Here is a 251,672-nt window from a genome sequence, read left to right as displayed (position 1 = left end):
AAGCTAGATACAGGGCAGAATTTTTTAGATAATGCTAGTAGTGTTTAGGTTTGTCAAAGGATAGTAAATCAATTGGGGAATCAGGACTAGAACTCATATTCTTCTTTGGACTTCGTATAAATTTCAGTTTAATCCAGCATTGAATATATGAAATCTGAATGCAAAAGTCAATATAATTAAAGATGTTGTTCCAAGAACTATAGTTTACAAAAAGGATTCATAATAGGATCCTTTATCTTGTAAAATTTCCTAGTAAAATTCAATTATGATATAGTCAATAAACAATTGTTTCATGTTTTCAAGGTCGTTGTTAGCATATGGAGTAAGAAAATATGCATTCCATAGTACATTAACTTTACATAGGAAAACTCTGTATATTAGTCAGGTTTCTGCTATGATAATGCTGCTTAACAAAAACACCAAAATTTCAATGAATTACAATAACAGACATTTTAATTCACACTCACCAACCTGCAAGTCAGCTGCAGTTTGACTGATCTTGGCTGGTCAGTCAAACTGACTAGTCCAGGATGCACTATGGGTTTCAGGTCAATGTCAAGTCAGCTCCCCATGTCTACATTCCAGGACCCAAGCTAAAGGAGCAACAACTACCTGGGGCTTCATGATGAAGGGTGGAAGCTCTAAGAGGCCTGGCCAAGCCACACAAGCACATTTAAAGCTTCAGCTCATGTCACATTCACTTACATTCCATTTTCAGAAGCACCATGGCCAAGCCCAACATTGGTGAATTGGGGAAGGGAAAGACAGGAGTGAGTATACTCAGTCTGTGTCAGTAAGTACTGCTGCATAACAAACAACCCCCAAATTCAGTGTTTTAAAAAAACAATAATAATTTATTATTTGTCACAAGTCTATGAGTTGGTTGGGGTGGCTTTGCTTATCTGGGCTGTTCTCATGCATCTGTGGTCAGGTGGCAGGCGAGCTGGGAACTGGTTCATCCAGGGTCACCTCAGCTGGGACAACATAGCTCTGTCCCATGTGGTGTCTCATTCCCCAGCAGGCTAGCTTGGACTTGTTCTCGTAATAGTGGCAGGGTCTAAGAGAGAAGGGAAGCTTGCAAGGCTCAGTTTGTAAGGGTGGAGAGAGAAGGAATATCTGGATTTTAAAAAGCAGAAAAGATACTTCAAATTCTTTAATTCGGTTTCGACTCAGCTTTCCTACAACAGAGATGCTTCATAAGGAAAAAAACCTATACTGGGTTGCTTGTCTCAGGATCCTACTGTATGCTGTCCAAAACCATGAAGTCATCACCGGAGGATGGGTTTTTGCCCACTGAAGTCCTTAGTCAGGCTCATACTGAGACCTTAAGGAAGTTGTTCACTAGCACCATATGACAGCAGAGAAAAGTGACACATAATACTTTGTCTAATTTATCTCGCCTTATTTTCAGCATTCATCCTTCAATTAACTGTAGTAAGAAACTTAAGAACTGCATGATCAGACAAACTGTTACTAGAATAAGTTTTGGTAATGAATAAAATTGTGTAAATACAGTGTGAGTTTTATTCTCATTTCTCCTGTTTTTTTCCTCCCCCAAATCTCTCATTCTTCCTTTGGATGTCTTTGAGGGGACCTCAAGGGTGGGCATGGGCCAGTTGCCTATGGAGAGGTCTGAATTTATCCTGAGAGAGATGGAAAGCCAGCAAATGGTCTTAAGCAGAGGAGCACTTTAATCTGATCTGTTTCCAGAGTTCAGTAACAGACCTTTCCAGAAAATACAGGAACTGAGGCATTGGCCCTTTTAGGCAAGTGGCAGTACAGGTATTCGACAAGGTCCATCTGTGAGTTCCCTCTCAGAGCAGATGCCAGGCCCGTTGGAGTCCAGTGACTTCGTGCGCAGTGACCACTCCGCTACCTCTGCCTTCCATTTTCACGATGGTCTGCCTGTTCCTCCTTCCAGTTGGAAAGGGCTGGTGGAAGTGGGCCTGGTGAAAGTACCCTCACTGCTTCTGAACTGACACACCTGGCCCTATTCTGTCTTAGAACCCTGAAACTGCCAGCTACCTCATACCAAATCCACAGTGGTTAATTCAACTGGGAAGAAAATATGAGCCATGAATAAAAAGGCATTTCCCCCATACCTCACCCCACACGAAATAAATATCTTTTTGCACCACACCCTGTTAAAATTATTAAAGGAGGCTCCAGCAATATTTCCATGCCCAGGGGAAGAATTCTATTACAAAGGTGGAGAAAATGGGCCCTTGAAAACTCCAACAAGGGATCCTGGAAATGGCGGGGAAAATTGTGGGCAGTAGATGTAAAATAATTGACTAAAAGTGGCCCAGACAGGCACAACAACTCAGCCCTCGGAGGGGAGCCTCTGTCACCCCATTCCCTTCAAAGGTGGGCAATTCTGTTGTGAAAGTAATTAGGTGGTTTGAGACTTAGAACTAAGACGTCTCAAAATTTAAATAAAACTATGGAAATCCAAAACCATTCAGTACTCAAAAGACTGATTAAGGCTGTCTTTAAACATATAGATGCTTGAGTAATATTATTGGAGTTATTATATTCCTGAGGATTCTGAGAAGTCTTATGGCATTATTAAGTTTTATGTGAAATGATTTTGCCAAGCTGTTTTTGGTGTGAGCGAATGTGACAAGCCCTTGGATAAACACTTTTTTCCCTCTGAGAGGCACATTTATTGTAGTTTCAAAATGGATTTAAAGAGTTGGTTCAGAAATTGGTTTAAAAAGTGAGCTTATCCTTGCACGTTCTACATTTCTTAGTCTGAAGCACCCAACCCCCATTCCTACTCTGAAGTTTAAAAAGATGGTTTGACAGTACAAATTACCTTCTTTGTTTTCCATTTAACAGAGCTGTGGTTTTTATAGGCATATAAACTATTTTTATAACTTAAATCTCTACAAGTTGTGGCATGAAGAAAAATAGTCAAGGCTGTAAAAAAATGTATGATAAATCACTGTTAATTAAAAATGGAAGTATTGACCATGGTAACTGAATCAAATAATTGCTATTTTACATTATCATTTAACTTAATTCTCTTTTTTATCCATAAAGGCACTTTTTATTAAAATAGACCATTATTTCAAGTACACTGAGGTAGTTGAAATTGCAAAAACCCTTCCAGTATCAGAACAAGATATAAAAGTTTGATCCACGGGTAGTAAGATGAGTGTTTGCATATGAAATAGATACACATGTACATGTATCTTCATGAGACTGCTGAAGGAGAGATTTTACTTCATTTTTATTTATTTATCTCAAGTTTAGAGGGAGGGTTCAAGTTGTCACATTATCAACATACACTCTCTGTGCTCCCATTTTCCTCATAAAATAGAGATAATAATAGTAGCTACTTGTAGGGTTGTTGCAGGTATTAAGTTAATAAAGAATCTAGAACAATGATTGGCACACAGTAATGTTCAAAATGTGTTACTTATATTCCCCAACCCTCAGCACTCAGTTATTGAGCATGTAGCTGATGCTTAGCATTTACTTGTTAATGAATATTCTGGTAAGATAGACCTTTCCTAGAATTTGAATGATAAGACAGATATTTTCATTAGCTCAGAGAGGCCAATGAAGCTCATTCAACACACATTCATTGGCACCTATCGTGTGTTACAGTGAACCATCAGTGGTGTTCTGGAGAAAGACATCCTGACTTGTGAGAGCCGAATGTCAAATTTCCAGGAAATTTGTGAGCTGCTTTTAAACACGGCCATTATTAGGAATTAAATTACATAAATGTATAATTAAATAAATTACATTAAAAGCAAAGGTAATACTCAAAACATCATTTTTTCATTATTTACATTTTATGATTACATACACTCTTGAATTTATTCATATCTGTTTATCTATATGGTAGAAATACTATACAGTGGTGGGCTTCTGCACATCTCTTCCCAACTCTGTGTTCAGTGATGTTATTTATGTTGGTACATTGAAATCAGCCATGGAGGGAATATTTATATCATAGAAATCAGCAAATGCTACAAATCAGGGCTTTTCTCTCACAACTGCCCCCCACCCCGCCAGTATCAACAAACTACTGACTGTGCTAGGCATGGAGGGGAGGGGAGGGGAGTAGGAGGGTGGATATCTTCAAAGAGTTTATCATCTAAGAAAGCTTACAACTTTTTAACACTTCGTCCCAAATTTTTCTTCATTTTTAAATTTTCATAGGTCATTACATTGGGGAAAACTGAACCCATATCTGTGATATTTTTGATCAGTTACAATGAAAATCTGCATGTATTTCTTCTTTTCATTTTCTTTTTTTGCATATAAACATTTAGATAGTTAACTTTTGGTAGTATATGAATAGCATTTTAGGAGTTCTTATGAAAATTGGGTGTTACATTTCTTTCGTTTTTAATTGATTGACAATATTTAAAGATATGTACCAATATAGGTAGCTATAGCATGGAAAATCCAAAATGGCATCAAATTAAGTGCCACCACCCACCTAGTTACTCAAATTTCTCCTTTCCCTCTCCCTCCCCAGCCTATCCATCAGCAAGCCGTGCTGGTTCTCACCCTCCAGAATACATCTGAAACTCACCAACTCATCCCCAGGGCCAGCCGCTCCACCAGACCTCCACCAGCTCTCATCAAGGCTCCTCCAACAGTTTTGACCTTCTCATTTTCACTCTTGCCCTGCTGCAATCTCTTCCTCCCATAGGAGTAAGAATGATCTTTTTTTTTTCCCAGAATACATTAATTTTATTTTTTTCCATTTTTTAAAAACCACTTTATTGAGGTATGACTGATATACAAAAAACTGTACATATGTAATGTATACAACTTGATGAGTTTGGAGATAAGTATACATTCATGAAACCATCGCCATAGTCTATGCCGTGAACATATCCATCACCTCCAAAAGTTTCCTCCCACTCCCTTTAGTTATTATTATTACTATTACCGTGATAAGAAAACTCTTGTGATCTACCCTGTCCCCAAATTTTAAGGGCTATAATACAGTATTATTAACTGTGGGCACTATGCTATATAGCGGATCTCTAGGACTTAGTCATAAGAATCGTCTTTTAAACATGCAAATCAGGTCATGTCCTCCTATCTTAAAACCTATCCGAGATTGTGCATTGCACTTAGAATAAAATGCAGATTCCTTGACTTTATAAGATCGGGTCTTGCCTGTTTGCCCCACCTCATCTTGGGCCATTCTTCCCCTAAATTCCAAACTTCCTAAACTCCAGGCTCATTGTTCTTTTGACACATTATTCTGGAACACATTCCATTCTTTTCTGTCTTGAGTCCTTTGCACAAGAGTTCTGCTCTCTGGATCATTCCTTGCTTCCCCATTCCCCAGATTTTTGTCCTTCAGATTTTAGCTGAAATGTCACCTCCTCAGAGGGGTCTTCCCTGATCATCCTATATACAAAGTCCCTACTCTTACATTTGTCTTCATCACAGGTCTGTATCTTTCATTTATTAATTTTTTGTCATTTGTAAATGTACATTATTTGTCTTTTACCTGTCTTTTGTCTGGTTCCCCCACTAGACTGTAAGCTCCATGAGCTCAGGGGCCATGTCTGTCTCGTTTCATCAGAGCATGTCCAAAGCCGAGCCCAGGGCTGGGTACCCGAGGGGGCACTCAGGAACATTTAGTGAATGAAAGACACAGTGTGACCATGCTCAGTTACATTTTGCTATGAAATGCAAATGAAAATAACACTCACGTTGCATTTTCTCTTTTGATAGGGTAACAAGAATTTGTTTCCCAACACTTTCATATATTTCTTCCCATATGTATGCCTTTACTTGTCTGTTTCCTTTGCCTAGCAGACCTGCTGCCGCACTACCACCTGTTGTGGATGAGGTCCTATCTCAAAGGCAACCACCTCCATGAGCTTCCCTTTGGTCTTCCCAGATGGATATCTCCTTTACTGAACCTCCCTCCTCCTCTCTTGTGCCTTCCTAAAGGCTCTTACCTTGCTGAATGTGATTGTAAAGTGGACTATAAACTTTTCCAGAGCCCATACAACTCAATATCCTTGAGGAAGCTAGCAGCATACTTTATAGATAACCCTGCCCTCTGTAAAAGTCACTAAATTAATTTGTTTATGATGAAAAACTGAAAATAATGAGTGAATTAGTCAAATGTTTTCAAATGTCCAGATGTTTATCTTCATGTAGGAAAAAGGAAATTCTGAATGACTGATTAAATGTCTTCCTTTTCATCTTGGTAGTTTAGAATTGTTTAAACACAATCGCATGGTTTGTTTCTTATCAGCTTAACCATGTTCTCTCCCTTGCTCAAACACTGCAAATTTGCCCCCATCTAGCGCTTCCTCTTTAAAAAAAAATCTTTGAAAAATTTAGTGTTTCCTCTTTAAGGAAAGGCTGAGAAACACTAAAAATGCTAATATTGAATAATAAATATCGTGAAGTGAAATTCCTTTTGTGCATTTTGTAGGAAGAGCCAAGGCAGACCTGCTCCAAGGACTGGCGGTCTCTCCGTGCCGGGATCAAAGGGCAGATGACCTAGATTCCAGACTGATGTTTGCAGCATAATGTGTTTGCAACTCTGCCTCCAAATTCCAAAGAAGGTCACAGTGAAATGAGTGGGGTTGGTGATGACGATTTTCTTAACTTAAAAGGCTTAGAGAAGTAATATGCCTCTCATTTTAGAAGTTAACCAATATCTTGTTTTTATTTTGACCTTGTGCAGATATATCCTATAACTTGGCTACATAAAATGGGGGCTGTGAACTTTCTGGGGTGATGGCAATGATCTCTATCTTGATAGGGTTGTGGATTACCCAGGTGCATGTATTTGTTAGAACTCATAGAACCAAGCACTCATGACCTGTGTGCCTCCCCCCTATAAATCTCATGCAACAATTTTAAAAGGAAAAAAAAAAGATAACACATGGGTGCTGAATAAAGTCAAGTAGTATAGAATTGTATAAAGAAAAAAATTTACAATAAAAAAAACTGCACAGGCAACTATCACACAGTGTGGTCCATGGCGAGCAGCATCCATGGCATCTCCTGAGAGCTTGTTTAGACTTGAAGACCCTCAGGTCTCCCCAGGTATCTACTGAATCAGACATACTTCAGCAAGGTGCCCCACACAATTTGTCTGCACCTTACAGTTTGAGAAGCACTGCCTTAAAAAAATGGGGGGCCACAATTATCTTCTACATGCTGAGGTACATCTTATCAGCTGTGCTGCATTGTTTACCTGTTATTTTGGTTAAAATTTAGCCATTTCCTCCCTTTACCCCACTTGGCGTATCTCCCCTTCCCTCCCTCCCTCGCAGCCTCCCACGCCTGTGATTGGCGTTGGAGGCTGTCACTCAAACTGGATTTTGTTGGCAGCTATGTTGCGTGCTGGTTGAATGAGCCTAGTGAAACCACTTAACTTCCGTGCACTACTGTTTACTCTTTTTTACAAAAGATATAATGGCACTGGGCTACACAGAGCTTAATTAATTAATGTTTATAGAGCACTTCAAGCCTGGGGGATGAAAGTCTCTTTGAAAGTGCGGGTAATTATCATTATGGCTAATGAAGCTCGCACTTAACTCCTCCTCCTCATTGGGGGATGGGGAGCTGCCCTCGGTAACAATCCAGAGAACGCAGAAATTTAACTCAAATATCGTTTTCCTTCTTTGGTCACTCTATTGGTGTTTTCAGGTTTTTTTTTTTTTTTTTTTTTTTTTTACCTACGAACTGGATGTAGATCAATTAAGTCAAGTGGATTTGTGGTAAAATAAGAAAATACTTCTAAATGCCGTGCTTTTTATTCCAGCCTCAGAGACCGTGCTCCCACTGTTTCCTTGGTTGGGATGTGAGATCCAAAGAGCCTGAGAGAGAGAGAGAGAGAGAGAGAGAAACTTTTAGTAGAAGGTGACTTAGAGTTTAGAGTGATGGTTCTTCTGATGTTGAGGTTGGTTCTTTAGTCTTGGGGTGGACCAACTTCCAGGGACATGTTTGGTGCTAACTGTGGTAGAGAAGACACCCTCAATAGGTCTCTGCTCTGGGAAAATACAGTTTAAAGGAACAGATGCATCTCCAAATGGCAAATGCTCAACAACCACGTGTTCAAAGGGAGACCTGTTTACTTAGCACAGATTGTGGTGCAAATGATGTGCGGCATTGACCATTTAAAATTACTCTTTATACATTTCTAGGGTTTATGTCTCAGATTGTTGCTGTTAGCTTGATTTTGGAGATCATGAAGGAAGCAGATGCAGAGTCAATGAAGTAGCCACAGTGCCTTTTGGGAATTTGTTTTAAAATGATGGATTATTTGAGTTTTGGAATATCAACTCATATTTATATGTCCTAGGAGAAATTTGTTACTTTATCTATTTGGAATCATTTTGAAGAGAGAGATTTTAGTTTGAAATGATCTCTTAAGGATAAATTCACGTTTGTTAACCGGTTTTTTAAAAAAGTTTTATTTTATTATTACTTTTTTAATTGAGGTATAGTTGACATACACCATTATATTAGTTTCAGGTGTACAACATAATGATTCGATATTTGTATATATTGTGAAATGATCACCACAATAGGTCTAGTTAACATCTGTCACCATATATCGTTATAAAATTTTTTTCTTATGATGAGAACTTTTAAGATACTCTCAGCAACTTCAAAGATGCAATACAGTATTATCAACTATAGTCACTGTGCTGTACATTACATCCCCATGACTTATTTATTTTATAACTGGAAGTTTGTACCTTTTGACTCCCTTCACTCATTTAGCCCCACCACAGTACCCCCCTCCTCTGGCAACCACCAATCTGTTCTCTGTTTCTATGAGCTTGTTTTCATAATGCCCTGAATGTCCATCCATGTTGTCACAAATGGCAAGATTTCATTCTTTTTTATGGCTGAATAATATTCCATTGTATGTATACACCACATTTTCTTTATCCATCCATTTGTCAATGGACACAAGTTGTTTCAATATTTTGGCTTTTGTAAATAATGCTGCAAGGAACATGGGGTTGCATGTATCTTTTTGAGTTAGTGTTTTCATTTTCTTTAGATAAATACCCAGAAGTGGAATTGCTGGATCATATGGTAGTGTTAACTGGGTTTTATCACTACTAGATAAAGCTACCTAAGTGTAAGAATTCCTGAATCGGGCGTTGGGACTGGTGCCTGCAGAAAGTGTGCAGTCAACACCATTGGTTGAAGGAGTTAATCTACAGCACAGACTACCCTTGGAAGAGGAAGAAACACTGTAACTGAAGTGTAAGCAACGTCGTGACTTGTAAATCTCTAGATTTGGGTACCATCTTGGCAGCTTGTTGAAGACAGGCTCCAACCCCTTCACTATCTCTGTATCCCTCCTAAAGGTTTAGGGCTCTGCCTCAGGGATGATGAGCAACCTTCGCTGAAAACCTGTATCAGAGTCCTAGAGGCAAATACACCAAGTCAGTTATGAACGTAAATATCAAATTTATGTATAGGGCGTTGTTCAGTTTGAGAGACTTTCCTGAGAGTCTCCTTTCTGGTTGGAAGGTAGTCTTTGCCTGTAAGGGGCTTGGGAGTTAGCTATAGAGACAAGATAAACAGGTTCATGTTTGTCTCTTCCGCTAGAGGAGATTTATGAGGGCGGGAGCAAGGTCTGTTTTACTCATTGTTTGGGTCTTAGTGAATGGTAGGAGTGCAATACATATTTTTTGAATGCTTGGAGGAGAGGAAGGAAGGAAAGAAAGAAGGAAGGTAGAAAGAAAGAAGGTAGGGAAGAAGGGAAGAAGTGAAACAAACTATCCATGTTGTTGTCATACAATAGAAGCCAGTTACTATAGGCGTGTTTCAGGGAGGAGGAAGGCATTGAACAGGCATCCAAAGGCAGGGCTTTGGAGGATGGGCTTGGAGAAGCAGATGAGAAAAAGAAGAACATTCCAGAGGAGGGATATAACAAGAATAAGAATGAAAATGAATAATAGGTTTGTGGGATGAGGTGGGAATTAACGGCAAGAAAAAAAAAAAAAAGATGAACAGAGAGAGTGGGGCCAAGATACATACATTTAGGTATGACATAGAAAAATAGAGTTGCTCTTTGTCAGATAATGTCCACTTAATAATAAGAATCTAATTAAAACTGAAAATTTTAGTTAACAATCTAGATATTCTCAAATAACTGAATATTTATTACATATGGAGAATAATATCAAAGTATTAGGCTGAAATTTTCCAAGCTTTTGACAAAGACTGGTGGAAAATTCCAGAGAGGCTTTGCTATTTATACACTTACGTTAGATGGTAGGTTTTTAATTAATTTTTTGAATTAATTTGTGTCTTAGGAAAGGCATTATTATAATAGTAAGTACATGAAAATCAAACTTCTTTTTTTTTTTTCATGGAAACTAAGGTATTTCACTCTGGGCACATCCAAAATCAGGAAACATGGGCCGGCCCCATGGCTTAGCGGTTAAGTGCGCGCCCTCCGCTGCTGGCGGCCCGGGTTCGGATCCTGGGCGCGCACCGAGGCACTGCTTCTCCGGCCATGCTGAGGCCGCGTCCCACATACAGCAACTAGAAGGACGTGCAGCTATGACATACAACTATCCTCTGGGGCTTTGGGGGGAAAAAATAAATAAATAAAATTATTTAAAAAAAAAAAATCAGGAAACAGGAACAGAAAGGAGTTAAAAGTTTAAAACCTTTCTGTAAATCACCGGCCAGGATAGAACTTGAACTCTAGGCTCTCTGGATGTGAGTTGAAAGCTAAATACCTTCTCTGTTCTTTGAATATAGAAATCTCTATTCTAGGATAATAAGGGGGAAAAGCACAATTGATCACGTAATTTGTAGAGCACTATGGTTGCCTAACTCCAGGCTCGACTTTCTTTAGGGGACAGAGCCAATTCAGTAAGCAAAGTGTAAGTATGTTTTGACTTGGTCTGGACAAAGTCTTTGAGTGCTCAGACAAGCAAATCTAAAAATAATAGTAGTGAGTGGAGTGTGAACTTTCCCATTCATCTTAATGGGGCTGTCAACTGTGAAGTTTAATTATATCACTGTTAGCCATTTGATGGCAGTTATGAGACTCAGAGGCCAGCAATTAGTGGTGACTTCTAGCCCAACGAAGTACCTCCAGTTTCTTGATTGTTGTAATGATTGTTCACTAAGCAGAAGGTCAGTTAAACTTTTTTTGATCCCAGTCCATCACCTTAGTTACTGAGTCATTAGCTTCCTAATAACTGGCAAATCCTCTGGTCAGCTAGATCTGTCTTAGTTAGGTGTGTTGGTCATTCTTACCAGGTGAACCAAATAGTCTTGCATTTCTGATTGTGATTCCATAAAAAACACCCGACAAAATATAATTGAGAAATGGCCAGTGAGCCAGTTCTGTTTCTTTTCTGTGACTGCCCCTCCTCTCCCTCCAGGGGGATCTAGTCCAGCTCATTAACCTGGTGAATACTCCATGAGGTTGAGTTGCAATTGACAGGGAGAGCCCTAGGGAAACAGAACTCACGGTCCACTCATTCCTTTATTCTTTCATCTGTTCATTTCATAAAGTATGTTTTCAACTCTACTATGTGCCAGACACTGCTGTAGAGTAAGCCTGGCCGACAAGATCCTTGGAGCTTACAATATACAGGTAAACAATGTACAATTTATGTGTGTAATTCCAGTATGCAAGTAAATAGTTTAGAATTTACTTGCGTAAGACTGATAAAGTGCTATGATGACAATAAAGCAGGGCGCTGAGGTTGGTGTGGGCATTATTTTAAGCCATCACTTAACAAAAGAAATATTATGTGGGCCAAAATATGAAGCACATATGTCATTTTAAATGTTATAGTAGTCACATTAAGAAAAGTAAAAAGAAACAGGCAAAATTAATTTTAATAATATACTTTTAAACTCAATTTATCCAAAGTAAAATTTCAACATGTAATCAATATAAAAATTATTATTGAGATGTTTTACATTTTTTTCATACCAAGTCTTCAAAACCCAGTGTATATATTGTGTATACAGCACCTTGGAAGTGCTCAACAACCACATACAACTAATGGCTACTATATTGGACAGCACGGTTTTAGATAGTGGATGAAGAAGGACTTTCTACCACCCAAATAATGAGAAAGAGCAGCCATACAGAGATATGCATTCCAGATGGAGGGATCAGTAAGTGCAAAGGCCCTGAGGCAGGGTTAAGTTTTTAATAAAATTTCAATTCAATTGTAAAATTAGAAAACAAATATAGCTTGACATTCAATTCTTGTAGGCAGCCCTGCTAAATGGTTAAAATCAAATTATCCTTTCAAAATGCTCACATAACACAATAGGCTATCAATTCTTATGAGCCTAAATAAAACGATCTGTTCAGCTCAGTTTAATAGCTTGGTTAAATTAGAAATGAACTCAGTGTAAAACAAAACTTTTTTTTTTTTGTCAAAAATAATGGCTAAGTGAATGCATCTTGAACATATTTTTTTTCTTTTGCCTTCAAACATGCAAATTCATCACAGTCTAGTGTGTATTTTACTGATAAATATACTAATTGTAGAGTCTAGGTTCTAATAGCATTATCTATCTTCAGGACAGGACTTTGTGAAAAATACATCTGGGTACCATTGCTTGTGTTTTATCTTTCTCTGGAGGCAGGCCATGTTTGACCCCTCAGTTAGCCGAGCAACATAATGAATTAATTAGAAACAAAGGTATGCTATACATAGAAAATGAAAACTCACACACAAATCACTTAAAAAGAATCACTGAATGTATTTTACAGTAAAACGTCTGGAATATACTTTTCATGTCAAATAAGCATTCTCATGTTCACATGATACTAGTTTGATGTATGTCTTCATTTGGATTCCTCCAGAAGCCAATCCTGAGAGAAGAGTATGAGTGCAAGAAGTGTATTTGGGAGGCAATCCCAGGAAGCAGGGGTAGGCAGGGGGAATGAGACACGGAGGGAAGGAGGCCGATACAAGGTGCATTAGCAAGCCAGTTACCATGAGGGGATAGCTGGAGTCTACTCAAGCTATGCCACTCTGGGATTTGTATAGAACATGCTCCAGAATTATCCCCTCTCAGGAGCAGGGAATTTATTCCCCAACTCTGTCAGCCACAGGCTAGGCTGCTCCTGGGCTGGAGAGTGGGATGGTAATCCCCTAGCACTTGTGACCTGACTCCCACATGGGCAGAGAGGGCTCCAGTGCCCAGAGAAAAACCTCAGGCAAAGGGAGGTGGTTGTCAGCAATTGGCAGTTGGGAAAGGCCAAGGGAATCTGGGCAGGTCACAGACAGTAGCTGCTCAACGTGTATAATGGAAATTCATCCAGAGGCCTACCCTCAGCACTTAATAATTTAAGTGTATCTTATATCCTTGAGCATTTTACAGTTTACAAAGGGCCTTCATTTATATTATCTTAATTAACCCTTACAAGGCCCCCGAGGGGTAGGTGGAGCACGTTTTACTATTCATATGTTGTAGAGCAGGGACCTGAGGTTCCTGAGGAACCATGCTCACAGATGGTAAAGAAGCAATGCAGGGATCTGGCTTTTGTGGAAATTGGGGTTGCCTCCCCAGCACTCCCTTGCATTCTCTCTCCCCCACCGTGCAACTATGCACTTTGCACTTTGCACGGGATTGACCCCATCCCCAGGTCTAGGGATGAGCCTTGATTGGCCAAAGCCAATCAGATCTTTGTGTTTTTATTGATGCAGTGATTGGTTCATTTCATTCAGAGCAAAGTGAAGGGCTGTAGCAAACTAAATGGCCAGGATAAGAGAAAGTTATCTCTTTATCTCTTTGTTATTTCACATGTGTGTGAGGAAATATGTAGCCCTGTAGGTGCTGGCAGCCATCATGTGAGCATGAGGCGACCCAGCCTTAGGGTGAAGTGAATGTCATCAATGTCACTGATGGCAGAAAAGACAGATTTAAAAAAACCCAAAAGAACAAAAACAAAAAAAATATCCTTGGCGACATTGTTGACTCACTGGATAAAACTCTGCTGAAGCTGAGAAACTCCTTTTATTGTTTAAGAAAGCCATTAGGGTTGGATTTTCAAACACATGCAGTTGAGAACATTCTATCTGACTCCTGGCTAGGTGCTTTATACCAAATGCCCTGAGTCGTCCTAGAATGAAATAACTTAAATCTCTTACATGCAAAACCTAGAGGGATTTGCACAACATGTTCCCCTAAGTTGTATATCTTCATTTGAAGTGTATGTCATAACCCATGGAAGCATACAGTCCAGGTTATAGCTTGGAGACCAGCTCTTTGTGAGGGATCTAAGAGCAAAAGTGTTGAGTAGATGAAGAAGAAAGACTTGTTTAGTTTTAAGTGAATTTGTGATTCATGTGGAGAATATTCAATGAAAACTTTTTTTTTAAAGAAATCATAAGTTCAGAAAACAAAGAAAAAAAAGCAAAACTAATGATAGCTAGAAAATCAGATTTTCTTTTTTTATTTGGATGTGCAGTGGTGGCCACTCTATGGGGGTTTGTCTACCTTATTCTCCCACATCTACCTCACTTATATAGATTGAAAAAGCAAAATATTCATTTTTTTAGCCTATCTTGCAGCTACAGGTGGTTATGTGATACAGTTCTAGCCAATAAGATGTAAGCAGGTGTCTTCTGAGGGAATCTCAGGGAAAGTATCTGCTTTCCTGATAAAATGGGGCATATACTACTAGCATGTCTCTTTCCTCTTTTCCCTGCCATGAATGATGATGTGAAGTCCAGAACTATGGTGGCCATTTTGTGATAATGAGGCAACAGATATGAGGACAAAAACAAAGGGAAGTGGAGTGAAAAGACAAAAATAGCCTGGCTCCCTGATGGCACTGTTGAGCAGCAGAACTCATGCCAGAAACTGCCTGTTGCTGGCCTTTCTCTTAGGTGAGAAATCTAAACCCTATTTGTTTAAGCCAGTGTTTACTGAGTATTTTCTTACTTGCAAACTAATGCATTCCTAACTGATATATGCAACCATCCTAATAACTTTTTGAATATCCAGGGTTATTTCAGACTTCTACTTTTTTTTAATGTTTTGATGGATGTAACTTAACTCAAGAGATATTCATATGTCAAACATGTCAGCGCTGTTTCTCTTCTCCTTTTTTTTTTTTTTTTAATAAAAGAAACACCCAGCTGCTCTAGTAAAGAAGGAAAAGCCCCTATTGTGGATTCAGACAGTCTTGGGAGCACACCTGGGCTCTTCCATTAACCACCTCTTTGATTTTTCAAATACTCTGACAATTTCTGTCTTTTAGTTGGTGTATTTAGCTCATTCACATTTAAAGTGATTATTGATACGATCGGATTAATATCTGCCATGTTTGTAATAATTTTCTTTTCATTGTATTGTTCTTTGCCTCTTTTCCCCTCTGTCTTTCTTCTTTCTCTGGTTTTAATTGAATATTTTACATGACTGATTCCATTTTATCTCCTCCATTAGCAGATCAATTATATTTAAAAATTTTTTTAGTGTTTTCCCTAGAGTGTAAAATACACTTTTTTTTTAAAGCTAATCTAAGTCTACTTTCAAATAACACTATAACACTTCACATGAAGTCCAGGTGACTTTTAGCAGAATATTACCAATTCATCTCTCCCATCCCCTGTGACATTGCTATAATTTATTTCACTTATCCGTATGCTACACTTACTGCAATACATTGTCACTATTATTACTTTAAAAAATTACCATTTAAACTAATTTAAGATTAATAGAAATAAACTATTTTATTTTACCTCAACTTATTCCTTCTCCAACACTCTCATGTTCTTTATGTAGATCCAAGTTTCTGACCTATATTATTTTCCTGCTGCCTGAAGAACTTCTTTTAATATTTCTTGCAGAGCTGGTCTCCTGGTTATGAATTCTCAGTTTTTGTTTGTCAGAGAAAGTCTTTATTTCTCTTTCCTTTTTGAAAGATAGTTTCAGTGAACATAGAATTCTAGGTTGGTGGGTTTTTTTTCTTTCAAGACTTCATATATTTCACTTCACTTTCCTTTTGCTTGCGTAGTTCCTGATGAGAAGTCCACTGTAATCCTTATCCTTGTACTTCCATAGGTGAGGTATTTTTTTTCCCTCTGGCTTCTTTCAAGATTTTCTTCTTGTCTTTTTCTGCAGTTTGAATATGATATGCCTAGGGCTTTTTTTTTTTTTTTTTTTTGTATTCATCCTTTTAGTGTTCTCTGAGCTTCCTGGATCTGTGGTGTTTTATTGTCCATCATTAGTTTTGGAAAGTTCTTAGCCATTATTACTTCAAATATTTCTTATGTTTCATATTTAGTTCTTCTTCTGGTATTCCAATTACTTGTATGTTACACCTTTCTAAATTGTCCTACAGTTCTCTGATGTTCTGCTCTGGGAAGTTTCTGTTGACCTATCTTCAAGCCCACTGATTCTTTCCTCATTCATGTCAAGTCTGCTCATGGGCCCATCAAAGGCGTTCTTCATTTGTGTTACAGTGTTGTTGTTTTTTATTTCTAACATTTCCTTTTGATTCTTTCTTAGAGTTTTAATTTCTGTGCTTATATTAACCATCTGTTCTTGCATGTTGTCTACTTTTTCCAGTACAGCCTTTAATATATTAATTATAGTTATTTTAAATTCCCCATCTTATAATTCAAACATCCATGTCATATCTGAGTCTGGTTCTGATGATTGCTTTGTTTCTTCAGACTGTGTTTTTTTTTTATTTTGTATGTTTTATTGGATTATAGGAACTGAGGTAAATAAGCCTTTAGTGTGAGGATTTATGTTTGTCTGGTTTGGAGTTTGACTTTGTTTGAGGCTTGCTACAGCTACAGGTTCAAGTGGTTTCAAATTCCTCTAGTGTCCTTGTTTTTTTCTTGACTGTAGGCTTCCCTAAGTATTCCTTCTCAGAGGGAGTCTGTGTCAGCTCTTTCAGCTATAATCCACTGTTATTATACTGGAGCCCTATTAGTGTGGTGGTAAGATATTGACAGTCTTTTAACTAAATTTCAGTGTTTTAGTCAGTCTATGTCTTTGGGCTGTGACCCTCACAAGTGTTTTACTAGTAGTATAGCTATTTCCCCTTCTGCTTTCTGCTTCCTCCTCTGGCTATAGCATTCCCAACCTAATTCCCTAGAACCCTGTTCCCTATTGACTATGTCTCTCCCCTACCCCAATTATATGAAACAAGAAGGCTAGAGTGGACTGAAGCAGGAGACATGCCCCTTACTCAGATGAAACAAGGCTCTGGCAGTGTTTTTTCTCCTGGAGAGTTGGTCTTGGTGATGGAAAATGTTCTGGACTTATTTTTACAAGGACTACTCTTTCCCTCTCCAGCCAGAACCAGGAGGGGATCTTTTTTAGATCTTCACTGTGAAAGGTGGGATTCCTGAAGGTAAACATCGTGAAAGTTTGACCCCCAGCCCAAGACTGGAGACCTCATAAGTTTCTCACTCTCATGCTAGTCACTCAGTCTCCAGCAATTCGTCGAAATTATCACTTGAGTCTTTCTACTACTTTATAGCTCCTGCCACTTCTGCTCCAGGTAAGCAGATCTTGACTTTCTGGATACCCCTGTCTCTCCAGATTTCGGAGTGGCTGTTTGCCCTGACACCTCAGTTCTCTGACGGGTCCAAGAAAAGTCATTGATTTTCAGTTTGCTCAGCCATTTCTTTTTGTAAGGATGAGAGTGACAACTTCCAAGCTCTTTACATTCCAGAGCTGAAACAAAAGTCCCCTTACCTCCCCTTTGAATCTCACTTTTTTAGTCTATAAAAATAAGTACATTTATTGCTACCTCGCAGTGTTATTGCCATGATTTTGTGAGACAATGATCCATGAGAAAGTCATGTATGACTCATAGCAGGTGGTCAGTAAAATGGTATTCTGTACTTAAATTTTAGAGGGGATTCCATTGTCATAAAGAAACAAAGTGGAGTTGAACCATGCATACAATTACATGAAATCACCTAGATGGACTCAAAACAAAAACTGATAAATAGAGAGAAAACAACTTAAATATTATGTACAATTCTGCCTGTCAATCCATAGTACACTGTGTCAACTAGGAGAAAGAAGAAATGAAGAGCTAGGGAGCGGAGGTGAGGAGGAGGAGGAAGGAAAAATTCCAGGCAGGCTGAACAACATATGGGAGGTGCCTGAGGCAAAAAGAAGCTAAAAACATTTAAGAAATGTGGACTAGTTTCTCCAAAACTCAATTTCTATCATTCACATATTTAATAGGTAGAATATTGGAAATGGTGCCTTACTATGGATTTATTTTGTATTTCTTTTTATTGCTATCCAAATTCAATATTTTTCTTTAAGTATTTATTTATGTGAAATTATTGTCTCATGTCTTTTATTTATTGGCTCCTTGTAATATTATTACTTTTTAAATAAATTCGTTATACATTATATAGTATTTTTTATCTTTCTTATTTGAGGAGAAAATCTTCCCCAATCTTTGGTGGTTCTTTTCTTTTAGTTCTTACCATTCAGTTATTTAAAATATATAGATCTTTCCATCTGTTGTAGTGACAGCTCAGTGGCTTGTGATGATAAGTATTTATTTCTCACTCATGTGTTTGTGGGTTAGCTGAGATTCAGCTGATCTAGACTGGGCACTTTCTTCATAGTTGGTGGTTTCTTTGGCAAAGACGGTCCTATGGAAATGTCAATGTTTGGTTTCTTGGAGAAAGTTATAACAATGTCATAGTTGACTGTTAGTTCTCCAATAAGATCATAGACCTCAAGATTAGATGTTTGCAGGTGAAAGGGAAAGAGGTGTCTTTTTGCTTGGGTTCACCTAACAGCAGACCCAAGGACAATGATTTGGGTGCCAGTAGTTTATTTGGGAGATAATTCCAGAAGCATAGTGAGAGAGTGGGAAAGGAAGACAGGCAACAGAAGACAGCCAATAAAGGGCTCATTGATGAGCAAATCAATCAGGCCAGCTGGAGCCGTATCCTATTGAGGACACTCTGAGAGACTGTACAGAACATACCTTCAAATTATGTCCCCAGATGGCAAAGAGCTCTAAGTGCTCATCTGCCAACTCCCATTGCTCGCTGGGGAGGGTTGCTCTTGGGGTATTAACTCTTGCCTTGTGTGGACTGGGGACTACTGAATCCAGAGAAAACCCTTAGGTAGAGGGTTCGGGTGCTTTCAGTAGAAAGCTGACAATGTGCAGGAAAATGTCCACCAAGTTGCAGGTAACATTTAGGGAGGGTTGAGAGGACACGGGCAGAGCATCTGCTACAACTAGTTACTAGAATGCAGAGACTAAAATGAGCCTGAAGATGTTATGATTCTTTTTATTAAATACTGCTGTGAACTCAGCTGGCCTTCAATAACATTTGCTATATTTAACCAAACCATTGGCTTCATTTACCAGATGTGAGTACCTTGCAGGTAGGGACAGAAGGGGTTTTATCTTTCTTTTCCAATATCTAGTGCAGAGCCTGACACATTCATTACCCAATAAATGTTGCTATAGGGAGGCAATTTAGGAGAGTAGAGAGAGCTTGGCTCTTGGGGCTGGACAGACTATGTAGAGTCTTGTGGGTTGGTGATTTATGCCATTGTATATCAATGGGCAAGTTACTCGCTCTTCTTAGTCTATTTCCTCATCTTTAACGTTGAAATAGTGATACTGGACTCAAATATTATTGTAATAAGCAAACAAGTTAACAAATGATAGCATATTGATAATGTTTGTATCTTGGTATACGTAATTGTTATTACAACGTAATGATGTGACTCCTGAAGCAGGAAACTTACAGTCCAAGGCAGAATGTACCCTTGAAATCATTACTTTTTCCCTAGATTTCTCTCTTGTGAGTATCTGGGTCTCATGGGTGACTGTCAACCCCTGGAATCAGAATTCAGAATGGGGTGAGGAACACAGCCCAAAGCATGGATGAGTGATGACTGCAGAGAAGGTCAGGCTCCCTACCCTGAACACCAAGAATGGCCAATCATGTCCCCATAGAGCAAAAGCTCTGTAGCATAGGAGGACTTGGTGGACGATGGTATTGGGGAAATCAACAAATTCATCCGATAAGACGGGATAGAGTTCAAGTCTGGTAGTATCTTCACCATGCTTGTTGCCAAGCAGTTGGCTGAGTGTCCTAAAAATCTTGTAGCAGGCTCCTCAGAGTGGACGGCTGTAGCAGATAAGGGACATGATGGCCAGGGGTCCCTGAAAAATCCAGATATTGACCCCAGGTGATGGACACTCCAAGTCTGAGATCCAGGTTTCACTCTGCATGGATCACAAGACTTCTTTAGAGGCCTTTCCACTCCTTTGTCTCTGAATGCAAAGCCACACCCTGTAAGCAGCTTTGACCACTATCTATAGGGCTCAGCACCCAGCCAGTGGGGCCTTCAAATCAAGGCAGGAAACAAGGAAGAATTGTTAATCCTAGAGTGATGTTCTGAGGTAGTCTAATGTGTTTGTATGTTTTTCTCCAGATTAAGTTTATTTTATTTATTACTTGTGGAAGATTATACACACACAAACACACACATACACCGACCCACCCATAATCCTTACCCAGAGAAAATGGTGTATAGTCTTCTAGATATTTTCTTATAGATTTATATACATACATGTGTTAAATATTTAGTTAGTTTTATAAAAATATTTATAGTTTCAATATCAACAGACATATTTTTACAGTATCATTTAACCTTAAGTTAAACTTAAATAAATCTTTAAAAATCTTAAAAAATAAGACATATTCAGGGCCAGCCCGGTGGCTCAGCTGTTAAGTGCACGTGCTCCACTTCGGTGGCTGGGGGTTCGCAGGCTCAGATCCCGGACAAGCACCGATGCACCGCTTGTCAAGCCATGCTATGGTGGCGTCCCATATAAAGTGGAGGAAGATGGGCACGGATGTTAGCCCAGGGCCAATCTTCCTTGGCAAAAAGAGCAGGATTGGCATCGGGTGTTAGCTCAGGGCTGATCTTCCTCACCAAAAAAAAAAAGAAAAAAGACATTAAAATTAAGCAAAACTGTTTTTGCACAGTTATTTCCAACATTTAGATTTTACAAACAATACTCTGATCCTTATTGCTAAATCTTTGTGATATCCTTAATTTGTTTTTAAGCTCTCTTTCATATATATACGTTTTTTTTGAGGAAGATTGGCCCTGCACTAACATTTGTTGCCAATCTTCCTCTTTTCTCTTTTTTCTCCCCAAAGCCCAAGTACATAGTTGTGTATCATAGTTGTAGAGTTGTAGCTCTTCTATATGGGACGCCGCCTCAGCGTGGCTTGATGAGCAGTGAGTAGGTCCGCGCCCAGGATCTGAACAGGTGAACCCTTGGCTGCTGAAGCAGAACCTGCGAGCTTAACCACTATGCCACCAGGCCAGCCGTCTTTCATATTGTTTTTTATCTCTTTTTCTCTTTGGGCTGCATTCTGAATAATTTTCTTTCTTACTGTTCACTAATTCTCTCTTAAACTGTGTGTAAGCTGCTATTTAACTCATCTATTGAGATTTTATTTTCAGAGATCATATTTTGACATTTCTAAAAGTTCTATTTTCCAAATCTGTCCTCTCTTTCTCATATGTTCTGTTCATTCTTTGTGTCTTTAATCATTTAAACATGAGTTTTTGTGGTGTCTCTCCAAGGGTGTCTATTGTCATTGTTTCTGATGTTGACTTCTACTGCTCTTGCTCATAGTGGGTTATTTCCCCATGAGTTTTGTAATTTTGGACTGTGAACTCATCTTCTGTGAGACTCCACTGGGGATCCTGGTATAAGAATATGCCCCTTCAGAGAGATTTTCTGATAGATTCTGCCAGGCGTGCAATGAGTGTTATCAGCTCAGAACAGGTTTTATGCTAGTTTCTTGACGTGAGAATTCTAGTGTAAATGTGAATGCCAAATCCATGAGGCCAGTCCTAAGGTTATGAATTCTCAGAGTAGACCAGTTTTTTTCCTTCATCTAGAGCCTAGATTTTGTCATCTCTCTCTGCTTTTGGGGGTGGATTGTTCTAGTCCAACCTCTCACCTCTCACTGGCCCAAGTCCTCATCTGTGTTCCCAAATGGTTATTTACACCCAAGCCTCTATGTTATTGAGACCAGAAAACACCCATAGGGCTGCCAGAGTTTCAGCTCGGCTCTTACAGGTTAAGGTTTCAAATTCCTTTTCATTTTTCATGCCTGGGGATTTCCCAAACTTTCCTGCAGGCACAGCTCTGCATTCAAAAGGATCTTACATTTTCTCTAGTACTTCCACTTTGCAATGAGAGGGTTTCTGGTTATTTAAACCACAATGTTGTCAGCAACTAAAGTTTTTAGGAAGTATTTCTTTAGTGAAAATTCTCAGAGGAGGAATTTCACGTTTAAGAGAGAAGTACATTTTTAATGTATCTCATATATTAAAACTTGATAAATAATGTTGAAAGCAGTTGTTCTCGCTGAAATGTCTTATGAGTACAATTTGAGAGCACAATGATGAACGTAGGACAGCTTTTAAACAATTTCTTAGCTCTTTGCTTAACTAAATCTGTGTTCAACTTGCATCTCTCTCATATCAAGCATTGTTTTATTAAAACCTTTTATTTTTTCCAGAAGCAAAAAAAGCAAGTTTCAAAGTGAAAAGCTCACTGTTAGATTTTTGTTTCTGGTACTTTTCCTTTCTAATAGAACATCTGTCTCACTTTGGAAGTATAAATCCAAAAGACCTGAACATGAATGCTCATGGAATTCTGATGAACAAGAGTGTTCTAAAAGCATGTCCCCAAATTCTTACCTCTGCAAGGTGAAGACCTGCTATATATAAATTCTATTTTCACGTCACTCACACATATTCATGTTTAAGGCTGAGTGGTGAAAACGGAGGAAGACAGTACATGGGGATGGGGCAGAAATGAATTGCTGTGTATGCTGTTGTTTCTGTGGCTACCTCTCCTAGTCCTTAAACTGTCACTGAAGAGTAGCTTTGAACAAGCTGCAAAACCCTGAAAGGTCATAACCCAGGAGGGGAGAGACTCCAGGAACGTGCACTAGGGAAGATGCAGATGGATAAACAAGCCATAAAGTGCACCACATTTTCTCTTTTCCATCATTTCACTGAAGAGTTGACCCCAGGCTATTACCCTGTGAAAGTGGAATTTTAAAAGAGCCAACCCCAAACAAACCTATACTAATCCCCAATTGGCTGGCTTTCCCCATCACTAATGAAACCCAGGAGGGTCCTTAAGTGAGGTGTGACAATTTGAGAGGCAGAGTGAAGATCACAGAGGTAAGAAACCTATCACCTCTCTTTTCATATCCTGAGGAGCAGATGGGCCAGACTTGGAGGGCTCAACATTCTCGTGGCCAGGACAGAGTTCCCACTGCTGAGAGCTGCACGTAGGTGGACACCCACCACAGTGATGCCCCCTCCTCCAGCAGAGCCCAGCTCAGCCTTTTCAAAGGTGCCTTAGCTGAGGGCATTCAGATCTGACAGCCACCTTGCATATATTGTTTCTGAGGAACGAGGTGAATGCATCCACATGAGATGAGGTGATGAGAGTGAGAGAAGGGATAAGTGACTGCTCTGATCTGCTCACCAGCTGGCTGTGGGGCATGACTCTGGGCTCTGTAACTGGAGTATGGACAGAGCTCATAATATCTATCTATTTGACGGGAGTAAATGCAGTTGGTGTTGCAGCAGTTTTGGGAGAGGAGGGCTGGGTGTCTAGGAACTGAGATATCAGGGTGTTATCTGCAGCAATTCTGCTTCTTATAGATCTCTGGATACTCCTTTTGGATTGTGGAATCAGGGCCTGCCATCTTCCTCAGAATGTGTCCGAAGAGTCAGAGTTGTCAATCATCAGACAGGGATAGGAGCTGGGCCTCCTCCATGCTCACTTTTATTTTCTCACAGGTTGAAATCTAGAGTCTCAACCACACATGAAATGACATGGGCCTAGGGCTCGGTAGAGCCACAGGCGGGAAAATAGCCTGTGTCCTTGAAATACTGTGTGGACGAGGGTACTTGCCTGCCACAGACACTATTTGGACTCTACGTGAGCAAAAAACAACCCATCACCTTTTGTTATGACAGTTTAATCTACTTGAACTAATAAATTATCACTCTGGGATTTCTTTTTATCATACTCCTGGATTAATTCTGCTCTTTTCTGAATACCCTGTCTTCCTTTTGCTTCCTTGATGTGTTTATTGGAGTATCAGTCAAGTAATTTTTTCAAGAAAGGGCACTGAGGAAATAAACTTTCTGAATCTTTCATGTGAAAAAAAGTGTCCCTGTTTTGCCCTCTCTTGATTGGTTATAGATTTTTATGAATATGGGATTTTAGATTCAAGACTATTTTCCCTCTAACTTCTGAAGGCGTTGCTTCATTGTCTTCTAGCATCTGGTATTGCTAATCAGACATTTATGATAGAAAAAGTGGCATAGGACACAAACAAAAAATGTACAAAAGACCAGTATCAATGGCCAATACACATGAGAAAATTATATCACTAGTAAAAGGGAATCAGACATCAATGAGAACACATTTTTTTCTCTATCAGACTGAAATGGTAATATAAGTATAAAGATGGTAATACTCAGCATTGATGCAGACTGGAGAAATGAGGATTTTTGTACACTGCTGATGGGTGTGAAAATTGGAATGAATTTTCCGGAGGACACATTTTTAATATTCAGAAATAAAATTTGTTATTTTTACTTCTGTAGGCGAGGTTATTTTAGTTCTTCTAGCTGGAAACTTTTTAGTTCTTTTTGTCCTTGGTGTAGCAAAGTTTCATGGAGACACGTTTAGGCGCAAATCTATTTTCATTCATCAGCTCAGCACTTACTGGGTCATTTCCACCTTCTATTTTGTTGCAGTCTCAGGGAAATAGTTCTATTATTTTTTTGATTTTTTTTCCTGCCTTCAGTTTTCTCCATTCTTTCTTTGTCAACTTTTTGTTAAGTGGATATTGGTCCTCCTGTATGGATCTGCTATATTTTCTAAATTTTCTCTCATGTTTTCTATCTTATAGTCCTTCACTTTATATTCTGAGAGAGATTTTTAAAAATTTTCTTCTTTGTTTTCTATTGGTTTATTTTCACCAAACATTTAAATATTAAATATTTTAAATTTTCATGAACTCTGGTTCCTTTTCATGTCAACCTGTTCTTGTTTTGTGGATGTGATATCTTCATATAATCAGATTGACCAACAAGAATAACAATTAGAATATTTAAAAAGTTCTTTTTTCCATTATTGTCTGATTTTTTGTGTGTGTGTGTGTGAGGAAGATTAGCCCTAAGCTAACATCTGTTGCCAATCTTACTCTATTTGCTAAGGAAGATTGGCCCTGGGCTAACGTCTGTGCCCATCTTCCTCTACTTTATATGGGATGCCGTCACAGCATGGCTTGATAAGCAGTGTGTTGGTCCATGCCCGGGATCCGAACCTGCAAACCCTGGGCTGCTGATGCAGAGTGTGCGAACTTAACCGCTAGGTCACTGGGCTGGCCCCATTATCTGATTCTTTGGTGAAAAATTTTTTTTTCATCTTGGCCACTCATTTTGGTGTTGCTGGTTTTCCTCAAATATCTAGTAATCCTTGATCTTCCATCCTATTAACAGTCGAGGTCCATGTCAATTAGTTTGAATAACTGGGATATTTCTTCTCTACTTGTCTATTGTAAATAATAAATGCACAGTCAAAATAAAACCCAATGTAATTTTCAAAAGCGTTAGGTGTTAATCTTATTAGAAATGGACACGCTTTAATAAAATACTTTAATTTTTCTATATAATGTGTCTGTAATATTGACTATCTATGAGACTTGTAGACTTCTCTATATAGGAAGTCTTTAACATTTGGTTGAACCCACTTAGAGTTGTCTCATTAATAAAATATATTACAAATACATACTTCGAAGTTTTATCTAAGAATTCTTTGAGTTAAAAACTCTTCATAGATGTTTAATTGAAAATGTTTTAGGGGCCGGCCCGGTGGCACACCAGCGGTTAAGTGCGCTCCACTTTGGCGTCCCACAGTTCGCAGGTTCAGATCCCGGGCATGCACAAACACACCGCTTGTTAAGCCACGCTGCGGCGGCGTCCCATATAAAGTGGAGGAAGATGAGCACGGATGTTAGCCCAGGGCCAGTCTTCCTCAGCAAAAAAGAAGAGGATTGGCATGCATGTTAGCTCAAGGCTGGTCTTCCTCACACACAAAAAAAATGTTTTAGGGAAACAATTATATTTTAAAATATCAACACACTATTTTATACATAAAGGAAAACCCATTTTGTCATAGATGTCTATAATTTGTGACCATGATTTATTGATGCTTTATGTGTGCAGAGAAATTTTTAAAAGACTGGTATGAAGTATATGAAATTGGTATGGACACTATTAAAATAGTTTCATAACAACTACAAGTATTTATAAAATAGACACATTATGGGGAAATCATGTATCGTTGGCAAAAGAGATTATTTTTCCCTTTTAAACAACTTATAGACTGATTGGCTGCATCAGCCTGGTGAAAAATATTCATTCAAAAAATGCCAAGATCTTTTTCCATGATCTCACATTGCTACCCATTCATTTTTCACACACAGAGCCTTATTCATGCTGGGGAATCATGGTCAAGCTGTAGGCTGGATTGATCTCATCACAGTGAAGCCATTTCAGTTCTTTCAGTTTTCCTTACACATTTGCTCCATGCATGCTTCAAATCTGGAAAAAAACATACTTAGGGGCTGGAGAAACAAAGCAGCAGCAATTTCCTTGCCTTATTCCTTGGCTGATGATGAAGCAGAGAGCATGTTGTGGTGATTGGAGCCAGACCTAACCCTGGCCATGGGCGTTGCAGCCCACCCAAACCTAATTAAGAAAGATCCTGAATAAACTTGGGTGAGAGCCAAAATCACTAGCCCCTTCAATCAATATTTTTGATATAAAAATCAGCATCTGGGCTGAATAAAAGGGAGCACTGTTTCATGCCACAGCAAAAAATTCCCACTTGCTTCTACTCTGACCTCCTGATTTTATTGATTTGTATCTGTGATAACTTTTCAGAGCAGTTGACTTGCAACCATCATATTTAAGCCCCTCATTTAGACCAAGGGATGCAATGAGAATGAGAGTGACTAGTTCTACCTTAAACCCTAACTGTCACAGGCATCAACCTTTCCCAAACAGGTAAGCTGGTCTCACTTGTTCTCTTATCCCCACTTGAATTACATCTGCTAATATATAAAGTTGAGCTGAAATAACTTTTTAAGGAATTTGATTCAATAAGGAAGAGGGCATTCTCAGAAAAAAGCAATGATCTGTCAGAATCTTAGAAGTCCTCTTTATGTACTGCTAATCCCCTGATAACTTCAACACTGTTGCCTTCCAAGACAAGTCCATTATTAAGCTCTACAAGAGTCCCCAGAAGAGAGTGTATGTCAGAGTTCTTAGTATAGTGTCTGACACCAAATAAGTCCAAAAAATGATTGATTTATTATCTTTCAAGACACTTTAGAAATAATTCCTAGTCTTGATTCAGGAAATTTGCAAGCAGAGTGAGACAGAGAAAGAAAAGTTAACATTTGATTCATTTTGATGCCTTTGTTATCCTGAAGACTTATCTTTTTTTTGCTGAGTTAGATTAGCCCTGAGCTAACATCTGCCAGTCCTCCTCATTTTGCTGAGGAAGATTTGCCCTGAGCTAATACCCATTGCCAATCTTCCTCTACTTTGTATGTGAGCCACTGCCAGGGCACGGTCACTGACAGATGAGTGGTGTAGGTCCGCGCCTGGGAACTGAATTCAGGTCACTGAAGCTGAGCACTCCAAACTTAACCACCAGGCCATCAGGGCTGGCCCCTGACGACTTATCTTTTAATAGGTTGAAACAAATTAAGGAACAAATTAAGACATCTCTACCCTTTAGAGAGACTCAGTGAAATATTTACTGATGAAATCATATGATTTCTGGGGCTTACTTCAAAGTAATCTGGTCAGAGGAGGAATGAAATGTGTGTGTGGGGGAATAGATGAAAAAGACTGGCCTTGAATTAATAATGTTTGAAACTAGGTGATAGGTGCTTGTGGGTTCATTATACTATGCTCTTTTACTGCACGCTTAAAATTTTTCATTCTGAAACTTTTTTTAAATGGATGGATTAGAAGTAAATTTTTAAGTAGATGGACTGCTGTCAGCTCAAACCTGAGTCCCTCCTTAAGAGTTGCTTTCAGCTGAATAGAATCGTCTTGCCCAAGGTAACACCCTCTCCCACACCTCTACCCTGGTAGCTTGAACCCCATGACTACTTGATGCAGGGAGGACATAAAGGCCTGGCTCCCTTGTCTCACTTTGAGATAACTCTAAAGGACCATCTCAGATGCATACCTCCCCAGGGGATTGACTGTGGCCTTTGTTATGATGACATCACCGTTCAACTTCTCCCTTTTCCTATCTTATTCTCTCACTCCAACCTAGATATTGCACCAATATATGTGGTCTCAGTGATGTGCTGGTAAATGCTTAACAGCTGGCTCTCTAGATCTCTAATTTGTAGTGTTTTCCAATTTCCATGGTATAAATACTCCCAATGTGGCCAGTTTCAAGCTACCAATGTGATGTCACTGATGTGGAGTTGGAAGAGATTAGCACAGTTGGTTCTTGTGACACCGTGCAAGCCAGTGCCAGCCACCCTTGCCAACTTTCCTCAATGAAATTTTTAAATGCAAATCTCTTCCTCAATCTTTTTTTAAGGGTAATCCAAACTAAATCAACACAAAATCATCAATTATCTTTTTATTGTCAATTTTGGTAATTTGTTTATTAAAGAAACTAACATTTCACAGGCAGAATGAAATGAAATTGGTCATCTCAAATGTTTCAGTGAAACACACACACACACATACACACCACACACCACAAAACCATAAGACAATGTTCCACAATAATTGCCTAGAAACACTTAACATACAGACTCCTTTTAATTTTCTAAACAGTACACAGTTACATAGGGCATTCCAAGAAAACAGACTTCAAATATGTTGTTCTTACTGAGACGAGGAAAAATTGCCAAGAACTCATCAGATAAGTTCAAAATGCAATTGTAATTATTGTCGTAAATCAAAGTATATATTTAAGAGAGTTAAGGTTTCCTCATCAGAACTTTTAAGTCAGAGTAAGCCATTTACAATATTTGCTATCTCTGAAGAAAAATACAGATGTGCATTGCATGTTTGAAGAACTGTTAAGACTTTCACCCTTTTTGAGAGCTGTTGTTGGAATAAATACTCAGAGGTTGAAGATTTTTTTTAAGGGGTAGGAAGAAAAAGAAGAAACAAGACACCACATTCAAGAAGGTGATGAAAAGGAAAAGAAACATCTTGTAGGAAATGATACAGAGGAGAACTAGAGAAGGAATAATTTTGTCCAAATGAACAGCAGATTATTAACCAATATTGGATCCATTTCTGTAGAAAGAGAAGATACCTGGAAAATGGGAACACAATGTCCTATTGAGGAGAAAAGGCTGGAATAATTCACTTCACTTCAGCAGTATACACACCCCTAAGTATCAACAGAGAATCAGAACAAAGTTCCTGTTATGTTATTAGAACCAACTGATTATCAAAACAAAAGCTCCAATAATGGTTCTCAAATAATGAGATGGATTAGAATCCCCTAGGAAGACTGGCTAAAATGTAGATTTCTGGGCACTACAGCTCTTCTGATTGAGTGGAGGTCTGGTGTGGGGCTCAGCGATCTGTATTTTAACAACCTTCCCAGTAAATTCTGAAGCCCATGGTCTCTGTTAAACCAAAACATGCTGAAAGGTAATATAGCCAAACATCTGTGACACCAGAGTTCCATGATAAGATTAGGATTGTGTCTACACCATTTCCCTATTATGCAAATGCTTACAAATCCTTACAAATATGACTGGATCTTTTATCTTCTGCTTCCCTGAAGGTCATTTTTAGAACAAGACCTTCCACCCATCTATCAACCAATCAGATTCTCATCTGTATACGTTTATACTCTTGCATGCCCCGTAAAGGAAGAGAAAAGTGTGTGTGTGTATGTGTGTGCAAATGGGAGGGTTGGGGGTGCATAACGTTATAGTTCTGTTAGAAAATTTTCTTTCCCAACAGAACCAAGCAAAGAGACATTTTTGGCTCTGGTATAGTGATTGAGACTCAGTAATCCCTATTGAATTGAAATCATGGTCTTACTAACTCAGCAGTAGAAGACTTTTTCTTATAAAAATTAAAAATTGTCAGTATTCACAATTATCCTTTTAACCAATCTCATTCTGTATGATATATACTCTTATTTTACCAGCCCAAGGGACCTAGTTCCCTCCTAATGGGCTCAGGAAACATTCCACTTGGATTACAGTTGTTCTCATATGTGTATATTCAACATAGACTCTGACAGAGATAGGTCTTTTATCTTGTACTCGAGAATGTAATAAGTTGCCCCAGGACTCTTGGATCTTAATGAAAAGGGATTAACCTCCTCCCTGCCTCCCATGCCAAGTAGGTAAGTAATTAATTTCCTATCACAAGTTAGACTCAAGCTCTTTTATAAAAGTAATAATGGTAGACATTCCTGCTCATGAAGACATCCCTCTAGAGGTTTAAAACTCAAAGAATGGATGTGAAGGTATGTGTGAAGATCACAGACATTCAGAATGGAAGGGGATGTTTATTGCTTGCTCAGATGTTCCCCTGTCTTCTTTTTCTCCTGTTTCTTTCATAGGACTGAAGGCCTTCATGCATTTTGAACAATTAACTAGGATCAATTTCATTTAAATGCATATTTCCAAGAGAAAAGACCTATGTGTCTTCCTTTTCTCTGCACATTTATACAACATATATTCTTTTGCACAAGTAATGCTGCACCTCTTCGCATCATTGAGGAGAGTTGGAATTTAGTTATCAAAATCAGTCATTGGATGGGGCAGCTGCATTTTCAGAACCCACTTCCTCGCCTCTTCCGCTAGTAGTATTCCTTACAAAAGCTCATGAAGAACTTTATCATTGTGATCCAGTGTAAAATGATATACCTACTAGGGCTTATAATTTTCCTGAAGAAAGCTGTCCACACTGATCACTTTTATCCTTTAATAAGCTCTGAGCATCAGGACATATTGCTCCATCCAACATTGGTGCTTCGGGTTGAATTTCTATCTCGGTGCACAGCATGAAAGCTTGGGTCCATCTGTGTCACACCAAGTCAAACTTCTCTTGAAGTGATTTGTTTATAGTTTCATTTGATGGAGTGGAATGTTCTGTAACTCATTCAAACTATTACAGAAGCTTTGCTAAAAGGTCACCACTGCTCTTTGGAGTTTCCAAATCTGGGCATCATCTGGGAACTTGTTAAAGATAAGGTTTTCCACCAGCTTTTTCCATACCAACTAGATCCAATTAGCAAAACAGTACTATTCAGAGAACTCTGTGTTCACATTTAGAGAGACAGAGAGAGATAGACAGAGAGAGACAGAGAGACAGAGAACACAAGTAAATTACAGTTAGTTGTCTAATAGTGTGCAAGCCCACTTTGCACCAAATTGGAGTGCATTGCCAGATGACAGTACCATTTAATAGCCATGAATGGAGGTGTCAGTCTTGAAAAAGTTGAATAGAATTTGCTTTTAAATGTTGTTTTTGAATCAGTACATTCTTCAAGTTTAGTCTTGGGAGTCAACTCTAAATGAAATTGAATCTTACCATTTACTCAAAATTCAATAAGAAGATGACAATTCATTCCTTGAAGTAATAAAGGCTATGCATGTTAAACATTCACTCTTTATGGCACCAACAACATTCAAATTGTTATAACTTTACAATTTTAGTCGAGGCCTAAAATTGGCTTGTGCTTGCTTTCTGCCCTCTTGCTTATGAAACAAACGTCTTGAATTTTCCAATCCTCAAAAGCTCAGCTGTAAAACTGTAGGAGACCAGCAAGAGAAAAAGAAAAGTTTCCTTCAAAGACGTTTCTAGTCACTGCTGGCCAGTTCTGCTCTCTCCCTCAAAACATTAACTATGGCTTTTGCCACTGGTCCTTGGAAAAAGTCCAAATGTGGCAAATGGTGGAAGCAACATTTCTTTACCCTCCTGCCTGGAACTTCGCATGATGCGGATGAGTTCTAGCTAGTGCTTTCATGGGTGGAACAAGGAGGTCAGCTACTGCCCACCACTCTTGCCCATGTCTGCAGATGAAATCTGTAAACACATCGTGAGATCTACTGAATAAGAAATCAAAACCCTTTCATTTGGTTGGAACTCCTGAAAGGGCCTGGACCAAAGAGGCTGCACAGTAGCAGCTAAAACACAGGCTCATTGCCATTAAAAATATTCTGAGAAGTGTGTGTGTGTATTTCTAGTAGGATACTTGGGAGAGGGGAAACTTAAAATCTGGAGCCATCTTTTTGTCTTCGCAGTCCTGAGTTGGAGACGTTGAAAACGCAACGACATCTTCCTGAGTTCAATTAAGCTGGTGCGGAAACCAAAATTATCTTTAGAAAGGGGGAGAAATCCATTTATATTCCTTCTGAGGCAAAGAGGGAAGTCTTTCTGGCAAAATCTTTAGGTTCCATTCAGGACCAGGACACTTAATCGTCAAGTTCAAAGCTTGTCTCATCATAGAGTTCAGGGCGTGCTGACTTCCTGTGCCGGGAATATTTCAGTTGTAGGAGATCACCCATCTCATCCAGAGCTTCCAAAACCTGCAAAGAGATTGCCTTCCATCAGTTATCTTTAAACCCCTAGGTGGCTCTGTTTTCTAGAGCCTCACAGAGAGCCACAGTCTTCTTTTGCTAGCTTCTTTGATTTTAAAGAAAAGGAGAAAGATCGAAATCATTAAGGTGTGGTTTATAAGCCAGCCTTGGAGGAACGTTAGATGCTAATGTTAGATGCTATTTCATATTCTTTAATAGTCTAACTCCACATTATGAATGTTTAAATTTATATTTGGGGTGTGAGGAGAGGAATAAAAGCATCTAACCCATGCTTACCCTTTAAGCCTTTATTTTCAAGTTTAATGACTTATATAACCTTGTGGAAGAAAAAGATAAGGTTGCAGATTACCCGTTGGTTATGATTTCAAGACACAGCAAATCAACCTGGCCAAAACCAAAATGGAGCGTTGTGGGAGCTAATTAGCATCCTCCTCTCTCCTCCCACGCTTCACTCTTCCCTTACCCAGCTTTTAAATACTCATCTCTGTGTTCCATAGAATAATAGAAATTAAAACTACAAGGGACCAAGCACTAATCTGTTTCAATTGTCTTAATTCAGGCAGGTAAATGTATCCCCAATTTTACAGATGAAACAACTGTGATCCCGAATATACAAAATGTAATTCTTATTTCTAGTGTATCACTAATCCTATGGCATTGGGCATGCGTTTTTAACTTTTTTGGGCCTGTTTTTCCTAGCTTGTCAAATGAGGAGGAAGATGATAGTAGAGTCTAATGTTTTGAAAAAGGTAAAGTGAGAATGGTTCACATTAGAATCAAGACTAGTGGAGCTCATGGAATTTCCCCTTTGGGAAGTTTTTCAAATTGACATCAGTTAAGATATCCACCAGCATGTTAAGAGTAGTTTATTCCTGGGTGATAGGATTATGAGTGATTAAAGTGTTCTTTTTACTTCTCTGTATTTTCTAATTTTTTACAACAAATCTAAGTACTAAGAAAAAGTAACAAAAGTTCTCCTTTAAATAACATCAATTTGGGATAGTATCTATTGCTCTTTGCTGAAGATGGGGGATGGAGTAGCTCAGTGGTTTTCAAAGTGGCATAACTGCACATTTGTGGGATGTGCATGATAATTCATGGAGGATGTGGGAGGAAAACAGAGAATTTCTATTCATTTTAATCTCAACCTTTTTAACTTCTCTTTTGATGTTTATTTTATAATGTGCATGATATACTGGTAATGCATATATAATTTATAAATGGATTTATGTTGAAGCCCACTGATCAAAGACTACTCAGAACACACCTGTACTCAAAGAAAGTTAGCTTGTTGAAGCAGGGAAGAGAGCACTCTAGAAGAACCATGGAGCCTCTTAGTAACAGGAAGTTGGGAAGGGCAACTTATGGCATTTGGACTTGTGCCTGAGATGACTCTAAGGAAGCAGGCACCAGTACTAGGTTGGATGCTGTCAAGAAGTGGGAGAAATTCAGTAATTGGCTATATGTAGAATTCTTATCTGGAAGGCAAGAGGATTAAGGCAAGGCTAGAGCTGTCACTGGTAAAGGCAAGGCTAGAGCTGTCACTGGTAAAGGAGTAGCTATCACTCCTGTTAGTAAAGGGACATTTGGCCTCGTTTCTGTCTTGTTCCAAATATGAATGGACTTGTCTAATATTGTTTATTTTCTGTGAGCCTTATTTATGTTCAGTTACTACTCAATGCCCTGGCTGTTCAAGGGGTCATTTTTCACTTTCTTTTATGTGTATATTAGGGAACCTGTCAAAAGTTTTTATTGATATGGGTTCATGATCTCAAAAGTTTAGAGGCATCTGTCTAGGAGATGTCTCAGTGCTTCTTCCAAACCAGATACTCCATAGGAATTAAGAACTTGTGATGAGAATCACAAGGTCTGGTATCTGCAGAATTGGGTATTCATGAGTACCTCAGTGCTGCTGGACCACAAAAAATACAAATCCACCTATGCTGTCCATCGTCTCCTGTCATCTCTGGGGTCCTGCTCCCTACTCATGACCTCTTCTCTCCCACACCTGCAGCGCCCCTCTCTTCACTCTCTTCTTCCCTTGAAGTGTAAACATGTTCATCTTCCCTTATTTTCAAGGGCTTTTTCTAAACCTATTTTTCTTTCCTTCTTGGAAAGAAAACTTCTTGGAAGTCTTGCCTACTCTTTTACCACCAACTAATTCCATTTAAAAGAAATAATTTGTTAAAATTAATGTACTGAAAATTTATATTCATTTTAGAGAATCTGGACAATATAGAAGGGTATAAAAAACAATAACAGCAAGGTTCACCCATCATCTCAATACCTAGAGTTAGCTCAGTTGTTAATAAATCTTTATTGTGTACCTACTATGTAGTATACACTAGTTTAAGTTCTAAGAATATAATGATGAAAGACATGTGTGTGTATAATTTGAGCTCAAAGTATGCTCTTTGCTTTTTTACTCTTTGTATTCTTATTTCTGCTCCCTGTATTCCCCTACAACTATCCTCTCTGTGGAATATCATGCTCCTACTAATTGCTAATCCAATGGTTTCTTCTCATCTTTCACCCCATTTGAACTTTCTGCAGTTTCTTGGGGACATTTTGATCTTCCCCCTCCTTGAAACTTTTTCCTTTTTACTGTGTTTAACACTATGCTAGCTATATCTTTTCCAAGAGCTCTGGCTCCATCTAAGTCTAGTTTCTCACTTGTGATTCCTATATAGACAACTGTGGGAGCATAGTGGTGGGAATGAGTTATTATGTATGAAGTTATTATATACGAGTTCATTCGTTATATATTCATATAATTACATATTCATTTATTATATATTCATATATTATCATTAGTTGCTTATTGATTAGTATCTCCTCTTAAACTTTTTGCCCCAGGGTTTTACACATAGTAGACACACAATAATGTCTGTGAAACTGCATTGACATTATGAGATAGTTCCATGAACCCCAAACTGATTGAGATGGTTTAGTTCTCTGATATTACTCATCCACATAAAGAATGAAATCAAAGGACAATGAAATGTGGTTTTTAAATCATTTACACCTCATTTAGGTCTGGCTGATACGATAGATCTGTCTTTGTTATTGGTTTTCCAACATGTTGCTTAGTTGGGTCATATTTTATTAAGATGGATTTGATGGCTATGAAAAATATCAGGAAACAGGCAGTTAATGCTGAAATAGCATATTTGATTAGCTTTTGCATTTTAGAGCAAGTAAATAGCACAACAAGTGGCTACTCAGTTAGACTTTTCTATAAAATCAGAACACTGACTTGACTCAAGTCTTCACTAAACTGATTTTCTTTTCTATCTGCTGGGTTGATCCCATTCTTGGCATATCCTTGTTTCTTAGCAGTGAGTTTTACTGGTGTTATTTTCATAAACCACCCAAGAGAAACCCAGGGAAGCCCAAGCTAGTTCAATTAAAGAACATGCTCAGAATCCAAGGTACCAGTACTGGAGATTCTGTTGGCCAGTGGCGTACTCACCGCATCTAACTGCTCCCGGGTATGTGCTGCTGAAATACAAAACCGAGCCCGAGCCTCTGCAAGGGGAGTAGCTGGAAATCCAACGACCACCACCCCAATTTTTCTCTTTAATAGATGCCTTGCAAAAGCCCTGAGGGAAAGGTAAAAAAGGAGGTTAACTGAGAGATGACAAAATTATGCTGCAAAAAAAGGAATACAGCTAATTGACTTTTTCTTTTTTTTATAACAATAAATGCAAGATGATTGAAGTTATTAAACTTCTGTCAAATACAACTGATAAGGAAGTAGGGCAGTCAATGACGTGATGGCACCCATGAATGAGTGTGAATGTTACGGGGCCTGGCACACTCATTAGACAATTGCAAGTACTGAGTCTTTGATATGGAGCAGAAAACGCTGATGTACGTGCTCTTGGTTTAACAAGTCTGCATTGATGGAAACTCCTTCGTCTGCAGGGTTCCCAGGAATAAAAACCAAACAGCTAACACAATTATGTAAAAAAAGAATATATATTAAATGCAAACCTACATGTTTAAAAAACTTAATAACAATAATATATTGTGGAAATTTCAAGAAGCCTATACTTAGTGACTATAATTTGAGGACCAGGATCAGAGGATCTGCAGGATCCAACTCCAAGCCATATTCTCACTCCAGGGGCAAAAATTTTACTTCCCATCAAACAAGAGATAGGAATAGCAAGGGTCTCTTTAATTTTGGGGGTGAATGAACACATCCAATATGTTCAGGGATGATAAACCCATTGGCTGTGTTAAAGGGGGAATGGGGCAGGAGGGAGAGAGGGAAAGAAATGTGCGCACACAGAGAGGCTGGCTGGTAGATGCAGCCTGTAGGATATAAGTCACACAACTACAAAGCTCTTTGATGCAGGGTAACACTTTTTTTTTTTGTTAGGGAGATCAGCCCTGAGCTAACATCCTTGCTAATCCTCCTCTTTTTGCTGAGGAAGACCAGTTCTGAGCTAACATCTATTGCCAATCCTCCTCCTTTTTTTCTTTCCCAAAGCCCCAGTAGATAGTTGTATGTCATAGTTGCACATCTTTCTAGTTGCTGTATGTGGGACGCGGCCTCAGCATGGCCAGAGAAGCAGTGCGTCAGTGCGCGCCCGGGATCTGAACCCAGGACGCCAGTAGCGGAGCAAGCGCACTCAACCTCCAAGCCACCGGGCTGGCCCAGGGTAACATCTTTTAAAGCTATAATTCCTTCCCCTTAACCACTTCTAGCCTCTTTCTTTTCCAGAGCTAATCTCAGTAATGATTCTAGAATATCTAGCTCTCAAAGTCTGTAAATTTCTTGTGCCAAGAGCCCACGTCAGATAAAAAGGTGTGTGCCCCCAAGTGAATCTTTTCCCCCTTTGAGGTCTGTTGCTCTCTGAAGGAAACCTTAATTACTGAGTGACTCTGCCCATAAGTGAGGTAAATGCCTCAGATCTGTTCTTAGCATTAAGAGGTTGCTGGTGTATTATTTTAGGCTGGAAGCTGACAGCACCACAGAAATCTTCCAGTCATAACTCAGGGAGAGTTCTCGAACCAGACACGGAGAGTAAGCCTGCTTGTTCATTCCTTCCTCTCACTGTTTAGCTGTCTGTCTTGTGGTTGCTTCATGCAGAACGCAGGTTATCAAACGAAGTGATGGAAATTGCAAGACCTTTTGAACACACAGCCTCTCTGGCCTTGGCTTAGGCCAGGCAAGATTCTCCCTTTGATTTGGACTGTGAAGGTTACAAGGAGATGAAGCTTTCTAACTGAGAAAGCTTGAAAACAGAGGCTGTTCTTTCTCTTTCTTGATCACCCTATGGAAGGCTGCCCACGGAACTACACAGGATGAGAGCTCATAATTGTCTGAGAAACAAGTCAAGTGCTTTTATTCCAAGAGTACAAACCACCTGACCCATGATCTCAGGCCAGTTTTCAGGACTCCCAAAAGACCGTTTTCACTGTCCGCACGTTTCTCTTTGTACCAGAGGAAGTGAGTTTTGCCAAAGAATGTAGAGCAAAATATATGACTGTTGATTCATTAGGCTAATCTGAGGCCTCCCTGGAGCACTTTTGAGTTTAAAATTTACACTCCTAAACTTAGCTTCCTTAAGTTAATGTATATGATTGCCCTGAACACTTTAGATAATGAGCCTCTTGGTTGCATTCCTCAAAGCAAATTAGAGCTTGCAGAGGATGAAAGAAACTAAACTATGTGAATAATAATAATAATAATAATAAAAACCATAAGCATTGTGTTGCATGCAGCATCACTGCAGCTTGTGTCCCACCATCTTTCAAGCATGTGATGGGGACCTTGGAAGGAAAATGTAAAGCCTGTACCAAATAGTAAATACAATACATTCTTGATTATTTAAGTGCGTGTTTTATGAGTAAAATCACATTATTCTGAACTCCATAGAAGCTTCCAGTGATAGAGTTGCAACAGAACTTTGTTCAAAATGATAACTTGATGGAGATTAACTTTTCATTCTACAGTAGGTGGAAATGTGGAGAAACCACAGTTCTTCAATAAAATCAAAGGTTTTTAAATGAGCAAATGAAAGAAGTGCTCATACAGTGGCTTACACAATTAACTCTCTGTTTGCAAAGCTTCTCTACATATAAACTTTTCATTGAGGGGCCGGCCCCGTGGCTTAGCGGTTAAGTGCGCGCGCTCCGCTACTGGCGGCCTGGATTCGGATCCAGGCGCGCACCGACACACCGCTTGTCCGGCCATGCTGAGGCCGCGTCCCACATACAGCAGCTAGAAGGATGTACAACTACAACATACAACTATCTACTGGGGCTTTGGGGAGAAAATGGAAAAAAAAGGAGGAGGATTGGCAATAGATGTTAGCTCAGGGCCGGTCTTCCTCAGCAAAAAGAGGAGGATTGTCATGGATGTTAGCTCAGGGCTGATCTTCCTCACAGGAAAAAAAAAAAGTGTAAACTTTCCATTGAAGAAATACCAGAGAAGGAAACAAGGCCAGACAGCAGGCAAGATCTTGCCAGCAACTCTGGCCAACAATTGATGATACTACCTTTGGTAACTAACCTGTTCTAAGTGTCCTTAGACAAAGCAAACAATTAGAGGTTTTTTCCCATTGCAGTGATTGATGCCTTTTTTTTTTTTTTTTTTTTTTTTTGTGAGGAGATCAGCCCTGAGCTAACATCCGCCAATCCTCCTCTTTTTTTTGCTGAGGAAGACGGCCCTGGGCTAACATCGGTGCCCATCTTCCTCCACTTTATATGGGACGCCGCCACAGCATGGCTTACCAAGCAGTGCGTCGGTGCGCGCCCGGGATCCGAACCAGCGAACCCCGGGCCGCCGCAGCGGAGCGCGCGCACTTAACCGCTTGCGCCACCGGGCCGGCCCCTGATTGATGCCTTTTGATGACATTAAAGAGTGTTAAACTTATACTCTGCATTGCTGTAACAAGATGTGCATTTTTCCCTGTGGACCAAAGCTTGAGAGGCTGTGCTGTGTATTGAAAAGAGATCTTGTTTAGGAGACAAACGGAACTGGTTTTGAATTCTACAACCTGACTGACCCTTAGAAAGTAGTTTGGGCTTTGTGGGTTTCAGTGTCCTCATTTGTAAACTAGGGCTAAGCATTCCATCCTCAGTGGGTGATCACCGGGTCTAGGAACCTTACTTAGCATATAAGCAGCATTCAGCAATGTTAGTTCCTCCTTAAAAACAATCTTAAATTGGAAGGCACTAGTCAGTTTGACATATCATTCAGTGTTCAACATAGCATAATCGATGCTGAGTATAGCAGGATCTTTACCTACTATTTTCCTGGAAGTTCAATTTTTATTAATTTAACCAAAGATTGTAATAATTATTTGGAGAGCCATGCGACCATGGTGACTGAATCTTGCACTTAGTTGAAACTAACTATAATAATCATTGCAGCAGTAGAAGTGATAATGGCTACACTGATGGAGCACTTCCAGTACACCAAGCACTGCATTAAATTCTTTATATACATTGTTAATACTATTAATAAGAACAGCTAACACTGAGTAGCTCTTATATAAGAGGCAACATGCCAAATGCTGATAGACTTCATCTTGTTTAATCTTCACAATGATCTTATGAAATAGGTACTATTATATCTCATTTTTAAAATGAGTAAACTAGGGCTTCAGAAGTTTAGGTAACTTTCCCAAGATCCCCCAGCTAGGAAGAGGCAGAGTCAAAATTCTTTTTCATTTCAAACATCTCACTACAGCATAGACATAAATTTTACATGAAGGTCCCTCTCAGTTCTATTTTCGTTTTTTGTGCAAGCTGTTGTCCAGGCAGGACTTCTGGCATATAAAGGAGCAGGGGATCTCCCTCTCTCATTCTGTTATTGTACAGTTAAATTCTTGAATTTAAATGCATTTGTTTTTACTCTTCATGGATTCTTCTCATTGGGTTGATTCATTGTCCCAACCTGTTGAGATTCTAATTCCAGCTTCCATCATCAAAGTTGGAACTATCCAGCACACTCTCTACTGCCACCTCCCAGCACTGGGCACTTTATATTCCCAAAAATAAAGCAAGTTGATTTTTGGTGTCTGTATCTGAGCTAACGATAAAATATTAGATAGACATGAGCTAAGCGTGGAATCTTTCTTCCAGAACACACCATTTCCTCAACCACTCTGAATACACGTGGTTTTCTTTTGTGCCTTCCAAAATAAGCTGGTAAAGGGCTTTGGGTTATCCGCTACTTTGAACTGCTATTGTCATCCCTCTCCGCCGTTAGCACAGAGTAGGATCCCGTGTGACACTTCTGTAGCACACTGTCTTCTTGGCCACTCCAGGCACTGATATCCTGACCCAGATCCACGAACAAAGTGCCGAGTGGTGGTAATGCTGTGGCGCACTAACCAACTCGTGTGTGTTACCTGCTGGTTATTTTGCTGTGGTGAAATGACACAAGAACTTACTCTGAAGAATCAATATTTTGGGAACTTATAACTCAGTTCGGCCCAACAGGAGTTCTCAACTAACAGCCCCAGAACCTCTTTTCTATACTTCCAATACTCTGCCAATCTATTCAGACTGTTAGAGAGTCAAACAGAAAGTTCAAACAATGGCGTTACGTTAAAGGAGTGTCAGGACCTCTAGAATCTCAGAGATATATGTTGACTATCACTTTCCACAGTGTGTGTGGTCAAATACACAAATAAACATTTTACATTTAGAAAGGATTTTAATTAACTTCTTTTTTTTTTTTTTTTTTTTGCTGAGGAAGGTTCGCCCTGAGCTAACATCCATGCCAATCTTCCTCTATTTTTTAGTATGTGGGCTGCCAGCACAGCATAGCTGCTAACAGAGTAGTATAGGTCCATGCCCTGGAACTGAACCCGGGCTGTTGAAGTGGAGTGCACTGAACTTAATCACTAGGCCACTGGGGCTGCTCCCTAACTGACTTCTTTTTAATCACAAAGGTAATTCTCTAGCAGGCTGCAGAATGGCTCATGTATAAAATTGTCTATACCACACTGAGAAAAAATCATTTTTTTCTCTTTATGCTGTTGTTATTAATGCTCAATTTCAGAGTTGCAATCAATGGAAAACAACTCCAATTAGGTTTACAGGAGAGGCATTAAAATTTGGCGTAAAGAGCATGAGCTTTGGAGTGAGCCTAGGTTTGGGTTTGCTTCTTGGTTTTACTACTGCTTGACTTGTGTGACTTTGGGCAAGATATTTAACTGCTCTCAGCTTCAGTTTCTTCACACTTAAAATGAGGCTGCCTTCCTCCCAGAGTGGCCTTGAGAGTTCAATGAGAGAGAGCACAAAGCCTGGTAATGTTGTTCTTAAATGTTGAGAGAGGTGATCTGCAGAAGCTCTCCCTGAGAAAGATCTTGGGGCAGGAGGAGGTGCAGGACCATCCTGAATTTACAGTTGAGGCCTAGGGAGGTAAATGACTCCCCCAAATTCACAGAGCTTAAAAATGGAAGGCTTAGCATCTGGTTCCCTTCCTATAAGACCTGCGAAAAGGCCTTGCTGATGGGCTGGAAGGTGGCTTCTGAGAAGCTGTACAAGTGAATTCTGACCTCGGCACCCCGTTCAAAGTGCATTATCAATGCCTATATTGAAATAGCCTCATAGTGTCAAATGCACCATCTCGTCAGGCCACCTTGAGGCTTAGGCGTTATTCTGAGAGTCCGTTGGATACTCACGCTACTTTAGCAGGCATGTAAAGGAGCAGGGGAATAACAGGAGAGTCCTCATTGCCATAGATAATGAATCCCATTTCATTCAGTCTGTGTCTGAAGTATCTTGTGTTTTTTGCAAGTTGCCGTACTCTCTGCAACCCTGGAAGGAGACAGGCATGAAATCCATCAATTCCCACCAGGAAGAGAGAAACAAAGATAGGGTTGACTTGGCAAGTGTTCCTAAGTCTTTCTGCAGGCCTGCACCATTAGCTGGGAGGGGCTCAAAGTAGGGCAGGAAAATATCTCCTGGTGAGCAGGTGTGGGCACTGATGCCCGGGAACTGCCCTGAGCCTGGAAGGTAGGATCCAGGGTGGGTGGTGCTGCTGGGTGCTGCTAGCAATGAAAAGCAGGCTAGGCTGCAGGGTGGTGGAGAGGGTGTCTAGCAAGAAGGAAGGAGATGAACTAGAATTTACTAGGGACTTATTATGTATAAACTCTGTGCTAAATGCTTTAAAAATGTTAACTCACAAGAAAGGAGTATGACAGGGAGGGACAACCACACACACATACCCCCCACACCATACCAGTTGTTGGTAGAGGATTTTTAGCCAAGCTGAGCTGGCCTATTAAGTTGCCTTGCATCTAAATCTCTAATCAAAGAATGCTTCACCCAACCTGAATTTGAAGGAGTAGCACATCCCTGGACAAAGATAGGTCCAGCTGAGACCAGGACTGTTTTGTGAGGCATTTGGTGGTGGTGGAGTAACAGAGGGAAGGGAAGAGGATGGCCTCTGCTTTCCCCAAGCATGAAAAATGACAGTGTTGGACCCAACCTGAAGGTCAAGCAGGTACATGTGGCCATTTCCAGGTTATTGGTGCTTCAGCTCAAAAGCTTATCCCCTGTCCTCACTGTGTGTTCCAGTGGGGAGGTCACACACGTGAGACGACAAAGGGAATGAAAGAGTGGAAAGAGTTCTGAAGACACCAGTCTACTCCAGTCCTGCCTCTACTCAGGTAAGTGAATAAACCAGCCCAAACTAGAGAGTGTTTGCTCAATAAGGAAGGTTGAATAGGATTGCATGAAGTCCCCTTGAAATCAGTCCAATGTTTGCATTTGATGCAAGGTTGCTGTTCAGCAGGAATGTGCTGCTACAGCCAACCTCCATTCCTATTGGTTAGGTATCCATCAAACTGATCGCAGCTCTTTCTTTACCAGTTATTCAATATTTTGAACATCACTCCTGGGTGTCTGTAACTCTCCAGATGGAAAATGGGTAAAAATTTCAGTAAACGTGTCCATCAGGGTCCCCTCATTCCTTCTTGGGGAAATAACCCCAGATTGTGCCTTGACAAAGAGTTGAGCAGTGGACATCTCTTGCTCAGCATCCTTCCTCCAGGGGACCATGATGTTCAGGTAGAGTTGGTCCCACCTTTCCTCTTTATTACAAGGGTAGCATGTGACCAAGGCCTGGCCAATTGGAATACTCCATCCCCCTAATTATTGGTTCAATGATGGAACACAACCTGGGTCTATCAGAGGCTTTCAGATTCAGATCTACTGAAGAAGAAGTGTAAGAATGAGATCATCCTCAAGCTACATCTTTGTCACTGTGTGGAGAAAACCTGCTTGCAAATGATGTTGACTAAGAAGAAAGCCAAAGCACAAAACAGCAAGAGTCCGGAGGACATCATTGGAACTCTTGGGTCTAGCCATGCCTAAGTGAGCCCATCCTGTGAACTGTCCCTGTTGTGTGAACCAATACATTTCTTTTTCTTACTTAAGCTACTTTGAGCTGAATTTCTACAACCTATAACCAAATGTGTCTCGAGTAGAACAGGTGGCCACTAATTGGATGGGGTTACCTCTAAAGGACAATAATAATATCAACAACAATAATTATTGTAGCTCACAAATACGTAAAGTCACCACTGTTATAAGCACTTGACATTTAATAATTTATTTAGTCCTCACAACTGTATTGAGGTAGAAGCTATAATCCTCTGTTATCCATGAGGAGGAGTCAAGTAACTTACTCAAGTTCACATAGTTGGTAGGTAGCAGAGCCAGAATTTGAACCTAGGTATTTAGGTTCTAGAATCTGTGCTGTTACCTCCTACATTATGGTGCTCTGCCCAATAGCAGAAACGAATGATGTCTGCTCAGATAATGGATGGTGGCCATCTCTTCTCTTTAAGCTTAATAAAATTTATCTCTGCCAGCTGTTAGGATCATTGTTATACCAAATTTTTCTAGTAGAGGCATTGAGAGGTTGAGGGCCGAGCAAGCTTTTGACAGTGTCATGTTATGAGGGATGGGGCAGGGCATCAAGGTATAGAGTCTGAGGCCTGCCACAAGGGAGGACTGGTAAACTCCCTTCAATTTGAGTGGGGAGCCTGAAGGGTTACCCCCAAGAAGGAAGGGTGAACCAGAAGTAGACAGGTCCCCAAAAGGCACTTTCTTTATTCAATCATCTGACATTTTTCATGAGGCTCAATCACTCTCAAAATACTTTAGATCGTCTTTCGAAAGTTTTTCTTTGTTCATCAGGCCCAAATCTACTTGACTTCAGTGACATCTTAAACATGTTCATAATATATGCCAAGGAATGGAGATTTAGTAGAGTGGAACACCAACCAAGGAGGAGGATGTTGAATGCTCCAATTGTCCTATTTGTTTTCTGTTACTACCCTTCACTCAATCCCAGTTCTCAAGGAAGATCCCTCCCCGACTCTGCCAGCTCTCAGCAAGCAGGTTGTGATGGAGAAAGCATCTGGCTTATTGTACTCCCTCAGGAAAGCTGACCTCTCAACTCTACCATGCTGGGTACAGCTAGTGGATGCAGGACATCCTTGACCTATGGGCAGTCCGTTTGGGTGTTGGCCAGGGAGCCATGAATTGGTCTATTGGAACTTTGCCAAAGAGATAAATATGAATTAAACCAATAAGATCCTCTTGCTGATACAGTGTGAATGTGAAAAATTTAGAGAGAACCAACAATTGATAGTAAGACTAGAAATTGGGGGACATTGAGAGAAAAGCTTATTATCAGCATCTACGAGACAGAGGAAGCCATTGGTCAGTAGAAGTTATGGTAACCCACGAAGAAGAGAAGTGGGCAGTGCAAGGTTAGTCAGTAGCAACAGGAATAGAAGAAACAGAAACAGGGATGAGCTTATAATCTAGTGAGGGAGACAGACATTAATCAAATAACCACAGAAATGGATATAAAATTGCAACTCTGATGAGTGCTGTAAAGAATGCTATGTGGTGTTACGAGAGCCCACATTAGAGAGATTAGACCAAGTCTGAGAAAGTCAAAAAATGATGAGTGAGCTGAGATCTGAAGGACAGACAAGTGTTAACCAGGCAAAGAACCAGAAGAGAGCATTCCAGGCACAGGAAATAGGTGCAATGGTCCTGTGGTTTGTAGAAGAACAGAGTAGTTGAGTAACAAGTAAGATGTGGTTGAGTGTGGGGCAAGATGAGACTAGAACAACGGGTAGATTGTCTAAAAAAAGGGATGACAAGAATTGAAGAATTTAACATTTAATGGTTGGGAAGAGGAGGATGAACTTAAAAGGGAGACAAACAGGAGCAATCAGGGAGGGAGAGGATAAATCAGGAGATGAAAGTGTGTTCATTGGATTTATCAACATGGCAGTCATTGGTAACCTTTACTTTGGGGTCCTTGGTTGGGACTTTGGTTTTGAAAAAACAGGTAGCTGCAAGTATAGTTTAATTCATATATGCTTTTATTTTCCCACCCACCTCCCTCAAAAGAAAAAGATAAGCCCTTTCCCCCAAAATTCCAGATTTGCAACACGAATACAACAAGTAAGGGATCTGGAAAGGTGCAGGACCATTTGTATAAATTTTGTTGCATAGACACAGCCTCCCTGGTGCTTAGAAAAACAACTGTTTTGTAACATGCAAAAGAGTCCCCTGGAAACTTGTATGTGTTCCAAGAGCAACCTATTTGAAGGATAAAACTAGAAATTAAGAGAATATTTGTCTTTACTTTCAAAAAAAATTTCATCCGTATATCAAAACTGTGTGTTTAGGGAGATGAGAACATAACGAGTAGGGGGATACTGTGGTTAAGAGAAGGAAAAGAAAAGAAGGGCTGGAGTAAGACTTGTTTTAAAGAAGGTGATTCAAATGAAGGCACGGATATACATCCCAGCCACCAAAATGTATCCTATATGGCCTGTCGCCTTGTGTGTTCAGCTCTTTTGTTGATTGTTAGTTGCACAATGAATAGATGACTTCATCAGGCGAGGTCTGATGATTCCTAAATGATCCCCCTCAAAGACTAGAAGGATTTCCTGGTCTGGAAGTGCATGAATGACTTAAATTGCTTTTCCCAATGGCATTGTCTTTGCACTTGCCCATAGTGACTCATCTGTTATTGGGCTGCCCAGCTACTTAATTGGCCCCGTCTGTTCCCTCTGCCTTGATTAACCCAAGTAACTGGATCACCAGCTAATGTCATCACTTTACTGCTTGTAGATCCTTTGGAGAGTTGACCAAACAGATCAGAATATCGATTCCAGGAGTAACTGATTCTTAAGAACTTAATGTTTTATCCTTGCCCTGTCTTTCCTATCTTTGAACTGTTAAGCCCAGCATGGCTGACAAGCCATTATGATACATTTCATGGTCACCATGTTTTCTCATATAGGTCTCTATAAATGCCTTTGAGGTCTTTTGAGTTGGGCAAGATACAGCTCCTTTCAATTACTCTACTGCTCACTCTTTAAAATTGGAAACATTCTCTTATTCTTGGAGGGCCTGGGGGCAGAGAAGAATTTGTACATATAAAATGCTACTCATCTAAACAGGATGTGGAGATTTTATTAATTATGTTGTGCTTTGACATCCTTGCTGGAAGAGTGCTTTGTAAAAGTAGAAGGAATTTTTAGCACTTGTCGTTTCATACAGAGATGGCCATGCCAGGATGGCATGGAGACTGGGCATTGTAGCCACATTCCCTTTGTAAAACTCAAAGTCCTAATTAAATATTTCTGATCCTTCTTCTACATATTATATAGAAGACAGGGAAGGTTCGTGCTCAGATAAATAAGTGAATGAGCTGATCTTTTATGTAGGGTTCTGGAGACTTCATACAAGTGTTTATTTTGCTATATTCTGGATTCTATGGGAAATGAATAGGCTTTGGAGTTAAATGGATTAGGAACCAAACTTCACTTGGACAACTCAAGGCTTTAAAACATTGTTTTAGAGATAAATAAGCTTATTTCACACGAAGATCGGGAGATATAAAGGGGCTAATGCAGGAAGTGCTTAGTACCGTGCCTGGCATGCAGTGGGTGCTTGAAAGGTTAATTACCTTTTTCCATGGGCAGTAGTTCTCAGCAGCCTCAGTAGCACCTCAAAATCATCTGGAGAGCTTGACAAAATTCCATGCCCAGGCTGCACCCCAAACCAGTTAAATCAAGATCTCTGTGGATGGGACCAGGGTTGAGTTTTGGTTCTCCCAAAATGCAGCCAAGGAGACTCAGATGTCTTAGAAAGAGCTGCCATTACCAGCCCAACCCCAAGGCCATGCATGGCTGTGTTAGGTGCCTGATTGTGTCCTGGCTGAGTCATGCTCCTTGGTTGGACATGGAAAATAATAGATGGGCATATGTTGTAGCCTCTTGTTTGTCATGATTACATCCCAGCAGATACTGAGTGCTCTGTGCTCGATAGTACATTTTGTGGGGGTGATCTGCTCTCCTGACAGCTATCTGCTCCCAAGTGCTCACTCAACTTGAGATTAACCCCACTCTCAGCCTCACTCCTCTCATGAGGGTGGATAAAATCACGGATGAACCCATCCGGGCAGATGACCAGTATGTAGCCATTTTCGTTTATTCAGATTTCTAGCTCTGCTGACTTGAGAGACGGGCTAGGTTAACGGAGACCACAAATACTTTAACCTTCTCTCCAATGCTGTTAAAACAAAAACAGCTGGGGCAGGGGAAGGAAAACAAATAAAACACAAAGAATCCCACTACAAAGCTTTGCAGTCCCCTAATAAAAACAATCGTCTGTGGCGTTTCCAAAAATATGTTGGGGACAATGCAATCTCCAGAGGGCCAGAAGGAATATGCGGACAGTGGAGACTCCCAGAATGACCTGTCAAAAACTAAAGAAAGAAAATTTCTTTTCTGTCAAACCATTGGTATGTAAAAGAAAAGAGAAAGGCATTTCCCCCTGTAAGACTAAGTGAAAGAGGCGGATTGGATGAACCTGTGAGCCAATACTAATGCCACTATCTATTTTCTGCAGACTTTGCAAGCTCACTTTGTAGCAGAGGAAACGTGAATATGCCCAGATGCCACAGGGTGACTTATTTGATTATTTCCCAGGCTTAAAAATGCACATACAGAAATACACACTGCTCTCCCTCCTTAAATTGTTTAGCACACCACCACTGTCAGAATACAGACTGGACGACCTCAAACATACTCCTAGCAGCATTGCTTGGAAAATGTGGTCCTTTTCTTTAGAGGTGGGAAGAATCTTTCCATAAAACATATCTCACAATTTAAGAAATCAATCTTTCTGAAAAATCAAAGTGATATTAAAGGATGCCTCCAGTGGTCTAAGAATGCCTAATCTCCCTGTCTCTTCCCCCTTCTTTGTCTACCCGTTCACCCTTGGCTTCTCCCCCTGGCATGGGGAGGGGGCGGAGGGCGGGGGGTGTTGGGGAGAAACTTTGGAGTAGAATTTCAATGCGGCAGCAGGAACCCAGCGTCTGTTATTTTAAGCTCTGGACACCAGACAGGACATTTTGTTTCCAACACACTCAGGGGCAGAGAGATCTCAGTAAAGATCAAGAGGCTACGGAGCGGCAAGAATCATAAGAATCACATTAGCAGTGACAAGCTCCCCAGTGGGATGGAGAAAACAGTGTTTGGAGTGGTTTGCTGAGAGGAACGCACATTTTTATCAGGCACTGAAGCGCTCTCTTTTGATGTCCAGATTCCAAGGTTACGGCATGTTTTATAGTCACATACACATGTTCCAAGGACTGTCCAGGCTGCTCAGTCATGCCCCTGTGGAATGCATGCAGCAGCAGGCAGGCTGGACATCAAGGGTGGACGGCTGTCTGCAGGCCTGATTTCAAGGGCTCCAGGAAGACACTTTTGCCTCCACCACCCTACCCACTGCTCAAATACATCTCAGGGGTTTAATCCACAAGGAGAGTCGAGAATGGACATCTCTTGTGCATCTACTATGAGACAGGTACTGCGTTTTTGGGCCCCCTTCACAGATGAGGACACTGAGGCTGGAGACCATTCATGCGTTACCCAGCTGACCCGGAAACTGGCTGTGCCTATGAGTTTATCAAAGTCTGCTCTCTGGAAAGAAGCTGGTAAACTCATTCCTGATGAAGTGTGAGTCCCATGATTCATGGATTCATACATTTCACAGATGACAAGCACTCGCTATGCACCGGAGCCAGGCCAGCAGCTAAGGTGGAGCTGGAGATGAAAATATTCTGAGGCTGTTTGGAAAGACATGATCTAATAGCAGATAGGGCAGATGTCAAATAATCCACAAGTGAGAAGAGTCATAAGACAAATGAATACTTACAGAATGAATTATAAGATTTAATGTTAATTTGCATTTAAATAGAGAGCAGTATCTTAGCAAGTCACTAATTATGGAATTTTACACATTAAATGGGGTAATTTGAGAGCCTAGGGGCTTTCCGGGAACCTTGTAAATCAATGATTCTTAGAGGACTACACCAGTCTTCCGGGAGTATTTTTTTCCTAGAATACGCACCGTAAAGCCCCTTCTGTAGAGATTCTGCTCCAGAAGGACTGACATGGACCTTTTAGAAAAGATCCCTGGGTAACTGTGGTGTGCACCCCCAGTCAAGAACCACCGTCTGAAGTCATAAATTATATTGTGGTTATTGATTCTACAAAGATAGTAAAGCTAATCTTAATTGAAGACACCAGAGAGCAATTTTGTTTCAGAGTATTTTTATACTCAGTCAACAGATGTGTGTGTCAGGTTCCATCTGCCCTTTTTTTTTTTCTATGAAGAATGGCAACTCACTCATCATCTGAGCCTCAATTTACCGTTCTGTTAAATGGGAACGATAATGATAGCTGCTGCACTTATTTCCCAGACTTTGGGGAGGATACTATTTAGTACCTATATGTGCAGGTGGCTGTTGTGTTCAGTGGAGGATTAAAAGATGACTATATCTACTATTTTCAAGGAGCTTATAGAGTAGAAAATTAATGTAATCATAACGGAAGGTAGAAAACTGAACACTCTATGGAAGACATGCTCTGGGAGTTTGGAGCAAAGACCTAGAGGTGGTAAGTTAACACCTTGTGCGTGTAAGTTTGGAGGTGGGAGCACTGGGGGAATGGGTAGCTCCCTTGCCTACAACGTTTGGATTACAGTCGTGAGAAAGATCAGTGGAATCAGACCATTGAGAGCTGCGAATGTCATCCTAAGAGCTAGAAGTTTTGGGTGGGTAATAGGGATCTGCGGCAGCATCATGACTGGGAAACGCCATGTTCTAAGGGGGTTTAGGAAGAGGAAGCTCATAGAGTCTAGTGCATGGATTAGGAGGCCAAAGTGGCAGCAAACATCTGAGGTGGATGAGGAGACGTGTGTCAGCCACTGTTCTGGTTTGCAGCCAGAAGGCAAAGAAGGTGGCAAAGGATAGGTCCTGTGCTGAGTAGCTGGATTAATGGGGTCCCCTGAAAGGGCTCTGAGAAACAGCACAAATGAAGTGGCCACTAGAAAGCCCCATCTGAGACAGCTGCCTCTGTGATTCAAACCTCTGGTTTTCAAAGTGTTTGCTGGGGAGGGTGCACTGAGAAAGCCTCAGGGAGGAGGGTGCGGGGAAGGACTGAGAGAGACGCTCAGCAGGTGGGAGATCAGACTTTCCCCCAACCCGCCTCCACTACAACAACAGCACATGGCCAAGAGCTCAAGGACTGTGAGCCCAATCTCCTGGGTTCAGAATCAGCTCTACCATCTTGGGCAAGGTACTTCCTCTTTCTGTGACCCAGACTCTTCGCCTGTAAAATGTGGATAATGACAATGATGACACAAATGATAACAACAGTGCCCATTTCATACTGTCATGAAGATTAAATACTAAGCCCTTAGAAGATTGTCTGGCACACAATAAGCCCTATATGAGTGTTGCAAAACTAAAAAAAAATATTTTTTTAATAAAATGGACTTCTACGTACCTTTCACTTGAAAAAAATTCTGTGCTTCAAAAATATTGAAAATCATTCATTTGAACCAAAAACTGGACTTACTTGGATTTGCCCTCTAAGGTTGGACCCTGAGATCAATGTAAGTGACCTGTGCCACTTACAGCCAATCTGGCCGTTCCTGTGTACTCCTCAGTCTTTTTGGTGCCCAGGACACATCCTCTGATATCTTCTTATCTACTAGAATTAAGTGTTCACTAGAGTCATTTTCATTCTCTGTATTCAAGTCGAAGCATATGACCACCGGCAATCTAACTACATAAGGTCCTCCTAATTGACAAAGGTAAAATCAATTTTAGGGACATTAACCAGTACTTAAGACCTAATCAAGTGAGTCCTTAGAAGGGACAGGGCTCCTCCTGAAGAAAGAGCTTCAAGGAGACAGAGAGGGGCCTTACGTGAAGGAGATTCTCCATTGCTGGCTTTGAAGATGGAGGGGGCCGCGTGGTCAGGAATTCAGAGTCTCTAGGAGCTGAGAGGGGCCCCACTGACAGCCAGCAAGGAAACAGGGACCTCACTTCTGCAAACTCAAAGAACTGGATTCTGCCACACCCATGTGAGCTTGGGAGAGGAGCTTGAGTTCCAGAAAAGAGGGCAGCTGCTGACACCTTGATTTCAGCCTTGTGAGAACCGGGGGAGAGGACAACGTGTGCCCAGACTCCTGACACCAGGAGACTGTGAGATAATAAATGGGTGTTGTGTTAAGCCACTAAGTTTGTAGTAATTTGTTAGGCAGAAATAGAAAACTAATACATTCTCTGTAGCCCAGAGCACATGCTGGGCTTCTCCAGGCACAAATCCACCTGCTTAATCCTCCCCAGCTGTGGCTGTAGGGTAGCTGATTTTCTCCACAAACTTCTCCAGACAGCAGTGGGGCTGGGGTACGGCCCCGCTGCATTTGGGCGTTTTGCTGCTTAGCTGAAAATGAACCCTTGATGGGAAAAACAAAGATCAATGTGGAACAGCAGCTCCCTTCACTCTCAAAGATGCTACAGCTGGAATCATGTTCTTTCCTTCTCCAGTTGTACTGAACTGACATGGAATTCCCTGTGCGTTACGTCACAACTCCCCCATCTCAGAGTCCATCCACACAGAGGAAACAAAAGTGAAGAGGAAGCTTCTGTAGGACTCATGGCGTAAAAGGATCTCTTGTTTGTAGGACGGGTGCAAGGAAGTGGCCACACAATCCTTTTGCCCCATACCATCTAAAAGACAAACAGATTCTCTTTACACTCTTGCTAGGGAAATTTTTTAAGGCCTTCAAAGTAAGTGCAGAATTCACTGAGCTGCCATAAAATTCTACCCTTGGCTAGCTCTTAAGGTAACGTAAATGAAGAGACAGAAGGTTGTGGAACATTTTGCAAGCCATTTCTGCACAACCAGACAAACTTCCCTTCCTAGCTGGAGTTCAGTTTGTTGGCTAATTCTGTGTTTATAGGATAAAGCCAAGTTGTCCTACATGCACGTAATCAGCAATAAGGCAGAGAGGCAATGCCTGTCACTTCACTTGCTAACCCCAACCTTAGGTCCACACACAAGAAAGACCAGGTAGAACTTTTTTACCCCCCAGCACAGGTGATTAATCACGGACGGAGGCAGCCCCTCAGTTGAAAGCCAGCAGAGCGTAGCACCCGCCATCTGTTTTGTATTAGCTATTGCTGAAATGCCAGCGGCCTGAAACCATTTAGAAAACGGAGCTCTCCGTGCTTTCCGTCTCTTTCTCTGCCTTGCTCTGCATCTCCAGCTGGTAACCAAGTGGCAAATATATTTAGGAAGTAGCAGCTAGTTCCTCCCTCAACAATGCCATGGGCCGTCGACGCCAGGACCCTCAGACGGTACATTTTGGGTGGAATTCACTGTGTACTCTTGTGTTCACTGAGGGACTTTAGAGGGACAGAACTACCATGTTGCTGCATTTGAGGGGAGAAAAGAAATTGTAGGAAGTCAATTTTGTCTTCGCTAAACTCTCCACCGAGGTAGATGCTGAGAAATGGGGGAAGACTTTTTAAAACCCTGTGTCCAATTATCATAGTTTTATCTCCTCAATCATAATCCTTTTTGGTTTTCACTGTCTCTTTCTCTCTCTGAGGAAGAGACAGAATTCTGTGTCAAGGTCAATTAGCAAGAACAGCCGCAAGGTAAGCTTGATGGTGCGGATGGCTAAGTGTAGTTTGCAGCTACAAACAGCTTGTGCTGAAGAAAAGCAACTTAAGAGAGAAGTTTGTGACTGTATCTCATGTCAAATATCAACAGTAGGAAAGTGAGAAAATCCCACTCTTGAGAGCGATTTGCTGTCACCTAGTGTACTTCTTTCTTTCCCCTCTCAAAGCCCTAAATCTTCCTAGTCACTCCTCTTTTTTTAAACCTATCAAACTCAAGTGTAAAAATATGTGTGCCCTGTTCCAGGGACCAGAGCAAAGGTCCAAGGTCACAGCTGGAAGGTGCTCGTGCCACTTTCTCCAAGTCCATGTCGGGTTAGAAGCAGGGTCAATACCTCACCCGCCAATCTCATGATACAATTTCACAAATGATCAGGATGAACAAAATAATCCAGACAAAATGATTTAAAAATGAAGCATGGTTGTATTTTCCAGAGTGAATGCATTATATATTTTAAGTCTCACTCTTTTTTCCTTTATCTTACGTTTCTTCTCCAGAGGATAAGGAAGAGAAAAATGGTTGAGATTCATAAATTAATGAAGTTACTTGAAAGACCTTGCCATTTTAGTCAACTCCTTCTCCTAATAATTGAGTAAAGAACAGAAATTTAAGCCTTTGGAAAAATTTTTTAAAAATGCCACATATGGTACATAATGAATTTTCTGCAGTGGACTTACCCATGACATCATAACAACAGAAGCACACAGCTTTTAGTGCTTCCCAAAGGAGATGAAATGCTTCAAGAACTGTTGAGCAGGATCGTATTTTCATACTAATTCAATCTTGATATGAGGTCGCTAGTTTTTTCTCTCTACCTGGGCTCAGAATTCAGTCCTCTCTTGTGACTGGTTACCTTGACTAGTCAAGTGCTGATGTGATGAACATCAGAGGTTCGATCCTTATTCACACCTCCAAGCTCCCTTTTAATCTACAGTCCCAGAAGATCCAAACTGTGGCTGAATGAGAGAGTTGGGATGACTCAAAATAAACCCATCCAATTTAGATAACTAGCCTAAATGTCTATGTTTTTAAATTGCACGTTTTAAATGGCAATTTACAATTTTCTGATAATGATGCAATTTATCATTTTCTGTCTTATCACATCCCCTCCTTCCAACAAAATGTGCTGTATGTCTGAGAGTGTCTTACTATTTCCAAAATACACATTACTCCTGTTCTGGCCCGACTTTAAGACCTGTTGCAATTTCATGCCATTTTAATTTCTTCTGAGAAAGCATTATGCCCAGGGTCCATTTTCTGCCTCCAAAAAGCACACAGCATTGGGGGATTTAGCAACATAATAATGATAAAGATCTCAGTGCCTGCCGTGGCCTGGGACTCGGTTCTGTGAAAAAGAAGCAGAAGCGGTTGTAGTAAAAAGCAGACTAGAAGCCCTGAGAGTCCCTATAAAAAGAAAAGAGATGCATCTTCAGTCCTTTGGACTTGGTTTTCCTTAGCCACCTTCATTCCATTCCAGTTCGAGAGTTTATTTCCTAAGTCAATAAGGGAAGATCGGGAAGTTGTCTAAAATATACAATGTCTTCTTACAGTATACGTCCATCAGCAAGTCTGGGGAAAGAATGTCTTGGGCTGAAGTTAAGCAGTGTGGCAAAGACTAGCTAGCTCTTCACCAAAGCCATTTCCTCCTTCTAGGCAGACAGTAAACTTCATTTTCCAGGCTCCTTTGTGGTTAGGCAAGGTCGTGTGACTAAGTTATGGCCAATAGAATGTGGGCAGAAATGAAATGTGCCTTTCCAGTTATGGCCCCTGAAACTACCATGCATGTGATCCTCTGTGCTCCTTACCCCTTTGTGGCAAACTTGGAAGACATATGTTGAAGCTGGAGGAGCCACTAGATGGAAAGAGGCTGGCTTCCTGGAAGAGAACTACCTGCCCAACAGGAACACTCATTTTGGACTTTCTATGAGCAAAAAATAAATTTCTATTGTGTTAAGCCACTGATTTGTTGGGGTTTGTCTGTTACAACAACTAATTTACCTTAACTAATACCAGCCTTATAAAGAAAGATACTATGAAAAATTTTCAAGGAATCAAAATCCTAAGGCCCTCCACTTTTCATTGGCTGTATGGTATAAAGGGAAACTAATTTTTCTGTGGGAGTTTTAGTTTCTCAAACTCTCATTACTAGTTACAAAGAAATGTCACGAAAACATGAATTTTCTTGATTGAAAAAGATTCTAACTGCAAATCATCATTAAGAGAGGGGAGAGGCGGGAAGGAGACCCCTCCAACATACTCATTGGAAAATGCCATTTTGGATGCTTAAGAATCAACCTACTCTCCTCTGTTTTAGAAACGTACTTCGACTCGGACAGAGAGGATTAGTTGGTGCCCAGTACTTGCTGATTACTGTGTATAAAAAAGTCAAATGCACTTTTGAGCTTTGGATGGTGTCTCCATAGGAAACCTCAAGTGAGGGATTCAGCTAACTGCTTAGATGATTAAAGGAAAAACTCCATTTTTGCTTCTGCTATTTGGGTAGCATTGGCTTGAATTATCCAGCTTACTCACCTCTATATTAGATGGTGTCTAGACAAAGCCTTAGTATATGCAATAATGTAAAACCATTCATTTATCAAAAGAATAGAAAAGGAACTCTAGATTTTGGCCCATGTGTGTACTCATCAAAGAAGTGATTATAACTCCAGTATTTGAACCAAAATAATTCTATAGGTAACCACTAAAGAAATGATATTGTACTGGTTTATGGATCATGATTAGATTCCAAGGCTTGTCCAGAAAATCTGCTGAGTCCCAAATCCAGTCATTCAGTGTTCATTCATTCACATATTTGATACTTAAGGCACAATTAATTAATTAATCACTACCTATTTGGAGGGCTGGGTTGGGGGGTATTGACTAACATAATAGGAACAAAAAATTGCATGAGATGGAGGAGGGAAGGACTATTTTCTGACTGTGGCCATCAAGATAGGGCTTAGAAGGCTGAACAGGGGTTCAGGAGATAAAGAATGGGTATAGTGGATTGTTGGGAGAGATGATGGCCTTCCAGATAGAGGAAATACCATGAGCACGCATAAGGGAGGGTCCAATGCCTGGTGAATAGTTGATAGGATATGGCCAAAGCTTACACTGAAGGGGGTCATTCATTCACCAACATATACTGCTTGAGGCTGGGGAGAGTGTCCCTGCCCTCATGGCTCTTGTATTCTCCTGGGAGACAGACAAAAACCAAGGAAGTGCGTACATAATTCCAGGCGGTGATAAGTGCTATCAAGAAAATGGCGTAGAATAAGGGAGTAGAGAGAACCACTCCCAAGGAAGGGGTGATATTTTAGAAATGGGGTTAGGGAAGGTCCCTCTGGGTTGGTGGCAGGAACTAGAAGGGTCACTCCAGCATGAACCCCCACTCCAAGCTGTTCTGAGTCCAGATTTTATCTGGGCTGCAAGTTGGTTCTAAGCCTGTTCTGAGAGATGACCTTGAGTAGCAGAAAGCACAAGGGCATTTGTGTCTGGGGTCAGGAGCAAGGAAGGCCTGTGTGGTGGGTGAGGGGTCAAAAATGAGGAAAGGTGGCTGGAAAATCAGAGAAGGCCCCAACTGTTTTCTCTAATTTTGTAGAGAGATTCTCTCTTTGTTTGTGGAGCTAAGAAAAATCTCATCAGTGAGGATTTTTGACTTATCTTTGTTTTTAAATATTATCTGAACTTGTTCAACTAACAGAATATACACCATTTTTTCATTGCTTGTTCCTTTTTGCATAGAAACCAAAAGTCATCTTTAGCTCCTCAGATGTTTTCGGTGAATAGAACCAGGGACTTTTGCAATGAACGGTTAGAATACTCAGTTTTAATTTTAAAATAGGCAACATCACCATAAAAGAGTGACACCATAATATAACGAAATGTAGACTAAGAAGACATCACCTCAATTTAGGAATGGAGAACCCTCCTCCCAGAGGCTGATACTCAGAGGAAAAAAGAAGAGCCTTCACTCCCCAGCCCTGCCAAAGGCGATATGTGATGTGCAAACAGAATTTGAGGGCCGAGGTAACAACTTCCTCACAGATGTAATGTTTTGAATACTTTCCAAGCCATGTAAGAAATAAAATCTCAGAAAAATTTAGTGTGAGGAGGCCCTCTGTTGGGGAGCATGTCTATTTAATACACTTCCTCCTCAGGTCTTGGGTCGATCACATTTTTGATTTTCTAAAGGGCAAAGGAAGCTAGAGTTCCTTGTACAGGTGCAATGGCTAGGGGTACTTAGCTCTAATTTGCAGACTCAGTTTCCCCATTCTTTTCTTATTGGCCTTCCTGCTAAAGTTCACCAAAACCTGGGTTTCCATATTCTGATAGGCTTGTGAAACTTTTTCTTCATATTGAAAGTGGAGAATTGAGGTAATTGTATTTAAGTTTGTTCGATAATATCTAAGATGATTGAGAAATATGAAATTGAAAGTATAGCAAGAACCTTAGTATCTGATATTCAATAGACGCATCAGGTTGCATAGACCATCTTTTTTTTGAAAAGTGCCAATATTATTTTGACACTGTCATCAAAATTCTAACCACTGTAGCAGGAAAATTAGTAGCCAACAGGAGGGTGATGATTATAGTGCAAAGTCAAGCAGACTCCACATAATGATAGGAAAAGCCACTCTTTCCAAGTTGTGAATATGAAATATTTTGTCATAATTTATTTTAACTTAAACTTAATTTGTTATAATTTAAACTTAGCAGTTTGCCCATTGGGGATCTCCTTTATCACCAAATGGATTCTATCTATGGAAGATGCACTGAAGAGATAAAGAATTTAATTATTGTGGATAGTACCCTGTCTACCCCGAGAGACAAGAGTTATTAGAGAAACGGCCTTATCTCTGCCAGAAGTCTACTATCAAATCAAATAAGATAATCAGTGTTGCGACCATGAACTCTTAATGACTTTATGTACTTTAAAAAAGCATAGGACAGCACAGGATTAAGGAAGAGCCTGTTGTGAGGCACATGTACTTCATGAGGGCATAAAGCTCTTGGTTATTCTTGATATCAAAGTGGTCACAGGGTTGGCGAGCAACAGGTGAGCTGCTTGCAGGAACTGAGTGAACAGTGTTGGTGAATCACACGGGTTTAAAGTGGATCAAAACGCATTTCGTTCTTTTCTTTTCTGGGTATTCTCTTATTTTTGTCCATTCTCCTCCTCCTTTGCTGCTAGGTCCTCTGCCCCTGTCTGCACTTGCCAGAATTCCATCCTCTGTTCTCTTTACTGTCCCTCTGCACAAGTATGCATCCCTTTCCCTTTCCTTTATGTAGAAATGTTCTTCTCAAACTTGATCCTATATGAGAATCACCTGGATGGATGGTTAAACCAGATTGCTGACCCCGCCCCCAGAGTTTCTGATTCAGAAATGATTGTTGTAGTTCTCATAAGCTCCCAAGTGATGTTGATGCTGCTGCTCCAGGGACCACACTTTGAGAACCCCTGCTGTAAGATGATTTATAGTCATTTGCTCTCTCCCATCAGGCACTCCTATCACTTCATAATTGGGAACAAGAGGGCAACTTTTTCAGACATCAGTGGTGTTATAATTAGCATATAAATATAATGAGCAAAACTGGACATAAGCATTGGCAAGAATTCCAAGGAAGAGGCTGATCTAGGTGAGCAAGTTCAGTCACTGAAATGGCTGATATTAAGCATCCAGAGATTTTGCTTGAGTCTTTTGATGAAAAGATGACCCTAAACAGGTATTTTATCAGCATCTGTATCGTGGCAAATGCATAGTTGGGGCTTAGCACACTTCTTCTTCTTCTTTTTTTTTTTTGTGAGGAAGATCAGCCCTGAGCTAACATCCATGCCAATCCTCCTCTTTTTGCTGAGGAGGACTGGCCCTGAGCTAACATCCATGCCCATCCTTCTCTACTTTATATGGGATGCTGCCACAGCATGGCCACGGCATGGCCTGACAAGGGGTGCGTCGGTGCGCGCCTGTGATCTGAACCTGGGCCACCAGCAGCGGAGCATGCGCATTTAACCACTATGCCACTGCGGCCGGCCCCAGCACTTTTTAATTCAACTTTAAAATATGTATTGGAGACCTTCTATGTGTCAAGCACTGAGCTGATTGCTGGTCTATATGATAATGGTTTCTATCCATAAGAAATCCACAATCCATTAGTGTTTGATGAGCACTGCAACAAGCATTTCTGAATCAGATGCTCTGGGGGTGGGGGTCAGCAATCTGATTTCACCATCCCTCCAGGTGACTCTAATGCATACCCAAATTTGAGAACCATGTTTCTACATAAAGGAAAGGAAAAGGGGGGCATATTGTGCAGAGGGAAATGTTATGAGGACAGAGGATGGAATTCTGGAAAATGCAGACAGGGAAGAGGCAAAACAGAAAAGGGAGGAAGAACAGATAGAAAATTGAACAAAGAACAAGAAAAGAAGAGCATCTTCACAACTAAGGGAAGACTGTTTGCAAAGGGAAAATGAGGTGGAGAGGTGAGTTAAATCCAGCTAAGAACAGCCTGTAGGGTAGGTGGGAAGGGGCGGCCTTTGAGGGAGCAGAGTCCATGGAACTGAGCAGAGGACAGTCTGAAGCTGCTGAATGCTGAGTGGGGAGCGGAAGGGGGAAGCGGGCAGAACAAGATATTCTTTTGAGAAAATTTGCAGCAATGAAAGGGATGAGACTTGGTGGCTGTTGAAGAGAAAGAAGGGGTAAGGAAAGCTTTTTAGGATGAAGGAAATGAATAAGTTCAAGGTTGAGAAAAGGGGCCAGTGCCTTTAGAAGGTAAAGGGAGAGAATCAAGCACAGAGATGTAGAGATGTGCAGGAGATAAGGGTCATTTATTTGCCGAGCTAAGACGAAAAGAGAGAAGGATTCGATCTTTCAACAAATATTTGTTGAGTACCTGTAATTGCCAGGCACTGTCCTCAGTGTAATGAATAAAATAGACAAAATGCTTGTTTTCCTAGAGTTTACATTCTAGTGAGGGAAAACAGAAAATGAGGAGACACACATATAATTTGTCAGGTGCTCATAAACGCTGTGAAATCTAAAGCAAGGTGAGGGAAATTAGAAGGAAAGGGAGGGGGTGCGATTTAGGATAAGGTTGCTCACCTAATGAGGCTGATTTTGAGCCAAGATGCAAGGAAAGTGGGGGAGTGGGCCTTGCAGATATTGGTCAGAAATGCTGTTCTAGAGAGGCCAGCGAGTGCAAAGACCCTCTGCAGGAGCTGTTCCCCGCATTCTACGAAAAGCAAGGATGCCGGCTGCTCGGAGTGGACCAAGCAAGGGAAAGAGTGGTGGAAAAATGGAAGACCATACCATGAGAAGCCTTGAAGGCCACAGTCTGGACTTCATACTGAGTAATATGGGAAGCAATGAAAAGTTCTGAGTGGGGGGGTGATATGGTCTGAGTTAAATATTTTTTAAATGATTTTGGCTTCTGTATAGATAGCAAGTCATAAAAGGGCAAGAGAACCAGTGAGGAGATCATTCAGGAGGCTACACCAGTAACCCAGGTGAGAACTGATAGAGGTGGCAGAGGAGCTGCTGAGAAGTGACCAGATTCTGGATATACGTCAAAGGAAGTGCTGCAGGATTTGCTGATAGAGTAGCTATAAGGTCTGAGAGAAAGAGAAAATTCCAAGATGGGTAAAAACTGTTGGAAAATTTGGAGAAGGAAGGGAAGAAATCAGATGAGTTAAAAATAACAGTAACCGTTAACTTTTATTGAGTGTTTACTATGTATCAAGCATCATGCTAAGGTCATTAATTATATTACATCATTTAATGCTCCCTACAACCCCAATTTACAATGAAGGCACTGAGGCTAAGAGATGGTAAGCACCTTGCCAGTCATGGCGGGCCAGGGACTGGATCTCATGCCAGAGCACACACTCTTAATCCTCCATGTGATACAATCTCTGTTGTCTCTGAGAAGTGAAAGATTCCCCAGAGTTGGGAAAAGGAGGGTAGGGAGGCAGGGCCAAGATTGGGAGTTCAAAAAGAATATTGACTGATTAACCAAAAAATATGCATCAAAGCATTAAATAAATAATAATAAGATGAACATTGACAATGCTCTCTTTAGGGGAGTCATTGGCATGGTTTGGGGCTCACGCTCTTGTGGCTGCTTCATCTAGATGAAGAAAATGACTGAGCTGCAATCTTTCTGGACCTGCTCAAAAGTGATGTCAATCACTGAGGGATCCCTTCAGCTGCCACAACTGGTGTGGAACTGCTTCCTGGCTCCCAGTCCTATGAGATAAACATCCTCTAGATCTTGTTGAGCATAAACACTGACCTGAAATCGAGTAGGCCAGTGGAAGTTGAGTCATGACATATTTATTAAGCTGAGCACTAGGTTTGACACTCAGAGGAACACCAAATTAATTCAATACACATTTCTTGCCCTTAAGGGGCTTACAACATTGCTTTGGCTGGTGGACCACCCAACATCCATTAGGATGGAGAAACCAAATCTCCACTTTGGGCTCATTGTGTTGCACGAGTGACAGGCCAGGAGATGAAAAGTGCCTCTGTGCATGTGGAATGCACGCGTGGCCTGCAGCCCCTCAGCCTGTGTGCATTAACTCCACGAGAAGCCTGGCTGCGGAGTGAAGGTAGCTGTTTGTGCATAAACATTGTCATTTCACTGGGCCTGCTATTTCATCTTTGAACCTTGGCTTCAAAGGAACACTGACCTTATTCCTGTAGCTCGCCTGTCTTTGAAGCGTTTGGCTTCGCATTGCAGATTAAAGTGAAGACATTCATCAAGGAACAGATCTGGCCCACTACTCCCCAAACTCGACCCGAAACAAAGCTTTGAAAGGCTCCAATCACAGTTGCAGCAGTGGGCTGAAGATGAAGGCTCAAAGCGGGGCGCTGTTTCTCAGATCCTGTAAGGCAGCTCTGGCATGACATAGTGCATCTCTGAGCTTTGGACGACTTTACCCTGAGAATTGGTCTATCTTGGCAGAAAGGAGTGAGTTAATGCAATATTCCCAACCTGTCCTGTTCATTTTATTTAAAGCAGGCATTGTTGTAAATGAGGCCAGAATGATCATTCACTATATGCCTTTGAATTCTTCAAAAGACATGTCAGGCAGAACCATCTGAAACTTGGCTGATGGTTCTGTCAATTTTCTTTTCTACTACTTTCCTTTGTTCATTCTTTGTAAAGAAATTATCCCAGCTTCTCCCTGGTTCTCCAATCTTGGCTTTAAGAAAACAGACTGTAGGGGCCGGCCCGGTGGCGCAAGCGGTTAAGTGCGCGCGCTCCGCTGCGGCGGCCCGGGGTTCGCTGGTTCGGAACCCGGGCGCGCACCGACGCACTGCTTGGTAAGCCATGCTGTGGCGGTGTCCCATATAAAGTGGAGGAAGATGGGCACAGATGTTAGCCCAGGGCCGTCTTCCTCAGCAAAAAAAAGAGGAGGATTGGCGGATGTTAGCTCAGGGCTGATCTCCTCACAAAAAAAAAAAAAAAAAAAAAAAGAAAACAGACTGTAGACATAGCCTTCTCTGTATTTTAAATTTTGTTTTCTCTTAAGAAGGCAAGAGAAGAGAGAAATGTTAACTGGGAGGTTAAAAATAATAACCAAATAATTCTTTAATTAGAAGGTTAAGAGAGAGAACCAAGGGGAATATCTCTCATGTCAGAGGAAGAAAAATTGATGATAGACGACTATTGAAGGACAAATGATAATATCTTGAAATGTAATTTTTCTGCAGATCTTCAACTGTGATCAGATAAACAGAGTAAGTTCTGTCTGGGATGAAGTGGTGAACCAATCCTGATTATAAAGTTGGGTAGATGGAAATCCACTGATTCAGATAACATATACACTAAAGGGTTGAAGAAATTGATGGTCATTATTGACACATATGCTAATTTTCAGGATAACTTTTTCCTAGTTATTCATCTTTAAAAGAAGACCAAAGGATAATTCTGGTCATTATAGGACAATTCATTTAACTTGCATTTTAGCTGAAATCTCAAATAATTGTTTTCCATTAAGAAACGCATGAAATTCAAGATCATTAATATGGCTTTGTGAGAAGTCAGGTGTTCAGACCAGTTCTTTCATACAAACTAATAGCTCATGTGGGAATGGATACAGCTCTATTTCTAGCTTCAGTTTTAAGAGGTTGAAAGATATCTACTTATCCATATCTGTACCCCTTAATTTACCACTCCACCAAATTTGGATATGGCCATGTGACAAGTTTTGGCCAGTGGACTGTAAGCAATGTGGTGAGTGTCACTTGCAGGCTGATGCTCCCTTGTTCTCTACCACGGCGACCATGGAGGCCATATGATGAGTTGGCCAAGCCTCAAGCTAGAAGCAGCCTGAGTCACTGCCTCCATGGAGGGGAACTGTGCAGGGAGTTGTCTGATTTGTGTTAGACTTGGTGCCAGCAAGAAATAACCCTTGGTTCTGTTAAGTTGCTGAGATTTTAGGGTTTATCTGTTACGGTGGCATAATTTAGCTTATCCTGACTAATGCAGGACCCTGGAGGACATCTAGTCTTTGCTCACTTCCATCATAAGAATGCTTCCTACAGCATCCCTGAGAAGGGGTCCAAATGCTTCTTGAACCTCAGGAATAGTAGCAAATAACGTAGCAAGCAATTATAAAATGCTTACTATATAAATTGCTTTCAGACATAATTTTAAGTATTTTATATATTTTAATTAATTCTCACAAAAACCTTAACTCATCAATATTATTTTCCTCATTTTACAGCTGGAGGAACTGAAGTACAGAGAAGTAACTTGTTCAGGGTTGAACAGAACAGATAAGTTAAGTCGCCTGCCTAAGGCCACACAGTGAGTAAGTAGTATCCCATGAGTCAAATCCAGGCAGCCATTTTCAGTTTATGCCCTTAACCATTGCACCACGCAGCCTTCCTAGACGGGATTTTCATTTCCTTTTCACACAGACTATACAATGAGAAAGAATCAAGAAACCCAAAAGGCAAGGTTGGAAAGGACTTTAGAGATCAATCAATCATTGCGTTTTACATGGAGGAACAAGATCACCCTACATGCCACTTTCCTGCTCTAGTGAAAAAGATAGGTCTGTCTTGGGGGTTTTCAAACCAGTGTTCTGGGGAGCACCAGGGCTCAGCAGAAGGGCCTCAGAGGCCGTCAGTACAGAGGTAGGTAGAGACACTAGTTTGACAAGATCAACCCTGTTCTAATCTGTTTTATATTGTAAGCTTCTGGGTAAAATTTGTATGTGAATAAAGTATTCTGCTACTTCAACAAAACTGAAAAATGATGGATCTCTCCATACTTCTACAGAAACAATAGGCTTGGAAAGTTTCACTAAAGAATGTGCAATGGCTTCACATCAGCTGGGAGGTGGGGCAGAGCACATGGATTGTATATCCCAGTTCTGGGGCCAGGATAATTATCTCCCACCATAAATGCACTCACTAGATTGCCTGGCAGGAAGGACTGCCTTATTCATCACTGTACCCCCATTGTGATATGCAGTGAAGCTCTACAAGTTGTATCTGAAATATAGAAGGAGAGTTCCAAGAGGCTTTGATGAAACGATTTTTTATAAAGAAGATTAAGCTCATTTGGGTTGAGCAAAGTAGCACACTTTGTCTGTGGTGACCCAGTGTCAAAGAAATGGCTGGGAAGTTATCATTGTGTGTCTTTTGCCCATATATCCTCAAATGGCCATGGTGAATTTCTCCTCCCCAACACTTGGATGGTAAAAAATAAATAAAAGGATTAAAAAAATGAAGATTAAATTGACTAATTTGTTCTCAGGGAAACATAAGTCACAGCCCCAAGCAAGCATAGGCAAATACACCACTATTTGCTTCATTTTAACACAACTAATTACACAAAATTATCCAAATTTGCTGATCACATTAAGAAGTGAATTAGAAAGTTTTCTTTTCTTTAGCAAAGCGTTTGTGTGTGTGTGTGTGTGTGTGTGTGCGTGTGTGTGTGCTGACAGCAGTCACTAGAAATGTACTAGAAAATTTTAGCACATGGCTTGATTTACAAATTGGGTTACATTAAAACAAAGGTGTATATTTGAGAAGGGAGGAGATCAAAGGGGCAGAAAGGAGACAGACACAGGTCTAGGACAGGAGTTCCTGGGAGCTTTGCACACTGCAGACCCTCTTACCTTGTGTGGTCCCATCCAGTCCCATGATGAATTTCATTGATCTGATGACTTGCTCTGCTATCGGGGGGCTCATGGCTACAGCATAAGCAGCACTATGTGAGTGAATCCGTAAGTAATCCACAAGGTCCTTTAATAAAGGAGAGAAATCCAAAAAGAAGGCAAATAAATCTCAGTGTTGGTGATGAGAATCACATCTAGTCCCATCCCCATCCACCATAGCACAAGACATTTGATTCTCGAACACAGTCCAATTTTAAATGGGCATCACCAAACCATTTATTTTTTCTATCCATTTTTCTTAGTCTCTTCCAAGGTATACAAAAGTGAGCTGCTGTAAATTTGGAGTTGAGATCTGTAAGGCAAAACCAGACGTGTAAAGGAAAAATGATTTCCCAAACCTTTGTTGAGTACCTAGCATGTATGAGCACTGGCTTAGCATTCAGGAGTTTCCAAAGAGTGCAGGATGTGATTCTTGCCCTTGAGCACCTTACACTAGACTGTGCCCATGGAACAGCAATGGACTTCCACCCTCTCTCTCCTTCATTTCACACTCTTCATTCTTTTTTCTGTGTTTCTTCCTTTCCTCCCCCCTTCCTTCTACTCTGGTTCCCTGTCTTTTTAACTTCAAATTCTCCATTTAAGTCTTTTTTTTGTCTCCATTTCTAAGTATTTCTTTCCTTTTTCTCTTTATCTCTTCTCTCCCCTGCCCCTACCATCTTCTTCCCTTCTTCTATCTTTCCTTCCAGCAAGTTTGTACAAGGACTTGCTCCGGGCTATGTTCTGGATGTGAGAGTAGGAAGAGAACTAGGATAGAAAGCCTACTCCCTGACAGCCATTATCCACTTACATTCAAATTAAGTTTCTGTCTATTCTTTTGTTTGGTGAAGCTCATAGAAACAGTTGGGTGGGTTTTCACCATATTTAAGAGTATGTGCCTGGTGATGGCTAACTTAAGGCATTGGCCACATGTATTCAGGAAGTTGACATTGGAGGGTCTGGGGGTGACTCAAAGAGAGAGGCAGTCACTTTCCAGAGTGGCTGCAGCCAGGCTGTCCTTCCTAGCTCTGTGCTCAGCACTCCTCCCTGGGCAGCAGCAGGGGTTTTCTTTCTCTGTTGAGAGCTGGTGCCTCCCAGCAAGATGCTAGGGAAGCCAACTAGGAGAGCGTGGGTGGGGTGCAGGGAATAGGATGATGGGGATCATGTGGACCCAAGTCAGGAAAGGGCTGTTTCAGGGAGGAGATCTGGCCCTGAAGGATTTGGATAGATGCAGAGGAGGGGAGAGGCATGGACATGCCCTAAAATTAGGAATGAAGATGGCATCTTATGGAGGAGTCAGCTGGGCATAGAGGGAGGAGCCAGTGCTTCCAAGACAAAGTGTTGAGGGGTTGTGCCCTTGAGGGGAGGTGTGTCCGCAGAGTTACGGGACAGGCCTCGGAACCTGATTGATTGGGTTCAAATCCTGGCTCTGCCACTGACCGATATGTGATCACGGGCAAGTTACTAAACCCTTCTGTGCCTTAGTTTTCTTCTCTGAAAAATTAGATAATGGTAATACTTACCTAAGAGTCATTATGAGGATTAAAGGAGTTAATACATATATGGTGCTTAGAAAGTGTCTGGTACATAGGAATACCTGATGCTGTTGGCAATTACTACTAATGGATTGCAAACTCAGAGATTCTTAGAACTGGGAGCATGGGGTGGGAGGAGGGGACCAAAATATAAAAACTCCTGGGAGTGTCTTTATTCCAGCTCCCTCAGTTTGTGGGGGGTAACGGTCTAAGGTTGTGTAATGTCATTACATTGGTGGACCCAGACATCAAAGATTTTCAGCCCAGCTCTTCCTCCATCCTTATTAGGGTGGTAACTGTAGGAGTGAACAGAAAGAAAAAGGGTTCCTACCAGACTTGATGACAGACTGAATGACCCTAAAGAGATAACGGGACTAGGAGCTAACACTGTAGCTGATGTTCATTAGCTGCTTGAGGTTCTATTTTAAGAACTTTACGTGTATTAACTCATTTAAGCTTCACAATAACTGTCTGAGGTAGGTACTATTTTTATCTCCATTTTATAGATGAGATCACTGACTCACAGAGCAGATCAGAAAATTATCCAATTAAAAAGTGGTAGAACAAGGATTTGGACCCAAAGAGCCTGGCTGTGGAGTCCCCGCCCTTCACATGACGCTATATGACTTCTCCAGACTAGCGGAGCTGGCTTGGCATGGGGAGAGGGGGACCAAGGGAGCACAGAGAAGACACCTTCACTTCTTTACCCTGTGGTGCTTTCCCTCATCCACAGAGACTGCTCCTCTTATTTTGGGCAGGGGGAGAATTCCTAATATACTCAAGTATTTATAGTACTAAACCACAGATTGACTCGCATCACTTTCTAAGTTTCACATCTCTTACTCCTATTTCTCCAGAGACCGAAACTACCTTGAGAGCAGGGAATGGGGTCATACACTTCACTTAAAATCCGTAGTGGTGGGTACTTAGCAGGGGCTTGGTCAATGGTCTAATGGAAAGCAGAGGGGTCTTAGGGACTGAGGAAGGATGGTGAGGATCCCTAAGTCTATAGGGGGTACTAAGCTGCATTCTTAGGAAGAGTGTAGCGATATTCTCTTAGCCTTGGGGCATTGTTGACAAAGATCAGGCAAAGAAACAAAACAAAGATTCCTTTGATCCCTAAAGGGCTCTTCTCAATGTCCTCAACCCCCAATTTTCCTTTGCAAATTGAGAAATTTCATAAAGCTGCGGTCACACGTATTCTTAGTTGGAATAAATGCCTCATCAGTGCAGTATCGCTCCCTTTTAACATTAAGACTATCTTGCCCACAATCTTACTTCTTTTAGACTGAGTCCAATTTCTCTCAGAGTCCAAGTCTGTGGATAGGAGCTAATTTGCTCGTGTGGTTCAGAAAGTGGGGCTCTCTGAGTAACTCCTGCAGAGCATCCAGGAAGCCTTGGTTCCTGGTTTCTGATTCCCTCCTGTCATTCCCCCATTGGGCAACATGAGCCACGAATTAAGAGTTGGCTTTGGTCTTTTGCAAGGCGAATCTGGGTTGTGTCTTCTTTCAGGGTGGGTTAGAGGTCTCCTCAGATTGAGGTTTCCAAGTCCATTTGTAAGTTCAAAACCCTGATTATTTTCTCTACTCATAGGCCTGGAGTTCAAGGACAAGGGTTGCTTTTCTGAGGAAATGAGACAGGAGGGTCTTAGAATAAACATCTTGGTGTTCATTCCATGACCCCCATTTACTTCAAAGGGCTGTCAAATACAGCCGGGGCTGAGCACACGGGGCAGAGCGGGCTTCTGCGAGGAGCCTGCCTTTGTCTGGCACACAGGCTTCCGGGGCTAACACTCGCCCCAACCTTGGCCGCCCCGCCCCACTTTCCTCCTCCAGAATTCCAGCCCTGCAACCTAACAGTCATGAGGGCTGCCTTTGCTTCATTCATTTGCAAGTCTCTGGTCAGCCTGTGGAGGCTGTGAAAGCCAGTGGTTAGCACCAGGCATACAAGAGGACCCAGGATCCAGGCCTGAGAAAAATTTGGACCCCAGAAACTGAGGTCTGCAGTGTTGACCACATCTCAGCAACTGGATCAACAAAAATTAAAAAATAAAAATAAGAAAACAAGCCCTATCAGCTCAGGCTTTCTGCTAAGAAGCCATTCATGGTATGGAGCTCTGACAGGTGGAGAGAAGTAATTACCCGATACTTCACCTCACAGGTCTTGAAAGGATGGAATGCTCCAAGTGGGGTTATTCACAGCTCATCTACAGCAGCTCCAAACTCAAAATGAGCAAAATAGTAAAATCTTACTGGCTCTTGAGAGATTATTTTAGCAGTTTCCCTGAGCTGGGGAGAGTAGGTCGAGGCCAGGGCAGTAAACTCCAATAGCAGAGACAAATTTGTAGGACATTTTGTGACAGGAAGGCTGAGGCCAAGACAAAATCTCTACTCGGTGTGGTAGTATCTTAGAACCAAACCAATTTTTTCCCCTTGTGTGTTTTCAAATAGGTTTTCTTACGTGACACATCTAGTTGTTAACACATACCGTTCTGACCTTGACCAACTCCACAAAGGTCTCTAGAGCCTCCTCAGAACTGTTACTGGGAATGCAGTCCCTCTACCACCAACCCTAACACTGACGTTTAAAAAGTGAGTTAAGAGCCAGACGGTTTTATCTTTTTCTAGATTTTTGGACCCAACTGATTATTTTCAAATCTCAAGATTTAGTAAGAACCCCATGAGCACACTGAATTGAAATTATTAGGGTTTCAGAAAAATGTAAAGTGCTAGTGTGTGCACTTTAACATTTTTTTATGGTTAATTTTGTTGTTTTTGTACCCATTGGTTTAGAATCCTGGATATCTTGTGGTACCCCTCAAATTGAGATAGATACTGTAAAATATACAGAAAATAATACATGATGAAAACTGTACTCTAATTATTTAAATACATAAGCAGAAAGATTTTTTTGAAACAAAAATCTTTAGCATTTGTCCAATCCTTTATAAAGCATAGTTTAAAACAATTAGTGAAAATTCTTCACAAAATTATTCAAAGTCTAGGGGAATAAAAACTACGATTTAAATTGCAATTACACATAATTTAAAATTAACGTAATTTAAAAAATTAAAGGTACAGAGGAGTAGACATATAACTTTCATTAACTCATGGGCTCGTTAGGCTGGAAGGAAACCACAGTTTATCTGGGTTTATCAGTCTCACTAAAACCATTCCAGACAGGTGTGTATCTGACTGATTTTTAAATCAGGGAACTACACACAACAGACGTTTTCTCAAGTGGCCTCCTATCTCCTGCTCACTCTCCCGTTTTGAAAACTACCCTGTGTTTTCCACGTTTTGAATCTTACTGTTTCAGAGCAGAAGTCTCTGTATAAGCTAACCGGCCTCTGCCAAACTCTCTAATTCTTGCTGCCATCTAGTGGTAAATTCGGAGACTGCAGGGAAATATGGAGCGGGAGGAGAAAGAGGGGGAAAAAGGAGGAGCAGGGATGCAGCCCCCCGGGTCCAAGTACGCACGGAATGAGTATTTTAAAAAGCAAGGAAATGAACAGATCTACATCCTTTTTCTGCATCCTGATTAATGTAAATAATAATAATTTTCACAATTGCTCAGTATCTTCCCCAAATGAACAGAAGTTACATAGACAAGAGCAAATAGACTTTTAAAATGATCCAACTGACTTCAGGACGGAGAGAAGGGGAGAGAACGCTAGCGAGCTGTTCCTGACTTCCGGCCAGTCACGAGCCTTTGTGTAAAGTGGGTATCAAATGCACGAACTCTAAGGGGCAAAGTGTGACACCTACCAAATTTGACACGATTTCAAGGATCCGCTTGCTTCAGTTTATTCAGGTGCCTTTGGTTCAGGAAACAGAGTTACCCTTGGTTAAAAATTTCGGAGCTCAGAACTGCTGCTAAAGTAATCACACAACCACAGGCTCATACAGCGATGTAGCCTGGATGAGGGACCTCCTAAATTTGAGACCCTCTGATCCCACTGCCTCAACAGTTGAGGAAGGGGACATTTAACCTTTCCTCAGGTTTGGCTGAATTTTGTAAGATCCTGGGCATTCCCTATGTTTTTAGCATTACCCAGCTAATTCCCACAGGCCAAGGCTTTGAGCTTGGGAGAAAGTAGGGCTTCTTCACGGGTAAAAAGACCACTGAAAACTCTGAACATTTTAAGCATTTGTGCGTCTCATGCAGTGTGAGGGGCTACAGTTAATCTGTTGTTTTAAATCAGGTGCTGTTTTCAGATGCACTCTGGTTGTCCAACTGGTTCACCAGGAGTCTGAACTCTTGTTCCTGCTGGCCACAGTGAGTAGGGAATTTTGAATTTTAGATAAGCTGTTGCTCTGGCTGGAGCCTGAGGTGCCCTCGTAGAAGGAGCCAGCACCGCTGTCACACGGTCTCTTTGGGACAGGTGTCGGCTTGTACCAGATAGCTCTCAGAATTTGGATAAAACTGTCATATGCGGCAGACAGCTGACTCCTTTATTGCTCAAACCCAAGTTTAAAGATTTCATTTTCTTTTTCTCCTTTCCTTCTCTCTTCTTTTTAATTCTTTTAAACATTTCCTGCTTTATATTGGCAACTCCCTTGGTGATACTGGCACCAGAATGACAGGGATAACACCCATTTCAGAGTGTAATCCCATCAGATCAGAATTTTTAAGGCGAATATATAAGACATTGGAGGATGACAAGATTTGACCTATGGCTTATCCAAAATTGTGGGAGAGAATTATTTTGCAGAGAAAATCTCTTAAAAGTACATTTCTGATCTTGCTACTATTTTGATTAAAACTCTTAAAACCCACAACGTGTAGCACAAGGTCACCCGCCTTAATATCTGACCTTTGCCCACCTTTGCTATTACCCGCTTTGTATTTTTCATTTACCAAACTATTTACAGTTCTGTAACATCCTCTTATCACTTCTGTGGCTTGGTATACATTATTCCCTCTTTCTGAAGTATAACCCCCCATCATTTGTCTATAAGACTGACATTTGTTCTAAGACATCTGAGAGACTGCTCTGCAGACTTGATCCTCCTTCTCTTTTGCACTAAGTCCTTGCCTGTGTGCACTTCTAGTGCTGGCATTTTGTTATAATGTGATTACTTGTCACGTGCTCCTCTTCACTATTAGAGCTCCTTGACGTTCTGGGCATTTCTTGGCTGTGAACCCACTGTCTCGAGGCCACAGTGATCAGTTGAGGTGTGGTGAACTGAACTGCAGCTCTCATGGAATGCAGAGAAACCCTGCAGACTGTGTCCCCAGAGCATTTAGGTTTTAAATAGACATGAGGAGTCCCTCTCTTACCTTCCTTCCAGCTATATAACCTCCTGAGGATCCAAAGCTTTTGGTGAACGTGCCCATGTACACATCAACATCTCCAGGGTCCATTCCAAAAAATTCCACGACACCCCGGCCGGTTGGGCCCACGGACCCAATACTGTGAGCTTCATCTATGTAGAGATAAGCCTTGTATTTCTTCTTTAGAGCCACAATCTGGGGCAGACGCACGATGGAACCTTCCATGCTAGGGCATAAAGAGAAATGCTCGTCACTAGTGTGTACCCTCCTGGGAAGCTCCGTGTCAATTCTCAATCTCGAGTAAGCATCAGAATCCTCTGAATGGTTTGTTAAAACACAGATTGCTGGACCCCACCCCCAGAGTATCTGATTTAGTAGGTCTGGGGTAGGCTGAGAATTTGCTTTTCTACCAAGCTCCCCAGGAGATGCACGAACTGCTGGTTGGGGACAACACTTTGAGAACCATTGCTATAGAAGAAACCCTTTGTTTTAGCCCTAAGTGCTTAATTTTTCACGGTATTGTAAATTGCAAAAACACTTCAAGTCCTCCAGCATAGGGATAAATATGAAGTAAGTAAATAAGCAAAATTAAAATTCATATTTACATAGTGCCTCTGGAACTCAGGGGATTTAAAAGAACTTTTGACTTGAATCAGTTCTCCCAACACTTCGTAAGCTGTGTCTACACCACACACAGTTTTGACTACACTGACAGGCGAGTTCTATGAAAACACACAGACTCACACCCTTGCCACACAAAGGAACTTGTCAAACAATTCAAGAACTAATCAATTGACACAAACAGAGAGTTGAACTTGTCCCTTCTTCCAATTAGTTTATTTATTAAATTTAATGTATTAAAAAAAATAAACTTAAGTGTTAGGTTGAGTCAGTCAAAACAATCCAGCTGGTTGTGCAGTTACCCAGACCAACTGGTGTGGGTTTGGAGGGAGTAAATCATTGAGTACAGCATTTGTGCTTTTTTTTTTTGAAAGGACTTTATTTTTTAGAGCAGTTTTAGGTTCACAGAAAAATTGAGAGGAAGGGACAGAGATTTCCCGTACACCCCCTGCCCCACACATGCATAGCCTCCCCCATTAACAACATCCCCTACCAGAGTGGTACATTTATTACAATTGATGAACCTACATTGACACATCATTATCAGCCAAAGTCCATAGTTTATATTAGGGTTCACTCTTGATGTCATACATTCTATGGGTTTGGACAAATCTATAATGACATGTTTCCATCATCATAATATCATACAGGGTATTTTCATTGCCCTAAAAATTTATTGTGCTCCACTATTCATCTCTCCCCCAGCCCAACCACTGGCAACTACTGATCTGTTTATTGTCTCCCTAGTTTTGCCTTTTCCAGAATGTTATATAGTTGGAATCAACAGTATGTAGTCTTTTCAGATTGGCTTCTTTCACTCAATAATGTGCATTTAGGTTTCCTCCATGTCTTTTCATGGTTTGATAGCTCATTTCTTTTTAGCGGTGAATAATATTCCATTGTCTGGATGTACCACAGTTTATTTATTCATTCGTCTACTGAAGGGCCTCTTAGTTGCCTCCAAGTTTTGGCAATTATGCGTAAAGCTGCTATAAACATCTGTGTGCAGGTTTTTGAGCACATACAAGTTTTCATCTCCTTTGGGTAAATAACAAGGAGCACGATTGGTGGATCGTATGGTAAGAGTATGTTTAATTTTGTAAGAAACCACCAAACCGTCTTCAAAGTGGCTGGACCATTTTGCATTCCCATCAGCAATGAATGCGAGTTCCTGGTGCTTCACATCCCCACCAGCATTTACTGTTGTCAGAGTTCCAGATTTTGGCTTTCTAATAGGTGTGTGGTGGTATCTTATTATTTTAATTGTATTTTCCTGATGACATATGATGTGGAGCATCTTTTCATATGTCTATTTGCCATCTGTATATCTTCTTTGGTGAAGTGTCTGTTAAGCTTTGGCCCATTTTTAATAAGGTTGTTTGTTTTCGTATTGTTGAGTTTTAAGAGTTCTTTGTATATTTTAGATAACAGTTCTTTATCAGATGCATCTTTTGCAAATATTTTCTTCCAGTCTGTGCTTATCTTCTAATTCTCTTGACATTGTCTTTTGCAGAGAAGTTCTTAATTTTAAGGAACACCAGCTTATTGCATTTGTGCTTTTCACAAGATCATTCTGAATGACTATTTTTACAAAAATGAAAACCAAAGAGAGTCATCTTCCCTTATATAAGTTTGTGAGTTAATTCCAATATTTTCTTAGATTAATTGCTTGTTAAAGTTGTTTCCATCGAGGAGGAGGAGGTACAGCCATCCGACTGCCCAAGCGTAGATTGTAGCCACACCACTTACTAATTGCAAACTTGGACAACTTACAGGATGTTCTCTGCCTCAGTTTTCTCATATGTAAAATACGCATGATGATGGGACCCTCCTCATAAGGGCTTTATAAGGATGACAAGAAATAATGCTTGTAAAGTGTCTGACACACCATGAGCACTCAGTGTATTGTTCTTGTTCTCAGGAGAAGGAGATTAGGAGGAAATGGTTACAATGAGGCCTAACTTGAGATATTGGGAGCCCTTGACAATGGTCTGTGTTGAATCTTCTAAGAACAAGGCATATGGGTGTCATACATAATAAATGGCTGTCTGCTCTCAAAATTCTAGAATTTTCTTTTCATCTTTAAAATGTTATAAGTTGGTAACACAAATACGCTAAAAACCTGACATGTCACAAATAGCCATCCTTTTCCTGGAACTGAATTTGGTAGGAGCCAGAGTTAATGCTGAACAGTTTGCAGACACTCAGGGCCACTAATTAGCTACCCTTTGCTGGGGCTGGCCTAGCTGGTGTTAGGAGTCGGACCACCTGGTTTATATTTCTTCCTCTAAGATTAATGACTCTATGATACTGTTGATTTCTGGAGTTAACGCAGGGCACACATGCGTCCTAGGGAGAACTCAGCTTTTAGAAAGAGTTATATTCACCCAAACTAAGTTTTCATTTTCTCAATGTGATCAAATTTGAATTGAGCCTTTCCTATAGTGGGATATTGAGTTGGTGCGTGCATAAAGAGGCTATCTATGTTATTCCCATGAATTGCTGTCAAAAAACAGTGCCAAAAATGATAAAGAAAACAAGAACAGTGTTTTATTCTTTCTTTTTAAGTGGAAGGTTGTGTTTTCTTTTGACTTCAGTAGAAGAAAAACAACTAAAATACAACTGTAGGCAAAGATAATTCCACCAGTTAATTTGAAGCTCTGTGCAGGGACTTGAATTGTTCTTAAACCAGCAAACCAGTGAATAATTTCTTTATATCTTTTCTATTACATAATGTATTAGCTAAGTGACAAGACTCATTTTTGAAATCTCCCCGTAACCACCTTCTCCTCCATATATAAAGCATATTATCCACTGGCTGGATTGGGAATTAAACCACTGGTTTGCCAACTTACATGGCGGAAAAATCTTGGTGGTGGGCTCAAAGTATAATTGAAGAGAAGAAAGGAAGGTAGAAAGAGAGAAAAAAAGGAGCTAAGACTAATTAAAAATAAACTAACTACTGTTTTCTTTTTCTTTGTCTTTATTTGTTTAAACCGTAGAGATATAGGTTAGAGATTACCACTGAAGTTATCAATCCTTAAACATACATTATTTTGGGGAGGAGAATGGCTTATATTCTTAGAGAAAATGGCATTCTGACACTTCAACATTTGTTTACATATGTCTTTTTGGCATTTTGAAATTTTGGTATTATTTCTTGATTCATTTTAAAGCTTGGGCTCTAGCTATGCTAGTTTATATCCCAGGTTAATTGGGACCCCTCTCTCCCTCTCCAGTATATTTATGAATAATTTTGAGATTTCTCTCTTTTTTTTTTTTCAGTTATTTTATTGAAGTCATAATGGTTTATAACATGGTGTAATTTCAGGTGTACATTATTATTTATCAGTTTCTGTATAGACTGCATTATGCTCACCACCAGTAGTTTTTATCCATCACCATATATATATGCCCCTTTACCCTTTTTGCCCATGCCCCAGCCCCCTTCCCCTCTGGTAACCACTAAACTGTTCTCTTCATTCGTGTGCTTGTTTATCTTCCACATATGAGTGATGTCATGTGGTGGTTGTCTTTCTCTGTCTAGCTTATTTTGCTTAACGTAATACCCTCAAGGTCCATCCAGGTTGTTGCAAATGGGACAATTTTGTCTTTTTTATGGGTGAGTAGTATTCCATTGTATATATATATTACACCTTCTTTATCCATTCATCAGTTGATGGACACTTGGGTTGCCTCCTCGTCTTGGCTATTGTGAATAATGCTGCAATCAACATAGGGGTGCAAAAGCCTCTTTGAATTGGTGATTTCAAGTTCTTTGGATAAATACCCAGTAGTGGGTTAGCTGGATCGTATGGTATGTCTATTTTTAATTTTTTGAGAAATCTCCAAACTGTTTTCCATAGAGGCTGCACCAGTTTGCATTCCCACTGGCAGTGTAAGGGGGTTCCCTTTTCTCCACATCCTCACCAACATTTGTTATTTTTTGTCTTGGTGATTATAGCCATTCTGATAGGTATAAGGTGACATCTCATGGTAGTTTTGATTTGCATTTCCCTAATAATTAGTGATGTTGAACATCATTTCATGTGCCTCTTGGCCTTCTGTATATCTTCTTTGGAAAAATGTCTGTTTATATCCTCTGCCCATTTTTTGATCAAGTTGTTTGTTTTTTTGTTGCTGAGTTGTATGAGTTCTTTATATATTTTGGAGATTAATCCCTTGTCAGATATATGATTTGCAAATATTTTCTCTGAGTTGGTGGGTTGTCTTTTCATTCTTTTCGTGGTTTCCTTTGCCTTGCAGAAGCTCTTTAGTCTGATGTAGTCCCATTTGTTTATTTGTTCTTTTGTTTCCCTTGCCTGAGTAAACATGGTATTCGAAAAGATGCTGCTAAGACCGATGTCAAAGAGTGTACTGCCTATATTTTCTTCTAGGATTTTTATGGTTTCTGGTCTTACATTCAAGAGTTGACAAGAAATCTAAACTTTTCAGAGACACAAAACTAGGAGTGTGACTTTAAAACAATGCTTAAAGGAAAATACAGACGAGAACCCTAAAACAATACAATAGTACTTTAAACCAAAAATTATGGAATCATAGAACTTCAGACTTCAAGTTTCAATCACCCTATTTTACAGATGAAGAAACTGCGCTTTAGCTGGGTAAATAGTGAAAGTCAGAGGGATGACCTTGCATTTTCTATATTTATTTCATTGGATGTGGACACATGGACAGACTCTTCTGTTTACATTGGGCCTCTGTCACAGCAGGGACACCCAGTTTAAATACCAGCTCTGTTTAATCTCAGTTATCTGCCCTGGGGCAAGCTATTTAGGCCTCGGAGCCTCAGTGTCTCCATCCTCCCAATAACCTCGTGGGTACTGGGGAAGCTTACTCAAGATCACACATGTGACATGTTTAGCAAGAAGTATATACATGATAAATGTGAATTCCTTCCTCTGACATCCATCCTCTAGGTGAGTGAAAAGCAAACATCTTTGCTATGTAGACAGCTTGTTTTCTGAGTTGCAACTTCTTAAACTGAAAATAAATTTAATGATGAAGGCAGCTACCCTTGATTGTGGGCTTACTATGGGCTGGGCTTCTGCCAAGCACTAGCTTATATGATCTCATTTAATACTCACATGTTAATACTATGAAGGGCACTCAGCTGTAGGCGGCAACACCAGGATTTGAACCCAGGTCCCAGGTCTCTTCCAAATCCTGACTCCTCTATATTCTATATTCTATATGTAAATAATAGTACCTAGATGATCTATGGATGGTGATGTTATCATTATTTTACTATTATTATTATTATAACTTTTTTTCTGTAATTTACTGACTTCTCAGACTTCGTATCTAGCCTTCTCTAACTTGATACCTGCCTGAAACTGTCTTATTTGGCTGTCTCCTCTCTTTTGGAGTTATAAAAAAAATGATTTTTGTGAGCTCTCTGTGTTGGGAGGACTTGGCTCATGGCGGCAAACCACAAACAAGAGATGAAAAAATCTGGGAGTAAAAATCCAAAGGAGGTTTTGTGTAGATATCCACAAGGTATGTGTCCCTAACATATCTCTAAAAAGTAGCAGTACATTTGAGAACTATTGATTTCACATTCCTAATCCTGGCCCTTTGGAAAATCTTGTGGGAAATCATTTCATTTTCTGGTGATGGCAGCAAATGAGAGCACCCACATGTTCCAGAACTCTACCTCAGACTAGCTTTATTTTAAAGATGAGGAAACTGAGGCCCCAGGAAGTACTGAGGCTTGTCTAAGAGGTGCCCTGCTTTCTATCTATGAGGGCTTTTAGGTCACAGTCTCATTTGAAGATAAGATTTCTGTGCGGATGAGATAAAAGGAACCTTTCCAGGAAGGCAAGTCCATGGGAAGTGGACACTTCACTCTGCACACATACCAGGTTAATTGAGCCTCTGTGGTAGAGTCCCTCCAAAGATGGCTGCCTGCAGGTCTTCTCACCCCTGTACACACTAGCCAATCCTCCCATCAAGAAGTGGGCTCTAGTTCCCCTCCCTTTGAATCCGGGCTGGCCTTGTGATGTGCTTTGACCAATAGAAGGAGTGATGGCAGAAGTGATGCTGTACCAGTTCTGGGCCTTGCCATTAATAGGCTGGCAGCTTCTGCTTTCCTTCTCTTGGAAGCCAGCTGCCATGTTGTAAGGAAGCTCTGGCTAGACTGCTGAGTGAGAAGAGCCTACACATAGAGAAAGTACCCCAAAGAAGAGAAGAGAACAAAGCCCTCAGTCAACAGCCGGTACCAAGAGCCCAAATGTGTGAGGGAGGTCACTTTGGATGTTCCAGCCCCAGCTGAACTCCCAGCTGAATGCAGCCCCATGAACGCCCCCTAACCAACACCATGTGGAGCAGAAGAAGAACTGCCTACTTGGTCCAGACAGCATGGGAAATAAGGACTCCTTGCTGAGTAAGCCATTATATTTTGGATGATTCGTTATACAGCAATAGATAATGAAACAGTCACCGTTGCTAGTGAAGCCTAAGCTGTGGTTTGGTGCCACACTGGCTTGGAGCTGAAGTCCATACCCGTCTCCTCTGTCCTCCTGAGATCATGGTAGGACACAGGCCCACCGTAAGCATTAACACGCCCTGCAGCTGGAGAGGTCTCTCTGTATAACTGATGGGAATATTTGAAAACTCTGGTGGTCCACTTGATTTCAGCCATGATCAAAGTGCTTAAAATGCAACTTTCCTGTAGTGGAGCCAAGTTCTACTTATCTGCAGTTGGGTTCTGTTTACTCTGGTTAGAGGAGATGCCCGTCTGCTCTCCCTCAGCTGATACATCCTCCCGCTAGTCCAGCCCTGAGTGACAGCTGTTTGGATAAGGGCTCCCTTCCCAGGCTGACAGCTGGAGAAAGACCCACGCTTGAGGTTATGACAGCCCAGTGTCACTATGAGATTATTTCCTAAAAGTAGCAAGTTCAAGGCCAGTGAGTAGTTAAATTATTCTACAGCAGGGCATCTCAACCTCAGCACTACTGACATTTTGAGCTGGATAATTCTTTGTTGTAGGGGACTATCTCGCACATTGTAAGATGTGTAGCAGCATCCCTGGCCTCTGCCCACTAGTGCTCTACTGCAGTTGAGACAACCGAAAATGGCCAGATGTGCCCAGGGTGGGGGTGGGTTGCAGGAGGAGAAATCACCCTGGTTGATAACACTGCTGTAGGGCGATCCCAAAGACTTCATAAACAGGACATTCTGTTGGGGCTGACCTGAGGAGGTACTGATAGGGGATACAGAAGGGGGTGAACTTTGCAACACCACGGTGGCGCTGGGAACACCCAGAACACCAACAATGGTGGCAGTAAGTGCTAGAGAAAAAAAATGATACTAGGATTATTATTATTATATTATTTTAAATTTGGGAGAAAGCACTTCTTTTTTCCAAAAGAGAGGGAGTCACATGTCTTCTGCTGCTTGTTATTTATTCACATGACAGAAACAATGTGCACTCGGCACTGATTAGATTAGCTGGCTGAAAGAAATGCTGCTTCTGTCCTCAAGTCTCCTTTGCAGCCACACTCCTTCTGGTTGGGGAGGTTACACCCTCATCCTCTGCCTTTTAATATTTTTCACTTTTCTGTAATTATTTCATGGGAAACATCTCCCTTGATTCCCTAACATTAGGATTGTTTGAGAATTGATTTAGGAATGAGCAACTCAAGAGACAATGTTTCCTTGACTCGTGGACTAGGGCATCGAACAGAAGAAAGGCTTGCAGGTAACTTCCATCTCAGTAATGATAATCGATTCAGACAGAGAATGAAGCAAATTTAATCACCACCTGCGATATAAAAGTGCAGCTCTGAATGGCTTAGTAGGTGTTTTGTCTGCTTAGGTTAAGAGCGGTGGGAAAACGCAGACTTGAGCATAACTTCAGACGCCAAGACCAGCCCCGCCCCATCCAGCTCTTGATGAATTGCACTCTAGGTTAGTCCTACCTAGAAACGAGCAGGTCTTTTGTTTTCTGATACCAACTATTGGCCAGGTTCAGCGAGCAACTGGAGGTTGGGTGCACTGTCTGGTGAGGGGCATCTGGGTGCTTATCAGCAATGTATACTACTGTCATAAAGGCAGGGAGCATTCTGATGTTGAACAACCAGTCCCTAAAGGCCTTTGAAACTGTAGAGCAGCCAAGGATAGTGGAAAGAATCAGTGCAAGTTAGCAATGCCCTGTGAGGATATTCTGAGGAAGCCTTCACGAGCATGCCAGACTCCAAGGTGCTCTGCAATACGTATAGTCATTAAAAAGACTGTTGACCCAAGGCCTGACAGCTCACATTGATAGCTCTGGCTCAGGTCCCGCCATAATACCCACATCTAACTCATTTTTCCATTTAGCTAGGAGAGGTCAGCCTTCCCCATTTGTCAGCTTGCTGTAGGCCTCAGTGTGTTAAAATGTCTCTGGTTATTTACATACCTGTAGATGCCTTCTACCAGGATAAGAATCTTTTTCCAAGCTCTGCGGGTTCGAGGCTGGCCGTAGATTACAGCTTCTCTCAGGAGTTTCTCTAGGCTTTGCATGTCTTTAAATAATACCAAAAAAGAAATTAAGTCATTAGACGGTTTTTCTTTTTCTCTCCCATTTTCTTTCCTGAGGAGGCACCAAATTTTTTAGGCTCAGGCTGAAACTTGAATTTTCAGAGAGCAAAGTTCAAATCAGAGAACACCTTAGGGGGAGAGAGAGGTTTATTTTTTAGTAAAATTTAGCTCTGACAAGGTAACTAGTCGGGTTTGTATAGCAGGCAGAATAAACCTCCACTGGAGGCACACAGTTTCGTACGCTCTTAAAAGGATTAAATACATCTCTTAGGCTTAAGCTTTGTTGTCAGGTTAAAATTAACTATGAGAGACATAATTAACTAACACCTACTAATTGTTTAGACGTGGCATATTAGAGTGTAGCCGAGTTTGCATGGAGTGGCAGCATTGCTGGGAGCCTTCTCACTTCCTATGCTTTGGCATCTGACTTTCGACATCCTTCAGCCTCAGAGGTTTCAAAACTTTAAGGCAGTGGGACAATTAGCCTTCCTTTGAGAAATATCTGGAGACTTCTGGACACATTAGTAATAGCTTACAATTACTGAGCCCTATCTGCATTCTAAGTACCCTTCTAAGCATGTTTTTTGTAATAACTCATTTAATCCTCTCATGACCCTGAGAAGGAGGTATCTGCATTTCGTGGTTCAGGAAACTGAGGCACCGAGAAGTCTGGTAAATTGCCTGAGGTCTATGATCATAAACAGCGGAGGCAGGATTTGAACCCACGCAGTCTCGTACCATGACCCACATTTGTAACCACTACCTTTTACTGCCTTATGTGAGAGCCGTTGTCCCTTCTTCTTGAACTCCATGGTGAAGAACAAGGAAGGATGAAAGCCTGGTAGAGTTTTCTTTTTAACTTTTGACGTCAAATTTAATCAATAGTGAGTTTTCATTTATCTGCAATCAGATGTAGATGCCTGGGCTTCAGTTGAGAGACCCTTGAGAAGGATTTGCCTACTAACCCAGCTGTTTTTATTTGTGTGTGTGTTTGTTTTTAACCTGCAAAGGCTAGACAGAGACAAAACAAGGCGGAGGTTTATGTGCATGTTCATTAGAATCATTATATTTCTACTATATTTCTGTGCATCCCCTAAGCTTTCCCTTTTTGAGAATCTGAAACTGAAGTACTTTAGGTCTTTTAATTTGAAAAGATGGAGGTGCTACTGAACTGCTGACTTGACAGTTACATAATGTTCACCAGGCGTTAGATATCTCATTTAAAATGCTCACAAGGAGAAACATAGCAAAGATAAGCCTAAAACAGCACAGTCAATATTGGTTTTGGCCACGGCACATAAAGCTCTCAAGAGGCAGATATTCGTTGGTTTATCGCCGGTCTAGGCTCAAGTTAGCTGAGATTCTTGGTCTCGATGGAGAGCCCCTCAGTTTGTCTTTTAGTCCCCAATCTGTGGTTGGATCTGTTTTAGGGCTCCCCCAAAGCTGGGTGAATGCATTCGTGGGTGCACTCACTTTTCCACACTGCAACCTTGCCATTCCCAATGAAGCCATAAAATATATCTTTGAAATAGAATCCTAGATGTACTAGTGATATTTTTGAATTGATCAAGAACATTCAAGCAAACCACATTCAAATAAAGGTGCCTCCAGATGAACTGGAGTGGAGTAGGATCAATCAACTTGATAGCGCAATATCAGAACCTCTTCACCTGAGAGGTCCCTGGTTAGTATAGTGCCTCTTGAGCTGTCCCCAGCATCCACCCACTAGTGACTGGATCTTGGGTCCTGGCATTCAGAAAAAGTGTGTGATATGTGAATAGGGGTGCTATGTTCTAGAAATCTCTCTTGGAAATCCAAGCATTAGTGATAATACACTCTTCAACATCCTTTGACCTGCTTAAGAAAACCAGCAGTATAAATAATGAAGAAGGGGAACAGTTATTAGAAAGAGCCCCATTTTAGCATGCTAATTTAATAATATCTGGCATGATATGAGAACCAATGGAACAAAAAATATAATTTTGATTTCTTTAATAATTAGCCAGAGACTAATTTTATTTTTAGATTTTTAATTTAGATTTTTTGATTGATATGTCAGCTTAGATGTGGAATTAACCAATTTCACCAGGGTAATACAGGACCCGTGAAAAAAGAAATGGAAGAGATGGTGGATTTTCATTTTATTTCATGCCATGTTTTTTTCATCTGCAGAATAGACATAATGATATCCCTGGAGTCAGTATTGTATCCTGATCATAAAGTATTTCCTAATTGTAAAGTGTTTGGGACATTTTTCAGTCCTTGTCCTACTCGACATGTGGGCAGCTTTTGACACAATTACACACACGTTTGTGTTTAAAGCTACTCCTTTCTAGTGTCCCCTCCCTCTTCCCATTCTCTAGTATTCTTTGTGGGAACCATTTCTTCTTTTCACTCCTTTCCTTCTTGGTGATCCTTCCTTGTCTTTTTCTCTATTTTATTATTTATCTGCCAGTGAATCTCAAACTTCAGTAAATATGAACCATCATCTGGGGAACTAGTTAAAATGCAGATTCTCAATCTCACTCCTAGAGATTCTGAACCAGTTGGTGTGGGACGGGGCCCACAAGTGTACATGTTTGGGGGTCTTTGGACGCCTGGATCCATCATTCAAAGCCAGACTTCTATTTTGAGCTATATAATGATTTCCCAACTACATTTTAGACAAATTCAAGGGTACCTCAAACCCAATATTTCCAAGATAGAACTTGTGACAGATGCATTATTGGCCCCAATTCCTACACTTCAACCCCCAATTCGAGTCCTTTGCCCTGTGACTTCATAGGCCTTCCCACTAAAGGGTGGAGGATATTTCCATGCCCCTGACTTGGGTTCAGCCAAGTGACTTGCCTTGGCTAATAGGATGCAGGAAAGAGATAGCGGGCTAGTTCTAAGCCTCGGCCTTAAGAGGCCTTACATGTTTCTGCTTTTCCTCTTGTGCTTCTGCTAGTGACATGACAAGAAGAGGCCCAGGGTGCCCGCTGGTCCCAGGAGGGTCCCAGGAGAGGCTGAGAGACAAGTAGGGCACAGTTAGCCCAGCCCACACGCAGTCATGAGTGAGAAATCAGTGCTGATTGTTGGATTCCATTGTTTTGAGGTTGGTTGTTGCAGTAATATTTATCTAATGCAATCTCCAAAGGCCCTTCCTGATCTAGCCTCTGCCTATATTCCTGATATAGTTTCTTAATGTCCCCAACACCCAGCCTCCCAACTCTCCTATACGCTTTCCCTCTTGTCTGTCTGGAGAACTCCCACTCATCACTCAAGCCTCCACTCAACTCTTCTGGCCAATAATACAGATTTTCTTTCTTCTTGGTGTCCCTGAAGGCTCATCTATTCTTTTTTAAGCACTCATCACGTTGCCCATTATTTGATTTCATGTCTCTCCTCCCCGGAAGGCAGAGACCTTATCTTATTCATCCCTATGGCCCTAGTCCTAGTGCACAGTATTAGTGCCAAATAAATGTTTGGTAATTGAATCAGTTGTCTTTTCACGGAAAGGAACGTAGACCAGAAAACAGGAAAGAGAATGAATGATCTTCTGCATCTAAATAGGAATTATTGGAAAGAATAATTGCTTCATGTCTGCAATAATATTTCCTTAACTGTGTTTTTTGCTTTTGTTTTAAAGACAGGCAAGTTATCCTCTAAGTCTTCACAGATGTAGCATGTTTTATTGACACTATGTCAGTAACCACTAGATGGCAGCCAAGGAAACAAAAAGCAGCTTTCTTGTTTCGAGAATTTCCAGGATAATAAACCTTCACCTGCATTGACAGTTTGCTTTAGGTGGGGTTCCTAAGATGTTGAAGGGACCCACGTGATTAGGGGAACCAGCTCCCTCATCTGTCATCTACCGCAGGCCTGTTAGTCTCTGAATGGAATAAAGAGATCATGAATATAAGCATTCTGTTTAGAGAGTTTTTCCTTCTAGGACCTGGAATTTATAAGTTTTTGTGCAGAAATGATAAATGATGAGTGTGGTTCCAATACCACATTAATTAAAAAAAAGCCAAGTGAACTAAATTAGCAGTCATTTAAAAATGAATACTCTAAGTGTTTGAAAATTCTGTACACACAGAGATTATTGTATTGTTTATGCAACCAAAAAGGTCACATACATATTATAGGCTTAGTCCAGGATTAAGTTTAAAATGAACACCACTAAAGAGAAGAGAAGTTTCTCTCCATCCTTTTAATAACAAGCCTTTAAATGGCCATGATGTGTTTTATGCATCTTGTAGATGGAAGGGAGAGGAATCCCAGTCCCTTCAGTGGCAGGGAAGTCATTGTGTTTGATGTGAATGGAGAGTACCAAGGGGGGGCGTTTTTGGTGGAACTTCACAAAATCCCTGGTGTCCACACACTGGGATCCTCGAGCAGAGAGAAAATCAATCAGCCATTTTTTCTCTCGTCAGGGACAGACTTATTGACCTCTTAGAATCACAGAAGCTAGACAAAGAAAGGGATTCTGGACCCACGTTAGCACTTGGTAGTTTCTCTCTGGTTCTTCGGGTCTTGCTCTATTATGCTAGCGCATGTGGGTCACAGACCCGTGGGATTCAGGAGACCACGGTTTACGATCTAAAGGCCTTGTGGGATTCTACTGTTTCGACAGGCCATGTGCTAACATCTGTAAGGGATTTTTAAATGATGATGCTTATTAAAGCACTTAAACTTGCATTATGTTAATCCTCACGACACCTCTCAGAAGTAGGGAGGGACGATTAGGTTTTTATTTTTTCAGATGAGCAAACTAATGCTCTGTAACGGTCTGTAAAACCAACAAGAACCACAGCCTCCCCACTCCCTGCAAAAAAATCCCAAACCCAAACAAACCAGTTTCTTGTCAGCTTATAAAAAAAATTTTGAGATATGGAAATTAAAAAAATAAATTTGATGTCATCAAGGCAGACATACATAGCCCTATTGTGCAATGTTGTTATAAAGTTATAATGACACACTATGGACTGGTAATCACTACAAATTTGAGCCTCAACAATGCCTTAGACATTATTCACCACCACATCTGGCTCACCAAGGCGGTTTCCTTTGGTTTGCGAGGGGCTGAGAGGAGCAAGCTGGTGTGTTGGTGGATGAAAGGTGGCGCGGAGGCCACATTCTGGTGGCTGGTGCTAAGCAGTGCTGGTCTGTCATAGGGATGGCTAACTGGATTACTGAATTACTAAATACTACCCGGAATAATCCAATTAGCCAAAAGCTACAATCAGGCTTAGGTGACAAATACACTTTGCAAGCCTGTTCTTTTGCCTTTCCTTACATTCAAAGCTCTGATGGTATCTGCAAGCCTGCGGGATCTGAGAAAGCTGCAGACACGTCCTGTGAAAAGAGGGCACAAGGAGACAAGGAAGCCGTCATCTTCTCAGAAGGGAGGTTGGATGTAGTTCAAAGAGTGTCTTCTTGAAGATAAGAACTAGATATTTGGCTTTGTTCTCACTTTCTTGTACAGTGACAACACTGTTTCTTCTGCCACGGCTTTCTCCTTCCTATTGTCTTGTGCAACTGAGCTTTTGTTGAGACCTGAGAGCTTCCCTCTCTGCCCATCCCTCAAGGCCCTTCCTCCCCCCTGGATCCAGGGCCCGCAGTCGGGGCTGAACATCAGCCTCCACTTTCCATGTGCTGCTGGCCACTGTGGTTGGCAGTTTATCCTTCGTCGTTCAAAGCTCGGTGAAACCTACCTCCAGCTGCATTTAGAGACACCCTGTGGCTCCTCACTCCACGGGCTGCTCGCCAAAAGTATTTTCATGCCTGCGCATGATAGGCACTCAATAGATATTTTTTAACGGAAAAGATGGTTGGAGGATGAAGGAACGTTACTTGTTACTCTTTCTAACTCCTTGCTCTCCATCTTTTTCTCCATTCCTCTTGTTCCTTTGGAGATACCCAGTTTCATCCTTCATTATTCAGCCCATTATTCAGAGGTGAAATATTGAGCAAGAGGCACATAAATCACTGATGAAGAAATTATTCCTACTTTTAACTTGGTGGTGGGGGTCACCTCCTTGTTTAGCCTTTGGGGAAAAACATAATCATAAAGGCCAACTTTGGTAAGCGAAGCGAATGTTTTTCTCACAGACACGTTTATAGAATCTCTTTTCCACAAAATCGATGAGAGCATTTTTGATGCATTGAAAGTTTGATGCCTTAAGTTTTACAAAGCAGTTTGGGCAAATACTTTGGTTCAGATTTTCTTAATGGCTCTGTAAGTACGTAGGCAGGTGTTGCATAGCCTTTGGTAGGTCAGAGAATCAAGGTGATCTTGGGAGAGTGCAAAAGGCATCTGGGAGCAGAGAAGCTGGGCTGTGTTTAAGGGTGAGGCATGTGCTAGGGGTAGAGCCTGCTTACCCTGGGGAGAGAGTCATACCAGCAACTTCTGACCTTGGGGACATGAGATGAAGGCTAGGCAGAGCCTAAAGCATGGGGACAGAGTGTCCCATGTACTCAGGCTCTGGGCTTGATGCAGCGTGTAGGGCTCTGATCCTCAGGGAGGGGCACTAGACAAAGTGGAACTAGACGAAGTACTGAGGTGGGATCCCTAAGTAAGTGGGGTCAATGCAGGAAGGTGAGCCACGATTTCAGGGAACAATGTGGGAGCCCAGAGGTCAGTGCTGGGATCCTGCATCTCAGGTTAGGGTGGCAGCAAGGGCAACCAGAGGGAACGCCCTGACTTGGGGAGAATTGCATGGGAAATGGAGGCTATTAAGTATTACATGCATCACTCTACCATCCAGGGGAAAGAAGGAGGAGAAAATGCCAGGAAAGTGCGTTGTATTTAGAAATGGGAACTCTGGCGTCAGACCTCCTCAGTTTAAATTCCAGCTCTGCCTCTTACTAACTGTCTCTAAGCAAGTCACCTCACCACTTTGTGCCTTTGTTTCTTCATCTGTAACAAGAGGATAATCATAGCAGGCGCCTCGTTGTGTAGTTGAGGCTAAAATGAATTAGTGCGTGTAAAAGGCTCATTACAGCAAAGGTTCAATAAAGTGAGCTATTTTTAAAAGATATAGAGGCAATTGCTGTATTTATTAAAGTAAACAGCCTCGTTCAGGAGCCCAAGTCGTACCTTGAGATCTGAAAGGTCATGGCTTGTAAAGTCGTCTAAGCGACGTTTATAGTTTTGACCTTGCACTCAAACAGCACTCACGAGCCCTCGTTCTGCAGACGAGGTAGGGCTCAGAGTATTCCCACAAACACTGTACTCTTTGTTCTTCCTCCTCTCGGCCTTCAAATGCCTCTAGATAGAGACTTGGTTCTTCCTCTCCACTTTTTTTTTTTTCAAACCATTCCAAATTCTTGGCCTGCCTAGCCCTCTGACCTCATTGCAACTCTCTTAGCTGAAAAGACTGCTTCTCCTCTCCAAGACTAGCCCGAGAAGCCCTTTGTGACTCACTTGAGTACAGAGGTTGCCTACAGCCTCACTACTCCAAGTGTGGTCCTGCACCTGAAGCATTGGCATCACCTGGGAGCTTGTCAGAAATGCAGAGGCTCAGGCCCCACCCCCGATCTACTAAATCAGAGTCTGCATTTTAATAAGACTGCCTCTAGCGACTCCTGTGTACATTAAAGCCTGAGAACCATTGTTCTAAGGTTTAGGTCATGTGTATTTACCAGTAAAGTGAGCAGATTCAGAAAAAAAAATAACTCAGTTCTGATTTCCCCAAATCTCTGAAAGCAGATTTTGACATTTCCAGAGAGTTAAAACTTACCCGGGGTTTGAGGTCCTGGAATGCTCAGGGTGTTCACACACACAGCCCAGAGGGTGTATTCACCAAAGACTTACAAGTGCCCCCAGAGGTGCTGGCCCATTTCCTCAAAGGCACCAGAATCATGGAGGAGAACAAATTTGTGTGTCACTGGCTTGAGCTGACTCTTTTGCTTAGACTGTGAAATGGCTGGAAAGTGTGTTTGGTGGTACCCAATGAGTCATAAAGGCCAACTAAGGATTGGCTATTTCACTGAAGCTGCCCACAGTAGAAAATGCAAGGAGACCCTCTTAGCACTTAGCTAGAGGAATTCAGAGGCCAAACTTCAGCATTCTGGGTTGAAATTCAGGCTAATAACAGGATAAGCCATCACACTAGATTGATTTGCACAAAGACCCATAGCTTTCTGGGTCCTACATATGGCCTGGCAATAGGTGGACTTAGCCAGTGGGTAAGAGCGTTAGCAAGCGCTGTACATGTCCTACCAATATCCTCTCAGCCCAGTTCCTTCTTGCAAACACACCCCATTCTTCATCCAAGAGGTTTTATTTTTTTCTGGTTGCATACTCAGCCTGAGTAGGGACAGCCCTCAACCAACCACAAGTGGGAATTGGTGGATGAATAAGTACAGCTTCCCCACCCCTCAGGTGGGATAACACTGAGGTATGTCTGTACTGGCGCCGAGTTTACTAGTTGGATTGAGCTCCAGTTGTCTACTGTGGTAACTTGCTGACAACACACCCTTTCTTGGCTGCCTCCACTCCCTGCTTCTCGGCTGGTGTGTCCTAGGATCAGCTCCTAATTGATGACTCGCCCTCAAATCCGTGTCACAGGTCTGCTCCTGGGAGAAACGAACCAAGACAAGAGCAACAGACTTGCGTTTGAGTTTTGACTCTCACTATCTATCATCTGTGCGTCCTCTGGCAGGTCGTTAATCACTTTGAGGAGGGGCTTTCTCTTAATAAGTGGGAACAATGAAGAGAACTATGAATCAGGATTTTTGTTAAATTTAAATGAACTGATTATGTAAAGGGCTTAACCTAGTCCCTGGCACCAGTGAATGCTCACTGAGTGATGGTTATGATCTCAGTAACTGTCCACATTCGCTCACCAGGAAGAACTAATGCCTGGTGACAAAAGATTCTGCTAAAAATGCACTTCTAAGTCCTTTACTTTTCCTTGGAGAGTAGCCTTTGGGTGTTCTGATTTTGTTCCCTTTCAGAACTTTCCTTCCTTTAGTCTTCTCAATTCCTCATTCTGAATAGAGAGAGAAATGATGAATAGCTCAAAGGGTGTGGTCAAGCCCGTTCGCACGGGATTTAAAGTTTATTATGATGGTCTGAATAGGTTTAACTACATATTAGGTATATTTTCCCCATATAGAATTTAAAAATTCAAGGGCCCCGAGTTCTGATTCATTTACAGTTGCTCTAAATCATAAAAGGTATCCTCTGGTACTGATGTACATAAAAACAGGACCTCTTCTCCTCCAAAAGTCAGGGGAGTATCCTTAAAGTGTAAGCAGAGGACACAGGTGGAGGAAGGTGCAGGAAAGCAGAACAAGTGTAGAGTTGTATGAAATCCCATAAACACTGTGTTTAAGAACGTTCTGGTTTAGTTGGCCAAGCTTAAGAACCGGTCTCACAAGTTATTAGCTGCTCTCCGGGCTGGTTGCATGCCTCATACACGCACAGGAAGGCAACTTGACATCTGAGGCAGATCCTTAAAAAATCTCCACATTATCATTCCAATCTACATGGATGCATATTAAGGACTGAAACATCCTTGTGTACTGAGATGTTTAGTATTACCCTGGGAATAGCAAAGTGGGAAAGAGAGCCAGCAGCAACTGATACCTTACATATTATGTCCATTTAATTTTTTCTCCCTCCATATACCATCTCACTTTCCTCACCTATCAAGTAAGAAGTCATTCAAAAGACCCTGGAGGTAGCCTTGCTCTTCAAGGTGGCTGTTTTTGTGATGTAAATACAACAGTAGGGAGAGGATGCTCATTGTAAAAGTCATATTGAGCATGCTGGTGAGTGGGAACAGGGGCTTTGTGGATCTGAGAAGGAAAGTGTATCCGTTTCCTATTGCTGCTGTAAGAAATTAGTCTAAACATATGGCTTAAAAAACCCCCACAAATTTATTATCTTATACTCCTGGAGGCTAGAAGTCTGAAATGGGTCTTACTGGGCTAACATCAAGGTGTTGGCAGGGCTGCTTTCCTTTCTGGAAGCTCTAGGGGAAAATCCATTTCTTTGCTTTTTCCAGCATCTAGATGCTTCTGGTGTTCCTTGCCTTGTAGCCTTCTTCCATCTTCAAAGCCAGCAATGGCTTTTAAAGTCTTTCTCACGTGGCGTCACTGTGACACTCCCTCTCCTGCTTCTCTTTTCCACATTTAAGGACCCTTGAGATTACACTGAACCCATGTAGATAATCTCTTTATCTTAAGGTTAGCTGTTTAGCAACCTCAATTCCAGCTGCAATCTTAATTCTCCTTTATCACATAATATAATATATTCACAGGTCTGAGCATTGGTATGTGGACATTTCTGGGGGCTATTATTCTACCTATCACAGAAAGCTAAAGAGCAACAGCAGCTCATACATAACAGAATTTCATGGATTAGATGATGGAGTTCTACCCCTCGCTGCACACAGTTCTCAATTAGTTTTTCTAGGGCAGCATTTAGACAGTTCCAGGCTTCACCACTGAGCAGTTGTACGATCTTGGACAAGTTGTTTAATAAATCAAAGCCCGAATCTTTTCTGTAAACTAGTACCTACCTCATGGAGTTGTCCTCAGAGTTAAGTAAGTACATAAGAGAAGGCCATTAGCCCAGCATCTGACACAAAGTAAATTCTCAGTCAGCGCTAGTTGCTGGTATAAATAATCACAGCTAACATTTATTATAAAGATATAGGTAAGAACTATTATCTATTTTCTGGGAGTACAAAGGGAGGGCATGAGGAATAAATTACTGAATGTTTTAAGAGCCTTGTAAAATTAGAAGATAAAATGAAATTCTTGATTTATGATTCAGCAAAGTATTAAGGAATTGGATCAAAATTTTATTTGAAAATAATTTCAAACTTAGAAAAATTGCAAGAATAAGAATACTACAAAGAACACCCACAAACCCTTTACCCAGATTCATCCATTAACACTTTATCCCATTTGCTTTATCTTTATCTATCTATCAATCTATCATCTATCTATCTACCTATATATCTATCCCTCTATATACCATCTATCTACATCTATTTGTTTGTGTGTTTATATGTGTGTACACACATACACACAATTTTTTTCTGAATTGAGACTAAGTTGCGTATATCATGGCCTTTACCCCTAAACACTGCAGTATGTCTTTCCTAAGAATAAGGGTCTTCTCTTATAAGACTACAGCAAGGGTCAGCCACTTTTCTGTAAAGGGCCAGAGAGTAATATTTTAGGCTTTGTGGACCAAATATGGTCTCTGTCACACATTCTTCTTTGTTCTTTACACAATCTTCTAAAAATGTAAAAACTATGGGGCTGGCTTGGTGGCATAGTGGTTAAGTTGGCGTGCTCTGCTTTGGTGGCCCGGGGTTCACACGTTCGGATCCCGGGCGCAGACCGACGTATCGCTCGTCAAGCCGTGCTGTGGCAGCGTCCCATATAAAGTAGAGGAAGATGGGTGTGGAAATTAGCCGAGGGCCAGTCTTCCTCAGCAAAAAGAGGAGGATTGGCATAGGATGTTAGCTCAGGGCTAATCTTCCTCACACACACACACACACACACACACACACACGCACACAAAATGTAAAAACTGTTCTTAGCTCACAGGCCACGGTTTGTCTACCCTGGACTGTAGCGTAATTATCCACTTCAGTATATTAAACATTGATACCCTACCCTTATCTAATATTATATAACCTACTGGCCATATTCCACTTTTGCGAATTGGCCCAGTAATGTTCTTTGTAGCATTTCCCTGTCTCTTTCAGAATCCGGTCTAGATCAGGTATTACACTTAGCTGTCATGGCCTTTTAATGATCTTTAGTCTGGACCATCTCCTTAGCCTTTCTTTGTCTTTTATGATGCTGACATGTTTGGAGAATACACTCCCTTTTCTTTCCTGTTTTTTTAAATAGAACATTTAGTGATGTCTAACAATAAAATTCAGTGTTCTGATCTGATTCAGATCAGAATGAGTGATGTTGAGTCCTTTTCAGGCTATCACATCCAGAGACATACAATGTGCATCTGCCCCTCACTGATGATGTCAATTTTTACCAGCTGTCCAGATGTTGTCTGATTTCTCCTTGATATAGTTACTATGCTTTCCTTTGGGTGTAATTTCACTGGAATTGTTACCCTGAGATTGGAATCTGAAGGAGAAGATACAAAATAGCTCATAGGATGGCGTGGGCTGGACCAGGAGAAACAGGTTGAACTGCTCTGTGCCCCTGGAGCAATTACTGAGCAGTTGGAACTAGTGGAAAGACTCAACCTGTGTCTGAACTGCATTAGTTTATCTGAATATTTAAAATAAAGTTGTTTCCTAGGGCTCTGCTTAGAAATTTTCCCAATGGTTTCTGCTAAATCATTTGTATTTTACATTTGTATTTTAATAAAAATGTGGAAATAATCTGAATTGATGTGTTCGTGTTCTTGGCGTCTACTCCATATGTCCATGGATAAGATAAGTAGTTCTGATAAGTGTTTGTGGGACTGGAAGATAGGCGATGATTATCCCTTCTCTTCATATTTCAGCCTCAGCTAGTAGGAAAAGAATCACTTGCCTTCAAAGGAGGGGTTGCTAACCTGGCGGGTCAGGGCCTGACATTCCTTGGCCATGTTGGCCAGGAGAAACTGCGTCTCAAGAAGCATTTGCCAACGGGCAGGCCCGGTGGCGTAACCCCGGGGCTTGTGGGTTCAGATCCCAGGCACGAACCGACGCGCCACTTGTCAAGCCATGCTGTGGTGGTGTCCCATATAAAGTAGAGGAAGATGGGCACGATGTTAGCCCAGGGCCAATCTTCCTCAGCAAAAAGAGGAGGATTGGTAACATGTTAGCTCAAGGCTAATCTTCCTTACAAAAAAAAAAAAAAGAAAGAAAAGAAAAGAAGCATTAGCCAAACGCTATTTCACTTCCTGACCTATGTGCTGCAGGCTCTCAAATTTCTTGTCTCCATGCGGACTAAGAACAGCTTGTTCTCTTCTCATTTTGGCTTCTTTCCCAGTGACTTGTTGGGTAAAGTAGCTGGGTAATGACTCAGGATCTGCTGAGTCATTCATTTTAGATTGAAGGAAGGAGGAAATAGGAAATCATGCTTCTAGGTGTCCAGCTTCTGCCCCATCAACAGTGGCCAGAGAAGCTGTGTTGTTATGTACTGCTATGTAACAAATTACCCCCAAACCACAAACACTTATTATCAGCAGATTCTGCAGGTCAGAATTTGGGAGCCTTAGGTAGATGTTCTGGCTCAAGAAACTTGTGAGGGTGCAGTCAAGATGTTGACTGGAGCTATAGTCATCTGAAGGCTTGAGTGAGGAACAATCTAGATGTCCCACTCATGTGGTTGTTGGCAAGAGGCCCCAGTTCTTCTCCAGAGGCTGCATAATTTTCCTCACAAGTGAGCCAAGAGAGAAGGACAGGCAGAAGCCATAATGTCTCTAAAACCTAAGCTTAAAAATGACATACCACCCCTTCTACTGTATTCTTTTGATTACATAAACCAATCCTGTGACAATGCGGGAGGGAACTACACAAAGGCATAAATACTAGGAGGTGGAGGATCATTGGTGGCCATCTTGGAGAATCACTACTCTAAAAGTCTTAACCTGGAGAGCAGGGAATGCTTGGTTAGTGATTAATAAAGCTTTTCTTAGTCTCCCAGTTGAGTATGCATTCATGTATATATGTCTGTCTATCTTTCTATATATCTATGTATCTATGTGTCTATCTATCTATCTATTTATCTATCTATCTATCTATTTATTTACCTATCATCATGTCTATAGAACCTCCCAGGGAAGACTAGTGAATGGTAAAACCTGGGCTGAAATCCAAACAATAACAAATGCAGGATAGAGAAGGTGTAAGAGAACTACCTTGGGGACAACCGATCTTTACAATCCATAAGTAGATGGTCTTTTTCATCTGATGCTGTTCAAAGCTTTAACTTAACTCAAAGTTTGTATCTCTGTTTTCATCACCACTAGACATAGGGGAGGGCTACTAAATGCTTTGAGCAAATCCAGTTCATCCACGGAACAGCATGGAATGAACTGTCCAGGCACCTTTGTTACTTCTTGAAGTATATACATCTCAGGTTGTATGTATATCTTAGCAGCTCTACATTAATGACCAAGGCCTTAGTTTTCATGCTCTTCTTGAAGTTCAGCCCCACGTTGGAGGTCTTGCTGCTCTTGACACACTACAGATTATTCTTCTGTTTAAAATATCCCTTCCCTCATCCCTGATTAGAATCCTTTTTAAATTTTTTTATTAATATAGCCACTCCTACTCCTCTTTGGTTATCATTTGCATGGAATTTTTTTATTATAATTTTTATTTTTTTTATTTATCTTTTAGGAAGATTGTCTCTGAGCTAACATCTGTTGCCAATCTTCTTCTTTTTGCTTGAGGAAGATTGTCCTTGAGCTAACATCTGTGCCAATCTTCCTCTATTTTGTATGTGGGATGCCACCACAGCATGGCTTGATGAGAGGTTTGTAGGTCCATGCCCAGGATCTGAACCTGCAAACCCTGGGTTGCTGAAGCAGAGAGCATGAATTTAACCACTACACCACCAGGCCAACCCCTTAGAATTCTTTTAATCTTTCAAAGTCTATGGCAAATACTATTCATTTCATGAAATCTCCAAAGTGAAATAACCTCTGCATTCTTCTTCTCTACATTCACCATAATGTTTTCTACTGTCCTTTAGTGGCACTGGTGATGACAATGATGAGGATAATAATAATCGTAATAACACAGCAGGTATAAACACTTCAGTAGTTTCCATTGCCAGGCATTGTGCTAAGTACTTTATATGCCTTCTCCAACATATTATGAATCAGGCATAGTAATGATCCTCATTTTTGGAATAAGTAAATTGAGATCCAAGAAGGTGAAGCAATTTGCCCAGGACCACATGCTAATAAGCTATAGAACAAGGACACAAATGTTTGGGTCAAAGCCTATACTTTTTTTTAAAATATCAAATCAATGGTTTTAAATTTATATACGCTGTAACAATTACATTTTGAGGAAAATTTATTTAAAAGAAATGTACAGACTTTAATGTCTGTACATTTAAGTACACAAGTAAATGAACTTTAATAAGAATGTAAGCATCAACTCAATCAAAATATCAAACATTTCTATCACCCCAGAAAGTTCCTTTATGCCTCTTTTTGCCAATTCCCTCCCCCACACTGAGAGATAAGCATTCTTATGATTTTTATTACCATAGATTAGTTTTGTCTGTTTTTGAATTTGCTATAAACAAACTAATACAGTATGTACTGATTTATTTCATTAAAAATAATTTTTCTTGAGAGTCATTCATGTTGTATCAGTAGTTTACTCCTTTTTTATTATAGGGTTATATTCTATTATATGCATAAGGCACAATTTTTTTCTGTTCTCCTGTTGATAGATATTTGGGTTGTTTCCACATTTGGGCTATTATTAATAAAGTTGCTCTGAACAGCCTTTTTGTGGATGTATGCTTCCATTTCTCTTGGAAATTCTGAGGTATGGAATTTCTGGATTGTAGTATAGTGATATGTTTAGCTTTATAAGACTTTGCCCAGGAGGTTTTTTTCTTTGCCAGAGAAGTTGCATGATGTTACACTCTAGCAATGAATGAAAGTTCTAGTTGTTCCATATCTTTGCGGACACTTGGTGTTGTCATCTTTTTGATTTTAGCTATTCCAGTGAGTATGAAATGTACATTGGCCAAAGCCTTAACCACTGCCTGATATTGCCATGGCCCTTTTTTGATTTAACCCATGATATAGTTACCTTGTTACATATCTGCCTCTCCTGCTAGATTATAAGCTCTTATAAAACTAAGATATTACCTTATTATTTTTATAGTCCTCCAAAGGCCTATCATAGTGCCTGAATCAGAAGAGGTGTTCAATAAATGCTCAATAAATTTTGGCTTGGAACACTTTCTCTGCATTTTTTAGACCAGGAGTGTAAAAGAGTCCTAGCCATGAGGAAAGCAAAAGTGAGGATAGTTAATATGGCAATGTGTGTCTGGTGATATATCCCAGGGCTCACTGGCAAGATCCAGGGTCAGCCTAGATTACAGGAGGTTAGAAAATAAGAGTCTAGGGCTTATATCCCTTGTTGTGCATCAGAATCATATGGGGAGCTCCGAAAAAATTCGGCTGCCTTTGCCCTAAGACAGATATTTGGATTCTGTTGCTCTGGAGGTGGGTCCAGTCATTGATCTTTCATAGATGTTCCCTAGATGCCTCTATTGTGCAACTAGGGTCATGAACCACTGCTCTCAGTAGAATGGAGTGAAAAAATGAGAGGTTAACCTTGACAACAATCTAGTTCATTTGTTCCATATAGATAGCAACCTAAATATGTCTCCCTCCGGGAGTGAGATTATCATGTTTAACCATATTTGTGAATGAAACTACAGTTGAATAACTGTCAACTATCTTCTTTATCCTTTGATCATCAATCACCTGTCATGCCAAAGAATTAAAAGGGCATAGCACAATTGTGCTAATATCAAAGGCATTTTCCATGGCTCTTAATAAACTCACTTCTTGAACCCCTAAAAGATGGCTACTCCAAACATGGATTCCCAACTATCTCAAAATAATTTGAGTCTAGATGTGACAATCAATGAAAAATGAAACAGAACTGGAGGAATTTAACTTGGTTTATCAAAGACTAGCCAAGATTGAGTGTTTGATGCAAAATTAAGAAATGGAGTCAACATATTTTTATTTAACATTTAACTAGATGTTGTAGTTGCGCTGTAGGTCTAAGAGACCTCTAGTTTGGTTCTTCCAGAGGGCCTGGCCCTGAACTTGACTCCAGAGTATTCATCTCCCCATAGTCGCTGAATGTGGCTCAGTAAAGGCACAGCCAGACCTCACCCCACTCAGTGAGAACGGGTTTTTCATTAGAACAACTCTACACATGGGAAAAGGAGGTTCACTTTAGAATACTGCCATGCATTTGCTTTCCTCTCCCATGGGACAATTGTTCTTTGATCTGAGATTTCAGTGAGGTAGACATAACAGAACCGGAACAATTCTTCCTCAGTTCTCCATCAGTTTTCTTTTCCTCACTCCAAGCTTTGTTACCTCCTTGCAGGACAGAGGGGAATGCCAAAGAAATGGAACAGGGAAAAGTAAAGGGGAAGGGAAAGAAGGAGAGAAAGGTGCTGAAAAGGAAGAGAGAGAAAACAATTGTGTGTGTGCAGTGTATGTAGGCACACAGAGAAAGAAGGGAGAGTTCTGATGACAGTAATGAAGAATTAGAATCAGAAACTGACCTAGGAGGATCCTTACACATCGTATAGTTCAACACCCTCATTTTAGAGATGAGAAAACCGAGTACAAGAAAGCATAAAGGATTTACACAAGGCGATGCAACAAGTCAGGTGGAGAGCTAGAAGTGAGAACTCAGGTGTCCACTACCATCTCCTCCTCAGTATTTCCCAATACTTCCCCTGCTGCCTCGTCAAGTCTCCAAGAAGAAACAGCCTTCTGCCTCTTCCTCATCACCCAGCCATACAACTCAGAGCTGGACAGGGCATTTCAACAAAGTTGAATAGACAGTTTGTGTGTTTAGGGGGGGGTGTCTGAGCACGTGGTGGGCGGGGACAGTGAAAGGAAGCATTATGCTAAGAAGATCCTTTTAACCCAACTGTAACAAAAAACTTAAGCAAGGCTTCAAACTTTCCCCAGGCAGAGTTACAGAAAAGGAAGAGTTATATCACTTCTGATAATTAAATGGCATTCCTAAGAGATCAGTCATGTCTTCAGAGGCTGCGTTGCAAGACCGCTAATAACAGTGACACTAATGCGTTTGGGTTACTCTTAGCAATCTGGGTGTTTAATTCACTTCAACCATTTGTTCTGGATCAGCAGAGGTTAACAAGCTGGTAGTGAATGTAAACATAATTGTATTTCTTTAGGCTAAGTTCGCAGTTTGAAGAGCAAGGACAAAGCCCCATCAATAATCTTTACTTTCTTCCAGAAGCAAAAGGTACGTGTTGCATAAATACATTGATACTCACTGTTGTGTTTGAAGATCCTTATAGTTGCACCTGAGAGTCGGGCCCCAAGCACGAGAGATGCATGGTTTAACTCATCACTTAAAATGAGGCATCCCTGTTCAGAAAACAAGCACACAAAACACAGACCAATAAATAAAATTAAGGAAAAACATGTGGGAACAGGAAGACACTTGAAGTCCTATAACACAGATCTCCAAAACCCTCTTTAGTTTTAAAGGGCTAAGAGTTTAACCTGGTGTCTATATGGATAAAATCTGGTAGAGCAATTAGCTGATGGAGATGGGCATTGTTTCAGCGATCACATCTTTAATCATTTACATATAGTTTTTAGCAGAGAAAATCATTCAAGATCCTGGTTAAGCACCAGCTGGCATTTTCTAAAGGACTGATGTTTGGCAGGAAAACTGATACACTTTTGGATGGGTTGTGGACTTGCTGGGGCTCTTTGATCCCAGGCTGGATTATTTGGGATGGTTTTGGTGTACTCCTTCTGGAAGGTAGGAGTCTTTTCTGCAGGACATTTCAAGCTCTTGTTTTCTGATTCTCATTCTCCACTGTTCTGACATCCATGACGCATGGCAATTCAGTCTGAGGCAAGTGGAAGAGGTCAATCGAATTTACTGATTATAAATTATGGTTTGTAAAATTATTTTTCTCTTTTAATTTAAAAATTTCTAAATTCTGAAATTGCTCAAGCATATCGAAAATGTAGAGACAAACTATGGTGCCCGTTTGTCTTTTGTGGCCACCCAGAATCTTTGAGTTCTTCTTTATATTTTGGAAACTTCACACACGACGTGTTTTAAAGTTTTTGAGACAAGAGCCAGCAAAATTCTCACATCCTCATACTCTAGATGTGTGTGTGTGTATTTATAATGTTTTTATGAACATTTGAGAGTTACTTGTAAATCGCATGATACCTCACTCCTAAATTCTTTAGCATGTATTTACTAAGAATAATGACGTTCTCCTACAAAATCACAATGCAATTATCACACCTAAGAAATTCAACATTTGTATGACACTATCATCTAAGCTCAAATTCATATTTCTCTGATTGTCCTAAAAATGTCTTAAGGTATTTCATAGATGTTTTCTTTCTTTCTATTTTATTTCAGTGCATAATGCAATCAAAGCTCGTACACTACATTTAGTTGTCATGAGTCAGATTTTTAAAAACATAAATCTGATTATGGCACTTGCTTCCTTAAAATGAACCAACCAACTCCTCATTTTTCTCAGAAAGAATTTCACACACCCTAGCATGATTTACACTAGAAGGCTCTTTGCGATTTGGCACCTGCCGTCATCTCTGGTCTCTTCTTCATCCACTACCCTATATTCTAGTTCTTCCAAACCTCAGTGCTTTATACATGCTGCTCCCTCTTCCTTGTCTTAAGGAAATAACTTATCTATCTTAACAGACAAGTAACAGGTTCAGTTCTCATGTCGCCCACTTTGCACAGGCATCCCAGCCTTTCTCAAGAAGAGTTTGGGGGCACTCTCTTGTCCTTTCCATGTAAGCGTGTGCCTTTTCTGTGGTAGTCATCCTATTCTATTTGGTGTGTTGTTTCCCCCACTAGACTGTAAACTATGTAAATTTACCAGGCACAAGTCTTGTCCATCTTTGTATGCCTGGCATCTTGCCTCATATGAAGATATAGTAGATTCTCAATAAGTGATTTATTGAACAAATAAATGAATGAATGACACGAGCAAAATGTTTTGTCCAAGTAAATGCTCGCTAAGTGTTTGTTACACCGCAAATGGGACTTGGGAGCCTAAAAATTGATTTTGATAACCAGCATCGTAGATGAAATTTGACCCACATCTAGGGCTACAATTCTATAACTGGAATATCATGAAGAAGAGATTTATTTATTCAAAAAGCTGGGCATCCAATCAGCTTTTCCTAAAAAAAAGGACCTTCTCAGCCATACTTCTAACAAAGGGCTTGCTCAGAGTTATAATTCTCAGGAATAATACAGCAGAAGACAATCATGGTAACAAATTCTCACCTTTCCAACTAGTGCAGGGATATTCATCGAGTTAGTTGCAAATCCCATCCCAAAGACCATAGCTGCTTCTACATTCAGGAACTTAGCCACGAGCTCCTCCAGCTCTTTATGCTTATCCAAGGTTCCTACACATGAAATGATAGGACGAGTGAGTCTTCTCTTTTCAACAAATCCAAGATTGAAAACTCAAATTCCAGTCCACACCCATCACCAAAAGACATGTACGAGAGTGAGCGTAGCAGGTATATTCGCTATGGCCCCAATCTAGAAACAACCCAAATGTCCATCTACTGTAGAATGGATAAATACATTGTGGGGGTATTTATATAGCAGAATTTAACAGAGCAATGAGAAAGAACAAACTACTGCCCCACACAGCAACATGAAAAAATCTCACAAATATGTGGTTAAGTGAAAGAAATAAGACACTTATACACTCCTACAGCCTGTTTGTAAGTTTACAAACAGACAAAACTGACCTATTGTGTTAGAAGTCAGCATAGTGGTTACTTTTGTTGGGAGCATGAGGAGAGCTTTGAGATTCTCTAAATGTTTTGGTTCTAGATCTGGGTGCTAGTTATATGGGTATGTTTGCTTTGTGAAAATCCATTGAGCTGTATACTTATGCTTGGTGCACTTTTCTATAATGCAATAAAATTGACAAAAAATACCACAATTCCTCTCTCGCCTTACCCTATATCTCACAAGTAATTTATTAAGTTGTAACCTCCTCAAAGGTTCCCCACGCAATGCAAAGAGATCCCATGACTTCCACATACTAATAAATCTAGTTATAATTTATGGAACCTTTGGAATGTGCTAGATGTCAAAGCCTACTATTTAGGTTATGCCGCTTAATCTCAAGATCCCAATAATGCAGGTATTATTACTTTACAGATAAGAAAACTGAATGGTAAAGAGGTCACAGATAAAAAGCAACAGAGATAATCTAGTCTAACTCCAAAGTTCTTCATGGTTTTACCACTCTGTTAACGTTTTATATGCTTACTCTCTGACCCCATGTTATACATAATGCCTCATGCCTAACTGAGAGCAAGTGTTAATGCTCCCCATATTTTTCTGTTTGCCATCACTCTGACTTCTATATCTGCACTGTCCAATACGGTAGCCACTAGCTACACATATTTAGTGCAATAGAGGAACTGAGTTTTAAATTTTATTTAATTTTAGTTAATTTAAGTTCCAAAACAGAAGAACTGTAAAATATTTTCCACTAAACTTTATTATTTTGGTAGGATTATATTCCATTTATTTCACTTTAACCAATGAAAATTTAGTGTCTGAATTGAGAGAGAAAATATACACCATTTTTTGAAGGCTTAGTACAACAACAAAAATAACATAAAATAGCTCATTAATATTCTTTATATTGATTACATGTTTAAATGATAATATTTTGGATATATTAGATCAAATAAAATGTATTATGAAATTAAGTTTACTTTTCAAAAATTTTTTTAATGTGGCTACTAGAAAAATTTAAATTACACATCTTGCATTTTATTTCTGTTGGATGGTGCTGCTCTAGATGATACACTTAACAGAAGAGACAAATGTACAACTGGAGAGATGGTATAATGTGCATCCATAGAACGTAGGAGCAGATCTAACTCAGATTTAAGTTAAAAGAATATTGTTAGCATATTCAGGACTATTATAAACATGGTTCTTTCAACCTAAAGATCAACATATGTTACTTACAAAGTATGATATCAGAATTTTATTTCAGCTGGTGAATTAGCTTGCTTACTGTGCTTAAATGTGAGGGGTTAAATTTTAGAAAGCGTTGAATGATGAGTTCAAAGTTTTATTTTGCCTTTAATGTGGAAAAGGACATTTGATGGCCAATCTTTGTCCTTCCTGAGAGGTCACACTTTCATATAACAGATGGCTGGTGGCCTTTCTTCTCAAACCAGAATTTACCTCCCAAATTATCAGAAACCATAGTAAAACAAGTATTCTGGCAGAGTCAATTCTATTCAAGATTTGGCGGAAAAAGTTAAAAATTTAAATTGTAATTTGAAACTTTTTATGATCAAAGATATGTTATGGAATAAAAAGAGAAACTGAAATTTAAAGATAAAGCGTGGGCACATAATTATTTGTCAGATTTGTTTTTACCTGACAGAGACTGCATCACAAAGGGGGTGGCCCGGAGAATAGGTAGTGCAAAGACCACTGACCTGGGCATGAGCAGACTTGGGTTCTGGCTCCAGCTCTTCCACTAACCAGCTGAGTGGCCTCTCACTACCTCTCCTAGAAGTTTCTGGAGAATTTTGGAGAGGTCCTGTTTTAGGCTTCCCTGATGTTGGAAGCACTCTTTCCTCCACATAGAATGGTCTTTTTGCAGCTCCCACTCACTATTTGAGATCCACCTAACATGAGATCTTTCCTTGCATGACGTTCTCAGTTTCCCCAGGCAAAGTTGGTCATTTCCTCTCCTGAGATCGCATAAGCTTCATCACATAATGATTATACCGTTTATTAACTTGAGCTGAGGGTGTTCATGGGGCAATCTTCTCTATTACAGAAAGAGAATGCAGGGTGCAGATACTGTGTGTGAGATGTTTGTCTTGGCAACCACAGCACTTAACACAGTACTGACATATAGTAGGTGCTTGTTGAGTTGCATGCTGTCTTTTGATGGAGATGGAAGACCCAGGACTGAGCCTAGGGTAGGGCATGACACAGGGAAGAAGGTCAAGAAGCCATGTAATGCCAGGGCAACAAGATGACTAGGCAGTGAACACCAGCTGGAAAACACCCATACCTGAAGAAGGCCTCCAGCAAGAAGGGAGGGTGCCCAATCTTCATCAACTTGGTAACTTTCCCCATGAGCCTTTCCTGTACAGAGGGTCAGGGGACGACTCTGTCCTGGCTCAGTCACCCAGAAGTGCATGAGTAGAAGTTCATGATGAATCTTGGCTATGTCTTCCTCCACCTTCATCTTCCCCAAATCTGCCATCCCAGGGGTCTATCTACAACAGTTGCATCACTAAAACTCCTTAGGACAATATGGGATGTGTTGTAAGCAATAAAACAGTCAACCCCCTAATGAGAACTGGGTGTGCCTAAGAACATCCTGAAAAATTGCCCTCTACGAGGTCTCTATTATTAGGCCTGGCTTAAACAGAGGGAGAAGAGAGGAAGTGCAGGTGTCCACATGAGGTCTCCAGATACCAGCCTTCTTCTGGATTTCCAGTGGTCAAGTGGTTAATAAAGTAATTTTCAACTATACCAATTTCTATGACCAGATGTCTCACAGCTGAGTCATGAATGGTTTTGCATTTAGGGGATTACCTTCATTTGTAGAGAACAACCATCTCAACTCCCAACCCCCATTATCATGGAATTTCTCTGTTTAGCATTCACAGCTCAAATTTCCTAAACAAATTTGAGAGATTCCCAGGATGGCTAGACATTTTCTACTTCAGAAAGCCATGCTTTCAAAGTTAGAGTGGGCTGGTCTGGGGTGGGGTGGGGTTCATTCAGGAATAATAAAAAGTACGGCTCATTTGTATTAATTGAGTGCTGCTTTCCTCCTCTTCCTCTTCAGATTCAAGAAATAAAAATTAGGAAGACTTTAGGGAAACAAAGCAGTCACTAGAAACTTAACCAGCTTGCTTTCGACAAACATTCAGGCCATACCCTGACTGAGTTGAGGTGCCTGAGTCATGTCAAGTTGCATGGTCTGAGTTTCATGCATGGTCTGAGTACTTGAGTAGTTCTAGAAGTTGTATTCAACATTTTGTCTTTGGTATATAAAAATGGGCATTTTTTTAATCCCAGGAATGTATGGCTATAGTCCTAACTGAAGGTACAAATAAATTCACAATAATTTTTATATCTGTTTCTCTCTATAACTTTAGTCTTTTCTTTAGTCTCTGAAGGTCAATAACAGCCACAAATTGGCTAGTGACAATGTATCTCCAAATTGCTTTGTTGTGCATATATTGACACTTGGTCTCATCCCGGAGGTTTATTTATCCAATGGGATACTGAAAACCTGCTTTGTGAATAAGAGAATAAATACAAGCTGGATGTATGCTCTTGCCAGCTCTCTCGGCAGTATTTTCATGTGCCAAGCATTGGGTTTACCATCATCAGTCAAATCAATAAAAACCAGATTCAAGAAATAGTACCAAAAATATGTTTATGAACTGTATACTTCTGCTGGATTTTTATTGATATCTACTGGCTCTTAGTTTTTAGGCAGAACATAAAGATTGCTGGCCTTAATATTGACACGGATTAGTAGCAAAGAGTGTGAGTGTTATTAACAAGCCTGTTTCACAACTACCAATTCTTTTTGTGTGGCACATGTGAAGACTATTTTCCAAACTGTGGCATAGTCACTTTTCATCCAGAATATCCTGTTTGTAGATTGTTCCTTATACTTGACCTAGGAGCAGGGTGTCATGTATCATGGCAACCTGCCAGCTGGCTCATCTGGCTGTTCAGTTGTTGCCGTGGCTATCAGTCCACATCTGAGCCACTTTGCCTGAATTGGTGATTCTTGCATTAAAACCATCATCAGCCCTTCTGCCTAAAGGATTCCACCCAAAAGCTTATCACCCAAAAGCTCTTAGAATACACTGCTCTCTTACTTATTCCGCTTGTGTCCAGTCTGGTGGGGGTTATGGAGCTAGATGCTCTTGAGTAGCTTTGTTTATCCGTAAAACATTCAGAGAAAGTCTGAAAGAAGCCAGATGTGATGTCTGAAATGGGTTTAGAACACGCTATCATACTGAACGTAGGCCACTGCTGATGTGTTAAGAAACCTTCCATCCTGATGAAGTCCAGTAAAATAGAAGAAACAACTTTTATTCGCCCGCCTACTCAGACCTTCATTTTTAACAAACCACTTTGTCACCTGTTGGCAGGTTAAAACATTAGTAGATAATTAGAATCTGATGCAAACAAAGACCTTAAGTGAGGCATGGATATATAATTATGGTGAGTCTTCCTGTCACAAATAATCCTGATAAGGGAAGAATTTTTTAAGTAGACCAAATGATGATCTCAACCTCACCTCAGGGGCCACATGTTCAATAGATTCATGTTCTCACCCTTCTTCTTTTTTTTTTAATGCTTTGTTTTGATATAATTTCAGACCTACAGAATAGTTGCAAGAATAGTACCAAGAATCTTCAGATACTTTTCACCCAGATTCCCTGAATGTTATCATTTTACTACATTTCTTTAAACATTTTTCTTTCTTTGTGAAGTGGAATGAAGCAACTTATAATGAGTGTTCACTAATGTACCATGATTATTTCATTTAATCATCACACCTAAACACACACTCTGTAAAACAGGCCCCTAGTCCTAATTTTATTAATGAGGAAATAGACACAGAAGTGTTGTCACTCAAAGGAGACAGAACTAAGTGCAGGCCACCTACTTAATGATGTGACAACCTACCATGCTGAAACATTTCAAGCTTTATCTCAGTTAATTGTCATACAACTTTTCGAGGTTGGTACTGCTATTATCCCCATTTTACAGATAAGGATGACAAAGCTTGAGAGTTTAGTTCACTTGCCCAGGGTCATGCAGTTAGAAAGTCTAGAGCCAAGATTCAGATTCAGCATGTCTGACTCTAGAGATGGAACTCTTCGTCACTGTTCCATGGCATTTTCCAAAGCAGGGAATTTTGCCAACTGCTAGCCTAAGGGGTGCTAAGCATGCATATGTTTTTATAAATATAGAGATTTGTTGTTATGAACATCCTAGGACAATTTAAAATAATTTATCCATGTTCTCCTTACATATTTTTTTTTTCTTCCATGTTTAGTAGGTATCCAGGTACTATTTAGCCTTTTGTTTCTAGAGAGGTTCTTGATATAGGGCCCAAAGTGGAAACTGCTTCCTTTGTGTCTTTGGAAAAAGCTTACACAAGTTGAAGGGATTACACTAGGTGTACTCAAAGGAGAGAAATCAGGGTATCTGGGAAGTGGAGAGGGTAAGGGGGATTTGATCAAGGTTGGGGTCAATCAATCCATGTACATCTCTTGGTGGTAGCTGCCTGGGGACAGCTGCAAGTCTATGAGGGTAGCTTGAATACTAGACACTGGGCTTTCTATCCCCACCAGCCACTCCTCAGCCCTCAGCATGAGACAGAAACACCTGAGCTGCTGGACCACAGGGACTGTGTTCACTGAAAGAGTGAGTCTCTCAACAGGAGACCAAAGACCAGGGAGACACCTCCAATGTTTGCGAGCTGCATAATACCCTAGAACCCTTGCTCTATCTTGATGAATGAGAGCCCCAACACAGACTATAAGTAGAACAGCTAGATCAGGGATTTGATTAAACTTTAACTTGTTAGGAAAAAAAAGGCTTGAACACTTCTTGCACACCTGAGTTTGTGATTCACATGGCCTTTTCATTCATTAGCTATGTGGCCTTGGGAAAGTTGTTGAGACTTTCCGGGATTTGGTATGCTCTTTCTTAAAAGGAAGTTAGAATAAACACTACAGACCTTGTCAACACTCAGTTCTCTGATTTCATTATTCTTTCTGTATTTCACTTCCATTAAACGGCAGAGAATTAAGTCCGGAAATGGTGTGTGATAAAATGGGTAGGTTCTACCCTGCAGCATGGATGGAGATTAATATATAGGCTCCCATGTAGTCTTTCAGTTCCAGCTCTCCACTTGTAGAGTTTATCCTACTCCTTCTTGGCTCACTAAATGACACAGCACACAGGGTGTCCAGGTTGGTGTAGAGTTCAAATGAATATAAACATGTGTTTGCCCTAAAGGAATAGGAAAGACACATGAAATAGGTAGAAGTAAAAAAGGAGAAGCCTGGATAAATTACTTGACTCTGCAGCTCAAGTCTTCTCAATTCTGCTAGTCAACACTTGGTGAAAAGTCAGCTCACACATTTAGGTTATGTCCTGTGTATTAGAAGAAACACAAGTGCCAAGATGATGAGAAGCAACTTCAATTATACCATCTTCTAACTCTTATGCATTATAAGGGAGGTATAGAATAAATGGGTAAGTATTACATTTCTGTCAAGTAGTACTTTTGCCATACCAAATGCTCCTGTTCCCACAGATAATCACCTGAATGTGGGAAGTAGACATTGCGGTACTTTGGAGTAGACATTGATGATGTCCTTGGTCTTCCTCAAGTTAATATCAGTGGCTTTAAGGAGGTACACAGGTGCCCATGTCATTGAAAGTTAATCTGTACCCTCAGTATATTTGGATGTAACAGAATTTTTAGTCTAAATGAAGTAAAGGAGACTAAAGTTTGATGTATGCTGATGGGCACTGGATTTGGAAATCTGGCAATTGCTATTAAATCTAGAGGATTCTTCTTCCCAAGTTGCTGTGATGACAAGTACTCATCTATGTCAATAAACTTTTTATAGAAGGCCAGAGAGACTATACGGTCTCTGTTGCAACTATTCAAGTCCGCCATTGTAAAGTAAAAACAGTCATACACAATACACAAAAGAATGAGTGTGGCTGTGTTCCCATAAACATTTAGTTATGGATACTGAAATTTGAATTTCATATAATTTCACATGTCACAAAATATTATTCTTATTTTTATTTTTTTAACCATTTAAAACTGTAAAGGGTATTTGTAACTTGAGTCTAGTATAAAAACAGGGGGCAGCTGGGTTAGTTTGATGACCCCTGATGTAGATGGTCTCTGGTTTTAGTTGTGAACAGTAAGAGGTTATGCAAAGAGCTCTTCAGTGGGACTCAACAGAACTGGTGTCTAGTCTTCTCAGCTACTGACTACATGAACATTGGCAAGTCATTAAAAAATCCCGAGGTTCCACGTGTCTCATCTTATGGCATTTGTGTAGGTGGAGGGAAGGTGGTAGATGATCAACATATTCTGAAATTCTATGAGTTTCAACTTCGATCAATCATCCCAGGTGTTACCTTGCTAGCAAGTATTATTCTTATGTACAATTACTGGCATATCTTCTTGAATTGCTATGCTTGCTCATCTTTGTGGAGCCTACAGGGCCAAACTCTACACTCGCGGAAACATCCCTGCTAGTGGAAATGTGGCTACGCTGTAATTTCTATTATTGTCAAGAGAAGGTCAATTACCTTGTCAGAACTCTAACAAGTATCAAGAAATTGCCAAAAGACTTTCAGAAACCAAGATACACTTTCATTTTCCCATTCCCAAACAACTCCTCTGAGAGTCCCTCTTCACTTACAAATACTCTTAAAGGAAAATAAAGAGGCTTGAAAGAAATGCAATGAAATCTCATTAAATCAGAATTTACAATAATTTGGTCTGAGAGGAACTGGCACTGTTTATGAAGAAGGGTTTTTCTGTGTAAATTAAGAAGGTAAAACTAATTGGGATGGGGATGTTTATAGCCTATTTAATGGAATCCACTGCTTTAAAGCACGTTTATAGCATTGATTTGCATAAAAACGTGTTAATTAAAAGTGCTTTTTTTCAAAGAAAGCAAGAGCTCTACTTGGTAGCAATTTCTTAGAAAATGCTCAGGTTCACAGGAACTTGAAAGTCATAAGCTGATATTTATTTGAAATATGATTTAATTTAGACATTTTTTAAATTCAGGCTGGCCCCTTTTTCAATAGTTCAGGTTAGCAAGGCTGTACATTCCTTGGATCTAGCTACGAATGTTTGAGAGAGATACACAAGAAGAGCCTTAAATGCTCTTCTTAGAGAGCATAGAATTAAATGATAGCATAGAACTTGTCAGGAAGACAGAGAGACAAACTATCTAATGATTAAGGACAATGTTCTAAAACTGAGAAATAGAAATTTCAGCAAATTTGTACATTACAATAACAAGAAAATCACATCTGAAACTTGAGGATGGAAAAGAATTTCCTATTATATCCAGTTGCATTGATTCCTAAGTCAACGTGTCCTTTCTGATGTATATAAGATGAAGGTATGTGAAGGCTACGTATGGAAATTGTAATTATAATTCGAATGAATGTTCTCACTTAGGCTGTGTTTAGGTATGCATACTGTTTAGGTTCCCTGATGAGATGAATCAAGCACAAGGCTTTCCTTCTCAAAGGAAGAAAAGTCTCCAAGAAGAGATGAGCTTTCCTTGGAGCAGAATTAGTCTTGTGTCATCCCATGAGTTTGTTTTCTTAGAAGTGAACTTCTGACTAATGAGCGCTATGGCAGCACAAAGGGTTTATAGAATATATGTATTCAAATAACATGCTGTTACTACATGTCTGCTCTTAACCGTTCAGTGCTCAGGGAAAGAAAGACCAAGAAACTACACACATTTACAGAATAAAAGTGAGGAAGAGGGAAGAAAGGAAACAAAATCTTCTGTCTAGTTTGCCTGAGTTTAACCTTTCCTGAATTTGGAAATCTGGACCAGCAATGTGTGTCAGGATACACTCACAGATCAAAACTAACTCGCTTCACTGGTTTTCTGGGATGTCTATTACCTACTTTCCAGTTTTTATTTATAGACTCTATCTCCCAGGTATACCTGGTATTCACACCATACAAAATAAAAGACCGTTGCGTTTTAGAAAATTTTTGACTAATTTGGTCAAGAAAGTCAGTCAGGCTAGATCATTTCCAGTGGTTCCCAAACTGTGATCCTCAGAGCAGCAGAATCAACATCACCTGGGAACTCATTAGAAATGCAAAATCTGAGGTCCTATTCCAGACCTACTGAATCAGAAACTCTGTAGGTGGGGCCAACAACCTGTATTTTTCCAAGCCCTGCAGGCGATTCTGATGTGAGCTCAAGTTTGAGAACCACTGGTTTAAGCTAAAGAATCCACATAGCCTGCAGCAGGGTTCCTCTAGTACAATGGAAAATCTGGTCAGTCCGATTCAGTGGCACTGTCTTGGAAGCACCAGAACTATTTTCATAAGACTGTGCCTTCATTTTAAGCTCCTGTTTACTTTTAAGAAAATAATTAACCCAAGAAATATGAGATCATTGTGAGAAACTTAGAAAATACTACAAAATAAAATGTAACAACCTTTATCAATGCAGATATTCATGTAAAATATGTTTTAAAAGGACTCATAATGTACATACTGTCCTATAACTTATAAATTTTCCATTTTACGGAGGAGAAAATTGAGGACTAGGGAGGCACAGAGCTTATCTCAGGCCGTAGTTAGTTAAAAGGAAGAACTAGGATTTGAACCCAAGCAACTTAATCCCAGAGCCTTTGCTCTCAACCCTGGTGCTGAGGAACTACATTATAGTTTCAAATGGCTAAATAATACTATGTTAAACAGATCTACCAAGTGTATTTAATCAATTTCCTACTGCTGGATACTCACTTATTTCTCCAATTTTTACTACTGATAATGATATTGCAATGATTATTCTTGAAGACGCATCTTTGAACATTTATTCAAATTTTTTAAGACAAAATTTCTCAAAATGGGATTGCTGAGTTAAGTGGCTTGCTGTTGATACGTTTTCAAATTTCCCTCCCATTTACTCTATCAACAATATATAAGGGTACCCTTTTCTTCACTCCTTTGAAACTGTAGGATAGTACTTCTTTAACTTTTGCCAATTAGGTGAAAAATGGTGTATCTGTGTCTTAATCATTCTTTGGTTATTAATGGGGCAGAGTATTTTCTACAGGCTCATTGGCCACTTATATTTCTTTTGTCTTAATTGCCCATTTGTGTACTGGATCTACTTTTTAATATAAAATTTTCATTAAAATATAAACACACATATAGGAAAGGAAACAGATTGTAAGTATAGAGCTCTATGAAGTTTCATAAAGGCATATATAAAGTTTCCTAAAACACACACATGTAACTGAATTAAGATTTAAAAAACCAGAATATAAACACCACCTAGGATGTCCCTTTGTGCCCCATCCTGGTCACCATCCACTTCCCCACAAAGGGAACCACTATACTACCCATTCTCAACAGTTCTCAATTGCCCCCAAAGGGTGGAAAAGTGATTCTTGGAGGGGGGATATCTTATCTATTTATGTACAAAGTATAGATGTCCATGTACTGCATAAACAGATAAACAGTGTCTCTGCGGATATCATGGGAGAGGGTGATAATGAAAAGAGGCTGAGAAACATCACACTATCCTGACTGTGCGGTTTTGCCTGTTTTGAACTTTGTCAAAATCTTGGCCCACTTCTTAAACTGGAGTGTTCTTTTCCTTTTTGATTTGTGAGAGTCTTTACATGTTAAGAACATTAACATTTTGTTCTGCATATTGAGGATAACATTTTCTAATTTTGTTCTCTGACTTTTAACTTTGTTGACATTGTCTTTATGTACAGAAGTTTGAATGTTTTATTTTGTTGGATCTTTTCCCTCAAGGTTTCTGGGAGTGCTTTCTCTGGTTCCCGGAGCCTGAGCACACAGTAGCCTGCTGTCGGAATCAGGCTTGAGAAATCTGAAGGGCAAACAGTTGTGGCTAGCGGTTGGGTTGGGAGCAAGCTGCCTTTCCTCTGGCAGAGGACAGTGTCTATTTTCCATGGACCACGGTGGCTTGTGTTGCATGGAGTCAGCCTGGAGGTCATTTAAAATGGCCCCTCCCACATAAGGGCTCATTCTGCCAGGGGAGGTGCATTCTGCTGGAAAACATTGGAAGTGATTATGGATTATAGAACTGAGGGGTGAACATACATAAGTGACAACCTAGAAAAGAAGCTATGATGGTCTGAATGTTTGTGTCCCCCCAGAATTCATATGCCGAAAACATCACGCCCGAAGTGATGGTATTAGAAGGTGGGCTTTGGGAGGTGATTAGGTCATGAGGACAGAGCCCTCATAAATAGGATTAGTGCCTTTATGAAAGAGGCCCCAGAGAGCTGGCCCGTCCCTTCCGCCATATGAGGATACAATGGAGAAGTCTGCAACACGGAAGAGGGCCCTCACGACCATGCTGGCACGCTGATCTGGGACTTGCAGCCTCCAGAACTGTGAAAAATAAACTTCTGTGGTTTATAAGCCACTCAGTCTGTGGTATTTTCTTATAACAGCCTGAATGGACTAAGACAGAGGCATTGCTCACCTCAAAGGAGTTACAGTCTGACATTCCTAGCAGGGCACTTACCAAGGAATGCACACAAGTGCATTTTGCATTTGAATTGTCCGAGTAGCTTTATTCTGTTCATTTGCTCATTCATCCATCAATTCAGTCATTCATTCAGTTTCAATTTTATTTACATAGTTATTTCTGATGGTAGTTGTTCTTGGTTTTTACATTTCCATCTCAAATGCCTCAGTTTACCTAAGTGTAATTTACCTAGATGTAATGTGTGAGGTAGGAATCTAACTTATTTCCTTATATGATCAGCTACTTATCACAACACTAATGATGTGATTGATACTTTTCCAACTAATTTGAAATATTGCTCTTGATATATACAAATGAGCACGGCAAGTTGTGTCTGTCTCTGGACTTTCAATTTAGATCCCCGCACCCCCCACCCTGTCCATTAATGTCATCAGGATTGTGTTCAGTTTACATATTCATTTGGGGAAATGTTGATGGAATTACAATACTGAGTCATTCCCTTCTGGAATACGGTATCTCTCTCTGTTTTTTCAAGTCCTCTTTTAAGTCTTTTATAATAGCTTTATAGTTTTCTTCAAATAGGTTTTACACATTTTCAAAATAAGTTTATTCCTTAGATGTTTGCTATTTTGCTCGTATTTACTAATAATATCATTTTCCCCAGTATATCCTCTTAACTGGTTGTTGATTATTGACTTTACTATATGAGTTTTAAAAATTGGTGTTTATTGAATTCTTTATTGAATAGTTCTATTATTTCTAATAATTTTTGATTATGTAAATATGTAAAATGGAATAAAGTGGACTAAAACTCTATCCCTCCTGCTCAGCTCCCCGTCGTCTTTACGGTGGCCCCCAAACCAGCCCCCTCAGAGGTCCCCTTTGCTCCTCACAAATCACAGCTTGAAAACCAGAGCAGTGAACAATCAGATCATCTGCAAATAATAGTGTACCTCTTCTTTTATTATACATTTACTTCTTATTCTGTCACGAGGCAGTCATTCAGTAAATATTTATTGACTTAAAGAATGAAAAATGAATGAATAATTATGTTGTGTAGTACTTCCAAAGGTTATTAAAAATGGTGGTAAAAACACATCTTCACCTTTTTCCTGACTTTAAAGTGAAAGCTTCTAGTGTTTTGTCATGAAAGGTAGTACAGTCTCTTTGTTTGAATTAGATATTTTTTATTCCATTCAGGAATCTCCTATTTTTATTCTATTAAAAGTTTTATAAAGAATGACTACTGAGTTTTATAAAAGCTTTAGCAACATCTATCAAGACAATCATATGTTTTCTTCTTGGATCTTTCAATGTTATAAATTGTCTTATTATTGAACTAACCATCCTTACAGTCCCTGAATAGAACTGCTTGATCGTGTTATCCTCTTATTTGAATACACCGTTGGATGTGCAATGCCAATTTCTTATATAATTTTTTTTCTAAGTAATATTGCCTTATAATTTTCCTCTTATTAAATTCTAGTTTGTCAAATTTTGGATCCAGGTTATGCTAGCTCAGCAGTTGTCGACTCTGGCTGCTCATCAGAATCGCCTCGAGTGACTCATTACAATACAGATGCCTCAGCCCCATAGCAATTACTCTCCTCTAATTCAAAACTTTCTGTTTTTATCTTTAATAATTCAATACTTTTCTTTCCTTTTATTTCTCACTGCGTTGGTTGTTTAGTGTACTAGCTTCAATCTTTCTTCTTTGGTAAAGTAAGAATATACTTTTTCCTCTGCATACACACCTAGCTAGATCCTACGGTGTTCTCATAATTGTTAGTTTCTAAATATGACCTAACTATAATTTCATTTTCTTTTTGATTCAAGATTCACTTAGGAGAGGGCTTTAAAATATTCAAGTGATTTTTAAAAAAAGGGTTTGTTTTTAATTTTGTCATTAATTTTTAGCTTTATTTCCCTGTGATCCAAGAACGTGACCTATGTAGATTCCACTTTTGAGAATTTAATGACTTTTTTTGTGGCATAATATATAGTAAATTTTTGTGATAATTTAGTAGCTATTTAAAAAGATAAAGTATATTGGCAATATGTTTTAAGTTTCAGCATTCAATATATAAAATTAAGGACACTCTTAATGTCCTCTGTGTCTTTATTTGTTTCTTCTTTTGCCTTCTTTGTTTTTCAAGGTCTCGTATCACTATTTCCTATGGTCTCCTATCACTATTTCATTTTTTATTTTTCTTGCTTTTGTTTCTAATCAGCCTGTGGAATGTTAAATTGACCCACATGATTTTAAAGCCTCCCATAATTCATTGTCCTACTAATTTCCAGTTGTACAGAAAAATAAACAGCCATATATGTCTCTGCTGTGTTGCTTAATACGCAGGGATATGGGACTTATATCTTCTTCATCATGGGCACGCCACATAATTTTTCTAAGGTGAATCTCTTATTACATTTAATGATTCATAACTTAAGCTTAACTTCTGCTTTCCTTTTTGTTCACATTTGCACCACATATTTAAGTTGTTTTTTCATTTATTTTTGAAGTTTCAGCTTATTCTTTCCTTGAGGCTTAATTCACAGGAAAGAAGCACAAGCAATTATGCATTTACTTTGCCTCAGGGTTCGCTGCACCGTGTCTTCCACTGTTAAATCAACACATTCAAACACACATCTTCACGTTCGGAAAAATTAAATAGTTCTTTCAGATAAAGAAGTTCAAAGATCAAACTTGGAAATATCTTGCATAATGAAGATATTACTGGTTATTGTTTGATGTTAGTACTCAGACGTTATGAACAATTTGTACACAATTCTCAATCCCAATGCTGAAAATCTAAAAATCCATGTAGTTGCAAAATCTGTTTGCAAAACAGTTATCCTAGCAACTTTCCAGCTAAAAATTTGGAGGCAAGCCACCTTAAAAAGAGGATATGGAGTTCCAGTCTCTTCGACTTTTGATAAGCTGTTCAGTCTAGAGTTCACTAATTCACAACGTAATATCACACACACTGAAACTCAAAAATTTCTAGTCTTTCACAGCACATTAATAAAGTTATCAGGAAAAACTAGGCTGTAATTACCAAAGATATCACATATGGCCCACAATTTGAAGGAGACAGCCCAAATCAGGAGCATTCTAACAAAAAACAACATGATTATAGAAGATATGAGTTTAAAATGTGTCAGACATTTTAAATGCTTGATTATGTCTCAAAACTGCCATTTCACTCTGCCTCATATTTAGGATATAAAAAATGCACAATCCTCCCACCTCCTCAGCCTGTGGAATGTTAAACTGACCCGCAAGAGAGTCAGAGCCTCCCTTAATTCTGAATTCCACTATTTTTTAGTTATACGTGAATATAAACAGCAGCACATCATTTCACATCTTAAAGACTGCATTTGCAATTCTGTACATATCTGTCTGGAAATGTATCATCTCCACCTGTATTTTGGGCTTATTTTAACATTTGCAGGTGCAGATTTGGCTAAAGACCTTACTCTTGGGCTCTGTCTGTGCTGCTCCCTCACCGGATCGACCTCCCTCTTGGGCAGGAGGATATGTTGGTGGTGGTTGCAGCAGGGAGGCAGGAACTAGGTGCTTGGCTGGGACCTATCTTTCTACTTTTCGCCCTTTGAAATGACTTTAATTTAGTTTTATTTATTTCTGATTACAACGCATAGTTGAGTTTAGGTTTTTGGCCAAATAATGTTTTTCTTTCAGTAGTCAAATATGTCCTAGTTGCATACTTTTCATCAAAATAATATGTGTGATCCTCTCTTCTTTTACTATGTTTTAAATATTTCCACTTGATTTCTTTTTTGTTTAATTTCGCTATTTTGTAATATGATTTCTGTGTTCTTTTCTCCCTAGAACATTGGAAATTATTTTTAAAAAGCTCTGGGAAGTACTTTTAAGTGATTAAACATTCTTAAACTTTTCTTTTGGTTCCTCAAGAAGCTATTTTGGTTACTAAAAATTGTTAAGCCTTCATATTCCCAAGTTTTCGCTGTTAATCCATTGGCATTGTTAAACATTTTCTTTCTTATTTTTTTTTTGGTGAGGAAGACTGGCTCTGGGCTAACATCCCTTGCCAATCTTCCTCTTTTTGCTGAGGAAGATTAGCCCTGAGCTAACATCCGTGCCCATCTTCCTCCATTTTGTATGTGGGACACAGCCACAGCATGGCTTGATAAGCCGTGCATAGGTCTGCACCTGGGATCTGAACCTGCGAACCCCAGGCCGCCAAAGCGGAGCACATGAACTTAATCACTATGCCACCAGGCTGGTCTAAACACTTTCTTAAGACTATATAGCATGTTTTCAAAAGTTACTTGTATTTCTTGAAATAAAAGTCATTCAAAATTATGCTATTAATTCTTGTATACTATGTTAAGGTTACTATTTATGTTGCAGAATACTTTCAAATGAATCCTGTTTATTTATATATTTGTTGACTGCTTATATCCTTGTTTTCAGTCCTTCTATTTGCCTAAAATAGAAGTGGGTGGCTTCTATTTTGCTCTCTCATTGTTTACTTGAAACCTCTTAAAATCTTCTTCCTAGAGCTTGAGCTGGAGAGCTCAAAGAAACAGGTAAATATTACAAGTCCAGCAATTCAGAAGGATGAGTAGATGGAGAAAGAACTTAGGCTGCAGGCAGTCCAAACTGGGATTTTCATCTCTGTCTTGTTTCCCTGGGTCTTTTGAGCCTTAGAGTCACAGAGCCATATTCCATTTGTAGCTTCCACTGGAGGCAAACCATTGGCTATGTCAAGTTGCCTCCCTCCAGCTTCTGCTGTCTGTGATTGGGGAGTGTTTTGTCTCGGCAAGTTGAGGGGTCATCATCTTCTGGAATGTATTTTCTGTCTGGTTCATTAACAGTCCTGGTGTTGGGTGTCACCAGCAGCAGAGGAAACATCTCCACAGGTTACTGACTCTATGGCTCTCATGACTGGGAGTATTCTTCCAGTCTCTGCTTCATCTGCAAATGGGGTATTGTGGGCGACCTAGTTCTCCTAGGTGGAGTAGAACCTTCCTTTCATACTCTGCTTTTGTCTCCAGCCCTTATGCCTCAAAATAAAGATAAGTAAGATGTCTTTCTTAAGAAATCTGGGCAACCACTTATAAACTCTGGAGATTTAGCTAAGTATTTACTGAATATGTGTGTAAAAAAGTTATTCTGTTCAATTTGAATTGTTATTTGTTGTACAGATCTGAATACACTCATGTCATTTAACGATGGGGATATGTTCTAAGAAATGCATCGTTAGGCAATTTTGTTGTTGTGCAAACATCATGGAGTGTACTTACATAAACCTAGTTGGTATAGCCTACTACACACCTGGGCTATATGGTAGTAATCTTATGGGACCACTGTCGTACATGCAGTTTGTTGTTGACCAAAACATCGTTATGCAGTGCATGACTGTAATTACATAGTTTTAAAGCCCTTCTGCCAACTGGTTATCTAAGAAGGGCATGTGGCTCATTTTTCATTAATAGTAAATCCTTTTTAAGCAGATTTACCTCTGATTCTTAGACAGGCCTGAAACTAACCTGGTGAACCCTGTACATAATATCCTGGATGGGAAACTGCTATAGTAGAGAAAGCTGTGCTGGACTGGGAGTTAGGACGGTTAATAAGCCACTGAGGTCACATCACTTACTCACCATGATCCTTAGTGTTCTCCTCTAGAAGACGGGAATAACACCACCTGTACTGCCTACTACAGTGCAGGATTTTTGTGAGAAATAAATGAGATGATATATAAGAAAACAATGTGTCAGGAATAGCAAAGCACTCTACTGGAGAGGCTTGCATCACCCCCTTCTCCCTGAAGTGGAGAAGAGCAGAAGTTTCCTTCTCACAGATTTCACTCCTCTGAATAAAAGAGAAATGTTTCAGCTAAAAGAGAAACAGGCAGTCTGTTCCACCTTACTCATTCATTCATTCATCATTCAGTCATTCATTCAGTCAGTCAACACAACAGTCAACAAGGCCAATTCCTCCCTACATGAAGCTTATGTTTTAGTAGGAAAGATGGGCAATATACACAAAAGCAAGATCAGTGATGGACATCATTGAGAAAAGAGCCAAATCCAAATGAGAAGTTGTTGGTCACTGTGTATAAAGTTTCGGTTATGCAAGATGAATAAGTTCTAGAGATCTGCTAACATAGTGCCTATAGTTAACAATACTGTATTGTGCACTAAAAAAATTGTTAAAAGGGTAGATCTCATGCTAAGTGTTCTTACCACAAAAAGGAGGGACACAAAGAAATTTTCTGAGGTGATGGATACGTTTATTACTTGATTATGATGATGGTTTCATGGTGTATGCATATGTCCAAACTCATCAAATTGAATACATTAAATAAGTATAGTTTTTTGGGATATCAATTATATCTCAACGAAGCTGTTAAAAAAAAAAATAAAAGTGGGAGAAAGGACCCAATGAGGGAGGCACAATAGTTGTGATTTTAGATAATATGGTCAGGAAAGATCCATTCTGGAGAATTAAAATCTGTAATTAATCAACTGCCTGGCAACAGCATAATTCTTAAAATTTCCAAAAAGAAACTTCATATACCTTTTTCTTTTTGCATTTTTATGGCAGCTTTTTGAGGCACACGATCTAGATATGCTGTAGATTTGAGAGGTAGCCACAAGGAATCTGAGACCTAACGGGACAAAATTTCAAAGTAATGAATGTACATACCCATTTCATGTCTGGTGCTGGCCACACCTACACCATATGCCTCTAAGACTTCCTTTACTGTCCTCATAGATTCATCATATCTGGCTGCCATGCCAAGGAAGTTATAGGAGCCCATGTTGATGACATCTTCAATGATTCTTCCAGTATACCTGCAGTGAGAAGGGGAGGTGAGCACAAAGGGCTTTCTCATTTAATATTGTCCCAGTGCCTCATAAAAGACTCTCACAAAGAGATCTTGGGTCTAGCCCAAATCATATATTTTCTTTTTTCTTTTTGACTTGCATTGTTGTTACCATAAAACAGTTTGTCCTTAGAGGAAAGTAACCCCATACTGAAGCTGAGGAGAGCATTGGAAAAACACATCTTGAGCCATGGAGTATTACCTAGTCCTAATTTTCCTTGGGTGCTTGCTTTCATGACACCTGTGTTCTGGTTTAAATTCTAGCAAGACCTTTCTAAATGAGAAAGAGCCACAGTCATCACTATCTCCTTCCGCGAAAGGTAGGAGAGTGTAATTTGTCAATAAAGCTGAAAAGGGTTCTTCTTCGCTGGCTCTGGGTATCTTGCACCTTCTGACACAGGTCTTGCTTTAATTGCAATATAAACAAGCCACGCTTGGCAACTTAATTAGTGTGACTTCCCCCATTGGCATGATGAGAGCTCGCAAAGAGGTGAATCATGGAAGACCAGGTGCTTCCATACTTTGGTTTTTTCAGATCGGTAATCTGGTGCCCACACTAAGACTTCTTTGAAAGGATTTTCTTTCAACCAAGCCCCTCCAGGTGGCTGCCTCACCTAAACGTCCAGTTGTAGTCGTCCGACACCCTCTCCATCACGTCAAACAGAGCCCCTGGGGCACTGCAGATGGGCCGGTTCCAATTGTCTCTGATTCTCATGTAAAGGTTCCGTGTGTAAAAATTCTCAAAGTTTTGATACAGTGGCACAAAATCCTGTTACAACAGAGGCAGAAAGTTACCTTTGGTCTCTCATTGTCTGTATTTCATTTGCAATTGAAGGCTGGGTGAAGACCTGGAAGAGCCATGCAAATATTCTATCTGTCAATATTTTCTGAGCAAGTGTCTGTGGGTAACAGGACGGGGGGGGGTCCATAAATAATTCTGTAAGGCCTCCATCCTTAAAGAACTTACATTTTAGTGGGGGAAGAAAAAAAGGTGGCAAATAAAAGTAACAGAGATAACAGTGTAATCCAAGTCCCAAAATGGGTAGTGGAGAAAATGAATTCCTGCAGAATTCCATCTAAGGGGTAACAATAGGTGTTTATGTCCAAAGCAGGTTAGTTGGAAAAAATTGGTTGGATGATAATTAAGTCTAAACTTTTTTGAACCTGACTATCGTCACTCATCGTGTTTTTAGAAATGCGGATGAACTTGAACTGTTGGACCTGTTGGCAGTTGGCTGGCTGTTGTATAGCCAAGGGCCTGGAAACTGAGTTGGTGAGCCTGTGGAGGCACCTTGCTTTTCTTGCAGTTGAAGTAACGGCATTGTTTTGCTGTATAAAATATAATCCAAGCCTGAAGGATTTGCGATACAGCTGAGCCTCAAAGCAAGACATATCTAATTTGTCATCTAACTCCTAATATTTAATATAAGGCAGAAAGTGCAAAACCCTGGCCTAAGTCAGTACTTTGGGTGTTTGTAAGATTAGAGCTGGAGGGATAGTCACGCCTTCTGGAAGAATCAAGGTGGCTTCATGTAGGAGGGGCCTTGCAGATGGGCAATGAGGTAGAATGAGATTGCCATGGGCAGGGATGCTTGGAGAAGGTACTCAGGGTGAATGTGTCTGTATGCTGGAAGTATATGGTGTATTTGAAAAGAATGAGTAAGAATAAAAAGGTCCTATCACTCTGCTCAGAACCTATCATGGCTCTCACCTCATTCGGAGTCAAAGCCAAGGTCCTGACTGGTCTGGCTCCCTGTTACCTCTCAGATTCCACCCCTACTATTCCCCGTGGTGTGGGTGAGGCTGCGATGTCAGCTGGGCACAGAAAGTAGGAGCCTTAAGAGTCCACAGGAGGAACTCACACATTACCTGGGGGCAATGGGGAGTCACTGAATAATTACCAGTGGACTTTCTCATTCTCTCTCCATCCTCTTTGAGTTCTTTGCTCTCTTTTCGCCTTATGAAATGGAGCTGATTTCCTGCAGGAACAAGGAGGACCATGGGGGAAAGGCTTTGTGTAAGACCTTCTTGTGCTACTGGCTTGGCCCACTAATCTCCTGATCTGGTCCATTCTAGGGGAAATTATACAGAATCTACAGGTTTTGATGGCTGGTGGCTGCATCCAAGCCACAGTCTTCTCTGTCACTTCACCCTTTGGTTTTCAAAGACAATGGCATCATTCCCAGGGGGAAATTGTGATTATCTATAAGAAAGAATGTTCATAACCACATACTGGGGACTACCTATTGCATGTGAATTTGAATGATGGTTGAGGAACTCTACTGGTTACACTTGTAAGTTAAAAATCTCATATTAAATGCATTTGCTCTCAAATGGCTAAATATCCTGATTTTATTAGGTGATTTAAATAGGTTTTATTATGATTAAGAGCTACAAGGTTATGATAATCAATTATACTCTTTTATGTTCTAACAGGGAAATGGACATATTTTTGAGAGACAAGGAGATTGTGTAATTCCAGGAAAATCTTTTCCAAACTATTTCCTCTTTGATTTAATAACATTTTTATTCAAATTGTTTACTGACTTTTGGATTACTCTATCTACCCAAACATTGTTTGTGTCCTTCTATTTCTAATTTTTGTTTCTTATTTGAAATGACATCATATAAATTCATTCTATCAAGACAAAAGAGAGAAGTAGGTCCTAAGTAATACTTCTGGACTTTGAATGGGATTATAGTTTTAGATTTTATGAGAAATCTTACTCAAAATAAAGGTAACAGTTGATTTAGGAGAGAAGTTAACATTTTGCTTACAAAAATAGTTGGTTTTAGGTAGAAAAGAATCAAAATATTATGTCAACAAAATTAAAACAAGATTAATTTCAGACATAGATACACAAGATACCAGGGCAGAGACAACATAGAAGTCATAGAGTTAAAATACTCATTTGACGAGTAAGGAAAATCAGACCTAACAAGGTGAGTGACTTGAACTTTCTGGTCAGCCTCTGGCTTCATCTGCTCTCCCAGTAGTCACTTCAGAGTGATCTCAGGCTGGCATCTGCCTCAGCTTATCCTAGCTTTCCTCTAAAACACCAGTGAAGACAAAAAACATAACCCTCCATATGGAAAACTAGGGCCAACAGATTTCCAGGCTATGGAGGAGTGTCCACTCATCATAAGGAACTTGACATCGACTTGAGAAAAAAACCTGGGGCTTCCCATCATTGATGCCTCATAAAGATGTGTCATCATGGCCCCTGAGGGAAGGTGGGAAAATACTCCATCCTGCCCAGCCTCTTTGGGTCCTGGTTCAGAGATCCAGAATTTCTACCTGTAAGGAAATGGACAGCCAGCTCTTCATTGAGATAAATGCTCTGAGGGCAAGATACAGGATTCTAACCCATTTTGCAGGATCAGCAAAGACTTTCTGCTAGGGAATGATCTTCACATTCAATAGAACTTTTTATAAATTAGGTACTTGAAACGTCTCTGCCAAAGCGATGGGCCAGTTTATCCTCCCAGAGCCATTTCTTTGTGGGTGGTGTGAGCACTAACCCAGATCTGAAACACAAACTCAGCAGTCTACGTGTTCCTGAGAGGGACAACTGAGCTTGGAAACTTACTTAGAATTCAAGATCTGGTCCAGAGAAGAGGTGCCTGTCTTTGGGGGCATTGTTCTCCTCTTCCTCTGCATCTGTGAGGCTTCCTGCCTCTGCATGGGTGTATTTTCACTCCACCCCATTCCTTTGAGCACCAGTGAGGTTTCCTCAGGAACAGTCAACACTTTCCAAAGGTCAGTGTCCTTTAGTCTCAGGTAAGCCTCCCACAGCATTTTAACTATATCGGAAAATGAAACTGGACTAGATATTGCAAAAACAGGCATTGCAATAGGACATATGTTTATCCACCTGTAAATTTAACTTGTCACTTGGCCTAGTCATTATCTTTATTTTTCTTCCTGACACAAATGGCCAGATGTGAAAGTGAACCCCAGACCAGGAGGGCACAATCATTTTTGGGGGTAGGGTATAGGAGGTTTGAGCAAAATCTAAAAATGCAGCCATAAGAATGGCTTTGTTTTTTCTGTAATGTGACTATGTTTCTTTTTCCATATTTAAACCTGTAGGGTATTTTTTAATTTTCCAAGTACTATAGATATTTTTATCCAACTTTTATAGACAAATCAACGGAAAGTCAGAAAATTTGAGTGGACAAATTGGGGATTGTACTCAGTTCTAAAACCAATCCTTTTCTCCAGAAACCATGCTGCAAGTGTTGGTGTTTGTAAGGAATTGAAGAGAACATATTTATGGCCCATTGTAAAAAATACTACCAAATTTGGAAGCGTATTCCTTCTTATTTTATTTAACTACATGCCCCCTCAGTAGCAAATTGAATCATGAATTTGTAGAGAAAGAAAAAATCATTATCAAACACCAGTTATTCATTTGTGCCTACATTGACATTTCTGTTCTCGCCTAATATTTTATTTTATATCCTTATTTCCTTTTGGGAAGCAGCTATTTCTCTTACCAGGGTTGAACTCAGAATAAAAAAATATGTTTGTGTTTTCTTTTTCCTTGGAAAGGGTGACTGTATTATAAACAGTTCTTTGAAGTATTAGAAACACAAAGTGAAGATGGCTAAATTTAATTTTTCTTATTAAGAAATTAGAGGGAGGTTGAAAAAAGATGTCAGACTCAGCACTCGTATGTAGTCTACCACTCATCTAATAGTCTTGTTGAATTTGTTGATGTACGCCCTCAGTTATGACAAAACTAGATATTTAAATGATCTATTTAAATGACAAAAAATAGATATTTAATAAACAAAATAAATTTATAAATGACTAGAAAGACAATCAAGAGTGTCATCAATTAATCAGAAATATTGAAGGATCACAAGACATAGAACATAAATAAGATCTTATCAATGGAGAAATAAGACCATAGGAAACCATAGCTCTAAAACATTTGTAGAGAAGACTAGTGTGGACATAAGCTAACTGTAGGGGAGCTTCAAGCTGAGAAGCTTGAACTACAGGAAGTTGATACTCAGGGTGATTAACTAGGAAGCTATATCTCTTTGTCCTCCTCTTATTGGATTAATAGGTAAGAAGCAGCAATATTGTCTATAGGAGAAAGTATTATGGTGGGTAATAAGAGCTGAATGGAAGAGCAATGATTCAATGTAGAGAGGTGCGGAGAGCACACAGCAAGAACTCAAGCTACTGGTCCTGGCAACTCATTCCGTGCCCCTTCTACAATCACTGAATACCTAGGCAAATAAGAATTCTTAAACACCAAAACAAGCATCAGATAAAGTGTCATCTCTACTTAAGAAAAACTAGCACAATAAGAGGCACCAAATTCAGCAAGCAGAAGAACTATCATCTGGTGAAAGACTTGATAGAACAAACAGAAGTATTTAAAATATATATACGTAACATCTTCAGAGAGACACAGCAAAACAACGTATCCTTTAAAAAGGTAAACAATTTAAAAGTATAATGAACACGGCTGAAAAGCAAATTATTAAGCTAAAATAGTAAGTTGACTAATTTTTCCAGGACATAATGAGAAAGGGTAGAGAAAAGAAAATATGAAGGAAAAGTCAAGAGATACGTAGGACAGAATCAGAAGATCTAATATCTCTCTAACAGGAGTTGCAAAATTGAAAGGAGGATAAGGAGGAGAGGAGGAGGAAGAGGAGGAAAAAGAGGTAAAGAAGAAGAGGGAGGAGGCGGAGGAGGGGAAAATTCCAGAGAGGAAGAAAGGTTTGAATCCTAAGATGTAAATGATCTATCAGGTACTGAATAGAGCAAATAAGTAAAAATCCATACCAAGATACATCCTGGTTAAATTTCAGTTCTCCAAGGATAGAGAGAAAAATCTCAAAAGTGTTCAGATAAGGGGAAAAGGCAGTTTACATACAAAGGAATAAGAATTAGATTTCTTCAGATTTTTCTTAGGTGACAGTGGTGGAAAAGATTATAAGAGAAAATTATTTTGAACTTAAAATCCTGTGCTAAGCCGAGCCAGCAATCAAATGAGAAAGCCAAATAAATACATTCCAATATATATAAGGAATCCTGAATTTAACTCCCACATGCCTATTATAAGGAATCCTGAATTTAACTCCCACATGCCTTTTCTGTAATAATTGAGGGTGTACATCAACAAAACAAAAATAAAATAACTGAGGAGGAAGATGAGAGATGCCAGGAAAAATAGTGAATGGAGAAACTGATGGAATATGGTTTAGTCCAAGTAGTTTTATATATGTAGTAAAAAGAAACAGAAACTAAAAATTAATAAATAAATGACAACTTGGAGAATGACAATTTGAGAGAAAGTGAAACTTCATCAAATTCTTCTCCTGGTCAGGGGAAGACTCTAGTTACTGAATTAAGGTACCTAAATTCTAAATATATGTGTTAAACACTCAAAGATAACCATTAAAAAAATAGTAGGGGACTACTATATACAACTTCCTAACAGTGACAAGGAGAAAAAAGTGCAGAACAAAGAAAACTCAATCAAACGTAACAAAGGTGTGAAAGAAGAAATATTTAAAATAAAAAAAGAAAAATATAAATATGGCAGGAATAAGTTTAAACACATGAGTAATTAAAATGTTAGGTTTAACTGTATGGAATTGACAAGATTTGACTGTTTTTGACCTATAAAAACAGCGATTTCATATGGTTCAAGTAAGTAATTGTTCACAGATTTTATTATCTTGTTATAGAAGCTTTATTAACCTTATTAAAAGCTTATTATGAAGCTTTCATGTTTGTTTTAAAAATCAATCTATATGCTGCTTAGAAGAGACAAATATTTTCTGAAAATGATGAAGACTGAAAATAAAGAGATGGCTATTGAAGAAAAAGCAGATGTATAAATATTAATATCAGGCAAAATAGAGCATAAAGTAAAAGCATGATAAAAGGGAAAAATCCACCAAAAACTATAAGAGCCAAGGGCTTTTATGTATCTGACAGTTATATTGAAATGCATAAGAAAAAAAAGTAACAAATGCACAATCGTAGTAGAAGACATTAATATACATTTCTCAAAAATTATAAGTTTTAGTAGACAAAAAATAAGTAAGTCTAGAGGATTCAAGTGACGTAATTAACAAGTTTGTTGTAATAGACCTAAAGGACAGTGTACAATTTTTCATGGCATACACGGAAATTACAAGAAATTCCAATACAACTATCTGAGAAGCTGTGACAACTAAGGAGAAAATTCATTTAGGTGATAGCATTTGAAATCAAAATATGAAAATATCAATAACTTTCCTATATGCCATCAATAACTAATTAGAATATAGGATAGGAAAAAAAGATAGTATTCAAATAGCACCACCATCAAAAAATCATACCCAAATAATAATTATAAGAGGAAAGAGTAAGACTTTAGAATAAAGAAGTTTATAAAATTTTATTAAAGGATATAAGAAATATCTATGTAAATGGACAGACATATCATGCTACTGAATGGGAAGACTAAATATAATTAAGATGTTGACCTCAGGACTGACATCAGCATCATGGCAGAGTGAGTTGATCCCTTTGTCTCTTCCCTCTAAGTTAAAACCAGTTGGACACCCATTGACCAAAAGTGGACTCCCTGCACAGTACAACAGGATGCCTGAGAGATCCATGCATCTATACCACTGAACATGGGTGGATTGGACCTCCAGGAGGCAGTGGAACCAGGGAGCACCCCCCAACTCCCCTTGAGGCTGCGATCCAAAATGTGAATCCTCAGGCTGGCACATTAGCTGGTGACCAGAGGCCACAGGGGCAGACAGGGCACTTGTGGCTTAGCCCCTGCCCCACCAGTGGTGGTGGGTGGCACACACATCCTGAGGCTTCAGGACACAGAGCAGAGCCAGCAACCCGGACCCCTCCTTCTCCCCCCCAGTGGTGGCGCCAGTCTTTCCAGCAGTGGGGATATCATCTAAAACAGATTTCCCTGGCAGGGGTGGAGGGCCCTGACATGAGGTTTCAAAGCACACTGACACAGGCCAAAGATCAGAGGCTGTATGGGCAGCAATGACACTTACTCATGGCTTAGCCTCTGCCCCCACCCTCCCCCAGTGGTGGCAAGTGGCACACATGTCCTGAGGCTTCAGGACACAGAGTGGAGCCGGCAACCTAGCTCCCTCCCTCTCCTCAAGTAGTGGTGCCAGTCTTTCCAGCAGTAGGGATAGCATCTAAAACACAGATTTCCCTGGTTGGTTGGTGTGCCCTGACCTGAGGTTTCAAAGGACACCAGCATGCATCAACCAACAGAGGCTGCAGGACCAGCAACAACACTTGTGGCTTAGCCCTTTGCCCCTCCTGCAGCAGTAGCAAGTGGCACCTGCGACTTGAGGCTTCAGGAACCACAGCAGAAACCATGACCCAGCCCCAGTGGTGGCATCCCCAATGCCAGCTCTACCAGCAGCAGGGGCTGCATACAAGACTCAGGGCTCCCGGCAGTCACAGCAATATCCATGAACCCAGTGCCCTTAGCAGCAGCCCTAATGCTGCAAGCGCCCCCAGGTAACCCAGGAGCAGCAGCACAGGTGGTGTATAGGGCAGCAGCACCCGAGCCCATGGAGATCCCGCAGAGAGCCAGTGGGAGAACATGAGACCCAGGTGACCCCAAAGCAGCAGAAGTGCTCACAGCTTGGTGACTCCAGTGGCAACACCTGAGACTACAGCAACATTGTAAGCAGCAAGGCACTAGCAACTTCAGAGGCACAAGGAGCACAATGAGGGCACTGATGATGCCTCTCACAGAGGCAGTGGATGGTGGAAAGTGCAGGCTCTAAAATACAACCAGAAGCAGCTCATAACTAAAGTAACCAAAGCCTTACCCCAATAAGAAAGGTGATTACTACCACAAATGCACTGGCAGAGGATCAACTCATCAAATACCACGACGAACTACAGTAACATTGCAGAACATAAGGAATTGACAACTCTCCAGAAACCAGACTTGAAGTCACAGAAGATTACAAACGAACTGACAGAGAATTCAAGATAGCTGTTATGAAGAAACTCAATGAGTTACAGGAAAACTCAGAAAGACAGTCAATGAGCTCAAGAATAAAATTAACGAACAGAAGGAGTACTTCACCAAAGAGCTTGAAACTCTAAGAAAAAACAAACAGAAGTTCTGGAGATGAAGAACACAATTAATGAGACAAAAAATAAAGTAGAAAATGTTGAAAATAAAGCAGACCATATGGAAGAGAGAATTAGTAAGCTCAAACATAGAAATCTAGAAATGATTCAGGTGGAAGAGGAGAGAGAAGTAAGATTTAAAAAAAATGAAGAGGGTCGGCCGCGTGGCTTAGTGGTTAAGTGTGCACACTCCACTACTGGCGACCCAGGTTCAGATCCTGGGCACGCACCAACGCACTGCTTCTCTGGCCATGCTGAGGCCACATCCCACACACAGCAACTAGAAGGATGTGCAACTATGACATACAACTATCTACTGGGGCTTTGGGGGAAAAAAAGGAGGAGGATTGGCAATAGATGTTAGCTCAGAGTCAGTCTTCCGCAGCAAAAAGAGGAGGATTAGCATGGATGTTAGCTCAGGGCTGATCTTCCTCACAAAAAAAAAAAAAAGAAGAAATTCTAAGAAAAAATATGTGACTCAATTAGGAAAAGCAACATAAGGATAATAGGATCACAGAAGGCAAAGAGAGAGAGAAAGGAGCAGAGAGCTTATGCAAAGAAATAATAGCTGAGAATTTCCCAAACCTGGGGCAGGAACTGGATATAAAAGTACGTGAAGCTAATACAACTCCTAATTATCTCAATGCAAAAAGATCTTCTCCAAAGCATATTATATTAAAGCTGTCAAAATCAATGACAAAGAAAGAATATTAAGGGTGGCTAGAGAGAAGAAAATAACTTACAAAGCAATCCCTATCAGGCTACCAGCAGATTTATCAGCAGAAACTTTACAGGTTGGGAGAAAGTGGAATGATATATTCAAAATATTGAAAGACAAAAACTATTAGCCATGAATACTCCATCCAGCAAAGTTATCCTTCAGATATATATCCTTCAGATATATCCTTCCCAGACAAGCAAAAGCTGAGAGAGTTCATTGCCATTAGACCCAGCATACAAGAAATGTTGAAAGGAGACCTCCTACCTGGAAAAAAAAAAAAAAAAGCAAAGGTTTACAAAGCTTTGAGCAAGGTGATAAATAAACAGACAGAATCAGAAAATTGTGACTTTGTATCAGAATAGGTTAGTTAACACAAAGGCTAAAGGGAAAGCACCAAAAATAACTATAACTACTTTAATTTGGTAACAAACTCACTATACAAAAAAGGCTAATTTGTGACAGCAAAAATATAGAAGGGGGAGAGGAAAAGGATGGAACATGCATAGGCTAATGGAGATAAGATGCTATCAGCAGGAAAAAACTATCTCATCTATGAGATTTTTTATACAAACCTCATGATAATGACAAAATAAAAAATCATAGCTGAGTCACAAATCATAAATAAAGAGGAAACTGAGAAAACATCATAAAAAACCACCAAAATGAAATGGCAGACAGAAATACAAGGAAAAAGAAAGAATAAAAATATAGAACAACCAGAAAAAAAGAGATAAAATGGCAGTATTAAGCCCTCATATTTCAATAAGCACTCTAAATATAAATGGATTGAATTCACCAATAAAAAACATAGAGTGACTGCATGGATTAAAAAACAAGACCCAACAATATGCTGCCTCCAGGAGACTCATCTCAGCTCTAAAGACAAAGATAGGCTCAGAGTGAAGGTATGGAAGATGATACTCTAACCAAATGGCAACCAAAAGAAAGTGGTAGCCACATTTATATCAGACAAAATAGACTTCAAGTCAAAAAAGATAACAAGAGAAAAGGTGGACATTAGATAAGGATAAAAGGAACATTCTGCCAAGAAGACATAACACTTATTAACATACATACATCTAACATAAAAGCACCAAAGTATATAAAACAACTCTTAACAGACCTAAAGGGAGAAATTGACAGCAACACAATAATAGTAGGGGACTTTAACACCCTGCTTACATCAACGGATAGAGCATCCAGACAGAAAGTCAACAAAGAAACAGTGGCCTTAAATGAAACACTAGACCTGACCAGATCTAGGTCAGATAGGACTTAACAGATTTATATATATATATGTGTGTGTGTATATATATATAAAATATTCCATCCCAAAGCAGCAGAATATATATTCTTCTCAAGTGCACATGGAACATTCCCAAAAATAGACCATATGTTGGGAAACAAAACAAACCTCAATAAATTATGAAGATTAAAATCATATCAAGCATCTTTTTCAACCACAATGGTATGAAATTAAAAATCAACTACAAGAAGAAAGATAGAAAAGTCACAAGTGTGTGGAAATTAAACAACATGCTACTGAACAACTATTGGATCAATGAAGAAATCAAAGGAGAAATCAAAAATACCTGGAGACAAAACACAACATACCAAAACTTATGGGATGTAGCAAAAGCAGTACTAAGAGGGAAGTTCATAGCAATACAGGCCTAACTCAAAAAACAAGAAAAATCTCAAACCATCTAACACTATACCTAAAAGGACTAGAAAAAGAAGAACAAACAAAGCCCGAAGTCAGGCTTTTCCTTCAGAAGAAAGGAAATAATAAAAATAATAAAAATCAGTGCAGAAGTAAATGAAAGAGAGACTAAAAAAACAATAGAAAAACCAATGAAACTAAGAGCTGGTTCTTTAAAAAGATAAACAAAATTGACAAACTCTTAGCCAGACTCACTAAGGAAACAAGAGAGAAGGCTCAAATAAATAAAGTCAGAAATGAAAGAGAAGAAATTACAGCAGATACCACAGAAATACAAGGGATTATAAGAGAATGCTTTGAAAAGCTATTTGCCAATGAATTGGAAAACCTAGAAAAAATGGATAAATTCTTAGAATCATATAACCTTCCAAAACTGAATCAAGAAGAAATAGAGAGTCTGAATAGACCAATCACAAGAAAAGAGATTGAAACAGTAATCAAAAACCTTCCAGGGGCCAGCCCAGTGGCGCAAGTGGTTAAGTGCACATGCTCTGCTACAGTGGCCCGGGGTTCGCTGGTTTGGATCCTGGGCGCGCACGGATGCACTTCTTGTCAAGCCATGCTGTGGTGGCGTCCCATATAAAGTGGAGGAAGATGGGCACGATGTTAGCCTAGGGCCAGTCTTCCTCAGCAAAAAGAGGAGGATTGGCAGATGTTAGCTTAGGGCTGATCTTCCTCACAAAAAAAAAAAACCTCCAAAAACCAAAAGTCCAGGACCAGACAGCATCTCTGGTGAATTCTGCCATACATTCAAGGAAGATTTAATACCTATCCTTCTCAAATTATTCTAAAAAATTGAAGAGGACAGGATGCTTTCCAACTCATTTTACGAGGCCAACATTACCTTGATATCAAGAGCAGACAAGGACAACACAGAAAAGGAAAATTACAAGTCAATATCACTGATGGACATAGAAAAAATCCTAAAAAAAAAATTAGCAAATCATATACAACAATACATTAAAAGATCATACACTGTGATCAAGTGGGATTTATTCCAGGGATATAGGGATGGTTCAACATCTGCAAATCAATCAATGTGATACACCACATTAACAAAGTGAAGAATAAAAATCACGTGATCATCTCAACAGACGAAGAGAAAGCATTTCACAAGATTCGACATACATTTATGATAAAAACTCTCAATAAAATGGGTATAGAAGTAAAGTACCTCAACATAATAAAGACCATATATGACAAACCCACAGCCTACATCATACTCAACAGTCAAAAACAGAAAGCTATTCCTCTAAGAACAGGAACAAGGCAAGGATGCCCACTCTCTTCATTCTTATTCAGTATAGCATTGGAAGTCCTAGCGGGGGCAATTAAGCAAGAAAAAGGAATAAATGGGATCCAAATTGGAAAGGAAGAAGTAAAACTGTCACTATTTGTGGATGGCATGATTCTATATATAGAAAACCCTAAAGAATCGACCAAAAAACTATTAGAAAAAATTGATGAATACAGTAAAATTGCAGGATATATAATCAACATACAAAAATCAGTGGTATTTCTATACACTAACAACAAACTAACAGAAAAAGAAATCAAGAATACAAACCCATTTACAATCACAATAAAAAGAATAAAATATTTAGCAATAAATTTAACCAAGTAGGTGAAAGACCTATATAGTGAAAATTATAAATTTATAAATTACAAATTATTTAAAGAAATTTAAGACATAAAGAAATGGAAAGATATTCTATGCTCATGGATTGGAAGAATAAATGTAGTGAAAATGTCTGTATTACATAAAGCAATCACAGACTTACTGCTATCCCAATCAGAATCCCAAGGACATTTTTCAGAGATAGAAAAAAGAATCCTTAAATTTATGTGGAAAAACAAAAGACCCTGAATGGCCAAAGCCAATCTCAGAGGTTAAGATATAAATCCTTGGACCCAGGAAATCACTTCTAGGAATTATACTCGAATAAATGCATATGCTGTTCATTGAAGAATTGTTTGCATTAATGAAAAATGGGAATATAAATAAATAATTACATATCCACATTATGGAATACCATCATGCAACTATTAAAAGGAATGAGGTCATCCTGGACTGGCATGTAAAGATCTTCCGACATGTAGCTAAGCGAAAAACAGTAGGTCACACAACAATATGTATGATATGATCCCATTTATGTTAAGAAAAGGAGACAGTAAGTATAAATGAGCATATGTGTAATTAAGTGCATGAAAAAGACAAGAAAGATCACAAAGAGATTGCTTTTGCTCATTATTTCCATATTAAGAAGGAAAGGGAAAAAAGACATGAGTTTGAGTAGGGGCTTTTCATTAGGGCTTGTCATAACCCACCTATTTTACACATTGGCTTAGTTCTAGTTTGTATACATTAGCAAAGCTCTACTTTATCAAAATCAATCAATCCTGCCTACTATCAAAGATTCCTTCTTGCTAAGGGAAGCAGAGGTCTGCATTGTAAAAGAACTGAAAAAATGATTTGACTAACATTTTAATGACATCAGAAATTACACGCATGTGGGTGTCTATACATATATATGTATATACATATATTTCAATATTTGGAGAGAGATATATATATATATATATTTTTTTTACTGAGAGTCTTATTTTAAAAAAATATTTCTAGAACTTTTTTTTGAAGTTGTTTTCCCAACCTATGGCACATGCTCCTCTGCTAGATGCAATTGTGGACAATAATCATCCCTTATGAGGGTGCATTTGCTTTTTAGAAGCAGCCAGAAGGTATTTGGAACCAAGTCTGGTTGACTTGTGCTGATACCTGAGAGAGGACCATTTTAGGTAGAGGGAAAAGCAAGTAAAAAATCTCTGAGGTAGGTACATGTGAGCTGTGCTTGGGGAAGAGCAAGGAGGTCCTGGGTGTTTGAAGCAGAGTGAGAGAGCTGACGAGTAAAAAGAGATGAGATAGAGACATAAGAAGAGGCTGCATTGTGTAGAGCCTTGGCTAGCTCTTGCTCTTACTCTGAGTGAGAAGGGAAGACATCACAGGGTTATGGCCAGAGCTGTCATGTGATCTGAAGTAGGTTTTAAAGAAATCATGTTGCTTGTTAGTTGAGAAGAGACTGTAGAGGTCGAGGGTGGAAGCAAGGTGCATCTAGGCAGGAGAAGATGGTGGTTTGGACAAAGCTGGTGGCAGCAGCAGTGGTAAGAAGTGTCCAATAACAAATATATTTTGAACATAGAACCAACAGTATTTGCCGACAAATTTGACTTGGGGTGCAAGAGAAAGAGAGGAGTCAAAGATGACACAGAGGTTTTTGGCCAGAATACCTAGACTGATGGAGTTGCCATTTACTGGTCTGGGAAAGAGTGTAAGAGGAACAAGTTTGGAGGGGAAGCTCAAGTGCACAGTTTTGGACATGTGATTGATGATGAACGGGATCTAGTTCATCATCCACTAGGTGGAAGGCTTAGTATAGTAGGAGCCCAGACAACTACTCCATGGTAATGAGAGGTGAAGAGCGAGGCCACGTATGTGAGACAGGTGCAGGTAAATGGTGGTAGAGGAAGTGTATGGAAGTTCTGACGTTTTTCCTCGATGAAATAGGAAGCAAGATTATTAGCTGAAAGTCAGGAGGGTCAAGAAGTGTTGGAGGTTTGAGAGCAGAGGAAAAAGTAAGAAATAGTCATTTAGAAGAGCTGGTGACTAAATGTACTAAGGCTACGTAATGTGATTGGCAGGCAACACTGATGGCCACCTTGAGGCTAGTGATTCTGAATTTAAAGAGAGACCCATCAGCATGGGGGGTGGATCCAGTTGAGGGTGTAGCAAGGTCCATGGAATTTAAGCTGGATAGGAGGTAGAAAAAGTAGAATAGGGAGGTACAGGAGAATGAAAGAGCTTAATATCAAAGGATCACAGGCTCCAGGGTCAGGGAGGGGTAAGAGATGTTGGAGGCGGTACTGGAAGGACAGAGCTGGGAATGACAAGGGCTGAGGCAGACTAGCTGATTCCAGTGTGCAGCCAAGGTTGAGAAGTGCTGATCTAGTCTTGGCCCTCAAGTTGCTAATCTGCAATTGTTAACTTCCAAGGGCCGCCACAACAAAGCACAGGTGGGCTTGGACCACCTTGCCTGGAACTGATAGGACAGCTGTGCATGTGAAAGTGATGAGCATCTGGAAGCTCAAGGGATGGTGCTGCTGCCACCCGAACACAGGTGATAACTGAACTTCAAATTGACAGCCTGTGGAATAGCAATGCTTCTCATGATTTAACATGTGTCCATATCACCTGTGGATCATGACAAAATAAAGATTCTGCTTTAGAAGTTCTGGGCTGCACCGGAGAGTCTGTATTTCTAACAAACTCTCATGTGATACTGGTGAGAAGGATCAACAGCTGGTCCCTGGACCAGTAGCATTGGCACCACCTAGAAGCTTGTTAGAGGTGCAGAATCTTGGCCCCACCCCAAAGCTGTTAAAGAAGAATCTGCATGATCTCCAGACCATTTGTATACACAGGAAGGTTTGAGAAGCATTAGTCTAAAACATTGGTTTCCAACTTTGGCTGCACATGAGAATCACCTGGGAGGGGTTTGGGACTCTCACCAACCAGGGTGCACCACAAACCAATTAAATCAGAATATCTGAGGGTAAAGCCCAAGTATTAGTAGCGTTTAAAGCTTCTCAGGTGATTCCTGAGGTAATTCCAACATGCAGCCATGGCTGAGAAGCACTGGTCCAATATTACCATCCCATAAGCTGCTAGCTAGTAAGCTGCTTTCTGAGTTTGGACCCACCCAGGTCCAAACAGGAAGACCAAAGCTTGGGCTGCCTGTTTGCTTTGGACAAAACCGGTATCTCATACCCAGTGACCTTAATGGACCCCATCCTTCAAATTACTCAGAATAAAGTCTCTCTGGGCAAATCCTGCTGTTGCATCAGGATGCAAAATGTGGATGCAAAAGGGCAAGTTTTAATTCATGCAAACATTTGGAGATTTGTCTTAAAATTTTCTACATTACAACTTGCTGAACTCTCTTTGTTTCATGTGGGGGTAAAAATCTCTAGGGATGGGCCAGAAATGTCTGGGATTTACTTGCAGGGGCACTGGGGACTATCTGGATCTAATGTGAACACAGAATTGCAACAAAATGTTTTATAGAAGGCTGGTGCCACGTGGAGCGGGTCTTGCTGAACCTGTTATACCATAGGATTGAGAAATGTGGCTGTGCTTGCAATTTTTGTGTGTGTGTGTGTGTGAGGAAGATCAGCCCTGAGCTAACATCCATGCTAATTCTCCTCTTTTTGCTGAGGAAGATCGGCTCTGAGCTAACATCTATTGCCAATCCTCCTCCTTTTTTTCTCCCCAAAGCCCCAGTAGATAGTTGTATGTTATAGTTGCACATCCTTCTAGTTGCTGTATGTGGGATGCGGCCTCAACATGGCCCCAGAAGCAGTGCGTTGGTGCACGCCCGGGATCAGAACCTGGGCCGCCAGTAGCGGCGTGCGAGCACTTAACTGCTAAGCCACGGGGCCGGCCCTGTGCTTGCAATTTTTAAAGTCTCTGATGATTCTTGACATTCATTTGATTATATTTGCTGACACCTTCTTCTAGATTTTGCGAGTTGGGCCATTACATCGCTGAGAAAGTAATTTATTTAGATAAGTCTTCAATCAATTGCAATTCAACTCTAAAGTTGCCTTTGATTAAAAAAAAATGTGTCCCAAAAATTGAGTTAAAAGGAGAATTTAAGCAAAAATATTTAAACTTTGTATCTATCTGTATAGTCCTTTTCCTTGCCAGTGTCTTCTAATTGTTAGTGGAGTCTGTCTGAGGTACCAGGTACCCTGGGCCTGTGGGGTTTTTAGTGCTCTCTTGGAGGGAGATTTTGACTTTTCTATCCTTTCCCTAAGTTTATACTAAGTAAATCAGTAACATTAAGTAAATCAGTAATCAAGTGATTCATATAAAGAGGATTATCAGAGCCTTTGTGTTTTGGAGTCAATTTCAGGGTTTTTGGGCTAGAAATCAAAAAGACGAAAAAGCAAAAAGAGATTCTAAATTTGGGGCAACACTTTAGTTTGAATGGATGGTTTGGTATGAGAGAAGTCATCCAAGGAGAGAAAATAGGGAAATTGGATTAATAAATTCTTATATTTGATTAAGAAAAAGAAAGAAGTGAAGAGAACATGTCGATTAGCCTAAATGCAGCAATCTTTTCACTATGTATATGTATATCAAAATACCATGTTGTACACCTAAAATACATACAATTTTTATTACAAAAATAAAAATAAAAAGAATGAACAGAGTAAGAGAGTATGATTGGAAATAAGAACATCCATTTATGTTCTTTTTAAAAAACATAATTGTGCTTCTCCACCATGCCTTCATGGATGTGCTCTCTTTCCTGGTGTCATTTTGCTCGTGGGTGGTTTGTCTTATGGGACAATCTATTCTGCACACCCAGTGACCAGCTTTTGGAATAGAATAATGTTCATTTCTGCTTAAAAGAACCAGGGGTCATTGGAAATCAGCACATTCCATGTTTCCTGCAAGAGACTTCAAGATGTGCCTCAGATAGGTTATTAACACAAAGCAAGGATACTGTCAGAAATATGGGGTTGGAGGCAGTATTATAAGATAAATATCAGCCTGAAGACAGTGTGTCTGGTGACCAAATCCCATAAAAAAATATAAGGATTGCAGCCATTGCAGTTTATTAGAACCTGTTACTCTGAAAGGTTCTAAATCTCTAAAGGGGCTCAAAGGAAGGAACACATAATAAAAAGTATGCCATATAAAAGGCATATCTACCAAGGTGAGTCAACTGACTGATGCTCTCTACCTCACAGAGATCAAACAAGTGGGGAATCATTTATTTTGTAAAGAAATACAAGACACCGGTTTATTTAATGCAATGTCCTCCTCTTGGGAGGTGGTTCAAGCAGTTCTTGCAGCAATAGTGACAGGTGTTGCCGTACAGGCTGCTGTGCGCTGTGCCTACCCCATTCTTCAGGACTAAAGCACCCCTTTCCTTGATGCTGGGAGTATTGGAGACTGCCAGTTTGCTGAAGGGAGCTGCCTGGCTGAAGATCACATCCTTCTCTGGTGGCAACCCCCAACAATCATCATTGAAGGCTCAACCCTCTTCCCTCAATGAGGAATGCTTCTGAGGGGCCCTCCCAACTCCACAGCTCCCTGTGGGATCCACTGATCTCCCTTTGCTGGGACTGCATCACAATGCACCTGCCTCATCTTGCCCCTTTCACTCCCTCACACGTGTACAGGTGTTGATCCCAGGAGCAAACTGCAATAACTTTCAACCCTCCATCTCAGAGTCTGCTTCCCTGAGAACCAACTTGCATATATATACATATGTTCCACTTGAAATGTAAGAAATGCTTTAGAAAACCCAAAACCACTAGCCCTTCTGCGTTGATAGAGCAAAAATATTGAAACAGGTTAGAAAATAGGTGGCAGATTGAAGCCTAAGCCTGCCAAGGAATGCCACACCTGAGAAATTTTATTTGACTTAACGCTTTGTCCCAGTAAATACTCTGGAATGTGCTGATTTATTGTGCACCAGTTACTTATACCTGGGGAGAAGAGTGGCGATAAGAATATACCAGCTGGTATCAAGAAGGGGCTGTGGAGATCCTTGTGAGAATGGCCAAGAGGAACTTGCTTTCTAATCCCAATTTCTCAGTTTCAACATCAGCACTGCTAGGACCTGGGAAACCTGTATCTTTCTCTGGGAACTTGCTGGGTTGTTTCCTGCTTGATGTAACTGTTTTTATACCCTTCTCCATTCAAGAACCTTTAGATCCTCAAAACTGTATCTGTGGCCATCTTTGCCAATACAGAACCATTCCATTGTGATGGCTGTACCACTACCATCCTTGTGTCTGACCAAAGTAGAAATTTGAGATTACCCTGTTTTCTTCCCTCTATCTTGTTTTCTATACACTCAACCACCAAGACTTGCTGATTTTACCTTCTAAATGTCTCTAATTAGTTCCCTTTTCTTTGTTCCATCTACCTCTTCCCTAGTTCAAGCACAAATTATCTCTTCTGAGCTATTATAAGGCTTTTTAAATTGTCTTCTAGTCTGTAACATCCATTAAATTCTCTAAAGTTCTTTGTTCTCTTCTTACCCTTTCTCTTTTTTCTCTATAGACCTTCCTTGGGAGATCTCATCTACTTCTGTGGCTTTGATTAATGTTGATATGTTCAAGATATACTTAAGATGCCACAATATCCAGCTGAGAAGACTTTCCTCTGGAGGTCTAGACCTCCATATCCAACTGCCAATTCTTCAAACTCAATTTGTCAAAAAATGAATTGACCACTTTCCCCCTCCAACTGGATCTTCCTCCTCTATTCTGCATTTCGAACAATGACACCACCTTCTTTTACCCAGCTGCTCAAGTCATAAACCTGGATGTGGTCTTTGATCTGACCATCTCCTTAACGCCCCAAGTCAAACCAATCATCCCTAACTGCATCTTCTTAAACATCTCTTGGTCTTATCTCTTTGTACCACCCCTATTATCACTACCTTGGTCCCAGCCCAAGGTCTCACACAGATTTTTTAACCTGCATTTCTGCAACATCCTCTTAATTGATTTTTTGGTCTCTGAGTTGTCCTCCTGCAATCTCTTTTTCACTTGGCAGTGAACATGACCTTTCTAATCTGCAAATCTGCATTCCTCTGCCTGAAATCTTTCAATGCCTTCCCATTGTTCTTATAATAAACATCTGTGGCTTATAAAAACTCATTGTAGTCTTGTCCCTGCTTGCCTCTTAAGCAATCTTTCTCCCCACGTACTCCCACTCTCACTCACAACACTCCGGTCATTGGAATTCCTTGGTTCCTTGAATGTACAATGCATTCTCTTAATTCTGGGCCATTTTGCACCAAGTTTCCTCTCCCTAAAGACTCCTTCTGTCCCATCTCACCTCACCCTTTGCCTTACTACTTACTTTTCAGCCTTCATATCTCAGTTTAACTTTCTCTTCCTCCCAGAAGCCTTCACTGAACACCAAGTCTAGGCTAGATGTTTCTCTCCTTTGCTCCCTTGACATCCTCTATTTACCTCTATGGTACCTCTTATCAAATGCCATTGAAATTGCTTTTTTAATGGTTAGCTCCCTGAAGGCAAGAAACATATCTGCCTTGGTCATTCTTGTGTCCCCAGATTGTAGCATAGGGCCTGGCACAAAATACCTGCTCAAAAAGAGTCTGATTTGATTAAGGAGTTAATGAATGCCTTGGCACAAGCAGTGCCTTCTTCTGAGAATGTCCTCCTTTGTATCCTTGCTCACTAGGCAAACTCCTGCTCACCATTCAAGCCCCCAGCATCATACCTTCCTGACTTCCTAAGTGAATCACAGGGCACAGATCCCTGTTTCCCACATAACCCTCATTCCCAGCATCTCTTTTTGTCATATATTTTGCTCATGAGTCTGTTTTTGCACTCCAGACTTCATATTCTTTGGTGGTAGGATCTATGTTTTCTTCTATGTATATTAGCACCCATTACCTGGTAGAGAGCATGTGCTCAAATATTTGCTAAAGGTAGGAGGGATTATAATAATAAAACTGATTTTCTTCTGAAGGTGATACGCTTGATTTAAGCCAATTCCAAAGGAAGTGTTCCACACAATTTGTTCATGGGTATGTTACTGTAATGTGTGTATTTTACCACGGATATTAGTTGCTAAGTTACAGGATTTGATGTTCTCCCATTACATTGAATTTCGTGCCTCACCTATGTTCTTTGCTTAGATGTATTTAAGGTTCCATCATGTGGGGTGATCCATGCCCACAATCATAGTACTCCAAAGAGATTTTTAGGAAAAAGAGATTCACGGCATCATAAATTATTTGAACAAATTTGGAAAACATGTTAACAAAATGCAGGCCCTTGCAGATCTCTGAATATTTTCCAGGTTGTGCTGTTAGCTCTATGTGAAAAGAGCATGATATAGACTTTTATAGGTTAACTATTGAAAATATCTAGATCAGTGGTTCTAAATCAGGAGTGATTTTGCACTTCAGGAGACATTTGGCAACATCTGGAGGCATTTTTGATCATCATAAGTGTGTGGGAGAGCCTAACGGCATCTAGTGGGTAGAGGCCAGGGATGCTGTTAAAAATCGTACAGTGCACAGGGTGGCCTCCCCACCAAAGAATTATCTAGCCCAAAATGTCAATAGTACCGAAGTTGAGAAACTCTGACCTAGATGAAATAAAAATCTCACATTGCACTCAGACATACTTTTCTATTTCAGGATAGAACATAAATAATACTCATCTTTCAACTAGAAGACCAGAATACAGTCCCATGCATGTGCCCTTGTGGTTATTTTTCATTTTTTTAATCTTTAAAGTGGTATTTTAATATCTATCTCATGGGGTTGTTATGAAAATTAAATATAATAATGTATGAGAAACCCTTAGTTCAGTATCTGGCAAACAGTAGTTGTTAAATAAATATTTGTAAAAACAAGTCCATGAACACACAGGGGATGGTGTTTAGGGGGTGGGGATGAATAGAATTTACCCCGAGTAGTTCCTGAGCACCTCACTCTTTTTAGGATCTGTATGTGCGTCACCACTCTGAGAACCCTTTAGAGAAGAAGAGGCATTGACAAAGATCCAAAGAGGTGAACATACGTACTTTTTGTTCTTCTCGTTCTACAGCTGCGTTGCATTTTTCTATTCCCCAGTTTCTCATAAAGTCTCTGAGATAGCCAAATAGGGTTCCAATTCCATATCCCATGTAAGTGAAAACCATAACATGAAGAGGTGCTTCTTCAAAGAATTCAACAAGTGGCTTATCATAAAAATGTGGCTTCCCATTTTGCTGAAAACACAAAAGAAAATCGAAGGTTAGTTCTCTCCCATTACAATAAACTATGATACTTAAAACTTTGGACTTCAGCCTTTTCAATTTCAAAGAACATATTTAAGATTGTAAAAGATGGCTGGAGAAAATGGGAAATGGATAATCGAAGAGGGTAACAAGAAATATGCATTTTATTTTACAACCTTCTAATGAAATAATTGATTCAGGCAAAAATTCTCAACAGATGCTAAATCCATTAAGTGGAAAGTTAATAAGGAATAAGGTTTTTGCAAGATGCCGAGGTAGCATCCCACAGGTTACTCTCTAATCACAGACCTGTAGTTTCTACCTGAACCAGGTGATCAAATTACATCACAGATGTTGGAACAACTAGCCACACTGTGCTCTTATCATGATGTAATATTCAATACACTGATGAAACATTTAACATGAATTCAGTCAAGCTTTTATATCTATCTTCTGTTTCACAAGAAATATTGAGATAGAGGAACTTGGTAAATGACGTCATGAGGAAACAATCAGATAATCCACATTGTGGGAATTTTGATATGACAACTGGGCTGGTCTTTAAAAGCAAAAATAAACAAGTGGGGCTACATCAAACTAAAAAGCTCCTATGCAGCAAAGGAAATGATCAACAAAATGAAAAAGCAACCTACGTAATGGGAGAAAATATTTGCAAACCATATATCTGATAAGGAGTTAATATTCAAAATATATAAGGAACTCATAAAACTCAATAGAAAAAAACCAAATAATTTGATTAAAAAATGGACAAAGGACTTGAGTAGACATTTTCCCAAAGAAGACACACAAATGGGTGACAGGTATATGAAAAGATGCTCAATATCACTAATCATCAGGGAAATACAAATCAACACCACAATGAAATATGACCTCACATCTGTTAGGATGGCTGTTATCAAAAAGACAAGAGATAACAAGTGTTGGTGAGGATGTGGAGAAAAGGGAACCCTTGTACACTGCTGGTGGGAATGTAAATTGGTACAACCACTATGGAAAACACTATGGAATTTCCTCAGAAAATTAAAAAAAATAGAACTACTGTATGATCCAGCAATCCCACATCTGTGTATATACCCATAGGAAATGAAATCAATCTCTTGAAGAGATATCTGCACTCCCGTGTTCTTTTGCATCATTATTCACAATAGCCAAAATATGGAAATAATCGAATATTCATAGATGGATGAACACACACATACACACACCAGAATTATTCAGCCATAAAAAAGAAGGAAATCTTGCCATATGAGACAACATGGATGAATCTGGAGTACATTATGTTAAGTGAAATAAACCAGACACAGAAAGACAAATACTGCGTGATCTCACTTATGTGGAATCTAAAAAAGCTGAACTCAAAGAAGCAGAGAGTGTGCTTGCTGGGGGTTGGGGGGTGAGGGAAATGGGGAGATGTTGATCGAAGGTTACAAATCTTCAGTTATAAGATGAAGAAGTTCTGAGATCTAATGTGCAGCATGGTTACTACAATTAATAATATTGTATAGTATACTTGGAATTTGCTAAGACAGTATATCCAGGGTGTTCTCACCACACACACACACACACACACACACACACACACGCACAAAGTACCTAAGTGAGGTGATGGATGTGTTAATTAGCATTTCACAATGTATGCCTATATCAAATCACGTTGTACACCTCAAATATATACAATTTTTATTTGTCAATTACACCTCAATCAAGCTGGGAAAAAAAAAAGAAAAAAGGTGGGGGAGGGGACTTAAGAGACACAACCAAATGCAACTGTGTAAATCTGAATGTAGACTGGAAATATCTCTTATTAAGGAATTATTGTTAATTTTGTTAGGCATGATAGTAGCATGACAGTTATGTGGGAGAATGTTTTAATCTTTGTAGATGCATACTAAAGTTAGGGGGGTGAAGTGCTATGACAGCTATAATTTCCTTTCAAATGGTCCATCCAAAATTAAATATATACATGAAGCAATTTTGAGAAAATGTTAATAACTGTTGAATCTAGATGGAAGTTCTATGGATGTTTGTTATATTATTTTTTCATTTTTCTGTATGTTTGAAATTTTTCATAATAAAAAGTTAAAAAAGGTATTTCTTTTATCTTAGGTGTCAACATCCCAGTGGAAAGTAGACATTTAGTACCAAACCATTCTGATTCCTGCTTAACTGATTTGCACATAGCAGCTCAATCAATGTTGGCTCAATGGATTAGTGAATAAATCATTCCTAATGCCAATATTTAACTGTTTTAGTCTTTAATAAATATTTATGCATTCATTCATTATTTTATTCAACGAATGTAATGCAATGCATAGATTCCCCATTTCCCAATGAGATGATTGATAAGAAGTGTTTTGACCATTTGAAATATCTGACTTTTAGTGATTTACAGGAAATTGTCCAATGTCTACTAGTATTTAATGTATTAATTTAGCTTACACATGTATATATACAATGAGATATTATATATAAAATAATGTTAATTAGAAACACTGTTTTTGCTACTCTCATAGTCTTTATCATCACTACAAGTACTGTTTGATTCCAACACAGTTTTCTAGAGCATATCACCTTATTTCCTCTGCATTATTTGAGGTGTGGTATTTTTGGAATCTCTATGTGACTTAGTCACTGGAAGTTTTATTCCAAGCCACAAAATGTATGACAATGGAAAATATATGCAATCAAAACAAATTATCTGGTAGATGAATATTTTGATCTCTACTTATTTGTAAAACAATTTTTAAAAAGCCTTTTTATAATGACATCTAACACTTGAGTTGTTAAGTCAAAATCTCCCAAAATGTTATTAAAATTCCTTGCTTTCTTATTTGTCCATTATGTCAGGTTACTTCTCTAGACACCCCAAACTATGGATGTTGCTCCTTCTAACGTGTCTTCCCCAAACACTACCTGGTGGTTTAAAAAAAATGAAAGTGAAAAAGCGTTGCTTAATATGAAGTCTTGAATGAAAGGCGAATGAAAAGTTATAAAAAAAATGCCCTGTATTTGGAAATATAGGACATTTATTGGGTGCTTACATGAGTCAGCAATGAACTAGGTTCTGGGGATTCAAAGATGACCAAGACAGACCCAATCTCTGCTCCTGACTTCTTGACCTCCCTTTCACTATGTCCTCACACCAGTCCTGTAGGTCTGATGGGTGGCTGACCTTACTATTCTAGTGCCAAGCTTTGTGCCCTCCTTGTCTCTGTTCTGTGCTTGAGCTTTGGATTGCATCTGTGTCCGGCATTCCAGGTGACCTCCTGACCCAGACGAGATCCACCTCCTGGTTCCTTTTACATCACAGGGACACATGATTGGCTTCCTTCCTTCCTTGATTCGTCCAGACTCTAGCAAAAGGGACTGAGGTCCTCATGAAGGAAGATTTGATGAAATTTTGTGACTGGTTAGGTATGAGGTCAAGGAAGAGGAAAATGAAAAGTATCTGCAAGGAACATTGTAGCATTGTTGATAAGAAGAAAGAAGGAATTAGGAGGGCTGCTTATGGGGGAAAGGCAATGAGTATGTATGGGACATGCTAAAGTTGGAGGTGGTGAACTGTTTGCAAAAGTGGGACTGTTTGCTGGGCAGTTAGGGATACAGGAAAAGAGAAAGGCCCTGGCTCAAATAGAGGATCTGGAAGTCAGCTACTATGGGGCACAACTTAAGCCACGGTTGAAGCAGAACATGAGAAAGGACAAATTTTAAAAAGAGAAAAGCAGTGGGCTTGGGAAAGAATTTTGGGACTGACCCACTCCTTTTAAGGGCACTCCAAAGGAAGAAGCATGAGTGAAGGGAACCCGATGTGGGTGACTTCGGAAACCTGATTTAGCCTGCTCACAAATTAGCCCCTTTGGCTGACTTAGAGGATGGCTGAGTTATGTGAGTGCATGTAAAGAGAGAAACTTCCAGGACATGCAAGGCTATCCTGTGAGGATCAGCAGGAGGCTCTCTGTTTTTTCTTTTTCTGGCCCCATATCCATTTCTGAGCTCCATATGTGGCCAAATCAAGCAGAGCATTTCCCCTGAAACCCATGGGAAATTTCTTCCTGAATTGGCTCTGGGGCAAACACACGCTGTACATAACAGACTGTCTATCTAGATGCAAATAAAACCCTCAGTTGGGTGCACAGGCTGGGTCCGTGTAACTATTTTTTTTTTGCCCATGTGACTTGTTCTGGAAAATAGTTATAACACAAAGGAGAAATTTCCAACACTGTCTGTTGATCCAAACCAATATCTACTTTAGTATCTCTCATATAACTTTATTTTTAATTTAATTTAATGTGATTTTATTTGGAAGAGAGAAAATAAGATATCTTCATGGAAAACAAAGTTATCTGGAAATACACAATCTTTCTTAACGTATGGAAAGTGACTCATTTACTATATTCCTTTATTTAAAATTGAAGTCAGTGACACCTCGTGGGAAGGAATTCTTAGTCTGGGGTTGGATAGTTATTTTGAAATATGGGAGTGCATGTAAAGAGAGAAACTTCCAGGACATGCAAGGCATGCCCTACCAAAGTAAACAAAGCATAAAATTTTGCTTAATAAGTTTGCTGGCCAAGGTTGACACAGCACGGTAATCTGTAACGCACTTTCTTTCTTTGTTCTACCTTTCAGCAATACTTCCTTTCTATTCTATGTTCTAGTTTTTCTTTGATAGCTTTGAAAATAAACAGATCCTGAGCCCCCACGCCCAGAGTGCCTGGTCATTTGGGACACTGTGACACATTGGGGTTTGTTTACTTCCTGCATTCCTGTCATACCTGGAAATTAACAGGGTTTTGGGGCATGCTGAGAAGACCCACCTTTACAGATGATTACTCTTTCAGTCAAATTAGCAGGTCTTTTACCGGCTGCTTATTTTGCACTGTCCTAGGCAAACATTAGAGGGGATATGAAATTAATAAATACAGTCCCTTTCTTGAAGAATTGATAGTGCAATGGTGTATGGGTGTTGGGAAGAGTGAGCATAAATGACCATAACATAGAGCAAAAAGTAAATGTCTTAAGGGTGACACAAATAGAGGGACCATATCGTGTTGGGTGATCAGGAGTCGTTTCCTGAAGGAGGTGGAATCTGAGCCCTCTGATGGGAGGTAGAGCATAATGGTGGAAAGGGCTTGTGCAGGAGTGAGACTGACTGGGTTCAAATCCTGGTTCTTTCATTTGCTGACTATATGACCTTGTGCAGGTCACTTAATTTCTCTTGCCCTCAAATGCCTCAAGTGTAAAATGGAGCTAATAAGGTTTGTCTTGAAAGTTAAATGAGATAATAAATGCAAAGTACCTGCCACAGAGTAAGTACTCATCAAATGCTATGATTTTCATAGTGATGACTGATGAAATTGCTATATTTGATGATGCTGCTTTTGAAGAAATATTTGGGAAAGAAAAGAAAGAACATGTATAGAGCTTTGGGCAATATCTACACATAGGGAGAAGCAGGAAAATGAGGGTCCTCTAGGACATAAGTAAGTGTGAGTGGGAAAGAAGAGGTGGGAGTTAAAGAGGCGGGGGTTGAGATACTGAAGTTGAGAAAGACCATTGCGCATGGGGACTCAGAAGAAAACTTCAGCCAATGATTTCATCAGCTCATTTTCCCGCTGGTTTATCAGACAGCAGGGATTTAAGGAGAAAGGGGGTATAGAGGCAATGGGGCAGGGAGTTGTGACTCCTCATTAAATAAGTGTGACAGTGAAGAGTGGAACAGAGAGAAGGTGGTGGCTTTAGATACTAATGGTGGGGGACGTGATTCTTTTGGAATAAAGAAATATTGAGCATATTTAGCAACTGAAGAAAGTACTCAATAAATTAAGGATAACTGTAGATAAAGGTAAGAGATGGTATAATTCTTAGAACAAGACCCCTGAGGGGAGGGATGAAGAGCACATGTGACTATCTGACTATAATGACACAGACTATCTCAGTAACACTTTATCCCCTAGAACTTTAAAAAAACTTGCACTGCAGGCCCTTGTTCTGTTTTATGTTCTTGGGGTAGGAAAAAAAGAGATGAGCAAGTATGAAACCAAGGTAATTTCTCAGATTAACCACACATTTACAAGCAAACTTTTGTTTTCAGACTGAGGCAGCCCATGTAACACAGCACATTCCATTATACTGCTGGGTCAGTCTATGGAAAAAGTAGCCAAGATGAGAATGAAGAGGCTTTCAGGTTTTAGTCACTAAAAGAGTAGCAAGTTTGGGAATAAGATAATTTCTGGGATGATGAAATGCCTAAGGAAACCTAGACCACTGGAGATAAGGAAAGAGCTATCTTTCTTTCTGAAGTGGAATGTATCCAGAATTTTCCACATTGTGAGAGTTGAGTAGATACTGCTCTGAGGTCTCTTGGGGAGAATACAAACTTTCAAGGATACTGGCATCTGGGGAATAAGTCTCTACCTACATTGTAGTAGTTAGTTTTGAGCAGGGAAACAGAACCATTGGGAGTGATATGGAATAAAATTCTTATTCTAGAGATTATGCTATAATCAAATGTGGGAGCTGGTTAAAAATCTCTGGAAAGGGAGACCATTTCCATAATGGTGTCATGAAGAGCTCCCATAGACTTTCCTTACAGTAAGTAAAAAAACCATAACTGGTACAAGTTAGAAAAATAAAACAATTTAAAGCATCTGGAAATTGTCTTAAGGGCATGTGGCAAATGAAGAAATATTTATTCAAGAAAATTGGCTAAGTATCAAAAAGAAGAGCAAGTGTCTGCAGCTCTTGAGCCATGACCCACTCCCTCCCTCTGCTCCCTCACTCAGCATGGAAAAGGTTTACTCTGAGCAGGTATGGTCAAGAAGATGGGACTCCCTCACTCCCAGCTTCAGCTTCAGTCCAGGGCTTTGCTATTTCCCTGAGAGGGGCAAGATGCCAGCATTCCTCATCACTCTCAGCTATTTTTCAGAGCTAAATTCCATGCAAGGGATTGGGGGTTCCCTTCTTCCACCCAACACCCATCCTTAGAGTGGAGGCTCTACTCCAGGCATGGCATGCTGAGAATACTGGGGCCTCAATTGCCCTTGCCCCAGCTCTCTAGTAAGGTGGAGATTCCATGCTAGAAGAGGAAATTCAAGAAAAGCAGAGGCTACTGCCCCACCCAGAGCAGGTATGTCACCCCTAGAGAAGCAGGACACTGTCTTTTCCCCAGTTCTGAAGCAGTGGGTCATTGGTTTTGAAAAGGGAGAGAAGCAGACAATAAGAACAGAGAGGTATAAAGCCATTACCATAATGAATTGATTTATTTAGAACAGAGAGTGGGGAAGTTCAAGACTAAGGGAGCTCTTGAAAACAATGGAGATTTTGGTGGTAAGCAATTGAGAGGAGACCAGTAATTCTGTGAGAGTAAAAAGCTAATCTGTAGGCAGTTAGTTTATCAGAGAGAACAAGGGGGAGGGATAGCTAAGAAGAGCACTCTTGGCATCAAAACACACCTAAAAGACTGGTCTTGAAAACTAACCATGCCAAGGGTCCTCACTTTAATTGTATCAGACTATGGAGTAATTTATGCCCCAAGATATTGTCCAAACCAATAGAGAAAGCTAGAAATTAGTGTAGATGAACAACTGGGTATAATACCAACAGAGGCAAACAGCTTTCCAGAGAGATCAGGGAAAGAGACAGGCAAGGAGAACCTTGCTAAAACCACTGTCATTCCAGTGCACATGCCCAAGGCTGCACTCTCTGAGGAGCAACATCAGAGGTTTCACATTCTGAGGTAAATAGACTCTATGAAAATAGCCCAGCCAAGTCACTAAACAAATAAACAAGCAAATACAACAGCAAAAATCCCTGTGGGGTTGGGGGTGGTGGTTAGTATCCAGAGTTGCTACAATATACTATCTGAAAATGTCTAGTTTCAACCAAAAATATAAGACATGCAAAAAAAAAAAGGAAAATTTGACTTATACAAAGGAAAAATAGCGGGCAACAGAAACTGCCTATGAGAGGGATGCCTGTGTTGGGCTTAGCAAAGACTCCATTATAAATGGAGTCTTTTATAAATTAAATTATAAATTAAAGAACTAAAGGAAGCCATGCTGAAAGAAATAAAAGAAGATATGATAACAATGTCTCATCAAATAGGAAATATCAATATAGAGAAGTAATTATATAAAAGAATCAAATGGAAATTCTGGAATTGAAAAAGTATAATAACAGAAACAAAAACTTATTAGCAGGGCTCAATAGTAGATTCAAACTGGAAGATGAAAGAATCAGTGAATTTGAAGATATATCAATAGTGTTTATACAATCCAAAGAAAAACCCAGAAAGAAAAAAAAATGAAGAAAAATAAACAGGGCCTCAGAAAAATGTGGAATATTATTGAGTACAACAACATACACATAATGATAGTACAAGAAGGAGAGGAGAGGAAGGAACAGAAAAAATATTTCAAGAAATATTGGCTGAAAACTCCTCAAAATTGATGAAAAAATTTAATTTATACAACCAGAAGCTTAATGATATTTAAGCAGGATACAGGCAAAGAGATCCATTCCCAGACACATTATAGTAAAAATGTTGAGAGACAGAGACAGATAGAAAATCCTAAAAGAAGCAAGAGAGAAAACAGTCCATTACATAACAAACTCCAGAAAGATTAACAGCTGACTTCCAAGCAAACCTATGGAGGCCACAAGGTAGTGGGATGACATAGTCAAAGTGCTGGAAAAAAAAATATCAACCAAGAATGCTGTATTATGCAAAATGATCCTTCAAAAATGCAGGCAAAATAAAGACATTCATTCCAAGATAAAAATTGAGAGAATTCGTTGATAGCAGAACTACGTTACAAGAAATACTGAAGGAAATTCTTCAGGGTGACAGCAAGTAACCCCAGATGGTAAGTCAACTCACCAGCTCCCCAAAAAATAACCCCACACAAAAAGCACATAAGTTAAATTTATTAAACTATAAAAGACAGTATAAATACATATTTATTTTCTTTTCTTCTATTAACTGGTTTAAAAAGAAATTGTATAAAAAATGTATGATAATTTTATTGTTGGGCCTATACAGAGACATATATTTGACAATGAGAGCACAAAGGAAGTGGGTCCAAGCAAAGCTATGTTGGAGTAAGGAAATGATATAAGATGGTGATGAGAATCCACAGGAACAAATGAAGAGAACCAGAAATTGTAAATAAGAATGTGAATGAGAAGATTAATATAACAAACTCTTTATCTATGTTGATGTCTATGTCTATGTCTATATCTATATCTATTCTTAGTATCCTTTCTTCCAGGTATCCAGCCTTTTAAAAAGACATAAAATTATATAATGTAATAATTATAACAATATATTATTGCTTTTGTCAAATATATAGATGTAATATTATAACAGTAATAGCACAAAAAAGGAGAAGACTATATAGGAGTAACATTTCTATATCCCACTGGAGTTAAGTTTGTATAAATCTGAAGTAGACTCTGATAAGTTAAGATATATATGGTAAGTCCTAGAGCAATCACTAAGAAAATACTCAAAAAATACAGTGAAAAAATCATTAAAATATTACACTAGAAAATATTTAATGCAAAAGAAAACAGTAAAGGGAGAATAGAGGGACAAAGAGGATGTGAGACAGACAATAAACAAAAAATAAAGTGGCAGGCATAAATCCAACTGTATCAATAATAACAGTAAATATGAATGGATGAAACAATCCACTCAGGTGGCATATTGTCAAACTAGAAAAAAACAAAATCAAATCCGACTATAAGCTATCTACAGGAGCCATATTTTAGATTTAGAGATGCAAGTAAGTTAAAAGTAAAACAATGGAAAAATATAGCATAAAAATGGCAACTATAATAAAGCTGGAATGTCTATACTAATATCAGACAAAATAGACTTTAAAACAAAATTGTTACTAAAGATAAAGAGAGACATTTTATACGAGAAAATGGTCAATCCATTAGAAAGATGTAACAATGATAAACATGTATGTACCTAACAACAAATCCCAATATGCATGAAGGAAAAACTTACAGAAATGAAAGGAGAAATAGATAATTCCACAATAATAGTAGAAACTTCAATATCGTACTTTCAATAGTTGATATAACAACCAGGCAGAAGACCAACAGGGAAATAAGAGACTTGAAGAATACTATAAACCAACTAGACTTAACAGACATCTATAGAACATTCCCCCACCAAACAGCATAATACACATTTTTCTCAAGTGCATATAGAACATTCTGCAGTTAGCCATAAAACAAGCCTCAATAAATTTAAAAGGACTGAAATCATGCATAGTATGTTTTACAGTCACAATAGAATTAGAAGTCAATAACAAAAAAAAAATTGGGAAATGTACAAATAGGTGGAAATTAAACAACATTCTCCTAAATAGCAAATTGGTCAAAAAAGAAATAAAGAGAAATTAGAAAACACTTTGAGATAAATAAAAATGATGACACATATACCCAAACTCATTGGACATAGCTAAAGCAGTACTTAAAGGAAAATTTATAGCTCTAATGCCTATATTAAAAAAGGAGAAAGATCTCAAATGAATAGCATGCCACTTTACCTTAAGACACTGGAAAAAGAAGAGTAAACTACAGCTAAAGCAAGCAGATAGAAAGCAATGATAAAGACTGGAGTGGAAACATGAAATAGAGAATAGAAAAAAGCTGATTCTTCTAATAGATCAACAAAATTAAGAAACCTTGAGCTGGATGAACTAAGTAAAAAAAGAGAACGCTCAAATTACTAAAATCAGGAAGGAAAGAGGGACATTATTACTGATCTTACAGAAATAACATTGATTGCAAGTTATTACTATGAATAATTATCTGTCAACATATTGGAACTTAGATGACACGGACAAATTCAAGAAAGACATAAACTATAAACACTGACTCAATAAGATGTAGAAAATCTGAATAGACCCGTAACAAACAAAGGCATTGAATTAATAATTAAAAACTTCCCACATAGAAAGTCCAAGCTTAGATGGCTTCACTTGTGAATTTTACCAAGCATTTAAGGAATTAACAGCAAGTCTTCTTAAATTCTTTTAAAGTATCAAAGAAGAAGAAACACTTCCCAACTCATTATATAAGGCCAGTATTATCCTGGTACCAAAGGCAGACAAAGACATTCACAGGAAAAGAAAACTACAGACTGATATCTTTTATGAATATAGACACAAAAATCCTTAAGAAAATATTAACAAAAATAAATCCATCAAACATATAACAATGATTATACACTGTGACCAAGTGGAATGTATTCTAGGAATGCAAGCTTAGTTTAACATTCAAAAATCAATTAACCTAATACATCATATCAATAGAATAAATGTCCAAAATTACATAATCATTTCCATAGAAGCAGAAAAAGCATTTGACAAAATCCAACACCGCTTCGTAATAAAAATATTCGACACACCAAGAATGGAAGGGAAAATCCTCAACCCGGTAAAAGGAATCTATAAAAAATCCACAGCTAACATCGTTCTTAATAGTGAAAGATTGAATGCTTTCTCCCTAAGATCAGAACCAAGACAAGTATCAGCTATCACCACTTCTATTCAACAGTGTCCTGGAGGTTATAACCAGGGAAATTAGGCAAGAAAATGAAATAAAAGACATCATATTGGAAAGAAAGAAATAAAACTCTATTTCTAGATGATATGATCTTGTACATAGAAAACATCCATTAAAGAACATACTAAAAAATTGTTAGAGCCAACAAATGAGTTCAGCAATGTTACAGGATATAAGATCAATACACAAACCAATTTATTTCTATACACGAGCAATGAACAATCAGAAAATGAAAGTAAGAAAATTTCATTTACAATAGCATCAAAAACAATAAAATACTTAGGAAAAAATTTAACAAAAAAGTGCAAGACGTACATTAAAAACTACAAACCATCATTAAAAGAAATGAAAGACATAAGTAAGTGGAAATATATCCCATGTTTACAAATTGGAAGACTTAAGATTGTTAAAATGGCAATATTCCCCAAATGGAACTACAGATTCAACACAATCCCTATCAAAATCCCAGCTAAATTTTTGGAGAAATTGACAAGCTGATATTAAAATTCATATGGAAATGCAATGGACCCAGAACAATCCTGCAGAAAAACAATCTTGAAGAAAAAGAATAAAATTGGAAGAATCACACTTCTCAATTTTAAAATTTACTACAAAGCTATAGTAATCAAGACATATACATCCATGAAATAGAATTGAGAGTCCAGAAATAAGCCCTCACGTTTACAATCTATTGATTTTTGACCAAGGTGCCCAGACTATTCAGTGGGGAAATAATAGTTTTTTCAACAAATGTTGCTGGGACAACTGGATATGCACACAAAAAAGAATGATGTTGGACCCCTTCCTCAAAACATACACAAAAATTAGCTCAAAATAGATTATAGACCTAAGTATAAGAGCTAAAATTATAAAGCTCTCAGTAGAAAATATAGGAGAAAATGTCCGTGACCTTGGGTTTGGCAAAGCCTTCTTAGATATGACACTAAAAGCACAAATGATAAAAGGAAACATAGGTAAGTTGTACTTCACCGAATTTAAAACCTTTTATGCTTCAAAGGACATTATTAAGAAAGTAAAAAGGCAACTCACAGAATTGGAGAAAATATTGGCAAATCTTACATCTGATAAGGATTTAGCATCTAGAATATATAAAGAACTCTTACAACTCAGTAATAAAAAGCCAACCTGATGAAAAATTGGGCAAAGGAGCTGAATAAATATTTGTCCAAAAATATACAAATGGCCAAAAAAGCACTTGAAAAGATGTGCAATATCATTAGCCATCAGAGAAATGCACATTAAAATCATAATGAGATACTACCTCACATCCACTAGGAGGGCTATAATAAAAAGACAGATAATAATAAGTGTTATCAGAGATGTAAAGAAATTGTGATCTTCACACACTGCAGTTCCTTTAAAGGTTAAACACAAGAGTTATCATATGACTTAGAAATTCTCCTAGGTATATATCCAAAAGAAATGCAAACGCATGTCCACCCAAAAACTTGTACTCAAGTATTCATGGTAGGTAAAAAGTGGAAACAACAAAGATATCCATTAACTGATAAATGGATAAATAAAATGTGGTATAGCCACACAATGGATTATCGTTTGACAATAAAAATGGAGTATATACTGGCAAATGCTCTAACATGGATGAACCTTGAAAACGTTATACTAAGTGAAACAAGCCATTCACAAAAAACCACATATTGTATGATTCTGTTTATATGAAATATCCAGAATAGATAAATCCATAGAAACAAAAGTAGATTCATGATTGACTTAGGGTGAGGGGTGGAGGTTAGGAAGAAATGGGCTCTGACTGCTAACGAGTAAGAATTGTGGGGGGAAATGATGAAAATGTTCTCAAATTGATTGCAGTGATGGTTGCACAACTCTGTGAATAAACTAAAACCACTGAGTTGTACAATTTAAATGGATGAATTCTATGGTATGTGAATTGTATCTCAATAGACCACGTATATATATATGTAAAGTCTATAGAGGGCTGCTGCTTCTACATCTGGTCATTGAACTGAAGTTGCTGCCAGGTCAGTAGCAGGGCCAGTAATTGAGAAGAAGAGCCGGACCTAAAACACAGGAAAGTGAGGACAAATGGGGACCCACTAGGATAAATTGGAATTGAGTAGAACAAACTAGCATCCATATCTGTCTGGCACCACCACCTTGGTAACGAGCATGTCCAGTACAAAGTGTCGGAGCCAAGAATATGCACACACACCAGTCCCAGCACTCAGAGAAGCTGAAGGAGCAGGATCTGGAAGAGCCACAAGCCCAGTTGCTACCCTTGCCAACAAATGCCTTTAGATTATAATGACTGTTGCTTCACTTCCACCATCCCAATATTACACAAATTTCTCTTGGTCCAATCCCAACCTGGAAATCCTAGAAATGAGGTTCCAGTTTGGCTAAGTTGACGCAGTATAAAGCCAACATATAAATGAGTGGCACTGCTCAATGGTTTGATAAAAATGATTTTCAAACACCATATGGCAGAACATTGTTAGTAGTTATTGTATATTCATCATGTTCTCTATGTTTCTCAGCCTTCTTTGCAATTAATGTGGGCCATATGGCTCCTTCTGGCTAATGGGCTGTGAGTGGAAATGGCATGTGTCACTTCTGGGTTGAGGCAGCCAAGGGCTGGTGTGCCTTATCTATCTCTCTCTTCCTCCACCATGAGAAACTTACAGGCCACTGGATGCAGATGGTGAAGCTACAGATGGAAGAGGGGTGCTTGATCTGCAATAGACTTTACATATATGATCAATAAAACTCAGTGTGTTGAGATAGTGAGATTTATGGCTTGTCTATTGCAGCAGTTAGTATTATTTACCCCAATTAATGCACCCATCTATACAGATAAGATATAAATATGCCTTCAAGGATAAAGATCATCTGCATCTCTAAGACTCATTTCATTCCTAATGACCCCAAGTTAGTACTCTTGTCGAGGATGGGCTTTCAGAGATAGTAAGAGGTCTATATTTCATTCATGGTTATGTAGGAACACTTCTCCCTCAGAATCCTGAACAAACCCTGTGGTCCAGTTGCCATTACTAAGGAAGAAATAGAACATGGGGTGGGGTGTAACTTTGGGCTTCATGAGCTTAAACACTGAAACTTGAGTGTAAGTGTGTGCAAGGACCATAAAGTCTCTTTTCAAATAGATCCTCTGGTGAGGTTTGTTATGTGATGCAGACGCTGTTGGTTGCCTACCCTACAGCCATACCCTGAACTCTTTATTTATCACCAGAAGAGCCTTGGTGTTCAGCCGAAGGTGACGCTTCCCTAGCCTCAGGAGGTAAAGCATGATTAGTCCAAGCTAGCCATAGTGAGTTTTCACTTTTACTTTTAAAAGTAAAAAACTTTTACTCTACTTTTACTCTAAAACATTTGAGTGTCTTATTGATTCCAAAGTTGCCATTTATTTCTTTTCTAAAATACTTTGGAATGTCAGTTAGATATGGCTGAAGTTATACAAATAATGCTGCACCAAAGCTTATGAAAGTGGAATGATACAAGAATGATGAGAGTACACAGTTCTACCTTATTTGGAAGGGTACTTAATGTCTTAAAGTTGTAGGGGAATTTGAAGAAATGAGTATTTTAACCATAGCCTTTGTCATGTGATTTGTAGATGTATATGTTTAGAAATGCTTTATGAAACTCTTATGTCTCAGTCTAGTTTAACTCATACCATCACATCACAAATAGGTGAGCTCCTTCTGCTTAGTATATGTCATTTGATTCTATACATATACAGTCATGTTCAGTTTGGACATAAGCACCTTTATGATAATTTTATTTCTGATTTTTAAGACACCTGGTATAATTAATCATTAACCTATTGGCAGACCCTGGAATAAGATGTTCCACATGATAAAATCCAAATGGAAACCTCCCACCTGGGGGACCCCAGTAGGATAGCTGGAGTAGATGAAACTGAGTTGTTTAGTCAACTCAAGTTGTTCAGACCACTGAGATAGATGAATATATTACAATTTAGATTAAAATTTATTTTTTTATACTGCCTTAAAACTCCAGCATCAAATCTATCCAAAAAGAATTTGTTATTATTGTTGTTCCTCTTATTTCAACACTAAACCAGGCCTTATTGAGTGTCTGTGTTAACAAATGGTCTGCCAGGAGACATGACATGCCCACAGATGTGCCTACAGGCTGACTACCTGACAAAGATAACAGGTACTGTAGAGAGATGTTCAGGGTACTGTGGGAACTAGGAAGAAGACGCATCTAACGCTGGCTGGAAGAGGTAGGGGAGACTTCATGAATGAGAAGAGAGTTGACCAAAGGCTTGAAGGATGAAAGCTGGAAGGATAAGGGCAGTAGGAATGGATAGAGGGAAAGATCCCCAAGATAGACTTGAGAGCATCAGGGGAGTTTCTCGCCAACCTTTTGCGTGGACCACTGAAATCACCTCCTGGATGGTCTCTTTACTCCATCCTAACTCCTCAAATCTGCAGTTGCTAGATAACTTTTTAACATCCAAGCATCATTTACAGCAGTATTTCCAAAGTGCTCCCTAGAGATGGCCACCAACAAAAATGGTTTTGGAAAGGCTATATACCTCTATGCTGCTTGGTGTGCAAAAGCTAGGATGTAAGAGCCAGGGGAGACATGTTTCTTGTTCATCACTGTATCCCCATTGTCAGCACACAGCTTCACATGGTGGGTGCTGAATAAATATTTTCTGATTGGATACCCTATTGAATGCTATTAAAATACTGAAGTGAAAAACCATTTAACTTTGGGATCCAGGACATATATCAAATGTATTTTTCACCTTTCATATAACTCTACCTATTGCGTGACAAAACTCTCTTTGGGAAGTGTTGGTTTTCAGCATAAAGCTAAGTTTCTTAGCATAGAAGACAATGACCTGCCAAAGACCTCTGATTTCCTGCCTTCCATTTGTTGCCTAAGCAACATCAAACTGCTTTCATTTCACACCCTGATTTTTATCCTCTCCAAACCTTTTCTCATGCTGCCGCTTTCCTGAAATTTCTTCAGTTTCTACTCTTTTTCCCTACGGTCCTCTGCTACCACCTTTCCCTCATCTCCACTGCACATACACATACCCTTTGCCTGCCTAACATCCGCTGTTTAAGACCCAGCCCTGGCTTCACTTCCTAAAAAGATCCAGGCTTGATGTTCTCACTGCATAACACCATCATTACACTCACCACATTGTATTATAATAATATTTTTAAAAGACAAGTCATTTAATAAAAGGACAGAAAATAAAGGGTAACTTACAAATATAATAGCTTTCATTATCTCTTACTCAGGCCTTTCACATATTTCAAATATTTTAACCTCTTGTCCAGTGTGGCAAAGACTCATTGTTCACCAAACCCATTTCCCTTTCCCCTTTCTTATGGCTGGGCTACATGTCCCATATCCTTTGCAGACAAATGTGGCCATGTGACAGAGTTCTGACCGATGTGAAATGGGAGGAAGTGTCCATGGGCCACGTCCACGCCTGGCCCGTAAAAAACCTTTCTTATGATCCATCTCTTTCTTTCTTTCCCCTGTTGCCATCTGAATGCTGATGGCCAAGGTGACCTTGGAAGCCACACATTAGAGATTGCAAAACTTTTTTTTTTTTTTTTTTTGTGAAGAGATCAGCCCTGTGCTAACATCCACCAATCCTCCTCTTTTTTTGCTGAGGAAGACGGCCCTGGGCTAACATCTGTGCCCATCTTCCTCCACTTTATATGGGACGCCGCCACAGCATGGCTTGCCAAGCAGTGCGTCGGTGCGCGCCCGGGATCCGAACCAGCGAACCCCGGGCCGCCGCAGCGGAGCGCGCGCACTTAACCACTTGCGCCACCGGGCCGCCCCGAGATTGCAAAACTTTTGTTAGCCTGGTTCCCTGAATAACTCTGCAGAGCAGAGTCCTCTATCACTGCCTATTAGACTTAATATGAGTGAGAAATAAACTTCTATTGTGTTATTGAGATTTGGTGGCTTATTTATTATGACATCTACTATTACCTTAAGGAATACATACTGTAGGAGTTTTGTTAAAATTCTTTCATTTCTAACCATTGCTTAGAAGCATTTGGAAGAAGTCTGAGAACCGATTTACCTCTCCAAGGAAACAAGTGTATTAGGACCCATCTGGGCTGACCAAAATTCAAACTTAAATCTGGGAAGTTTATGCCAGAAAATTAACTGAGTCAAAGATTCGATTCTTGATTTATTGAGCATCTCTGTGTGTTAGGCAGAGCATGATGGAAAAAAGTTTGTTACAAGATTTAGGCTGCAGTGACCATAGAAGTCAGAGAGAGAGAGAGATTATAAGCGAGGAACTTTTTGAGAGGACAAGTTCTTTATATATTAGCTATTCTAACCCTTTCTTTCTATTCGTGAACAAGTTCAGTTCTTGAGAGGTTAAATTGGTTTCCCATTGTCTTGGCTTTACCCTTCACTACCTGAGAAGTTAGCTAATAGGTCAGGGCAGCCCATGAAGAAAGCCACAGGCTTCCACAGGATGCACCCATACTGGGAAGTGAAGGATTCACAGAAAAGGCAGGATTGCTTGGAGGGGTCTAAATAGAGTCCCTAGGAGAGTGCCCAATGAATATCTGCTGTAGGAATGAGTGAATGAGAGAGAAAGCCAATATTGGGAAAGGTTGGGAGAGGAGGTGAGGGCCTTCCAGGACGGGAGGACCAGCATGGGCACTTAGTGGATGGAAACTAGAGGAGCAGGACTTTGCATTGACCTCTGGCTGGACCTCATGTGTTACCTACTTGGAGATGAGATGTACAGAGCCCGCTGGAATGGAATAGGCCTTCTATGGCAGTGTAAGCCAGATTTCCTCTTTCAGGTAGTGGTGAAAGAAAGGTGCCTTCAGTGGGATGACCCCTTATCAGAACTGCAAGGAGGAATGCAGGGCAGAAAGATTTGTAGGATCCTAGTATCCTACCTGGGATGACAGCTGGGGTGAAGGCTCTAAAGTCAATTGGACATAATTAAACTTTGGAACAAAGTGGCTGTCCTTCACCACCCTGCAATGATTGCATTCTTCCGATCTTATTTACAACCAGCTGGCTCACTTGAGAAACACAGAGATTTTATTAAGTTATCCTGATAAACCAGAGAAAACAAGGCGCTAATATCACTGGCTTAATATCACTGAGAATAACTACCATCTGCTATCTTCTTGATCACTTATAATGTGCCATGTGAGAACAGTGCTTATCCCTGAGGTGCTCAAAGCTTTTGTGGCCATGATCTTATTTACTTATGTGATATTCCTAAGAGTGGGTGGTGGATAGCTGTAATAGCATTAGAATTATCTTCACTTAATAAGAGGTACACAGGGCATTAAGCAACTTCCCCAAGATTATAAAGCAGGAAAAGGCAGGACTAGGTTGAATTTCTCAACTCCACAATTCCACAACTCCACAATTTCTCAACTTCAACTGGGGTTAAAGCAGAAAAGCTTGAAGTTAGATCTTTGAGACTGGACAGATTGGAACATATTTCAGAAATAAAATAGCCATGGGGCTGAATCTTTTTCCTTTCCAGGTGGGTACTGATAGCTGCAAACACTCCATGGGAAGGCTGACTACCATGTGCATGGACCTGTCCTGGGCCCTGGAAGGATCATTCGGGTAGTGTCTTTTATGGCTCCCATCCTCATGGGGCTCATGGGCTAATGGGGGGTTAAAATGTAATACAGAGTATAACATCTCAGGACTAGAGAGCAAGAAGTATCCAGTGGCAACACCTAATCAAGGGTATGGCAGTGTTAAAAAGCAAACAAGAAGTTTTATAAGTCATTTAATATTTATACATTTGTTCATTCATTCATTCATTCAACAAATACACATTGAGCACCTACTCTGTGCTGGCTGCTGTGCTAGGTCCAGGTGACACAGCGGTGACCAAGAGGCACCACCCCAGACCTCATGACACTCATGATCTATATGTGTGTTGTCCAATATAGTCATCACTAGCCACATGTGGCTATTCGCATTTAAACTTAATTAAATAAATTTAGAGATTTAGATCCTCAGTTGCACTAGCCACATTTCAAGTGCTCAATAATGATATGTGGCTGGTGGCTATCTTACTGGACACGACAGATATACAGCATTTCCATCATCACAGGAGGTTCTGTTGTTCTGAGATTGGTAAATTGTGGCCCACAGGCCAGATCTAACCCACCACCTGCTTTTGCAAATAAAGTTTTATTGGAACACAGCGACGCCCATTTGTTTATGTATTGTCTATGGCTGTTGTCATGCTATAATTGCAGAGTTGAGTAGTTTTGACAGAGACTGTATGGCCCACAGAGCTGAAAGTATTTACTATATGACCCTGTACAGAAAGAGTTTGCCAACGCCTGGTTAAGTGGAAATACATATGCAGAACAAATACTTACAAAAAGGGAAATGATAAATAAGTAAGGGTGCTGTGGAGTGGCTAGGACGGGGATGTGACCTTGTTCAGAAAAAGAAAAAGGCCTCCCTAAAGAAGATGGCGTTTAAAATGAGATGTGAATAGTTAGTAGGAGTTTACCAGGCAAAGTGTTCCCAAGAGAAGGAAGAGTCTGAGGAATTGCAGGAAGGGGTGAGGGTGTTTGGCTGGCAGGGATAGTGAGGGGGCAGACAGGCAAATGTCAGTTCCAGGAGAGGAATGCCATCCACTTTATCCATTGCTTGTGCTCCAGTGCCTAAAATGGCATCTGGTATGTAGTAGGTATCCAATAAATATTTGTTGAATGAGTAGGCTGGGAAGGTTATGCAGAGCTCATAAACCGAGTTTAGGATAGCAGTCTTAATCCTAGCAAGGGAAGACATTGACGAGTTTTAAGCAAATGGTGGCTTAAAAATCTGATTAAGATATATGTTTTCAAAAGGGCCCTTGCAAGGCCATGTGGACATTGGACCTTCAGGGAGCCCCCACATTCAATGATTCATAGCCGTTGATGGTTGTGTGGTTGGTAATTTTAACGTCTCTCCCGAATCCATTGTGAAAGATTTGATGAAGCAAACTTGTTTAGTTGATTCTGAAATTTTGAACTTATGATCAAAAATCAAAAGGAAAGTGTCTCCTAAACTGCATGAGAATGAACCAACACAGAGGTGTGCACTGTGGCATTTCTTTACCATGCCAGGCAGCCAGTGACTCATAGGTGAGTTATAACAGGGGTGGGGCTCCTGGAATCGCACAAAATGTGGTTCTGAGAGTCATTTGGCTGAGCTCAGTGGACCGAACTTGGATTACAAACAATGGTTTTTCTCTTTGAATCAAATTGAAACAATTTCTTCTTGCACCTTGATGATGCTGAACCGCTGTACCTGGGCCCCACCCAAAACTTCTGTTCCCTGAAGCTAGACCAAACAGTGCCTGACATTCAGCAACACTGAAGCCGAAAGAGGGAAACTTGCCAAGGATTCAGTTGTTTCTTCTATGTGTTTATTAGAATTTGTCTCATGGTTGCACACACCTATTCTCCTTGCTTCATCCCCCCTTTCTCTGCCTGTCACCTTATAAAATCACACACATTTTATCCATTTCAAGAGCAACCTAGGAACCTATAACCTGATTATCTTTTGCTTGCCTTTGAAGACAAAAATGTGTCCTTAAAGAGATAATGCTTCCTTGAATGTATACAGATTCCCAGGCTGAAATCTTTGGTTTTCATGGAAGGTAGCACAAGTCATTTTATTTTCTATGAAAACTTTTTGCTCTTTGGAAGAATAAGCATACTACCTCCAAACAACTACTTCACCAAGAATATGATACCACGATAATTTATTTCTTTGCTTCCAAAAAATCTGATAATATCCATGGTCATAGCTATAATTACCTGATTAATTTTTCTTATCATGTGCCATGTAATGTAGAAAAAAAGTAACTTCTCCCAGAGCAAGGCTAGTTTTGACTAGTTTTTACCCATACTCCTGAATCAACCAGCTTAGTGGATCCAGGCATTTTGTTTTTTAGCTATCATAGTTTCTGAGCCCCAAGTAATGGATGGGTACAAGGCATGAGTCATCTGATTGCTATAAAGATTGATATTACCCTTAAGAAAAGAAAACTGAAGTCTGTAACCTATTTCAGCCTTGAGTAATTTTCTCAGGCCACCATGTGGAGTGCTTCTGTTTCTCACTCTAGGTACCCGATTCATTGGTCTTGCTAAGAATTGGACCAATGAGAAGCATGGCCTCTTAGAGAAAATGCCAGCCCCTCTTGCATAAACTAACAAACAAATTCCTGAGGTACATCAGTTGTGGGATTTTCCCAAGTGCTCAAATTATTTGCATGGAGTGGCAAAAAGTGTTAGGGCCAAGAGCTCCTACGGGGCTTGTTTTTGGTTCTATGACGTGAAAGGCAGTGTTGTGTGGCGGAGCTAGAAACTGGCAGTGGACAGAAGTGTGTCTTGCTCTGGATCAGCCATTTTGAGATCTTGGGCAAGTGATGGCACCTATTTGAGTCTCAGTTGCCTCTAGAGAAATGTGTCACTAAGATCTAGAAAATGAGATAACATGCTTCTCTGAGATTTCAGATTAGTTCTGCCATTATTATTCAAGTGTTTGAGAAGATCCTGGAACCTAGTTTCTTTAGGACTAGTTATCAGAGTAGGTGACTGAGAAACACACCATGTTGCAAGAGCCCAAGAGTTCCTACATGTCATCAGTGTCATTGCTTCGGGCAAGCTTAGTAAAGGAATCAAGAAGTGACTTGATTCATGTTCCCCTGCTGGATCTGAAGCAAGCATTCATGATGTCACGTGTTTGAAAATGGAGTTGAAGCTGAACAAGGGCACAGAAGAAGGTAATTCTGGGGAATACACACACTATATAACATAAGGATGTGAAGACAAAGGTAAATGATTTTTAAATAAAGATTTATTGGAAGTTGTGCCATGTAAAATCACTTTGCTGCCTGGCTATGGAAATCTAAGGGAAAAATTAACATATTTCAAGGTTTTTAGAATCTCATGGATTTTTTTTTTTTTTTTGGTGAGGAAGATTGGCCCTGAGCTAACATCTGTGCCCATCTTCCTCTATTTTGTATGTGGGATGCTGCCACAGCATGGCTTGAGGAGTGGTGCATAGATCTATGCCTGGAATCCGAACCTGTGAACCCCGGGCTGATGAAGCGGAGCATGCAAACTTAACCACTATGCCACTGGGCTGGCCCTTGGGGTTTTTTTTTTTTTTAATTACTAAGACTGATTCCCAAAGCTGCTCTTCTGAGTAAGTGTAATAACCAAAATAGCACTTTTTTTTTCTTGCTGTGAATTAAACTACTGAAGGACAAAGGCCCTGATTTTTTCACTTCATACCTATTCTTGTGAGGAGCAGTTGATGGTGTTGTATGCACTGAATAAGAGCTTAATAAACAGCCCTCGATAAATAGCCCTATTGTAGCCAGTTCTTTGAGACATCCCTGAACTTAGAGTCAGAATGTCTGGAATTGTTGTCCAGCTCTGTCCCCATCATCCATGTGGCTTTGATCTCTTTACTTTTCCAAGCTCTGGTTGTTTCATCCCTAAAATGGGTCAATAGCAGTAGTTCGATCTACTTCACAGCATTGCTGTGAAGGTCCAGTGAGATCCTGGCTATAAGGATCATTGTACAGATATAAGGATCTTTGTAGTTGATGCTAAAGGTTAAAGGGGCAAAGAATTGGTTAAGTTTTTAAGAAATCGTTGTCTTAATTTTGTGTTCCCAGAAGCAGATCCTGAGTAAAGGATTCAAATGAAAGTTGTTTATTTAGAAGGTGACCCCAGGAAGCACTGGTAGAGGAGGGGGGATGAGATAGGGAAGAGAAGGAAACCAGTGAAGGGTGTGCCATCAGGCCATTTACTACTGTGGGCAACTGGAGCTCGCTTCCACTGGGGACTCTGAGAGACAGTGTGAACATGCCTCAGCGTTTTCCACCTGAGGGGTGAGAGAATGTGAGTGTTTATCCTCCTGCTCCCATTAGTCAATGGTTGAGGGCTGCTCCTAGGGTTTTGATTCTCTGGCACTTCTGACCTGTTGCACACTAGAGCAGAACAGTCTTCAGGGGGCCAGGGAAAGTCCTCAGGCAAAGGACACGGAAGCTGGCCTTGGGAAGTAAGGCTGTGTCCACGGAAATAGTAAGAGCTGAGAGGGGAAGTAAACATGGAACCAATAGCATCTGCTATTGTCATCCTGATTTCATAATTGCACCACCTTTCCGCCTAATCTTCATCTCTCCATATTATTATTCTGTAATATTCAGTTTGTTTTCATTTGAAGACTTGTTGGTCTTTTACTCAAGTATTTTTGTCACTGTATGTTACAGGCAGTGACAATATGCAATCCAATTTGCAAACTTTCATCATAATTTGGTACTGTTTCACCAAAGAAAGGCTAGGGATAGAAACAAGGGATATTCCTGCAAGGGCCAACATTAATAACAGCTCACAGTTATGGGGAATTTCTTCTGGTTGTTGGCACTGTTCTATGTCTTTGCATGCGCTACCATATTTATTTCTTAGAACAACCCTATCGGGCAGGCGCTACTATTAACCCCATTTTCCAGCTGGAGAAACTGAGGCGCAGAGAAATTATTCCACTTGCTCAGGGTCACAGAGTTACCAACGTGGAGCTGGAATTCAAGCCTAGGTAGTGCCAAGGGGAAGCTCTGCTCCCAACTTCTACATGATGATTCAGTTTATTAGGGCAATGTGGCTGTGGGGTGTGGTAACAGGTTATGTGATATTAAGAGTCAGAAAATCCTGGTTCCACTACTTTACAGCCATGTGGGTGACTGCTTTCTTTAAACCTCAGATCCTTATATGTGAAATTTGAAAGCCTATTGTGAGGATTAACAATAGCAGAAAGAGCAAACACATAGTAGGTCCTCATGCGTGGTAGCAATCATTAACTCTAATTAATATTAATTCCTCTGACATAGTGTTCTAAGATATGTGAAAAAGGAAGCTCTCTACATATGGCTCTTATTTGGGGAAATAGAAAAGGAAGTGCTTTTACTTCTTACATGAGAAAAATGCAATTTTGCAATATTAATCTTGAAATCGAGGCTAAAGAATTTGCAATAGCAGTTACCACTTTGAGTCATCAAATATGGTGGTCCCTGGCTGTTTGCTTTAACAGGTTGGAGGTTTCCAAAAAATTACAGCTTCCCAGAAAGGGCCATGGTCTAGGTATCAAGAGACTGGGCGGGGGGGGGTCTTACACTGGTGTGACCTTGAATGTCCTTACTTAGTTTTGCTGAGCCTCGTTCCTCCATGTGTAAGAAGACAGGGGATGGAGTGGAATTGTAAGAATTTATAAACTAAGTTTCCTTCCTGCTAGCTGGATTATACTAAAGACAAAAAAAAAAACAAAAAAACGAAAATGGCTCTCGATTCCTTTGGAGTTGAATGTGTACAATAGGGGAGTTTCTCTAGTGAGACAGCCTCTCTTGAGCCCTTCCTTTACCTCATTAGGCGCCAATTTAATTATTACTCAGTTCTTTTGTCCAGAGATTAAACTCTCCAATTTTAAGTTAACAGTCTTATAATATCTTTCCACAGTCAAAACTATATTATGAAACTTTTTCCGATAAGAACAATCAAAAGGTAATGTAGGTCAAAATTCATTGAAGGATATACTTCAGATTTGTGCATTTCATTATATGTAACTTTTGCCTTAAAGGAAGAAAAAAAATAACTATAGGAAAATTTTGAAGTCTGGTTAATGATATGCATGTGGAAGAGTTGAAGGGTGAAGTGTATTGATTCTACAACTGTCTTTGAAATGCATAAAACATGGATTCATGGATGGATAAGAGGATAGATAGATGTGATAAAACAAATATAGTAAAATGTTAATTGTAGAATCTAGGTGGTAGGTATATGTATACTCATTGTAGAACTCTTAATTTTTCTGTAAATTTATAAATATTCACAATAAAACGTTTAAGGAAAAAGCATTTTTTTCTAGTGATAGAAACACAGGGGCCGTCCTGGTGGCACAGTGGTTAAGTTTGTGTTCTCCGCTTTGGCGGCCCGGGCTTTTCGGATTCGGATCCTGGGCGCGGACATAGGCACCGCTCATTAAGCCATGTTGTGGCAGCTTCCCGTTAGCAAAATAGAGGAAGATTGGCACGGATGTTAGCTCAGCGACAATCTTCCTCAAGCAAAAAGAGGAAGATTGGCAACAGATGTTAGCTTAGGGCCACTCTTCCTCACCAAAAAACCCCCAAAAACACAGACACTAGGGCCAGCCTGCACTATTAACCAGAAGTTTAATCTTAGGCAAATTTACTTAACTTTTGTTGGATCAGTTGACTCATCGAAAAAAATGGGCTAGTAACAGCGTCAAACTCATCAGGTTGTTGTGAGGATCAAACGAGGTAGTACTTGCAAAGATCTTAGGATGTAGTGTGATGCAAAAGTTGATTAAATGAAATTTTAAAAATCATCTCATTTACAGGGTCATTGGTGGGAAACCAGATTATACTGACTTTTCTTGGACATTCAACCCTGAGAATGCAGAATTTTATTAAAACCGGATGACAGACCTATACACCCTGAAGTATTAGTCATTTTACCTCTAATCCAGGTATATTTCATCTCCTGCTAAGAGGTAATGGAATCATCAGGATGAATTAATAACATTTAATTTCTATTTTCATTTCTTTCAGAAAGTTTCACTTGCTTAAAGCTTGTTCCCTGACCTCAGGCTTGAGGTATACATAATATCTGCATGTCAGTATAAAAGCCTGTAGCCACCTGGCCACACAAAATAATCTAGTAAGTTAGTGATTTTTAAGAAGAGAGCAGTGAAGAGTAGTCATGTTCTCCAACAAAGGTTAGGAAACCTGTGAATTAGTTAATAAGAGATTATACACTTCGAAGTCTATAAAGAAGCCTGTGTATCATATGAGTGGGGCCTTTCCAGTCTTTTAAAGAACTAGGCATGTGGACAGAAAGTGGCAATTTAAATAACAAACACAACAAGCTGGAATTAGAGTTCTTACAAACAATAGATTAGTGAAAACAGGTGGTCTTTGTTCATTCCACAAATATTATTGAGCACCTACTATGTACAGGCTCTGGTCTAGGTGCTGGGGATTCAGCATTGAATAAGAGAGAAATACTGCCCACATGGAGCTCACATTCTAGAGGCAGAGACAGACAACTGATAGGAAACAGATTAATGTGTGTGTTTATATGTGTGTGTGTGTAGATGGTGTTAAGTACTAAAGAAAACAAGCAGAAAAGGGTGGGAGGAAGGGAGCAGGTTTGCAATTTTAGATAGAATTGTGAGCTTATATCTCACAAAGAAGGTAGCGTTTTAGTAAGGACTTGAAAGGAGGGAGGGCAGAGGCATATGGGTATCTGGGAAGAGCAAATGGGAGAGGAAGTGCGAATGTCTTCAGAGAGGAGGATGCATGGCTTGCTTGCTCTAGTGTGGCAGGGCTCCTTGCTCTAAAAGGAGCTGGAGATGAGTCACAGAGGACCAACCCATGGGGCCTTATGGCCATTGTAAGGATTTTGGCTTTTACTCTGAGTGAAATGGGAGCCATGGGAAGGATTTGAACAGAAGAGTGACATCTTGATTTCATTTCAACAGGATCATTCTGGCTGCTGTGTTGAGAACAGTCTTGCTAGTGGTGGAGGGGAGGGCGGGGGTGGAAGTGGGATATGGTAATTTAAAAATAACTCCACGAATTCTTTGATAGTCTTCCCATTGACAGGTGGGATGGTCCCTTCCTCTTGAACCTAGTAGGCTTCTCTGTGACCACTTCATCCTATAGAGTAGGGTGGAAGTGAAGCTGATCTCTGATGCTAGCTTATAAAAGGCCATGAGATTTCTACTTCATTTACTAGAAACTTCTCTTGGAGCCCTCCCTGCTGGAGAAGCCACATGTGGCAATCCAGTCCACAGTCCTGGCTTGTCAGGACTGGTTTTTCAGCCATTCCAGCCTGGATGCCAGACATGGGAGTGAGGAAGCCATCTCGGAGGCAGATCCTCCTGACCCAGCTGTTCCAGGCCCAGCCAATTGAGTCATCCCAGCTGAGGTCCCAGTTATCATGGAATAGAGAAGAACTGCCCGTCCTGCGTCTTTTCTGAATTCCTGACCAGCAGAATCCATGAGCATAATAAAATGGTTGCTGTTTATTTGTCACCATGTGTTGGGATGGTTTGATATGCCACAATAGATAACGGGGACACAGGGAGAAGAGATGGGGCTCCTGCAACAATCCAGGTGAGAGATACTGTGGCTGAGACCAGAGTGGTTGCTGTGGGGGAGGTGAGGAGTGATCGGATTCTGGACATACTGTGAAGGTAGGGTCATGAATTTCTTGACTGATTGAATGTAGCATGAAAGAGAAAAGTCATGAATGATGCCCAGGTTTTTGGTTTGAGCCACTGGAAGGACAGAGCTGTCATTTACTGAGATGGGAAAGACTATAAGGGGGGCAGGCTTGGGGACAGAGGGAGGGAGTATCAGGAGCTCAGTTTGGACATGTTAAATTGGAGATGCCTTTTGATTACCCAAGTGGAAAGATGAAGTAGGCAGTTGGAAATGACATATGTCTATATAGAAACACGTATGTCACATGTATGTGTATATATACATGCACACATGCCACCTGCCACCAGGAATTGTACTGAACACTCTTGGAATAGCAGTAGAAAATAACCAGATGGCTGCAGGCTAGCTTTAATAGATACAGCTATCATTTAATGAGTATCTACTGTATGTGTGGTAGTTATTGGGAGCCTCACAAATGCTATCTCATTGATTATTCACCATTGCCTTGTGAGGTAGGGATTAGAGACATGAAGCTACCTGCCCAATGGGGTACAGCTAGTAAGGGGCAGAGCTGGGACTCAAACTCAGTTCCATCTGTTGTTGAGTTAGTGATCTTGCTGCTATCATTCTTCCTTAAGTGGTTCCCTGGGAAATCCTGAGGGGTGCTGGGGTGTAAACAGCCACCAGAAAAGAAATATCTTTCCGGGAAGTTCATTTTTACTCAAGGTTTTAAAAGTAGTTTTATAGTAAAAAAAATATATATGAATTATTATAGAATAGGATGAAAAATTCTAATATAAATTTTTTAATGTGGGCTTGTTGCCTGAGTCGCTTTCAGTTAGTGTGTGGTTTTCTCTCCTCGTTGGATCAATTTATGAGTCCCTTACCATATCTTCTCTGGACAGGTCGATTTGCTGGTTTTTCTGGTTGGGTTGTGAGAGCAGATGTAGCCTAATTAATAAAGACATTCCAGAGCTGAGGTTCGTCACTTGGGGATCTGAGAAAGTCAGGGAATACATGGACTCTCTACATGGACAATTTTGTGATTACGGACATATCATTTTTCTATAGATAATATCTCTCAGCTTCTCAAAGGACCCTTGACCCACATGGCAGAGAAAGAACAGTCACATATAACTTGTAGATAACAGCATAATCATGATTTGCACATTGCCCTTTTCTTGGGCAACTTTTGAAGGCCCAGTTATACCATATCTAGAGAACAATAATGATGACCAAGCTTTATGAATGCGTTGTCTAATAAAAGGTTTGTGTGTCACTTCCTGTGAAGTCTGAGAGATTAAGTTTGGCCAGTAAAGTATTGTCCATTCCATAACATTCCGATGAACACTTTGGCACCTAATATTTGAAATGATGTGGTTGGTCATAGCTGTTCTTCAATCGTGCATATTCCAGGATCAAGTGTGAATATAACAATTCAGGAAAATGAGGATGTAAGACTCATCTATTGCTTTTTAAAAATATAAAGGAATTCTAAATTAAGAGGAGCCAAAGTCCCTGAACCATTCTTCCTAAATGTCTATGAGAAAATAGCACTCTGTCTGTGACCTCTTATTTTTCTCATTCTAGTTGCCTACAGTTCAGAGATTCCAGATTTGTGGCTTGTAGCAACGTGTTCTTGGAATCTACACTATTTGAATTTTTAAAGATTAGATGCCAATACTTAAAAATCAGGAGATTCTCTCCCCCTAACACCCCATTTGGATTTCCAGCTTCTTTTGAAAATCATAGGATCCGTCAACACAGGACATGTTTTTCCCTTGTGGCGACAAAGAGCTTTGTTCAGGTAAACCCATCCTTACCACTCCTTATTGTCCCTCACCAGGCCCTGCCAGCCTTCTAGGCATTTGCAATCTCAACCTCTGCTATAATCAAATAATCTCCAATGTGGCAAAACTCTTGAGTGGAACAGGATTCAGATGGCACTGTGATGGATAAAGTAGATTATGGAGAACAATTTTGAATAATTCTCTGAGCTATGCTTATAGTATTTTTTTTTCCCCAAATGTTTAATCTAAATTGTGAATTGCCTGGCCAACATCTTTGTTTATAATATGGTGGCAATGGCTCCTTCTCACATGAATTTATAGATTGGTATACTTTAAAATTCCAGTAAAGCTACATTAATTCAGGCCAACTGAGACAAAGGTGACAATACTTAGTAAAAAGATTAAGTGTGTTTCAAAATAAATGTAGTGGATTCCTTGCAAGTAACTAGGTTAACATCAATTTACCTCTAACAGTAGAGAAAGATTTTCTAGGAAACTTTAACAAATAGATAAAATTAATTTATAATTGGTAGTATTAAATATACTTAAAAGCATGTATTCTTTTAATTAACAAAACATCTGCACCTGAACACACACACTCTCCAAGCCAACTATTTCTTCATGGATAATGCAATGAATTACAAACCCCCTGAATAATTACACTTCAGATTTGGAAGCATTCAAATGATTCTGCTTTTGTATTGGTGAGTTCATTGTATTTGGCTATACCAGCCAGATACTTATCATAAGCATACAGTCCTTATACCAAACACAAAACAAAACAAAATGAAAGTGTACGGCTGAGGAAAAGGCATCTTTGCCAAAGGTGGAAAGCAAATGCATGGCCAAAACAAACTCTTCCCTCAAACTGCAAATGCCAGCACTGAAAAGGGTTGTGGTGAGATTGCAGAATGACTTTTCTAGGCATTTTAAAGAAATAGAATAGACACGGGTTCACTTATTTATTGCTGCTTAACAAACCACCACCACACTTCAAACAAGTATCATTTGTTTGCTCAAGAATCTGTAACTTGGGCAGGGCTCAGTGGGGACAACTCATCTATACGCCAAGATGTCATCAATTGGAGCAGACAGACCCCAGGGCTGGAGGATTTGTTCCTAGGATAGCTCACTCACACAGTTTACAAGGTGATGCTGCATCTCAGGTAGGAGCGCAGCAAGGATACTTGGTTTCTCTCTACTTGGGCTTCTCTTCAGGGCTGCTTGGGCTTCTTTCAAGCTTGGTGGCTGGGTTCTAAGGGTGAGTGTTCCAAGAGGACTGTGTTCAAGCTACAAGGTTTTTGGTCAAGACTCAATTTGGTAAAAGTCCTCAAAGGAAAATGGACCAAAACCAGTGACTGAAGATTATGACAGTAAAGACAACTTCATCCACATCATAGAGGGGAAAACAGGCCCTTGTGTTCCCTCCACTAACATCTCAGCAGGGTTTCTTCTTTCTGGAAAATATTTTTTAAGCCATAATTGAGGCTCTCAGTGGAAGCCAATTTCAACTTAGTAACTCTTAAATATATCTAAGCCAACAGATTCTGGATGGCCCTTCAGAAAGAGCTGTCAGAAAGACAGCAGCAAGTCCTGATATTCCCTGATGCTCTTAGGGAAACCTCAATGTCCAAAGATGTTTAGAGTCTTGCAGGAGTACTTAGTAATGAACCTTTAGGATTCTGGTTCTCATCCTTACTTTGGAGTGGTTGTAACCATCTAGCTAAGTTTCTAACCTCAGACACTAGAAGGTGGTTTCAAAACCAAGATAAAGAGAGGAAAGAACGGCTTTGGGCGCATCTCTGCTCACATGAGAACCCTCAGAGTCAGAAAGGTCCAGAGGGCGAGTAGGTGAGTGGCCAGCGTTACAGGCACGTCAGGGCAAGGAGCATCTTGTGTGGTAGTGGTCTGAATCAGCAGCAATGTAGAGATGGTGGATATTATTTCAACTGCCCTCATGCAAATGATGGGAGTTGAGTGCTTTCTCTTTACATTGCATTAGGTTTAAATACTCAGCTGGAAGAGGCCAGACCTGAGGTTTTTGGTAGACTCTTCCAAGGCTAGCATAATGCCTTTTGTTAAAAGGGGAACAAATTTTAGGGACCACAGCCTGTTCACACACAACCCAGGCTCCAGAGCACCACCCCCACCTCTTCCAGCTGGACACACAAATTTAATACACTGAGTGGTGGACTGGGCCCAGCCAGCCAGCCCCTCCTGTTCTGTGATGTTAGAACGATCTGACCTTCCCCTGGGCGGATGCTGGTTCTCCAGGGATGGATAAGTGATGGAGGACTGCAGGGGATCCTTGCCCAACTTCTCATTTCCCAACAGTGAAACTACCTGTTGGCTATGCTAGTTTGCCCCTGAAGCTGATCAGGTCACCCCTGCTGCTCAGAGCAGAGGGCCAGGGCATCATGTGGGAAGTTGGGAACTGTCTTTTTACGAGTACCTCGTAGACCCTGGCTCCCTCTTTGAAAAAGCTGACAACATTTTTTGAGTTCCTCCACTGCCTCAGTACATCCCATCAAACATTCTGTCACAGTGGAAGCCAAAAAAAAAAAAAAAAAGTATCAAATGGGAAAACAATTAAAAGTCTGTTTCCTGTGTGTAGCATGTAACAATAAGCCACCCTCTTCTGAAGTGTCTTAGAAAGGAATGCCTGTGATGTCAAGTTTCAAAGAAAGACTCTGGCCCAAAATCAAGCTGAAAGTTATGACAATGCTCCACTAAACACCGGAAAGAATTCGCCTTTCAGCCTGAGAGGCATTTCTCATGTACTGGGGGAAAATGCCGTCTCCACCACATAACCTCGGGGACGTTTACTTTCACTTCCTCTTTTTCTTATGAGGCACGATGAATGTAGCCTGTTGTCATTTCTGATGGACTGAACTTTAGCTGAGAAATGTGGGCCTTCACAACTCTGCTCCCCAAAATGCTTGAGGGAAAATGAAAGTCTAGTAGGTATGTTTCTATTTTAGGGGTTTAAAGCTCTTGGGTTTATGTGTGTCCTCTCTTGTATAGAGAAGAAATTCTCTCCTTAACCCACACCCAAACTTTCTGGTAGCCGAGTATTTGAAATTAGCTGAAGTGAAGAGTCAAATCACATAAAACACTTCGTAAACAGGACTGTCAGTTAGGACAGCTTCAAACAGCTTTACAAAGCAACATTGAAACGTTCAGTTCCTTCAGTGTAAGGGGGAGGAATTGCCTCTTACCTGGGCTTCTTTCACTGTCCCATTCTGTGTGCAGTTTCCACTTTGCGAGCCGTCACTCTGTTTCCAGTGATTGTGAAGACTCCCATTGCACACAGCACCACCTCCAGAATTAGCCATTTGTGAGAAATGATGGAAGCCGGCAGATTTTCCTACAGTGGTTCTTGGCAAGCTTTTGTTTTGAAGTTGGTGAGGGAATGGGATAAAGCACTCTGGGCTGAGCCCTTGGAGGAATCCTACCAATCAGGCTTTTCCAGAAGAAGAGCAACAGCCTATCTTTTGGGCAGATCTTTGAAAATAAAAACAAATGGTTACTTTTATATTCTTCAATTCAGAATGTGGCCTCCATGGCAAGAAACCTGCTCCTGAAAGCATAGAGGAGATTGCCCATGCAGGCTCCTTGTGTGGACTGAGGACACCAAGAGACTGCAAAGCCCAGTGGCAAACGACGAGGAGGCGGGCCTGGAGGTGGAGGATCTTTTAAAGACACACACACATGCACAGCACACTCACATGGAGTCTTCTATGTACAGTCAGTTCCGAATTTACGTCTATCTGCCACCCCCTCCCTCTTGCATCTAATTACATTTTTTTGATTGTAAACGGAGCTCAAAGTCAACATTTCTTTTTGCAGTAAAATAACATTCACAAGTGGTTGCCAGGAACTAGAGGGTGGAGAGAAAGGAAAGTTACTATTTAATGGGCACACAGTTTCAGTTGGAGAAGATAAAAAATGTTTTGGCACTGGACGGTGGTGATGGTTGCACAACAATGTGAATTGCATAACAATGTGAATGTACTTAATGCCACTGTACTGTACACTTAAAAATAGTGAAAATGGTAAATTTTATGTAATGCATATTTTACCATAATACAAAAATGACAAAGCAAAATGGTATTCAGAATTCATCTGATGTTAAAACCAGTGATAAAATGAGAGGTACTAACTCAGCTAGAATTCCAGTAAGACAGAAGTCCAGGACACATAATACTTAGTTTCTCATCATGGCTATATTACCTTTATCAAGTGACCTTGAAGGGGCCATTTTCTCTCTTTATGCCTCATTTTCTCCACCTATAAAGTGAGACAAAATATTTTTTGTGGGCCAATGTCTGGTGGAGTAGTAGGAAAACAAAAGTGTGGCCTGGGTGTGTTACTGACACAGGTGTTGAAGGCAGATGGCGACTGCAGCATCCCAGTTCTGAACACTTCTGGTTTACTCATTAACTCTTATTCTCTCGATGCACCAGAGTTCTGTCTTCTATCACCATCAATTGACATTGTGGTGACATGGTTTGTTGGATAGTGTCAATCATTTACAGCCTATTGAGTCCTCCCAAGCCCACCCTCATGGTTCTTCTGAATTGAGAATTCTTTAACATCAGGTGTTTAGAAAAGAAATCCATTTATTGGGTCAATGGACAAAAACAAACAAACCAAGAAAAAACAAACACAAAAGACAAAAATGCCTCCTGTTGTCAGAGCCTCATTTCTTGGTTCTCAGCTTTGAGGAGAGTTTGTTTCCCCTCCAGAAAGATGTGGCTTACAGAGGAGGTGATGATAACGCTTCTCCTAATCATGATTCGCATGTGAGGGTTGCCATTTTTTCCTGTCCCACAGCAAGCTGAGGGAATAAGATAAGGTCTTGGGCCAAATGATGGGATGGAGTTAATATCAAGTGTGCCCACCCCTTTGTGTGTCAGGCTCAGAATTTTTATTGCATCTCTCTCAACCTTTGTCATCAGAGCAGAACTAGCTTTTCACTGGTTTCTCTCTTCCACGGCTATTATACTGGGAGTGGGGAGCTAAATATGTTGTTGGCTTATTTCCTTCTAGACTTAAGCAAAAGGGAGAAGAAGAGGTGGAAAGACATGCTGATGATGATACTAGCTCAATACAAGGTTGACATGAGGGAAGCCATATTATAGAAAAGAAACCATATTGTAACTTTGAATGACCTCTGATTAACTAGCCCAGATATACTTTGTGGATTTTATGGCCCCTCCCAGCTGCTATAAGTTGATAATTTTGTTCTCTTGAGTTCCTTAGGAATGTGATGATCCCTGGACAGACAGTCTATGCTAATAGCCATCATCAATGACAACTGAAAGATCTGGGTATAGGGCGCTGCTCCAGTCGCTGATGCATATCCAGTAAAACAAGAGACTATCAGGAACTAAGACCAGCTGCCTCCCCCAGCTGGAGACCAGCGCTGTATAGAACTGGCCTGTAGCCTTTGTTCTGTAAGATGTTTTGTTCAGACATGAGTCGACCATCTTCCCTCTTGCTAACAAGCTGCAATAAGAAGTCCCTTCTCTCCTACCACCTTGCTTCTTGACTATTGGCATGTCTTGTGGTGGGCAAACAACCCCTCTTTGGGCAGTAACAATGACTGTTGACCTGACAGCTTTAGCTTACTTAGAAAGACAAGTTGAAGACATGGTGTTATTTTGACTGAGCTCTACTGATCTGTACAAAGTCATTATTATTTTTTTTTTGAGGAAGACTGGCTCTGAGCTAACACATTGCCCATTTTCTTTCTGCTTGAGCAAGAATGTCCCAGAGCTAACATCTATGCCAATTTTGTATGTAGGATGCCACCACAATATGGCTTGATGAGTGGTGTGGGTCCATGCCTGGGATCCAAACCTGCAAACCCCGGGCTGCCTAAGTGGAGTGCATGAACTTAGCCACTATGCAACTGGGCTGGCCCCAAAGTTATTGTTTTTTTTATGGTGAGGAAGAGTAGCCCTGAGCTAACACCTGTTGCCAATTCTCCTCCTTTTGCTGAGGAAGATTGGCCCTGAGCTAACATCTGTGCCCATCTTCCTCCATTTTATATGTGGGATACCTGCCACAGCATGTCTTGATAAGTGGAGTGTAGGTCCACGCCGAGGATCCAAACCCACGAACCCTGGGCCACCAAAGCGGAGTGTGTAACTTAACCACTACACCACTGGGCTGGCCCCTAAAGTTATTTTTTGAATAAAGATTTCGAAATAAAACTAACTAAATCCTGAACATTAGATGTTTCTATCCTTCCTCCTTTTCTTCTTTTCTTCTTTCTCCTTCCCTTTCCTTTCTTGAATTTCCCACTTTCCCTTTTCTCCTACCCTCCCTCCTCCTCTTCTTCTTCTTTATTTTCTTTTTACAAGGGGACAAAAACCACATATATAGAAAACATCTCAAAGAACAGCTGAAATCTGCTTTACCTTTTTTTCCCTAATCCAAATTGCCAAGGTTAGATAATCACACATAGACCTTCAGGAAATATCTACCACATGTTCTCACTCTTGAAATGTTTCTACTTTACTTGCCATATTGGAATATGTGAATTGCTGTGTGCACAAAGTTGACTTAACATACCAACAATTTGGCATCAGGAGCTGTAGATATGCATAATCCGTGGTGGTTCATTGTTTATATCATCTCTAGTCAAAAATAAATGTGGAGATCTCTTTGAGTGAGTGGTAGCTTTGAGTGTAAGGATACCAATTGCTATAGTGTGAATGTTTGTGTAGTCCAAAGTTCATATGTTGAAATCCTAACTCCCAAGGTATTAGGAGGTGGGGCTGTTGGGAAGTGATTAAGTCATCAAGGTGGAGCCTCATGATGGAATTAGCGCTCTTATAAAAGAGGCCCAAGAGGCTCCCTTACCCCTTCAGTGAGATTACAGTGTAATCAGTGAGACTGCAGTGGAAAAACGCCCATCTAGGAAGCAGGTCCTCAGCAGACACCAAATCTTCTAGTGCTCTGATCTTGGACTTCTCAGCCTCCAGAACTGTGAGAAATAAATTTCTATTCTTTAGGAGCTACCTGATTTATGGTATTTTGTTATAGCAGCTCAAACGGACTAAGATATCCATCAGCACTAAGACACAGACTCAATATTGAGTATGATTCAGTGTCTCTGAATAACTAAATGTTATTTCAGATCAACCAGTAAATGCGACAAATGTTTGAATAACTATCATGTACTAGGTTATTTGCTAAGCCCTTCAATACAATGATGAACAAGACATATGCAGTCTCCACCCTCACAAAAGTAAGAGTTAGCAGCACCTGCGCGTCCTCTACTCAAGATATCTCTTTACTGAAGATAAAAATAAACCAGTCTATTAGTGTATTAAGTGCAAAGGTCAAATTAGTTGACAATGGCCTTATGGTATTCCCTGAATGGACTTTTTTGCCCAGATGCCAGCTTCTAGGGTTAGGCAAGAAAGAGATGTTCAGAGGCTTGGTCATGTGTTCTGAAAAAGCTCTGGGAACCTCTTGGAGATGAAAAATTGGCAGAAAAGGGAAGAAAGGAGCAAAATAAGTGATTGGAATTGTACAGTGTCTAGAAATATATTCATTCTCAGTGACTCGATCTTTACTGATGTAATGGAGGGTGATGCTGATGCAAAAACTCAAGTTTCAACAAGTTAAGTGACGTTTCCAAAGCCATAAGAATATGTGGCAGAAGGAGGTCGTGAACTCTAGAATTTCTCAGTCCAGAGCAAGTCCCCTCTCCCTTACACCACGGTATCTCTCCTTCAGCTGTTGTCTTGAGAACCATCAACCACTAAGAAGAGAAAAAACAGAAATGGTTATGATTTAGAAAATTTCATTGAATTGGCCAAATGACAAACAAAAATACTTTATTTTGCCTCTTGATCCATTAAAATCTTGTGATCTATTAAATAGATATGAAGATCTAATGACATCTCAATATCTACTGGAATTTGATAGACTGGAATTTCTCTATAGGTAAGTATTTAAATTTCCTAAAGAATTCAGTCTGGAAAAATTCTCCACGTAGAGACAATTCAGTTCCAAAGATTTTCTCATCAATAGGTTGTAAACACCATGACATAAGAAGGCCAGACACCAATGTTACAAACGTCAGGTTTTGTTTTTTTCTTACAAAACATTGCCTATTAAAATAGGAATGCCATTTTAAGTTAGTAGAAATCTGTTATCAATGACTACTAACCCAAAGTCAGCAACAGCGGCGTATTTCTGCTTTTCTTCATGATATAATCCTCCAGAGGGTAGTGTTCAGCCAAGTCCTTGTAGAAACAATTACCTTCAGAATGCCCCCAAGCAAAGAACAGGCAGTTTCCCCCTCCCTATGGATGTAATAACTCTTTGCTTATGAAACTGAATATCTATTTAAAAAAACCCCTGAAACTTTCAGGATTCAGACTCTCGAAATATAGAGCCAGGTACTTCTAAAGAAGTACTCCAGAGCCACTACTATCGCCCTGCTAGTCCAGATGCTGGGGGATGAGCTTCTCTAAGCCACTGTATTTAGGGGGCAGCTACCTGGTTTTGCTAACCCAAAAAACATTTTTATTTCTGTCAACATGAGTTTCTTTGTTTCCTTAGTGGTTTTTTTGTACAAAGCAATGATGATTTACTTAAGTGGGTTTTAAGTTAATATTTGGTGTATTAAATTACACATTGAAAACCTAGTTCAGTTCAATCTGTAAATCTTGTTATAAGTTCTGTACGAAATAAGAACAATTACTTTTGTGATTGTTAATTGGTTAATATTTGATTGACATAAGTTGAGTAAGCTAAATTCTCCTTAAACAAAACAGTGCCATTTCTAAACTTAGTTAATGCATTGCCTTAAAACACTTAACTTAGTTAATTAAATGCCTTTAAAATTTAAAACATAAGAACACTTGAGTATATTTTACTTTCTTTTAAGCACTTCAAATGGCTACTGAGGAAACTTCTAGCCTTAACAAGCAAAACCTTGCCAAGCACAAAATTGACTCATATATGTTTAATAAATTTAAATAAATTTATATGACAAAGTTCTCCTCAATATCTCAACACTGTCTATAAACTAGTTAAAATTCTTTTACATATTTTAACTGAAAATTGCAAGACTATTATGTGAAAGTGTCTTAAATATTATAGATTCTTTAGCTCATTCACACACATAGATTATTCCTAAACTTAATAGCCAAGTATTAATATTATGGCTTTGATTTTCTTTATCGTCTCCCTGTTAACTTCAGTATTCCCAGGATTGAAAGCACAATTACCCAAATTTAAGGAGCAGGTGTACCCTCTTGGCAAGGTTGAGGGTCTTGACAGTATTCCTAAGGGAAAAGAGAATTGACACAGAAGTGAGGACCCCAAGGACCATGGAATCCAGGAGGGCTGACCTAGAGCTCCCGTGACTGGTGGCCTCATATTTTACCATTGTGTCAGCAGGAAGCTCTGAATTCACATGCTCAGCAATCATGCTTCTAGCTGCTTATTTGGGAAGGACAAATTCTGTAATCCACCACCACTAATCTCTTTTCTATCACATAGTTTCCTGCAATTTTTTCACATTCTCCTTGTTTAAGAAATCTAAAATCATTTTATGACATCTCAGTGGATCCTGCTTCTTTTCATACAATTGTCCTATTGGGCATTCAGGCCCAATTCTTTGGTTATTCCAATGATGATTTCAATCCTTCTGGTTTCACATATTGCTATGCTTCAGAAATCAAGTTTCTTTAGCTCACATAGCATAAATTCAATGTATGAATAAAGTAGAGCTGTGATAATCAAATCATCTATAGGTCCACAAGATGAATTCACAATTTTCATTGTCAAGTTTCTGTGGGTATAAGGCACTGGGCTGAATAGTACTTAATTTAGGTCATAATCTGGATTTTTAAAAATTAAATCCCTAAGATTATTTTAATTATATTTTCTTTTTTATTTTAAAAGTAGAATGTCATAACAAATTACTGGAGCGTTCTGTTGACTTGGATTCTTAATAAAGTTTTACTTTGTTATCTCTTTAATGGTTGAAATAAGATGGATAATATATATGTGAAAACCCACTCATCCTATGCTGAAACAGATTTCTAGTAACAAAGAAACTCTTGAGATGTATCTATGAGATTCAGTTCAATCATTTGTTTCAAATTAATAGTGATTGTCTAAAATGAGCCAGTCATTTTTCTTAGCTCTTAAGAAATAAAGATGAATCTGATACAGTCCTGGCCTCAAAGAACTGTCGGCAATAGAGACATTGAAAGTACTCTAGTCCAATGTGAGGAGGGAATCAAGAACTAGGGAGCATAGATGAGGGAGCAGCTAATTTTGCCAAGTCATGCAAAACCACACATTGGAGGCAGGATTTGAACTGTGCCTTAAAATGTGAATAGGGGAGTGTCAGAAGACAAGATGGGGAAAGACTGTTTCAGACAGAGGGAGTGCCATGAAAACATAAATGTGAGGCATATGTGAGAAAATATGTGAAAAAAAAATCATGTAAGAGTGACGAGAGACAGATCAGCTTTGTCTGAGTAAGGAGGTAAATCTGGAGTCCTCTTCGAAAGGCAGATGGGATGTGTGGAGCCAGAAGACCACGTGGAATGGATGGAGGCAGGTGGTCAGAGCAAACTTCACAGCCCTCTTGATTTACCCTGGCCCCCATGTGGATGGGAGGAAATCCAGACATTTCAGTGGCTCCCAAGTAGGGCTGAGAAGCAGCTATGAACGAGGGTGAGATAGACTTTGCAAGAATGCAGGAAATCGTAGAGGCTGTTAGCAGGTGCATGGAGGGGGTAGAGAGGGACATACATCCTAGTAGTGTGGTGAGTTGGTGCCACAGAACATCCAGGACACCATGTGGGGAAACACTGTGCTTCACTGTTGCAGAGAGCAAGACTGGGTGTATTTACACTGTGGGCCGGAAATGGAAACTTGGCAGAGCAGAGATAACGCTGCTTATTTTCTACTCCAATTTCAGAAAGGAGAAGGAGAGGGACAAGGGTAAAACATACTACATGTGACCAAACAGTAAATCTGCATTGACCAAGAAGTCATAAAACTCTCCAAGAAAGCCCAGAAAGTGACAATATCAATTTGTCTGCTATCAGGTGGAAATTGTTACTTTTAACCAAGATCAAGTTAAGTTTAGTTTTCACACCTCTGGGTTTTGTGCACTATTGTGACTGGAAAAGTCATGAAGAGTACATGTTTATCACCACCTGCCTTTGTCCTGAAGTAGATGCAGCCAGTGGCTCATTCCTATCCTTGGGCTTCCCCGGAGGTCCCCGACAGACAGATCTCTCACTTGCCAGCTGCTTCCTGTCTCTCTCTGTGCCTGTGCAGGTTCTCTGGCCATGGGGTGTGCTCTGCTTGTGCAGTGTGGCCAGATGTGCAGAGGAGTCACATCTCTGGCAGCAACGTCCAGCCAGTGAGGGACAAGAGTTGGTGTATAAATGTCACCGCCAAAAAGGAGTCCTCTATTCGCTGCAAAGACAAGCCAATAGTCCAGAAACAAGGTGGTAGGAGAGAAAGGGTCTTTTATTATTATTACAGCTTGCTAGCAAGGGGGAAGATGGCGGACTAGTGTCCATAAAGAACCATCTTAAAACTACAAACGTTTGAAACAGTTATATAGAGCAAAAGGGCTGCAAGTGGGGGGGTTTCAGAATGTGACCCTCTGGTGTTGTAGTCCTTGAGACGCCGGATCATCCCTTTTTCTTGTCACTGTGGATGGATACCAGCATAGCGGCTCCTTTCTGAAGGTCATTACATTCCTGGGAAAACTTAAAGAACAAAAAGTTACTATCTTATCACAATAAGGAGGTCTATGTGTAAGCTAAGGCTGAGAAAGTAGCAGAGCATGCATATTGCTCACAAGCAGGTGTGGACTTATCCAGGCCTACGTGTAAACTAAAGCATTGCAGACTCAACAAAGGGGTGCCTTGTGGATCAGGGTTATTTATAGTGCCAACATGATTCCCTTCTACAAGATGGCTTCCCTTATGTTAACTTATGCTAACCTGTGACTGCATATCTATCATAGCTATTTAAGCAGCACTAACATACATGCTCATGTTTTTTCCTTCTCTATGGGACAATTCTAAGGTGTGTTCACAGTCTCTCAAGAATCCCCAGTGGGATTGTGCCCCTGTTACCCTCAGCAGTAACCCTCCTTTGAAAACATCTATTATTACCTTCTCTCCCGTCCTATTTTACTTATCCACTCTTCCTGAAAACACCCTCCAAATAAACTGCTTGCACCCTAATTCTTGTCTCAGAGTCTGTTTGGGGAAACTTAAACAAAGACAAACGAGTCCCAGTTAGTCCATCAGATCTGTTGGGTCTGTTAGTCCATCAGAGATCCAGTTGGGTCTTTTGAATGATCAGTATCAGATTGCTCTGAAGATTAAGAGAGATAGTATATGAAGAAATTCAATACATTCTTGAGTAAACCTCAGTAAATTTGGGAGACAGGAAGCTGTCCCCTTGTGTCTCCCATAGGAAAGGTTTGTGGGATATATGTGAGAAGACAGTCTCTATAACCCTAGCTTGGGGGAAGGAAAGTCATGAACTTTGAGTTATAATATCATAAAAGCACTAAACATTTGAATGAGAAACAGGCTCCAAAAATTCTTTCAGAATGTGTTTTATCTGCAGAAAAAGTAAAACCAACTTATTTTTTTAAAGCTTTTGTTTCTAGCTAGCAAGAGATGATAAATGGAAATTATATGCTCATTATCTTTATTAGTTTTCTATTGCTGCTGTAACAAATTATCATAGACTTGGCTGAAACAACACATATTCATCATCTTATAGTTGTGTAAGTCAGGAGTCTGACATGGGTCTCACTGGGCTAAAATCAAGGTATCAGCAGAGTTGCATTCCTTTCTAGAGGCTTTTGGGGAGAATCTGTTTTCTTGGATTTTCCAGCTTCTAGGGGCCACCCACGTTCCTTGGCTTATGGCCCCCTTCCTCCCTCTTCAAAGCCAGCAATGTCACATTTCTCCGACCTTTCTTCAGTTGTACGTCAGCTGGGAAGATTCTCTGCTTTCAAGAAATCATCTGATTAGATTGCGACCATCTGAATAATCCAAGATAGTCTCAGAAGAACTTCAACCACATCTGCAAAGTCCCTTTTGCCATGTAAGGTAATATGCACAGGTTCCAAGGATTAGGGTATGAACATCTTTGGGGGGGCATTATTCTGCCCACCACGGTACCTATTACTACTAACTTAAAATATGTAAAGAATCACAGAGGGTATCTTTATTTAGTTTATCATTCTTATTTCTTTTAAGAAATATAGGAAACGTGTATTTTTAAAGGCTTTCATAGGTTCATTCTCAAGTTGAGCATCTGAAAACTTTTTTTAGCAATTTTTTATTGCACTTCAATTTACATAAACAAAAGAACACTGTCTAAGCGTGCAGCTCAATGAATTTTCAAAAAGCAAACTCATCTGGTAATCACTGCCCAGACCAAGAAGTAGGACATGTCTAGTGTACAGAACCCTTCTCAGGCCCTGCCCCACTCATTACTCCTTTCTTCCCAAAAGAAACTACTATCTTGATTTCTGTCACTATAGATTATTTCTACCTCTTAATCTTATATCAACAGAATTAAACAGTATATATTCTTTTGTGCCTGTCTTCTTTCACTCAATTATTCTGTTTGAGAGAGTTTTCCATGTTGTAACGTAGAGCAGTAACTTTTTTATTTTCACTGGTATATAGTATTTCATTTTACGAGCATACCATAATTTACTTTTTCATTATATTGTGGGCGTTTGGGTTGTTTCTAGTTTTTAACTATTAAAATTATTGTACAGTGAATTTTCTAGTATATCTTTTGGTAACCATATATATACATTAATGTTGGATGTGTACCGAGGAGTGGAATCACTGGGACATAAACTTTTGTGCATATGTTCAACTTTGGAAGATAGTGACATGTTTTCCAAGTGTTTGTACCACGAGCATTCCAGTTGTTCTGTATCCTTACCAACACTTGACATGGTCAGTCTTTTAAACATTTTAACCATTCTACTGAGTGTATAGTGATATCTCACTGTAGCTTATTTATTTATTGTTGTTTTCTCTTTTTTAAAAAAGGTAGAATTTACACATAGTGAAATGCACATGTCCTAAGAGTACAATTCAACGAATTTTGTCAAACTCTAAGCATGTTTGAACTTTAAGGTTCCAAGTTGTGAATTTTCCTATCAAGAGGGTTTGGGGGGGGCGGCCAGGTAGTGCAGAGGTTAATTGCGTGCGCTCTGCTGTGGCTGCCCAGGGTTCGCAGGTTCGGATCCTGGGCACGCACTGATGTACAGCTTGTCAAGCCATGCTGTGCCGGCATTCCATACAAAGTGGAGGAAGATGGACAAGGATGTTAGCCCAGGGCTGATCTTCCTCAGAAAAAGGAGGAGGATTGGTATCGGATGTTAGCTCAGCGTTGATCTTCCTCACCAAAAAAAAAAAAGAGAGAGAGAGAGTTTTGGGGGAATTAAATCTCTGTGGTTGAAGAAGGAAAACTGTATTTACTTCATGTTCTTAACTCACTCCTTCCAGCACCAGATGTAATCCACAGGCACACGCAGGCACTCAGTCAAGTCTGTGAACCATTGGATTGACGAAGTTAATATGTGTTGCCCGCCTCAGAGGCGATTAACCTACTGACCTGTGGAACACTTATTCAGGAAAGGGAAAGGCGGAGCCTGTGAGTCTCAGAAACATTACATAGTAGCCTGGCATCATGAGAGTTAGCCTGTTTGGCTCCAAGCTTTTGTTGATGGTGCCAAACTACAAGTACGTGGTAATAATTAACCGAAGAGCATTCAGACTTCAAAATAGCTTCTTTCTTTTTTTTTTCCGGCTCTTGCTATATTCCTGTATGAGTCATGTGCAACTAGGTATTTATGTCATGGTTAAAACATGTTCTCTTCCATGCCCCTGGCATACAGGTCCTGATGCTTCATGTTTAGCTTTGCTATAGCAAATGTGCCATGTAGTTCTAATTTGCCTGCAAGTAAAGAAGGTGGAAGAGACAGTTGGCTTGTAAAAAGATGGTGGCCTGGATGTTCTCTGTCAAATGAAACAGCCTCAACTTTGATTTCAGTAATATATGTCTCGTGGGAGCTGGATGGTGAGGATACCTGGCTCTGTTGGGATTGAACAAATTAATTTCTCTGAATCTTGTTTATTTCCATCTATAAAAGATGACAACAGCCTCCTAGAGCTTTCATAAGGATTATATGAGAGAACATTGGGAAACACAGTACAAAAGTTTTGAGTATCTCTTCCTCCTTTATCCATGAATACTGTTAGTGATGATATAATGACTTGCATGGAGCTAAGAACAAAGGTTCAAAGACTACAAGCTACATTTGACTGATGTAAGGTCATCCATAATGAAGGCTCAACAGGAGGGACTGACTCCAAATCATCCTTATCCTCTCAGAACTTCTACCTAAGAAAGCAAGAAGGAGCTCAGGCATTGGCAGGGACCACATCATGCAGTCCAAGTGTGATGTCCACACTGAAGTGACCCAGGCTCTGCCATCTCAGGCCGGCTTCCAGAGCCACTATGGCCATCCCTTTCCTTGGCCAAAGGAAAAAGGGCATATAGCAGTGCCCATGGGAGGGTTTTATGCGCCAGGCCTGGCAGTGGCACATATCACTTCCTCCTAATTCCATTGGCTTCAACTTGATCACCTGGCCACACTTAATGAACTGCAAGGGGGGTTGGAAAATGCCATCTAGCTGTGTGTCTGAGAAGAAGGGAAGAGTGTAGATCTTGATGACCATTAGCCATCTCAGCCACAAATGGCCAATAGCCTGACCCAGGGTTTCCCATGTTCGTGGGAATATAGTCATAGCCACATCACTGTCACAGCATGTAGGTAATAATTAGAGGCTTTCAAAAATTGCTCATAAAATACTTTTAGTTCTGTTGCTTAAAACCTATTTTTAGACTTCTGGAATGCAAAGACTCAGTGGGAGGCATAGGCCATCTCTCCCTTTGCTGGGCAGTTCATTTGGACTCCTAAGTGTGACGGGGTCATTTTTTACCCCTGCTGGGCGTGGGCTGGTTTAAAAAGCCCACCTGGTTCCAGAAACTTAATGGGTAAACCTGTTCTGGGGTGGCCTGACCCTGGAGGTAAATCCTGAGGTGATTCTGGTGCTTGGGGATGGAGAAATTTTCTAAGCTTCCAAGGGGCTTGTGGCTGAGACTTTCTGATATTGGCAATAAGAGGTTCAGCATTGTGGATCCTAGGAGATGACAAGCATTGGGCTTGCTGGAGGGCTGAATCTGTCTAAGCACAGCAACCATGAACACAACAGACATAAATTATAGCCCACACTCAGCTGTCCAAAAATACAACTTTTTCTTAGAACTTAATTTTAATTTTGAGGACCTCCCTCGTTCCATCAGGTGGTTGAGACAATCTCAGTCTATTGGTCTAGTTATGAGAAGTTTTCTTGAAATCAACTTGCTATGGGGACAACAGGCTTGAGAATGACAATGTCTTTGGTCATTGACGTATGCTATTGAGCATCTTCTTATTCTGCCCCCCCTGACGCTTTCAGCTCTAGTGGATTTCTCTCTGCTTTCCCTGTGCCACATGAGAAAGCAAAGGAGTCATTCTGCTTCCTCCCTGCCAGGATAGGAATCAGGACTCTCTCTGCAGCTGTCCTCTCTCCAGGGACTTCCATCCTCTAAGGCGCACTGCCTGGGGAGCAGGGCAAACCCTCCACTGCCACCCGCCTGTGCCTCTGCTCTCATTACTTCCCTTCTGATTGCCCTCTTCTCAGCCTGGAAGCATCTCTCTTCTAGTCTCGCAGAGCATCCGTCTCTCCTTAAACCTGTTACTATCACTTATGCGAGTCTTTTGTGTTCCCCCACGGTCTTCACTTTTGGAAAACAGAAGTCCAGAATAGGTCATTTTTTGATTCCTCTGTATTCTGTTCTTTAACTTCCCCCTCCTGCTTCAATGAGAATAGAGCATCTTAACAGCCAGCGTGAGGGGTGAAGACAAGAGTGATAATGCCCATCAGTTAATATATTAGAATAATATTCTACAACAATTCACCACCTACCTATCTACCTTACAATTATATAAACACATACATACAAAGAAAGCAAGCAAACTTATTGCCGCAGTAGAGCATTTGAAATGGATGTGTGTGAGTTTAGACATTTCAAATTGTTTCCATTCAGCTACATATACACATACACTGAGTTATACTGTAGATAATCTTGTAAGAAAAAATCATTCAAGACTTGGAAATGGGAAAGGGAAATTACAAAGCATCCTGTCAGTGGAGTGCCACACATAGTCTAGTGACCTCTCAGGGGATCATCGGATTCTATAAGAGTGTGAGACTTTTGGCTGGTTTTCTGTTGGCTATTTTACAATTCTGTAGGGGTAGAAAGTAATGTGTAGAAAACTGATAGCAATGCTAATGATGATTCTTGTGGAGAGCAATGAAAATGAATTTTGACTGGTAGAGATACAATTGATTTCTAGCAATTTGAAAAGATAATCCCAAATATTATATTGCATTGCCTGGGAGGACACTATCCAGTTTTTATTTGTTAGAAAATTCGTTTCTCCATTTGTCTCTCTCTATAGATATCTACATCTATCTATATTTGACTATTCTTCATATTCTCCTCTGACTCAGTCTTAACATGTTACCATTGATTAATTACTTAAGTTGAATAAAATCTTTGATGTGTTCATTTTATATTTATTTCAAAATAAAATTTTTTACTTTTTGAAAATTATGCTTTAGCCATTTGTAGTCTAAGCTGTTTTTGGTACCTAACTACCACTCTTATCCCCTCCTTGCTCCGTCAACAATATTCCAAATAATATCTCAAGGTTTTTCCACGTTTCATTTAGTCTTCAAAATGATCTTCACAATAATAGGCAATAAAATTGCCATTTTACCCATTAACAACTGAGGCTCAGAGAATGGTTTGTTTAATTGTAGGTCCCCAATAGTTGCAAAGTACTATGTATTCCCAGACAGAGGAAATATGTTGAATGAGTAGACCTAAGGGCAGGACTAACTACCTAATTTGCGGGCCCAGTACAAAAGGAACATATGGACCCTTTGTTCAAACAAGAAACAGAACATTACCAGCACCCCAGAATCTCCCTCATGCCCCCTCCAGTCATAACTTTCCCAAGGGTACCAATTATCCCGACTTCTAAGAGCACACATTAGCTTGGTCTCTTTTTGGCTTTATATGAATGGAACCACGTGGAATGTACTCTTTTGTGTCTGGATTTTTTTGCTCAACATTATGATTGTGAGATTTTTCCATATCATGACATGTAATTGTAATTTGTTTATTCTTATTGCTGGATAACATTCCTTTTATAGACTCTTAAAATTGTTACTACTAGTATCAGAGTAATTTCCTCCCCACCCCCGTCCCTCAGATCTTTCCTCTGACATGTGCGCATATACGTATACCCACGGGAGATGGCTACTTTTTTTCTTTCTCTGAGTCAACTAGTGCAGGAAACTTTAGCTGGTGACACAATAAATCTATATCCAACCTGTTTTTCCAGTCTGGGGAACCTAACGACTTTCCCTCATTCTATTTCCAACTAGTTGATTTCTAATTCTTGCCGTGCTCATGTGATGATGAGCATGAAGAAATCACATGTACATAATGACATATGGAAAAATTCACAGAAACAGAACACAAATAACATGTGCCTCAGTTGCACCTTAGCTTGTTTTGAATGTAGGGGTATGTCATCAAATATTTTCTTCTAATGTTTTTGAAATTTGCAAGACTGACCTTTATTATTTTTGTTTAACAGTGTTATTAATATGTAATTCACATACCATACAATTTACTTATTTAAAGGATGCAATTCAATGGTTTTCACTATACTCACAGAGTTGTGCAGTCATCACCACAATCAATTTTAGAACATTTTCATTACCCTAAAAGGAAACTCTATACTCGTTAGTAGTCATTCCTCATTTTCCCTCAATTTCTCCCTACCACCTCCACCCCCTCATTTGCCCTAGCTAGACAACAACTAATCTACTTTTTGTCTCTATAGTTTTACTTTTTCTGGACATTTCACATAAACAGAATCATATATGTTCTTTTGTGAATGGCTTCTTTCACTACTTCATTCCTTTTTATGGCTAAATAATATTCCATTGTATAGATATACCATATTTTGTTTATCCATTCATCAGTTGATGGATATTTGGATTGTTTGCACTTTTTGGTTATTAGGAATGATGCTTCTCTGAACATTTATGTACAGATTTTTATTTGGAAATATGTTTTTATTTCTCTTGAGTATACACATAGGAATTGCTGGGCCATATGTGAACTCTACGTTCAACATTCATGGAAACATCAGTCTTCTTTCCAAAGTGGCTGTGCCATTTTACAGTGCAACCAGCGATGTATGAGGATTCCAATTTCTGAACATTCTCATTAACACTTGTAATTATCTGTCTTTTTGATTATAGCTGTTTTGGTAGGTATGAGGTGGTATCTCATTATGGTTTCGATTTTCATTTTCCTGATGGCTAATTATATTGAGCATCTTTTCATGTGCTTATTGATTATGTGTATGTCTTCTTTGGAGAAATCTCTGTTCAAATCCTTCACTCATTTTTAAATTGGGTTGTCTTTTTATTATTAAGTTGTAGGAAGTCTTTATATATTCTAGATACAGGTCTCTTATCACATATATGATTTGCAAATATTTTCTCCCATTTTATAGATTGTCTTTTGACTTGATGACATTCTTTGAAGCACAAAAGTTTTTAATTTTGATTAGGTCTAATTTATCTGTTTTCTTTTTCACTTGTCCTTTTGGTACCATGAACTTTATTCTTAAGCAGAATTTCAAAGCATTTTTGAATTGTTAATACTTAAAAATTCATTGTATTTTTTTCCTGGAACTTGATATGTTTACTATCATTCTAGGGAAGATTGCTAATGACAAACCAGTCAATGATTTTCTACATGTCTTTGGGAGGTTGGAATTCCTACTTGTTGTTGCTGGTGTGAATAAAAAAATCTTAAAATAAAATGGAATTTTTTTCTAACAAGGGAAATAGGGTGACCAGGAGATGGATAATCTTGGAATCAACCACAGGATAAGACTGTTTGGTGGCTGATTGGCATCTGGTTATCTTGGCAGCCAAGATGAGAAGATCCTAAGGTAATCCGTCTAGTAATAGGTACTTACTGTTTCTGCACCCCAGGCTGAGCTAAGCATTGTGGGAGACTGACAGGCAGGATGAGCTCTTTTCTGCTTAGGATCTTATAAATTAGGTAGAAGAGATATATCTAATACACAGGAAGCAATTTATGGACAATCTTTCTAATTCCCAGGGTATCCAGTTTAATGCTCTTCAAGTAAGTCCTCAATAAATATTTATGCAATTAACTAAAGACCATATAGAATCAGAAACTAAATTACGTGGCATAGACTATAATCAATGGCGTGACCTTCGGCAAGTCACTTCATCTTTCTAAGCTTCTGTTTATTCATCTGTAAATGGGGACAATAATAATGCACAGCTCAAAGGGTTGTAAGGAAGGGCAAATGAGACACTGCCTATGCAAGTGTACATATAACTAACAGGACTCAAATTCTATGAATGCAGGAATGGAGGCAGCAAGGAGGAGTGGTTCAGACATGGGATTTGGAATTAAATAGAACTGGGGGAAAATATAGAATCTGTGTGCTGTTGAACAAGTCCTTATCTGTAAAACCTACTTCATGAGATTGTTGTATAGAATACTTTAAATGAGATAATATATACAAAGGACTGAACACGGGAGGATTGTTTAGGTGAAGGAGACAACAGGTGCAAAGCATAAAAGTACATAGTTCTCCCAGGATGAGAGTATGTGTTAGGAAGTAACAAAAACATAGAACCGGGAACACCTTGGGGAAGGACTAAAAACGGAATCAGGTAACTTCAACCAGGCCCAATGGGAGGCCACTGAAGGACTTTAATCAACAACTATTCTGTCTGATGCTTGTCTCAGGCTGGAGAGAAGGTAACCTGCTACATTGGAAAAGCCATGTTACAGTTAGTTCTAGCTCTGCCACTAGTTTGCTGTGTGTCTCAGACCAGTCATTTAGCCTCCCTGGGCCTCACCACCAAGTAAGTTCCTCCAAGTTTATTTTGAGAAACAGTAAGTTCCAAGTTGATAGATCTGGTCTTCCTAATGGTGCCACTCTCAGCCTGCTACCAAAGATTAGAGAACAAAGCTTTTTGGTCATCTGGGAATAAGGGCAATTTTCTAACACCCACAGACTTGGTATTTTAGAACATCTTTGATGGTTTGTAGCAAAACATATGAACATATATAGATATCCAATTCCAATCCCAAGTGATGCTTGGTAAGATGTTCTAGATTGTTCATCTGTCTTTCTGCAATGTGACAGATATTCCCATGAAATTCCTACAATGTATTTCTTGAACGTTTACTGAAGTATAACATACACAGAGAAAAGTGCTCAAATCCTAAGTGTCCTGCTTTCCTAGTTTTCACAAGCTTAACGTGTTTGTCTAAGCAGTTCCCAATTCAAGAAATAGAACATAACCAGGGCCACAGAACCCCGCTGGCTTCCTCTTCAGTCATTCCTTCCCCCAAGGATAACCATTGTTTCTAATAGCATAGAGTGGTTTTAAAATGTTAAAAAACTCATTACAAATAAAGATTGCTGAGTCTTTATTTAGGTATCTTTAAAGGTCATTCAGAAATCTAATGTTTTGCTTGTGCCTGGATGAGTAGGTACCAGACTTTTAGGAAATCATTTGGCACTATGTCTCAAGATCTGTTAACAAGTTTATTCTATTCTGTTCTTGGAAATTTATCCAAGGAAACTTTGCCTTAAAAAGGATGATTTTACAGTGGTAAGTATTTTCACTTCACAGTTATCTGTAATTATTAAACCAGAAAGTAACTCAGGCATTCAATAGTTGGTGAATCATTAATTAGTTTATAGTTACAAACCATAAAACATTAAGCAGCTGTTAAAAGGGAAGACTCTATAACAATAGGGAATGTATTTATCTTTTATTGTCTAATAAAAATTGAAAGCACAAAATTGCACTGCGCTAGAACTGTACTTTTATAAAACTCAAATGCATATGGACAAAATATTTATGGAAGGATATTGGTTGCTTTCTATATCTATGTTGTAAAATTGTTACTGTAATAAAAATCTGGTGGGCAAAATAAAATCACGTAAGCTTTTCTATTTAAAATGAAAATTTTATAACAGTACAGTCATAACAGTACAGTCGGGACTTTTAGAACAGAAAGGAACAAGAAATTACAAACGTATGTTTTTAAATCTAAAAGTCAACCAACTGCTATGAGAATGACAAAATGTTAAGGTTCAGCAGCCTCCAATGTTGGCAATGATTCAAGGAAATGGGCACTTTCACACATTGATGGTGGCTGTAAAATTGGTACAACCTTTGGAGAGCAAACAACCATTAACTGGTAAAATAAAAATGCATGTGCCCTTTGACCCCAAAATCTTGCTTGTAGGAATCTATCCTATGTAAATAAAAGTACCAGGACCCAAAGATATGTGTATCAAATTGTTCACAGCGTTATTTATAGTAGAAAAACAAACAGCCACAAACAAATAAACAAACCTAGATGCAACCTGAACGTCCATTAGCTATGCAATGATTGGGCAAATTGTGGTACACCCATAGAATGAAACGTTTTGCAGCTATAATAAGGAATGGCTTAGATCTCTAAGATTGGCTTGGAAGAACACTCATGAATGATTGTTAAGTGAGAAAGAGATTAAAGACTAATGTGCGTAATACAAACTTGTTTTGTAATAACGTTGCAAAATATCATACGTACTTGTGGGGCATAGAGAAATATTTGAAATTATTCTCTGGTTATCTGGGAAAAGGAGGGGATGAATATTAACTTTTTCTTAATGTATCTTTACATCAGTGAGTTCTAGTAGGTGTTATTGTGTAGTTTCTGAAAAGGAATTTAATAAACAGATTTTTTTTTAAAGTCAATGATTTTCCCAAAGCACTTATACAATACATAAATACCAACCAATAAATTCTCTAACAAAATATTAAGTATAGAATTATTACTAATGAGGCTATTTCATCTGATACCAAATGGCATATAGGAATCTACAAATGATTCCTCTTGTGTAGTTTCATGAAGAATCCAAACATGTCTAAAATAAATGTAAAACCAATTACAAATATTCATTTTGTAAAATGCTCATTTTTGGTGCTTATGGGGACTATTTTTTAATGTTTGATTTTTTTTAAAAAGTAGAACTATGCAGCATCCTTAACATTTTCACTAAATATGTTTTCCTAAATTTTGTTCAAGAGCAACTTGGCGGGACAGTGCGAAAGATAAGCCTCTGTTGTTTTCTGACATCTACAAATATCTGAGCCTCACTTTCAGTTGGTAAAATGCTGCCACTCCTTCCTGCGTTCGCTTAGAACAGGGTGGGGCAGAAACTTGGCCTAGCATCCAGATATGGCCGTTGGCATTCCCCGATTCTCAACCCTGTTTATATCCTCCAAACTTGCTTTATTGGAGGGGCAGGACTCTCATCAGCCGTGTCCCCAGCAACCACATGCTTTGTGGTGAGAGGTGGGATAAGAACTCTTAGTTCTCCAGCAAGCATAGTATCAGAGCCATAAGGAGACAGAGGAAACACTTCTTGGATGCATAGAAATTGGATGTTTGGCCCCCAGGGTCTATCACAGGCAATGGTCCCCTTGCCAAGAGATCATCTGACCAAGGACCTCGTGCAGTCAGCCAAGGAGGCTGACAGAGTGTTCTTGATGCACCAGAGAAATTGTTACCTATGGTCACAAACTTGGTTAATTTTTTCTTAACCTACATTTCTTCTTCAATGTTTATTACTCAGGTGAGAAAACTCTGACATGAGATTTCCGCCTCTTTATCCTGGAAACAAACTTAACGTTGTATATTACACTGAGTTATGAAGCGCCCAAATTACAGAAAAAAAGGAGTTACTGTCTCGGATCTCAGGGAACATTTGACCTACACCTCCTCCCGTCTCACCAAATATCCCACACAGACTGTCCTTAACTAATGATAAGGCTTTGTTCCCAGAGTTTATTTATAAATTACTTTGGAATTCAGCATTACAATATTTTAGGTTGTGAGAGGGAGTTGTCCTAAAAGTACCCATACTTAACTTTTTTTTATTGTGATAAGAATAGGTAACATGAGATATACTCTCTGAACAAATTTTTAAGTGTACAGTACAGTATTGTTTAACTATAAGCACTACGTTGTACAGCACATCTCTAGAACTTATTCATTTCATATAACTGAAACTTTACACCCCTTGAACAGCAACTCATTTCCCACCTCCCCCCAGCTCTTGGCAACCACCATTCTGCTTTCTGCTTCTATAAGTTTGCCTATCTTAGACTCTTCATGTAAGTGGAATCATGCAGTATTTATTCTTCTGTGACTGACTTATTTCACTTAGCATAATGTTCTCAAGGGTCATCCATGTTGCATATGGCAGGATTTCCTTCTTTTTTATGGCTGAGTAATATTCCATTGTATGTATATAGCACATTTTCTTTTTTTTTTCCATTCAAAAATGTCTTTATCGATGGCTATGGATTCTTTTTTTTTTTTTTTGTGGTCACATTGGTTTATAACATTGTATAAATTTCAGGTGTACATCATTATACTTCTATTTCTGCATCGATTACATCATGTTCACCTCCCAAATACTAATTACAGTCCATCACCATGCACATGTGCCTAATCATCCCTTTCACTTTCTTCCCTTCCCCCTTCCCCTCTGGTAACCACCAATCCAACTTCTGTCTCTATGTGTTTGTTTGTTGCTGTTTTTATCTTTTACTTGTGATTGAGATCATATGGTATTTGACCTTCTCCCTCTGACTTATTTTGCTGAGCATAATACCCTCAACGTCCATCCATGTTGTCACAAATGGCTGGATTTCATCATTTCTTATGGCTGAATAGTATTCCATTGTATATATATACCACATCTTCTTTATCCATTCATCCCTGGATGGGCACTTAGATTGCTTCCAAGTCTTGAGTATTGTGAATAACGCTGCAATGAACACAGGGGTGCAGACATCTTTATGCATTCGTGTTTTCATGTCCTTTGCATAAATACCCAGCAGTGGAATAGCTGGATCGTATGGTAGTTCTATCCTTAATTGTTTGAGGAATATCCGTACTGTTTTCCATAGTGGCTGCAACAGCTTGCACTCCCACCAGCAGTGTATGAGAGTTCCCTTCTCTCCACATCCTCTTCAACACTTGTTGTTTCTTGTCTTGTTAATTATAGCCATTCTGACGGGCGTGAGGTGATATCTCATTGCAGTTTTGATTTGCATTTCCCTGATAGTTAATGATGTTGAATATCTTTTCATGAGCCTGTTGGCCATCTGTATATCTTCTCTGGAGAAATGCCTGTTCAGGTCTTTTGCCCATTTTTCAATTGGGTTGTTAGTTTTTTTGTTGTTGAGGTGTATGAATTCTTTATATATTTGGGAGATTAACCCCTTATCAGATATGTGGTTTGCAAATATCTTCTTCCAATTGTTAGATTGTCTTTTTCTTTTGTTGATGGTTTGCTTTGCTGTGCAGAAACTTTTTAGTTTGATGTAGTCCCATTTGTTTACTTTTTCTATTGTTTCTATTGCCCAGTCAGACATGGTACTTGAAAATATGTTGCTAAGACCGATGTCACAGAGAGTACTTCGTATGTTTTCTTCTAGAAGTTTCATGGTTCCAGGTCTTACATTCAAGTTTTTAATCTCTTTTGAGTTAATTTTTGTGTATGGTGTAAGATAATGGTCTACTTTTATTTTTTTGCATGTGGCTGTCTAGTTTTCCCAACACCATTTGTTGAAGAAACTTTCCTTTCTCCATTGTATGTCCTTGGCTTCTTCATTGAAAATTAGCTGTCCATAGATGTGTGGGTTTATTTCCAGGCTTTTGATTCTATTCCACTGATCTGTGTGTCTGTTTTTGTGCCAGTACTATGCTGTTTTGGTGACTATAGCTTTGTAGTATATTTTGAAATCAGGGAGTGTGATGCCTCCAGCTTTGTTCTTTTTTCTCAGGATTGCTTTGGCTATTGGGGGTCTTTTGTTGTCCAGTATGTTTTAGAATTCTTTGTCCTATTTCTGTGAAAAATGTTGTTGGGACTTGGATAGAGATTGCATTGAATCTATAGATTGCTCTAGGAAGTATGGACATCTTAACTATGATGATTCTTCCAATCCAGGAGCACAGAATATCTTTCCATTTCTTTGCGTCTTCTTCAATTTCTTTCAACAATGTTTTATAGTTTTCAGTGTACAGATCTTTCATCTCTTTGGTTAAGTTTATTCCTAGGTATTTTATTCTTTTTGTTGCTGTTGTAAATGGTATTGCATTCTTAATTTGTCTTTCTGTTGCATTGTTGTTAGTGTATAGAGGCACAACTGATTTTTGTATATTGATTTTTATCTTGCAACTTTACTGTATCCCTTTATAATTTTTAAAAGTTTTTTAGTGGATTCTTTAGAGTTTTCTATATATAAAATCAAATCATCTGCAAATAGAGACAGTTTCACTTCTTCCTTTCCAATTTGAATCCCTTTCATTTCTTTTTCTTGCCTGATTGCTCTGGTTAGGACTTCCAATACTATGTTAAATAGAAGTGGTGACAGTGGGCATCCTTGTCTGGTTCCTGTTCTTAGAGAGATAGCTTTCAGTTTTTCACCATTGAGGATGAGATTAGCTATGGGTTTGTCATATACGGGCTTTATTATGTTTAGGTACTTTCCTTCTATCCCCATTTTATTCAGAGTTTTTATCATAAATGGATGCTGTATCTTGTCAAATGCTTTCTCTGCATCTATTGAGATGATAACGTGATTTTTATTCTTCATTTTACTAATGTGGTGTATCACGATTGATTTGCAGATCATCCATCTCTGGAATAAATCCCAACTGATCATGGTGTATGATCCTTTTAACGTATTGTTGTATGTTATTTGCTAGTATTTTGTTGAGGATTTTTGCATTTGTGTTCATCAGTGATTTTGGTCTGTAATTTTCTTTTTTTGTGTTGTCCTTGTCTGGTTTTGGTATCAGGGTAATGTTGGCTTTGTAGAATGAGTTAGGAAGCATCCCTTCCTCTTCAATTTTTTGGAAGAGTTCGACAAGGATAGGTATTAAGACTTCTTTGAATGTTTCATAGAATTCACCAGGGAAGCTGTCTGGTCCTGGACTTTCATTTTGGGGAGATTTTTGATTACTGTTTTGATCTCCTTACTGGCGATTGGTCTATTCAAATTCTCTATTTCTTCTTGATTCAGTTTTGGAAGGTGGAATGATTCTAAGAATGTATCCATTTCTTCCAGACTATCCAATTTGTTGGCATATAGGTTTTTTGTAGTATTCTCTTAGCATCTTTTGTATTTCTGAGGTGTCCGTTGTAATTTCTCCTCCTTCATTTCTAATTTTATTTATTTGATCCTTCTCTCTTTTTTTCTTGGTGACTCTAGCTAAAGGCTTGTTAATTTTGTTTATCTTTTCAAAGAACCAGCTCTTGGTTTCATTAATTTTTTCTATTTTTTTTTTAGTCTCTATTTCATTTATTTCTGCTCTGATTTTTATAATTTCCCTCCTTCTACTGATTTTGCGCTTTGTTTGTTCTTCTTTTTCCAGTTCCTTTAGGTGCACTGTTAGATTGTTTATTTGAGATTTTTCTTGTTTGTTGAGATAGGCCTGCATTGCTATAAACTTCCCTCTTAGAAACGCTTTTGCTGTATCTCATAAATTCTGGCAAGTCATATTTTCATTTTCATTTGTCTCCAAGTATTTTTTGATTTCTCCTTTGATTTCTTCATTGACCCAATTGTTGTTCAGTAGTATTTTGTTTAATCTCCACATATTTGTGGCTTTTCTGGTTTTCTTGCTATAGTTGATTTCTAGTTTCATACTGTTGTTGTCAGAAAAGATGCTCAGTATTATTCCAGTCTTCTTAAATTTATGGAGACTAGTTTTGTGGCCTAAAATGTGATCAATCTTGGAGAATGTTCCATGCGCATTTGAGAAGAATGTGTATTCTTCGGCCCCGTGGTGTATCTGTTACGTGTACGCACTCCAATGCTGGCGGCGCTGGTTCGGATCCCAGGTGTGCACCGATGCACCGCTTGTCAGGCCATGCTGTGGCGGCGTCCCATACAAAGTAGAGGAAGATGGGCATGTATGTTAGCCCAGGGCCAGTCTTCCTCAGCAAAAAGAGGAGGATTGGCATGGATGTTAGCTCAGAGCTGATCTTCCTCACACACACAAAAAATTATTCTTTGGTTTTGAATGGAATGTTCTATATATATCCACTAAGTCCATCTGTTCTAGTGTGTCGTTTAAGGCCAATGTTTACTTATTGATCTTCTGTTTGGGTGATCTATCCATTGGTGAAAGTGGAGTGTTAAAGTCTCCTACTATTATTGTGTTACTGTCTATTTCTCCTTTTATGTCTGTTAATAACTGCTTTATATATTTAGGTGCTCCTACATTGGATGCATAGATATTTACAAGTGTTATATCCTCTTGTTGGATTGTTCCCTTGATCATTATGTAATGCCCTTCTTTGTCTCTTTTTACAGTTTTTGTTTTAAAGTCTATTTTGTCTGATATGAGTACTGCTACCCCAGCTTTCTTTTCATTGCCATTTGCATGGAGTATCTTTTTCCATCCCTTCACTTTCAGTTTGTGAGTGTCTTTAGGTCTGAAGTGTGTCTCTTGTATGCAGCATATATATGGGTCTTGTTTTTTATCCAATCAGCCACCCTATGCCTTTTAATTGGAGCATTTAGTCAATTGACGTTTAAAGTAGCTATTGATAAGTATGTACTTACTGCCATTATTTTACTTTTTTTCTTGGTGTCTTAGTAGTTCTTCTCTGTTCCTTTCTTCTTCTCTTACTCTGTTCCTTTGTGATTTGATGGCTTTCTTTAGTATTATGTTTGCATTCCTCTCTCTTAGGTTTTTGTGTATTTGTTATAGGTTTCTGGTTTGTGATTACCATGGGGTTTGTATATAGTAACTTATGTAAATGTAATCTATATTAAGTTGATGGTCTCTTTAGTTTGACCTCTACCTGAAAGCTCTACTCTTTTACTCCCCTCCTCCCACATTTTATGTTTTTGTATCATATCTATCCTCTTTTTTGTATGCTTGTATCCGTTACCCTCTTATCATGGAAATAGATAGTTTTTCTTATTTGTGGTCTTCTCTTTCCCCTTCTAACGAGTCCATTCAGCATTTCTTGTAGGACTGGTTTCTTGGTGATAAACTCCTTTAATTTTTGCTGGTCTTGGAAACTCTTTATCTCTCCTTCCATTCTGAATGATAACCTTGCTGGGTAGAGTATTCTTGGCTGTAGGTCTTTTCCTTTTAGCACTTTAAATATATCGTGCCACTCTCTTCTAGCCTGTAAGGTTTCTGCTGAGAAGTCAGCTGATAGACTTATGGGGTTTCCTTTGTATGTAACTTGTTGTCTTTCTCTAGCAGCTTTTAGGATCCTCTCTTTATTTTTAATTCTGTACATTTTAATTATGATGTGTTTTGATGTGGGCCTCTTTGAGTTTATCTTGTTTGGGGCTCTCTGTGCTTTCTGTACCTGGATATCTGTTTCCTTCCTTAGGTTAGGGAAGTTTTCCACTATTATTTCTTCAAATAGCTTCTCTGCCCCTTTGTCTCTCTTTTCTCCTTCTAGGACACCTATAACGTGGATGTTAGTGCGCTTGATGTTGTCCCAGAGGTCCCTTAGACTGTCCTCACTCTTTTTAATTCTTTTTTCTTTTACCTGTTCAGCTTGGGTAATTTCTTCTAGTCTTTTGTCCAGCTCACAGATCCGTTCTTCTGTATCCTCTACTCTGCTTTTGAGTCCCTCTAGTGAATTTTTCATTTCCACTCTTGTATTGTTCATTTCCAATTGGTTCTTTTTTATATCTTCCATTTCTTTGTTGACGTTCTCACTGACTTCATCCATTCTTCTCCCCAGATCAGTGAGCATCCTTAACACTCTTTGTTTGAACTCTCTGTCGGGTAGGTTGCTCATTTCTGTTTCACTTAGTTCCTTTTCTGGGGCTTTGTCCTGTTCCCTTACTTAGAACGTATTCCTTTGCCTCCTCATTTTGCCCCTTTCCCTGTGCTTGTGTCTTTGTATTAGGTAGGTCAGCTATGTCTCCTGATCTTGGAGAGGTGACTTTATATAAGTGATGCCTTTTGAGGCCCAGCAGTGTGTTTCCCTCTCGTCACCAGATCCAAATGTTCCAGGAGTGACCTTGGTGTGGGCTATGTGTGTCCTTCTGTTGTGGCAGGGTTGCTCTTGCCGTAGGTGCCTGAGAAGGCTGAGCTGTCCCCCTGGCCAGCTGTTGTAATGCTCAGCTCCATGTAGTTGTTGTGGGTCCTTCAGTCTCTTTATCAGGTGTGGGGAGCCCCAGCACAGTTGGCTGCAAGGTCTAATAGCACATTCCTGTTGCAGTTTTTCTGTTAAGTGAGTAGACCCCCCCAGAGTCTAGTTGTTAGGCTAGTTGTTAGGCTCAGGGGCTTACAATTTCTATAAGCCTCTGGCCCATAAGGCTTTTGTCAGCTCTCTGAGGATTGCAGATGTGTGGGTTTAGCCTCAGGTACAGGAGCACCTAATTGTTTCAGGCTTTGGAAGGTGGGGCCAATCCCCTATGTGGCTCTTTGAGAAGCACAAGTCATCTGCAGTTGACAAGCCCCACCGCCCACAGCTCCACACACACAGTCAACACAGTCCTGCCCTGTGCATGTGCCCCGACCCCCTGGAGTGGACCCAGTTGCTCCAAAGCAGGAGCCCCACACTCTCCACCCACTCTTGGGGCATACACCCTGCCCCACAGAGGTGAATCCACTCACAGAGAATCCAGGCAGCTCACTTAGCAGGCCCACAAGTTGTTGGACGGTTTGTTGTTGGGTGGGGCCCGTCCCAAGGGTGAGCTGCCTTCCTTGGCTGAGCTGGATTAAATCCGTGCTCTAGTTGGTGGGGCAGACCCTGGGCTAGCAGGCCACAAGGAGAGCTCCAAAGGCATCTGCCAGCATCTGTGTCAGCACGTCCACACCAGGTCACAGCAATGGCCGCTGCCAATGTCCCAGTCCCTGGAGAGGTCTCATCTCTCCCCAAGATGCACCGGAGCCTATCAGGTGAGTCTCTTTTCACCAAAGGACTGTGCACCTTTCTTTCTGGTGATTTTAGGTTGCTTTCCAAAACGGGTGAGTTTGTGCATGGGCCCTTTCAGCGCCAGCTTTGATTTTTTTGTGCCCCAGCTTTTCTGGGGGTATTCCCCATTGTTGTTTGTGGCCAGCAAGGCCAGATATTATGACACTTGTCTCGGTTGTGCTGAGTCCAAATAATGCTTATAGTGGGCACTCTCCCGCGCTCAGGTCCTCCAGTGAGGGCTATGTATATTTGGGTTGCTCCCGGGTGGCGATGAAGTGCTTCGGCTTGTGAAGGCGGCGTTTTTTCTCTCCAGAAGGGAGTTTCTGCCTCTTCCACCTCAATTAGGATTGTCACTTGTTGCGGGGGTTCCTCTTATCCAGTTTTCAGTTCTCTTTCAGGGGTAATTTTTCCAAGAGTAGTTGTAAATTGGTTGTGTCCCTGGAAGGAGGTGAGCTCAGAGTCTGCCTACACCGCTGTCTTGACTTCTTCCTTTCTATAGCACATTTTCTTTATCCATTCATCCATTGATGGATGTTTAGGTTATTTTCACATCTTGGCTATGGTGAATAATGCCTCAGTGAATATGGGGATGCATAAACTTCTTCAAGATCTTGATTTTAATTCTTTTGGATAAATACCCAGAGGTGAGATTGTTGGGTCATATAGTACACTGTAATATGTCTGCCTGGTTGATATCAATGCCCTGAAATGTTTGTTTCTGATAATTTTCTCTAGTTGTAAATTTGTTTTATATGTTGTTTCTATGCCTCTTAATCTCTTCACATCCCCATTTCTGGAGTCAGAAATCTCCTAGATCCTTCTAACTAGACGAAAAAGCTTCTTAAATTCTTAAGGGCTTTGTTCTCATAGTACCTTTAGTGTGGCTTTTACCTAACGGGAATTATATTTTACATACAGAAATCCCACAAAATTTAAAAGAAATTATATTGCCTTGGACTGATGTGGAGACAGACAGTATAAACTGAAAAAGAAGCCTATGGCAAACAAAAAGAAAGCAGGCCAAGAAAGCCACTCAGCAAAACTCGGCTAATTTTTTAAACAGAAAAGAACACTCAGAAGGCAGAACCAAAAGCCCAGAGGGCCAAGTCAAAAGCTTTTTATTTTTTTTGATGATCGTCATTCTAACAGATGTGATCATCTTCAGTACTGTAATCTCTTACTGTTATCTAGATCTCTTATAAACACATTTTGGCCATATATCATTGTGAAATCTGTCTCTCTGAGGGATCAAGGACTGAAACTTCCTATTCTGCCCTCTTACTGATGGCACCCCCCGAAGATGTTTCCAGAACCCATTTTACTTTTCAGTAATAATTATTTTTTTCAAATGAGGCTAATTGTAATAAAATAGAAATATATTTTTTATGGTAATTCTCAACTTTATGTGATGATATTTTACAACAATCTTATGAGGGAGAGAAAGGTAGATATATTGTTTTTATTTTATGAATCAGAAAATCGCATCCAGTGAAGCTAAGCTGATTGCCAAGATCTCACCCTGTGAATGAAGGTGCATACTCAGTTTTGTCTGGGAATATGAGAAGCAATCGCCTCTACTCAATAGCATATAGGGAAAGGGATGATATTGCTGAACACTAATAGGTTGTGAATTCTTTCTGTCTACCTAAGACCCAAAACCTCACTAGTGTAGTAACTCCATCCGTGTCCTGAATTGCAGCAGGGAGGTGTGGCATTCTTGTTCATATGTATAGGTTGTTTGTCATGAAGTTTGTTTTGAAACTGCCTGAATAAACACACTCACCCAGGGAAAAAAATAAATGGGAAAACTATATAGGTGGCATATATTCACCCAAACATATGTACATTTATAGTCACATAAGAGCTTACCCTAATCAGGGACATAGTAAAGACAATATTCATGGAGGTAATTTTTAAGTAGAATTTCTTCAAGGGCAGCAGATATGTTCTGACAGTAACAAGTGTAATAAATTATGTGGCTTCTTTGGTGTTGGCTCAATGCAGCAGGAATGCTGTACCCTCTTTTTGGAATTCACTGACATTGCTCTGCTCAAAGGAATTATTGTTCTCACCTAGACTGGCTCTTTTTGTGAGGGAATTCACATGGCAATACACAAAGATGCAGGAGGAGCCACAAGATGACTAGAAGGATAGAAACTATATTTTATAATTTATCAAACTATAGAATTCCACAAATACATTTCATTAAAGAAAAAAAAAAGCACAGATTTTTGTTGCTTAACGTGTATTTTAGAGCCTGCAGCAGCGCAGGAATAAACACTGTAGTCCCTCCTTATCCACGGTTTCGCTTTTGCTTTGGCGGTTTCAGTTACCCGCAGTCACCTGCCGTGGAAAATATTAAATGGAAAATTCCAGAAATAAACAATTTATAGGTTTTAAATTGAATACTCTTCTGAGTAAGGTGATAAAATTTCCTGCCCTCCAGCTCTGTCTGGCAGGGGATGTGACTCATCCCTTTGTCCAGCATATCCATGCTGTATACGCTACTCACCTTTGGTCACTTAGCAGCCATCTAGGTTATCAGATCCACTGTTGCAGCATTGTAGTGCTTGTGTTCAAGTAACCCTTATTTTACTTAATAATGGTCTCAAAGTGCAAGTGTAATGGTGCTGGAAATTTGATATTCTCTTACTGTGCCTAACTTATAAACTAAACTTTATCATAGGTATGTTTGTATAGGAAAAAACATAGTCTATATAGGGTTTGGTACTATTTGCAGTTTCAGGCCTCCACTGAGAGTCTTGGAACATATCGCTCGCAGACAAGGGGGAACTACTGTAACGCTCCTGATGATAGTCATTAACCAGTATTTTTTGGACTCCACCTCCTAATGTCTCTGCAAGAATAACAACTTCCCTCCAATTCCTCCTGAATCTGTTTGGGCTGCCCCTGCAGGTTTCTCGCATGCATTCTGCAAATAAATCCTCTTGTCTTGAGGAAGGAGATGTGTGATGACACAGACTTCCCATTTCCTCCTCCAGCGCCTTGACTCCTTGTGCCAATCAATCCCCGTTTGTCCTAGGGCATTGCCACCCTAGGGCATTGCCACTGCTCCACTGTCTGGCAATGTCCTCCTGGAGGCAGCTGATCCATGATATCAAGGGTGCCCACATTTATGCTGAGGGTGCTGATTCCTGGTCCTACTGGCCCTGATGCTGCTGCTGTTGTTCTTTCAGTCTCACGGACAGTATATGAAATTGATTTTACTTTTTCTCTTGCTTTTCATTCCTTAGGCCTCCAGCATACTTAGAGGCTACACCAAAATGCCACCACCATACTGCCACTATCCTGTGGTATTGCTCCATTTTTCTTGAACTGAAGTTGTGGTTTGGACCTTCTAAGATCCCCATTAAAATCTATATTAGTGGTCCCACCTTAAAAGCCCTCCAAACATGTCCAGGTACACTGAGTCCTTAGGACATATGTAGTTTAGACTCAAACTGGGCCCCTTTTACATGGACTAGATTCTTAGTCATTGGAAGCATTCTAGTTCCAAAGGCGACTTTCTTGAGGCCTTAAATAATCCAAAGGAAAAGTTGCACAGGCAGAGCCCCTATCCTCCAGAATTAATAGTGAGTAGACTTTGGAGGCATACACAATGGCGATTTAGTCTCTTTATGATCTGATTCTTCTTGAAGTGTAAATTGGATCTGCACAGAGGCCAAGCAAGGGTCTTATGGAGAAATCAGTGATGTCCAGGGGGCCACAGTGGCCTGGAGTGCTTCTCCTAGTCATTTCTAGAACAAGTGTGGGAGGTTTTCATTACAACCTTCAGTGTTCTACATTCTTATTTGTGAGCTTGCTGCCTTGTCAGGAAGATCATGTAGAAGAAGGTTTACTTTTTTTTTTTCCCCTTAACCTCCTGGTTTTCCTAAGGAGGCTTCATTTCATTTGTAATTCGATACCTGTTTAGGCAGGAATGCCCTGAAATTTCACTTGCAGATTGGAGTAGAGGAGAGAAATACGTGCCTGGAGCAACAGTGTCCATCCAGGCCAAAAATGACATTCTGATGTCTGAAGGCTGGAGAGCCTCATGTGCTCCACTTTGTATTTTTTGACGTCATACCATCCCAAAGCCTGCCTTTTTCCGAAGAATATTCTATTAAATGCTCAACTGTTCCATCAGATTGTGTCCCTCCTACCTACGTGGCATTGCTATATAAGCTTTGAAATATTTCTTTCAAGTCTTCAGATCTTAATATTTAAAAACTTTTCTCAGACTTCCTTTTCTTGGCACTCACTGAGTTTGCATTCCCTGGGCCTCTTACCATTCCTTAGCACCTTCATAATGTCAGACATGCGCTATGTCATTTGAATCTTAAGTATTCTGATCACCATTGCCCCAACTGTCAGTATCCTAGATGTGGCACGGAGCTGTGAGTGTTCTTGGGCAATCATTTGACTTCTCTGAGCTGATCCATCTTTTTCTCACCTATTATACTGAATCTGATGGAATGCATACAATAGATTTTCAACAAAGGTGTGCTGAATGAATGAATGAGCCTCTATTTATTTATCTGTGACATGAGCAGGCTGGACAAGTAAGCTCTTGTCCAGCCCAAACATGTGAAGATTCTTTACGTCTATATCATTGCCATACGTTGTATGAACAACTTAGACAGGACAACACCCTGCAATTAGTTTTCTATTTTAAGCAGAAGACATTGATATACATATATATTTAATGTCATAGAAGGAAGACAAATTCATGATACACAGAATGGGCTCAGGATAGGAAGTTTTCTTTTGAAAAGTATACCGATATTTTCAGAAAATTCTTTAAGAAAAATAATGAAAAGATTAGGAAATTTTTTTGTCTTGAAGTAACCAAAGCTTAATTAGATTCTTCCATCATACCTTAAAAGCATCTAGATTGCTTCATCCAATCACCTTTTGGATATTTTGACTGGTCTCTTGGACTGTTATTTATAAGCTATCAATGAGAAAAATCATATAAATGTATTAGGTAGCTGGTTCTGACTTGAGATGATTATCCCTAATGTGGGACAAGTTACACAGTTTTAGAGGCAGACGAATATGGGCTTGAATTCTGGATCTGATATGCTCCTTACCAACTCTGAGCTGTTAGCCACTCTGAGACTCAATTTCCCCATCTGTATAATGTACAATAAATACACTTTCTTTTATGTTTCCAGACTTTTGGACACTCTGTGGTGTATTTATTGTACTATTTTCCAACTAACAATTAAATCCATTGCTTTAAATTTAGTGCCTATTATTTGAAAATACAACTGATGTGCTGTCTTAACATAAGTTTATCCTGTGGTTTACACCTTTTCGGACACCCTATAGATGCACATGGTTTCCATTTATGGAAGTGAAATGCATGCTAGTGGAAATAAAACATTGTCTTTAAAGAAAGGAAACAAACCCCAGAAACTGACCCAGAAATGCTCTCTGGAACTATGAGTATTTAATCTTCCCTAAACTAAAAAACAGTATATTGAGGGTAAAGTGCAAATGACCAAAGATAAACAGGATAAATAATGATCGGTGTGGAAGTAAGATGCCTATAGTGAGACCCAGAGCTCAAAACTGCCATCCACCGTGGCCAGGTTGGAAAGCTCCAGATGTTGCTGAGGGGGAAGGAGCTCTTCATCTGCTGAATCTCCATCAGGCCTGCCAGGTTAGTGCTGCCTTTCTCTACATGTGATTGAGGAGTCTCATGATGTACTGTGACAAATTGTGTAATGTGGACACAGAACTGTGTCCTCAAAGTCTCTAACATCATGAAGTCACCAGTTACCAGGTTGGTTTTCATTCTACTGGGATGATCTATTATGAGGATCCAGCTGCATGGAAACAGAACCTCAGTCTGTTCCATCTCCTCTCTGTTTACATGGGTCAGTTCTGGGTAACTCAACCTTCGCAATTAGACTGCAATAAGGCATCTTAGCGTCGATGTAGCAGAACCCTCTCTTTTTGTAGTTGGGGAAACTGAGGCCCAGAACTGTTGTGTGACTTGCACAGGAAGAGCACAAGTGGCTAATGGCAGAGCTGGGTAAGAACCCATTTCTCCTGACCTTAAGTCCAGCGATCTTTTCACAAGACTATGCTTATCCTGTGCAGAATGTAAATCTGTAAAGAGGAATGATTGAAATATTCATCCATATCCTTAAAAGGAAATATAAATTTTGTGTGTGTAGAAGCAACAACTTGGGAGAAGTCCCTATATGGATGGTCTAGTGCTGAATGGCTGATTCCCTGAAGTTTCAAGGAGAGGTCCAGTGCCACAAACAACAAAAATAGGAGGCTGCATGGTGAGAGCCCTGCTGTGAACACGCAAAGGCTTTGGCATGAATTCAAGGAGCCAGTCTGAGTCAGAGCCCGCTCATTACGGCTGGTAGGCAAGGCCATTACAGCTGAGATAAGATTTATCCTAACAAAACCTTCTGGGGAGCCCTCATGCCATTTCCTGTGCTATGTATGCTTTGACTTGTACAGTTCCACAAACTATGCTAAATCCTTTGCTGTGACGTAGCCAGGTAGAAACCCACACATCCAGAATTCTTTTTTAGGAAAAAAAAAGAAAAAGAAAGAATGAAAATAAGACCAGAAGCTTACTACTTTTGGGAGGAAGACTTGCTCTCTTTTTAACTTCCTTTTATACTATTTTTCCTTTGGCTATGGCATTCTGAATCACATAGCCAAGAATCCCATCTCATGGTTTATATATGATTCTAATACTTGTACCTCATAAAAGCACTTATGTTTAGGTGAATAAAGGTCTATTTCTCTGCTATCAGATATGGTAGCCATTAGCCTCAAGTGGCTATTTAGATTTAAAATGATTAAATGAAAATAAAAACTCACATCTTTAATTGCAGGAATTGTGTTTCACATGCTCAACAGCCACATGTGGCTAGTGGCTTCCATATTGGCCAGTGGAGATATGGAACATTTCCACCATCACAGAAAGTTCTAATGGGCAGCGCTGGTCTGTTTGCTGAAGATTAAAGAAGTAGGGTTGTATAACTTGCCAGATTATATTAGATACGCTGAATGACACTCCTGATTGAAACAATGATAATGTTGGATGGAGTATTTTTTCAAAATTTGAGTTCCTCATTGAGCTGGCAAAAACACAAAAGGTATCTTTAGTCTCCAAACTGAAGTGAAAGTAGGAACCCTGTGAGGTAGGTTAAGTGCCACGGCTGGAACTTCTCCTGGAGTATCTAAGAAACTTAGGGAACTTGAGCTTCTGATTTGGCTCTGTGGGATAGAGGAGGGCAGAGGAGGTAAATCTTAGGGCCCACCTCAAGTGGAAGTCTATTAGGACATCTCCTTATAATGCTGGGATTCTTAAGGGCTATGCCCTTGGAGATAAGGTGAGCTGGAAAGAAGCCTCACCCTCAGAAGGGGACATCTCCTCTAATAATATGTCATCATAAGCCAGCTCTTACATGAGTTTTAGTTCATATTCACACTGCCTTTGTGGCCTGGAAAATTGCAATTAGATAATTTAACTTAAGTGACACTGTTTTGATAATGCTGTTAGGCTCCCGGCAGATGAAAATGCATATCTTTTCTGTAAATCTCTAAGTTCAAACTCATATTTAAAAACTCCCACAGAAAATTTCAGGTAAAAATGAGCAATCCACAGTCAAAAAATCACAATACACAAGGAAATGATGCTCAAAATCATTTTTAATAACAGAAATACAAATTAAGTTCAAAATGAGACACCATTGCACACTACCAGTTTGATAAGTTTTAAAACATTCAATGATATCAAATGATCACTAAGATGTAGAGGAATCAGAACTTTCATCCACTGTTGGTTTGGGTGTAATGAGACAACTTTGGAAACCACTTTAGCATCAAGTATGATATTGAATCTATGCATTTCTGTAATACAATAATCCACTTCAAGAGACGATGTACACTCATGGAACAGAATATGTGTGCAAGAATGTTCACAGTAGTGTGATTTATAATAGCCAAAGACTGAAGGTAACCTAATTTTCATAGAAGTAGACTGAATCAATAAATTGTAATATAGTCATGCAATGGAATAAAATTCAGCAGTGACAATAAATAAATGACAGCTACATGCCTCAACATGGACGAACTCAAAAACATAATGTTGAATGAAAGAAGCAAGTCTTAGAATAATATTTATAGCATAAGTCTATTTATATAAGTTCTATTTATATAATTATTTATATAAACCAAGCAAAATGAAGTTATATACATATACAACTATATATAATTGATATATATCTAGTATATGTATATTAGAAATACTAACATAGATGATAATTCTTAAAAAAAAAACTGAAAGAAAAGAATGGTTAACATACAACTGAAGATCAGGAGTGAGAAAGGGATGTGATTTGGAAGACCCACACAGGGGAGCTTCTAAAATAGTATGTCTTCAATGTCTTAAATTGGGCAATGGAAACACAGGTATGCTTTCAAGTATATATACATATATATATACTTTATATATATATATTTCTTATCCTAGGATATTTGATCTATTAAACAATAGTGAAAGTTCTGAAATAAGTAAAATATCTAGGATCATCTAGATAGGAACTGACAATGCTGGAATTGCAACCCATTTCTACCAGGTCAATGGGCTTCTTCCAAATACATTCTTCAGCATGTATTCTAAGAAGCAGCTTTCTCTCCTCACCTCATCCTCAGTCATCAATAATCCTTAATATATTCTGTATCTTCCAGAAATCTGTGGATATCTCTTGTCCTACAATAATCTCACTCCCTATTCTCTTAATTGTTTTAGTATATTACAATCATACAGACACACAAACACACAAACTGACCCTGGAGGATACAGAGATAATTCAGGGCACAGAAGAGAATGTAAAAAAACATTCCAATTTAAGAAGACATTGTAGTCATAAAGCAAGAATAGAATGCTGTGAAAAGGAACAAAGTGTATGAAAGAATCTTTTCAATTAAAAAAGGAGAAAAATGAAAAATATTCTCAAAATATGGAGCAACAAGAAAAGAATATGGAACGTTTTAGAGAAATAGTAAGAGACATAGAGATCTATCCAAAAGGTCCAACAGCCAGTAAGTAGTAGTGCCCAGAAAGATAGAACAGAGGAGCTGGCCTGGTGGCTTAGCGGTTAAGTGCGTGTGCTCCGCTACTGGCGGCCTGGGGCTCGGATCCCGGGTTGGCACCGACGCACTGCTTCTCTGGCCATGCTGAGGCCGCGTCCCACATACAGCAACTAGAAGGATGTGCAACTATGACATACAACTGTCTACTGGGGCTTTGGGGAAGAAAAAAAGGAGGAGGATTGGCAATAGATGTTATCTCAGAGCCCGTCTTCCTCAGCAAAAAGAGGAGGATTAGCACGGATGTTAGCTCAGGGCTGATCTCCCTCACACACACACACACAAAAGATAGAACAGAGGAACTTGAGGGGTCTAAACGATCTGAGAAGCCAAGTAGATACTTCTCAGAGCTGAAGGGGAACAGAATTCTTTAAATAGAAAAGATTCACCTCTACATCCTGATTATGAAATGTCAGAACACTAAGGATAAAGAGAACAAAAGACATTTTGGCAACAGAATTACCATTGGCAGCATAAAGTACTAGAAAAATAATGGAACGATGCCTTCAGATTTCTGAAGATAAATAATTTCCCTTCCTCCCTTTTTTCCCCTTTCCTTCTCTCCATCCTTCAGTCCATCCACTCCTCCACTCATCCATCCATCTATTCATCCATCCATTTATGTTAACTCATCTTTCCTGAATTTTCTTTTATAGTCCATACATTTCCTCAGCTATTTCCTTATAGCAGTTGCCATGTGCGTTATAAACAGATCTGTCAAGTTTTTCGTTTTAAATCTGAACAATATTATTAACTCTTCTAGTATGTCATTTGCTGGTCTGTTTTCATATCTTATTTTTTTCCCTTAAGATTTGTTTTTACCAAAATGAATACTTAACAATACATGTTATTCTGAAACTTGCTTTTTCTCATTTAACGTATAAACAGCACATAATGCAAATATGGATCTAATTAACTCTACTTATTAGCTGTCTAATATTTCCTTGTAGACATTTACCACAATTTATTCAACCACTTGCCCACTGAGGGTTATTCCGTCTATTTACAGTAACCAAGTTCTAGTCTCTTAGAATAATAGAAGCCCAGAGAATTAACAAGTGTCCAGAATGGGGATTTGGGGAGATCCAAATTGTCATAGTGTATTTCAAGAGTTTGCACTATGTCACTCTCCACTCCATCAACTCTGTACATAGTCTCTGATTTCTATACATAACTATTATCTGCTTATCACTGGAAAATACATCTCCAGGTAACAGCATAGATTTCCTTTTAGAGAAGGGTACATGAGTTGCATGGTGCAAGGCTATATTTTCCTTCTCAAAAGGACTTTCCACTTCCCTTAACTCATTTCTGCTCTCCAAGCAAGTCACCAGAATGACAGATCCTGCAGATTTCTATCTTGCTTTTGAAAAGGAAATATAATTCCTGACTCCCAAAACAGGTAACCTTAAATATACACGTAGAGCTTATCTGGGCGAGAGATGATGAATAGTAATTTAATTCCGCTTCTTAAGCTAACAGCATAAGGTTATATGCTGCCTTTTTTACATGAACTCTGTCTACGCAGCAGAGAGAAAGATACACTGCAGTAAGCGCTATATTCCTTCTCAGTGTGAGAAATAAATGCAGCCAAATCAGTTTTATTTCCAAAGGAAATTTTATGAACCATCAACTTAATTGAAAAAATATTCTTTAAAAAGAGTTTACAACGGGGGCCGGCCCGGTGGCACAAGCGGTTAAGTGCGCTCGCTCCGCAGGTTTGGATCCCGGGCGCACACCGACGCACAGCTTGTCAAGCCATGCTGTGGCAGCATCCCATATAAAGTGGAGGAAGATGGGCATGGATGTTAGCCCAGGACCAGTCTTCCTCAGCAAAAAGAGGAGGATTGGCAGATGTTAGCTCAGGGCTGATCTTGCTCACAAAAAAAAAAAAAAAAAGAGAGAGAGTTTACAATGAATACTTTTAAACATGTAAATATGGTATTTGAGCCTAATACTGGCTTTTTCTGCAGTAGGACTTTAGTCCTTTTAATTACAGATTTCTTTAGATACACCACTGCTTTACTTTTTCCCACTGACTTTTCAGAATTTTTGGCCATAATCTAGCATTTGAGATACAGGCTATTATTAATGTATTAATTTTGTAATGTTAATTATATCTTACAAAAATCATTTAATTTTAAAATCTAAGCATACTATTTATTTTTACTATAGGTTTTTATTGGTTTTATTGCTCACTATTAGGCCTTTTTCAACTGTTTTCAACCATTATTTCTGCCATTTGATTGATTTCTCAGGTAATGTATTAGAGTGTTTTGATTTTTTTTTTTTTTTCCAGGAAGGTTATGTGGATGCTACATTTTCAGTACCCTAGAATTGTTTTTAACTTAGGTATAATTAACATAAAATGCAGAAGTGTCACATGTTCAGACTGATGAGTTTTTGACAATTGTGTAATATGTATAACCACTACCAATAATAATATGCAGAACATGTGCACCCCTCCAGGAAGTTCCCTCATGCACCTTTCCAGTCCATTCTCCATCCTCCCTTTTGCTTCCTTCCCCCAACACCCAATATTTGATTCTTATTGCCATAGATTAACTTTCCCTGAATTTGGATTTCAAATAAATGGAATCACATGGCACATACTCTGATCTGGCTTCCGTAACATATTTTTGAGATTCAACCATGTCATTTTGTATGTTAGTAGTTCATTCTTTTTTATTATTAAATAGCATTTCATTATATGAGTATACTACAATTGGTTTATCTAATTTTTTGTTAATGGACATTTGGGTTATTTCTAGCTTTTCAATATTATGAGGAAGGTTGCTGGAAATATTCTTATACACGTCTTTTTGTGGACATATGTTCTCATTTCTCTTGGGTAAGTACTCGGGAGTGAAATTTCTGGGTCACATGGTAAAGTTAAACTTTATGAGAAATTGCTGAAGAATTCGGAAAGTGATTGTCCTACTTTGTACTCCACAGAGCAGTCTGCAAAGGTTCCAGTTGCTCCACATCTTTGCCAGTATTTACTCATAATGCATTCCATGATAATTGTGATAGGTGCCTGGGTGTTCTACCATTTACTTTTACTTTTTCAGTGTCGCCCACTCTGATCCTACACGGTTCTCCAAGGCTCACTGTCTTCAGGCTCAACTCCGGTGAAGTAACACTAAGCTCATATTCTTTCAATGGTGTCCCAGTCACGAGCAGTGAAGGTTCTCTGTGGTCTGACCTTTACTTAAATTTCTAATTCTATCTCCCAATCTCTAATACATAAATTCCACACACTTTACGTTCTAGCCAAACCAGCTAGAGCTAGCTATTCCCCAAATCTGCTAGAAGATTTCTTGCTTCTCTGATTTTCTTCATGCTGTTCTCCACCGTCAAGTCCTTCTCTGACATCTCTCATCTCCATAGTCGGCCCATTCCCCAAGACACAGTTCAAATTGTAACTTTTTATGACATTCACTCCCCCAAACACGAAATTGAATTTCAGAATCCCTTTAGAATGTGATTCTTGTCTTTGTTCTAGGATGTTTCACTTTCATCTTTTATTATAGTTCATTTTTTGTATACTTTTAGGTCCCTTCCAGGTTGCAAGCTAGTTTGAAGGCAAGGACATATCCCATTTCTTCTCTGTTCACAGTGGGCCCTCAATAACTCATAACTGGAGGAATGAATAAGCTGAGTGAACTATAAATGCAAATGCTGAATGCTGTTTATGACCAGGGGTGGCCACTCCTTTTTAATTGAATTTTATTTTAGTGTCAGCTTATTTAAAACTAGTTATTCAGAGGTAATCAGATCCACTTACCAGATAACATTTGTACAAAAAACAGTAAGAATGGTAAAAGTATGGGCTTTGGAATTAGATGGACCTGTGTTTCTATCCCATTTACTAGCTGTAAGACCATGAGCAAGTCTCTGAATACCTTGAGCTTAAATTTTTCTCATTTATCAAATGCGGATGATATTACTTCATTGTCTTGTTGTGACAATTAGATGAAATGAATGAAATACTCAAAACATGTTAGAGTTATCTTATTTTCTTTAATACAGCATACTGACCCACAAATCAAAATTTAAATTCTCTTCTTTTTTTAATTGTGAAATTTTTGTTGTACATTATTGTTTGTCAGTCACCATATAAATGCATCCCTCCACCCCTTGTGCCCACTCCCTACCCACCCTTCCCCAGGTAACCACCAAATAGTTCTATCTGTCCGTGTGTTGGTTTATCTTCCACATATGAGTGAAATCATGCAGTGTTTGTCTTTCTTTTTCTAGCTTATTTTGCTTAACATAATGCAATGGACCCTCCAGGTCCATCCATGTTGTTTTAAATTCTCTTTAATAATTATTTTCTATGTAAAATTTAAAAGATTTTAAGGAGGACATTCACCATGGCCCTATATTGGCAACAATGAACCAAACCTAAGGACAGTGTGAGTTACATACCCACCTTCTAAACAATCACTGGGGCCAGGCCCTGTCCCAGGCTTATCAAGAGGAGACACGTCATCCCTACTATCCAGGGAAGTCAGCCAGTGCCCCTTCCCAGCCTATTAAAGAAGAATTGAGAGAAGTGGGGGATTCACAAGAAGTGTGGGTGTCAACTGGTGAAGCAATTGCTCATGATAAAGATGCTTTCTCATCTCCGAAGCTAAGTGGTGGGATTTCTAAGAGAATCACACATAAAGACTGGATATACCTGCAAAAGGGAAAGGTTAGATCTCTTTCCCAGATGGACACCTCCCAAGGCAAGCAGGCCTCCACAGCCTAACTGAAGAGGGAGAGAAAAGATAAGGGGGCAGGATAGAGACCAAGGACCAGTGGTGGGTGGATTTGCGCACCCACAATTGGAATTCAAAGAGTTTCCTCTGGTGGCATTACAGAAAAGAGCCAGTTTTGTGTCATCTTGTCAATTCTCCACTGAAGACATTTTCTTAAAAGGCAAAGGCTGCCTATCAGGAACAAGTGTGTGGGGTTTTCCACCTGGAAAAGAAGATAAAGGAAAGGGGGAAGGGATTTAAATGAGCCAACATATTAGCAAATTGTGTAGTAGGGCGACCCCAATAAGGTCTTTGAAAGACTTCATGCATGCAACCTATGAGACAGCTGGCATTTCAAAGTCTCTTTCACTCGGAGTGTGTTGGTGGCCAGTCCACGGTAGCTCAGAAGCAGCAACCACCACAGAAAAATGATGACAAACTTACCCAGTAAAAAGCCTTTTACCATTTTCCCTGATCCCTTCTGCCTCACCCAACATCAGAGTAGGTGGAGGCGAGAAGAAAGAGGACTGAGACGGATTTCAGAGATGGACTGTGTCTTCCCATTCACCAACTCCAAGGTGCCAGAGTAGGAGAGAGGAAAGAGCCGATCACAATCTCATCCATTCTGCAGGTGGGGCCTTTGCTTGGAGAAGGGGAGAGGTGCGATTTAAATAGCTACTTAGATTAAAATCTTAAAATGAACAGAATTTTGGTAATTGATGGCGACTAGAAAATCATGGAATCTGCCCAAGATGTACCTAAAGGACTGGACGAGAGATGCAGCAGAGATCCAAGGAAAGTAATAGTGTGGGAAATAGAAAACTTTTTCCTGTTTTTTTTCCCCCTAACTTTTCTTATTTTTACCCCACTATATTGAGACTTAATGAACTGGCCAAAAATGCATTCCAAATAAAATTTTCTCAAATTACCCTTGCAAGTAGTCAACAGAGCGACATCAAATTTAAGAAGATTTTTTTTTTTTTTTTTGTGAGGAAGATCAGCCCTGAGCTAACATCCATGCCAATCCTCCTCTTTTTGCTGAGGAAGACTGGCCCTGGGCTAACACCCGTGCCCATCTTCCTCCACTTTATATGGGACGCCCCCCACAGCATGGCGGGACAAGCGGTGTGTCAGTGCCCGCCTGATGGGAACCTTGGCCGCCAGCAGCAGAGCACACGCACTCAAACGCTACGCCATAGGGCAGGCCCCATAGTATACATTTTTAATGATATTTTACTGAGAATAGATTTTACTGAGACTAGATTTCAGATGCATTTTTAGCACGTCTGTTTTTTTGATCCGTTTTTTCTCTTGTGAAGCAGATTCTGCTACCTGCCTCCCCAACAGCCCTGATAATGAAGCCCCCTTTTGTTCTCCAGTCAGGGCAGTGTCAGGCCCCAGGGAATGGGTCTAACCAATCTAAACCGATTACGGCATCCCCACTCCTCTCGCTGGTGAGCGTTTCAGGGGCAGGCTGGCCAGTGAGTTGTAAGCCTACATCTGCTGGAAGGCTTCTGGAAGGGGTTTTTTCCACCCTCACAAAAATCTACAAGGAAAGAAAAGCCCCCCGTTTTTGCCTTCTCTGTTGTGTGGCAAGAATGTGATTCTTGGAGCAACCGCAAGCATTTCGCACCCAGAAGAGACGGTCCTGCCCACACACTGGGCAGGACAGGCTGCGAGTGGGAAAGCCATTTTCATCGCGAAAACATCACCAAGTCGCTGAGCCAGCCGCAGCCTCCGGGTTGCCTTCACCCCTCGCGGGAGGCAGGTACGCGGCGTCCTCTCTGCGGGGTCAAGACAGCGGGTTTCCTGTCCTTGTGCAGGACGCACCAGCTGGTACACTTGGCCCAGAGGCCAGCGCCCTCCCAGGCTTGGGGACGGCGTGGGAAGGAAAGGCGGCTCTTCCGGACACTGTGCAAACTGTTAGCAGAGGCCCTTTTGAAGTTACTTAAGAGCTCAAGGTAAGCAACTGTTATTTGTTTAGCGCTCGCAATCCAAAGATTATTCATCTACTCAGATCGAGAAAGCCATAGGTCTCATCCAGGAAGGGCTTCCAGGGCAAGAGGCCGCTGCAGTTTCTGCACCTGATCCTGAGGGTCTTGAGGATCTCCAAGTTCCTCCTAGTCAGAGAGAAAAAGAGTAGCATTCTGTGGTCCAGGAAATTGCGGAGATGACTAAGCTTGGGCTGACATCTTGTGGTTGGGCATGAAATAGGCGCTTCACTAAGAAATTGTTCCTGAAGACTGGGGAAGGGGTGGGAAGGGTGGTGCCCTGAGAATAGAAAATAATAAAAACCAATTAACTTTTTCGGATTCTATGATGATATTATTTAGTTGCATTTTAAAAGATATTTATGAGAAAGATTGGCTAATCCAAATGGCACAGGTAAAAGCTATCCAAAAATGTGACTAATTCTGTGTCCAATTAATTTCCAGGATATGAGAGGTTCCCTTTCCTTTATTGTTCAGTGGTCCCTAATTGGAGCCCCCTGTGGGTGCTGGCAGGTATTTCTGAGAACCCTGAGGAGCGCTAGAATGTTCCGTATGCCCACCTGTGCCCCTGGGCAGACACTTCATGCTCCGGGCTCAGGCTTAGCCCCATTTCCCTCTGATTTTTCATCAGGTCATAGCTCCTAGAATGATGCCATGTTACGCGGGCCTGTGCTTTGCCCCAAGAAGAGTCCACATTTTTAATATCCTCTGGAGTGAATGATCCAGGTTGCTGCCTCTGGTCCCTGTCTGAGGAAGCAAAGCATGAGTCCACATTATATTAAGCTCTGCAGTGACACCCCTGCCCACAACCACACTGTTCACATTTTGAAACAGGCCACTTACCATACCATTTTGAAGCATTTGACTTTAGATGACAGTGCCAATGTTGAGAGTCTCCCAAAGAATAATGGGCTCCTGTTTGATATACATTTCATGACAAAAGTGGCTCACAAAGATGATTCTTCTCAAAAACATATAAGTCTATCCTGATCCCTAATTTTAACTTTTACCTTCAGAGCTACACAAAAGATATGTTTTAAAATAGAAGGTTCTTTTTCAATCTCACTGTATCACTATTTGCTGATGGCAAAGAGTTTAACTCCTCTATGCTTCCAAATGAAGACGGTAATACACACTTAATCGAATGAGGATGAAATGAGATTACTTATGTGAAAGCATCTTGAAACTATAAAGGATTACATAAACATGAATGTCTGTTAAGTTTTATCTTCAAGTCTTCTTTACTCAATACTTCTGAAGCTGGTAAATTAGAGTTCTTTAGTTACAATGTATGGTTCTGTGTTAATGCAGGGCTATTAGGAGAAAAATTATTCTTCATGTATTTAACATTAATTCATTTGTATACGTTGGGATTAACATTTTGGAGTATGTGAATATGCTTTTCTATTTTATGTTTCTGTGCATGTGGCCTTCTCCCTAGTCAACCTGCAGCACCCCATCACCTTGGGCAGATGGGTAAGGCGGGGGGTGGTTGGGAGGCTAGGGAGAGATGAGAATTGTTATAGCAGAAATTCAAAGAGAACAGAAAATAATCTTCTGATGTGTAAAGTTATTGTTGCTGATGTTCAACAAGAATCTTGAGAGTCAGGCTTTATTGTGAGAGAAAGAATCTTCTAAAATTCCTCTAAGTCCCATTGAACAGATCAAGAGTTGGACCTGGAGGCTCGGATCATAGAGTTTCTTCCATGTCCGTGTCATCTTTCATTACCAGGAGAGGGGTAAATGGACATACACTGGAGGAAAGAAAAGCCCAGTGGAAGGGTTACTGTCCTGGGTAGGATATAATACTAAAGAAAGCAAAGCCTGAAGAATATTTCTTTAAATACTCAAAGTTTTCTTTAAGGAGAAGGGGGAAAGGAGAAGTGAGGGGAAGGAATATATCAGTTGCTGAAGTCCTTATCCCTGGCAAGGTGGCCTGCTTTTCTTAAGTTCATACCGATAGGCCTGGGGTAGCCCAAGAATGCTGTGGCCTACTTGCCTGGGATACTGGATAGAATCTGCAGGCCTCTGAGAAAAGCACTGCATGTGGCCACTTCCAGCCTGGCAATGGGCAGTGGTGCCCCTGCAGGGGCCAAAGACTGACACAGTGGGGAGACAGGTGATCAGACATGTGTCTGATATCCCCTTCAAGACCTTGTTCTCATTTATAACCCTGGGAGAAGAAAACTTCACAGTGATGAAGGCAGTGAAATGTACTTAGGCACAAGGAAAGGGCTTAAAATTGGGTGTTCGCAAGCTGTCCTCAGTTCCTATGTGGCATGGATGGGTCTCAGAAGCTCCTGCATGTCCCTTAAGAGGAGAAATAGAGATAATTGGGAGCATGGTCAAGCATCTTGCATGAAGGTCATTTTGGTGGTGAAAGAAGAGCCGTCTTGGAACTGTCTGGCCCAGGATCACGACCGTATCCTGGGAGGAATTCACAGCACCATCCAAAGCTGATGTGCTGATGGGGGCCCAGGCAGCAGGGACAGTAGCTGGGCACTGCTCAGCTATGCACTACCTGAGTGACACAGATACCGGCAGCTGACGACAGCAGGGTGAGCATTAACTCTTGTCTCAGAACCAGTGTGGACTGTGAATGCAGATCTGAGAGGCTCCTGCCTCCAAGCCATAAGGACACATCTACCCCAAACCCTCCATAAGGAGAAGGGAGAAAGAGGTGCAATCTGACACATTGTGCATTTTACATAATGAATAATTTTATGCACAGTTTAAAACATTGAATCAGACTGAGATTACCAGATTGGATTATATCAATTACTTCCACTCCAGGTTTAGTAACAGGGAAATGGCATGGGGGGGTGGTCTGGCCCTAGGGTGCTGGTAATGTTCTATTTCTTGATCTGGGTGCTCACTCCATGGGTGTATTTACTTTGGGAAAATCTATGCAGCTGTACACTTAAAGTCTTTGCATATTTCGCTATGTATGTTATTCTTCAACAAAAAAGTTTGCTTGAAAATTCTAATGCCTTCGACATGCACATTCACAAGGACACACACATACAACCCAGTGGGTGGCACTTGTGAGAAGCAAAAAGTCAATTTTAGAGAAATGAAGATGCCACCTTTCTCCATACATTTGAGTACATGTGTGAATTTACTTAATGTGCTTTTGCTAATGAAACTGGGTCAAAAATCCACAAACCTGGAAGACTCCCCAAATATAGTGGCAGTGATGCCATAAGAAAAAACTCAGGCTAGCTCCATATTTACTATTCTCTAGAGCAGTAAGTTGAATAGAATCAATTTCAGTGACAGAAATTAAAGGAGATTTAGTCATCGTTATATCTGCATACTATCATACTAGATGTATTAGTAGTTGAAACTCATTTCTTATATTTTACTGTTATTTTGATATATTTTTAGAAATATCACATACTTTCCAATGTCCTTGGAAGGTTTAAATTAACTTTAACTAAATCTTCCCCAAATTGACATCAGCCTCGTAATACAGCAAGGTATAGTGGAAAGGAGAAAAGAGAAAGAGGAAAGTGGGTGAAATCCACCTCTCTTAGCAGTTGTAAGGTGAACTACATAATCTCTCAGGCTGCTTCCTCACCACTGAGAAAATCCTCACATCTGACCACCCCACAACCTTGTGAGGATAAAGGAGATGCTGCATGTTGAAGTCTCCTGCAAACTGCATTCACGGGATACTCCTTGGTGATTGCAGATCTGTCTTGAGAAATGAAGGACAGAACACATCCACGCTCTGTAACTCCCATGGTAGCTTCATATTTCTAGTGCTTTGGTACCTTGCTAGAAGGTCTAAAGGAAGCAGCATTGGCAATGTAAAATTCAATTGGTCACTGATTAACGATGCTTAATAGTCTGTCCCACAAAGTGATGTATCTATAAAATAGCTTGCGCTACATGGAAGGCAACTGCTCTGTGGATATGATACAAAGTGGGAGTAAGATAATTCTTTCTTTATGTTCAGCCCTGCACATCTGTAGCTGACACTGTTGGTCCACCCAATTCCCTCTCTCCCACCACTTCAGTGCACAGCTGTAGATTCCAACTACCAGCTCTTGCATCACTGTGCCAGGCGGGCTTTCTCTGGTGAGTGAGGCTGGCTCTGCCTGCTCATGGAAGGTACTGGAAGTGTCAGAGGATTAATGCCCCTCAAAGCAGCGCTCAATCAATATCCCAGCTCCCTTGCCCCTGGAGAGAGAGAACACTGAGACAAGTATTCTACACTGGCTCCCAGAACTCTCCAATGGGATTGAGCTCCAGTTACTCCAGTGGTAACTGGTCTGATATCATTATGGGGTGACTTCCCCTCTCTGTCTCACTTCCACACTGCCCTACCCCTGTTTCCTTCACCTCCTAGATACACTAATTACTTCAAATCCCTATCTTAGCATCCACTTCTGGGGGATCCCGAACTAAGAAAATGACCAACAATATTGGCTCCAATTTTTGACTGTTGAAGTTTAATTTATTGCCTCATTATTGTGTTTTCCTCCCACTGTCCATGCACCAGACCATGGACCAAAGGTTATAAGACTGAGTTGGGAATAGGTTATTGGTTTATTTTGATAGATACATGCATGTATTCACTAGCATACTTTCTAAAATTAATCATTATCATTTAATATCATCTGGGTTGCTTCTCCTCCAAAATACTGATTCTCTAGAGTTCCGTAAAACCCCAAAGAAATAACTTTAGAATGTGTTAAGGATAACAAAAATATCTATTTCCTTAAGGAAAACAGATTTCTGAATATGCTGATTTATCAGGGAGGAATGAAATATTTTAATAGATGAGATTTATTCTACTGTGCAATTCTTCTGTCTCTCCCATTGATCCTCCCCCCCTTTCTTTCTCTTCCTTTTATCTCTCCACATCCCTTCTCTAATCTTTTGTCTTCCCATGAACCCCAACTTCCCACCCCACTTTAAAAGAAAAAGTATCAAATGACTCCTCCAGAACCTGTCATAGAATGAACACACTCACTCTCAGATAACAGCATGCCTTGCAAGATCTCTTTTCTTGGTACTAAGTTAATTTAAAAGACATTGGCTTCTGAGTACTTCATGAGCTAAAGTCTTGCCAATTAGAATATTCCTTAGTGGGTTGGAGTCTCCCAGAGTCATGTGTCATACTCTGAGATCTCAGATAACTTAGGAGAGTCAGACACAGATCTTCCAATGGAGAATAGACACACTATGGCTTAATTAAGACACAGATAAAGAGTAGTACCTTTTAAAAATGAACCGCTCTTTTTTTGTTTTCAACTTAAATGTCACGACAGACTCCATCTACTTTCAAGAAGTTTCTTTGGAGAATAAGGACTGGCTTATAATCACTAAGTCACTTGGAAACCAAACCCTCCATAACCAAGCGTCCACCATAAAATGTATTTTCTTTGTTTTAGGCAAGAGAAAGAGAAGAGATTCCATCTCTGAGCTGAGAGGATTTTGCCATTAACAGTGACACTAAACCTGGGCTTTTTTTTATAACTGGAATGCCAGAAAGAGATATTTATTCCTCTCATTTTTTCTTCTAGATAACCCAGGTTGATGTTTGAAGAACACAGAGACCTTTTCAAATGGGTGGGACTGAGAAACAAAAGAAGGAAGCTTCTGTTGGTACTGTTGATGTTTTCCCTGAAATTGGAGAATTAGAATGGGTGGTGCATGGCCTCATAAAGCTTCTTCTGTAAAGTTCAATAGGGAAGCAGGGTTTTCAGAGTTCTGAAATGCTCCCTTTGAGGATTAGGGGGTACTGTTTTATGGAGGTGATAGTACCTCAAAGTTTTCTGTGGGGAAAGGCGTTTGCCATAAAAATATAGGATGTGTGACTAAAATATAGCTTGTTGTGTTGCTGTGAGCATATCTTAACTTTTTATGGCCTGAATTTTTATTTCTTTCCAAAATAAGTCTTATATTTACTTAGTCAAGTGTGTTTGCAGAGCTCCCCTACAAAAATGCCAGAGTTTCTGAAATCTGCTGAACACAGAGGGGCCCTTTGATGAGGAGGGAATTAGCAGTCCCTGTGGTGAGAAGCCCACTTCCCACACTGTAGGAATTTTCCATTTGATGGGATTTTAAGGTCTCTGTGCGCTTAAAGTGTTAATATAAGTGTGTTCATGGAAAATAGCATTTCCCACAACCTCCACGAGCTGGAAAGTTTTGTTTTATCTGTTTTAACCACAGTTGTAAAGATCCTTAATCTCCTTGTGTTCCTAATTCCAGTATATCTCTCCATCAGTCAAACACACATAATAAACATTCTTTCCTTTTGTAGAAGATATAAGAAAAATTAATCAAGCCTGGGAAAAAGTGAACATTTTAAGTTTTAAAAAAAGGTACTGATTTTCTTTGTGCTGTTTGAGTCATTCCGTAATCAGAGATGAGACCACTAGGGGCTTCAGTTGGAGTGACAATGTTTCATTTGTCAAATTGGGTGTGTGTAAATGAGTGTTAGTTGTATCATTCTTTATGTCTTTCAGTAAATATCAAATATTGTACAAGAAAATAAAGAAGCAACAAAAACAAGAGTAAAGAATAAATAGCATATTCATGAATCAGGTTTTCATATACTTATTGGGAAAAATAGTTTTTTGTTAACTTAGTAAGACAGCTCTTTGACTTGAATGTAAGAAGTTTTATATAATGATGTCTTTATTCAATTTGAATCCTTGCTAAGGAATTGAAGGCAAGTGAAATCCAAATGCACTGTGAAAATTCATGTATCAAGTACTTACTAACGGACACTCAGAGTGTTAATGACAGCAATACTGTTTACCTAAAGCTAATTACACCAACTGAGTGTAGAAAAGACTCCAGTGAATCTAGTCATTGACTTTTTGTTTGTCCCCCCTGAAGGCTGTCATGTGCAGTTGGGCCCCCATGGCCACTGTGCAGATCTTTAGATGTGGTAGCTCATTGTCCATTTGTCTGGACTCTTTGTATGCTGTGGTGTGGATGCCCATCACTGAATGCCCATGGCAGTATTTTCTTTCATATTTAAAGTTACTAGAGGGCTGGGACCCATCATAGCCTACTCATTCATCCAACAGACATTTAATAAGTGCCTACTATGTGCCTAGCCCTGTACTGCGCAGTGACTTCACCCCTGTCAATTGAGTCTTTACTAAAGTACCCCAATAAGAGATGCTACCTAGACCAGGATAGAAAGACAAAGAGTAATAATGCTCAGAGAAGAGTAACAATGCTCTTGAAGATCTTTGTTTGATGCTAAAAGCTTTGGGTCCTCTGTTCTCACCAGCCCTACTTTAATCTCCAAGTGTTTTTGCCTTCTGCATTTTTAAATGCTTTTCCCCCAAGCCTGGAACCTTTTACAATACTCTCTATATTATAGATAACAATTGCCATCCGTAACTAATATTAAAAAATATAAGGGCACACTGTTAGTAATAAAGAGTGAGAAACAGTTCTTACTGACATCAGCTTCTTTTTCCACTCACTATTAGTTAAAGGATTGATTTAAAAAGCACATCAAATCATGACTTAATTGCTCAAGTCCATAAAATCCACAAGAGTTAATATGAAACTTGTTGAAGAAGCATTTCAAATGTGTGACTGGCTCTGCCAGCACTGAGGCCTTGTCGTAATACCATAAGTGGGGTTTCTGAAGTGAAAATTTGCCCTTGGAAAATCTCTACAGGCATGGTAAAGGTTTGCTTCTTTGTCTTCCTCCATTAGCTCAAATCCCCCTTAGCAAGAATGGCAGTAGAAAAGGAAGATTTTGGAAAACGAGAATATGAGAATTGTAATGGATCATCCAGTACAGGGGTCTGGGAAGGTTTTGTAAAGGGTCAGGTGATAAATATAATTGGTTTTGTAGGTCATACGGTTTCTGTGGCAACTACTAGACTTGACCGTTGTAGTGTGAAAGCATTCACAGACAGTACACAAACAAATGGGCATGACTGTGTTCCAATAAAAGTTTGTTTTCATAAAAAAGCACAGAGCCAGATCTGGCCTGCCAGCTGTAGTTGCCAACCACTAACCTAGTTAGATTCTTTTTTTTTTAATTAAAAAAAAAAAACAACCTCTAATGTGCCAGCAAGGCCCATGCTCTTGGCATGGTTTAGAGCAAGAATTAAGGCTGAAAGATTGAGTAACAAAATGAGAGAACACAGTAGCATTTACTAAAATTAAAACATATGCACACATTACAACACCACATTTTGTATGATCTCATACAAAATAAAAGACATATTAAACATATAATGATTTCCTTTGGGGGAGGGTAGGAAACAAGAGAATGGGAAATTGGAATAAATAAATTAAATAAGAGAATAGATTTCAAGGGATCAATGATTATACTGTGCTTTGAGTGGAGCTTCTGATTAACTCCACCCCCTGCTGCTGAATTCCCACCAAGAAAAGACACGCTGAAGATAATACAAAAACAATATAAACTTTCACCTTGATTTGAACTGAAAGGCAGCTGTGTAAAAAGACTTGTTGGATATAGAAGATCATGACTTACCATGAATATCATATGACATAGCCTCACCATTTAACTCTATTTAATAAATATTGAATGCAATCAAAGTGCAGTACAGTATTCCATAGTATGATTCGTACAAGCTATGAAAATGAACTAAATAGCACTTTTCTCTGTTGGGAGAAAATAATACCTAAATAAGTGTTATTCAAAGTGTGGTCTGGGGGCCACTGCTGACCAATGAGTTTTTACTACAGATCTGGGATGAGACAAGTACAGCAATTGAGAGCAAGTGTTTAGAAACTTTCATAGCAATTTGTGTCACAGCATCTAAATGGACTTGTCTTACTGAACCAGGTGTAGACCAGGTAGGGTGTTGTCAAACTCATGTGATAAGTCACAAATGGCAGGAGCTGCATAATTGTTGAATGCAGTAGGGCCATATTCTGGAATAATTATCTAGATTAAGAAGTTTGTGATGGATTCTAAATCAAGTACTGTTTTATTTATTTAAAGTGTCTTGTTATAAAAAAGAAAAATCCAGTTGTACACTGTAGTTAGAGAAATAGGAAAGCATATGAATTCCATAAAGCCTTATAAGTTAAATTCAAGATTATTTTCTTTTGCAGGTGATAATGTGGAAGTTGATCAACAACTGTTGATATATGTGGAGGTATGTGGTTATTGAGGGGAAAGGTTTGGTGGAGGATGTTTGAACTGTGGAATGAACTCAGTGTTTCTGCAAGGTAAGCAACCAGTTTGATTCTGACTTTAAGGATGGAACTGGACTGTCTTGCTTATTTGTATAATCCTATGGGCATTTTAATTATTATTTTTTTTCACTGAGGAAGATTCACCCTGAGCTAACATCTGTGTCAATCTTCCTCTATTTTGTATGTGGGTAGCCACCACAGCATGGTTGCCAGTGAGCAGTGTAGGTCCAAGCCTGGGAACTGAACCTGGGCCACCGAAGCAGAGTGCACCGAACTTAACCACTAGGCCACAGGGCTGGCCCCTTAATGATCTTAATACTACTGCCTGGCAAGGAAAAAATTCAACATGTCTTTCCATAGCAAATAAAGTCGAAGGGTAAAAGCCCAAGTTAGAAGCTTGGAAGAATAGGGTTTCTGCAGATGGTTCCATGACTTAACAACAATTATCAATGAAGTATTGGTGATCTTGATGTTGCACATCTGCCAAAGGTTGTCACCAAAAGCCTTACCAATTTGATAGAACATTAAACTTTTTTCTACCAAAAGAATATCCATGTCCGATACTCATGTATCCAGATCACATTCCTTTCACTAAAAGATAATTTACATTTAATTATAATTTTACAGGGAAGTCATGTAACTGCCTATTGCTGAGGGATTGAAGATAAATTTGGAAACACTGCATCACCTGCTTCATTTTGGATAAAAGTTAAAAAATTAACATCACGCTCAAAAACTCTTATTCTATTCTTGTCAACTACCTGTGTGGGAGTTAGTTAAATAGAACAAAGCAAGAATTTGGATAAGATTATCCCTGCTGCTAGTATTGTTATTAATCCAATCTAGATCAATGAAGCTAATAAGAAGCAAGCTTATTTGTCACACTAAACATTGAATATCAGTAAATACAGTTTGTTCAGAATGTTGTATATGTGTTTAATACGGCAAATTGCTCTTTCATTCATAATTTTGTTTAAATATAGTTATTGAAGGACAAAAAGTAACAAGCCTAACAATAATTTTCTATGCTAACCACCCATATACACACTTTCAACAAACAGCATGTATATTTTCTACAATTCTCTTCTATTTTTTTTCTTTTTTGTGAGAAAGACCAGCCCCGAGCTAACATCTGATGCCAATCCTCCTCTTTTTTGCTGAGGAAGACTGGCCCTGGGATAACATCTGTGTCCATCTTCCTCTACTTTATATGGGACACCGCCACAGCATGGCTTAACAAGTGGTGCGTCAGTGCACGCCCGGGATCCGAACTGGTGAACTCCGGGCCGCCGCAGAGGAGCGCGTGCACTTAACCGCTTGTGCCACTGGGCCAGCCCCCTATAATTCTTTCCTTTTTCCCTATATTCTGATTATGTTTGTTGAATCTATTAATAACATTTTTGACTTCTAATGTATATGCATTTTTTTTTCTAGTAATTGTTTTTTATTTTCTTTTTAAAAAAGTATTTATCTGCAAAGGATTAGAAATTTTAAAAAACTGGTCTTTACAACAGGTAGCTTGAGAAGCATTGGCTTCAATAACTTGAATAAACAACAGACAGTGATATGTTGTAGCAAATTTAAAGATTAGCTCACAAAGGCATAAGGAGAGGAGAAAATCTCACTTCTTGGGTAACTCCTGAAAAATGTATTGTACTTTTATCTCATTTGACCCTTGAGACAGGGCTGTGAGGTAGACAGAGATCACTAAGCTCTGAGAAGTTGACTTACTCAAAAGGCTTAACTGCTAGCAAGTTATAACGAAGGGTAACACTTATTGAGAGCTTGTTATGCCTGCCGCTGTATGAAGAGGGGGTCAGTTCTCCCTCCGGGACGTTCTCCCAAGTAGCCTATGCTTGCTTCTTTTTTGAGATTTCTGGGTATTCTTTTAATGGAAACATGATTTACTGGAGAGGGGATAGTTTTATATTTTAAATATCTACATCTCTAACATTCTCCCTGAATATACAAGATACGTAAGTGTGTGGCAGGTGGGTATAAGTTTGATGTCCATGTAAGGAGTCATATCATGGGTGAGGGGTACAGATTGAATATGAGTATATGTATCACTTATTACAACGAGAGTGAGCCAATATTTTGTCCTTCGGGGTGAGAAGATTCATTGAGTGGAGTTAGAGTCCTTGCACAGCAGGCTGGAATGTGTATGCACAGAACAAACTGACTCCTGGAGCAAGAAAAGCCAGTATTAGCTCCCATTCCTGATGGACTAGGCTTTGCTGAGAAGGTTGTAATAACCTTGGAAGAAGTATTTTGTTGATGTTGGGTCAAGGAATAGTTTTCATAAGACTAGTCCCTCAGATTTAATCCCCAGATGCTTCCCTTATTCACAACACATTCTCTTTCGGGACACCACTTCCATGGTCAGCAATTGGGATAGATCAGGTAAGTGGTCACAACAGCTTGCATCAGATTAGAAGGGATAGAAAGGGAGAGACATAGGTGAACTTGAAAGCTATGCAGGAGATGAGTCAGTAGGAGCAAGATACGGAGCAACAAAAGCAAGGTGCAGAAGAATAATACAGTATAAAATCATGGCATTTAAAGACATGAAAAACTATCTGCTATCGCATTTAAGAGTACAAAGAATTGAAGTCAAACTACAAAGAAAGGCAACTGATGAATAAAAATAAAATTCAGAATAGTGGCTACTGAGGAGATGGTTGGAGGAGGGCACACAGAGGACTCTCTTTCTTAAGGTGAGTGATGGCTACTGGGATTGTTTAATTCTCTTCCTGCCTCCGACATACATTTTGTAGATTCTCTCAAGTGAGTCAGATGTCTTATTTTATTAAGATGGGAAAAGCAACCAGACGCAAAAACCTTGACTTAGATTGATGAATTTTGAGAGCCTGGACCACAGTGCTGGGCCCTCCTCTATAGGAAATTTCTACTAAAAAGTGATTCAGGAAAAGCTCACCTCATTCAAAGATAAGTTAAGAAAAATAACCAGCTAGACAGCTGCACAAAGATACCACAAAAACACAGAAAAGGTAAAGCAGAGCCAGACTCACTGAGAGCCCTCCTCTGGAACTCACCACCTCAGAGCAAATAATGCCAACTGAGAGCAGAAGTCCTGCACAAATCATATACACAGCGGTCATGCAGAGCTCTAACTACTCACAGAAGAGGAAGGGGGACACCAGCAGGTGTTTAAATGGGAGTTGGCAGGGGTGGGGCATGGGGCAGGGGGCAGATCAATATAGAAGAATTGATGGGGCAGAGAGAAAATGGCTTTCTGAGGGACAAGGCCATGGGGACAGGAGGAGAAAATTTCTGTATTCCGAAAGAAGGCCTTAAAGATGATTGCTGAGTCTCCATGAATATTAGCTATTATAAAAGGAAAAAAAAACCTATTAAATAGCCCCTTTCTGACCATTACATGATACTTGAGTTGTGTAGGTGGTCATCGTGGGAGGCTCAGGTTTCTGCTCACATAGCCCCTGGGCCTGGGAGAACCCTCCTCTTCAGCTGTCTCCTCCATTCTAAGGCAACCCTACCAACAAGAACACGTTAAATAGATGGAGTGCCTCCTGGTTCCTCTTGTGTGTCTTTCCTCGACTGGTCCTAGTGCTGGTCCCTGGGGACACAGGAACGTGGAGGCTCCTTCCACCATGCCTCTGTCCACGTACCCCAATCTAAGCTCCTTAGACCACCATCTTCTGTTTCCACATCGTTGCTGCCTTGATACCCAGGTTCAGAGCCCCAGACCTCAGAGCCTCACCTCCCCATGTCCAAGCCTACCCACACTTTGTCCCCAAGGCCGAGTGGCTCACGTTGAGGCCCTGTTTCTCCCTGTTCCTGCTCATCACATCTGCACATCTGGGCTTCAACTCTTGGGCAGCCAACGAGATTGGAAGTGGGGTGGACACTGCAGGGTGGCCAAGGCAGTTGAGACTTGTTTACTGTCTCATCATGAAACCCCAGGACAGTGTGCTGGAAGGTGCATCAAAGAGCTGGGGTCAAACACTGGAGGTGGAGTCAGAGCTGCTGGGTGGCCCAAGTCTCTGATCCATACCCAGTGCTTCTGGGCAGCCCTTCTGCTTAACTTTTCAGACCCAGCTCACCCCTGCATCCTGGGAACGAGTCTTCACTACTGGCTCCTGAAAACTTGGGACATCTAGCTCCATCCACACTGGACAGATAGAGGCGAGATGGGTGAGAGGGAAACAAGAGCTGGAAGGAGACAAGGAACATTGCTGGGTGGGTCTCTCATGAGCAGAGGCAGCTTGAGGGGACTTCCTGGGATGGAATCCTGAGTGTGGGGTAGAGGGGAGTGTGAGGTCACAAAGGTCTCACTGTGACCCACCCAGAGCAGGGTCAGGGATTGGCCAAGCAGGTAAAGGGGGTTGATAAAAGGCCAGTTGCCACGGCCGGAGCCCAACAGAGAGAGGCTGGACATGAAAGGACTGTGCTCGGCCTTTTGCTTCTCCTCCTGACCCCTTTCACCACGACCTCCTTCACACGGTACTCTCTCGAGGACTCCCTCACTCCCAAATTCTCTCATAGATCTCAGGCTCAGACTATGGTCTGAGGTCTACAGCTTCCTTCACATCCTCTCCCCGAGGGTTCCTCTCAGTTCTCTGCTGCTGCAGTCCTGCACTCGGATTTCCCCAAAACTTCGTCTAGTGCCAGCTCCTCCATCCAGTGTCTTTGGCTTATTAGCTGATCCTCTCCTGTGTGTCCTGTCCACCTGGAGTCCCAAGAGCAGCTTTGAAGTGTAGATGACTATGATGGGATGACTATTTGAGTTTTCTGGATCACTATGCAAATGAGAAATGTGTCCTATCAGAGGGAAATGTTGAAGCTTCATAGCAAGGTCATTTTGAAGATGGGGCTGAGGAAGACATAGGTAACCTAGGACTAGTATGTGAGGGTACCACAAGACACTGCTGTTTGTAAATTCCTGCAGAGGTTGCAGAGGCTGCTAGGGAGAAAGGCCTCAAAAACATGGCCTGTGTCCTGGTATAGTTTACCCTGGCAAAGCCCCTGGCCCTCTGGATTGTGAACAGCCTTCAAGGGAAGAAGGTGTCTTGCAGGCCACTCCTCAACCACTAGGAGAAACCAATGCCATGAAACCTTGAAAAGTCAGAAACTGACTACACAAGAGGAGCCTTTCTGAAGACACCAGAGCCCAAAATAGATAAGGGACATTGCTCATAGGAGGAAATCAGCAGCCACTGGAACACGCACAGATATGTCTTACAGTGGAAGAGTTCTAGATACACATAATTTTATTTTATTTTATTCCTGACATATCTGCTCTTTACAAAGAGATGATAAGAAGTTTCTTAAAAGCAGAATAAGATAAACAAATAACATCTGAAGAGAAATTCAAGTTATTTTTGACACTACCAGATTATAATATTTTTATAGAAATCTTGCATAGTTTTTTAAAAGAAAATTACAGAGAAAAAAGAAAGAAAAATGAAATAACCAAAGTATGAGAAGATATCAAAGGTACAATGACAAAATTCAAGAATTTGAAGACATATTACACAAAACTGAGTGGTTCTACAAATTCCACATCAGTGCTCTTAATAAGAAAGTCCATGAAGTTTTCATTGCATCCTGGGCTACAGAAAGAGCTTTTCATACAAAGGGAATGAAAGTGGCCACCTGAGAGAGGTCCTTAGAAAATAAACCATTAGATAGCTTGGCTTTGATGGCCAACTCCAGAAACATATGTTCACCAAACATTTTCACAAAAAGGGCATGCAAGCCAAGGGGGCTCTTTGACCCTCACATTGAAATTGGGGAAGCATTCTACCACCCATCAAAGATGTCCCAACTTGTGAGATCTTCCTCTTCTGGAGATGGAAGGTTTGGGCTTTTGCCTGAGGAAGAGTCTACAACTAGTCGTAGTGAGTCATCAAAATGTAAATTAATGACTTCAGAGTTGGGCCTTCTTGTGGCCACATCTACAGCCCTATGCAGACTGGATTCTTCTCTGGTGAGGAGTGATGTTTTTCACACTGGTGCCCCTGACATCAAGTTTTTCCTACAAATGCCAGCATGATTTCACCAATCGGAGGATGCCCACCTCTAAGTAGTAAATTTAGACCGTGTCCTCTTCCATGGAAACCTGATGGCCTTCCAGCCCACCTCAGAGTTCTGCTATCAGGATCAGAGTATCATTCCTGGATTTTCACATTGAGATAGAGAAAAGTAGCCCTGGATATCTGGGAACTGGGCTGGTATTATTATTTATCCTGTGGTGTTGCCAAGAGTACTCACAGCTAGGCAGTGGTGTCCTCTCATTGAACACAAACAGAATATGAGTATTAGATAACACTCTGTGATCACGGTGGATCAAGAAGAAATAAGAGCACTGTGTAATGATATTGAATGCAGACAAAAACATGAAAATTGTTCAAATTACAAAAACGGCATTTTCCTCTCCTAATTGGAATATGAATAACTGTTTTTTTTTTTTTTTTTTACCAACCAGAGCTTTAGCTTCACTGTCCTATCACCTTCTGCATTAGATACTCAATTGTGCAGTTGCCCCCACTTTCTGATCACGTCCAATGCAGAGCAAAGCCCTGCTTCCTTGAATCCTCTCCAGAAATACCTCAAATAAGTCCAACTCCTAAACATCTGTTCTAATATCTGATTATTGTGATGGTTCATAGTTCTCTATAGAGTGTATTTTAATTATTTTAATGAATCAGTAAGCCAAACTTGTTAAACTACAGCTGTTTTCCTTAGGGTCTTTGCCTGTAAGGCATTGACAGAAATGGAGGTTTACTAAGATTCAACTAAAACCAGGTGAAGCCTTTATTGCCTTGGACCAGAATCCTTGACTCAGTAAGAATGTGCATATGTGAGACCTTTTGTGTGTCTACCTGTTGAGGTACCAACTTGCCCGTGGCTGAGTGGAAAGTTAATGTACAAAAAGCTCCAACAATCAATGAAGCTCCTTTGTGTATTGTTTATTTTTCCTAATTTTAAGGTGCTCTGGTACTTTTTCTTGATCTGATTAGATTTGTATTGTTCCTCATTGAATTTGTTTTCTGGCCTAACACCTGCTTCTATGGTCCCTCTGCTTGTCTAGTGTTTGTGTGTTTATAAGAAGAAATTTCTTTAGGAAATAGACTTGCATAGGCCTGATAAGAAAAATTCAGAGACCTGTGGGACAACATCAAGTGAGTCTACGTAGGTGTAGTGGGAAAGACACGGAGACAGAAAGAGGAAAAAAAACTATTTATAGAAATAATGGCTGAAAACTTCCAAAATACGATGAAAAAAATGTTAACCTCCACACCCAAGAAGCTCAACAAACTCCAAGTAGGATAAATAAAAAGAATAGACACATTGTAATCAAAATGTTGAAAGCCAAAACCAGAAAATCTTGGAAACAGCAAGGAAAAAAATAACTCATTATGTACAAGAGAGCAACAATGCGTTAATGGCTGACCTCTCATCAGAAACTATGGAGGCCAAAAGGCAATGGAATGACATATTTTAAGTGCTGAAAGAAACAAAAACCTTGCCAACCAATAACTTTATATCCAGCAAAACTATCATTCAAACCATGAAGGCAAAATAAAGACATTCTCAGATAAACAAGGACTGAATTCATTGCTACCAGACTTTCTTGATAAGAAATACAAAAGAAATTCTCTCAGGCTGAAAGCAAATGATGTCAGACAGTACTCAAAGTCAAAAGAAGAAATGAGGAGCACCAGAAATGGTTAATATGTAGATGGATATATAGATAGACAAATATATTTCTTGTTTCTTAATGTCTTTAAAAGCAACAACACACTGCATTATTGTGATTCTTATATATAACAATGTAATATCAATAACAATAATAGAACAAAGGGAAGAAATGAAGCTATATTGGAGCAAACTTTTATATTTTGATAGAATTAAGATAGTGTTAATCTTAAGTAGACTGTGATAAGAGCAATATTTTAAACGCTAGAGCAGCTATTTAAAAATAACACAAAAAAGTAAAAAAAAAAATTCAACATAGGAATTAAAATGTTAGATGAAAAATATTTGACAATAAAGAAAGCAGTCAATAGGTATGAAAAATAAAAATTACAAAGGACATGTAGAAAGCAAATGAAAAAATGGCAGACAAATTCAATCATATCATATCCATATCCCATTAAATATAAATGGTCTAAATACCCCAATAATAAGGCAAAGGCTGTCAGACTGGATAAGAAAGCATGATCACACTATAGGATGTTTACAAGAGACACTCGTTAAATTTAAAGACACTGAAAGATTGAAAATAAAAGAAAAAATATACAAATAGTAACCATAAGAGAGGTGGAATGGCTATATCAGATACAATAGATCTTAAGACAAGAATATTACTGGAGACAAAGAGGGACATCTCAATGATAAAAATTTAACACATCATCAAGATACAACAATTATAAATGTATACATACCTAATAACATGGTCTCATAATACATGAAGCAAACACTGACAGAATTGAAAGGAACAATAGAAAATTCAATAGCTATAATTGGAGAATTCAGTACCCCACTCTGAATAATTGGTAGACCAACTAGTCAGAAAATTGACAAAGATATAGAAGACTTGTACAACACTATCAACCAACCTGACTTTACTGAGCTATATGGAATACTCCACTCAATGACTGCAGAATATAAATTCTTTTCAAGGGCATATGTAACATTCTCTGGGATACACCGAATGTTAAGCCATAAAATGACACTAAATTTAAAATGATCTAAATCATACAAAGTATATTCTCCAAGTAAAACAATTAAATTAGAAACCAAAAGAACATGCGAAAGAATGAAAGTAGACCCTTATCTTACACCATACACAAAAATTAACTCAAACTGGATTAAAGACTTCAATGTAAGACCTGAAACCGTGAGAATTCTCGAAGAAAACATAGGCAGTATGCTGTTCGACATTGGTCTTAGCAACATATTTTCAAGCACCCTGTCTGACCAGGCAAGGGAAACAACAGGAAAAATAAACAAATGGGACTACATCAAATGAAAAAGCTTCTGCACAGCAAAGGAAACCATCAACAAAATGAAAAGACAACCTAACAATTGGGAGAAGATATTTGCAAACCATATATCTGATAAGAGGTTAATCTCCAAAATATATAAAGAACTAATACATCTCAACAACAAAAAAACTAACAACCCAATTAAGAAATGGGCAAAAGATCTGAACAGGCATTTCTCCAAAGAAGATATACAGATGGCCAACAGGCACATGAAAAGATGCTCAACATCATTAACTATCAGGGCAATGCAAATCAAAACTGCAATGAGATATCACCTCACGCCTGTCAGAATGGCTATAATTAACAAGACAGGAAACAAGAAGTGTTGGAGAGGTTGTGGAGAGAAGGGAACTCTCATACACTGCTGGTGGGAGTGCAAACTGGTGCAGCCACTATGGAAAACAGTATGGAGAATCCTCAAAAATTAAGAATAGAACTACCATACGATCCAGCTATTCCATTGCTGGGTATTTATCCAAAGAACATGAAAACATGCATGCATAAAGATACATGCACCCCTGTGTTCATCGCAGCATTATTCACAATAGCAAAGACTTGGAAGCAACCTAGGTGCCCGTCAAAGGACAAATGGATACAGAAAATGTGGTATATATCCACAATGGAATACTACTCAGCCATAAGAAACAATGAAATCCAGCCATTTGTGACAACATGGATGGACCTTGAGGGTATTATGCTAAGCAAAATAAGTCAGAGGGAGAAAGTCAAATACCATATTATCTCACTCATAAGTAGAAGATAAAAACAATAACAAACAAACACATAGAGACAGAGATTGGATTGGTGGTTACCAGAGGGGAAAGGGGAGGAAGGAGGTGAAAGGGATGATTAGGTGAATGCGTGTGGTGATGGATTGTAATTAGTCTTTGAGTGGTGAACATGAGCTAATCTATACAGAAATCGAAGTATAATGATGTACATCTGAAATTTATATAATGTTATAAACCAATGTGTTTTTCCGCAAAAAAAAAAAAAAAAAAAGAGACCAACAGAAAGAAATCTAGGAAATCTCCAAATATTTAGAAATTAACAACACATTTCTAAATAACTCTCAGGTCAAAAGAAGAAATCACAAGGAAAGTTAGGAAATATTTTGAACTCAGTGAAAATGAAAACTTAACATCAAAATTTATGGGATGCAGCTAAAGCAGGGATTAGAAGGGATAGTTTTAAACACCTATATCAGGAAAGATTCAAGGTCTTAAAACCATTTGAATTATATACTTACAATAGGTGAATTTCATGGTATGCAAATTATACCTCAATAAAGGTGTTAAAATGTGAGAAGAAAGAAGAAAAAAGTTATTAAGTGGTATTTCTTTTAGGAACACAAGCATATTTACATAATAAGCTTTTTTTATTATAGTTATGGGCTAAGAAGCAATGGCATTTTGTTAAAAGGAATGATTTTGGTATGATTCAGTGCTTAAAAACCTATAAACAGTATTTTTGTTTATATAAGATCAGGGTGAAATTCCCCATGATTTAAACTTCATGAATTTCCTATATTGAATGTATGAGTTATTTAAGTTACCACTGTTTACATAACCGGTTTAAAACAAAAAACTTAAGTTTATGTATTTACATAATGAAATACAATGATAACTAAATGAAATGATAATAATGGATGTCTTTTAAAGGTTTTAATTTTATTCTTACAAAGCTACTCAATCATAAAGATTTAATGTATTAACTAAATTGTAATTTCCCAATCCTTATCTAACTTTAAGATCTTAGACAAATGAGTCAGTTAATTAATAAGTTTTGAAAGCCTGGAAATTTTCTAAATAAAACACAAACACAAAACACTTACTAAAAAGCATAATTTCTACTCTTATTGTTTTAAATTGCAATAGACTACAACAAAATATTCAGTTGTCTTTGGATGATATCTATCTCATCCAAATTATACAAATAGAAATAAATAAATACTTATATATATATGTGTGTGCATATCCTTCCACTTCAATTGTTAAAAAGATATGTTTATGGAGAAAATATAGGGAAAAAATTCTTGGTTTTTTGTTCTCTAGTTCTTTTATGTGTCTAGAAAATGAACTTGGTTATTTTGATTAAAGATGATTTTAATATAAATGGTTAATTACATAGGATATGATAGAGAAATACAAATATGTATAAAAGAAAATATATTTGATTTTCTGCTTAAGAAATTTCTAACAGTTTATTCATAGGAAAAATTTAATATAATGTATACATTGTTTAATATACTGATGAGTTAATTATATTATAAAGCTATAGGTAAAAGTTTAAATTATTACCTATTTAATATCTGTGTTTGCCTAAATATATACATACAAAAGTACAATAATAAATTCTTTACTCCAAATTGTTACATAAATAATGTAAAACAAATAAAATTAAAATAAATGACTGGGGGCCGGCCCCATGGCTTAGCACTTAAGTTCGAGCGCTCCGCTACTGGCGGCCCGGATTCAGATCCCGGGCGTGCACCGACGCACTGCTTCTCTGGCCATGCTGAGGCCGCGTCCCACATACAGCAACTAGAAGGATGTGCAACTATGACATACAACTATCTACTGGGGCTTTGGGGAAAAAAAAAAAGGAGGAGGATTGGCGATAGATGTTAGCTCAGAGCCGGTCTTCCTCAGCAAAAAGAGGAGGATTAGCATGGATGTTAGCTCAGGGCTGATCTTCCTCACAAAAAAAAAATAAATAAATAAATAAAATAAATGACTGGGCCATTTTATGCTTAGATTGTGGAATTTCCTTTTGTTACTTAATTATTCTGTTTTGCCTTTCCAAAATTCAGAATAATAATTTGTTCTTTTACTCTACAAAATAAAGGGAAATAGGAATAATTAGGTTTCTTGAAATTCCTCGTTTTAATTAATTCAAAACTATATGAGAGGCTTTGTCCACCAACCTTGGTGATTAAAAAAAAATCCCACAAGACCTGACAAATCCAAAAGAGATTTGATCCTCCTAGGTGAACTGTATATAAGTAGAATGTATCAGTAGAAACATCTTTAAATGATTGTTTAATTTTCAAGTTAGAAGAAGCATGCGCATGTTTAAGCATAAGTAGTGAAACAATAACTCTCTATCAAAAATTTTTTCTCCGGGATTCTAGATTCACAAATCCCTTTCACATTTTGTGCATGAAAATTCTGAACAAGTGGTAGGAATGCTGACTCAATTACCTGAGAATCATTAGAAGCCTCCTGCTTATTTCAGTGTTTTGTTAGATCCGGTAACCAAGCTATATCTACCTTAAGATGTACAACAATAGCAAAATGCATGAAAACTTCCATTGATTTAGTTCTAGCATCTCCACTATACTTAATGGTTTCTTATCATATACCGCCTCTTTTCTTTTTTACATTTTAAAAACTTTATCATACTTTAGAAGATATAAAAATATAAAACATTTGCATTTTTTTAAAAAGTTAAAGTGTTTTAAAACTCGCTGCCTTTTCAACATTTTCCTTTAGATCTGTTTCTCCAAGATATAATAGACTAAAATCAGACCTCATACTAGCTTTATCAATATTGCAAAGACAAAGGATTAATTCCATGAGAAAATAGTTGAATAGGCTATATATTTACTGCACCTAACATCCCCAATTATGGCAAGCCTTGGAGTCAGGCATCCACAGGCGAGCCAAGTTATGCTGTGATTTGTCTGCTACATCACCCACCCCTGTATCTTTACACTAAACCCTAGAGAAGCTAACATACAAACCCACTCAGAGATGTCTCAGTGATAAATTCTACAGATGTCTACTGGCCGCACCTGTCTCTGGAAGCTCTTGCTTCTGGCATCAAGAGGCAATGAAGCGAAAGCCTGGATGGTGGTGCCACAGCCACACATCCCTGGGGCAGTTACAAGCAAACAGTTCACATAACCACCAGTAGTAACTTTTTTGGTTCTAAAAAATGTTCAGTTCTCAAATAGTGATAATAATATTAATCCATTAACTTTTAAGTCCTTAAAACAAAACAAATGAAGTTCTCAAAATATGTATTTAAACTTATTGCTATATTTGAAATAAGTTACAATATAAAAAAGCATCCATAGAATAATTTAAAGATGCACACTTTTTACTTTACTGTGTCAGTGCTTAGTTGATGAAAAGAACAACATTAGGACTTCCAGAAATAATGACATAATTCCCTACTGACGGTCTGAATTCCCATCAGCCAATTCTTACAGCTTGCCATAGAAATTTTTTTAAAGAGAAAGACATTGCATTTTTATTGTATAGGTACAGCAGTTTTTTTTTTTTTTTAAATGATGGCTTGCAATCACACACCACCATTTTATTTATTTTAATTTTTTTGTGAGGAAGATTAGCCCTGAGCTAACATCTGTTGCCAATCCTCCTCTTTTTGCTGAGGAAGATTGGCCCTGAGCTAACATATGTGCTCATCTTCCTCTATTTTATATGTGGGACACCTGCCACAGCATAGCTTGATAAGCGGTGCATAGGTCCGTGCCTGGGATCTGAACCTGCGAACCTCAGGCCGCTGAAGTGGAGTGCATGAACTTAACCACTACGCCACTGGGATGGCTCCTATAGCAGTTTTAAAGGGACAAAATTCAAGTCAAGACAGATGAATTCTAATCAATGTAATTACCAAAGCATGACAGAAGATATTAAGAAGCACAATCGTTAGAGGACCACAAATAACAGTTGGCCATCACTATAGAGTTGTTTGCATACCACCAGTCTAGATTAGAGCCAGCATCCAGTGGAGAGCCTGCACTGGACTGGTTGAAGATGGCTCCTGTCCCTGCACCAAAGTGCTTGGACAGCAGAGGAGAAGTCTTAGTTACTTACCCTTGGAGGCTACCCATGAGGTCTGGACCAAGTGTTGGTTACTGCTCATACTCTAACACCCAAAGGTACATAAAGATTGTCTCATGAGAGTGCTTCATGTGGAGGGAAAGGCCCAGCTCTTTGAGAACTTTTCTCTCCACCTTTATAATTTCGTTCTTTCAGTTAACATAATCTTGATCCAGTGGTAGAGGCACAAGTTCCCTTTCCTCTCTCAGATGTCTAAGGCAATGAAACAAGTTGATGACATCCTGTAACTGCTTGGAGGCTCTTCTATTTTGAAGGTCAGTAACATGCTCTATGGAATGCTTTACAAAGGACTTGGTATAAAAGAACCACTGGAACAGAACCTGTCTGGTAGCCATGGCCACCTACTTTCCCCTTCAAGGGTCTCCATCCATTACTGCATCACTCTAAAGCTAACCACCCTCCTTTCTTTACCTGAAGAAAGAGAACCCAATAATTACTTACCATCATTTTGGGATCTATGACCAGTATGGATTTTCTAGATGAGATAACTCTGATTTTATATGGCTCATACTTCAAAAGAAAAACTAAAAATTATGAAGCTGGGTATGCTATAAGAAATTTGAATTTGCCCTTGAAATATAAGCTTCATCCCAAATTAAATATTTCCAGTTGGCTAAATTAATTGCCCTCACCCAGACCTGTTGTTACTGAACCAAGAGGGCTCGCCTCCTGGTGAGTTAAATAAGACTCTACACTGGTGGAAGTTGTCTCACAAAGTCAAGTGTATTTGTAGCAAATAGGAGACCATGAGGAATCATTTTCAAAGTCATGGCATCCTCGAACACAGGGACCTTTATTTTGGTTGGGGAATGAATATTCAAAAGGGAGAGGCGGGTGCAGGCTCAGTTGGAGAACATGCTTCCACATACACTGCAGGTTACCGTAATGAGGCCTAAGCTCCTCCTGGAGAGATCTTAGCATTAAAAATAAGGCAAAGGTGGGCCGGCCCCGCGGTTAAGTGCACGCGCTCTGCTACTGGCGGCTTGGGTTCGGATCCTGGGCGCGCACCGACGCACCACTTGTCCGGCCATGCTGAGGCAGCATCCCACATACAGCAACTAGAAGGATGTGCAACTGTGACATACAACTATCTACTGGGGCTTTGGGGAAAAAAAAAGTAAAAAAGAGGAAGATTGGCAATAGATGTTAGCTCAGAGTCGGTCTTCCTCAGCAAAAAGAGGAGGATTAGCATGGATGTTGGCTCAGGGCTGATCTTCCTCACCAAAAAAAAAAAAATAAACAAGGCAAAGGTCATGGGCGTAGCCGTTCTGGTGAGGCTTGGTCAGTTTCAGGGTGGTTGGTGGTTGCATCTCCTTAACATAGCAAAAGGGGAGAAAACAACTTGGAAAAACAGTTAAATGCTTCCAAACCCACCTTTGAGTTTCCTGGGGCACCTAGTGGGTGACACTGTCAGCTGACAAAAGATAAAGGAGTAAATATTTATAGTGATTGTTTCTGATCTTGTCCCACCTGCTGATGACACAACCCCAACAAGACCATGGAGGTGGGACATGGATGTGGTTGTGGTTTTTCCCTCTGGACACTATGGCAGTAGTGGTAGGGGAAAAAATATTGCTTGATTTTGCATTCTGACTTGGGGAATTCTAACTTATCTTTACAGTAATGGGGACACATATTTCACTGGTACCATTATTAAGAATTCTGTAGGTTTTATCTTTTATTCAGGAACTCCATTTTATCATCCACAAATCTCAGGGAAAATAAATAAGTAATGATCAAAGCTCTCAAAAACCCTCAAACTTCTAAGGCCTTATTCCCATTGGCCTTGATGGCAATAAGATCAATCACTTTTAGGGCTCAGAAGTTATCACCTTCTGTGTTAAAAAACTGCCTTCTGAATTTAAGAGTTACTTCCAATTCTAGATTCTACCCTATTATAAGCTGAGATGAGTAATTATTGCAAGGGTCTCACACAATACTTCTGATTTTATCACCAATAGGTACAATTTCTAAAACAGCCACTGAAGCAGCCACTGCATGATCTGAGACCTGGAGATTTAGTCCTCTGCAAAAGGCATCAGAGAAAAACTGCCCTTGACTCTCAATGGGAAAAGACTCTATCAAGTATTGTTAATGCCTGGTACAGTGAAATTCCAAGGTGTTGGTCCTCAGGCTTATGTTGCTCAACTTAAAAGACATAAGTCACTTCCTCCTGTCTACTGGACGTCCACTGCATCAGGAGACCTGAAACTGAGGGTTCTTAGGAATTCTCCAGATGTTGTTGAGTGCAGAAACAGATTTCACCCAAGATGTCAGAATAAGATAAATTTTATGATTCTTCAGCACCCTTTTGCTTTTCCTTCTCTATTACTAATCAAATGCCCACTGTTGTCCTCTGATACCCTCTCAATATGATCTTCCTCATCTTCCTCCTATTCTTTTTGACGGCTCCTCCCCCGGCCATGGTCTTCTGCTACGTAAGAAAAAACGAAGCTCTCTGGCATGTTTTTCTCAGACCATAGCTTTTGGACACAAATTTAATAACTTCCTTTAAACACACATTTTCTTCTACAGATCTTTCTGGTACCTAAGTTTCTCTCACATAACAGATCCAAAATTTAGTCTTATAAAACACTGAACCTTGACCCATGTCAACAAAATGCTTCTGCTGAAGCCATTACAACCATCTCAGAAAGCTGGCCCAGTGGGGACTAAATGCTGGACTCTTGTTTGGTCCAAAAGTCAGTTACACTACAGGCTGCTTTGCAGGAACTGTTTAATTCCTTGAGGGATAAAATATTGGGTCAATATTATTGCAAAATAATACTTATAATTCCAATACAGTTCATGCCTCGCTAGGATCTGCTGCTTATGTGGCAATCTGGCTTACCCTGAATGCAAGGATAACTTAGTGTGTAGTGTCAGCCACATACTGATGATCCTGCATATTCAGGATAATTGTTAGAGACTTTCAGATATTTAAAACTACTACCCTTCCAGTGAATCATATTTTCCTGAACAAAAATATGCATAAACCTCCAGAAAGAGGCAAGTAGAATCTACCTGGGAGAAGTCCAAGAGGTATAGCTGACCCTTGTATGCATACTACGTGAGTGGCAGCTCCTTTGGTAGACATAATGCAACTGGAAAAGTAGAAGTAAGTCCAGAACCTATCTCTGACCCTAGCATATGTCATGCATGACACAATTTCTTCTCTGGAAGCACAACAAACCAGTTTAAATTTATCAGCCAGAGTCATGGATAATCACGAAGATGTTAACTATCTCTTAACTAGCCCAGGGGGAATTTGTACGATAGCAAACACTTCTTGCTGTACCTACATACACCAAGCAAGTAAAATAGCCTGTTACTAAACTCAAAGAAAAAGGCACCCAGCTCTCCACCACCAACCCTACTGGATTCCAAGATGTGTTTTCTTGCCTCGGTTTGGTGATTTAGGTCCCTGTCTGCAGGCCTGTTACAGGAACTAATAACCATTTTTGTTTCTGAACTGCCTGCAGTGCAGTTGACTGATACATCCCGTCCAGAGTTTTCAATGCCACTGGGCAGCCAATGCCATGTCTGATGATACAACAACTCATCCTGCAGCAAAGGAGCAGGAGAGAGAACTCTGCCCACAGACAGTGTGCTCTGGACAACAGCTGGTTAGTAACGTCTCAGCAATGGTGAAGACCATTGATTTATATCCTGAAGCCTGACTTTGGCTTTGGGTGAACAGGGGTCCTGAGAAAGAGAGAAGCAGCCCGTGACGTCTGGGGACTGGCCTGGCACTATCTGTTAGGCCTTAGTGTCTCCAGGAGCAAAGCTGGCCCTCATAGCTAGGCCATAATGTTCTCCTGTTGAGTATAAACAATTTCACAGAATGCCAACATTAGAAGGGGCCATGCTGTGACTGTGGTGAATCAAGACAAAAGGAAAACCCCTCCACAGTCTTGTCTGAATATAGACAGCAACACAAATATTGTCCAAACCACAAAATTGACTAATTACCCCCCGACCCCAGCTAATACAATCATAGCTGTAGCCTCACTTCCTCCCAAATCTTAGATAAGATTTTTCAAGCTACAGAATCATAGAATTGACTTCACTTCCTGACAGCATCCACTGCAAAGCAAAGATCCAATTCCTCCAACCTTCCCAGGAAGCACTTACCTCAAGCTCCAAAGCCTATAATGTCCTCTCTAACGTGCTCCTACTGAGAGACCCCATAGTTCTCCATGGTGTTGTCCCTCATTTCAATGAGCAATAACTCAACTTGCTCAACCACAGGTCCATTCCTGGTGGTCTTTGGCTGGAAGGCATTGACGGCGTAGAATAAAGAACCCTTCTGAGGGCACATCGCTGGATACCCCGTGAGAGACACACTTCCAAGGACTGTGGTTCAAGCAAAAATTGAAATTAACACCAAAGAAGATGACCTCAAGCCACAAGGTCAAGTTGTGACCTCCCACTGACTGAATTGCTTATTTTTTTCCTTTGCTTGTGTAAATAGTTAACATTAGCTATTTAGAATATTATGATTGTGTCATGCTTTTAAAAAATATTTTTATTTATGAAAGCCTCACATGATTCTGATGCAGACAATGGGTAGGGAATCCCTTGTCCATGCCTAGGGCACTGAGGTGAGGGTCTGGATTTCATTACAGCATTGCAGTATGTGGTCCTTGTAAAATCTTCACCCATTATCTTCTTGGGCCCTAGGATAGTGCTTTGGGGTTAGGTGGGACCTCTAAGGCTCAGAAAAATCATCTGCTCAAAATCAGAGTAGATGGTAAATCACAGCAACAGTTATAAGAACTAACATGTACTGAGTGCTCTCCGTGCTGAGCACTGTTCTGAATCCTTTGTGATTTTAACCTCCCGATAACCTAGAGGCTGGTACTATTATTAGCTTTGTTTACCAAGGGGAAGACTGAGCTACAGAGACACCCAGGAAACTTGCTCCAGGTCACTGGGCCAGGAGTGGGTACTGGGCGTCGAACCAGGGCATTCAGGTCCAGGGTCCACGCTCTTCCATACCACGGCCTGGGTGCCAGTGAGAACCTGGCCCTTCCCTCTCCTTCCAAGTACAGAGCTTTCAGTGTGGCTCACACACCCCTCCCCTTCTTGCATTCCTCTTTTGGGAAGAAGCAGGACAAGGCGAGGCAGTGAGTGGCACAGGAAATTGTACCATCCAGCCACGGCAGAGGCTCTTTGAAAACGTGACATTTCTCCTTGATGCCAAGTTCTTTTTTGCACAAAGTTGTGGGATAGGAGCAAGACTGAAGACGAGGGTGGCTTACAGGCCCGACTTGTTCCTGGTGGAGCCTGAAGTTGCTCTGAGTGTGACGCAGTTTCTCACCTACTTATCTACCTGCTCCCAGGGGGAGCTGGAGGGCTCCTGGCTCAAGCCTTATCTGTTTAGTTTCCTCTCCACCCATGAGGCTGCACCGGGGTTGATTCCTGGAGTGCCGCAGCAGGAAGCCTGGTCTGCTGTAGTTTTTAGAATTCCTGAGACCCTGAACCCCCAGCGAGGGATGCACCAAGGGTGCAGTGTACTATTCATGTACCATCAGCATCTCGACAACAAGTTTTTCTCTGCAAAAAAGTGCTTTTTAAGAGAAAAAGCATAGCACATACCCCAAATCTAATCTCCATTTCTATCTCCTCCTCCTTTCCCCCAGAGCTGACCATGATCTTGAAGGTGGTGCACACCATGGCATAGTATTTGAATACTTTTTTACACAACCTTGTTCAATGAACAATGTAACAACTTATCTTCCATGTTATAGGCCTGCATGTCAATGGCCTCACAGTTCATGTCCTCCCCAGGTCCACTTCCTCAGGACATCCTACTTTTGTGTCTGGGTATTTTATTCCCACAGATCAGTTCCAGGAAAGGGTAGAGAAAGTTTCCTTCGGATTGTGGTCCCCGATATTTACACAAACGTAGAAGTTCATTTGGTTGGAAATTACTGGTTGCCACGACTCTGGTGGCTCAAGGGCACAGTGAGAGAGACAAGCCTGCGCCTGAGGCCACCTGTTCCCACAGAGGGGCCGCACTAGGCTGAGTCTATGCAACGCTGCACATTCTGCAGCAGGCTGCCTTTCTCTGACGGAAACAGGCCCGAGAGCAGAGGCACTTGCTCAAGTTCTCAAATAGTCTCAGCAAAACACGTCCCAGAACTCCTGGCACCTGACCTCTGGCCCAGTGCTCCCTGCACAGACCCCAGGCCCTCTTGATGTCCAGGCCCAGACAGGTCACAGCAGTGCTTGTTTTTTTCCTTTTCCTCCTGGAAAGGGCAGCAATTTACCGGAGGTTTCCTTGCTCTGCTTCACAGAAGCTCTAACTTCAGACTTCCCTGGGCAGCTCCCACTGGACTGTGTTCACCTGCCCCTGGGAGAAGAGCAGTGTCGTGAGTTCAGGTTCATCACCCCAGGCCCTAGAATTCAGCCCACGATTATTGAACTCCGGCAAGAGCATCGTGCTCAAGGAAGGTAGACCCTCCTCAGGCCCAGGGGAAAGAAAAGCTGCATTTTTGTTGGTTTGTTTTTGCCTTCTCTGTTGTGTGGCAAGAATGTGATTCTTGGAACAACCACAGGAAGGAAGTTCTGCCCACACATTGGGGAGGACAGGCTGTAAGTGGGAAAGCCATTTTCATCGCGAAAACATCACAGAGTTGCTGAACCAGCCGCAGCCTCCGGGTCGCCTTCACCCCCCACGGGAGGCAGGTACGCGGCGTCCTCTCTGCGGGGTCAAGACAGCGGGTTTCCTGTCCTTGTGCAGGACGCACCAGCTGGTACACTTGGCCCAGAGGCCAGCGCCCTCCCAGGCTTGGGGACGGCAGTGGGAAGGAAAGGCGGCTCGTCCGGAGACTGCGCAAACTACTATTAGCAGAGGCCTTTCTGAAGTTTTACTTAGAGCTGAAGGTAATCAACTGTTATTTATTTAGTGCCTGCAATCCAAAGATTATTCATCTGCTCAGAATCTATAAAGAAAACCAAGGAGAAGGGAAAGGAAGGAATTGGTAGGAGTCATGGAAAAATGCAGACATGGCTAAGCTTAGGCTGACATCTTGTGGCTGAGCCCAAAAACAAGCGTTTCACTAAGAAATTGAGCAGGTGGGGCAGCTGTGTGTGTTGGGGGGGAAGTCTCAGAACAAGAAACTTAAACCTTTTTAATCTCATCCTCACTTTTTCTTCATTCCTGTTTTTTATGATATGTCAAATTTCTTCAATATTCGTTTTCAGTATGGCTATAAGAAAGATAATATTTTAACTATAATGACTACAGGCTTAAACTTATTTCTGGCTAATAAAAAATTATTATTATGACTAATTCTGCTTCAGATGAATAAGCCATTCACCTAATATCTGTTGATGACTCCTTTTTTTAGTGGTCAACATGATGCAATAGACTTGAGTGATTCATGTAGTTTCCTAAATAGAAATTAAAAAGGTGTGCTTCATACATTCCCTTCTTTACGGGGAGGACAGCAGACACGTCCCTATTTTACCTAGATGGAGGCCAAGTGATGCGTAAGGTCACACAGCCACCAAGTGGTAGGTGAGGGCTTGAAAGCGGGTACCTCAGACTCTAGAGCCAAGAGGTGGAGCTAATGGTCATCACTTCCTTCTAACGCGTGGGACAACAAGCAAGGTCTCCACATGGTCTCATTTAATCTTTAAAACAAAACCACCCTGTAAGGTACAAAACTACCCTGTAACGTTCATATTGTGATGCTTGCTTTACAAATGAGGAAGCAGAAACTGAGAGTCACAGAGGGGCTTGTGGGAATCTGAACCTTGGCCTATTTACTTCCAAAGCCCACCTTCTCATCTGCCTCCACTTTTGGAGATAATCCATCTTATAGTTGTCCTTCTCCCCATGCCTTCCTCCGTATCTTATATATGCCTCTCCTATATTCTGGGCTTCCAAGAAATTGTTAGCATTTGTTGCTATGGTTCTCCTTGAAATATTAGTTGATAAAGAGTTACTATTTTTTCCCAGAGACGTTTGCATTATAATAGATAAGGAGCTCTTGAACACAAAAAGCCTTTGGGATTAAAAGAGAGCATGTCAGACTATAACAAATACATGAGGCGAGGACATTTGGGGGACAGATAAACAAAGATCTCCTTTAAATAACCTCGCAAAGACAGTCCTGTCCTTGGCAGCCTAGGGTTCCCAGATGTCAGATTACATATCTGGTGTAATTGAAAATCCAACTGGAGGCAAGCAGTTGTTTACTTGGCATTCTGGACAGATTTACCACTAGACCAATGCAAATGCTGCCTGAGAAGAGCTGGAAGCTGCCTCTAAAGCAAACAAGTTTATATTTTCCCTAACATTTTGAAAAACAATGTATTTTTAATTCCAAAATACAAGTGGCCAGAACATTTTAATTCCAATTAACTTGTAGTTTTCATTTTTTCTGAAATAAATTTGAAGAACAGTGGCCAATGAGCTGGTGTACAATATTTGTCCTTAGCAGAGAATGACACTCATGGAACACTTATTAAAGGCCAGTCAGATTCTGTACCCAATTCCAGTGTGGTGGGGTTTTTCTC

At 39.9% G+C, this 251,672-nt stretch overlaps 1 protein-coding gene across 1 annotated transcript; it reads right to left on the bottom strand.

Moving 5' to 3' along the window:
- Positions 1 to 28,708: 28,708 nt before the first annotated feature.
- SPTLC3 (serine palmitoyltransferase long chain base subunit 3) lies at positions 28,709 to 176,539 on the bottom strand. Its single transcript, XM_058563224.1, has 12 exons — positions 176,147 to 176,539; positions 143,061 to 143,246; positions 121,435 to 121,589; positions 120,640 to 120,788; positions 101,905 to 102,029; positions 99,887 to 99,980; positions 81,762 to 81,867; positions 72,725 to 72,944; positions 65,871 to 65,997; positions 42,323 to 42,458; positions 36,142 to 36,271; positions 28,709 to 32,657 (listed from the first exon to the last, which is right to left on the bottom strand). The coding sequence occupies exons 1-12, from the start codon at positions 176,261 to 176,263 to the stop codon at positions 32,544 to 32,546; spliced, it is 1,659 nt and encodes a 552-aa protein (XP_058419207.1). The 5' UTR covers positions 176,264 to 176,539; the 3' UTR covers positions 28,709 to 32,543.
- Positions 176,540 to 251,672: the final 75,133 nt, after the last annotated feature.

The sequence above is a fragment of the Diceros bicornis genome, chromosome 19, assembly GCF_020826845.1.
Source record: "Diceros bicornis minor isolate mBicDic1 chromosome 19, mDicBic1.mat.cur, whole genome shotgun sequence".
Lineage (NCBI taxonomy): Eukaryota > Metazoa > Chordata > Mammalia > Perissodactyla > Rhinocerotidae > Diceros > Diceros bicornis.
This window is presented reverse-complemented; position numbering and strand designations above follow the sequence as displayed.

Excerpts from the sequence above, each read along its gene's own strand:
- SPTLC3 (XM_058563224.1), bottom strand. The coding sequence starts at position 176,263 with ATGGCTAATTCTGGAGGTGGTGCTGTGTGCAATGGGAGTCTTCACAAT. Across the intron at positions 121,590-143,060 it reads TAGAACGAGAAGAACAAAAA|GATTTTGTGCCACTGTATCA; the intron begins GTACGTATGTTC and ends CTGTTGTAACAG. Across the intron at positions 81,868-99,886 it reads AAGGATCTTCAAACACAACA|ACATGCAAAGCCTAGAGAAA; the intron begins GTGAGTATCAAT and ends TATTATTTAAAG.